This window comes from Carcharhinus amblyrhynchos, chromosome 15 (assembly GCF_965287045.1).
Source record: "Carcharhinus amblyrhynchos chromosome 15, sCarAmb.v2.hapA, whole genome shotgun sequence".
NCBI lineage: Eukaryota > Metazoa > Chordata > Chondrichthyes > Carcharhiniformes > Carcharhinidae > Carcharhinus > Carcharhinus amblyrhynchos.
In genome coordinates, this window is record NC_137338.1 from 74461234 (window position 1) to 74687016 (window position 225783).

The 225783-nt window shown below is 43.2% G+C and overlaps 2 protein-coding genes and 1 pseudogene across 5 annotated transcripts; all 3 read left to right on the forward strand.

Moving 5' to 3' along the window:
* Positions 1–804: 804 nt before the first annotated feature.
* Positions 805–177773, forward strand: LOC145353447 (cysteinyl leukotriene receptor 1-like). 2 transcript variants are annotated; one of them, XM_080204228.1, is made up of 3 exons: positions 805–955; positions 160255–160445; positions 173375–177773. In XM_080204228.1, the coding sequence occupies exon 3, from the start codon at positions 173411–173413 to the stop codon at positions 174374–174376; it is 966 nt and encodes a 321-aa protein (XP_080060354.1). In that variant the 5' UTR covers positions 805–955; positions 160255–160445; positions 173375–173410; the 3' UTR covers positions 174377–177773. The 2 variants fall into 2 exon arrangements, with proteins under 2 accessions (XP_080060354.1, XP_080060355.1); XM_080204229.1 differs by lacking the exon at positions 805–955 and adding an exon at positions 138085–138117.
* On the forward strand, positions 20089–21115 carry LOC145353018 (cysteinyl leukotriene receptor 2-like; annotated as a pseudogene).
* LOC145353448 (cysteinyl leukotriene receptor 2-like) lies at positions 23099–111372 on the forward strand. 3 transcript variants are annotated; one of them, XM_080204230.1, is made up of 4 exons: positions 23099–23176; positions 92517–92667; positions 101122–101287; positions 102504–111372. In XM_080204230.1, the coding sequence occupies exon 4, from the start codon at positions 102540–102542 to the stop codon at positions 103467–103469; it is 930 nt and encodes a 309-aa protein (XP_080060356.1). In that variant the 5' UTR covers positions 23099–23176; positions 92517–92667; positions 101122–101287; positions 102504–102539; the 3' UTR covers positions 103470–111372. The 3 variants fall into 3 exon arrangements, with proteins under 3 accessions (XP_080060356.1, XP_080060357.1, XP_080060358.1); XM_080204231.1 differs by lacking the exons at positions 23099–23176; positions 92517–92667 and adding an exon at positions 76627–76676; XM_080204232.1 differs by lacking the exons at positions 23099–23176; positions 92517–92667 and adding an exon at positions 88591–88637.
* Positions 177774–225783: the final 48010 nt, after the last annotated feature.

Genomic DNA, 225783 nt, shown 5'->3' on the forward strand with positions numbered 1-225783 from the left:
CAAGAATTAGAGGAGTATACCTCAGAAGGTCTTGGGGTTAGCAGAGATGACAGAGGGTGAAATGAAACCATGGAGGGATTTGAAAGCAAGGATCATAATTTTAATATCAAGACATAGTTTGACCAGGATCCAGTATAGGTCAGTGAGCACACTACTGACAGGCAGACTTGCTATGAATTAAGAAACAGGCAGCAGAGATTTGATGACCTCAAGTTTATGGAGAGTAGAAGGTGGGAGATGAAGCAAGATTAACTAATTCTAAATTTAAAATATTTGGACACCTTATCCACTTTTAATCTTAACAGTCCCCACCTAACCTACAACATACTTGAACGTAATTCTTTACCTATCATAGTATAAGCCAAAATACAATTCCTCATGATTGGGGTGAGACAGAGAAAATAAATTCAGTGTTTATGAAATGTGTAAAAACCATTCCAATACCCATATTATACAAGACCTTGTTGCAATTTAAGCACCAAAAGGTAGCTTCTAAGTTGCGATAGTGTTCATATACGAAATGACATCATTGTTTGTAAATCTTCATAATCGTTCCATATAATTTGCCAATGTATGTTTTATCCATCTCATCATTTTGTCAACTATTACTAAATGCAAATCAGTCTGCATGTTCAGATCAATAAGTGTTTGAGCCTTTGATTAATTTGGTAGTATTATCAATGTTTGACAAATTTGACTATTGTCAACCCCGCTGTCCATATAATCTGTAAATTAACTTTACCATGCCCCCTAGAGTTAGAGCTAAATCATTACATCTTCAGCAAAGAATTCCTAGATCAAAACGAACGCTGGGTTATTTAAGACGAAGTCTGCTGTGGTAATTCAGTCTCCAGCTCTTGAATGAGTTGGAAGTCATTTCTAGTGGGAATTTTAAGTGAACTGGCCTCGTCAGAGTGGTTCCACTTTACCGGCAGTTGTCCAGTTTTTCGGGCAGGTAAGATAGTAACTCCTTCCCTGTTCGTCAAAATTTGTCAAGAATCAAAGTTTGGCTCTTGTTTCTATTTAAAGACCCAGGGCGATCGAATACGAGGCTAATTTGTTTTTAAAAGTTGTTCGTACGAATCACATTTGCTGAAAGGTCTTAATATTTACGCGAATATGTTAATCTTTTGGTGAGATTTGAGTTCGTGTTGAGGGAACGCGAGGTGATTGATCATTGAGACTGAAACTGAAGGTTTGTAACATTTTTGTTTTTTGTTAACTCCAGCAACAGAGATGAGTGTTAGTGCAAGGACATTGTTGCGTTGTTCATTCATAATAGCGACACATTATCTGTTCATTTATTTCCTCGTGTTACTAAAATTCCACGAATTTCCACTAGATCGTCTAAGAATTTGGGATAAGTCTGGAGTTAGGCTGCGCGATACCGCATGAAGTCGCCGTGAGCCATGTTCTTCCCACCCTATTCAACCTCGTAAACTTGCGAGTCTGAACAAGAACTGTCCACGTACATTTTTTCTCTAAACCCTTCTGAAGCAGTCTATTGCAATGTTCCCATATATGGTGTCAATGTCGGATCGGCGTTGTTAGAGGGGATTAGGTTTGTTTTATGCTAACAAAATTGTGTATATATATCATACAAAATGTTGTGATCTTTGAGGTGCCAGTTTTGTTTTTTACCGGTTAATATGATTTAAATTCATATTGTTTCTGTTTAAAATACACGACTTTAATTCCTTATGCTGATAAGCACACCACTGATTTTAGAACTTCATTAATTTCTACATCCGGAAATTCCAGAAAACTTGTGGATTTGAAACTCATGCGTGTAAGTTCATGGAACATGAATAGGTACCCAGAAGAAGTTAGAAAAATTATAAAGACGCAGACTGAATGTGGTTGGGCTGCAGAGCTAGGAACTGATTTAAACATAATGGCAGTATTTGCATGTATGATGATGACCTCCTGCTTAACCTCACAACCAATTGTCTTGACCTCTGCCCTGTGCTTAAATTGTCATACCACTTCTCAGACATCCAGTACTGAATAAGCAAAATTTCTTCTAATTAAATCTTAGGAAAACCAAAGCCACTGTCCGTGATCTTACCACCTTGCTGTGCCTGTTGATCCAATTCGCACCCAACACCAAACTGTTTGATACCATCCCAGCCTCTTTTTCATGATGTGAACACAAAAAGGCTGCAAAGCTTATTAGCATGGATTTTACTGGACTTCAATATCTTTGGTACACATTCTTTCTTCCTCCCTCCTGGATGCTTCCCACCTCTCTGGCGTGACATCATGCTGGTGCAAACACTGCTGCTCTATGAAAGTGTGGTTCAGATGCAGCAGTAGTGAAGGAGAGGGAGGAGGTGAGTACCACTACATCTAGGTGATCCCCCCCGCCCCCAAAAATGCACATTAGAGATGGAGGTGGTCAACTGCGTTCCATACCCCATGATCTAATTTGCCCTTGGTGAGTGTCACCCGAAGGGCCCCAGCCAAATGTTGGGTGTCACAGATGTAGCCATGCCAGCCTGTTTTGCAGGTGCATTAGTGTCAGGAAGGGGGGGATTTGGAATGGCTAACAATGGTCGAGATCTGCTGCGTGGAAGGCCCTGGCATGGATTCCAACCCTCCCCCTCCCTCTAGGTGACCACGGGCCCTGGTACATGGGATGGTGGGGGAGCTGGAGTGAGCTCCAGAAGACTCTGTGTCCCCCCGGTTATGCAAGTCCCAGAGGCTCAACTACGTCTGCTCCATGGTGTATGAGCCCTCAGCAATGGTTCTCTGTGACTGGGCCAAGCTCTGGAACCTTTCAGTAATGACTCACTGTGACTGGGTCTTGCTCTCAAAACCCACAACAATGTCTCTGTGTTTTGAGTATGCTCCTGAGGCCCTCAGCCATAGTGCTCAGCAACTCCGCCATGCTTGGACCATGGCGACCATTTCCTGCCCCATGCTTTCCACTGTGAACACCACCATTGCAGTGTTGGCCTGAGTGCCATGCAATACCAGCACTACCTCCTGCATCTGAAGGCTGTGGGACTCCTTCAGACAGACCTGAAGTTGCTAACAGCCCCTCCTGCAATCCCCAGTTCTGCTTCTCTGATCATCACTCACCTGATGAAGGAGCAGCAGTCTGAAAGCTTATGGTACCAAATAAACCTGCTGGACTTTATCCTGGAGTTGTGAGACTCCTCACTGTGCCCACCCCAGGCCAATGCTGGCATCTCCACATCATCTGCTTCTCTAGCAGCTTCAGGAAAACTGATCCCAGTTGCCCGGCCCTGGCTGGCTGCCAGCTGTTTCCTTGGCTCCGGGAGACCTCCGTTTGCCTGAGTCCTCAGGCATTCCCGACTCCACCTGATGTAACACATTAGGGAGCAGAAAGTTACCTGAACCCTTTGTATCAGGAAGCAGTCACATCTATTAGGGTATAGTAAGAAGTCTCACAACACCTAGGTTAAAGTCAAATGGGTTTATTTGGTTGGAGTGCTGCTCCTTCACCATGTCAGTCTTGATATGCACGATCATCTTGGAGATCTTCTCCACTTTGAGCCAGCGATTTGCAGTGCTGGTGGTAGCCATGACGTGGAGATGCCAGCATTGGACTGGGGTGGCACAGTAAGAAGTCTCAGAACACCAGGTTAAAGTCCAACAGATTTATTTGGTATCACAAGCAGTGCTCCAAAAGCTTGTGTTACCAAATAAACCTGTTGGACTTCAACTTGGTGTTGTGAGACTTCTTACTGTGCCCACCCTAGTCCAATGCCAGCATCTCTACATCATGGCTATTAGGATATAGCTGATTTGATCTGGGTCAGGAGAGTGTGACTGCAGCTGAGGTGGGTAAGGGGGTCCAGATGGCAGGAGTGTCAGCCCCTGCAATTATTTTATTTATTTGAGGTTCTCAGATTGTTTAGATGCGAGTGGGGCTGCAGTGTGGATGAGATGACTGACCATGACACTGTGGTATAGGAAGATCTGGATAGGCTGAGCAAGTGGGCGAGGACCTGGCAGATGGAGTACAATGTTAGCAAGTGTGAGGTTGTCCACTTTGGCAGAAATAATAGTAGGAGGGATTACTATTTAGTGAAAAGCTGCAGCGTGCTACGGTGCAGAGGGACCTGGGTGTCCTTGTGCATGAGTCGCAAAAACCCAGTCTGCAGATGCAGCAGGTGAACATAAGAACATAAGAAATAGGAGCAGGAGTAGGCCAACTAGCCCTTCGAGCCTGCCCCGCCATTCAATAAGATCATGGCTGATTTGTCTTGGCTCAGTTCCACGTTCCCGCCCTCTCCCCATAACCCTTAATCCCCTCGCTTATCAAAAACCCATCAACCCGCGTCTTAAAAATATTTAGCGAGGTAGCCTCCACCACTTCAACGGGCAGAGAATTCCAGAGATTCACCACCCTTTGAGTGAAGAAGTTCCTCCTCAACTCCGTTCTAAACCGCCCCCCCTTTATCTTGAGGTTGTGCCCCCTAGTCCTACTATCCTTTCTGAGCGGGACGAGTCTCTCCACCTCTATCCTATCCATCCCATTCATCATCTTATACATCTCAATGAGATCTCCCCTCATTCTTCTAAACTAACGAGTACAAGCCTAATTTATTCAGCCTCTCCTCATAGATCAACCCCCTCAACTCCGGCATCAGCCTAGTAAACCTCCTGTTCACTCCCTCCAAGGCCAAAATATCCTTGCGTAAGTACGGCGCCCAAAACTGCACACAGTACTCCAGCTGCGGCCTCACCAATGCCCTATATAGCCGCAGCAAGACCTCCCTACTTTTATATTCAATCCCCCTCGCTATGAAGGCCAGCATCCCATTTGCCTTCCTGACCACCTGCTGCACCTGCAAGCTGGGTTTTTGCAACTCATGCACAAGGACCCCGAGGTCCCTCTGCACCGTCGCCTGCTGCAGTTTTTCTCCATGTAAGTAATAATCCTTCCTACCATTATTCCTACCAAAGTGAACCACCTCGCACTTGCGATCACTTCTTGTGATCAAGAAGGCGAATGGAATGCTGGCCTTTATAGCGAGGGGGATAGAATATAAAAGCAGGGAGGTCTTGCTGCAACTGTACAGGGCACTGGTGACGCTGCAGCTGGAGTACTGTGTGCAGCTTTGGTCGCTGCACTTGCGCAAGGATATTTTGGCCTTGGAGGGAGTGCAGAGGAGGTTCACTAGGCTGATACTGGAGATGAGGGGTTGGACTATGAAGAGAGACTAAATAGACTGGGTCTGTACTCTTTGGAGTGTAGAAGGATGAGGGGGGATCTTATAGAGACGTATAAGAGAATGAAGGGGATGGATAGGGTAGAGGTAGAGAGATTCTTCCCGCTCAGAAAGGATAGCAGGACTAGAGGGCACAGCCTCAAGATTGGGGGGGGGGTCAGTTTAGAACGGAGTTGAGGAGGAACTTCTTCACTCAAAGGGTGGTGAATCTCTGGAATTCTCTGCCCGTTGAAGTGGTGGAAGCTACTTCGCTGAATATATTTAAGTCACGGGTAGATAGGTTTTTGACAGACAAGGGAATTAAGGGTTATGGGGAGAAAGCGGGAAAGTGGAACTGATCCACTTCAGATCAGCCATGATCTTATTGAATGGTGGGGCAGGCTCGAAGGGCTAGATGGCCTACTCCTGCTCCTATTTCTTATGTTCTTAAGCCATTCAAATGGGAGGAATTCAGAAGGGAATGTAGTTGTAGTAAGGGACAGCATAGTGAGAAGTATAACAACTCCAGGAGTCCATACTTCATTGCACAAAAATGAAACTAAACAAGTTTGTGATGAACACAACAGGTCCCAACTTGAACTAAAAGGTGCTTTATGCATGGCTTGGGTTCAGTACATGAGCCCCATCTGGTGAGCTAATTACCAATCCCGAGGGAGCTCGTATTCATTGACTTCCCAGCTGGGCTCAGATTACCTGAAGGTGCTGGGGATATGGTTTGGAGCGGCAGGAGCATGCCCCAAAAACTGGGACAAGTGCATTGCCAAAGCCAGACAGAAACTGGGCTTGTGGGAGCAACGCTCCCTCTCCATGACAGGAAAAAGTCCTGATGATCTGGAGCGAGGTGCTGTCTGTGTTGTTGTACATGGCGCAGGTGTGGCCTATCCCCAAATCCTGCGCTGCAGCAGTGACGCAGGCCATCTTGAAGTTTATCTGGAGATCAAAGATGGATCGTGTCCGGAGGGAGGCGATGCACAAATCTCCAGAGAATGGAGGAAAAAACGTTCCCAACGCCACCCTCATCCTGATGGCCACCTTTGTGTGTGGCTGCATCAAGCTGTGCGTAGATCCTTGGTACACTAACAGCAAGTGCCATTACTTTTTGAGGTTCTACCTGTCCCGAGTGTTGCGAAGGATGGGTCTGGACACACTGCTGCAGAACGCTCCGAGTAGTTGGACCATACTGCAGCGCGTGTCCTTCGTGGAGGAATTCTTCCGCAAACACACCTTTGACCACTTGGCGATTTAAGCAGTGGTCAGCGTGTAACGTCCTTGGGGCCCTGAGAGAAAAGGGGATGGCGGATCCTGTCGGATGGTTCCCTGAGCAGACTGTCAGTGTCATCTGGCAGAACGCCTCATCACCAGAACTGACAAACAAGCACCAAGACCTGGCTTGGCTGGTGGTGAGAAGGGCACTCCCCGTCAGATTCTTTATGCTCACTCGAGGTCTCAACAGCACCGCACGCTGCCCTCAAAGCGGCTGCGGGGCTGATGAGACGGTCGCACACCTCCTTGTGGAATGTGCCTTTGCAAAGAAGGTTTGGAGTGAGATGCAGTGGTATTTGTCGAGGTTCGTCCCGAACAGCTCAGTGACGCAGGACTCTTGTGCTCTACGGGCTGTTTCTGGGGACGCAGACCGAGACAAATACCAACAGCTGCTGGAAGGTCATCAACTCGGTGAAGGACGCACTTTGGTCCACCCGAAAGTTGCTGATCTTCCAGCTGAAAGAACTGTCCTTGACTGAGTGTTGCAGACTGGCACACTCCAAGGTCCAGGACTACGTGCTGAGGGATGCGCTGAAGCTTGGGGCAGCTGCCGCAAAAGCACAATGGGGAAAGGCCACACTATAAGGTCTTTTAACGGAGGCAGACCGAGGGCCCGGGAACTGCAGAATACCCTCGGCCTGCGTAACTGTGTGCCAATCTGTGCAATAATAGCACACAGTAATTTATTGAGGCGTGTATATAGTTTTAAGTATTGAAACGTAATGATTGTAATTTGTACAAATCTGTAAAAATGTTTTGATTCTGCATTGTTTGCAATTCAAAGCCATGTAGATTTGCAATAGTTTATTTGAGATTTTTATGAATAAAGTATATTTTTGGAATAAAAAAAAGTGACTTCACAGCTGGGCTCAATTAGTGATTTCCCCTTGCAGATCCTGGGTGTTATCACATTCCTCCTCCTCTGTGTCTGAGGTTCTCCATCGCTACTTGGGCACCAGGGCCATCTTCCTCTTTTGGCCCTTCGCTGTTTTCCTATTTCGTACTCCACCTGGCCAGGTGGTGTATAGCATATTAGCTAGTACTTCTTGATGATTGACAGATTATTATTGGAGTTGGTTCTTTCTCTCTGATTTCTGTTGTTTCAGTCTCCATTTCAGAGTTGGAGATCTCATATGGCATTTCAGGGCTTCCCATCGGTAGAGGTGTTATGTCCTTCCTCCCTGTACTGGGGTCTCCAATAGCATGCTTGCCGAGTTGACCTCTTCTGTTTACAGCTCCCGAAGTTTTAGGTGGTCCACATGCTTTCTTTGCACTGTGTCTCTAACTTTTACCATGTAGGACACTGGTCCTGTTTCAAAGAGAATTGTTCCTGGTGTCCATTGGGTGCTGACTCCAAAATTTCGCACTGAAACCATATCTCCCTCCAACATTGTTGTTTCTTTAATCACGGCCCCTTTCTTGAGCTTCTTGCTTCTCTCCCACTCCATATTGATTCCGGAATATAAGGCTTAGCTTAGTCTGTAGGCACCTGCCCATTAGTGACTTGGCTGGGGCTACATCTGTCATTACATGTGGCATCATTCTTTAACTGAAGAGAAAAAACTTGCCAGTTTGGTGTCTACAGGCACCCTGGTCTGTTTTTCATTCCTTTTTAAAAATTTGGGCAGATCATTCCGCTAGTCTGTTCAATGATGGGTGGCTAGTGGCTGTGCGGACATGTCATATTCCATTTGTTTCCAAAAATATCTTAAATTCTCTATCAGTAAATGGGGTTCCATTATCTGTCACTAAAACTTCTGGGATTTCACGGACACTAAAAGATTATCATAGTTTCTCTATCGTGTTTTGTGACATGTGGATGTCATCCTGTGCACTTCCATCCATTTAGAATGGGCATCAATTAACAACAAAAACATGGAGCCCGTAAATGGTTCTGCAAAGTATCCTAATTTGTAGCTTTCCTGGCCATTCCCAGGGACGTAGGGAAGCTTCCAGTGTAGCCTGATACGTTCTGCAGGTTTTTACCATTTTCTATGTCTCCGTTTATTCCAGGCGACCAGATGTAGCTTCTCTCTAGCATCTTTATTTTTGATACACCTGGGTGGCCATTATGACGTTCTTGAAGGATAGGCCTTTGAGCAATTGTGGGATAACTACCAGGCTCCCCAAGGATAATGCTCTCTTCTATACTTAATTCTGGGTATTTTGTTGCATATGGCTGCAAGTCTTGTGTTGGACATTTCTGCATTTCTCCATTTAATATCATGCGGCTCAGGTTTGCCAATGTGGGATCGTTTTGAGTTCAAGCCTTTATCTGTTTTGCCAAAATTGGCAATGTATCCATAACATCACTGCTCCATCCACTTTCAATGGTGATGGAAAACTTCTGGGCAAAGGTAAGTGACTCGAGTATTGGCGACTTGTGTCCCAGGTTTATGTTCCAGGGTATACTCATAAGTACCAAATAATAGTGCCTATCGCTGTATTTGGGCTGACGCTATAGAAGGGATTGTTTTGTGCTTGGGGGAAAAAGGTCCAACAGAGGTTTGTGGTCTGTTAGGATTGTAAAGTGTCGACCGTGGAATTTCTTCACTGCGAGACCATTGCCAAACCCTCTTTAATTATTTGTGTATTCCTTCTTTCCACATCAGCTAATGTCCTTGAGGCATATGTAATCAGGAGCTCCATCCTCTTGTTCCATCAGTGCGACAGTACTGCAAATATTCTATAAAGAGAAGTGACACATGTTATGACCAATGATCTTTCCTGATTGAAATGGATCAACACATTGATCGACTGCAGTTAGTGATTTACTCTCTCAAAAGGGTCCTCCTGTGTTTCTTTCCATGCCACTTCTGATGCTTTTTCAATAAGGTATGTAGGGGGTGCCAGTAACGTTACCAAGTTTGGAATTAACTTCCCATAATAATTTACAAGGCCAAGGAATGATTTTGGTTCTGTCATGTTCCTTAGTGTTGGAGCCTCTTATGTCTTTTACCTTTTTCTTGACCGGATATAGACCATCTTTGTTGACCCTGTATCTGAGATATATTACCTCTGCTGCTTGGAAAACATATTTTTCCCTTTTTAGTCTGACGCGGGCTACCAAAAACCATTGTAACATTTCTGCAAAATTTTCATGGTGTTCATTGACAATGGATCCTGTGATCATCTAGGTAAACTGTCACTCTGGGCATTTCCGGCAACATGCTTTCCATTGCTCTTCAGAATATGGCACACACTGATACCCTGAATTGTCAGTGAGTGTATCCATATAAACCCTTGTGCATGTTTACCATCATGTACTTCCTTGATGACGCTTCTAGTTCTAACTGGAGGTTCACATCATTCATATCCAGCTTTGTGAATATCTGGCCTGTAAATAGTTTTGCATAGAGGTCGTCAATTGGTAGTATTGGATATTTGTCTAAGCAAGATGTTTTATTCACCATCATCTTATTATTACCACAAAGGTGGATTGTGTTGTCCAGCTTTAACACCAGGACTACTGGTGCAGCCCACTCAGAAAATTGTACAAGTCGAATTTTCCTCAGTTCTTCTATCAGTTCCGTTCCTTCTCCAGTTTCACATATGGAGCGCATATGGAACTGGTCTTGCCTTTAAAAAAAATCTTGTTTGAGCGTCTGGGTCCACGTAAGTGTTTGCCTTGAACCCCTTTTATTTTTCCAAAGTCTGTCTTCAAAACCTCTGGGTACTTTCCTAGTCCCTTCATAAAAGTTTCCAGTGTCCATTTTGAAAATTTTCCTCCAATCCAACTGGAGTTTTTGTAACCAGTCCCTTTCCAAAAGGCTGGGACCTGGCCCTTGTATCACTATCAGAGTCGAACTGTTTGTATATATGTGACTGGGGTTATGATGGTCACTACTACTCATAATGGCTCTCCTGTATAAGTTGCTAATCTTGCCTTCGTGTCCTTCAGCTTGAGTGCAGAGATACCCATTGTAACCTTCTAAGTTCACGTGCCCGTACAATAGATACTGCTGCCTGCCCACCCCCTCTCCACACACCGCCCCCCCCCCCCCCCCCCCCCCCGCTGTGTCCACCTCCATGTCCAGTGGGCATCCTTTCATCTGGAGCTGTATCTCTATTGGGCCACCTTTGGTGTAGTGATGCAATTTAGTAATGCTAGTTCCTACTCTTTAGCCTGACGTATCTGGTATCCTCTGTTCTGGGGTGGCTTCGCCCTTCGATATGGGTGTTGCATGCTTTGTTTGTTTTGGCAACCTTGCTTGGGCTGGCCTCCTTGGCTGCATGCACAGCACTGTTGTGCTGGCTGCTCCCTAAACTGTGGAACTCTCTCTCGGTTAGTGTCGGAATTTCCTGCTTTCTTTGCTTGCTTGTTTTCCCTTGCGCTCAAGGCCGTGGTTCACAAGTATGTTCAACTGGGGACCTTGGTTCATGATAGGGGACTCGCCCAAGCGTATGGACGTTATTATCTAAAGATCCTTTCAGCCCCTTTCTCCACATTCTCCTGAGATAAGGCCAGCTTTATGGCTTTTTAAAATCTAGGTTTGGCTCCGTCAAAAGCCTTTTGGGTTGCTAGATCATTTATACCGCACACTAAATGGTGTCGCAACATTCCTGGTATTGTTGTGCCATATTCGCAGTGCTCTACCAATTTTCTTAGTTGCATCAGGAATTCTATCACTGATTCCCTTGCACATCTAGTACTTGTATTAAACCAGTATCATTGTAAGATCATGGAAGGTTTAGGATCATAATGATTTGCCATCATTTCTACTAACTCATCAAAGGTCTTAGACTCCGGAGTTTCTGGATACGACTTTTTATAATACTTAATGTTACACCCCCACATACAATCAACAGAATGATCTTTTGCCAAGTAGCTTCTTCTATTTTGTTTGCCCAAAAGAAGTACCTCTTTCTCTCAGCATATTGTGGCTAGTCCGCAACACTCACGTTGTATGCCTCCAGCTTCCCAAAAAAGGCATTGCAAAACTGAATGATACAGACTTAACAGGAGCTGATGAGCAGAGTTACCAAAACATTCCTTTTACTTCATTGCCAATATAATAACTCCAGGAGTCAGTTGTAAAGGGACCATGCTTTATTGCATAAAATGAAAACAAACAATTACCATAATCCTGTGAACACAATAGGGTCCTAAATGGGACTAAAAGGTAATGGACCCTTTCAGGCTCTTGCTTTATACAGGACGCAGTACGAGGCCCATCTGGTTGGCTAATTAGCAATCCCCAGGGAGCTCGTATTCAATGAGCCAACTGGGAAGTCAATGAGTGATTTTCCCCTTGCAGATCATTGGAGTTATTCCAAGGGGAATTAACACTCTTCTCTGCAGCAAAGAGTGAGAATCCAGAAGGCTGTGTTGCCTGCCTGGTGCCAGATTTCTGGACATTTGTTCAGGGCTGGAGTAAAATTTAGTGGGAGATGTGAATCTAATTGTCATGGTCCATATAAGTACTAACGACATAGGCAGGATGAGGAAGGAGGTTCTGTTTAGTCACTATGAGGATCTAGGATCCAAATTAAGAAGTGGAACCTTAAAGATAATAATTACCTGAGCCATGTGCAAATTGACATAGGGAAAACAAAATGAAAGAAATGAATGCTGGACTCAAAGTCAGGGGTGTGAGAGAAGTGGGTTCTGGTTCATGGGGCACTGGTGCCAGTACTGGGGAAATTGGGAGGCTATACTTCTGGGATGATCTACACCTGAACCCTGCTGGGGATGGTGTTCTAGTGCATAACTAGGGAAATAGAGAAGGTTTTAAATAATAGGGGGCGAGGGGTCAAATTTGAAAAAATGTGGTAAAGGGACAAAGAGTATAAATCTAAGAGTAAATCAACAGATAAGGCTTGACATCACAATAATAATAAAAGGACAAAACTAAAAGCTTGGTATCTGAATGCACATAGCATTTGAAATAAAACAGATGAAATGATTCAGTGCAATTAGAAATAAATTTGACAACCAGGGCAACAGAATGACATTGATAGGGACCTGAATTTTGAAGGATAAGAACATAAGAACATAAGAAATAGGAGCAGGAGTAGGCCATCTGGCCCTTCGAGCCTGCCCCGCCATTCAATAAGATCATGGCTGATCTGTCGTGGCTGATCTGTCGTGGCTCAGTTCCACTTTCCCGCCCTCTCCCCATAACCCTTAATCCCCTCTCTTATCAAAAACCCATCAACCCGCTTCTTAAAAATATTTAGCGAGGCAGCCTCCACCACTTCAACGGGCAGAGAATTCCAGAGATTCACCACCCTTTGAGTGAAGAAGTTCCTCCTCAACTCCGTTCTGAACCGCCCCCCCTTTATCTTGAGGCTGTGCCCCCTAGTCCTACTGTCTTTTTTGAGCGGGAAGAGTCTTTCCACCTCTATCCTATCCATCCCATTCATCATCTTATACGTCTCAATGAGATCTCCCCTCATTCTTCTAAACTCTAACGAGTACAAGCCTAGTTTATTCAGCCTCTCCTCATAGCTCAACCCCCTCAACTCCGGTATCAGCCTAGTAAACCTCCTCTGCACTCCCTCCAAGGCCAAAATATCCTTGCGCAGGTGCGGCGCCCAAAACTGCACACAGTACTCCAGCTGCGGCCTCACCAATGCCCTATACAGCTGCAGCAAGACCTCCCTACTTTTATATTCAATCCCCCTCGCTATGAAGGCCAGCATCCCATTCGCCTTCCTGACCACCTGCTGCACCTGCAGGCTGGGTTTTTGCGACTCATGCACAAGGACCCCGAGGTCCCTCTGCACCGTCGCCTGCTGCAGTTTTTCGCCACGTAAGTAATAGTCCTTCCTACCATTCTTCCTACCAAAGTGGACCACCTCACACTTGCCAACATTAAATTCCATTTGCCATTTCCTGGCCCATTCGCCCAGCCTATCTAGATCCTTCTGCAGACTCTCCACACCCTCCGCACAATTTGCCTTTCCCCCAATCTTGGTGTCATCAGCAAATTTCGACACCCTACACTCGGTTCCCTCCTCCAGATCATCTATATAAATGGTAAATAGCTGAGGCCCCAGCACCGACCCCTGGGGCACCCCACTAGTCACCAACCGCCAATCCGAATAGCACCCATTGACCCCCACTCTCTGCCTCCTATTTGACAACCAATCCTCTATCCACGCTAACACCCTACCCCCAACTCCATGTCCTCTGACCTTCTGCAGTAACCTCTTGTGAGGTACCTTATCAAACGCCTTCTGAAAATCCAGAAAGACCACATCCACCGGCTCTCCTCTATCCACCGCCCTAGACACATCCTCATAGAACTCCAGTAAATTTGTCAGACACGACTTCCCTTTAATGAAACCGTGTTGCGTCTGCCCTATCAAGCAATTCCCTTCAAGATGCCTCGCAATTTCCTCCTTAATGACGGATTCTAACATTTTACCTACCACAGACGTTAAACTAACCGGCCTGTAATTCCCCGCCTTTTGCCTGGCACCCTTCTTAAACAACGGCGTAACATTAGCCGTTTTCCAATCCTCCGGCACTTCCCCGGAATCCAGCGACGTCTGGAAAATAACCACCAAGGCATCCACTATCACCTCCGCCATTTCTTTCAGAACCCTCGGATGCATTCCATCCGGTCCTGGGGACTTGTCCACAATCAGCCCCTCCAGTCTGTCGCGCACCACCTCTCTAGTAACAGTAATGTCATTAAGACCCTCCAGTCCTACCACCTTTCCATCGCTAACACCCGGCAAATTATTCACGTCCTCCTCCGTGAAGACAGAAACAAAAAAGTTATTCAAGACCTTAGCCATATCCCCATCCCCTACCACTAGGTCCCCTTTCTCATCCGCTAAGGGACCAACGTTCACCCTAGCCAGCCTCTTCCTTTTTATATATTTATAAAAACTCTTGCTATCCTTTTTTATATTAAGCGCTAGCCCAGCTTCATAGCTTCTTCTACCCTCCTTTATCAACTTTTTTGTCAATCTTTGTTGACATTTAAACCTTTCCCAATCCTCTTCTCGCCCACTGCTCTTAGCTACTCTAAATTCCTCCGCTTTTAATTTAACACTTTCCTTCACCTCCTTCGTTATCCACGGCTTATTACCTCTCTTCCTACTGTCCTTTTTAACCATCGGAATAAATTTCTGCTGAGCACCAAGAAAGATCTCCTTAAAGATCCTCCACTGCTCCTCAGCAGACCTACCTTCCAACGCGCTCCCCCAGTCCACATTCGCCAATTCTTCTCTCATCCTACCATACTCCCCTCTATTCAAACAAAGGACACGTGTCCGGGAACCCACTTTCTCCTCCTCCATCTGCAACAGAAACTCCACCATACAATGATCACTCTCTCCAAGAGGATCCTTCACCTCAAGGTCCCTAATTCTACCATGACACTTAGAAAGGGCAGGAATCTAGGAAAAGGCAGAGAGGTGGCTCTGATAATTAATGATGATATTAGCACATTAGAGAGGGATTACTTAAATTCAGAGAACTAGGCCACAGAAGCAGTTTGGCTTGAGATGAGAAATGAAAGAGACAACAAGTTAATTGTGGGAATGGTCTACTTGCCTCCTGATTGTAACTACATGGTAGAATAGAGTATAAAGAAAGAGATAATGGGACCTTTTCAGAAAGATGCGTCAATAATTATGTTTCTCAAAGTGGGGATCAGCAGGATTTGAATCCAGGGTTTTTCAACCCGTGTGTGGGTTGCAGAGATGTTGAAAATGGGTCACTGGGTATCCTTTTTGGGGATGTTCTGTGATCTTGCTCAAAACATCATGAAATGTTCTGTGACTCTGTTCTAAAGAAAATGTTTATCGCACGCATTTTGTAGAAGGCGGTATGACCATGAGGATCTCTCTCTGAGATAATGACATAACCAGCATGAGAAAGGAAAGCTTAGTATTGATTGATACAATGTGCACTTTATGAAAGGAAAAGGTAAAAAGATGTATTTTTAAATGTAGAGATTGTGAGATGTTTAGATTGTGAGTGTAGCAGCTTGGCTGGTTGGTGGGTCATGAGGGGTGGCCACTTTGTAAAAGTGTGTCGCCGGAAAAAGTTTGAAAACTATTCTTTTAATCTATATATAGACTAGAATAATCAGAAGGGCAAAGGTAGCCTAGATGTTTTTAAGACAATATGTTCTGGAACCAACTGGCAGTAGGCCGAGACCTGATAATGTGCATGAGATAATAAACTCATTATGAAGGCACACCAAGGTAACAGCAAGCATAATGTGACTGAATTTTACATTTAGTTTGAGGGAGCAGAGAGTGGATCCAAGAACAGCATTTTAAACTTACGTAATGGCAATTATGGGGGCATGAAAGCAAAGATAGCTAAAGGGAACTGACAAATGAGGGTAAGGGACAGGTCATTAGACATGCAGTGGCAGACATTTAAGGGCATATTTTAGAAACATAGAATAGATACATTCCAATGCAAAAGAAAAATTTCATGGGGAGGTCTTACCATCCATGGTTAATTAAACAACTTGAAGACAGTATTAAACTTTAAAAAAAGGTGCAAAGATGGTAAGTTAGAAGATTGGAAAAATTTAAAAAAGCAAAGAGATGACAGGGTTAAGGGGGGGAAAATTAAAGTGCAAGAGAAGCTGGCTAGAAATATAAAGACCACAAGAATTTCTATAGATATTTAAATAAGAAAATAGTAACAAAATTCTTTGGCCCCTTTGGGGAATTAATGGGAAATGAAGAGATAGCAGATTAATTTAACAGGTATTTTAATTCAGCTATCACAATAGAGGACATAAGTAACATCGAGTAATTGCTGTAAATCAGAAATTGATAGGTAGGAACTCTGGGAAAATTACAATCACCAGGGAAGTGGTATTGAACAAATTATTGAAGCTGCAAGCTGACAAGTCCTGGATGGACTTCAGCCTAGGCTCTTAAAAGAAGTGGCTAGTGAGACAGTGTTGCGTTGGTTTTAGCTTTCAAAATTCCCTCGATTTGGGACAAGTTCCATAAGACTGGAAAATAGCAAATGTAATTCCTTTGTTCCAAGGGGAGACAAAGCAAGAATGATTAGCCAGTTAGCTTTTCATATCTATCAAAGGGAAAATGTCAGAAGCTATTATTAAATCTATTATGGGAGGAGAGTTAGAAAAATTCAAAGCAATCTTGCACATTCAATATGGTTTGTGAAAAGGAAATCGACTAATTTATTTGAGGAGACACTTGCTGTAGATAATAGGGAACCAGTGGATGTACTGCACTTTGATTTTCAGAAAGCATTTGATGAGATGCCATATCAAAAGTTATTGTGAAAAGTAAAAGTTCATGGTGTGTGGGTAACATATTGGCATGTATAGAAGATTGGCTAGCTAACAGGAAACAGAGTAAGCATAAATAAGTCTTTTTCTGTTTGGCAGGATATAGCAAGTGATGTGCCATAGGGATCAGTGCTAGGGTTTCAACGTTTTATAATTTACATGAATGACTTGGATGAAGGGACTGAAGGTTTGTTTACTACGTTTGCTGCTGACACAAAGATAGGAAAGTAAGTTGTGAAGAGGATGCTACAAAGTTACAGAACAAAGAGATCTACGAGTTCATAGCTCCTTGAAAGTGGAGTCACAGGTAGACAAGGTGGTGAAGAAGGCATTCAGTATGCTTGGTTCCATTGGTCAGAACACTGAATATATGTCTTGTTGAAGTTGTACAAAACATTAGTAAGGCCACACTTGGAATAATGTGCACAGTTCTGGTCACCCTATCATAGATAAGATATTATTAAACTAAAAAGAGTGCAGAAAACATTTATTTGGATGCTACTGGGACTTGATGGTTTGAGTTATAAGGAGAAGCTGGATTTTCCCTAGACCGTTGGAGACTTAGGGTTGATCTTATAGAGGCTTATAGAGGACATAGATAAGGTAGATGGGTAGGGGAGTCTAAAACTAGAGGGCATAGATTCAAGGTGAGAGGGGAGAGGCAGCCAATTTTTTCACTCAAAGGATGGTGAGTGTCTGGAACGAGCTGACAGAGGTAGTAGTAGTAGAGGCAGGTACCATTTTGTCTTTTAAAAAGCTTTTAGATGGTTACATGGGTAAAATGGACATAGAGGGATAATGAGCCAAATGTGGGCAATTGGGACAAGCTTGGTGGTAAAAACTGAGCTGCGTGGACAGGTTGGACCGAAGGGCCTGTTTCCATGCTGTAAACCTCTAAGTGAGTGGGAAAATATCTGGCAAATGGAGTATAATGTGGACATGTGTGAAATTGTCCATTTTGATAGGAAGAATAGAAGAGGCATATTAACTAAATGGTGGGATATTGCATAGTTCTGAGATGCGGAGGGATGTAAAGGTCCTAATACATAACTCTGTTATCTCCCAATAGTATTAGGATTAAGATCCATAAATTGGTTTTGAATTTCTCATTTTGTTTAATCTCACAATTAGTTACATAATTTAATAACTAATAACTATATTATTGTTTTCCACTTATGCCACCAAAGTAAGTATTTGTCATGATTTATGGGAGAGGGAACACTGGGGGGAAATTTGGCTTGGTGAGCAAGGGGAAAGGAGGGATGTGGCAGAGGCAGCTAAATGCTTGGTCTCAATTCTACAAACAAAGAATTCTATCAACTCCTTGCATTTGTTGAAGCTGAAGCTGAATAGGAATAGGGCAGTGGATAGTGGAGAGGCTGGCAGTTAAATTTACATTCCAGGAAGACAGCAGCAGAGAGCAAGACCTGATGGTGTTTTATGCAGACCAGGTAGATTTAATGGTGACGAATTAAACCAACTGTCCACCATAGACATTCAAATCTGCATTCCTTGAATCTAATCAAGTTCAGAGAGATGCCATAACATGTGAATGACTCAGTGAGGGTATAAGGGTTTTACTGGGGAGAGGATAGCAAACCTCAGAGGTTGTGATTTCACAGGTTGGTAACTGCATGGGTTTTCTGTGAGTGAAGTATTAAAAGTTAGACAGCTGAAAATTTAAAAGTACTCTTCTAAGTGACTTGGAAAGCTTTTTTTCCCAGGGCTGGACATAGTAAAAAAAGTGGAGAAGCATGATGCTACTGCAGAAGAATGCAATAAATTATGTCCTTATTTGTAATTGAGACATTGGGTGTAGAGAGGCCAAATGATGCAGTCAAAGTGGTGGAGCTGAATATAAGTAGGAGAGTTTACATGAAGGGAGAGATTCAAGCAGGATTGGAGTCCAGTAAACTCAGAGGAGAGAAGTCAGGTTGATTTTAAATCATTGAGGATGAAGAAGAGAACAGTGAAGCAATCTTGGTCAGAAACTCGATGTGGTTCTTCCTGGGTGGTAGGGAACAAGCATTTTAAAGGATAACCAAGAAATATTGAAAAATGGAATAAATGTACACCAAGGAGGAGAAACCAAAGTGCGATATGGTATAAGGGTTGCACCAGCACCTAAGCTGGACAGGTGGCTGAAGATTTGGCAAATGGAAAGCTTAATAAGGGAAAAGTTGTCATTACTCTTGAGCTAATATTCTGCTTGAAGCTATGAGATTGAGAGAGACAATAGAATTGCACGATGTCTCCAGACAGGATACACCAAAAGCATGTGAACCATTCAGAAACTAGCTGTCATCTCCAGTGTGAATAATGGGAGCTGATTCTCATCTCAGCAGGAATGATATCCTGTGAACAATTTTCCAGATCGTGTGGATTTTCACCTTTCAGAAATATATCAAGGCCCACTGAAAAACTTGGTCAGTGTCAATTAGTGCTGGGTGTATCAGCATATAGCACAGGAGGAAAGACAGCAAACGCCTGAAAATTTTGCAGAGCATTCTCCCTCTGATTGCTGAACAAGCCAAGTCAGCAAAGGCACAGCTGAAAAAGAAACTGGGCAGCCTCTCGGCAAACTGCAAACACTGGAATGTCAAAACTGACTCTGCACTTACTGAAGTCAGCGCTACTGGAACTTCAAATCATAATGGCCGCATCTTTCCACCATCCACTCCTAACTGATAAATGAAAGACTAACTAGCATTTACTTTTAAAAATTATTTTTGAACTCAATTCTCATTTCCAACCTGTGCAATGTATATGCATATGCTTTGTCATTTTCCTCACATTTAATTGATATCACTCTTTCCTTAACTCGGGAAAGTGAGATTAAATTGGCTCCTTTTAATACCTAGATTGGCTGGGAAAAGATATCCACAAGGGATCCTTTTTAAATTAATCTTGTTGTGACCAACTGACGGGGTTGAATAAAGAAAAGAATCCAGTTCATCCACTCACATCCAGGATAACAAATTTGAAGGAGCAGTTGTAACAGTTTTTCATTTTGTATTTTTTATTTTGCATGAAACATTAAAGTAATGTAAACATCGACTTTCAGATTTTGTCAAAGACAGCATCGAAAAGAAAAAGTTGGAAAAACCCATTTATTTCACTAACGTCCTTTAGGGAAGGAAATCTGCCGTCCTTGCGTGCTTTGGCTTCCAGAGCCACAGCAATGTGGTTGACTCTCAACTGCCCTCTGAAATTGCCTAGCAAGCACTGAATTCAAGGGACAACTAGGGATGGGCCAGCCAGCAATGCCCTTGTCCCACGAATGAATTTTAAAAAAACTATGTTCTAGTGACTGTGAATGTACTCAAAGCAAATTGCCTTGATTTAATGCTGTGAATGCAATGTATTTTTAACTTCTCATCCGTTCACTGTCATTAAAATTAGTGGTTTGCTTCTACAAAAACGGCTGATCGTGTGGATTTTCTGAAAGCAGAGAATGAATAACACAAGTATCCTGGGGAATGACTCTTGTGAGAACATCGATGACTTCAAAACTGATATCTGTGTACCAACGTATATCATTGTATTTATTTTTGGATTCATTGAAAATGTCTTCTGTTACATATGTACTCCTGAGGTTATACAAGAAGAAGACTGAAATCAGCATTGTCGTGGTGAACCTGGCAATATCGGATCTACTCTTTGTGTGCACTTTGCCCTGGTGGGTTCATTATTATTTGAGATACAGCATTTGGGACCTTTCAGATTCCTTGTGTAGATTCCTGACTTATGCCCTGTACCTCAACATGTACTGCAGCATCTACTTTCTGACTCTGATGAGCCTATTGCGCTACTTTGCTATAGTGCATCCAGTGAAAGTTTTGAAGTATAGAAGTGTCAAATCTGTACAAATCCTATGTGTTGTAATATAGGTATTTGTTGGAGTAGCAGCCAGTCCTTTTCTGAAAGGTGAAAATAATGAAACAAAATGCTTTGATCTCAAAAATGTTAACAGTAAAATATATACCATGAATTTAATTTCTCTGGTCATAGGTTGCATTATTCCCTTCTTTATTATCACATTCTGTTACACAATTGTTGTTAAGACCTTGCTAATCTTAAAGACAAAACATCACAAGAAAAGGGTCTCCCTCAAGAAAGGCAATTGCTATGGCTATTGTTGTAATGGTTCTATTTCTAACCAGTTTTCTACCCTATCATATTCTACGAACTGTCTACCTTGCCATAACAAATGACACCAGAAATATTTCCCAAGCCAGCTGCTTTGTTCAGAAAGCTGTAGTGGTTACCCTGTGTGGTGCAGCAATCAATTCCTGTTTGGATCCCCTTTTATATTACTTTGTAGCAGAGAGTTTCGGGGACAAGCTGAGAACCACAGTCAAGAGCACATTCAGAGGCTGTCCTGCACTGATGCATCAAACTTGAGCCCATACTACAATTCATTTACACATCTAATTTTAGGACTGATGGGAGTGCAGGATTTCTCCTGTTCAGAATACGAAAGGTCAGAATCAAGTGAGACATACCGACATTAAAGAATTTGATTGTTAGATATGGCCGCTTTTATCTCAAAGAAAATAGTAACTTCTCATACATTGAATGTTGAGATTGAATGTCACTCCAAACTGAAGGATTGATCAAGTCATTTTTGTCTTTTGAAAGATCGGGTGGTTCCACTCTTACATTTTCTTGTTCTAACATGGTATGAGTTTTCTTGAAAGCCCTTACAGAATGGGCTGCTTTGTATGTTTTCCTTCAAACCAGCTGTTTGAATCTTCAGGCTGCACATCTCTGCAAAATATCTGGCCTCTTGTGCATCCCCAGCTTTAGTCACTCCATTGTTGCCAGCTGTACATCCAGTTGGTTAGGTCCTAAACTCTCAAATTGCCTCCCTAACTTTGTTGCATTGCTTAACTCTCTTTCCTGCTTTAAGATGATATGGAGATGTTGGCGTTGGACTGGGGTGAGCACAGTAAAAAGCCTCACAACACCAGGTTAAAGTCCAACAGTTTATTTGGAATCACGAGCTTTTAGAGTGCTGCTCCTTCTAATTCCTCCTACCTCCACTTATCCGATGAAGGAGCAGCACTCATGATTCCAAATAAACCTGTAGGGCTTTAAACTGGCATTGTGAAATTTCTTATTCTGCTTTAAGATGCTCCTTAAAACTCTTTGAACAAGTCTTTGATCACCTGGCTTTATATTGCCTTATGTGGCTTGGTGTCAAGTTTCATTTGATATAGCCTCTGAGAGGCACCTTGGAATGATTTTCTATGTTAAACATCAGTTGTTGTTGACCATAACATATGACCATATTTGAGTTATTTTCAGTTCTAACACTAAAATAATTTCAGTTCTTCATACCTTTTATTGTTATTTATTCCTGCAAAATTGAACATTGTTTCTTATCAGTTCCTAAGGTCTTATGGGTTACCAAAGGCCCATCTGCTGACAATTTATCTTCTGTCTGAGCAAGATAATATCCTGTCAGTAATAAACAAGATCCATGATCTTTTTTAAATATATCTATGGCCTAATTTTCTAGAATTCTGAGTTTGCTCAAGTTGGTCATTCAAAGGCAGTTCACCACAACCTTCTCAAGGGCCATTAGGGATGGGCAATAAATGCTGGTGACGCCCATATCTTAAAAATATCTTCTACCAATTGTTTCACTTTCTTTTTAGCCTCCTTTAAGATGGGTATTAAAGTCCATATTGGAAGGTCCAAAATCTTTCAGCATGAATATTATGATACACGAGAATCAGATTTGAACATCTGTGCTGCATTACTGGGCTGTAAATATCAGGGAAATCCCAATTCATAGAATCCCTACTGTGCAGAAGGAGGTTATTGATTTTCTGCCCTGAGTCAATTTCAGTCAGCACATTGGTGATATTAAATATTCTCCATGTAGTCGAGGGAGAAAATTTGGAAAGGTCCCCCTAGAGTCATGAAGTTAATATGGCAGAGGCATTTCAGCACACTTGATTTCATGCTGACATTCTGTGAAGCAGGCAAGTCAGTCCTATTCCACCGTTGTTTCAGTCAGTGGTCATGCCACGTAGCTTTGTGGTCAGTCACTTGGCCAATCATTGCCAGGTAATGTGTGCATAGGAATTGCATTAAATTCAAGCTAGGTGAACTTGAAGAGGTGTTTCAAATGTTTTATCATGGGAACATAGGAGTAAATTACGATAGGACATTATCTATGGCAATGTCTCAATGTTTTGAGAAAGTTCAATTAGCGAGTTACGACTTGTATGGAATTTTGTATCTGTACCTTGAATGCTACAATATTTTGCTACAATTATAAATTTACTTCTATATTAGATGTGTAATGTTATGAATGCATGAAAAACTTAAAGAACTATAATCAACAGCTTTGTCTCTACAAACTTGCGTTATTGAATCTTGGCCAAGCAACTGGGAAGAGATTTACCAAAGTGTTTCCTGAATTTAATCGCTTCAAGTGTAATTCTGATACAGGTATGATATTCACACTCACTTCAGCAATCTACGTTTTCCAGCACTGGATGTACAATGATTATTTGCCAACCCTAAAGCCTTTTTCACATGATCACCTATGATGGCAGACTTCAGCTAAATGGAAAGACGAGAGAAGCTGGCATTGTTCTTGGAAGAGAGAAAGTTAAGAAGACATTTAATGGTGGTTGTGAAAATCATGAGGGTTTTAATAGATTGAAGCGAGAAGAAACTGGCAGAAGAGAACATGACCAGAAAACCTCAATTTAACATAATTGACCAGAGAACCAATTTGATCATCTGCAATGCACTGACTGACAGGGTAGAAGAAATGGAAAAAATAGGAATGAGACCAATTAGATAACATTTTCAAAGAGCAGGCATGGGCATGATTGGTCAAGTGGCTGTCTTCTGTGTTGTAACATTCTATGAATCACAAGCAACCTATATTCATCCATGATATGTCTTCCAATTTCCACTGCTCTAATGATGTGGCTCACTTATAATGAAACATAGGACCAAGAATGTTCTCATTAGCAAACACTCAAATGCTGTATGCCCACTGACACAAACCTTGTTCTACTCCATTAAGCATCCATTAACTAGTTGAGGGTAGTCAAATGGCAGGGACCATGGGGAGATCTTGTTTTGTTGACATTGAGGGGGAGATTATCATCACATTAGTTTACCAGATTTTCTATCTCATTCCTGTACTCTGTCTTGTCATTGTTTGAAATCCAACCCCCTATATTCATGTCATCAGCAAACTTGAAAGTCAAGTTGGAGGGGAATTTGGCCACACTGTCATAGCGTATAAGAAGTGTAGTAGGGGGCTGAGGATATGTCCTTGTGGGACATCGATGTTGAGGATGATCATGGAGGAGGTGTTGTTGCCTATCCTGACTGATTATGGTTTTTGGGTTAGGAAGTTCAGGATCCAGTCGCACAGGGAGTAGCCGAGGTCCAGGCCACAGAGTTTGGAGATGAGATTCATAGGAATAATGGTGTTGAAGGCTGAGCTATAGTCAATAAGTAGGAGTTTGACATAGGTGGACTTGTTATCTGGGGGTTCCAGGGTTGAGTGCAGGGCCAGGGAGATGGAGTCTGCTGTGTTATGGTGGTAGGCAAATTGCGGGCAACCTGGGAAGCTGGAATTGAACTATGCTATGACTAACTTTTTTGAAGCACTTCATAATGATGGATGTCAGAGCCATCAGATGATAGTCATTAAGGCATGCTGCTTGGCTTTTCTTTGGTGCTGGGATGATGGTTATCTCCTTGAAGCAGATAGGGACCTCAGATTATTGTAAAGAGAAGTTGAAGATTCTGTGAATACTCATGCCAGCTGATCTGCACAGGATCTGAGTGCTCATCTGGATACCCCATCGAGGCCAGTTGCTTTCCATGGGTTGACATTCAAAGAAGAACAAAGAACAAAATCAGCCTGGGAAACAGGTCCTTCGGCGCAACGAGCCCATGCTGCCATCTCAACACCACCTCTCTACCCATGACCCCTATCTAATGTTTTATGGCCATCCAGATTGAGGGAAAACTGATTTAGGGACAATTTATTCCTGCCAATCAGCCTAACAGCACATCTTTGGGGCGTGGGAGGAAACCGGAGCACCCGGAGAAAACCCACGCAAGCACGGGGAGAATGCGCAAACTCCCACAGACTGGCCCAAATCCACGTGTCTGCACAGCAATCAGCAATAGTCACTGAGCTGTCGTCTTGCCCAGTATCTTGTCCAGTTTAGGCACACACTAACGACATGAAGCACAAGGCCTATCCAGAACAACCAAGAGCAGCCCCAGTACGACCCATCACGTGTATGCCCCTCGTTGGACACAAGGTGGACCGACTTAAAACCTGTGAATGAAAAGAGAAAAACATTATTATCATACTATACCCATTTACATTTCTAGAGACACCCCAATGCTAATGACCCTTATTTAAAGGTTCTCCTATATCCACCCATCTCCAACTCAGTCATGTGCCTGTCTAAGTTACTCTTAAAGGACTTGTGTGTTTGCCTCCACCATCTTACTTGGCAGAGCATTCCATACCCCCACTACCCTCTGTGTGAAAAACCTCCCTCTAATATCTGTGTTGTACCACTCCCCCCTCACCTTAAGTCCATGGCCCCTTGTCCTACGTGACTATTATAGGAAATAGCTTACCTTGGTTTACTCTATCTATACCCTTCATAATCTTACATACCTCTATTAGATCCCCCCTCAGTCGGCATCTTTCAAGGGAAAAGAGCCCCAATTTCTTCAATCTTTCCTCATACCCCAGTCCTTCCATACCAGGCAACATCCTGGTAAACCTCCTCTGCACTCTCTCCAGAGTCTCCACGTCCTTCTGGTAGTAAGGCGACCAGAACTGTACGCAGTACTCCAAATGCGGCCTAACCAACATTCTGTACAACTGCAACATTAGACTCCAGCTCTTATATTCTATACCCCTTCCTATAAAGGCTAACATACCATAGGCTTTCTTCACCATACTCTCCACTTGCACTGCCACTTTCAAAGACTTGTGCACTTGCACCCCCAGGTCTCGCTGCGACTCTATACTCCTTACAGGCTTACCCTTTATCATATAACTTCCCCCTACATTATTCCGGCCAAAATGCATCACCTCACATTTATCCAGATTAAACTCCATTTGCCACCTATCTGCCCAATCAACCAGCCTATCAATATCCTGCTGTATTGCCAGACACTGCTCCTCACTGCCCGCCAATCCAGCCGTCTTGGTGTCATCAGCAAATTTGCTGATCACACCACCTACTCCCTCTTCCAAATCATTTATATACACTACAAAGAGAAGAGGTCCCGGTACTGAGCCCTGCGGCACACCACTAGTGACAGACCTCCAGCTAGAAAAAGACCCCTCCACAACTACTCTGACTCCTCTTTGCAAGCCAGTTCTCTACCCATCTAGATACCTGACCACATATCCCATGAGCTTTAATCTTCTGTACCAACCTACCATGAGGGACTTTGTCAAACGCTTTACTGAAATCCCTATAGACGACATCAACGGCTCGTCCTTCATCAACCATTTTTGTCACCTCCTCAAAGAATTCTACCAGATTCGTAAGGCAAGACTTCCCCTTGACAAAGCTATGCTGCGCATCCTTAATCAGATCGCAATGCTCCAAGTGCGCATACATCCTATCCCTAAGAATCCTCTCCATCAACTTACCTACCACTGACGTTAAGCTCACCGGCCTATAGTTACCCGGGCTATCCCTCCTACCCTTTTTAAACAATGGTACCACATTAGCTATCCTCCAGTCCTCTGGGACCTCACCTGTGTCCAAAGAAGAGACAAAGATTTGCATCAGAGGCCCAGCAATCTCATCCCTTGCCTCTCTAAGCAGCCTAGGATAAATGCAATCAGGCCCTGGAGATTTATTGGTCTTAATGCCCTCTAAAAGCCCTAACACTTCTTCCCTCGTAATCAATAGATCTTTTAATCGGTCTACCGCTCCCTCAATGACCGTACTAGACATCAAGCCCCTCTCCTTCGTGAATACCGACACAAAGTATTCATTCAGGATCTCCCCCATTCCCTCTGCCTCTAAGCACAATTCCCCACGTCTGTCCCTGAGAGGACCGATCTTACCCCTAACCACCCTTTTGTTCTTTAGGAGTAAAACGCCTTTGGATTCTCCTTAACCCTACCTGCCAAAGCCATCTCATGCCCCCTCTTTGCTCTCCTAACTCCCCGTTTGAGATCCCTCCTACTCTGTATTCGTCCAACACTCTCTCTGTTCCCAGCTGCTTAGACCTGACATACGCCTCTTGTTTCTTCCTGACCAGGTCTTCTATATCTCTAGTAATCTCTATTTATTAATGATCTGGATGAGGGTATAGTTGGGTGGATTAGTAAATTTGCTGATGACACCAAAGTCGGAGGTGTGGTAGATTGTGAGGAAGGGTGTCATAGTTTGCAGGAAGACTTGGACAGGTTGCAGAGCTGGGCCGAGAGGTGGCAGATGGAGTTTAATGCGGAGAAGTGTGAGGTAATTCACTTTGGTAGGAATAACAGATGTGTTGAGTATAGGGCTAACGGGAGGACTTTGAATAGTGTGGATGAACAGAGGGATCTAGCTGTATGTGTACATAGATCCCTGAAAGTTGGGAATCAAGTAGATAGGGTTGTTAAGAAGGCATACGGTGTCTTGGCGTTTATTGGTAGGGGGATTGAATTTAGGAGTCGCAGCGTCATGTTGCAACTGTACACAACTCTGGTGCGGCCGCACTTGGAGTACTGTGTGCAGTTCTGGTCCCCACATTACAGGAAGGATGTGGAGGCTTTGGAGAGGGTGCAGAGGAGGTTTACCAGGATGTTGCCTGGTATGGAGGGGAGGTCCTATGAGGAGAGACTGAGGGATTTGGGGTTGTTTTCGCTGGAAAGAAGGCGGCTAAGACGGGATCTTATTGAAACATATAAGATGATTAGAGGTTTAGATAGGGTGGACAGTGATAGCCTTTTTCCTCGGATGGAGAAAGCTAGCACGAGGGGGCATGGCTTTAAATTAAGGGGGGGTAGTTATAGGACGGATGTCAGGGGTAGGTTCTTTACCCAGAGGGTGGTGAGAGATTGGAATGCCCTGCCTGCTGCGGTTGTAAATGCACCTAGTTTGGGGGCGTTTAAGAGATCCGTGGATAGGTTTATGGACGAAAAGGGATTGGTTTAGGTTAGTGGGTCATTGTTTTTTAACTGGTCGGCGCAACATCGTGGGCCGAAGGGCCTGTTCTGCGCTGTAATGTTCTATGTTCTAATCCACGGTTCCCTAATCCTACCTTTCCCATCCTTTCTCCTAACCGGCACATGCCTTTCCTGCACCTTTGCAGTTTTCCCTTGAAAGACTCCCACAAGCCTAACGTGGTCTTGCCTTCCAACAGCCTGCCCCAGTCTGTATCCCTAAGCTCCTGCCTAATCTGGCTGTATCTAGCCTTCCCCCAATTTAGCACCCTCCCCTTAGGACAGCTCTCATCTTTTTCCATTTGTATTCTAAAGTAGACGGAGTTGTGGTCACTATTAGCCACATGTTCGCCTACCGCAACCTCAACCACCTGACCTGGCTCATTTCCCAGAACTAAATCAAGTATCGCCCCCTCTCTAGTCAGGCTATCTACATACTGTTGCAAGGATTCTTCCAATACACATCTTACGAATTCCTCCCCATCAGACCCCCCAGCTCTAGGCACCTTCCAATCCACCCCAGGGAGATTAAAATCTCCCACTACAACAACCCTATTCTTCCTACACTTATCCAAAATGTCCCTACATATACCCTCTTCCACTGCCCGTGGGCTATCAGGTGGCTATAGTACACTCCTAGCATAGTAATGGCCCCCTTCCTATTCCTCAACTCCATCCACAAAGACTCAATGTCCATCCCCTCCATGTTATCCTCCCTCTGCACCACTGTGCTCTGCTCCCTAACTAAGAGTGCCACTCCCCCTCCTCTTTTCAACCCACCTCTATCACACCTAAAACACTTATACCCCAGAACATTTAGCTGCCAGTCCTGCCCCTCTCTGTCACTGCCACCACATCTAAATTCCTTGCGAACATCAAGGCCCTAAGTTCATCCGACTTTCCTGTCACACTCCTCGCATTAAAACAGATGCACTTAAGACCCTCAGGCCTTCTCGGATCCTCCTTCTCCTGGGGGATTTCCCTATCAACTAGACTTCCAACTCACTCCCAGTGAGTGAGCTGTCTCTCTCCTCCCCACCCCGCCCCGCCCCTCCCCTCCATACTAGTTTAAACCCTGCCTAAACACTCCAGCCAACCTCCCAGCTAAAATGTGTCCCCTTCCCATTTAAGTGTTCCCTATCCCTCTTATACAAGTGCCCTTCCTTTGCAAAGACTTCCCAATGGTCAACAAAACTAAAACACTCTGTCCTGCACCAATCCCTCAGCCACGCATTCAGCTGCAGGATCTCATTATTCTTATTCCTGCTATTGCTGGGCACTGGCAGCAGACCAGAGATCGCCACCCTGGAGGTCCTACACTTCAACCTGGCTCCCAACTCCCTGAACTGTGTACGTATTTCCCCCCTACTCTTTCTTCCTGTGTCCCTCTCTCCTACATGTATAATTACATCCATCTGGGTCCCTTGGCCCTTCAAGATTCCCTCTACCCTCTCTGACACATCCTGTACACCAGCTCCAGGGAGGCAGACCACCATCCTGGAGTCCTACTTTTGCCCACAGAACCACCTATCAATTCCTCTAACCCTCCCATCCTCCACCACTATCTCACATCCAGCCCCCTTCCTTCCCTCTGAGGCATTTTCCTCTTCCCCTCGTGCCCTTTCCACCTCAGTTGGTGCCTTACCCCTGCTGTCTTGAGAGACTATCCCTGGGGTAGCCTTTGGAACATTACTCCTCTTCTTTTTCCCCTTCCTAACTGTAATCCACCCATCCCCCCTCCTCAACTCTGAGGTCCCCTCTTGAATCTGGTTCCTATTCATTAATGCCTCATTTTCCCTCACTAAAAATAAATCCTCCAGCCTCAGCTCCAGTTGCCTAACCCAGGCCCTCAAACGCTGCAACTCCAGACATTTGGTGCAGACTCTCCAGAGATGCTGTGTCTCTAAGAACTCCCACATATTGTACCTTACACAGCTGACACATCTCCCCATGGTCCCTGCCATTTGACTACCCTCAGACTTATGGACACACTTTGAAAAACTTGACCAATAACTCACCCTGCCTAAGCCCTGTGAGCCAAAGCCCTTGCAGTACTCACTCAGCACCTGCCTCATTCTACTGCCCACTATCTACTGTGGCCTTGTTTTTATACTCCCTCACTCCCTTCCCAACAGCCCTTGTACCTAGGACCCTCTATGGAAAGCACAAAGGGAAAAAAACCCACAACCCAACAATGCAACTTTAAAAAAAAAACACAGTACACTCACAGTTTACACTCACCAGCCACCAGTACACTGCTCCAGAGAACAATTCGAGAGGGCTGTTCTAACATCTGCAATGGTGACTTTGATACAGTTTCAACTGAGGGTTCTGGGGTTGAGGGCATTGGAGCTGGTGATTTTACATGCCCTTATCTTGTAGCCTGTTATGTCTAGTAGACCTTGCCATAGTTGGCAAGGGTTTGTGTGGCTAGCCTGGGACTCTAGCTTGGTTCAGTACTGTCTTTTAGCATCTTTGATGAATCTCCTTAGATCGTATCTGGATTTTTTGTATAGGTCAGGATCTCCTGACTTGAATGTCTTAGTCCTAGACTTCAGCAAGCAGTGGATATTCCTGTTCATCCGTGGGTGGGAAACACGTAGATTTGTTTCTTTGGCACACAGTCTTTTACAGACTTATTAATGAATTTAGTTACTGTAGTGGCATACTCGTTCAGGCTGGTCGCAGAATTTTTAACTACTGTCCACTTACTCTAGGCAGTCCCATGGGGAATCATATGATTCCTCAGACCAATGTTGCATGACTTTCTTTGACGGATTTTCCCGCTTCAGTTTTTGCTTGTAAGCTGGGAGCAGGAGCACAGCCTTGTGGTCTGATTTGCCAAAGTGTGGGCAGGCAATAGAGCAGTAGGCATGTTTGATATTTGTGTAGCAGTGGCCTAGGATGTCTCAGCCTCTGGTGGAACAGGAGATGTGTTGATAGTAACTTGGTAACATGCTCTTGAGCTTGGCCTGATTCAAGATTGAAGTCCCTGGCCATGATGAACAAGGAATAGGGAGGTGTCATCTCAAGGCCATTTGTGGTGGTATATATTTTGTCTAGCGTGATCTTCATATCCACATGGGATGGGATGTAAACTGCAATCAGGATAACAGAAGTGAACTTTCATGGAAGATAGAAGGGGGGGCATTTTAGCATCAAGAATTCAATGTCTGGGGAGCAGAAACTACGTCTAGGCACCATGAGGTGTTGATTAGGAAACAGACCCTACCTCCCTTAGCCTTGCCTGAGGCTGCTGTACGATCCATTTGGTGAATTGAAAATCCCTCTGGTTGTAGAGCACAGTCTGGTGATGGAGGAGTAAGCCATGTCTCCGTGAAAGAGTACACAGCAGTCCCTCAGTTCTCTTTGAAAAGTGAGTCCGGCTTGTTTTCCAGAGATTGGACATTTTTTGATTACTTTACCCAAGTGACTATTAATTTTGTCCTGAATTATTGTTTCCAGAAGTTTCCCCACCACTGTAGTTAAACTGAGTTATCTATGGCTTTTCTTTACACCCTTTTTTGAACAAAGGTGCAGGCCAGGACTCTCCCAAAAGGTTCTAAGTCCCCAATTTGCAGGAAAATGGGAATAATTTCTATGTTTTTTTTCAGTGTGATTTCAAGGGCGAATCTTCAACATTCTTCACATCACAGAGTGCCCTAGTGAGATTCACTCTGAAAATCAGTGGGTGGGGACTAATCCCACCCCAGAGGCCAGCAGCATGGTGCTGAGCGGGCCACTGCACACATGCCGATCTGTCAGCGCAGTGATAGGTACATGTGCAGTGGCCCCGCGTGGCCAGCCCAATCACTGGCAGCCCTGCAACCTTGCATTGCTGGCCTTGTGAATCCCCCATCTCCTTGATCACAGGTCTCCCAGATCTCTCCGGGTAAGCCCCAATGTCCCCCAACCCCACTCTCTTCCCATCAGTCCCGATCTCCCAGACCCCTGACCCAGATCTCCGTCTTTCTTCCCTCCCTCTTTCTCTCTGCCTGCAATCCCAGTGCAGGGAGGCAGCGGGACCCCCCGATCGCCTCAATAGGCCCTGCCCCCTTGGCACTGCCCAGTGCCCAGTGCAGCGAGCTGAGAAAATTGCCCCCGTAATATTTGTAATTCTCAGTCCCCTGGCACCACTCCTCAGTCTTGAGGAAGATTAAAAAGTTATATTCAGTGAGTCCACAATTTTCACTCACTTCCCTTCCTTTGATGCATCAAATCTGGTCTTGGTTCCTTAGCAACTTTTAAGTAATTAAGTCATTTTATTTAATCCAATACATCACCTTTTATGGCCTAAAACTGCTGACACTTCATCAAGGCCTTAAGGACCATGTAGCTTTGCTCAGATGCCATTTAAGGGCTCCACATTTCCATTCCAACAGTCTTAGGGCTCTACATTTCCATTCCGACAGTCTTACATATGCACACCATGGTCAGGCATATGAATGCCATTCTAAGTAGCACATTGCCATATTTATTAACCAGGTGAGGGATGGCAGAAAGTTAATGTCATGAGACAGTAGGTAGACCCTCTAACCATGTGTTACATCCTTCATGTCTAGGTGAGCCTTCTGGCGCCTCTCCACCCACATCCCAGACTGCACACTTGTAACATTTGGCTGGAATTACGTGGCTCAGCATGTTTTTACAAGGTCCTAGCTCTGCACCATGGAGGTGGGGGCCAATAATGGGATGATTATCAAATGTACATGCGGGCCTGAAATGACACCACAGACAGCCAGATGCACGTAAGAGCTGTGTATCTTCATTCCAAAGTCAAGCACGCTCAAACCTGTTAGGTACACGGCCACTGAGAGAAGCACCAACTCCATGCATGCCACCGTTAAATCCTCCAGGATCCACAGTGATCACTCTACAATGCAGAAACATAGAGAAAATAAAGCACCCTGCAGAATCTAAGCTGCAAGGTGCCATGGCATGAGTTTCTGAGGCAGGATTCTTTAATACTCTGGCCAATTACAAAGTTCTTAGAGGGTCATGCTTCACTCAAGTCATTGCCAAGCAGAGAACAGATAGACACTATAATGCGATGTTGCAGAGACCATGGAGCTGAGGCAGATAGTGGAATATCTGAGGGCAGTAGGGGTAGGGGGGTTGGGCATCGGGCATCAGTGACACAACCTGAGTGACCACGGAACACACAATTAACGTGAGAAGTGGAATGAGTGGAAATACATTTACACATGTGCAAGTATACTAATAATGGGCACCCGTTCTACCTTTGTGCTCCGTGTATTTCTTAACATTTCTAGCTTGACCAACATCCACAGCAGAGATGCAGGCCGCCTGCTGACTAGCCCTGTTGTCTAGGATGACATTGGCTTGTGTTCTCTGAAGGGCCAAAGCCTGAAGGTCTCCTGATGTGGGGTAGGAGCATCCTTCTCAGCCTCTTCAGCTAGAGCTGATGGGGTCATAGACAGAGGGAATTGGGATTGGCTGAATACTCTGAGGAACCTGGGGTATCCAGCTCCTGGTCTTCATCCCTACAGGTGGCTAATGGTTTCTGCCTGACTCCTTATTGTGGGCAATCTTGTCCTGCATAAAGACAGATGAACAGATGGTGAGCAGGATGGATGCCAAGACAGATGATGAGGATGTCTGTTTTGCATGGACACTGAGTGGACCTGTATAAGGGTTGAGGATGCAAACTGCATAGAATGTGAGAAGAATTGAAGATGCCAAATGTGTGAGAGAGTTAGTGGTGATGTCCCTTGTGTTGGTAGTGTCTGGACTGTGAAGTATAACCCTTTAATCGTCTGATGAGCTTTTCAGAGTGAGAGTTGAAAATGGGGAGAAGGTGGACTTGCCCTGGTTGGGTGAATGAGATCATTAATCCTTTTCCTGCACTGGAAAAGTGTTCATGTGGTTGCGTTGGCATGGAGCACACTGGTGGCCTTCTCCCATAATACAATGGTGAGATCGATGACCCTCCATCTCCCAGCATGGGTGTGCCTCCACCGCATCCAGAAGTAACCCCAGCATTTTGTCACTAAATTTGAGGGCAGTTGGCTGCTTTCTTTGACAGCCAGCACAGCCAAAACCAGCTCTAGGCTGCAGAGATGAATAATGTGCGTTGGTGCAGTTTAAATGCGGTGCCCAGAAAGATGGTCTTATGATGGCATGGCAGGGCAGCCCACCCATCACAGGTCTAAGGTGGATCACGTTCATGCAAACATAATCAGGGAGGCGATGACCTAGTGATATTATTAATCCAGAAGCCCACATAATGCGTGGGGACCCGGGTTTGAGTCCCACCATGGCAGATAGTGGAATTTGAATTTGATAAAAACTATCTGGAATTATGATTCTACTGATGACCATGAAACCATTGTCAATTGTCAGAAAAATCCACCTAGTTTACTGATGTATTTTATGAAGGAAATCTGCCATCTTTACCTGGCCTACATGTGACTCCAGAGCCACAGCAATGTGGTTGACTCTCAACAGTCCTCTGAAATGGCCTAACAAGGCACTCAGTTGTATCAATCGCTACAAAGTCTCAACAAAAACATGAAAACAGACGGACCACCTGGCATAAACCTAGGCATTGGAAAAGACAGCAAAACAAACAGCCCTGTCTTCCTCACTGACACCTGCAAAGTCCCTCTTACTAACATCTAGGGGCTAGTCCCAAAATTGGGAGAGCTGTCTCACAGACTAGTCAAGCAACAGCCTGACATAGTCATTCTCAAGGAATCATACCTTACAGGTGACACCCCAGACATGACCATTACCATCCCTGGATATGTCCTGTCCCACCAGCAGGACAGACCTAGCAAAAGTGACGGCACAGTGGTATACTGTCAGGAGGGATGCAGGAGCCCTGGGAGTCATTAACATCAATTCTGGACCCCATGAACTCCCATGGCCTCAGGTTAAACATGGGCAAGGAAGCCTCTTAGTGGTTATCATGTACTGTCCTCCTTCGGCTGATGAATCAGTACTCCTCCATATTGAACAACACTTGGAGAAAGCACTGAGGGTGGCAAGGGTGTAAAATGTCCACCACCCAGAGTTGCTCGGCAACAATACTGCTGATCGAACTGGTCAAGTCCTAAAGGATGTAAATACTAGACTGGGTCTGCAGCAGCTGGTGAAGGAACCAACAAGTCGAAAAAACATGCTTGACCATATCCTTACCAATTTGCTGGCTGCAGATGCATCTGTTCGTGACAGTATCGGTAAGAGTGACCACCGCACAGTCTTTGTGGAGATGAAGTCCCACCTTCACATTGAGAATAACCTCCATCCTGTTGTGTGGCACTATTACCATGCTAAATAAGACAGACTTCGAACTGCTGGAGCAAGTCAAGACTGGGAATCCATGAGGTGCTGTGGGGCAACAGGAGCAGAACTGTACTCCAGCACAATCTGCAACCGCATGGCACGGCATATCCTCCACTCAATCATTACCGTGAGGCCGGGGAACCCTGGTTCAATGGAGAATGCGGAGAGTTTGCCCTCTGATATCTATTGATTCCAGAATGCATGCCAGGAGCAGCACTAGGCATACCTAAAAATGAGGTGTCAACGTGATGAAGCTACTAAACTTGCATGCCAAACAGCAAGTGATAGACAGAGCTAAGCGATCCCACAACCAAGCTCTGCAATCCTCTGACATCCAGTCACGAATGGTGGTGGACAATTAAACTACTCACTGGAAGAGGAGGCTCCACTAATGTCCCCATCCTCAACAATGATGGAGCCCTGCACATCAGTGCAAAAAATAAAGCTGAAATATTTGCAGCAATCTTCAGCCAGAAGTGCCGAGTGGATGATCCATCTCGGCCTCCTCCAGTGGTCCCCAACATCTGAGATGCCAGTCTCCAGTCAATTCAATTCACTCCCCACGATACCAAGAAATGGTAGGAGGTGCTGGATATTGCAAAGGCAATAGGTTCTGATAACATTCTGGCAATAGTACTGAAGACTTGCTGCTGTCCTACCTAAGCTCTTCCAGTACATCAACCCTAAATTGTGAAAAATTGCCCAGGCATGTGCTGTACACAAAAAGCAAGACAAATTCAACCCAGCCAAATACCGCCCAATCAGTCTACTCTCGATTATCAGTAAAGTGATGGAAGGGGTCATCGACAGTGCTATCAAGCAGCACTTGCTCAACAATAACCTGCTCAGTGACGCCAGTTTGGGTTTCAACAGCGCACTCAGCACATGACCTTATTACAGTCTTGGGTCAAACATGGACGAAAGCTAAATTCCAGAGGTGAGGTGAGAGTGACAGTCATTGATATTCTACTGAGTGTGACATCAAGGAGCCTCGCAAAACTGGAATCAATAGATATCAGAGGGCAAACTCTCTGCTGGTTAGAGTCATACATAGGAAGATGGTTGTGGTTGTGGAGGGTCAATCATCCCAGCTGCAGGACATCTCTGCAAGAATTCCTCAGGGTAATGTCCTAGGCCCAACAATCTTCAGCTGCTTCATCAATGACTTTTCCTCCTTCATAAGGTCAGAAGTGGAGATGTTTGCTGATGATTGCCCAATGCTCAGTCCACGCAGCACGCTTGAATGGCACCAAATCTACAAACATTCAACCTCTCCACCACCGACACTCAGTAGTAGCATTGTGTGCTATCTACAAAATGCACTACAGTAATTCACCAAAGATCCTTAGATAGTACCTTCCAAATCCACGACCACTTCCAACTAGAAGGACAAGGGGAGCAGATACATGGGAACGCCACCACTGTCTTGGAAATACATCCCCATTCCTTCGTATGGGTCAAAATCCTGGAATTCCCTCCCTAATGGCATTGTGGGTCAACCCACAGCACATGGACTACAGCAATTCAAGAAGGCCATCTTCACCACCGCCTTCTCAAGGGCAACTAGGGATGGGCAATAAATGCTGGTCAACCAGTGAGGCCCATGTCCCAGAAATGAATTAAAAACAAAATGAGCTGAAAAGTGGATGATCTTGTTAGGGCACCTGATTAGAAACTCTAAATTATGTTAAACCCAAGTTTTTTTTTTCATTTTGGCATTAGTGAGACCATAAGGTGTTTCACTTCAGGTGTGATTCTGTTGACACGCTAGGAAGCTTTTATCAAAACAAACTTTATTTAGCAAAACAGGTTAATTATAACAAATGAATTAGCTTAACTTTTATCAAGTGAAGTACTTAAACATAGAAACTAGAAGCCGGAGTAGGCCATTTAGCCCTTTGGGCCTGCTCCACCATTCATTTTGAACATGGCTTGTCATCGAATTCAATATCCTGATCTACCCTTCTCCCCATATCCCTTGACTTCTTTAGCTCCAAGAGCTATATCTAATTTCTTTTTGAAATCAGACAGTGTTTTGGCCTCAACTATTTTCCTTGGTAGTGAATTCCACACATTTACCACACCCTGGGTGAAGAAATTTCTCCTCGCTTCAGTTCTAAACATTTACCCCTTATCCACAAATTATGACCCCTAGTTCTGCATTCCCCTACCATTGGAGACATCCTTTCTGAATGTACCCTGTAATTATGCTAGAATTTTAGAAATGTCTATGAGATCCCCTCTCTTCTAAACTCCAGTGAATATAATCCTAACTGACTTATTCTCTCCTCATATAACAAACCTGTCATCTCAGGAAGCAGCCTGGTAAATCTTTGTTGTACTCCCTCTATAGCAAGGGCATCCTTTTCAGATAGGGACACCAAAACTGCACATAATACTCCAAGTGTGGCACCAACACTCTGTACAATTTCAGCGAAACATCCCTGTCCCTATACTCAAGTCATCTTGCTGTGAAGGCCAGTATACTATTTGCTTTCTTTACTGCCTACTGTACCTGTGCGTTTACTTTCAGCAACTGATGCATGAGGACACCCAAGGTCTGGCTGAGTATCCATCTCTCTCAATTCACACCCATTCAAGTAATAATCTGTCTTCCTATTATTGCTACTAAAATGGATGAGCTCACATTTATCCACATTATACTGCATCTGCCATGCACATGTCCACACACTCAGCGTATCCAAATCACGCTGAAGTAGTTCTATATCCTTCTCACAGCACATCCTCTCACCCAACTTTGTATCATCTGCAAATTTGGAGATAATACATTTAGTCCCCTCTTCCAACTCATTAATGTACAATGTGAACAGTCAGGATCCTAGCACAGATCCCTGTGGAACCCCATTGGTCACGGACTGCCAGTCAGAAAAAGACCCATTTATGCCACGAGAAAGTACAATTTTTAACTGTTAGCCTATCTCTATTTGTTCTAATTTAAGCAAGATTCCTCATAGACTTAAACACCTTTTCAAATTCAGTTAGTAAACAACACAGGCTTATGTATTTTACTTGTTAACAGTCCTAGAGCCTTTGAACATCTCTAGAGGGGAAGAGAAAGACAGAGAGACACCTCTCTTCTGACAGCTCCAAAATAGCAGCCTCCATAGAGAGAGAGATTCCTCTTGCTTCTGTCAAAACCAAACAGTAACTAAATTGTTTTTCCCTATAAGCTTAGTGCCTTTCATTATCACATGACTCTCTCTGTCAATCAAACTAATCAAAACCCTATTCTGAAATTCCAGGGGAAAGACCAAAAAATAAACAAAAATGCATTTACTTAGATTAAAACAAGAACCCCATTAGCTAAGATCAATTAGTAGTCTGCATTCTCAGCATGTGAGCTGCCTGTTACAGATAAATCGGTATAGTGTAAAGAGCTAAATTTTAAACATACCCCTCACAAAAAACATGATATAAATTTTTTAAAAGCACAGTATCATCACAATCCACAAATCCACTATTCTAGCTGGCTTTTTCTGTTCTGCCCAATGTTCTTATTCTCAGAGTGGAAAATTTCACCTCTCCTTTTACTATTTATATGCTTATAGACTTTGGGATTCCCTTTTATGTTAGCTGCCAGTTCCTTTTCATATTCTCTCTTAGCTTTTCTTATTTGCTTTCTCATTTCCCTTTGAACCTTCTATATTCAGCCTGATTTGTGTTGTATTATCTATCTGATAGCTGTTTTTGGGAGACTGGCAAGTCAGGGATGGTTTGGAGGTCAGGAGATGTGACGGGGTGAGAGATTGGAATATGGGGGGATTGGATGTTGGGGAGCTGGGTATGGTTGGAGGTCTGGGGTAGGGTTTTACAGGTCAGAGGATGGGAATGGAGGGTCAGAGGTGGAGGGTATGGGAGGTGGGGTTCAGGTCTGGACAATTTCTGTGCAAATGTTTACCTGAGAAGAGCTGAGATGGATTTCCCCAGCGCATCTTTGGGTTACCTCTCTAACCTAATCTGGGAAGCCAGGAAGTTACAGACCCTCAACTTTGCCTGAACAATCCTTTCCTTAAAGGTAGACCATCTTTCAGTTATTGTTTTTCCTGCTACCTTTGATTCCAATTTATCCCAGATCGATTCTTACCACATTGAAGTTGGCTTTCCCCAGTGAATTATTCTTACCCCGGATTATTCTTTGTCCTTTTCCATAATCATCTAAACATTATGATACAAATATCACTGTCCCTAAATGTTCTCATACTTACAATTAAAATACTTGGCCCACCTTATTCCAAGAACAAAATTTGACAATGCCTCCTTTCTCGTTGGACTGGAAACGTACTGCTACAAAAGATTCTCCTGGACACATTCTAGCAACTCTTGCCACTCAATGCCCTATACACTACCAATATTACAGCCTATATTTGGTTACATAAAGTCATCCACCACTTCATAATTCTTGAACCTTTCTCTGATTTCCTTGCAAATTTGTTCCTATACACCTTTCCACCAATCAGTGGCCTATAGACTGCTAGAGTAACATAATTGCATCGTCTTTGTTCCATTGCTCTAGACAAAGAAGCTCTGTCTTTACCTCTCTGCTTCATCGTCCTTCTCTAGCACTGCAATGTTCTCCTTAATGAAAACCACCCCCATTTCTTCCTTCATTTCCTATTTTTTCCTGAACATCTTGTATCCAGGAATATTTAATGCCCAGCCCTGCCCTTCTTTATGCTAGGTATCTGATATAGCCATACTATCATATTCCTACATGGCAACCTGTGCCTGTAAATCACCAATTTTATTTATCACACTCCATGCATCTGCACACTTGGTCAGTAACCTTGATTCATACTTAATTACTTCCACCCAGTCTCTAAACCCATCTAATATCTTACTATTTCCTACTCTAGTGCTTTCTATCTCTCCCAATATTTTGTGCATCTTGGTATTCCTCCCTGATACTAATTCCAGGTTCCACATCATTGCAAAGTTAATTTAAACCATCCCTAACAGCACTAGCAAATTGCCCTGTAAGAAATTCTGTCTCAGCTCTTTTTAGGCGCAACATTTCAGGCTGTACAGGTGCCTTTCCCCCCAGACTCAGTTCCAATGTCTCAGAAATCAAAAGACCTCCTTCCTGCACCATCTTTCCAGCCACACACTCATCTGCTTTATTCTCTTATTTTTATATTCACATGCATGTAGTACTGGAAGTAACATGGAAATGACTACTTTTGAGGTTCTCCTTGCTAATTACCTGCCTAGCTCCTTAAATTCTGGCCATAGGACCACATCCCTTGTTCTATGTCAGTCATACTAATGTGTATCATAGCTGTTAGTCATTTATCCTCCCCTGTTAGGGTGCTCTGAGCCTGGCACCATGGAGACAACACACCTACCTAGATTCATGTCTGCAGCCACCAAAACGCCTATCTATAATCCTAACTATGGAATCTCCTATGACGATTACGTCCAGCCTACTTTGTGGCCCCCTATACAGCTGAGCTACCCTTGGTACCTGGACCTGGCTCTAGTTCACTCTTCAGATGAACCATCACTCTTATCCATATTCAGAACTGAATACTAGTTATACAATGAGAGGCACTCATGGGACTCCTGCACCAGTTGTGTGTTGTTTCTTGGTTGGTGGTCACACATACCTTTTCTCCCTGCATACTCCTAAACTGCCAGCTGCAAACATCTATAAATGTGCTATCCACTAATATCTCCACTTCACAGAGGCACCGCACTGATGTCAGCAGTTGTTCAAGCCCAAAGCCCAGAGCGGAAGCTGCTGAAACTGATGGCAGTTAGTACAAATGATTATTCAGGACTTGGGACGCATTCTGGAGTTACCACTTAACACAGGATATGCACCATTGAGGTCAGAGCAGCCTGGTCATTATTAATAATAAATCTTGTTGTGGAACTGGGTGTAATCCTGAGATTATTATCCTTGAGATCCTGCTTTTCAATTTCCACTATAATCACAAACCTTACTACTGCTAATAATCCTTACTATTAATAAAAGCACAAAATCACTTACAATTATAATAATCCAATTTAAAATAATTTCCCAGCTCCTAACTTGAAACAAATATCTGCATTTTAATAGAAGAGAAAAATACTCACCAGCCATTTATCTGGTTTCCTATGACATTGCACTTTGATTTTCCTGGGACGCCCCCTGTTGGTCTTTCTATGTCACTCTTGCTCTCTTCAACGCTCCTTTTATCCCCATGCTATTCAGACCGTTTCTGCTGGCCTCACGGTGACTCTCGCTTTTTACCCCGCTCCTTTTGTCTCAACTGTGCTCTAGCCTCCTCTGTTGGTCTCACAGTGACTCTCTTGCTCTTATACTGCTCCTTTTTTTCCTGTTGTGCTCTCGCCTCTCACACTGGTGTCACAATGAGTTACACGTCGTGTAATGATCCCTGTGTTAGACCATCAGACCAAAATAACTGAATTTACTGAACAGCCCTAATGAAAAAATCAATGGACAAAGTTTCACTTTATAACTATTACTTTAACAATCAAACCTAAATTAACATCAATTAAACATGCAATAACGGGTAAATTGTCGTCAGTATAAACTATTAAATAGCAGATACAAAGATGTATATCACAGAGTTACTGGGCAGTCCACTTAGCATATATGGCACCAGCTTTAGCCAGAAAATCCTTCAAACTTTTGAACTTCTTCAAGTAGGATCCTAGCTCCTTTTAGCCACCAATTTTCTTACAACAGCAGCTCCCAACCAAGCTGAGTTCCGTGGGCACAGTCTTCATAACAATGCACTTTACCTTAAAACCACCTTAGATCTGCTCATGACAGTCTTGATGCCATGTGTGATAAACCCCATGAGCTGCATGGGGAATCACTTATTGACCTCCTAGTTGGGCTTGTTGAATATGAGCTCCCCGAGGACTGGTAATTAGTCTACGAGATGGAGCTCTATATAAAGCAAGACCCGGAGAAGGTCCAGTAACCTTTTAGTCCTGGTTGGGACCTGCTGTGTTCAGTGCAGACTTGTGGTTATTGTTTATTTTCATTTGTGCAATAAAAGCAGAGTTCTTTCACAGCTGACCTGGAGTTATTATAGCATAGATCCACCCTCTGAGTGAAAAACTTACCCCTGACATCTCCTCTGTACCTACCCCCCAGCACCCTAAACCTGTGTCCTCTTGTGGCAGCCATTTCAGTCCTGGGAAAAAGCCTCTGAGAATCCACCTGATCAATACCTCTCAACATCTTATACATCTCTATCAGGTCACCTCTCATCCTTCATCTCTCCAAGGAGAAAAGACTGAGCTCTCTCAACCTATCCACATAAGGCATGCCACCCAATCCAGGCAACATCTTTGTAAATCTCCTCTGCACCCTTTCAATGGCTTCCACTTACTTCCTGTAATGAGGCAGCCAGAACTGAGCACTGAGAATGGAGGGTTTAGCCAGAACTCTCCATTCACCTGATGAAGAGGGAGTCCCCTCGAAAGCTTGTGAGTTTACTATCAAATAAATCGGTTGGACTAAAACCTGGTGTTGTCAGACTTTATTCTGTGGCAAGCCAGTTTTGGATCCACAAAGCAACGTCCCCTTGGATCCCATGCCCCCTCACTTTCTCAATAAGTCTTGCATGGGGGACCTTACCGAATGCCTTGCTGAAGCCCATATAGACCACATCTACCGGTCTTCCTTCGTCAATGCGTTTAGTCACATTTTCAAAAAACTCAATCAGGCTCATAAGGCACAATCTGCCTTTGACAAAGCTGTGCTGACTACTTTTGATCATACTATACTTCTCCAAATGTTCATAAGTCCTGTCTCTCAGGATCTTCTCCATCAACTTACCAACCACTGATGTTAGACTCACTGGTCGATAATTTCCTGGGCTATCTCTATTCCCTTTCTTGAATATAGGAACCACATTCGCAATCCTCCAATCCTCCGGAACCTTTCCCATCTCCATTGATGATGCAAAGATCATCACCAGAGGCTCTGCAATCTCTTCCCTCGCCTCCCACAGTAACCTGGGGTACATCCCATCCGGTCCTGGTGACTTATCTATCTTGATGCTATTCAAAAGCTCCAACACATCCTCTTTCTATGTGTCCACCTACTCAAGCTTTTCAGTCCACCGCAAGCCTGCACTACAACCACCAAGATTCTTTTCCACCATGAATATCGAAGTAAGGTATTCATTGAGCACCTCTGCTATTTCTACCGGTTCTATACAAACTTTCCCACTGTCACATTTTATAGGTCCTTTTCCTTCACATCTCATCCTTTTATTCTTCACATATTTGTAGAATGTCTTAGGGTTTTCCTTAATCTTATCTGCCAAGGCCTCCTCATGACTCCTTCTGGCTCTCCGAATTTCCTTCTTCAGTTCCTTCCTACAAGCTGTATACTCCTCTAGATCCCTAACATTACCTAGCTCCCTAAACCTTTTGTACGCTTTTCTTTTCTTTTTGACTAGATCCGTTACAACTTTCGTGCACCATGGTTCCTGTAACCTACCAAAACTTCCCTGTCTCAACGGAGCGTTGTCGTGTAGAACTCCAGACAAACATTCTTTGAAAATCTGCCACCTTACTTTGGTACATTTCACCGAGAATACCAATTTACGCCTCTAATTTCCTGCCTGATGGCTTCATATTTCCCCTTACTCCAGACAAACACTTTCCTAGCTTGCCTGATCCTATCTCTCTCCAATGCTAGTGTAAAGGAGTTATGATCACTATCCCCAAAATGCTCTCCCACTGAGAGATCTGACACCTGTCCAGGTTCATTACCCAATACCAGATCGAGTACAGCCTCTCCTCTTGCAGGCTTATCCACATACTGTGTCAGGAAACCCTCCTGAACACACCTAACAAACTCCTCCCCATTCAAACCCCTTACTCTAGGGATATTCCAATCGATATTTGGGAAATTAAAGTCTCCCATCGCGACAACTCTGTTATTACTACATCTCTCCAGGATCTGTTTCCCTATCTGCTCCTCAACATCCCTGTTCCTATTGGGCGGCCTATAGAAAACACCCAGTAAAGTTATTGACCCCTTCCTGTTCTGAACTTCCACACACAGAGACTCCGAAGACAATCCCTCCCTGGTGTCCACCTTCTCTTCAGCAGTGATACTATCCCTGATCAACAGTGCCACTCCCCCACCTCTTTTGCCTCCCTCCCTGTCCTTCCTGAAACATCTGTTATTTTCCTGTTATTGAGCATCCCTTTGCTTTGTTTGCCCTCCCCAAATACGTTATCTTATACTTTTCCAGATTGAATTCCATTTGCCACTTTTCTGCCAACTCAACCAAATCATTGATTATAATTCTGGAGTCAATAGCTATCCTCTTCACTATCAACTACTCAGCCAAGTTTTGTGTCTTCTGCAAATTTTTTAATTGTGCCACTCAGATTTAAGTCTAAATCATCAATCTATACAACAAATAGCAAGGACCCCAACACTGCGCCTGTGGAAGCCACTGAAAACTGTTTTCTCATTTGCAAAAACATTCATCAACATCCCTTTGTTTCCTGTAACTGAGTCAACTTTGGATCCAATCTGCCACCGTCCATTGGATCCCATGATATCTCACTTTTCTGACCAGTCTCCCGCATGGGGCCTTGTAAAATGGCACTATTCTCATCAATCTTCCTTGTTACCACCTCGCAAAGTTCTATTAAGTTTGTAAGATCTTCCTCTAACAAAACCATGCTGACTTCCCTGATCAATTCATACTTCTCTATGTGTCTCAGAATTTTTCCAATAATTTGCCCACCACTGAAGTCAAACTGACCAGCCCATAGTTTCCTGGTCTATCCCTTGCACCCTTTTTAAATAATGGTACAACTCTGATACCTCACTTGTATTTAGTGAGGATTGGAAAATGACCCTCAGAGCATCTGCTGCTTCCTCCCTGGCTTTCTTCAACAGCTGAGGATACAATTCATCTATCTACCCTGGCTGATTTATCCACCTTCAAGGATGCCAGTCTCTCCAGTACTTCATTTCTCACTATGCTTATTGTATCGAATATTTCACACTGCTCTTTAACCAGAATGCCTGAGTCATTCCTCTGCTTAGTAAAGACACAGACAAAGTGCTCATTGAGAACTCTGCCCACACCTTCTGCATCAACATTTATATCTCTAATAGGTTCTACTTTTTCTTTAGTTACTCTCTTGCTCTTAATGCATTGTTAAAAAATTAGGATTTTATTTGATTTTACCTGCCAATATTTTTTCTTCCCTCTCCTTGCTTTCTCAATTTCCATTTTATGTCAGGGTGTTGGGGAGAGTTATGGAACAAAGAGATCTAGGGGTACAGATTCATAAGTCCTTGAAAGTGAAGTCACAAGTGGACAAAGTGGTGAAGAAAGCATTTGGCATGCTTGGTTTCATTGGTCAGAACACTGAATACTGGAGTTGGGATGTCTTGTTGAAGTTGTACTAGGCATTGGTAAAGCCACATGTGGAATACTGTGTGCAGTTCTGGTTGCCCTATTATAGAAAGTATGTTATTAAACAAAAAAGAGTGCAGAAAAGATTTACTAGGATGCTAGTATGGTACCAGGACTTGATGGTTTGAGTTATAAAGAGAGGCTGGATAGACTGGGACATTTTCCCCTGGAGCATAAGAGGCTTAGGATTGATCTTACAGAGATCTATAAAATAATGAGGGACATAGATCAGCTAGTCAACACCTTTTCCCAAAGATAGGGGAGTCTAAAACTAGAGGGCATAGGTTTAAGGTGAGAGGGGAGAGATACAAAAGGGTCCGAGGGGAGAGATACAAAAGGGTCCAAGGGGTATTTTTTTCATACCAAGGTTGGTGAGTGTCTGGAACAAGCTGCCAGAGGTAGTAGTAGAAGCAGGTACAATTTTGTCTTTTAAAAAAGCATTTAGACAGTTACGTGGGTAAGATGGGTATAGAGGGAAGTGGGCCAAACGCAGGCAATTGAGACTAGTGTTGAAAAAAAAGGGCAGCATGGACAAGTTGGACTGACGATCCTGTTTCCATGCTGTAAACCTCTATGACCCTGCACTTTCTATACTCCTCTAGGCTTTCTACAGTATTAAGTCTTTAGTGACTGTCATAAGCTTTCTTTTTCTATTTTCTCTTGGCCTGCATACTTCTGGATAACCAGGGGGCTGTAGGTTTGAAAGTACTACCCTTTTTCTTCATGGGAACATGTCTACATTGCACCTGTAGAATTTTGTCTTTGAATGCTTCCCACTCTTAACACAGTTTTTCCTTCTAATAATTATATCCAGCCCACTCTTGCTAGTTCATATCTCAACTTTGTAAAATTAGTCATCCCCCAACTTAGAACTTTTACTCCTTTTCTATCTTTCTTCTTTTCCATTTGATGCTAGATCTAATTATGTTATGGTCACTATCTCCAAAATGGTCCCCCACTGCTACTTCATCCACTTGCTCAGCTTCATTTCCTAAGACGAAATATAGAACTGCACCCTCTTGTGCTTGTTATGTGGCTAGAAAAGTTGTTTTGAATGCAGTTCAAGAATTTTGTACCCTTTGTACCTTTCACACTGTTTGAACCCTATTGCTATTAGGATAGTTGAAGTTCCCAACGATTACTGCTCTATTGTTCTTGCATTCATAAATCTATCTACATAGATAGAATCTTAGAATCCTACAGAGCACAAGGAGGCCATTCGGCCCATCAAATCTGCACTGGCCACAATCCCACCCAGGCCTTATCCCCATAACCCCATACATTTACCCTAGCTAGTTCCCCTGACACTAAGGGTCAATTTAGCATGGCCAATCCACCTAACCCATACATCTTTGGACTGTGGGAGGAAACCGGAACACCCTGAGGAAATCCACACAGACACAGGGAGAATGTGCAAACTCCACACAATGACCCAAGCCAAGAATTGAATCCGGGTCCCTGGTGCTGTGAGGCAGCAGTGCTAACAACTGAGCACCCTATTGCCACCATGCCACCCTATATTTGCTCTTTTAACTCCTTTCCCCTATTCAGGAGTCTATAGCAGAGTTCTAGCACTGTAGTCACTCCTTTATTTCTGAGCTCAACCCACATAACATCATTTGATGATTCATTTAGTGTATCAGCCCTCCTCACAGCTGTAATTGACTCTTTAACCAATAACGTTATTTTAATCCCCTACCCTATTCTGCCTAAAAACTTTGTAATCAGGGATCTTGAGCTGCCATTTTTGCCCCTTAGGGTGGGGGGTGGGGTACTTACCAGATGCCAACAAGGAGGAGCTGCACATTTCTTTTGATGTGGAGGACATCAGGAGGACTGAGGTTGATGATGCTAAGGAAACTGAAGAACCGGGGAAGAGGCTGGTATGCACATAATATGCTAATAGCCACCAGATTCCAGGGGGATGATGGTGACTAGCTAGTTTAATCCTCTCTGACTAGTGCCTCCTATGCTGGGCCAACCTTGCTACCTGTTTTGCTATGCTTCTCATTTCAACCATCCAAATCGGTGAATGAGTAGTTTCACTGCAGTGGCACTATGTCCTTATCCTATGAAGGGCAGGCAGTCAGCTTGGGGATTACGTGACCTTTTGAAAAAGTGCTCACAACTGCATAACAATCTTTCATCAGTGCACCTCAGATGGTACGATCCTCTTCAAGCATTTCCCAAACATCCCACTCATTACAGCAGCCCATAAGAGGCAGCGGCGTCACAGCAAACCTCAGAGCACTTTAGCACTATGCCTACATTCAGACAAGGCCCCTCAACGGAAGCACAATAGCACAGTGGTTAGCATTGCTGTTTCACAGTGCCAGGGACCCAGGTTCAATTCCTAGCTTGGGTTGCTGTCTGTGTGGAGTTTAGACGTTCTCCCTGTGTCTGTGTGGCTTTCCTCTGGGTACTCCGGTTTCCTCCCACACTCTGAAAGACATGCTGGTTAGGTGCATTGACCCAAATAGGCGCTGGACTGTGGCAACTAGGGGAATTTCACAGTAACTTCATTGCAGTGTTAATGTAAGCCTTACTAATAAATAAACTAAAGAAGGTCAATAGCCACTAGGGGGAACATTGCCTTTTGTGTGAGTTTGATAGTGCAAGTGGTATTTAGGGTAAGTCACTGGATCAAACAATAGAAGTGGTGATACCTCTTCATTAGAGGCAATCCTCAGCATCAAAAAAAATCTTCAGGACACAATCATCTTAAGTTCTCAAGAAAGGATGCAGGGTTGCAGTTTTCTGAACTTTTACTGGACATTGAACATAAGCATAGTATAGTGTCGGGTGCCTGCCAGTCTCATTCTCCCCGAGGCCAGCAGATTGCACAATGGTTACCACTGCTGCTTCACAGCGCCAGGCATCCGGGTTCAATTCCAGCCTCAGTGCCTATGTGGAGTTTGTACTTTCTCCCCATGTCTGCGTGTATTTCTGCCGGGTGCTCTGGTTTCCTCCCACAGTCCAAAGATGTGCAGAATAGGTTGATTGGCCGTTCTAAATTGCCCCTTCGTGTCAGGGAGATAGTAGGATAAACAAATGGGGTTATGGGAATGGGGCCTGGCTGGGATTGTTGTCAATGCAGACTTGATGCGCCGAGTGGCCTCTTTTTGCACTGTAGGGACTCTATAAATCCTTAATGCCTAGCAATGGCCTTTCCGATACCAAAAATGAAGACACACCATGAAGCCCTCAAGGTTACTAATTGTTAATAATAAAGTTCACATATCAGCTGCGCTGCACCCTCACTCTCAGCCCATTTCAGATTTAGGCTTTTTGTCCCCTCCACCTGACATAGGAACACGGAAACCAGGCACAAATAGGCCAATGTCTGTTCCATATACTCGTTTGGAATTAGCATCTCAAACCTTGCAGAGGTTTTAGGTCAGGGGATGTTAGTCAGAATTTATGGCCCTGTATTGCATCTTTCCACAATCACAATGGTCTTGAAGGCAGAATGCAAAAAATTCCAAATTTGCTAACTTTCCAACCTCGAGCAGGAAACAGCAGGCCGAACATGTGTTAATGAGATTCAGAGTGCAAACACATGGAGATGGGATGGTGAGCACTATTACTGGAGCGCTCTACAGATTTCCACTCAAAGATTAGAGAATGCTCAAGCCAGACAGGCAAAAATGAGCTCTGAGTTTGGGCTTGTGGCCAAATGGGCCACCTAAGATGGCGATTTGCAAGAGCACACTAGGATAATTGGACAAATTCTGAAACAGACAGGCTGCAGCCTCGAAAGAAATTGCACAGAGATAAACAGGTTGCAGCTGCAGACATTGGAATACACAGGATATAGGCCATCTCAAGACAAAGGACACTTTCTGGTCAAACTGGACTGTTTACCAGACACCAGGGAGCCTTAACTCTTTTTTTGGGAGGGAGGTATGTGACCTACATGCCTTCAGCACTTACAGACATGGGCGTTGAGTACACACCCAGAGATCATAGAATCATAGAACCCTACAGTGCAGGGAGAGGCCCTTCGGCCCATTGAGTCTGCACCGAACACAATCCCACACAGGCCCTACCCCCATATCCCAACATATTTTACCCATTAATCCCTCTGACCTACACATCTCTGGACAATAAGGGACAATTTTATGGCATGGCCAATCAACCTAACCCGCACATCTTCGGACTGTGGGAGGAAACCCACGCAGACATGAGGAGAATGTGCAAACTCCACATAGACAGTGACCCGAGCCAGGAATCGAACCCAGATTCCTGGAGCTGTGAAGCAGCAGTGCTAACCAGTGTGCCACCGTGCCACCCTTAGATCAGTGTGGCAGCACATCCATCAGGGTGATCAAGCCCTGATCAGTTGATTGGCAGTAATTAAAAAGGGTGCAAAACCAACGAGATATAAAAGGTACTGCACAACAGAAGAATCTCTCTCTCAGGTCCCCAACGAATGAATGACAACAACGGCGACCGTTGCCAGCAATGATCAACACAAGGAGAGCCACCACAGCAAAGAAAGAAAGAAGACCAGAACCAGAGTATCAGACCAGACCAAAGGACCAGACTATGGAGACCAACTTGCAGATAAATGCCAATATCTACCTGGTTACTTGCCAGTCACGCAATATTCCAGTGAACCCCAACGCAAACTGGAGGAACAACATCTCATCTTCCGATCAGCCTTCCAGACTGAACTTTGAGTTCAACCATTTCAGAGCATGAACTCTCCCCTCCATCCCATTTCCATTTATTTTATTTCATTTAATCTCACTCTCCATTTTACCGCTCTCCTTCTTTCCACCCATCACACCCCACCCCAACCCACTCCCTCCCCACCCCATTAGGCCAACTGCCACATTCCTCAGGCAGTCCTTTACCAAGCTGTACCTTTGTTTTACCATTCATGCATTCTGATCACTTCTCAGCTTTCTGCATGCTCATTTACATTCCTTTCATCCAATTCTACACCGCTCCCTACCCTCATAGTATAAATCTCTGCTGACTCTCTTTCCTCTCAGCTCTGACAAAGGGTCATCTAGACTCAAAACATTAGCCCTATTTTCCCTCCACAGATGCTATCAGATCTGCTGAGATTTTCCAGCATTTTTCTGTTTTTCTTTCAGATACCAGCATCTGCAGTATTTTGCATTTATCCCGATATTTTCTTGTCTCTACATGGTCCACATTCCTCTATTCCCTGCCTATTCATGTATCTATCCAGATGCCTCTTGAACATTGTTAAATTCTACCACCTCCTCTGGCAGCATGTTCCAGACACTCACTACCCTCTATGAAAAACTTGCTCCTTACATCTTTTTAAACTTTCCCCCTCTTACTTTCAACCCATGCCCCTGAGTAATTTATCCTTCAACTCTGAGAAAAAGACTGACTATCCACGCTTGTCATAATCTTGTAAATCTCTATCTGGTCCCCCCCGTCATCCTCTGGTGCTCCAATGAAAAAAATCCAAATTTGTTCAACTTTCTTCTTGGTCCATATTCTCTAAACCAAGCAACATCCTGGTAAATTTCTTCTGCACCCTTTCCAATACATCAACATACTTCTGGTAGTGTGTTGACCAGAATTGTACACAACATTCCAAATGCGGCCTAACCAAAGTCTTATACAGCTGCAACACAATTTTCCAATTCCTATACTCAACACCCCAACCAATGAAGGCCAGCATTCCATATGCCTTCTTGACCACCTTGTCCACCTGAGTTGCCACCTTCAGAGAACTGTGGGTCTGCATGCCCAGATCATTCTGTAAGCTAATATTTCTAAGGAATCTACCATTTATTGTATATTTGCCTCCTGCAGTAGGTCTTCTAAATCGCCATTTGTCCAGATTAAATTCCATCTGCCATCTTTTGGTCTAGGTCTCCTGTTGTATTCTCTGACAATTCTCCTCACTATCTGCTACTTCCCCAATTTTTGTATCATCTGCAAATTTACTAATCAGACCATCTACATTTTTCTCTAAATCATTTATAAATATTACAAACAACAGAGGCCCCAGCACTGATCCTTGTGGAACACTGCTTGTCACAGACCTCCAATTAGAAAAGTACCCTTCCACTGCTACTCTGTGCTTTCTACGCCCAAGCCAGTTTTGTATCCATTTTATCAGCTCACCTCAGATTCCAAATGACTTCATGATTTGGATTGGTTGAATACTCACAGAGTCACTTGACTGGATAACCTTGGGATGTCTTGCTGCTCATCTTCATCCCAATGGGTGCCCAAATGCCTTGTCGGCTCTTTGAGGAGAAGAGGCACTGCAGCAAGACTGAAGTGCCTTGTTGCCATTTCACTTAGCTACTGATGGAATGCAACTCCTGCAGCACAGTAGCTCTATGTCATGGACCAAAATCTCCAAGGTGGCCACCACCTTACTAGTGTTGAGCTCAGTGTACTGGTGATACAACGACATCAGACTGAACACAGACAGACTCCTCCATTGTTTACTGCATCTGACAATCTTGTCTGACATTCCATGTCTGTCATTGCAGCTTCAACATCTATGTTTGGGCAATTCCAGAGGCTCAGAATCTGAGTGCTACTCAGCAAAATCCTGGCCACCAGCAGTCCTTCACGTGTTGGTGACCTTGGATTTCCATGTCTCAGCCTGCTGTGGGCCAGGATCTGTGCTGTACTCTGTGACCCTGAGCTAGGTTCTAACAGGTATATGTCTGCGCTGGTGGAAGGTGCAGGTGAATGCTATGACGAGTCTTCAGTTGATATGTCCTCAGGATCCTCATCCAAGGTCATCATGGTGGCTGCAGCAGAATGCTGACTCCATTACTCTTTCCACATTTTGTGCTGATGCCTGTCAAAGAGATAATAGATAATTAATGATTGGCTACGTGGTTAACAATGTAACAATGCACTCACAATATTGTTGGCTAAATGATGAGTTTGTGCAGGGTCCTCATTAGGTTGAGAGATGCCAGCCCTACTGTTGGAGCAGGCATGGTCTCAGTCCTCTCCAGGCAGCTCAACAGTATGCTTTTTATACAAAGTAAGGGCCCTGAGCTCCAGCATTCTCCCCGCAAGTCTGAGCGAGCTTGCCCTAGATAAAATCAGAGGGAAAGGCTGTGAGCAAGAAACATGCCAAGGTAGATGGAATACCTGCCTTGTGTGGACCTGGGCAAGGGCTGAGGACGCGAGCTACATATGATGTGAGACCAGATGGAAATGTCAGTGAGATGTCAATCAGTGATAATTTCTTTTCACTGAAAAGTGAAGAGTGTGTGGGTATAGTTTTAATATGGCACCTGGGAAGGTAATCCAATTAGGTCCCAGCAGAGAGGATGGATCACAGCCCACCTACATTTCTTTCCCACTGGACCATTTATAATTGGATGAAATGTGGATGACCTGGCATGGAAACCCATCATTACAGCTGCTGAGAAAAGTGTTGCTTTTACTACCACCCACAGAGGAGGAACTTCTAATCCAGTCTGCTTGACAAAAATTTGTGTAAACTTGTGAACTTGACAGTAAAGACCAGGCACACTGAGTTGTCAATCAAACAATATTTTCTCTGGAGAGCAGGTGTTCTCGTATTGTAATAGTGGTCTGAGAGAGAATTTTAAACAACCTGCCTCTGCATCCAGCAGTCTCTATGGTTGCCCCTTCGCACTTGGATCAGCTGGCCTGACCCAAGCTCGCAACTTACTCCCATTTTTTCTACACAATTTCTTTCAAGGCAGAGTCAGGAATTTCCCCATTTCACTCTACTTGCCTAAGCCAGTGTCTTAGCAATCTGATTTTTAACTGTCTGACGTAAACTCTGCAACATAATAAAGTCAAACCTGTGTACCATAAGGGCAAATCAGAGTTGCAGCCAGAACTGTAGCTGAATTCTTCATTTATGAACCCAATCAATGAATAGCAGCAGCCAAGACCAACTATTCTCTCTGGATGTCCTTACAGGTAAATATTGCTGGAGGGAAGATTAAAAAGTGTTCAAAATAAGGAACTGTTTTGGGTAATATGGTGAAGCTGCTTCCACTAACAGGAGGATGATGACAAGAGGATCCAGATTTAAGTTAATTGGCTCAGAAATAACACAAGGAAAACAGTTTATCAGACCATATGCACTGCCTGAAAGGGTGGTGGAAGAAAACTCAATAATGACTTTCAAAAGAGAATAGGGTATAAAGTTGAAGTGAGAAAGTTGTAGGATGTGGAAACAGCAGGGAGTTGGACAAAATGAGCAGCTCTTTTGAAGAGTTAGCATTGGCATGGATTCTCTGTGTTGTAAGGACTAGAATTTTCTGGCCATTCCTGCCAGTTGGATCTGCCAATGGTGAACCCCCTATGGGTTTCCTGGTGACAGTGGGTGCATAAAACGGGAAACCCTGTTGACAACAGCGGGACTAGCATATCTTGCTGCTGGCCAATAGCAGCCATCTCTACTGCTGCGAAACATGCAGCAAGATGTGCAGAAAACCCTGCCCAAGGGTCCTGAGATTATTAGATCAGTCAGACTAAGTTTGATTAATTGGCTAATTACTACATTTTATTGTGCCAGTCATTTTATTGTGTAGTCATTCAACATATCTACTGTGGTTCATTCAAGGTCAGCTTCTTTGGCCTTCACTGAGAGCTGGATTGCGTAAGTAATATTCTCTTTCACTGGTGAATTGTTTGAAATCTAGAAACAATAGAACCCGCATGTTTTCTGAGAAGGATAACTGTGGACCAACATGTTTACAAGAAATAGGAATACTTCCTGTAGAAATGTCTATGCAGCATTTCCATGAAGAATTAATACACTAAAGTAACTTCCAGTGCAGGAAGCAGTCCTGCCCAAACTCTGCTTAGCTGAATGCAGATGGAGACACCATCTACGTAGCACTCTGTAAATATCCTAATGCACTGTAGCTCTTCAAGAAAGTGTTTCACCACTTTCTTCTCAGGGACAATTAAGGATGAACAACAAATAGTGGCCTTGCCAGCAATGCCCACTTCCCAATAAAAATAAAATATAAAGGAAAATCATTGAGCAGCGACTGATAATGTGTATTACAGTGACCGTATTTCGAAGTAGACTCACTATGATTGCTGAATGGAGCAGTCCACCTCAAGCCTGAATGGTTGATGTCACAAGACAATGAGATGGTGAGATTTCCCATAGTCAGATTGTTCTCCTCTGTAGAACATCAAATACTCATATCAAATGAAGCTATAAAAGTTTAAGTAACATGATGCACAAGCTGGATGCCAACAATCTTTGTGATAGCCTTACTTGTGTGATGATGCTGTGTAGCATCAGAAAGGGCCCCGATCTCAAAGTTAAGTTTAAACCACCTCACCCACCCCCGCCTCCGCCCTGTAACTTCACAGTCTCTGGCCTAACCCCACTTCACAGGCACCGAGTCACCCATCACTCCAATGCAGGCACAGCTCTTCCCCAAAAAGTATCAGCATCTCCCCCTTCACCTCCTCTCCCTAGTGGCAGGGACAGTATTGGGGCACGGCCTAGCCACGCTCCACACCACTCTTGGACTATATCTCACTGTGTACCCCTGGTGTGTTCATCATGACTGGTTTTAGTTTTTGAAAACCAGTAGCCATTTGGGTCACTCTGACATCATGCCGCTGGGGCTGGAAGGATAAATTGTGGGAAGGTGACTGAAACCACAGGTGGGAGAAGAACACAGATTGTGTGAATGAATTACCACCCACACTGTATTTGGACAGTGACTTGACATTTGATGCAAGGTCGACACATGGTGCCCACCTCTGCTTCATGCTAACAGATATTGGCAGAAATTCAAACTGGCTTTAGAAAGAGAAATACCTCCAGAGACTTCAAGACTGACTTCGCCCAAAGAGTTTTGCAAATCTGCCACTGCAGTTAGCTAAGCATCCTAAGTGTATACCTGCAGTACCTTGCAAGAGAGACAAGGGTTCTCTCCTCTAACCTGTTGTAGCTCCAAGCCTACCTGTGAAAGCAAATTTTGGCAAATATACAGAGAAATCCCTGCTTTTCAAAAGGTTCACTTCCAACCAAAACATCAAACAAGAAACCTCGGCTCCACAGCAAAATAATGACAGGGTTAAATTCCAATTTTATAACTACTGTGATTAGTACTGCTGCCTTACAATGTCAGGGACCTGGGTTCGATTCCCAGCTTGGGTTACTGTCTATGTGGAGTTTGCACGTTCTCCCCGTTTCTGCATGGGGTTCCTCCAGGTGCTCCGGTTTCCTCCCACAGTCTAAAAGACACGCTGGTTTGGTGCATTGACCTGACCAGGCGCCAGGGTGTGGAGACTAAAGGAATTTCACAGTAACTTCATTGCAGTGTTAATGTAAGCCTTACTTGTGACTAATATATAAAAAGGAAGAGGCTGGCTAGGGTGAACGTTGGACCCTTAGAGGATGAGAGGGGGGACTTAGTGGTGGGGGATGGGGAAATGGCTGAGGCCTTGAATAACTTTTTTGCTTCAGTCTTCATGGAGGAGGACGTGAATAGTTTGCCAGGTGTTAGCGATGGAAAGATGGTAGGAGTGGAGGGCCTGAATGACATTATTGTTACTAGAGAGGCAGTGCTCGACAGACTGGAGGGACTGATTGTGGACAAGTCCCCAGGACTGGATGGAATGCATCCAAGGGTTCTGAAAGAAATGGCGGAGGTGATAGTGGATGCCTTGATGATTATTTTCCAAACCTCGCTGTATTCCGGGGAAGTGCCAGAAGATTGGAAAACGGCTAATGTTACGCCATTGTTTAAGAAGGGTAGCAGGCAAAAGGCAGGGAATTATAGGCCGGTTAGTTTAACGTCCGTTGTAGGTAAAATGCTTGAATCCGTAATCAAGGAGAAAGTAGCGAGGCATCTTAAGGAGAATTGTTTGATAGAGCAGACGCAGCACGGTTTCGTTGAGGGGAAGTCGTGTCTGACGAATTTATTGGAATTCTATGAGGATGTGTCTAGTGTGGTGGATAGAGGAGAACCGGTAGATGTGGTGTTTCTTGATTTTCAGAAGGCGTTTGATAAGGTGCCGCACAAGAGGTTGTTACAGAAGGTTAGGGGGCATGGAGTTGGGGGTAGGGTGTTAGCGTGGATAGGGGATTGGCTGTCAAATAGGAGGCAGAGAGTGGGGGTCAATGGGTGCTATTCGGATTGGTGGTTGGTGACTAGTGGAGTGCCCCAGGGATCGGTGCTGGGGCCTCAGCTATTTACCATTTATATAGATGATCTGGAGGAGGGAACCGAGTGTATGGTGTCAAAATTTGCTGATGACACCAAGATTGGTGGAACGGCAAATTGTGTGGAGGGTGTGGAAAGTCTGCAGAGGGATCTAGATAGGCTGGGCAAATGGGCCAGGAACTGGCAAATGGAATTTAATGTTGGCAAGTGTGAAGTTGTCCACTTTGGTAGGAATAATGGTAGGAAGGACTACTACCTACATGGCGAAAAACTGCAGCATGCTACAGTGCAGAGGGACCTCAGGGTCCTTGTGCATGAGTCGCAAAAACCCAGCCTGCAGGTGCAGCAGGTGGTCAGGAAGGCGAATGGGATGCTGGCCTTCATAGCGAGGGGGATTGAATATAAAAGTAGGGAGGTCTTGCTGCAACTGTACAGGGCACTGGTGAGGCCGCAGCTGGAGTACTGTGTGCAGTTTTGGTCGCCGCACTTACTGAAGGATATTTTGGCCTTGGAGGGAGTGCAGAGGAGGTTTACTAGGCTGATACCATAGTTGAGGGGGTTGAGCTATGAGGAGAGGCTGAATAAACTAGGCTTGTATTCGTTAGAGTTTAGAAGAATGAGAGGAGATCTCATTGAGACGTATAAGATGATGAATGGGATGGATAGGATAGAGGTGGAGAGGCTCTTTCCGCTCAGAAAGGACAGTAGGACTAGAGGGCACAGCCCCAAGATAAGGGGGGGGGGGGTGCAGTTTAGAACAGAGTTGAGGAGGAACTTCTTCACTCAAAGGGTGGTGAATCTCTGGGACTCTCTGCCTGTTGAAGTGGTGGAGGCTGCCTCGCTAAATATATTTAAGACGCGGGTAGATAGGTTTTTGATAGGCAAGGGGATTAAGGGTTATGGGGAGAAGGCGGGAAAGTGGAACTGAGCCACGACAGATCAGCCATTGATCTTATTGAATGGTGGGGCAGGCTCGAAGGGCTAGATGGCCTACTCCTGCTCCTATTTCTTATGTTCTTATGTTCTTTGCTTTACTTTCAACTATATCTAGTTATTGTGTATGTAAGGTAGTGTGGTAAGTCATGTGAGTGAGACATCAAACCCTTGTTTAAACTTCAGGGTAAGCATGAGAAAGAAACAAAATAACTATCTTCAGTTTTAATACAGAAACTTGCTGTTGGGCTATTATTATCCAAAGGTAAAACAATGCATACATCCACATTCAAATATATTTGATCATGGACAGTAAAAGGTAATACCTTAAAATTGTCTACGACATCTTAAATCCGATGAGAAATACCTTACTATTGTCCTTACAGTACTCCACTGATCTGTTTCATAGAACTGTTTCTTAAAAGTGTAGAAGTGAAATGGAGCTGGGCCAGAAAAGAGATAGCGAAGAGGACATGAAAATGTTTACCTACAAAATGCTTCCGCTTTTCAACCACAAAATAACTCTCGATTTGCAGCTCACATGCTGCCTCCTGTCCAAGTAGCTGAATATGCCTCTGCAAAGCTATAAGTCAGACAGCTGTGATTGGGGTCCTCACTGATCCCGAAATCCAGAGGACATCAGCCAAGTGTATCTGAACTATCAGTGCAGGGATGTGAGCAACCTACCTCTACTGAAGTCATAGGGTTTGCAATACGCAGGAGTAGGAGAAAGGACAGCAAGGCCTTTTAGTTGTACAAGAGGATGCTGTATATCTGGGAAAATGTCATGGTGCTAAGTTTTTGTTGTTTATTTAGCTCACATAAATATCATCTTATCACCACTTTTCCATCTTGTCCATCCTTGGTGGCTGAATTCCACGTTGCCATTTAGTTGGTTTCATGGTAAATGTGAAAACATGAATGGATGGGGATCTGTGAAACTGTTTTGTGTCAGTAATACTGTCTGGGGGAGGAGGTTGCACAAGGCTTTGGTGGGAAAAGCATCTGTTGCATTTTCTGCTGAAATGGGTGAAGTGAACCTAAGTGAACCATGCATTAATAGGCATACCTGGCAACAATGTGAGCAGCTGGTTGTCCAAAGGTTACACCACCATCCTTATACTTCTTCGTTCTCTGAGCAGGATCTAAGGTCTGTGCGCTTTTCCTCTTGCTGATCCAAGCTCTGCTATTTTGCAATGTTGTATAAAGAATACCAAAACACAACGATTCTGGAGACCCTAGCTAGTAGGTACTGAATGGCACCTCTGAATGTGTCCTGACACTTGAAGCACATTTTCAGCATGATGGGCTCTTCCATGCATCTGGTGTTGTAATAGCATTCATTGTAGTACAGTTGGACTTCTTACAGTTGTAATGAGCAAAGTTGGAAGCGAGAATATCTTGTCACTTGGCATCATTGTCTGTACATTAAAATCATCACTGCACCATTACTGTAAAATTTCAACTTTTTTTACAGACTATTTCTGCATTGATTTAGCATTTCCTTTACAAGGACAAAGACATTAAGGAATGTGAATTGCTGCAAGATGAAAACATCATAGGATCAACCTGGGAATCTTGCACATGTCAAAAACAGATTCTTTTGTGGTTGCACATTGATAGAATGGAAGCCCTTGAGGTTAATACATATTCCTATGATACATGGGAGGTGTGCTTGGATTTAAGTGTGTTTGCAATTAATGGCATCTGTACCTGGGGTCACAAACTCCTTTTGCACTACTCATGTGTTCACCTCCCTTTCACACAGGAAACTGATGCTCGATTCCTTGGTCTTGGCCTTGCTATCATAAGTTCAAGGCAGAAAATAATAGCTGTCATTTATGCCAGTCAGAGCTTCAAAGCAAATCAGGGATATATGCTGAATTTTCAGTTTGAAGCTCAAAATAAAGACATTTTGATCAGTGCAGAGTTTGAAGGGTTTATGTACAACAGCCTATTTAGCTACTTTCAAATGTCTTTCAAGTTTGGAGTAACAGAAACCTGATGGGCCACTGAACTCAGCTCTGATTCCTGATCAGATATAGATCAGACAAAAGTAACGAACTGCTGATGCCCTTAGTTGGAAACTGACTATGGGAGTGACCCACCACTGCCCGGAAGAGTGGAAGTGGGGTGGCTATGGCTGATATTATGCAGTGCCTCAAGCCAAAGGTTGCATTCAAACCCAGATTCTTTATGACATCCTGGCTAGGACTCAACTAAGTACTACCAATGTTCTTGTGAGTGAGATCCAAACTAAGTCCAGAGAGGTGCAGCCACATGCAGTTTCATCTTTGCCATCCATCTCAAAAGAAGATCTCAGGAACTTTAGCTAGTTGATGATGAATTTGCCAGTACTGGAAAGCCCAATGTCCATCAACCCAACTCCATCCGATTAGGGAACCAAATAGACGAGGAATCTGTTGAGGTGCTGCAAGAGGATCCAGCAGAAGAATGGAATTCTCTATCGGGTGGTTCACCCGATAGGAGAGAGATGAAACAACGCATCCTTCCCTGCAGTCTCGAGCATTAGGTGTCAATGGCGGTTCATGATCAGGCGGAGCACCAAACATTAGAAAAGGCCACGATGCTGACCAGGGAATGGTGTTACTAGTCCAAGATGACTGTTGATATTGTCAGAACTGCCAAAGCTGGGAACCAACTTCATTCTAGCATCGCCCCTAGTTGTCATAGGTCTCTGGTGGTCTTTGCAAAGGATCTTATGGTTCTTGACCCCAGTAGGAACGGGACCAACTTATGGGTACTTATGCATTCTTATGGGTGTCTTCACCAAATTTGCACAGGTTATTTTCACCCATAGCCAAAAGTCCTCACTACAGCCAGAGTGTTATTTACACAATTGATTTATCCATTTCAGTGTCCCTTACCCCGATCCACCGTGAGCAAGGGCACAATTTTAAGAATAAGGTTCTACGGGAACTGTGCAAGGTGTATGGCATTGTCAAGAGCTGCACTACTCTCTACCAACTGGAGGGTAATGCATAATGCAAATGATTCAACTGTACTCTGCATAACCAATTGTGCACCTTGCTTCTTGAGAGCAAATATTAATGCCCTGGAACAGTTGTATGCTGACAATAGTACTCCATTTTCCCTTGCAGGTTACACTCCATGCTATCTCTTCTTGTCTTTCCCATGGATCATCTCCTTAGGCTCACCACATATTCAGACATAGATGATCGAGTTGATTAATAGATTTCTCGGCATCATGCAAGGCTAAACCAAGTGTTTGATATGGCATATGAGAGAACTGAGAAAGAAGTGATATGAAGAAATATGCTGCACCATTCCAAGGCTGACAAGGTGGAACCTCTGAATTGTATAAAAGTATTTCTCAGGAACAGGAATATCAGGCGTCAGAATAAGATATGTGATGTCTCCAATCCTGAATCCAAAAATTCATCAAGCAGCTTGATACAAGAGGCCACATCAATGTTGTAGTACTTGTAGCCGGAAGGCAGCCTCAAAAAATGGTTCACAAAGGAGAATTGCTCAAGGCCAGGAGTCTGATAGATGAATTGGGGTCAAAAGATCATGCAACAGCATTGCTGAACCTGAAATGGTTGCAAGCAGTGGCCTGAATGAAGGGAATTTGGATAGCATTGAGGAATCCTGGAGTGGCCTGTGTTGCAAATCCCTAGGGTGTATCCAGTGTAAGGAGATTTACTCAGGTACTGGAACAGGTTACAGAGATGACTGGCAGTGAGGCTGCAGCTAAAGTGACAAGTGGTGTGGTCATACGAATCTGGGTGACAGGACTGACCTGGACCTCCATGTGGTTGATCCATTCCAAAGCTTGAATTCCATTGAAAGTGCCAGTATGGATGAGGGGCTGAGAAGGTCATCTTGATTAGATGCTGGATACCATTCTAATCTTTAATATCTTCCCCAATCAATGCTGTACAAAAACATTTCTGTCACCAATGGGGGGTTTGAATGTGCTAGCTGTCATAGTTCAATCAAAACTACTGATCACGTGGTTGTTTAGCAAAAAGTCAACATGTGATGTGAATAGTTGTACAGATGGCAACTCTCAAGCAGGGAAGTGTTTAGTGGGACTATGGGCAGAAGATGGTAATGATGGGGGAGAGCATCAAGCATCTTGCACTTGGAAAACAGTGGCAGGATTGGGCAGGGTCAGCATGGATTTACGAAAGGGAAATCATGCTTGACAAATCTGCTGGAATCCCTCATGGATGTACCTAGTAGAGTTGATGAGGCTTATGAATATGGCTTATTTAGACTTCCAGAAGGCTTTTGACAAAGTGCCACATAAGAGATTAGCATTTAAAATTAAAGTGCATGGAATTGGGCTAGTGTTTTGAGATGGCTAGAAAACTGTTTGGCAAGGCGTTCCAAAGACTCTCATCCCTTTGAAGAAATTCGTCCTCATCTCAGTCTTAAATTTGCACTCCTTTATTCTGAGACTATGTCCTCTGACTCTCCCATAAAGGGAAACATCCTCAGCATTTTCCCTGTCAAGCCTCTTAAGAATCCTATAGGTTTCAGTGAGACCACCTCTCATTCTTTCAAATTCCAATGATTAGAGTCCCAACCTGTTTAACCTGTCCTCACAAGATCTTGCATACTGGGGATCAGCTGAGTGAAGCTCCTCTGAACTGTGACCAATGAAAGTAAGCCTGCAGGTACAGCAGGCTGTGAAGAAGGCAAATGCTATGTTGACCTTCATAGCGAGAGGATTCAAGTACAGCATCAGGGATGTCTTGCTGCAGTTATACAGGGCCTTGGTGAGATTACACCTGGAATTTTGTATGTAGTTTTGGTCTCCTTATTTGAGGAAGGATGTTCTTCCCAAGGAGGGAGTGCAGCAAAGGTTCATCAGACTGATTCCTGGGATGGCGAGACTAATGTATGAGGAGAGATAGAGTCAGTTAAGGCTATGGTCACTGGAGTTTAAAAGAATGGGGGTGGGGGATTCCGAATCTTATAGAAAGATATAAAGTTCTAACAGGATGACACAGCGTAGATGCAGGAAGTATATTTCTGATGGGGTAGAGAGAAAGAGACCAGAACCAATGGTCACAATCCAAAGGTATGGGGTATTAGGACTAAGAGGAGGAGAAATTTCTTCATCCAAATAGTGGTGAGCCTTTGGAATTCTCAACCAAATAAAGCAGTTGAGGCCAAATCATTGTACGTTTTCAAGAAGGAGTTAGATATGGCTCTTGGGGCTAAAGTGATCAAAGCATCTTGAGGGGCGGGGGGGAGAAAGGCAGAAACATGTTACTGAGTTGGATGATTCATCATGATCATAATGAATGGTAGAGCAGGCTGAAAGGACCAAATGGTCAACTCCTGCTCCTATTTTCTATGTTTCTGGTTGGATCCTGTGTAATGGATATTGAGTAGTGTCTTTAATAAGCTATGAGGCAGAACCAGATGTGGTGAGGTGTGCAGAAATCAACCAAGGTAAAGCGAGGCTATGTGATTGGCACATGGTAGGAGTTTAGGGCAGCTTAAAGCTCCTGAGAATGGCTGAAGAGCCAGGGAAGATGATCGGGATCCAGTCAGATTGACTGGCAGCATCCCTAAGAAACCTCAGAGAATGAGAGGAGCAGGTCTGCAGCCTGGAGCTGGACAGCAGGACAACCCTGAACATATTGGTGAGTGCAACACTGAGAAGCCAAAGCCCTAAATAACACAGAGATCTGAAGCTTTGATGGTGAATATTCTCAGAGCTACACTTTCCCATGACAGTTATGCAGTTTTGATGTCAGGGGGATAAATTAAGCTTTTTTTAAAAACCTTTGTGCAGATGATGTGCTTAACCTGCATGTTACACCTGCATTTATTTATTGAACATCCTTAGTAATGCCAGCAACCCTCCAATCTTAGGTATGACTACTATATCCAATGTGGACTGAAAGATTGTGATTAATGCCACTGCTATGTCTACCTTTGCTTCCATCAGCAAAACATTTTAGAATGTCTTCTCAATCAATTACTAGCCTATCAAGAATTTCCCTTTCCTCCTCATCATCCATTTCCTTTCTGAAGATAAATAAGCACTAGTTTCATACTTTAGCTATGTCCTCAAATTCTGACAAAATGATTTCTTTTGGTCCACATTTGCCTTTGTAACTGTATCAAAAGAATAAATGCTAAATAAAAACTTAAGTTAGGCAAATCACTGATTCCTGCTGAGTTGAACCCAAGTCATTGAAAGGTGTCAGCAAGGAGAAAACACCAAATCTAGCCACATTTTTCCAACCAAACTTGAATGTTCAATTTGTACCATTGAAGTAGAGAGTAGCAAATGTAGCCCCTTTCTTCAAAAGTGAATAAGCAGGACAAAATTTAAATAAAATGTAAATGTAAATCATGGTCTAACAATTATATGGAACTAATATTTTGATATTAAATTAGTAAAGGTTAGAGATGCACAAATTAATGAAGGGCAGGCAGTTTGGATTTATGAAAAGTGCACCATCAGTGACAAATTTCATAAGAATTGTTTTGAAGAGTGGTCATTTGGATAAGTAAAGCAAATGTAGTCTGCATAATGCTCCAGAAGACATATATCAAAGCTTATGGTATAAGGAAATGTAATAGCGTGAACAGAAAGTTGATTGATGGCAGAAAGCCAAATGCTAGCATAAATAGATGATGCATGGCCTAAAGAAAGAGCAAAAGTCATTTACCCATACACCTGATGTTGGGCCTATTTTTGTTTGTGTTACTTATAAATGATTTAACTAGAAGGAAAAGATACAGGAAACATAATGTTGAATTTTTTTAATGGCATTAGGATTTAGCAAATATTGTGGAGGCTCATTTAAAACTTCAGTAAGTCAGAAAGAACTGCAAGTTAACCAGTATATTTTAATATGGATACATGTGAGGTGAGCCATTATGGAATAAAAAAAAACAAGGAATGGAAATGTACACTCAATGGGAAGAGGAGGAAAAATATGGATAAACTGAAAGATCTAGGGGTTCAAACATGTAATTTAGTTACCCAAGCTGGTAGGACAGGGAGCCAACAATGAGAAATTTCAAATGAATGAGCACCTAACTGCCCCAAGTACACTGTTATCCTCTGTTAGCTATTATCCAGCATGCATATGATTCAATTTTGAGATTATGTACAGTAATGCATTGCCTAGTCATGCACATTTTCTCAAGTGCTGGGGTCAGCTGATTAATGGTACATGGCATTTTCTGGGGTGCTGTCTCCTGCTATTCTTCAACTGGAACATAAAATGACCTACTGTTTCTGATACTGGATGGGATGTTACAACCTTGCTCACCTGGAAACTGTAAAACCCTGCTTGAGGTCAACGGAGCTTCCCATTCTCCGCCCATCACCCGCTCCGATTCACGTGGCAGCGGGGCAGTAAAATTCTGGCCACTACCTTTGAATTAAGGTGGCTGGCTGGGCCTACTCTACTCTGGTTCACCATTAAACTACTTTATTGCATAGCAAAGTGGTGTCAATTTCAGTCAAACCTCGAAGAAATCTTCCTCATCTGCTAGTGGTGGTAACATTGTTGCACCAAAGCTTTGTGATAAGTGAGCCATGATATTGGATAGTTGGAAATTGAGAGATATAACATTAATGAATATAGATTGTTTGCAATACAGTAGAGAACAGAACTATTCCATTGATCATCCCCCTGCCTATTGTCCAATTAGTGCCACACTGCTGTTCTTTTCTCATAGCTCTGCAATTTTTCTCCATTTGTATACATCAGCTTCCCTTTTGAAGTTTATTATTTAACTTGGCTTCACTACCCATTCATTCATTGTATTGCAGATCATTATGACACAGTGTGTTATAAAATTCTAATTAGTTTCATTTCCCAATTATATTAACGTCAACGTTGTTATTTACATAGTACTTTTAATTTATTGAAACCATTACATGGCACTTCACAAGAACATTAAAAGCAAAAATTTGATACCAAGCCACAGATGGCGATATTAGGTCAGATGACCAAAAGCTCTGTCAAAGAGCTACGTCTCAGCAGTGCCACCGCTGGCAGTGGCCATTGTTGAGCCTGCAAAACCAGCGAGAAAGTTCTTCAATTACCTACCCTTGAGGGAAGTAGAATGATGGGGGCCAGTTGATTGGAGATGGTAGGGCAAGGCTAGCAGACTCTGACGATTAGGATGGAGGCATGGTCTGAGGGGGTTGCTGGATCCAATAGCTCATCGCCATGAGTGTGGTCATTGCTACCGGGAAAGGCTTCAGTCTGTCATGGAGTGCCCATACTTGAGAGTCTCCTGCTTTGACAGGTCCTCACAAAGTGGACAAAATTTCCAAGGAGCCAGAAAGTGGTCCTGAATTGGCCACTTAAATGGCTCAAAAAGCCTCTGGTGAGAATTGAGTTCCCAACCTTTTTGCCATTGGTTAAAACAATAAATAAATGGCCCATCTGTGTGCTTGGATGGATATAGAAGATCTTATGGCACTATTTCAAAGAAGATCTGGTAAATCAGCCTGATGCCTTGGCCAATATTTATCATCATTTGTATTAAACACAAAAATAAATTAACAGTCGCGATGGCGTTGCTGTTTGTGGGAATTTACTGTGTGCACATTGGCTGTCACTTTACAACAGTGACCACATTCAGAAAGTACTTCACTGTGCTGTGAAGGGTTTTCAGACATGTGGTGGTCATGAAAAATGCTATATAAATCTTCCTTTCTTATCTCCAAAATGGAATGGTGGCAAAAAGAGCGGCACCCATATACCTTGCCATTTTTGCCAGCTTCCTGCCATCTAGCCTGTGAAACCATAGAATCCCTACAGTACAAAGGAGGCCATTCGGCCCATCAGGTCTGCACCATCTCTCACAAAGAACATCTTATCCAAGCCCACCACCCCCTGCTCTATCCCTGTAACCACAAGCATTGATCATAGCTAATCCAATTAATCTACACATCTTTAGACTGTGAGAGGAAACCAGAGCACCTGTTGGAAATCTGCATAAACACAGGGAGAACATGCAACCTCCATACAGTCAGCTAAGGCTGGAACTGAACCTGGGTCCCTGGTACTATGAGGCAGCAGTTCTAACTACTTGTCACCCTAAGGGTCTGAAAAAATCTGACTCTTGTGTGAATATATTATCTGATTGTTGGCAGGTTATTTAACCATATTGGAAGAACTTATCACCCCACTAAGGAACATTTTACAACTGAAATCTGATTTGGCTCTAACTAGAGTATTTCACCCAGTACAGGTCACCATACTTTAGCTGCAAGGTTAGGCTGGAGAAGCTGGGATTCTCATTGGAGCAAAGAAAGTTGCAGGATAATCTGGTGGACATGTAGAAAACTATGACAGATTTAGATAAGGTAGACAAAAAAAGATTTGATAGATTTATTATTGTCATGTATTAGTATACAGTGAAAAGTATTGTTCTTTTGGGGGAATGAAGTAGAAATGGTCGAGACCTTCATGCTTTTAGGTGTCCAGATCACCAACAACGCAAAGGGGGGTGCCGAGTCCCAGGAGTTTGGAGATACATTTCGTAGGAATAACGATGTTGAAGGCTGAGCTGTAGTCAATAAATAGAAGTCTGACATGGGTGTCTTTGTTATCTAGGTGTTCCAGGGTTGAGTGCAGGGCCAGGGAGATGGCATCCGCTGTGGACTTGTTGCAATGGATCCAAGCAATCTGGGAGGCACAGAATGGGGAAGGACATTAAAATTCTGAGATAAGTGGGGCAAATCAATCCCTAATGTTGTGGGATGAGGATATTTCTTGCCCTGAAAGGATGCTAGAAGAAGTAGTTCTGATCACAAGCATTCATGGGGAAAACAGGAAATTTCCTCTCATGAAGATCAAATTAATTTTAAGACAGGTGAAGTAACTGCAGGATTGGCAGAGAAATTACCTATTGTGGGGGTTCTGGTTATTTTGGGAAATGATTTGGCAGGATCACAGATAGTGGGGATTCCCACTGTAGTTGAACAGCCAATCTAGTTAAAGTCCTTACAAAAAGAATTTCCTGAAATGTTCCCAGATTGTGAAGCAATGAGAGCACAAGCACACAAACTTAAAGAACAATCAGAATTGAAAGAGGATGAAGCAAATGAAATTAGTTTATCGGATAGTTTTTCATAAATTGACTGCAGAGAGAACAAGTCAAGATAGAGATACAGATGTGTTTACTTCAAACATTGCAAAAATATTCCAAATTACACCAAATTTATCTAACAGCCTATTCAACACTGAACGCTATTATGTCGACGATAAGGTCCTGATGAGAAAGAGACTACCGCAAATGAGCGCAAATGACACATGAGCAGAAGAAAATCAGATTTTCCAACTCCTGAATAGAAAAGGGATTCTAAGAATAATTCATGAGATACCACATGGATAAGGAAAACAGTAGCCAATAGAAAAGCACAGGTTAAAAGTTTTGCAGGAGGAGAGAAAGTACTTGTTATATTACCAATACCTGGAAAGCCAAAGCCAAATTTAGTGGGCTTTATCGAATTGAAAAGAAGCTGAGTGATGTGAATTATTTGATTTACACACCAGACAGATGTAAATTGCAAAGAGTATGTCACATCAACATGATTAAAAAATATTGGCAGAGAGATGATGAGGACAAAAGTGAGGACTTAGTAATCATGAAACAGGAAGATGATGAGGAGGAGTTAAATTCAGAGTGGAATTCTGATAGTCAAATTCAATTGGCTAATAAGGAAATCCTGGACAATGTAGACAACTGGTTAATTTATCTCCGGCCTACTGCCTGAACCGAGTGCAGATGGGCGTAGGGTTGATAAGATTAAGGAAGTGAATGGGTGGCTCAGGGATTGGTGTGGGAGGAATGGGTTTGAATTTATGGGGCATTGGCATCAGTATTGGGGTAGGTGGGACCTGTTCAGGTGGGATGGGGTTGGTCTGAACCGTGCTGGGACCAGAGTCCTGGCTAATCGTGTAAATAGGACTGTAGTTAGGGCTTTAAACTAACTGGGGGGGGGGGGGGAGGGTGTGAGGGTAGGTGACATTACGAGGTCGAAAGTAAAGGAGAGGGTGCAGGTAAGGGGGGAGGCCAAGGATGTACCAATAATAAAAGGAGTAGGAGGCGTGAGTATGGTTGGTGGCATTCTGGCAAATAGGGTACAGGTGAAGGCTGGGATGAAGGCACTTTATCTGAATGCACGAAGCATTCGGAATAAAGTGGATGAGCTGGTGGCGCAGATCAGCACAAATGGATATGATCTGGTGGCCATTACAGAGACGTGGCTGCAAGGTGACAGGGACTGGGAGCTGAATGTTCAAGGGTATCAAGTGTTTAGGAAGGATAGGAAGGAGGAAAAAGGGGGGGGGGGTGCGTAGCTCTGCTGATTAAGGATAGCATCAGGGTGGTAGTAAGGGATGATATAGGAACCAAAGAGCAGAACGTGGAATCGTTGTGGGTGGAGATTAGGAACAGCAAAGGGAGGAAGATGCTGGTGGGTGTCGTTTATAGGCCCCCGAATAATGATCTGGAGGTAGGGCGGGCTGTTAACGCACAAATAAATGTGGTGTGCAGGAATGGAACGGCGGTAAATATGGGGGATTTCAATCTACATATTGATTGGTCGACCCATGTTGGACGCGGTGGGCTTGAGGAGTTGTTCTTGGAATGCTGCCGGGATAGTTTCCTCGAACAGTGTGTGTTGGAGCCGACGAGGGAGCGAGCTATCTTGGATCTGGTGTTATGTAATGAGGCGGGTAGAATTAGGGACCTTGTGGTGAAGGATCCTCTTGGGAAGAGTGATCATTGTATGGTGGAGTTTTTGATGCAGATGGAGGAGGAGAAAGTGGGCTCCCGGACATGTGTCCTTTGTTTGAACAGAGGGGAGTAAGGTAGGATGGGAGAGGAATTGGCGAATGTTGGTTGGGGGAGTATGTTGGAAGGTAGGTCTGCTGAGGAACAGTGGAGGATCTTTAAGGAGATCTTTCTTGGTGCTCAGCAGAAATTTATTCTGATGGTTAAAAAGGATCAGAGGAGGAGAGGTAAGAACATAAGAACATAAGAACATAAGAAATAGGAGCAGGAGTAGGCCATCTAGCCCTTCGAGCCTGCCCCGCCATTCAATAAGATCATGGCTGATCTGTCGTGGCTCAGTTCCACTTTCCCGCCCTCTCCCCATAACCCTTAATCCCCTCTCTTATCAAGAACCCATCAACCCGCTTTTTAAAAATATTTAGCGAGGCAGCCTCCACCACTTCAACGGGCAGAGAATTCCAGAGATTCACCATCCTTTGAGTGAAGAAGTTCCTCCTCAACTCCGTTCTAAACCGCCTCCCCTTTATCTTGAGGCTGTGCCCCCTAGTCCTACTGTCTTTTTTGAGCGGGAAGAGTCTCTCCACCTCTATCCTATCCATCCCATTCATCATCTTATACGTCTCAATGAGATCTCCCCTCATTCTTCTAAACTCTAACGAGTACAAGCCTAGTTTATTCAGCCTCTCCTCATAGCTCAACCCCCTCAACTCCGGTATCAGCCTAGTAAACCTCCTCTGCACTCCCTCCAGGGCCAAAATATCCTTGCGCAGGTGCGGCGCCCAAAACTGCACACAGTACTCCAGCTGCGGCCTCACCAATGCCCTATACAGCTGCAGCAAGACCTCCCTACTTTTATATTCAATCCCCGTGGATAACGAAGGAGGTGAAGGAAAGTGTTAAATTAAAAGCGGATGCGTTTAGAGTAGCTAAGAGTAGTGGGCGAGAAAAGGATTGGGAGAGGTTTAAATGTCAACAAAGAATGACAAAGAAATTGATAAAGAAGGGTAGGATAAACTATGAAGCTGGGCTAGCACTTAATATAAAAAAGGATAGCAAGAATTTTTATAAATGCATAAAAAGGAAGAGGCTGGCTAGGGTGAACGTTGGACCCTTAGAGGATGAGAGGGGGGACTTAGTGGTAGGGGATGGGGAAATGGCTGAGGCCCTGAATAATTTTTTTGTTTCGGTCTTCACGGAGGAGGACGTGAGTAATTTGCCGGGTGTTAGCGATGGAAAGATGGTAGGAGTGGAGGGCCTGAATGACATTATTGTTACTAGAGAGGCGGTGCTCGACAGACTGGAGGGACTGATTGTGGACAAGTCCCCAGGACCGGATGGAATGCATCCAAGGGTTCTGAAGGAAATGGCGGAGGTGATAGTGGATGCCTTGGTGATTATTTTCCAAACGTCACTGGATTCCGGGGAAGTGCTGGAAGATTGGAAAACGGCTAATGTTACGCCGTTGTTTAAGAAGGGTGGCAGGCAAAAGGCAGGGAATTATAGGCCGGTTAGTTTAACGTCTGTTGTAGGTAAAATGTTAGAATCCGTGATCAAGGAGAAAATAACGAGGCATCTTGAGGAGAATTGTTTGGTAGACGACGCAGCACGGTTTCGTTAAGGGGAAGTCATGTCTGACAACTTATTGGAGTTCTATGAGGATGTGTCTAGTGCGGTGGATAGAGGAGAGCCGGTGGATGTGGTCTTTCTTGATTTTCAGAAGGCGTTTGACAAGGAGCCTCACAAGAGGTTATTGCAGAAGGTCAGGGGGCATGGAGTTGGGGGTAGGGTGTTAGCGTGGATAGAGGATTGGCTGTCAAATAGGAGGCAGAGAGTGGGGGTCAATGGGTGCTATTCGGATTGGCGGTTGGTGACTAGTGGAGTGCCCCAGGGGTCGGTGCTGGGGCCTCAGCTATTCACCATTTATATAGATGATCTGGAGGAGGGAACCGAGTGTATGGTGTCGAAATTTGCTGATGACACCAAGATTGGTGGAACGGCAAGTTGTGTGGAGGGTGTGGAGAGTCTGCAGAAGGATCTAGATAGGCTGGGCGAATGGGCCAGGAACTGGCAAATGGAATTTAATGTTGGCAAATGTGAGGTTGTCCACTTTGGTAGGAATAATGGTAGGAAGGACTATTATTTACGTGGTGAAAAACTGCAGCATGCGACGGTGCAGAGGGACCTCGGGGTCCTTGTGCATAAGTCGCAAAAACCCAGCCTGCAGGTGCAGCAGGTGGTCAGGAGGGCAAGTGGGATGCTGGCCTTCATAGCGAGGGGGATTGAATATAAAAGTAGGGAGGTCTTGCTGCGGCTGTATGGGGCACTGGTGAGGCTGCAGCTGGAGTACCGTGTGCAGTTTTGGTCGCCGCACTTACGCAAAGATATTTTGGCCTTGGAGGGAGTGCAGAGGAGGTTTACTAGGCTGATTCCGGAGTTGAGGGGATTGAGCTGTGAGGAGAGGCTGAATAAACTAGGCTTGTACTCGTTAGAGTTTAGAAGAATGAGGGGAGATCTCATTGAGACGTATAAGATGTTGAATGGGATGGATAGGATAGAGGTGGAGAGGCTCTTCCCGCTCAGAAAGGACAGTAGGACTAGAGGGCACAGCCTCAGGTTAAAGGGGGGGGCGGTTTAGAACGGAGTTGAGGAGGAACTTCTTCACTCAAAGGGTGGTGAATCTCTGGAATTCTCTGCCCGTTGAAGTGGTGGAGGCTCCCTCGCTCAATATTTTTAAGACGTGGGTTGATAGGTTTTTGATAGGCAAGGGGATTAAGGGTTATGGGGAGAGGGCGGGAATGTGGAACTGAGCCACGACAGATCAGCCATGATCTTATTGAATGGCGGGGCAGGCTCGAGGGGCTAGATGGCCTACTCCTGCTCCTATTTCTTATGTTCTTATTATGTTCTTATCAGTCAGACCAGAATGAGATGAAGCTGAAAGAGCCACTGTAGTCACATAAGGCTATTGGTGAAAACAAACTGGGTAGAACAAGGATAACCTAGAGGACAATGGAGATTTCTACATTTTTAATACCTAATGGATTCTCTCTGTTCAAGGTGGTGCCTTTTAGCATGAAAAATGTATCTGGACATTTCAAAGATTTACAAATGAGATGGTTCAACATTGAATCACTGTGCAATGTATATTGACGATTGTGTAGTGTTCAACCAGAATTGGGAGAATCATCTAACACACCTGAAGGAACTTTTTAAGTGTTTGAAAATGGCTAGACTTGAGATTGGCAAAGAACAACTTCGCCAAGGCTCAAATTACATATTTGGGACATATTGTGAGACATGGGCAAACGGTACCACAGGATGCGAAGGTGTAGGCCATTTGGAATTTCCCCATCATGGAAGGAGATTCTGAGGTTCTTAGTAATCAGTCAATTTCATTGCAGATTTGTGCCAAAGTTCAGCAGTGTTGCATATTCACTCACCGAGCTACTGAAAAATGAACAAACTGTTTAAATGGATAGAGAACTGTAAAGTAGCATTTAGTCATTTACAAACTGTCTTAATCACTACCCCGGTGCTAGCTTCGCTAAACTATAAGGAACAGCTAAAATTGGGTATTGATGCCAGCATCATTGGTATGGGGAACCATTTTGTTGCAAGAGGATGACTAGGGAATAAAAAAAACTATGGGATATTTTTCCAAAACACTAAACAGTCATCAGAAAAAATGCACCATTGAAAAAGTATTGGCATTACAACACTTTGAAATTTACATTGTCTCAGTAGGAAAGACAGTTATGTATATAGGTCATAATCCATTAAGGTTCCTAGAAAGATTTCAAGACCACAACACTAGACTACTTCATTAGAGTCAATTATTGAAACTACTTAATTTTTTTAAAATTTCATGTTGCTGGATGAGAAAATGTGAAAGCAGATGGCCAACAAGAGGATAAGAGACTGTTGAGTATGCATGTAAGTTTACTGGAGTTTATTGTTCTGTTAAAGCATGCTAAATATTTTACTAATAGCATTAAGTTAAACAGAGTCCTATGCAAAATGAAAACATCTTTTAAAATGTAGACACTTCATTATCTTTGGGGGGGGGGGGTGATATGTCACAAAATGGTAGGATGTTATTAAAATGAATGTGACGGTTGGGGTTTGTTTTGACAGTTGATGGCTTGCTGCAAGGGTGCATGCATGGAAGGTCATGACACACTTACACTCTTCTCAGACCAGTTTGGAACCGCTGGTCTGGATTACGGATGATCAGGCTATTCCCATGGATATACAAAGGCTCCACACTCCCCTCATTCACGTTAAACATATTGTAAGATTGCTGCTCTACCTGCTGAGCTTTCCAGGTGATGCTTAGCTGACTGAGGCTTTTTCTAATTTGAATTTCCCTGCTCAGCCTTCGACATGCTTTTAGCGCCCCTGGTCTTCTTAGCTAAATGACCCTTTTTGGTGCAATAGTGACAAACAACGTCCATAAATTTGCAATGATTCACACAGTGTCCCTCCATATCTGAAACATTCCACTGCTTTCACCATTTTGTTTGCAGCCTCTTTCTTTAATTGATGAACTGCACCCACTTTGTATTGTCATTGGCTTTTTAAGTATGTTTTGCATTGCTGGAAGTCATTTCTAGAGAAATTTCTAGAGCTTTCTTGAAAATCAGTGTGGCTTCTCCCAATAAGCGCCGCTGAATACTGTCCTCAGTAGTGCCAGAGATTAATCTATCCAGAGCATGTCCTCCACTACTGCTCCAAACTCAATGTTCAGAAAGCTTCCGTAATTCAGCAACAAAGTTAGCTACAGACTGTCATGCCTTACGAAAATAACAATGGAACTTGAACTGCTGGACCATTACTGAGGGTTTAGGATTGTGGTGATTCTGAATGTGTGCAACTCAATCCGCAAATGGGATGTCCCTGAATTTCCGTGGTGTTACTAAATTCCTCACCGGTTTGTAAGTCTTTAGGTCTTTGCCCTACACGCACTCAGGAGAATTTAGCACTTTTTAGCTTCATCTCCAATTCCATTTGACAAGAAGCATTCCCATCTTTCCACATATTCAATCCAATCCCTGTTCTCTTCCACAAAGTAAAAAGTCTGACAATGCCAGGTTTAAGTCCAACCGATTTATTTGATAGTAAACTCACAAGCTTTCGAGTTTTCCCTCTTCTTCAGGTGAATGGAGAGTTCTGGCCTCCGACAGATCATATAAAGCACAGACAGTTTACAGACTGCTCCCTAGACTGGGTACAAATACGAGAGGTCATGATTTAAGGGTGAGGGGGGAGAGGTATAATTTGGATGTGAGAAGAAGGTTCTTTACGCAGAGAGTTGTGGGGGTATGGAACGCGCTACCGAGTAGGGTGGTGGAGGCAGAAACGTTGGACTCGTTTAAGGTTCAGTTAGACAGACACATGAGTGAAACGAGGATGGAGGGTTATAGTAGGGGCTATTAAATAAGGTCAGAACCTCGGGAGACACCGGAAATGCAGACTTGTAAGTTAACGTTTTTGTCTTTTTATTCCGCAGGTGGAGGTCCACCTCGTTGTCAAACGAGGGGCATGCACACGGTGGGTCGTGCGTGGGCTGCTCTTGGAGGTTCCGGGAGTGGCCTAGTACTTCGTGTCGGTGCGTGTGCTTGATCCTGGACCGGTAGACGGGCGCCGCAACAGCTCGGTGACTAGCACTGCTGGCTGTGCAGATACATGGATTTGGGCCTGTGTCTGTGGGAGTTTGTGCATTCTCCCTGTGGTTGCGTGGGTTTCCTCCGGGCGCTCTGGTTTCCTCCCACACCCCAAAGATGTGCTCTTAGGCTGATTGGTTTACCAAATTGACACTATTCTCCCCTGAATCTGGCTAAGTTAGGGGTTCCATTCGTAGACACGCAGAGTAGAATAGGTGTAGGGTGATGCGGCGGCGCGGGCTCGTTGGGCCGAAGGGCCTGTTTCCCGTGCTGGGTTGTTCTTTGTTCTTGTTCTTTGTATCACTGATTAGAATGCGAATCTTTACACCTAACCTGCTGTTCAAGTCCTAAAGTGGCCGACAATGTGAGTGGAAGGACCACTGACCACAGGTTAAAGAGATGTGTATTGTCTCCAGACAGTACAGTAAGTGAGGTTTTGCAAACCCAGGCAAGTCACGGGGGTTACAGATAGTGTGACATGTACCCAAGATCCCTGTTGAGACCGTCCTCATGTGTGCGGAACTTGGCTATCAGTCTCTGCTCAGCGACTCTGCGCTGTCGTGTGTCGTGAAGGCCACCTTGGAGAACGCTTACCCGAAGGTCAGAGGCTGAATGCCCGTGACCACTGAAGTGTTTGCCAACAGGAAGGGAACAGTCTTGCCTGGTGATTGTCGACCGATGTTCATGCATCAACAACGCTACGACAACGGATGAATGAACATCGCTCGACAATCACCAGGCAAGACTGTTCCCTGCCTGTTGGCGAACACTTCAGTGGTCACGGGCATTCAGCCTCTGACCTTCGGGTACGCGTTCTCCAAGGCGGCCTTCACGACACATGTCAGCGCAGAGTCGCTGAGCAGAGTCTGATAGCCAAGTTCCGCACACATGAGGACGGTCTCAACAGGGATCTTGGGTTCATGTCGCACTATCTGTAACCCCTGTGACTTGCCTGGGTTTGCAAAACCTCACTTACTGTACTGTCTGGAGACAATACACATCTCTTTAACCTGTGATCAGTGCTCCTTCCACTCACATTGTTGGCCACTTTAGGACGTGAACAGCAGGTTAGGTGTAAAGATTCACATTCTAATCAGTAATCTGTAAACTGTCTGTGCTTTATATGCTCTGTCTGAGGCCAGAACTCTCCATTCACCTGAAGAAGAGGGAAACCTCGAAAGCTTGTGAGTTTACTATCAAATAAATCGGTTGGACTTAAACCTGGTGTTGTCAGACTTTTTACTGTGTTTACCCCAGTCCAACGCTGGCATATCCACATCATGACTACTCTTCCACAAACTCACTAATAGTCCCAAACATGGGTGCTGCTAACTTGTTTTTCATCAATAAACTCACAAACCTACTGGTCAGAGTGTTTGACCACTACACATGTTGCAAACTAGCTACTCACTGTGCAAATCTTCATGTCTACATTCTGAACCTTGAATTTTCTTTTTCCTCTTATTTTGCTGTTTTCTCTGAATCGCCAAAAAGATGTGGTAACTTGGCCATGGAAAGGTAGACAAACACATTATGGTTAAATCTTCTGATAAAAGTACTGAAGTATAGTAAAGCATGGACTCAACTGGAGGCAACTAGTTACCCAGGTCCCTCGTGGTAAATGCACAAAGTAGACATGTCCCCTCCAAAAATAGTACTGTTAAATCTAGACCTTAGTTGTCCAGAGAACTATTAAACAGAAAAAAAAAGTGCACAATAGGCACAAAGAGCTAAGCACTGTAGATGGCCTAGATAAGAACATAAGAACATAAGAAATAGGAGCAGGAGTAGGCCATCTAGCCCTTCAAGCCTGCCCTGCCATTCAATAAGATCATGGCTGATCTGAAGTGGCTCAGTTCCACTTTCCCGCTTTCTCCCCATAACCCTGAATCCCCTTGCCTACCAAAAACCTATCTACCCGCATCTTAAATATATTTAGCGAAGTAGCCTCCACCACTTCAACGCGCAGAGAATTCCAGAGATTCACCACCCTTTGAGTGAAGAAGTTCCTCCTCAACTCAGTTCTAAACTGCACCCCCCTTTTTCGCAAATAAGGGGACCAAAACTGTACACAGTACTCTAGTTGCGGTCTCAGCAGTGCCTTGTACTGTTGCAGCAAGACCTCCCTGCTTTTATATTCTATCCGCCTCGTGATAAAGGCCAGCATTCCATTTGCCTTCTTGATCACCTGCTGCACTTGCAGACTGAGCTTTTGCGATTCGTGCACAAAGACCCCCAGGTCCTTCTGCACAGTAGCATGCTGCAACTTTTCACCATTTAAATAATATTCCATCCTACTATTATTTCTTCCAAAGTGGATAACCTCACATTTGCTAACATTATACTCCATCTGCCAGGTCCTCGCCCATTCACTCAGCCTATCCAAATCTCTCTGTATACTTTCCGTGTCCTCGACGCAATTCGATTTTCCACTTATCTTCGTGTCATCAGCAAATTTTGTTACCCTACACTCAGCCCCCTCCTCACGATTGTCTATGTATGTGGTAAACAGTTGAGGCCCCAGCACCGATCCCTGCAGCACACCACTAGTCACCAACTGCCAACCAGAAAAGCACCCATTTATTCCAACTCTCTGCTTCCTGTTAGAAAGCCAATCCTCAATCCACGCTAACACTTCACCCCCAACTCCGTGTACCGTAACCTTCTGCAGCAACCTTTTGTGAGGCACCTTATCGAACGCCTTCTGGAAATCTAAAAACACCACATCCACCGGTTCCCCTCTGTTTGCCGCACTAGTCACATCTTCATAAAAATCCAGTAAATTCGTTAAACACAACATCCCCTTCTTGAATCCATGCTGCATCTGCTTGATCGAACCGTTCTTTTCTAGGTGTCCTGCTATTTCTTTTTTAATGATGGATTCTAGCATTTTCCCAACTATGGACGTTAAGCTAACCGGCCTGTAGATACCCGCCTTTTGTCTGCTACCTTTTTTAAACAGCAGCGTAACAGTAGCTGTTTTCCAATCCACCAGCACTTCCCCAGAGTCCAGTGAATTTTGATAAATAACTACTAATGCATCGGCTATTACATCTGCCATTTCTTTCAGAACCCTGGGATGCATTCCATCCGGTCCTGGGAACTTGTCTACCTTCAGTCCCATTAGTCTAACAAGCACTACCTCTCCAGTAACAGTAATTGTATTAAGGACCTCATCTCCTACCTACCCTCTACCTTCAATATTCGGTAAGTTATTTATGTCCTCCACCATGAAGACAGACACAAAAAACTTATTTAAAGTCTCAGCCATTTCCTCGTTTCCCACCATTAAATCCCCCCTCTCGTCCTCCAAGGGTCCAACATTCACTCTAGCCACTCTCTTTATATATTTGTAAAAATTTTTACTATCATTTTTTAAATTTAGAGCTAGTTTAGTTTCATACTCTATCTTTCCTTTCTTTATCACTTTCTTAGTCATTCTTTGTTGTTTTTTAAATCTTTCCCAATCTTCTAATTCCCCATTATTTTTAGCCGCTCTGTATGCATCGGTTTCTAATTTAATACTCTCCTTTACTTCCTTCAATATCCACTGCTGGTTATCTCTTTTCTTACAGTCCTTCTTTATCACTGGAATCTATTTTTGCTGAGTACCGACAAAGATCTCCTTAAAAATCCTCCACTATTCCTCAGCTGTCCTACCAACCAGTCTGCGCCCCCAGTCTACATTAGCCAATTCCGCCCTCATTTAATCATACTTCCCTCTGTTCAAGCAGAGGACACTGGTTTGGGACCTTTCTCACCCTCCATCTGTATCAGAAATTTAACCATATTGTGGTCATTCATCCCAAGAGGATCCCTCACAAGAAGATCCCTAATTCTACCTGCCTCATTACACAGTACCAGACCTAAGATAACTCGCTCCCTTGTAGGTTCTGTAACATACTGTTCAAGGAAACTATCCTGACAGCATTCTAAGAACTCTTCTTCAAGTCCACCGCATCTGACTTGAGTCAACCAATCAATATGTCGAGACATGGTGCCTACATACGCCACCTAATTAACCCCATCTCCAACATCCCGTGGCCTTCCAGCCATCAGGCTTTCAATCTCCCCCATTGTCCCTGTAGGAGAAGATGTCCCATAATAAGAGGAAGCGGGAGAAGATGGGAGGTGGGGACCCTGAGCTCATCTCCTCACTCAGTTTCAGAAGCATGCCAGGGAAGCCAAGGACTGCACCACAGTAGTAAGGAGAACTGCTTAAATACTTGTCCCTCCTTGCACCGAACCAGGTGTTTTGTTTTGTAGGAAACAACCCCGATGAGGCATGGCCACCAGGAGTCAGCATTCCCCACTGTCCCTGCAGCGACCCAGTCAATAGGAGGGAAGGTCTGAGGAACCCTCAAAGGAATGCCCCAAAGAAACCTCCAAAGAAAGCACCTGCCAGTTGACACATACATCACATGCACGATCCACAGCTTGGATACGGTCACCTTGACCGGACATGTAAGAGATGAGGCTTTTGGGGCACTTTCAAGAGAGCACCACACAGCCACAGTTGTAAATCAGGTGAAGGCAGGAAGGTCCAAGGGCTTGAGTAGACAGAGGTCTTCTGGAGACAGCTGACCCCCAGCCAGATGCAGGCTGCTAGGATCAGTTCTCCTGAAGCTGCTTTAGATACAGAAGCAAAACCAAGGATTGCAGGAGGGACTATCAGCAATGCTCCACCAATTGCAAAGCTGTTTGGAGAAGGCCCACAACCTTCAGTCGCAGGAGGTCTGCTGGCATTGCATAACATTCAGGCCAACACTGCAAGGCTGGCAATCGCAGTGGGGAGCATGGAGGAGGAAATGGTAACCATGGGGAGCAGGAAGTGGTAGCAATGGGTGGCAGAGTTCAAGGCAAGGCCAAGTCTCAAAGCACCATGACTGAGGGCCTCAGGAGCATGCTGAAGGCACAGCTGTGGGCTTTGAGAGCTTAGCCCAGTCCCAGAAGGCACTATGAAAGGCTCCAGAGCTTGCCCCAATCTCACAGGGCTACTGCTGAGGAGCTTCAGAGCATGGCCCAGACTCAGAGGTATATCCATGAGGGGATCCAGAGCATAGCACAGCCTCAGAGGGCTATTGCTGAGGAAATCCAGAACTGGGTCCAGACTCAAAAGCCATCGCTGAGGCCTCACAAACCGTGGTGCAGATGCAGTTGAACCTCCAGGATTGGCAGAGTCAGGTGATGCCTGGACCTCACTCTAGCTTCCCCACCATCTCACAGAGTGTCCCAGCGGCCCATGGACACCTCAGGGGAGGAGAAAGTGCCCTGCTGGGGCCTTCCACCCAGGAGACCCCAGCTGTCCTAGTCCTTCTGAATTCCCCTTCTTCCTGACTGTGGTGCAACTCCCAAGCAGCAGGTTAATCAGGATGGCATGGCTACACCCATGACAACTGAAAGTTGGCCAGGGACCTGCAGGTCCTGGACGCCCAGGGGATGCCCAAGGGCATCACAGGCCATGGGGCGCAGAACACAACTGACCAACTCCAATGTGCATTCTGGGGAAGCACCTAGATGTAGCAGTAAGCAGAAGATTAAAAAGTTGTAGGATACCAAGAGGATATAGATAAATGCATACACTAGTTAGGAATTTGGCAATTGTCAATCTAAAAATTCACTAATAAATGTTATTGCACCCTATAGCTATGACTAATTGTGACCTGTCTCCCACAGGGAAGGCCGCACCCCAACCTTATGCATTGACTCAGATTGTCGTTCTGCACCTGGAGGCCCTTGCCCACCTTGTCTGCCATCTCCAGCTCGCAGCACCTGCGCCAGATCCCTGAATGCTGTGGTACTCAGTGCTCATCCAAAAACACCTTTAGGGTCATGAGGTCACTGGCCCCCACCACTGACGAGGTCTCAGCAGTCTGAGTTCGTCTGCTCCAGCCCCTACCAGGCTTCCAAACAGTCCAAGCATGGGGGCTGTGCAGGCCCACAGTGACATTCCCAGTACCCACTGGACTCTAGGACCTGCCATCCCCATCATCACTCCCACCATCCACGGGGCATTTGACTGCATGGTGGTGCTCCCGACCCTCACTTAGACTGGACCGGGCACCAGTTAGAGTCAGACAACAAGTTGGAATCAGACGTGTTGCACAAGGGCAACATTCCAGTTTGTAGCATAGCAAGTCGTTATCACTCTCCTGCCTGGACCAGTAACTCACTAACATGGCCAACCCGGGCCCATCACCCTGGTGTAATGTCAATGGGACCCATGGAAAAATCGTGGTACACCACACCTGCTAGTCAGAGAACATTGCATTAATGAGGGCCTCCCTCACTGTCCTGCCCTGCCTGACCCTTGCAGCCGCCTCTCTTCCATCCTCCATCTCCTCATCATCCTCCATTTCCTGCTCCTCAACAGCATCGGCCCAGTCCTTCTCCTCCAGGATATCTTCCCGCTGCTCCATTAAGTTGTGGAATGCACAGCAGATCACCATGATGTGGGAGATCCTCGGGGCAGGTCACAATTAGTTACAGCCAGCACTATTGGCTCAAATGCAACATTTGTTACAGCTCCATATTCTGGAGCAATAAAGTGCACATACTTCTGTTCCTCTCCACATATTTTCACATGGTTGTTAATGTATCAGGTGCGACAGACCTAATATTTATCACACCATTATGCTAGATTCATATTTGTCCTGTTTGGGGAAGGTGGGGCAGAGAAGAAAGGAGGGAAAGGGACAGAGACAGTCCATAATGTGATTCAACCCATACCTCTCACTATTGCCCAGTAACCTGTGTCCCCATGAGCCTGAACACTGGCAATGCAACACCATCCCATGCCATGAGCCTGATTAATGGGCTGTCAACCTTGCCATGGTGGGCATGTAGAGCCTAAGGATGGCTGTGAGGAGATCTCCATTGAAAACCCTTGAAGCATTGACCTGCATGCATCCACCTTGAAAGTCTGGTGCAGTGACTTCCTGGAATGACTTCCAGGCCAAGCCAACAATGGAGAAGCACTCATGGCTTTCGTATGACTGGTTGCCATTTTAGGAAGTGCTGCTGAATCTATGCAGTATGAAGAGCTGGACAGCTGCCAGGCCTGTTAGTGGGGCCTGCAATGGAATGTCTGCAATAAACCACTGAGCATGTCCAGCAGACAGCTGGCCGGGCAACCAGAGCATTATTAGTGGAGTTGGGACTTGATTTCATATGTAACCCCTTGGCAGTCATTCAATGGGCAGGGGGAATGTACAGAACTTGAGTCTCAAGACAGCAGTGACCTCTGACCCCAGACCGCAACGAGCTCCCCCCAACTCCTGCGCCTTTGCAAGCCCTCCATCCCATCCTGCACTATGGCAGCAGCTGAGGCCCCTGCCAGGGACTGATGCTCAGTGGTACCCCCTACTCGCTCCCATTCACTGCTACTGTGCTTGAGCCACACTCTTAAAGAGCAGTAGTGATTCACGCCAGCATGAGGAGGAGGGGGGAAGCAGCTGTGATAATGATAATGATAGTGAAAATCCAGTCAAATTCACGCAGATGGCACTAGTCAAAAGGCTCCAGGAAGAAAGCAAACTTACGCACTGGGCACAAATTGGATTTTTTCCTTGCATGATACCTTTCCAGATCGCTACATTCGATGATCGATGACCACAGTGAGGTAGTAAAATTGTGCACTGTATTTCCCAACGGTGTTTCTCATAACTAAGATAAAAGCAAACAAATGTTCAATTTGTAAGAAATGTGAACACGATTCCAATATTCAGATCCCATACCAGACCTTATTACTTTTGACTTAACATAGTGCCACATTGGTCCCATAGCCCATTTTATTTTGTGAACTATTATTATATTACTATTGTTATATTACCAATTTCCATGATTGTACTTATACAAGTTTGATCTGGGATTAAGTTAGGTGTATTTACCATTATTGTTTCGTGAATTATAAGAGCCACAAACTGAAGCTTCACACAGGATCCTTCAAAATAATTTGCCAATCATTAATTTCCAGTACTAAACATGGCCGTTCTGAATAGGAATTTCATTGTTGGCAATTGTTCAAAACAAACAGAGGATTCTACAGCACATCTGCAGCAAATAAATCCTGCAGAGTCAAAAGAGGAAGGGTGGGTGATGTTGGACAAAGTCTGTCTCCAGTTACTGAACAAGTCAGAAGTAGCTGGTGAGGTCATTTCCACAAGAAATTTGTCTCATTTGAGCGGTGCCACTTCTCTGAGATTCACCGCTGTCTTGGGCAGTACGGTTTGACATTTGTTTTTGGAGAGGTGAGATTGTAGTTCCTTGACTTCACTTACTGGAAGAAAATTTGTCAAATATCAAAGTTTGGTCTTGTTTATTTTTAAAGACTCAAACCCATTAAATAAAAGGCTAGTTTGTTTTAAAGTTATTTGTACAAACTATACTGAAAGGTCTGGAGAGACTCCAAAGTAGTCATGATGTGGGTGTGCCGGCGTTGGACTGGCGTAAACACAGTAAAAAGTCTGACAACACCAGGTTTTAGTCCAAACGATTTATTTGATAATAGACTCACAAGCTTTCGAGGTTTCCCTCTTCGTCAGGTGAATGGAGAGTTCTGGCCTCAGACAGAGCATATAAAGCACAGACAGTTTAGAGATTACTGATTAGAATGCAAATCCTTACACTTAACCTGCTGTTCAAGACCTGAAGTGGCTGACAATGTGAGTGGAAGGAGCACTGATCACAGGTTACAGAGATGTGTATTGTCTCTAGACAGTACAGTAAGTGAGGTTTTGCAAACCCAGTGACCACAATTCCACACAACCCTGCCACAGCAACCTCTGCAAGACATGCCGGATCATCGACATGGATACCATCATCACACGTGAGAATACCATCCACCAGGTACATGGTAAATACTCTTGCAACTCGGCCAACATTGTCTACCTGAACGTTGCAAGAAAGGATGTCCCGAAGCATGGTACATTGGGGAGACCATGCAGATGCTACGACAACGGATGAATGAACATCGCTCGACAATCACCAGGCAAGACTGTTCCCTGCCTGTTGGTGAACGCTTCAGTGGTCACGGGCATTCAGCCTCTGACCTTCGGGTAAGCATTCTCCAAGGTGGCCTTCACGACACACGACAGCGCAGTGTCGCTGAACAGAGACTGATAGCCAAGTTCCGCACACGGGGACGGTCTCAACAGGGATCTTGGGTTCATGTCGCACTATCTGTAACCCCCATGACTTGCCTGGGTTTGCAAAATCTCACTTACTGTACTGTCTGGAGACAATATACATCTCTGTAACCTGTGATCAGTGCTCCTTCCACTCACATTGTCAGCCACTTCAGGTCTTGAACAGCAGGTTAGGTGTAAGGATTCGCATTCTAATCAGTAATCTCTAAACTGTCTGTGCTTTATATGCTCTGTCTGAGGCCAGAACTCTGCATTCACCTGACGAAGAGGGAAACCTCGAAAGCTTGTGAGTCTATTATCAAATAAATCAGTTGGACTAAAACCTGGTGTTGTCAGACTTTTTACTGAGACTCCAAAGTGCAGTGAGATGACATTCTCAAAGTTCTTCTTGCACTATTCAGTCTAGTAAACTTCAGTGCCTGATCATGAGTTTTTCCTCTTGGCTGTTAAGAAAAAAAGAAAATCTTGCTTAATTTTACTGACCTTCTTGCAGAACACACAGTAGACCAGTGGTTCCCTACCTTTCATATGTTACAGTAGAGGTGTGCCATGACAAAATATTAATGCAGACCTATCTTCTCTGTCTTCTTCCCTTAATGGAAATTTCGTTTTTAACTTCTCTCTGCACTTTTGCCTGATTTTTAAAATCCCTCCCTCTCTCTCTCATCTCTCAGAATTTTTGCATCCTTTTTGAGTTTTTGTTTTTTGTGTAGGCCTTTGTTTTCAGCTCCAATCCCACTGGTCATGCACATGGGCCTGACCAACATAAAACAATCTAAATCACGCAATTGTGGCTCTTTCCCAGCCGGTGCATGCACAGGAAGCCCAACATTCATCGGGTCATGGAAATGCTAACCACATAGCTGAAGGTTAGTTTTAGCTTAATTACATAAATTTAAAATTATTTTGTATCTTTTATCATGGTAAACTTGGGTGGTTTCGTGGCACACTCGTTGGGAACCACTGCAATAGACAATAGTGATGTAATTTATCTGAATTTTCAAAAAGCCATTGGTAACGTGTCTCATAATAGATTAATGAATAAGGTGAGAGAATGTGGAGCCAGGAAATAAGTGGCAGAGTAGATTGCCTTCATGACAAAAGCAGAAAGTGGGTGTAAAAGATAGGGATATTGAGAGTGACACATGGTGGGAAGGATCAGTGTTGGGGCCTCTGCAGTTCATAATTTACATTTAGTGATTTGGAATTAAAAAAAACACAATGGCTGATAACTTGTGATCTGTGGAATGATGTATCCAGCAGGTACCTGAGAATGCACTGAGGTATCCCTTGGAAGTCCCCAGGAAAGAATTGCATGGGAATTGCCTAGAAGTTCAAACTTCCAATTGGCAATTACCCTGTACTGGGAGCCATCTGATATTCCATTTAAAACAGAGCCTTTGATGGTTCCAAATGTCTTACTAGAATGGTTTCCCTGGAAAAGTTGGAATTTTAAAACCATTAAGGCCTGGGCATCTAAAATATACACTTCCCTGTCCTGTTGATCACCTGTGCCATCCTATCCACTTACCTTACACTCAACTTCTCCCTAGCTTCTCAAAATGGCTGGGTTGCTTTAAATTTACCTGCTTTAAGGCAGTTACTGCTGTGAAAGGGGATTATACTGTTACCCTACAAGACTCAACTGAAGCCTTGGGAACCCGCTGCATGGCATATTTCTCACAGCCTGATTGGGAAGGTCTGGTGAGAAAGACGTAAGTGCATTTCAGTGGAAGTAAAAAAGGAGCAGATGATAATCCAATGGGATAGGGATAAAACTTCTGAGGAGTGGCAATTTTAAATTTGCAGATGGGTCCAAATTTGGAGGTGGGGTGAGGGGGGGACATTGGGGATTGTCAATATTCAGGAGGACTGTACAAATAAAAGGAGGACATTAATAAGAATGCACAAATGAAGTTAAACATAGATAAAAATGAGATAGTATACTTTTGTCAGAAGAATCTGGAGTTCGTTTATTACTTGGAAGATGCACGTCCAGGTAGAAGGAAGAAATATCATTCATAAAATGCTGTGCTACATTACCAGACCATAGAAAAAGCAAAACATGAATTTATCTTCAGAGGGATAGAGTTGAAAAGGAAGGAAGGTAAACTAAACTTGTCTCAAACCTTGTTTAGACTACACTTTGAGTATTATATGCAGTTTATATATTTAAAAACCATATTTTAAAGAAGTAGATCAAGGCATTGGAGTGGCTGCAAAGAAGATGTACAAACAAAAATGCTTGGAGAGACATTTCAGGAAAGGGTTGCCAAGCTGTGTCTCTTTTCTCTTGAATCTTCATTTCCAGTTTCAAGAGTCATCCAGACAGGAGAGCAATGTTAAGTTGTCTTGGGGGATTGAAATCCATTCATGGATATGACAAAAAAGATGGTGAGCTATAAGCACAAGTTGCCACAGAGGATTATGCTATAATGGCAATAACAAGAATCTGGCTCAAACAAGAACAGGAATGGTAACTGAACATTCCTGGTTACGTTGTATTCAAGACAAATTAAGGAAAATTAGAGTAGGGTTGATAGGCATTTCCACCATACCACACTATGAACCCATATCTAACCCACCAAGAGTGAGATGAAGGAGTGGGTGGCATGGTGGCACAGTGGTTAGCACTGCTGCCTCACAGCTCCAAGGACCTGGGTTTGATTCCAGCTAGGGCCACTGTCTGTGTGGAGTTTGCACGTTCTCCCCACTGTCTGCATGGATGCTCTGGTTTCTTCACACAGTCCAAAAATCTGCGGGTTAGGTGCATTGGTCATGCTAAATTACCCTTTAGTGTTCCAGGATGTGTAGGTTAGGGGATTAGTGGGATAAATAGGTGGGGTTACTGGCACAGAGGCTGGGTGGGATAGCTGTCAGTTCAAACTTGATGGGCTGAATGACTTCCTTCTGCACCATAGGGTTTCTATGGTTTTCTATGATTCCAGCCATCAGTGCAGCTTGAGCAGTCGTGGTGACAACTGGAAGAATGAGAAAAATAAGATGGAGTCAGAGCAAGATAAGCAAACGCAAATAAGCATGTAGAAATATGATATTGCGGCAATAAGAGAACTGGCTCAAAAAAAGGACAAGATTGGGTACAGTCTAGGGTGCAAAGTGTGCAGGAAAGTTAAGCAAGGAATTAAAGATGAGGGATGGCAGCATTTACAAAGATAATGACTGGGATTTTCCGCCCCTATTTTTGGCTGGCAAGAATATCGAAAGGACGAGTCCCAAAACAACTTTCTTGCCAGTGCTGTGCCCATGCTCCCGCTAATGACATAACTTGGTTCCCGCCATGCAAAGACAGAAACTTCATTTAAAGACATTAACATTTACTTAGCAGGTCTCCTCATTGCATCCCTCCACATACGGATTTTCTTTTCCTCCTCCCCGACACCTCCAACCATCCTACCTCATCGGTGTGACATCGTGTCGTCAGAGTTTACAAAAGTTTTCGTAAAACATGAACCTGATGAACAGTTCCCACCAGGGATGCACAGCTAAGTACAGCCCTCAGGGATGGAGTGGGAATGAGGGTCAGGGTCATGCCGCTGTGGCAACTTGTGCCACAACTCACCATCTTATTTGTCATTTCCATGAATGCATTTCAATCCCCCAAATCTACTTAGCATGCACACCTGTCTGGATAACTTTTGAAACTGGAGAGAAGGGTTCAAGAGAAGAGAAAACCAGCCTGTCAACTCTTTCCTGAAATATGTACCTATGCATTTCTGGTATCATGCTTGTAAATGATATGTGCTGATGAGGGGGTTGGGGGGAAGCTGCTATTGAGGAGGCCTGGAGTGAGGGGGCAGAAAAAGGTTCCCCATGTCCATGGAATGTCCCCCATGACTGTGAGGAGGCGGGGCAAGCTTGTTTTTATACTTATTTCTGTGAGATAAGGGTGCCCTTTCAAAAAGAATGTCTCTAGCATTCTTTTCAACTAGATTTTGAAAAATATGGCAGTCAGTGAAGTTGTTAAGCTACTCACTGCTTTTTCCACCAAAGACATCACTTAGTTAAAAAACAGAAAATTAGAGGGGTCAAGTACAGAATATAAAACAAAAAACAGAAAAATGTTGGAAAAACTCAGCAGATCTGAGGAGAGAGAAAAGAGAGTTAATATTCTGAGTCTGTATGACTCTTCTTCAGAGTTAAACAGTGGGTGAAGTGTGATGAATTATATGCTATATATGAGGAGGTGTGGCAGTCAGAGCAGAATAGAAGGTCAGTGATTGGTGGGAACTAGGAGAGATTGCAACTAAGAGGTGTAAGTCATGAGACTGAGGAAGTGTTAATGGCTGGATAAGGTGCTAGGATTTGCACAAAGGTAAGATAAGAATGTATTAATGGGAGGATAAAGGTCAGTGCTTAATGAAAACAAAACTTATTTACCTTGTCAAAGATATAATTTTGCCCTTTATTACATAATCTATTTCTTAGTTTGTACATAAAGGTGTTTCCAAATAAACTTGTTGGACTTTAACCTGGTGTTGTGAGACTTCTCAGTGTACATAAAGTTTGTAAGGGCTCACTAAAACTGGAAATTCTGGTTTGGTAAAATTACATTCTGAAGGACCTGCACTTCCTTTATGGAGATTTCCACATAATAAATGATTTCTTATCACCTCCAAATGATAAATTCTGTATTTGCTTAGATTAAAAGTTTCTCATTTTAAGTAGCTAATTAGTTTCAAAGTTGTAACTTTTTAAAATATTTGGTTACAGCTAAGAAGCAATATTGAATGTAATCTACAGGCCAGCAACTAATGGTAAGCTGTAGAGAAACAAATTTGATAGGAAATTATATAGTAATGCAAAACTGCAAAGCAGTTATAACAGAAGACTTTAAGTATCCTAATTTTTACCAGGAAGTAATAGTGTAAATGGCATAGAGAGGGAAGAATTCCTGAAGTGTGTTTGAGGTAATTTTCTACATTAGTATGTTTCCAGTCCAGTGAGGAAAGGGGCATTGTTAATCCAGTGAGAAAAGCAGCATTGCTGTATCTGGTAATCCAGTGATGAAAGCTGTATTGCTGGATCTGATAATCCGTTGAGGAAGGCAGCATTGCTGGATCTGGTAATCCATTGAGGAAGGCAGCATTGCTTATCTCATTGTAGGGAATGAGTGGATCATGTGTCAGTAACAGAATATTTGGTAGGAAATGATCTTAGCATCATAAGGTTCAAGTAAGTAATGAAAAGGACAGGCTACAGATAGAAATTTCAGAGGCGAAGTGATAAAAAAGTCTCTTTCTTGGAGATTCAGCTGCATGAGTCGATCTTTCTCTGAGAGTTGCTGTTTTAGAAACAACAGCGAGAGGTATTATTTTCTGTCTCAAATCTGGAGACTGGGAGCTGCTAGAGACTAGGTTTACTTTTGAGATTTTGCTGTTAGAGGATATATCCTTCTTTGGAAACTGCTGTCTGGATCTCTGTCCAGAAGTGTTAAAAGGCTGAAAATCCAATACCACACGATCATACTTGCCTCTGTGCTACTTCTGAAGAAGGGTGTATGTCTATGGGGTATTGTTTTAAACTGGAACAATATAGATAACTAGCTATCTTTTAATTGATAAAAGTTACGCTAATTCTTTTTCTAATATTCTAACTGTGTTCTTAAATAAATTTTGTTTTGATAAAAGCTTCCTGGTGGGTCACTTGAATCATACCTGGAGTTAAACACGTTATGCTCAGAATATGCTTAGAATATAAAAGTAGGGAGGTCTTGCTGCAACTGTACAAGGTACTGGTGAGGCCGCAGCTAGAGTACTGTATGCAGTTTTGGTCGCCGCACTTGCGGAAGGATATATTGGCCTTGGAGGGAGTGCAGAGGAGGTTTGCTAGGCTGATACCGGAGATGAGGGGGTTGGCCTATGAAGAGAAACTAAATAGACTGGGTCTGTACTCGTTGGAGTTTAGAAGGATGAGGGGGGATCTTATAGAGACGTATAAGATAATGAAGGGGATGGATAGGGTAAAGGTAGAGAGATTCTTCCCACTTAGAAAGGATAGCAGGACTAGAGGACACAGCCTCAAGATAATGGGGGGGCAGTTTAGATCAGAGTTGAGGAGGAACTTCTTCATTCAAAGGGTGGTGAATCTCTGGAATTCTCTGCCCATTGAAGTGGTGGAGGCTACCTCGCTAAATATATTTAAGTCACGGGCAGATAGGTTTCTGACAGACAGGGGAATTAAGGATTATGGGGAAAATGCGGGAAAGTAGAACTGATCCACTTCAGATCAGCCATGATCTTATTGAATGGCGGGGCAGGCTCGAAGGGCTAGATGGCCTACTCCTGCTCCTATTTCTTATGTTCTTATGTTCATCCTAATGCCAAAATCAAATGTAAAATTTAGGGTATAGGCTAATTTCATAAAATACCTTGGAGTTTCTGATCTGGTCCTTAACACTGTCTAGACTAAGAAAGATTAACTGGGCAAAAACCAATTGGGACTGGGCTGAATAAATTGGAGTCAAATGTTGGCAGGAGAAACAATTGCTGGTCAATGAACTACTGTCAAATGAGAAATGATTTGGGTACAGTCAAGGTATATTCCTTCAAAAGTGAAAAACAAATCCAGAGCTCTCTGGATGACAAATGAGACAGAAATTAAGATAAAGAAGAAAAAGTGTGCTTATTATGACAGCTGACAGGTAGAAAATACAGTTAAAAATAAAGCTGAATACAGAGACTCAAAAGAAGTGAAAAAACAGAAGGAGTATGAAAAGAGACTGGCAGCTAGCACAAGATAATCCAAAATTCTTAGTAAATGGAAAAAGGAATATTGGGACTAAAAGGAGTTTTTGCAAATGGAGGCAGAGGCACTGCTGAGGTACTAAAATTAATATTTTCCAAGGAAGAAGATGCTCCCAGGCCAGTGTAAAATATGAGGCAATTCAGACTCCAGAAGGGTTTTAAATTGAAAAGGATCAGGTAGATTGTCTTTATTTAAAAGTTGATAAGACAGTGGGACAGGATGAGATGCATCCAAGGACACTGAACAAAGTGAGAGTGGAAATTGCGGAAGTACTGGTCATAATTTTTTAGACTCCTTAGACTCGGGTGGTTCCAGAGGACTGGAGAATTGCAAAGGTTACAGCTTTTTCAAAAAAAGCTGTGATGATAAACTCAGCAACTACAGGTCATTAACTGCAGTGGTGGAGAAAGAGAAAAAAATAGTCCAGAACAAAATTAATAATTTCATGGGCAAATATGGATTAATTAAGGAAAGCCAGCAAGGGAATCATGTTTGACTAATATGCTGGAGTTTTTGTGGGGAGATAAAGAAAGGTGATGAGGGAAATACGTTGATGTAGTGTACACAGACACCAGGAGGGTAAGGCAGGGGAAAGGAAGGGGCTTTTGACATAGTGCCACAGAATTGAGCAAAGTTATAGTTCATGGAATAAAAGGGACAGTGGCATAACTGCAGAACTTTGCTGAGTGTCAGGAAATGGAGGGTAGAAGTGGAAAGTATATAGTGGGATTCCCCAGAGATAGGTATTAGAACCTGTATGTTTCTTCATATGTATTAATGAACAAGATGTGGGTGTGCAGCGCATAATTTCAAAACTTGCAGATGACAGAAAACTTGGAAGTACTGTAAATTATGAGGAAGACAATGATAGGCTTCAAGAAAGCCTAGACTGCTGAAATAAGGAAAGGCAATATATTGTGGCCAAACGGGCCATCTAAAGTGGCAATTTGTAAAGCACTCTGGGACAATTGGGCAAAACTAAAACGACAGGCAGCAACCTAAAAGACAGAGACAAACAGGCTGCAACCCTGACGAGTGAATAAACAGGATATGGGTCATCTCCAGGATGAAACAGACTTTCTACTCACACTGGGTTGCCTACCAGACATGAGGGCACCGTGACCCCTCGTTTGGGAGGAAGATGTGAACTCTATGTGCCTCCAGCACCTACAGGCATGGCCGTTGGGTATACACAGTAAGAAGCCTCACAACACCAGGTTAAAATCCAACAGGTTTATTTGGTAGCAAACGTCACTAGCTTTCGGGGCTCTGCGCACAACCAGTGATCAAGCCCTGATCGATTGATTGACAGGGATCAGGAGACAGCCCAAGAAGGACATGAAACCAAGGAGGGATAAAAAGCTGCCGCACAACAGAGATTCTTCTCTCTCTCACTCTCTCTCTCTCTCTCTCTCTCTCTGACCCCACAAACGGGCTACAACAACAGTGACCATCGCCAGCGACAACCAACACGAGGAGGGCCACCATACCCAAGAAGGAAGGAAGACCAGAGGCAGAGTGCCAGGCCAGACCAAAGGACCAGACTATGCAGAAGACGACCGAGACCAATGCAAAGATAAAGGCCAATATCAGTGTGGGTACTTGCCAGTCATGCAAAGTTAAATTAAGGTCTTATATTGGACTTGAACTCTAGTATTCTTTGTAGGATAACTTTTTGTTGGTTGGGTGGGTGATTATCGATTGTTTGTCTTAAGTAAATATTGATTGTACTAACAAGACATCTACTCGCAGTTATTTGTCCACCGTATAATGATTAAAACAGACTGCGGCAGGCACAACAATATAACAAAGGATGTAATTCTAACGAGTACGCAGAGCAGGGGGACCTGGGGTACATGTGCACGATTTTTTGAAGACAGCAAGCGAGTTGAGTGAGCAGTTAATAATGCAGATGTGATGCTAGACTTTGCAAAGGCATAAAATACAAAAGCAAGGAAGTTATGTATAAAACATTGGTTCAGCTGGATTATTGCATCAGTTCTAGGTACCACACTTTAGGAAGAATTGTTGAGGGTGCAGTAAAGATGCACAAGAACAGATCAAAGGATGTGACATTTGAGTTTTGTAGGTAGATTGACAAAGCTGGGGCTGTTACCCTTTGAAAAAAGAAGCTCAAGAGGAGATTTAATAGAGGTGTTCAAAATCATTAGGGGTCTGAAAAACATAGCTACTAAGAAACTGTTCCTATAGATGGAAAGGTCAAAAATGAGAAAGGAGCAATTTAAGATGAGTGGCAAATGAAACAGAGGTGACATGAGGAAATATGTTGTTATGCAATGATTATTTAGGATCTGGAGTCCATTCCTCAAGTGAGGATGATGTGGTAGATTCAGTTTTGCTTCCAAAACTTAATTGGATATGGCTACTCTCTGTGAAACAATCCTGTCAGTCCTAGTACCCCTGGATTTCTGTAGGGATGAAATACAGAAATAAACTTGAGTTTATTTCAAGTGCCCACCCAATTTCATTTTGAAATCATTGATTATTTCCACTTCCACCACCCTCATGGACAGGGAGTTCCAGTTCATTCCCAAGTCATACTCTTTTGGTAATTTAAAGAAAAGTTCTTCCTCACATTACCCCAGCATTTCTTACCCAAAACCTTACATTTGTGTAACTTAGTCCACATAATATGAGCTAAAGGGAACAGTTTTCCTTGTCTACCTTATCCAAATCTGTTGTAATCTTGTACACCTCTATCAAGTCTCCCTTAAATCTCCCTTGCTCCAATGAAGACAACCCCAGTTTTTCCAACCTAACCTTGTAACTAATACTCCCATCTCTGGAACCATTTTGATGAATGTCTTCTACACACTCTCAATTGCCCTCACATGCTTCCTAAAACTGATGACCAGACTGGATGCAATACTGAAGCTGGGGCCTAACCAGAGCTTTTTATTGCGCTGATGTTAAGTACATTGTACATGCTTTGATACTCAATGTCTCTATTTATGAATCCTAAAATCAGATACGTTTTGTCAACCACCATCTCTTCTTAACCAACTTCCTGCAAAGATCAGTGCACATGCACTCTTAGGTACCTCTGTTCCTGCACACTGTTTAAAAAGTATGCTATTAAATCTATGTTGCCTCTCCCAATCCCTTCTACCTAAATGCATCACCTCACATTTCTCTGTATTAAACTTCATCTGTCATTTGCCTGACCATTCTGCTGGCCTATCTATCTCACGCTAAAGTCAATCTGTCTCATCCTAATTATTTGCCACTCCCCAAGTTTCAAATCATCAGCACATTTTGTAATCCTACGCTGGACTGAAAGGTTTTGCAGGGCTATAGGAAAGGGCAGCGGAGAAGTGGGGCTAGCTGAGTTGCTGCTATAGAGAGCTAGCACAAACATGGATGGAATGCGGCTTCTGTATTGTAACCATTCTATAGTTCTAGAAAGGACATGTAAAGCCTGGCACTTAGTGTGGCAATTACCACCATTCCCTCAATGCTTCCCTGCACTTACGTTTCAAAATTGACTTAGTTTTTTTTAACCAATCATTTCTGGTTTCATGTTGCATTTGAAAATACAAGCTTAGAATAAATATAAAAAATCATAAAGCAACTAACTGTATTTAAGCTCAACTTTACATACTATTCAATTTTATGACCTCTTTCAGTTTGTTTCACTGCCAGCTGCCAAACAAGTGATTTTCTATTGTCACAATTGAAACGATTAAGTTAACATAGCTTGATTTTCTTACAAATACTCCTTTCACTTACTTATGTCTGACTGCCTGCACAAAAATGGTAACCTATGCAATTTAGAAATGCAGTTGTTTGAGGAAGTAGTATCATACTTAGGTAGTGGTGGATTTTGAAGAAATCCTTACCTAGATTTTTGAACTGCAAAACCAAACTGATAGGAAAATCACAAAGATGTCATATCAGAAAAGCGTAAGGGGAGAAAAACAGGATGTTTTGCACAAGATGTGTCAGAGAGATATGCAAATATGAAGAGTGTATTTGCACAGCTGAGTAAAAGACTGATTGATTCATTGAGATCCATAGAATCATACAGTGTAGAAGGAGGCCATACAGCCCTTGGAGTCTGCACTGACCACATTCCCACCCAGGCCCCATCCCCATGCATTTATCCTGGCTAGACCCCCGACACTAAGAGGCAATTTAGCATGGCCAGTCCACATAACACACATGTCTTTGGACCGTGGGAGGAAACCGGAGCAGACACAGGGAGAATGTGCAAACTCCACACAGACAGTGATCCAAGCCAGGAAGCAAACCCAGGTCCCCGGCGCAGTGAGGCAACAGTGCTAACCACTGTGCCAATCATTGTGCTCAAATTGATTGAATCTTTCAGGTCAGATGGCCAAAATACAGGATATAAAGATGAACAGATGTCTATCAAATGGTGCAGAGATTTAAAAAAAAATAAAAGAATGTGTTCCATAGCCTGAGCAGGTAATGCAAAGGCTGGCAGACGTCTATTAAGAAACAGGAGCAGGAGTAGGCCATCTAGCCCTTCGAGCCTGCCTTGCCATTCAATAAGATCATGGCTGATCTGAAGTGGCTCAGTTCCACTTTCCCGCTTTCTCCCCATAACCCTTAATCCCCTTGACTACCAAAAACCTATCTACCCGTGTCTTAAATATATTTAGCGAGGTAGCCTCCACCACTTCAACGGGCAGAGAATTCCAGAGATTCACCACCCTTTGAGTGAAGAAGTTCCTCCTCAACTCTGATCTAAACTGCACCCCCCCCCCCTTATCTTGAGGCTGTGCCCTCTAGTCCTGCTGTCCTTTCTGAGCGGGAAGAATCTCTCTACCTCTACCCTATCCATCCCCTTCATCATCTTATACGTCTCTATAAGATCCCCCTTCATCCTTCTAAACTCCAACGAGTACAAGCCCAGTCTATTCAGCCTCTCTTCATAGTTCAACCCCCTCAACTCCTCTGTTGAACCTCCTCTGCACTCCCTCCAAGGCCAAAATATCCTTGCGCAAGTGCAGCGACCAAAACTGCACACAGTACTCCAGCTGCGGCCACACCAGTGCCCTGTACAGTTGCAGCAAGACCTCCCTACTTTTATATTCTATCCCCCTCGCAATGAAGGCCAGCGTCCCATTTGCCTTCCTGATCACCTGCTGCTCCTGTAGGCTGGGTTTTTGCGACTCATGCACAATGACCCCCAGGTCCCTCTGCACCATAGCATGCTGCAGCTTTTCGCCCTTTAAATAGTAATCCCTCCTACTATTATTCCTGCCAAAGTGGATAACCTCACACTTGCTAACATTGTATTCCATCTGCCAGGTCCTCGCCCACTCGCTTAGCCTATCTAGATCCCTCTGCAGACTTTCTACACCCTCCGCACAATTTGCTTTTCCACTTATCTTTGTGTCATCAGCAAATTTCGACACCCTACACTCAGCTCCCTCCTCCAGATCATCTATATAAATGGTAAATAGCTGAGGCCCCAGCACCGATCCCTGGGGCACTCCACTAGTCACCAACCGCCAATCCGAATAGCACCCATTGATACCTACTCTCTGCCTCCTATTAGACAGCCAATCCTCTATCCACGCTAACACCTTACCCCCAACTTCATGCCCCCTAACCTTCTGTAACAACCTTTTGTGCGGCACATTATCAAACGCCTTTTGAAAATCGAGAAACACCACATCCACTGGTTCCCCTCCGTCCACCGCACTAGTCACATCCTCATAGAATTCCAATAAATTTGTCAGACACGACTTCCCCTTAACAAATCCGTGCTGCGTCTGCTCTATCAAACAATTCTTCTCAAGGTGCCTCGCTATTTCTTCTTTGATGACGGATTCAAGCATTTTTCCTACAACAGATGTTAAACTAACCGGCCTATAATTCCCTGCCTTTTGCCTGCTACCCTTTTTAAACAGCGGCATAACATTAGCCGTTTTCCAATCTTTTGGCACTTCCCCGGAATCCAGTGAGGTTTGGAAAATAATCACTAAGGCATCCACTATCACCTCTGCCATTTCCTTCAGAACCCTGGGATGCATTCCATCCGGTCCTGGGGACTTGTCCACCATCAGTCCCGCTAGTCTATCGAGCACTACCTCTCTAGTGACAGTGATCGCATTCAGGCCCTCAACTCCTACCATCCTTCTATCTTTAATACCCGGCAAACTATTCACGTCCTCCTCCGTGAAGACCGAGGCAAAAAACTTATTTAAGGCCTCAGCCATTTCCTCATCCCCCACCACTAAATCCCCCCTCTCATCCTCTAAGGGTCCAACATTCACCCTAGCCAGCCTCCTCCTCTTTATATATTTATAAAAACTCTTACTATCCTTTTTCATATTTAGTGCTAGTTTAGCTTCATAGTCTATCTTTCCTTTCTTTATCAACTTCTTCGTCACTCTTTGTTGATTTTTAAACCTCTCCCAATCTTCTATTCGCCCACTACTTTTAGCCACTCTACAGACATCAGCTTTTAATTTAATACTCTCCTTTATCTCCTTCGTTAACCACAGCTGATTATCCCTTCTCCTACGATCCTTCTTTACCATCGGAATAAATTTCTGCTGAGCACCAAAAAAGATCTCCTTAAAGATCCTCCACTGTTCCTCAGCAGTCCTACCGACCAATCTGTGCCCCCAATCTACATTTGCCAATTCCTCTCTCATCCTATCGTACTCCCCTCTGTTCAAACAGAGGACACAGGTCCAGGACCCTACTTTCTCATCCTCCATCTGCATCAAAAACTCAACCATACAATGATCGCTCTTCCCAAGAGGATCCCTCACAACAAGGTCCCTAATTCTACCTGCCTCATTACATAACACCAGATCTAAGATAGCTTGCTCCCTCTTCGGCTCCAGCACACACTGTTTGTAATGCTTACATTGCTCTTGAAACAAGAACACAGAGTAGAAAAGACGTGAATGAGAGGGAACAAATATGGGCTATTCCACTTAGTACATTTATAGTTAATGATCTGTTTGGAACTGTAGATTGCTCTGGCCAAATATTGTAATGTGTTGTTTGCTGCTGTCTGACGAAAGATTTGCTGCAACTTATTGTTGTCAGGTTCCATTACCTTGCATAAAAAAGCTGACAAAACAAACAAACACAAACTGTTCAAGAAATAAACACTGTGTGTTATGGGAACAGGATAACTCAAGAGTCCCTCAAGCCGTTTCCACCATTTAATTGGATCGATACTGATCTGTACCATAACTCCACTTACTAGCCTTTGATCCATATCCCCTGAAAACCTAATAAAAATCTATCAATTTTAATGTTGAAAATTATAAAATAGGAAGTTAATTTGCTGATATCAAACAAAACAAAACTCAGTTGGATACTTTTGATCCAATGATTGAGGCTGGAAACATCCTGAAGAAGTCCCTGTATAATGAGTCAAAATCCTGGAACTCCCTTTTCAACAACACTGTGTGAGTATCTCACAGACATAAATTGCAGCAGTTCAGAAAGAAGGCCCAGCACCACCTTAAGGGTAACTAGTGTTATGAACTCAGTCAAAACCAGTATTTTGTTCTAAAAAAAGTAATCCAAAATCCTAGCTATTTATTGAAAGAATGAAGCTATAAAATTCCAGAGCCTAATTTTTTTTTCACTATTCAACAGCCAAACAAGGCCAACACTAAATACTATCTTGGGTCACCCATCTATACTTAACCCTGAATCAACATAAATTACACATGAATTAACAGGAAACTTGTGGTCGAGATACGTTGTGTATACTAAATGCAAATTGGCTCTGCATACCATTCAGCATACACCATCTCTTTTAGTCCTTCTACACTCTGTCTTCCTCAAGGATACAAAGAACAACAAAGAACAACCCAGCACGGGAAACAGGCCCTTCGGCCCAACAAGCCCGCACCGCCGCATCCCCTACACCTATTCTACCCTGCGTATCTACAATTAGAACCCCTGACTTAGCCAGATTCAGGGGAGAATAGTGTCAATTTGGTAAAACCAATCAGCCTAAGAGCACATCTTTGGGGTGTGGGAGGAAACCGGAGCGCCCGGAGGAAACCCACGCAACCACAGGGAGAATGCACAAACTCCCACAGACACAGGCCCAAATCCATGTATCTGCACAGCTAGCAGTGCTAGTCACCGAGCTGTTGCGGCGCCCGTCTACCGGTCCAGGATCAAGCACACACACCGACACGAAGTACTAGGCCACTCCCGGAACCTCCAGGAGCAGCCCATGCACGACCCACCGTGTGCATGCCCCTCGTTTGACAACGAGGTGGACCTTCACCTGCGGAGTGAAAAGACAAAAACGTTAATCACAAGCCTGCCTTTCCGATGTCTCCCGAGGTTCTAACCCTTATTCAATAACCCCTACCATAACCCTCCATCCTCGTTTCACTCATGTGCCTATCTAACTGAACCTTAAACGAGTTCAACGTTCCCGCCTCCACCACCCCACTCGGTAGCGCGTTCCATACCCCCACTACTCTCTGCGTAAAGAACCTTCCTCTCATATCCAAATTATACCTCTCCCCCCTCACCCTTAAATCATGTCCTCTTGTATTCGTAACCAAGGATGTAGTCTGACCACCAACTGACATCAGTGCACATCCAGAATTGTACAGGCAAGCTCTTCACCAAAAATGGTATGTTTGTAGAACCTCTTCAACTCTGTCTACCCTGTTCTGAATGGTGTAGATCCACCAATGTTATCTTCAAGAAACAAATCACCACAGAAACTTCATATTTACCCATTTTCAACTTTTGGATCTAGCCCTCATCTTCTTCAACCTGCCTGTACTACATCACTGGTCTCATCACCTGAACTCCAGTAGCTCTGGGTCCTTTTATATAGTTTCAACCAGCTTCCTTCACCCCAGAAGTTTTGGTTTCAGTTATGCCAGTCTCAAAAAAATCAGCTTCAGAACCATGTAATCCATCACACTAGGGATGGGCAATAAATTCTTATCTTACTAGTGGCACGTATGTTCAAGACTGATTTTTTAAAAAATCCTCATGTCTTAAATACCTGTTGTTTCCTAATTAAAACTGATTACTCTTTGAATAATAAGGCAAATTCAGAAAATCTGATTGCTTTGAGATTAGCAACTGTTCTATGAAACAGGTAGAAATCTTAGAGAATTATTCTTAAAACACAAAGAGAAATGCTGAGGTTTGAGACTAAGGAGAACAACCCTATGGTATTTTTTGAATGCTTCGACTGTCACATTGACAGTTCACTAACAGCCATCACAGATCAACATACTGTAGCTGATTGCTTTTCTGAGGCAGCAGGAAGTGTAGACAGTCAATGGATGAGAGGCTGGTTTGCGTGATGGATTGGTCTACGACCTTTTGTCATTTCTTGTGGTCTTAGGCAGCACAGGAGCCATACCAAGCTGTGATACAACCAGAAAGAATACTTTCAATAGCGCACCTGTAAAGATTGGTGACATGCCAAATTTCCTTAGTCTTCTGAGAATATAGAGGAGTTAGTGGGATTTCTTAACTATAATGTCGGCATGAGGGGACAAGGACAGGTTGTTGGTGATCTGGACACCTAAAAACTTGAAGCTCTTGACCATTTCTACTTCATCCCTATTGATGTAGACAGGGGCATGTTCTCTTCTATGCTTCCTGAAGCCAATGATAATCTGTTTTGTTGACATTGAAGGAGAAATTATTGTTGCCACACCAATTCACCAGATTCAATATCTCATTCTTGTATTCTATCTTGTCATGTTTGAGATCCAATCACTATGGTGGTGTCATCAGCAAACTTGAAAATCAAGTTTGGAAGGGAATTTGGCCACAGTCATGGGTGTACAAGGAGTAACGTAGGGGGCTGAGAACACAGCCTTGTTGGGCACCAGTGTTGAGGGTGATCGCAGAGGAGGTGTTGTCGCCTATCCTTACTGATGGTGGTCTGTGAGTTGGAAGTTCAAGATCCAGGCACAGAGGGAGGAGCCAAGGCCCAGGACACAGAGTTTTGAGATGAGTTTTGTAGAAATAATGGTGTTGAAGGCTGAGCTGTAGTCAATATATAGGAGTCTGACATAAGTTTCTTTGTTATCTAGGTGTTCCAGGATTGACTGCAGGGAGATGCTGAGGACCTGTTGTGGCAGTAGGCGAACTATAGGGATCCAGGCAGTCCAGCAGACTGGAAATGATTCGTGCCATGACTAGCCTTTCGAAGCACTTCATATTGATGGATGTCAGAGCCACCAGTCGATAGTCATTCAGGTAGGCTGCTTGGCTTTCCTTTGGTACTGAGGTAACAGTCATCTTCTTGAAGCAAATAGGAATGTCAGATTGATATAAAGAGAGGTTAAAGATGTCTGCGAATATCCCCACCAACTTATCCATGCAGGATCTAAGCGCTCGTCCGGGAACCCAATAGGGGCCAGTCGCTTTCCTTCGGTTGGCCTTTGAGAAAGCTGCTCTGACATCTGCAATGGTGATCTCAGATATAGGTTCATCCAAGGCTTCCAGGGTGGCAGGCATGCTGTCACTGACCTCTTGCTCAAAACAGACATAGAATGCATTGAACTCATCAGGGAGGAGTGCATTGGAGCCAGCGATTTTACATGCCTTTATCTTGTAGCCTGTTAAGTCTTGCAGACCTTGTCATAGTTAGTGGAGGTCTGTGTGGCTAGCCAGGACTCTAGCTTGGTCCAGTACTGCCTTTTGGCATCTTTGATGGATCTCCTTAGATTGTATCTGGCTTTCTTGTACAGATCAGGGTCGCCTGACTTGAACGCCTCAGACCTAGACTTCAGCCTGTTCATCCATTGGTTCTCGTTGGGAAACACTCAGATTTGCTTCTTGCCTAGTCTGGCCTACAGGTGACTTCAGATCCACAGCAACATGGTTGACTTTTAACTACCCACTGAAATCATTAAGCAAACCATTTGTTTCAAGATCAACAAAAACCGGTCTTGCCAGCAAAGTCCACATCCCTAATAACGAATGAAAATAAAATAAAATGCTGTTTAGATGCGGTAGTTGAAAAAGCATCCTTAGAAATACTATTGAGAAGTTGTGGAGGGAAAAATCCCTCCCTCAAGGCTATGATGGTGATGCAATCATCCACAACAAGATTATAGATGACAAGTTTTCATATGACCAAATATTCTGGATGGACAAATGTGAGCTGCTGACTCTCAGACATTATAGCTGTCACTCTTGCCATGGAGTGGAAAAAGGCTGAGGTGACAAAACCAAGAAGCTATCAATAGGACTATATACTTCTTATTTTGTAAAAATATCAAAATATCAACACTGACTTTAAAACTATGTCAGAGACATTGAGAGGAAGAATGATGCCACTAGCTATGCTGAAGTGACTGTATAAGTACTCAAAGCATGTTACATTCATAGCATTAAATCAAAGCAATAGTAAATCTCTTTATCCTTTTGTTCATTTGTCATCACTAAAATTAGTGGCTTTCTTCTACAGAAACGTCCAAGTGCACAAATTTCCTCAAAACAGAGAATGAATGATAACAGCATCCTGGAGAACCGTTCATGTGGGGACATTGACAACTTTAAAACTAACATCTATGTACCAACGTATATCATTGTATTTATTTTTGGATTCATTGAAAATGTCTTCTGTATATATGTATTCCTGAGGTTATACAAGAAGAAGACTGCAATGAGCATTGTCATGGTGAATCTGGCAATATCGGATCTGCTCTTTGTGTGCACTTTGCCCTGGCGGGTTCATTATTATTTAAAACACTTTTGGACATTTCCAAATTCCTTTTGTGACTTCTTGACTTATGCTCTGTACCTCAACATGTACTGCAGCATTTACTTTCTGACTCTGATGAGCATATTGCGCTACTTCGCTATAGTGCATCCAATTAAAGGTTTGAAGTATAGAAGTGTCAAATACGTGCAAATCATGTGCATCGCAATATGGGTATTTGTTGCAGCAGCAAGCTCTCCTATCCTGAGAGTTAGCAATGAAACAAATAAGACACGATGCTTTGAGCTCAACAATAAAACAAATATATCTACCATGAATTTAATTTCGCTGCCTGTGAGTTGCATTATTCCCTTCTTTATTATCACTATTTCTTATGTATTTATTGTCAAGACCTTGCTAACCACAAAGGCAAAGCATCAAAAGCAAAAGAGCTCCCGGAGAAAAGCTATTGCCATGATTATTATTGTGATGACTATATTTTTAACCAGTTTTTTGCCCTATCACATTCTAAGAACTGTCTACCTTGTTGTAACATCACAAGCCAGCTGCTTTGTTCAGAAAAGTGCGGTGGTTACTCTGTGTTCTGCAGCAATCAATTCCTGTTTGAACCCACTTTTACATTACTTTGCAGCAGAGGACTTCAGGGACAAGTTGAGAAGCATTGTCAAGAACACATTTGGAGGTTGTCCTACCCTGATGCATGAAACCTGACATCCTGCTACAAGTTATTATAATTATCATCAGGGCTGATGCAGAGTGCGGTATTTCACCCCTTGTTCAGATTACAGAAAGGTCAACATTATAAAGTTATCTTCTAACATTAAATAATGTAATTTGACTTAGTCATATCAGTTATCACATGTAAAAGTAGTAGCTCCTTATAAAACCTTTTTCTATTGAATACAATCCCAGAATGAAGGATTGATTAAATCCTGTGTTTTTGTAGAATAAGAAGGTTCCTTTCTTATACTGTCTTGTTCCTTAGAATCCCTACAGTCCTGAAGGAGGTCATTCTGCCCATGAAATCTGCACCAACTCTCCGAAAGAGCATATTTGGCAACAAACGACACCCCCCCACATCTTTGGACTGTGGAAGGAAACCTGAGCACCACACACAAGGAGAATGTGCAAACGCCATTTAGCATTTCCACATTTGTTGTGGTTTGCCTTCAGACCCTTGCAGAATGGGTTGCTTTGCATGTTTTCCTTCAAATTTGGGTCTGAATCCTCCATCCCCCACAGTCTTATGAGATTTCTGCATACTTCTAATTCTGGTCACTTTTGCATGCAAATGTAATTGCTCCAATATTGCTCGCTGTGCCTTCAGCTGCTTGGATAACAAGCTCTTCAATTTTTCTACCTAAACCTCCCTGCCTCACTCTTCTTTTTCCTCCTTGAAGACACTTCCTAAAACCTACCTCCTTGACCAAGCTTTTGATCATCTGCCCTAATATTTCTTTATCTGACTTGGTGTCAAATTTCATTTGATAATGCATCTGAACATATTAGGAGGTTGCATTATGTTAAAGGCTGATACAAATGCACATTTTTGTTGTTGATGGTAATACCATACGAGTGTTTTCAATTCAACGTATAAGAATCTATCAGTTCCTCAGATCTCCTTATCTATTTCTACAACTGTGAATCTTGCTTCATAAAGATTCCATGGGTCTTATGGCTTGTCTCGCTGACATACTTCATCTAACGTTTCAGCAAAACTATCTTGCCAGTAAAGTCAACAAGATTAATAGTCCTTTTTAAGGAAAGTGGAGGTAGTGGTGTAGTGGTATTGTCACTGGACTAGTAATCCAGAGACCCAGCTAATGCTCTAGGGACCAGGTTTGAATCCTGCCATAACAGATAGTGAAATTTGAATTCAATAAAAGCAAATCTGGAATTAAAAGTCTAAAAGATGGCCATGATACCCTTGTCTATTATTGTAAAAACTCATCTGGTTCACTAATACCCTTTCAGAACTCATATGGTCCATTCTTACCTGGTCTGGCCTATATGTGACTCCAGATCCACAGCAATGTAGCTGACTCCTTAGTGCCCTCAGCAATGGGCAATCAATGCTAACCCAGCCAGTGACACCCACATCCCAAGAAATAATAAATAAAAGATGGAATGTAGGGCTTTCGGTTAAAATTGAGACCTGGAAGTCCAAAGTTATCTGTTCCTCTCAATCATAACCAAATTTGATTGAGTTTTTTGAAGGGGTAACCAAGAAGGTAGATGAGGGCAGTGCAGTTGGTGCTGTCTACATGGACTTTGACAAGGTACCACATGGTAAGTTGTTGCATAAGGTTAAATCTCACAGGATCCAGGGTGAGGTATCTAAATGGATACAAAATTGGCTTCTTGACAGAAGCCAGAGGGTGGTTGTAGAAGATTGTTTTTCAAACTGGAGGCCTGTGACCAGTGGTGTGCCTCAGGGATCAGTGCTGGATCCACTCTTATTTGTCATTTACATTAATGATTTGGATGAGAATATAGAAGGCATGGTTAGTAAGTTTGCAGATGACACCAAGATCGGTGGCATAGTGAACAGTGAAGAAAGTTATCTCCAATTGCAACAGATCAATTGGCTAGTGGGCTGACGAATGGCAGATGGAATTTAATTTAGATAAATGTGAGGTGATACACAGGGCAGGACTTACTCAGTTAATGGTAGGGCGATGGGGAAAGTTACAGAACAAATATCTAGGGGTACATGTTCATAGCTCCTTGAAAGTGGAGTCACAGATGGACAGAGCGTGAAGACATTCCAGCATGCTTGGTTTCATCAGTCTGAACATTGAATACAGGAGTTGGGACGTCTTGTTGAAATTGTACAAGACATTGGTAAGGTCACACTTGGAATACTGTGTACAGTTCAGGTCACCCTATTATAGAAAAGATATTGTTAAACTAGAAAGAGTGCAGAAAAGATTTACTAGAATGCTACCCAGACTTGATGGTTTGAGTTATAAAGACAGGCTGGATAGACTGGGACTTTTTTCTCTGGAGCATAGAAGACAGAGGGGTGATCTTATAGAGGTCGATAAAATAATGAGGGGCACAGATCAGCTAATTAATCAATAACTTTTTCCAAAAGTAGAGGAGTCTAAAACTAGAGGGCATAGGTTTAAGGTGGCAAGGGAGGTACAAAAATGTCCAGAGGGGTAATTTTTTCACACAAAGGGTGGTGAATGTCTGGAACAAGCTGCCAGAGGTAGTAGTAAAGGCGGGTACAATTTTGTCTTTTAAAAAGCATTTGGACAGTTACATGGGTAAGATGGGTATAGAGGGATATGGGCCAAATGCGGGCAATCGGGATTAGTTTAGGGGGTTAAAAAAAAGGCGACATGAACAAGTTGGACCGAAGGGCCTGTTTCCATGCTGTAAACCTCTATGACTCTGACTATGCAACACTGACAACATGTCAGACTCAAATCACTGATTTACTGTATCACATAAAGCTATGGGCAGCACGGTGGCACAATGGTTAGCACTGCTGCTTCACAGTGCCAGGGACCAGGTTCAATTCTGACCTTGGGTGACTTTGAGTGGAGTTTGCACATTCTCCCCTTGTCCGCATGGGTCTCCTCCGGGTGATCTGGTTTCCTCCCGCAGTCCAAAGATACACAGGTTAGATGGATTGGCCATGCTATATTGCCCCTTCGTGTCAGAGGGTTTAGTGGGGTAAATATGTGGGGTTATGGGGATAAGGCCTGAGTAGGATTGTTGTCAGTGCAGGCTCGTTGGGCCAAATGGGCTCCTTCTGCACTGTAGGGATTCTATGATGATTCTTTTAAAACATATTAATGTCTAATTTCCCAGAATTCTGATCTCAATCAAGTTGATCATTCAATATTTCTTTTATCACGGGTACAAATTTTTTCTTTAGCCTTCCTTAAAGACGGCATTAAAGTCCATATTGGAGGTCCAAATCCTTCAGTGTTAATAGTATGATGCAGAAGAATCAGATTTGAGTGTTTGAATTGTGCTGCACTGTTGGGCTGTAAATATCAGGGAAATCCCAACTGGTTTTCTGCTCTTTGTGTTAGCCAATCTTAGTCAGCATGTTGGTGGTTGTATTAAATTTTCCCCATGCAGTTGAGGGAGAAAATTTGGAAAAGTATCTGTAACATCATGAAGTCATTATAACAAGGCCATTCAACCCACTGAATTCATGCTGACATTCTGTGGAACAATCCAGTCAGTCCCAATCTCCCACAATTTCTCTGTAGCTCTTAAAGCTTATTTCCCTTGAGTGTCTATCCAATTTCTTTTTGAAATGATTGATCATCTCCGCTTCCAGCACTCATAACCAGCAAGTCTTAGGTAATTTCAATTCTTCCTCCCATTCTACCTGCCATTCCTTATTTAAAACCTTTAATCCATGTCCTCTAATCCTTGCACCATTAGCTAATGAGAACTTTTTTTTTATCTACCTTACATAAACTTGTCATAACCCTCCATGAGACCTTTGCTCAACTTCCATTGTTCCAGGGAGAACAAGCCCTGCTTCTACATTCTAACTTAGTAGCTGAGTTCTCACATTCTTGGAGCCAAATCTCCTCTGAACCCTCTCAAGGACCTTAACATCTTTCTAAAATTGTAATGACCAGAGCTGGGTCCAATACTCTAGTTGTGCCCTAACCAGAGTTTTACAAACCCAGTGACATCCATTGTAAAATATGTGTTTGTAAATATATGGGATGATATGGTTAAATAACTGCCAAAAATCAGGCCACGTATTCACCAGCCTTTTCTGAGCTTTTTGGAATGGACTAGGAGACGGGATGGCTAAGAAGGAGCCTGACCACAGAAAGAGGCCATTCAGCTATTGAATTCAAGCTGGCTTTCTGATTAGCTCTATTGCCTCACAGCACGAAGAATCCAGGTTTGAGTCACTATCTGTGAAGTCTACATGCTTTCCCCATGTCTGTGTGGGTTTCCTCCAGGTGCTCCAGTTTCCTCCCTATCTGAAAGATATGCTGGTTAGGTGGATTGGCCATGCTAGATTCTCCCTCAGCATACCTGAGTGTGGCGTTTAGGGGATTTTCAAGTAACTTCATTGTTATGCTAATGTAAGCTTACTTGTAACACTAATAAAAAATAATCTAAACTTCTATAGAGCAATCCAGTCAATTCTATTTTCCTGCTTTGCCCCATAGTCCTGTGAGTTTATTTCTCTCAAGTACCCATCCAAGTTTTCTTTGATATCACCAATCATCTCCTCGTAGGCAGAGAATTCTAGGTCATTATCATTTGCTGCATCAAAACGTTCTCCCTCAAATTTCCCACTATATCTCATTCAATACCTTAAATCTATATCATCTTGTCCTTGTACCATTACAGAATGCTTTTCTTTATTTATTCTTTCTAAATATTTATTCTTTCTAAACCTTTTATAATATCATACACCTATTTCAGATCTTCCCTCAACCTCTCTTGCTCTGCAAAGAACAAGCTCAGCTCCTCCAATCTAATCTTGTAGCAAAATACTCTCATTCCTGGAATCATTCTGGCAAATCACCTTTGCACTGTCTCAAGGAAATTCATTTACTTACTAAAGTGTGGTGATCAGAACTGGATGAAATATTTCAGCTGTGATTTAACCAGAGCTTTATAAACCCAGTGATATCCATTGCAAAATATGGATTTGTAGATATATGAGGTGATAAGTGCTACCCATGTGGTTAAATAACCCACCAATAATCAGGCTGTATATTCACACATAAGAAATAAGCACTTTGGCAGACTATATGAAGGCTGCCAATGCTATTTAAATTGCACACCAATGCAAGTCACTTCTTTGTGGAAGAATTAAGAGAGTATTCTATAAAGGAAAAAGAACTTTAAGTTAATTTATGTATGTACATTCTTTGTTTGGGTTCAAACATGTGTGCACAATTGAAGTGCATGTAAATGGAATCTCTTATCAGTGCAGGAAGACATTAAGCACTTCACAGCTAACTGAATACATTTTAAGTGTGATGTAGGAACTGTAACAGCCAATTTCTGCATTGCAAGATTCTCCAGCCAGAGGATCAGTGACCTCACTAAATAATCTGAGTGCTTTTTGTGTTAAAGTAGAAACATTGATCAAGTCAACTCCTCTGCTCTCCTTTAAGTAGTGGCCTCAGTTTTAACAACTCATCCAAAACATGGCACCAGGATGTCACTCTAAATCATATGTTCATTTCTAGAGTGGATCACGTGACTCTGATACAAAAGTGCTACCATTGAGTGAAGTCCAATAGCTTAGGTCTATGTATGCACACAACTATTCAATTAAGTCATGGTCAATCTGTACCTCCACTCCATTTACTCACCTTTGTTATCATATTTTGATTTTATCCCACAAAAGTTGTTTAGAAACAGGTAACTGCAATTAAACTAGCTCCACGCATCATTCATTTGCAGTGGCCTGTAATTTGAATTTGGCTTTTATTCCCATTAATGAAATGCTTCAAATCTCAAAATTGGATTGAGATAGATTAAAATGGTTCAATGTTTTGACGTCAGTAAGATGCAATCAAATCAATCTTGAGAAATGATATTATGCAACAAGGTCAGAGAGGGCTGTGTTGGTTTCAGGGTAATTGTGTGAAGGTTGAATTCAGTCAGTGGTCACTCTTCATAGCCTTGTGATCAATCAGCCAATTACAGCCAGGCTTTTGTGTGCAAAAGAAGTGCGCTAAATTCAAATTAGATGACTGAGGTGTTTCAATTGTTTTATTATGGGATCACTTCTTCGAAACATAGCAAATTACAATAGGATGGTATCTATAAAAATGCCTGGAAAATGGCACGAAATTTTGAATCTGTGCAGGAAGCAAATTGCAATTTGCATTGGTCAAAGCATCAGTTCAGGTGATTCCTTAAGAGTACTCTCGTTGATATTTGAGCTGACATTAGCCACACATTTAATGGGGTTTTACCCCATTCATAAAAGGTGTCCATGGGGACAGCTTATAGGAATGCTTCAGCTTGAAGGTGATATTGGAAATGTGGACACACAATTAAATCTGCCAGCTGGAGTCCAAGCAAATGAAGAATGTTAAAACATTTGATAAATTGATTGAATCTGCCATTTTACACATCACACAACAAAACCATTAGCTCCAGAATTGTAACAAAATGGAGGTGACGTTTTACTTAGGCAATGTGCTTTTGGCATGCCTTCAGAAAGGTAAGGGTTGGTGGACAATCATAGTACTGGTAATGATTATAATTAGCAGTTTTTCATTAGACCACTGAAGTTGTTTTGCATTTATTAAGTGTCTTTCCTACTCTTAGAATTTTGCCCATCTGATATCAACTTCCTTTTGTTGCATTGGTATCAGATTTTGCACGGCATTAAACAGATACTTCCCAATACCTTCCAAATGCACATAATTGTCCATTTTTGTATCATCACAGCCCAAGTGACAACTTTGCCTCAGTATCTGAGTGAGATGTTGGGTTCATGATTTTCTCTCAAGGTTTAAGCGCAACCTACCAATGCAGCCATGAGGAGGGCTGCACAGTTAGAGGTGCTGGATTTCAAACTAGATATTAAACCAAGGCACTGCCTTCCCTCTCAGTTGAATGTAAACATTCATTTGACGCTGTTTTGAGGATGAGCAGGAGAGCTCTTCCAGAATCCTGGCCAGAGGGTCCTGAGAGGTAGGGGAATTTTGCATTGGAAATTTAAACTTTCCAGGCAATTCCCATATCAGTCATTGCATCAGGAATTCCAAAGATTCTTATGTGCATTTCCATTTTGTCTCTGATGATTCAGAGACTGGAAGATTTGGGCCATTTAATATCATTCATCCCATTGCTATTATGGGACCTTGGTCTGTGCAACTGGCAACTACATTTCTTATATTACAACAAAGTACATTTCAAAAGTACTTCACTGGATGTGAAACAGCAATCTAAGGCTCCTAAAAGAAGTTCTTCCTTAACCCTGTTTGCCTGTAAAATGTGCCTTCAGTTAATTCTCCCTTAATAATCCATTGTTTGGTCTGCCTGCCTCCTGCATGTAGGATGTGGAATTTTTTTTGTTAGTAGTGCTTTATTTATTCAAATTGCTGATGTTACTGAAGTACTGATTGGTATAATTAAATCACTTATTCATTCATAATCTTGACTGTATTTTTCTCTCCTCAAATACAATACCAAGTCAGGCAAGAAATCTGGTTCTGGGTATCTCCCAATGCCACTCTATAGTTACATGCTTGAATTTTATTCATCTCATTAGGTAAAAATGTTACCCACCGCTTTTTGTTTCTCTGTTAGTTTTACTAAGACAGAAAACACCAGAAGAACACAAATCTAAATCTCATAACTTTCTGGCATTCAACCCTGATCCACCTCACATTATAAATTGGTGGTCTGCTGATGCCTGATTCAGTTCAGTGTGCTATGCTCTAACACTGCAATCCATTGGGGTTCTATACTAGATTTATTTTGTTCCAATTACTGCTGATGCTACTCAAATGTATCATATGTGGAGTGATATATTTCACCTTGCAGAAGTTTTCCAATAACTAAAACCTTTAGCAATATAAAATTATGTAAAATATATATGAAATAAATATATTTATATTTTGTATTTGTACCTTGAACGCTACAACATTTTCATGCATTGCAAATTTGTTTTTTTACTTTTATTTCAAGTGTGCAATGTAATTAATTCATTTTAAAAAAATGTGAAAATAAAAAAAGTTAAAGAAAATAAAAAAAGACTCCATAAACTTGGGTCTTACTTGAGGAATCACATGAAGCTGTTCATTCTCTTCTTATAATTTATGCTTTTTATTGAATCTTCGCCATGTGATGAAGGACTTCAGTTATGTGGAGAGACAAGATTGTTCTCCTTGCAGCAGAGAAAGCTAAGAGGAGATTTAATGGAGACTTTGAAAATCATGAAGGTTTTAATTGACTAAGTGAGAAGCAACTTTCAAGAGAGTTAATAACCAGAGAACAGATTTGGCAAATGAACCAAATCAGAATTTTTTTATTTTGCGAGTTCAGGGACGAAACTTTAAAGCTAGGTGTTTAAGAATGGCATGGATTGAGAAAAGATAAAATGTGCTGATTAAATCAGTTACTTCATCAAAGTAGCACAGTAGTTGATGTACATGGACTTTTCAGACTTTCAATGAAATTCTATTTAGGAGGTTTATTAAGATGAAAGCCGATGGGATAAAGGGACCATTAGGATATAAAATTGGTTCAGTGACAGAAACAAAGACTGACAGTGGAAAAAATTTTTTTTTCAGGATGGGTGGTATCCCAAAGGTTCAGTTTCGATCTATTACTCTTTAATTTTGATGAACATCTGTTCTTGGGTGTCAGGAGCAGCATTATAAAGTTTATGGATGAAACGAAATGTGGTGAAGTAGAAGATAGCGGTGAGGATAACTATGCTTCAGGATGAGATAGTTACGAGGGTGAAATGGGCAGAGGCATGGCAGATGCAATTCCATGCAGAAAAGTGAAGTAATGCAGTTTGGGAGGATTAATATGAAATGACAGTATATGTTATATGGCATGCTTTCAAAAAATACTGATGAAGAGAAAGACCTCTCATACACAAATCCTTAAAAGGTGGCAAGGCAAGTTGATGAGTTGGTTAAAAATGCACAAAGATTATTTTGGACTGTCGAGTGAGAAACAGAATATAAAGGCAGAGACATTATGCCAGAATCACAAGTTAGGCTTCAGCTCATGTACTGTGGAGTATTTTGGGTACTGTATTTCAGGAAAATTGGACAGACCTTAGAGTATGTGAAATGGAGTTTATCAGACATGAGGAACTTCAGTCAACAGAAGGGTAAGATAAGCTACAGAGAGGTGACTTTAAAGAGATTTACGAGAGATTTTGATAAAATTGTTCCCACTGATCTTTCTCTACAACCTAGCTGTGATTATAACACTATATTCTGCACCCTCTTCTTTCTTTCTCCCCTGTGTACTCTATGAAAAGTATGTTTTGGCCGTATTGTTGTTCGTCCATCGTCATCATGAGGATCTCGACACCATTAGTCATTTTGAGACTGGTTGAGGTGTGTCCGAAGATGACTGATCAGGCCAATTCGGGCACGGAATGTCCTGGCATATATCGGACAGACTTGTGTTGCACTGGTGGCTCTGGACTTGTGTAGCTCATGCTTAAGTTGTGCCTCAGCAATACACCTTACTTTGTGAGCTTGACAGCCTTTGTGGATGAGGCAGTGCCAGGTAGGGCGGTTTTGTGTCAGTGTTTCCCAGGTGGTCGTGTCAATGTCACGCGACTTCAGGAAGGCTTTGAGTGTGTCTTTGAAACATTTCTTCTTCTCTCCATGCAAGCGTTTTCCAGCAGAGAGTTCCCCAAAAAGGAGCTGCTTGGGTATGCGCTCGTCTGACATACGGATGACATGACCTGCCCACTGGATCTGCACTCTCATCAGCAGTGTGTGGACTGATGGCAGACTTGCTCTAGAGAGAACTTCAGCACCTGGTCCCTTGTCTTGCCATCGGATGCGTAATATTCTGCGAAGACAAGTCATGAGGAAATGATTGAGCTGTCTTGCATGCCTTCGATACACAGTCCACGTTTCACTGGTATACAGGAGGGTACCACGGCGCTGTAGACCTTCAGTTTTGTTGCTGGGCTGATTCCTCAATGTTCCCATATAATGGAGTGCAGTCTACCAAAAGCAGAACTTGCCTTTGCTATTCTGCAGTTAACTTCTGCATCAATAGTCACTGCTTGGGAGAGGGTGCTGCCAAGATAAGTGAACTGTAGTTTTGGCCCTTTGATTGTGATTATGGGTTCTATGTACGGTGCATGAGGAGCAGGCTGGTGCATGACTTCGGTCTTTTTAATGTTGATGGTGAGTCCAAAGTTGTCACAAGCCATGGAAAATTTGTCCATACTAACTTGCATCTCTGGCTCTGAGCCAGCATACAGGGCGCAGTCATCGGCAAAGAGGAAACCTCTCAGAACAGTCTCCTTCACTTTGGTAATAGCTTAAAGTCTCCTCAGGTTGAAAAGCTTCCCATCCACTCTGTACTTGAGGCTGATTCCAGCAACACTGTCCTGGAAGGCATCATTCTGCATGGCAGTAGACATTATGCTGAACAGTGTGGGTGTGAGCACACAGCTCTGTTTGACGCCATTGGTGACTGGGAGTGCACCAGAGGATTCTCCGCCATCCAGTATTCTGGCCATCATGGAACTGGTGTACCATCTGAATGAATTTGTGTGTGTGTGTGTGTGTGTGTGGGTGTGGGTGTGTGGGTGTGTGGTGCGGGGGGGGGGGGGGGGGGCAGTGGCAGCCGAACTTTGACATGATCCTCCACAGGCCTTGTTGGCTTACAGTATCAAAGGCTTTCGCGAGGTCAACAAAGGTTGTGTAGAGCTCGCGACTGTACTCCTGACACTTCTGAAGTTGGCGCGCAGCAAAAATCATGTCAGTAGTCCCACGACCTTTGCAAAAGCCACACTGTGACTCTGGAAGCAAGCCCAGCTCCAGATGAGTGACCAGATGATTTAGCAGGACTCTTGCGAGGGTTTTTCTTGTGATGGAGTGCAGTGAGATTCCTCGGTGGTTGTCGCATACTTGCTGATTGCCCTTTCTCTTGGAGAGGTGTACGATGGAGGCAGCTTTAAGTTCCTGAGGAATGCTTCCAAAAGGACTGGGACAACTTGGTGAGCTTTTCGATAAGTACAGGACCAACAGCTTTATAGATCTCTGTGGGTATGGCATCTGCCCCTGGGGCTTTGCCACTGGATAGCTGGCTGACAGTTTTCGTGACTTCGGCTACTACCAGTGGGTCATCCATGGCAGTGTTGATATCACCCTGGGGAATCCTGTTTATTGCCTCATCGTTAATAGATGACGGTCGGTTGAGGACAGCTTCAAAGTGTTCAGCCCATCTCTGCAGGATCAGAGCCTTCTCTGTAATGAGAGTTGTACCATCTGTACTCAGGAGGGGGGAACTCGCGTGAGATTGAGGTCCATAGAGAGCATCGAGGGCTTCATAGAACCGTTTCAAGTCGTTTCTGTGAGCATATCCCTGTATTTCATCTGCCTTGGCACTCAGCCAGGCATCCTGCATTTTACGCAGTTTATTCTGGACTGTCCTGCGAATACTGGTAAAAGCATTTTTTTTGGCAGCTGAAGATGGGTCGTTCTGACAGGCCCGATGAAGACAGTGCTTTTCAACAAGTAGAGCCTGTATCTCCTCATCATTCTCATCAAACCAATCATGCTGCTTGAGGGTGGAGGGCCCGAGTGTCGTCAGCGCAGATGTATGGATAGCATCCCTGAAGCGTTCCCAGTCGTCCTCAGCGCTACCTGCAAGGTGTGGGTCAGCAAGCTTCATTTCTAAGTCTTCAGCCAGTGCTGAAGCTATGCTGCGGTTCTTTAGCTTGGCCGCATTGATTCTTTTCGTAACCTTGCTTCCTTGTGGTCGCCTCTTGGGTCTGAAGCGGAGCCTCATTTTGGAGACAATAAGCCTGTGATCTGTCCAGCAGTCAGCACCACACATGGCCTTGGTTACTCCCTGCCTATCTCTTCTCCTGACAATGACATAGTCGATAAGATGCCAATGCTTAGAGCAGGGGTGCATCCAGGAGGTCTTGTTACGGTAGGCAGATGAAAGGTTGCAAGAAACAATACTTTTCACTGTATCTCGATACATTTGACAATAGCAAAGCAAATCCTCCAACTGGCTGAACTTGTTCTCACATTGAACAATTTCTTGTTCAACTTGTGTTACTGCAAATAAAAATTGTTGCTTGGCATACTTGGATAGTCCCTAGCTATGTCTAGCTTTTTGTGGGGTATGTAGAACATTCCTTGTTCCAGACCTATTCAGATCCCCTCCCCAACTCTTTTTCCAATACATTGATGACTATCGGTGCCACATCCCGCTCTTGCCCAGAACTGGAAAAATTAATCAATTTTGCTTCCACTTTCCATTCTTCTCTCATTTTCAGTCCATCTACGTTCCTCCAACTTCTCTGACTCCATTTCCGGGTAAAGGCTGTCCACTAATATGTACCATAAGTCCATTGACTCCCAAAGCTATCTAGACAACAATTCCTGACCCACTGCTTCCCATCCCCCATTATCCCAGTTCCTCTGTCTCCGTCATATCTGTTCTGATGATTCAAACTTACACAATGGTGTTTCCGACATATTTTCTCTTTCTCCTCAACTGAGGATTCCACCCCAAACCTGACAGGGGCTCACCAGTCCTCAATCATGTCCAACATATTTCCTGCATTTCTGCTCACATTCTTTCCCCTCCCACCCAGAACCATGATAGGGTTATGCTTTATCCTCTTTCCACTCCATTTGCCTTCACATTCAAGGGATCATCCTCTGCCATTCCCACCACCTACAGCATGATGCTACCATCAAACACATTATTGCCTCCCTCCCTCATCAGCGTTCAGAAGAGACCATTTCCTCTGCGACATCATGCCCACTCCTGTATCACCCCAACACCTTGTCTCCTTCCTATTGCACTTTCCCATTCTACCACAGGAAGTGCAACACCTGCCCTCTTACCACCTTGCTCCTCACTCTCCAAGACTCCAAACATTCATTCCTAGTGAAGCAGCATTTGCACATCTTTCAACTTAGTACATTATATTCACTGAGCATGTGATCTTCACAACATTGGAGAGATCAAACGCAGACTGTCCTCAGCCTGTTGCATTGTTCCAGCAAAGCTCACTTGAGGAGTTGCATCTTCTGAGCGCAGTAAGTTCAACAATGTCAGACCAGGAACTCTGTTCTTCATTTTGATTATTTTTGCCAATTGTCAGTCTGCATCTTGTTTTCATGTTTTTTTGCTTTCCATTACTCTATCATAAACACTTATTCTGGGCCAATACCATTGTCATTGCTTTGCCTTTTGTTCCATAACATCTTTGTTATAAATCTTTGTTGGAGAGTTCCACTCTCCGACCTATTCAACGTTCCCTTTTGTTGTACCAACACTCGCTTTTATTTCACAGCATAAAACACACCATATTTATACCTCTCTTCAGTTTCAAACAGTCATAGTGGACTCACAACAGTTATTCCTTTCCTCTCTCATAGATGCTGCCAGACCTTCGGAGTTTTTTCAGAGCTTTGTTTTTATTTCAGATTTCCATCATCAGGAGTCATTTTTTTCCTTAGTATTTTGTTTATACCTATTGAAAAGGTATGTTTACAATGTTTCCTTTGATATAGCAGGTTAATGCGCAATCTACAAGGTATTTAAATAAAGGATTTGACTGTGCGGACAGAAAGAAACTAATATCTTTGCTGGACTATTCATACATGGTGTTAGGAAATATTCTTCACTCAAAGAACACTGAAATTTGAAAATTACACCTGCAGAAGGAAAGCGCGGTGAATTGAAAACTTAAAGACTGAGATTGCAAGATTTCTATTCGCCAAGGATATTAAAAGTCACATAACTAAATAAAGTTTATTTATTAAACTTGAATTCCAGCGGTGCAATATCTGAACTAAAGCTCCATCAAATCAGAGATTCCACAATTCTTTGGATCAACTCCACACACACTACCTGCAATTATGGCTTAAATAAAATACCTATTGCGCGAAAATTGCAAATTTCTAGCGTCTTGTCGTTGTAACTTCCCCTCAGAGATCCGAGGGGTAACACAAATGCCAGCTGGTCAACAGATTACTTACCAAAGCAATGGCTCTCCAGTTAGCATGAAAGCGCAGACCAGCTAAACAATCGGGCTTGTCAATTGGGAGCCATATGAAAGAAAAATCCCCATTTAAGCACCACGATGACATAAGTTCATTACCAACCAAAACCACCGATTGTCCAAAGAAATTTTGCAGGGCTTGAGGGAAATTTATTTTGTAAGCGGGAGAGGTTCTCTCATGAAGCAGGTGCCGAGTGACCCGATTGCAGCGGGGCTGCCTAGACCAATCAGCGTCTAACAGGCGGCCCCCGCGCGCCAGATTTGGAATCCGGGCTCCAACGGCCGCTCGCTCGAGCCCAGACAAAGTCGGCCATTTACGCCGGCTGTTGGTGGGATGAGCAGCAGCAGATTCAGGGGACACTGTACTCGACACCTACCACCCCCACTGGCACCTTTGTGGCAATCAGCAGCTGCAGGGCACCTGAGTTTTCGCACAGGTACCATATTACCATATTATAAAGAGCTCAGAGAGTGGGTGCCATGTCCCACAGAGTTGGAAAGAGGGTACAAAAGAAGCCATTTCGTTGCCATCCATGATTGTTCTGGTTATGCAGAGAACAAATATAAACTCACCGGCTGCAATATTGCAAATCCAATTTGCATTTACTTTGAGCAAAGACTATGCACATTATGGCCTGCAAAACTCTACGGTTAAACACAGTAAGAAGTCTCACAACACCAGGTTAAAGTCCAACAGGTTTATTTGGTAGTAAACGCCACTAGCTTTCCAAGTGCTACTCCTTCTTCAGGTGAGTGGGAAGTTCTGATCACAAACAGAACATACAAAGGCACACAGAATTTACAGAATACTGATTAGAATGTGAGTCTTTACAGCTAATCAACTAATCAAGTCTTAAAAGTGCAGACAATGTGAGTGGAGATAGCATTAAGCATAGGTTAAAGAGATGTGTATTGTCTCCAGACAGGACAGTAAGTGAGGTGTTGCAAGCCCAGGCAACAAGTTCTGTACACATGAGGATGGCCTCAACCAGGATCTTGGGTTCATGTCACACTATCTGTAGCCCCCATGACTTGCTTGGGCTTGCAACATCTCACTTACTGTCCTGCTTGAAGACAATACACATTTCTTTAACCTATGCTTAGTGCTATCTCCACTCACATTGTCTACACCTTTAAGACTTGATTAGCTGTAAAGACTCGCATTCTAATCAGTGTCCTGTAAATTCTGTGTGCCTTCATATGCTCTGTTTGTGATCAGAACTCACCTGACGAAGGAGCAGCATTCCGAAGGGTAGTGGTGTTTACTATCAGATAAACCTGTTGGACTTTAATCTGGTGTTGTGAGACTTCTTACTGTGTTTACCCCAGTCCAATGCCAGTGTCTCCACATCAAACTCTAGGGGGCCAGTTATACCAGATTACAGCCAAAGAGCCAAGATTTCTAACCATTGATGTTCTTAGTTTGTACACTGCCAAAATTGGCAGCTCATTTAAGGGCGTAGTGGTGGCACAGTCAAGTGCAGGTCTTAAAATCTAAGATTGCAGTAAAGTGACAAAGGATTTGAATCATTTCTCTATTGTTGATTGTATTGGATGCCTTATCTGTGATTTTGAAGTCCCTTAGAAGGACTTAAGGGAGGCAGCTGAAGAAAACAAAATTGTGATATCACAGAGACAGGAAAGCACACCATTTCTGTTAAGACAGGCATCCAAAACAAAATTCAGCAAAAGAGACCAAGACGATGTTGGATCTCCAAAGAATCTCATACCACTTGGAGAAAGGTGCCTGCAGCTGACTGAATGCCAATTCTCCTCCCAAAGAATGCTCAAAAATGAGGTTCTCTCCAGCAAGGAAAACACCTGCCTCCCCCCATGAACGGGGAACAGTCATGTTTGCCTCATCGGTGGAACTGGAGGTCATTGAAGTCCTCCCCCCCCCCCAGGAAGCCGAGTGCAAGATGGCGGGGGGGGTGTGCCACTGCCAAAATGGCAGTGCCACCCAGGCACATTGGTACTGCTAGCCTGGCACATGGGCAATGCCCATTGGGCATCTTAGCACCATCCTCCAGGCAGTGCCGGGTGAGGCATGTGGAGGCAGTGCCAGGGGGTGGGGCCAATGAGGGTGCTAGGATGCAGGGTCAATGAGAGGCTTGGGGACTGTGGGGGTGGGAAGGCCCACTGCCACTCTCCCTACAATTGGTGGATGGGAGGCCTGCTGGCCCTCTGCCTGTGATTGGAGGGAGAGGAAACAGAGGTTGTAATCAGTCTGGGTGGTGGCGGCTGCATCTCGGGCCGTGGGCCCCTACAATTGTGGTGGGGGAGCTAGTTGAGGATACCTGCAATAGCAAGTGCTTGCCAGTTCTGTCTCTGTCTGTCAGACCCCTGCTACTGCATCAGAAGTCTGCACATGCACAATATCTCCCTCAACAGGTTGTCTGGCAAGTTAAGCAGCACCCATAGCCTCTCTGGCTAGAAACCCACTAGCCCATCTTTTCAACGACAGAGTGTATAGGATCGGATGTGAGAACTTGCCCAAAAAACAGATCAGCAACTCTCCCATTTTCATGCTAGCTGGACATTTAAAAAAATGCTGTAAAATTCCACCAGTGATTTCCAAAAACACCTGACCTCAACCCTTTTCAACCCATAATGGCTGAGACATTATCAATACTGAATACAAAGCCAAATTATCAACATTGGATAAACACCCTTTCTTGAAATCATAGTGGAAAAGTAAGACCACATGGCCTAAGACTGACTAGCTGAGCTCTCCAAGCTGCATATCCCAGTCTGCTGTTTAACATCCAAATGGCATGCCACATAGAAACTAGCTCTGGCCAGATTGGACAACAGGCCCCAATCCAACCTGATTCGGCTGGGAAAAAATTGTACTATTGCCTGCAGAACTGATTTAATCTTTATGTGCCTATTTCATCTTGTGATTTCAATACCATGAAAAAGCATCTTTTATACCACAAATCTTCAGCCAGACAATCTCTACAAAATAATCTTAAATTGGATTTTATTTTGGAGTCTGTAACTCAGGTCAACCAAGACTTATCTCTTCATGGTCTTTCTCCCCATATAACTTCATTTTCTCTATCCCTCTTTTATTGTATGAATGCAGAGTGGGAAGTTTACTTCCTTTTTACATTTTTTTTGTGTGCAATAATTCAAGTTTGCTGAGGGATTAGTAAAAATCAGATCACAAAAATCAAAGGGATCAGAAATACGCTACTAGATATTCTGAAAAAAATCCACAAGTTTTACAGACAGGTAGTAAGAGGAAGCATCCCCCCCCCCCCCCCGCCCTGGTTGTAACAGTATGTGTTCACTGATCTCGGTCTCCTAACTACTAACCCAGTTTACCAGCTGACTCTCTTTATACTCTTCTTGAGTATAATGATAAAACAAATGAATTAATAATCAAATTAATTAATTAATGGTTACTCAAGTAGATACCCTATCAAAAAAATCATAAACTTATTGTAAAAAAAATGTTCCCATGACTGATGATGCACTCCACCCTTGTGGTGTCCACGAGTCATGGAAGGCCTGAAGCATACTTGATGACACTACATGCTTCCTCTTGAGGGACACCCAGGTCAAAATGTACCTGCGGAATGGGGGCACATAGTCACTGAACAACACCTTTTCCTCAACTGCCTGCTGCCTGGACAATTATTAGTCACTTTGGCCAGGCCCAGATTCGTAAGAAAGTCCTCTGATCTGCCTGCCACCACCCTCCCTTATCCCTCCCTTCCAAGCCCCTGCCCCCCACCCCCAAAACCCCCAGCACTGGGTGGCAAACGATCAGGAGGGCAGGGCTGAAGTGCAAACAAACACTTCTATGGTAAAATAGAGGTCTCCAACATGGAGGACATTACAAAGGGGGACCTGACTATCTTAGACAGCAGAATAGAATGCTACAGTGTATCTGGATGGTTGTTGAGGGTAAGAAAGTGGAGGGTGCGCAGTAGAAGTCTGAACAAGAAATGACTCTATGCAAACAAGATTGACACCAATGGGATTTCCATGAGACAGCTCAAATTGTGGGGCTGAGGTTCCTAAGGGAGAGACCCAGGGCCAGTATGGAATTCTGTCTGAACAGCGGTTGGTTCAGACAGTTGTTCACCACAAGCTTGAGCTGACCAAGTATAATTGGGGCTGAATGTCATGTTTTAAAGGTTTTGGATGGCTTTGGCCATGTGTGAGATATCAAAAGATGCATAACACACAAGTTCTTGTTACGCCATCCAGCCTGCCCACTAATCCCCCTTTCCACCCCTGCACAACACACAAGTTGTTGTCACACCATCCAGCCTGCCCACCAATACCCCTCCCCCCCATCCACCTAATAGAAGAGATACATAACCAGCACACACCATCAGAGCGGGGGCTCAGCATAAAAATATCTACTTGCAGGGTCTGAAGGTGTAAGATTGCTACCAGTGTGCAAAGGCACACTACGCCTGACTGCCTTCAGTGGAAGACATAATATCACAGCAGCAACCTAGCACATCCTTTTGTCCCAAAAGAAGTCAATGAACTTCTGCTGTTCATCTTAGTGATAAATTCTGGGGAAGGATAAAAGTACCAAAACATTGCAGCCATCAGTTGGTTTATGAGTAGCATTCAGCTTTAGTAGCATGCGGAACAGTCCTGTCTAGTGTTCTAGGCAAATGGTGACTTGGCCTCCAACTCCTGTCAGGCGGTCGATTTCAATTTCTTAGTAGGGCTAAGATAGACTCCCACATAAAAGAGATATATGGTCCTCCAGGTGAAAAGGCTGAGCTCCCTCAACAGGAATTCCATCTGCCATTGACCAACCAGGATATTGGAACTCTTTTCCAAGTTGATCCTGTTATAGCATACGGTGGTTACATAGGACATAGAACAATACAGGCCCTTTGGTTCTCGATGTTGCGCCGAGCTGTGAAACCTATCTAAAGCCTATCTAACCTACACTTTCCAATATCATCAATATATTTATCCAATGACCATTTAAATGCCCTTAATGTTGGCGAGTCCACTACTGTTGCAGGCTGGGTATTTCATGACCTTACTACTCTCTGAGTAAAGAACCTCCCTCTGACATCTGTGCTATATCTATCACCCCTCAATTTAAAGCTATGTCCCCTCATGCTAGCCATCTCCCTCCAAGGAAAAAGGCTCTTACTGTCCACCTTACCTAATCCTCTGATAATCTTATGTGCCTCTATTAAGTCTTAACCTTCTTCTGTCTAACAAAAACAGCCTCAAGTCCCTCAGCCTTTCCTCATAAGACCTCCCCACCATATCAGGCAACATCCTGGTAAATCTCCTCTGCACCCTTTCAGTTACAGTTTGGTAGGGCTTAATGAAGTTTACGTGGTCATAAATAAGTTAATTGTTGGTATTTATTAACTGCAAGAACTATAAACATAAGTACATAGATACGTTAGATACAATAAAGAGTACAAGCTAGGCAGTGTCTCCATGCTTGCTAGTACACATAGTTCTGTCCAACACCAGATTGGAATCTAAGTGCAGATCATGTGTTCTCTTATATCATTGTGTGCATAGTACTGTACTCAGTCCCACATTAACCCTATATGTGCCTGACCCTTTACTATACCACCCCTCACAAGTCTTATCCAGTTATTCTAGTTTATCCTATATATTTACTTTGTTATTGCTACCCTATTTCCTTCAAATCCTTTCAGTTCAAAGGTTCAGTGGCCTGGAGGCCTTATAAGTGATATTTTATTTACACTACAGTCAGAAGAATGGTAGACTCTTGCAGTTAACACGCTGTTGATTTGGAGGCTTTTCTGGCATCTGGAAATCTTTTCATCCCTTTTCCCAATGTTTCTTATTGAACTGCTCTTTGTTGATTTAACAGTTGTGATGATAAGTGGTTGTTACACCGTATCATTTCTTGTGGGATGTATGGACATTGTGTTCATCTCCATATAATTTTTTCCATCTTCTTCCTTCATTTAATGGGTCATGTCCTATGTGATGGAAATCGGTCAGTCATGATACAAAAATATGGCTTCTTCACCAGCTCACCTCTGCATTTTTTTGTCAGCAATGAACTGCTGCTACTTTGTTGTAGCATCCCCTGTGGTGTTATGCTGGCTGGGAGTTGCAGTGTTGGCTCAATGGTCGCAGTGTTGACCTCATCAACAGTCGTCAGAGCTGGTGGTTGAGGCTGTTCTGATTGTTGGTTACTCATCCTCCACTGGATGTTTTGTGGTAACCATCTAAGTGGTTGGCTGGCCTGACCAGTGTGGAGGGCTTCTGTAACAAAACCAAACAATCCTGCTCCACAAAGGGAGAAGACAGTTCAAAGCTGATTCATAGATTCCTTGTCTAGCAATAAAGTCGTCCACAATAAGGTCTATCAAATTAAGCAATGTGTTAACCAATTCAACTTTTATCTTTTTATCCAGACCCGAAGCAATGATGTCTAAGGAATCTTTTTCTCTGAAGTCCCCAATTATGTGATTGATTTGGGCCTACCCAAGGCCCAGATCAATCTGTATATGTGGATTTGTGATCTACGGTTACAAATATAAAAACATAGGTTCAGTTTTAAGAAGTTACTGAAATTAAAGATAACACCTCTGTCTATTGAAGACAAACTTGCTGGTTGTGGCAGGCTCCTGCTACAGTGACAATCACACTCAAAAAAATGTGAAAAAAATGTAAGCAATGGTTGCTTGACTTGGCTGCCTACAAACTTCTCCATTTCAATGTTTAGCTTTGAATCCTTGCCTTTGCAGGCCTTTATTCACAATTCTTCCAATTTCTTTTCTTTTCGGAGTGAGCTCAGTTGCTGCATATTCAGACCTAACATACTCAGATTTTACAAATGGCGTTTTGGATCTGCAATTTCTGACTCTTAAATGATTTAATGGCTTGCCCAGGACATGCTGTATCCTGAAATGTAAAAGTTTCAACTTACCCTTCCTTGATCTGTTGACTCTGCATTTTTGAATTGTAGCTGGACTTCCAAGAGAGCCCATGGAGTCATTTGCTGCAGTAAGAAATTTAAAATTGCTGCTTTCAGCTTCCTAGCCTTTCTTCGGCACTTTTCCCTCACAATTTTTCCTCTGTGTATTTGTTTCTAAAACTTTCCTTAACATCAGAATGCTTTTTTGACTTTTTCTTCAGTCTTCCAGCATTTGTTTTTCCCTCTCTGCACCTTTTACGAGGTGCGGTAGACAGAGGGGAACTGGTGGATGTGGTGTTTCTCGATTTTCAGAAGGTGTTTGATAAGATGCCGCAAAAAAGGTTGCTTCAGAAGGTTAGGGGGCATGGAGTTAGGGGTAAGGTGTTACCGTGGATAGAGGATTGGCTGTCTAATAGGAGGCAGAGAGTTGATATCAATGGGTGCCATTCTGATTGGCGGTTGGTAACTAGTGGAGTGCCGCAGGGATCGGTGCTGGGGCCTCAGCTATTTACCATTTATATAGATGATCTGGAGGAGGGGGCTGAGTGTAGGGTGTCGAAATTTGCTGATGACACAAAGATGAGTGGAAAAGCAAATTGTGCGGAGGGTGTGGATAGTCTGCAGAGGGATCTAGATAGGCTGAGCAAGTGGGCGAGGACCTGGCAGATGGAGTACAATGTTAGCAAGTGTGAGGTTATCCACTTTGGCAGGAATAATAGTAGGAGGGATTACTATTTAAAGGGCGAAAAGCTGCAGCATGCTACGGTGCAGAGGGACCTGGGGGTCCTTGTGCATGAGTCGCAAAAACCCAGTCTGCAGGTGCAGCAGGTGATCGAGAAGGCGAATGGGATGCTGGCCTTTATAGCGAGGGGGATAGAATATAAAAGCAGGGAGGTCTTGCTGCAGCTGTACAGGGCACTGGTGAGGCCGCAGCTGGAGTACTGTGTGCAGTTTTGGTCACTGCACTTGCGCAAGGACATTTTGGTCTTGGAGGGAGTGCAGAGGAGGTTCACTAGGCTGATACCAGAGATGAGGGGGTTGGACTATGAAGAGAGACTAAATAGACTGGGTCTGTACTCGTTGGAGTTTAGAAGGATGAGGGGAGGTCTTATAGAGACGTATAAGATAATGAAGGGGATGGATAGGGTAGAGGTAGAGAGATTCTTCCCGCTCAGGAATGACAGCAGGACTAGAGGGCACAGCCTCAAGATAAGGGGGGAGCAGTTTAGAAGGGAGTTGAGGAAGAACTTCTTCACTCAAAGGATGGTGAATCTCTGGAATTCTCTGCCCGTTGAAGTGGTGGAGGCTGCCTCGCTAAATATATTTAAGTCACGGGTAGATAGGTTTTTCGTAGGCAAGGGAATTAAGGGTTATGGGGAGAAAGCGGGAAAATGGAACTGAGCCACTTCAGATCAGCCATGATCTTATTGAATGGCAGGGCAGGCTCGAAGGGCTAGATGGCCTACTCCTGCTCCTACTTCTTATGTTCTTATGTTCTTTTGGTTTTTCCATTCATTGACACCATGTTGTAGAGTGTTAGTTACAGTTCAGTAACAGGTTTTAATGAAATTTTCTGGCCATAAAGTGGGTTAACTGAATGCATTTATTAACTACAAGAATATTGACATATATACGGTAAACGGGTACAAGTTTGGGGCTATCTCTATGCTTGTTAGTACACATGACTCTGTCCAACACCAGACTGACATCTAGGTGCAGGCCATATATTCTCTTGCATTATTGTGTGGGTGGTATTTTACTCAGTCTCGCATTAACCCTTTATCTGCTAGACCCTTATACCATAATCCCTAACAGAGGATGCCACTGTAAATTTGTTGGCATTCATGCATTCTCCAGAGGTCAGTTAGGCCCATGAACATGAGGATCATGGTATTAATGTAAGCCATACCCGGATTGTGCAAGACCAATCTGGATCAGAGGCATAGAATAGATGCCATGCAAACAGCGTACAACTAGCCAGACATAGGGTAGCATTTCTCATCCAAAGCAAAGGATCCATTATCCCCAATTAGACATGCTTTGGCAATGTACATAAGTCAGAGGATCCATTACCCTCAATTAGACATGCTTTGGCAATGTACAGAAGTCAGAGTATGCCTAAAAATGTGTCCTGAACCCAAATGCTTGCAAAGTCCCAAATAAATATTCATGATCTATCCTGTCAATCACCTTCTCCTGATCAAGAGAGAGGAACACAGTAAGAAGTCTCACAAAACCAGGTTAGAGTCCAACCAGTTTATTTGATAGTAACCCCACAAGCTTTTGGTAATGGTGTCTCTTCGTCAGGTGTGTGACGAAAGGACACTGTTTCTGAAAGCTTGTGGGATTACTATCAAAATAAACTGGTTGGACTCTAACTTGGTGTTGTGAGACTTCTTACTGTGTTTACCCCAGTCCAACACCGGCATCGCTACATCAAGAGAGAGGAAGACAGTGAACAGATCAGCCCTCAGAATAGTGGATCAGTTCTAGCCCTCTGGGAATAAAGAAAAAAGTCTCAGACATCATAGATGGTATGGCCCTGGACCACGTGGTCCGGTGAGGTGCCAACTAAGTTGGATTGTTCTTGCCTAATTGAGCTATTGTCAATGAGCTGCTAATTCAACTCTTAAGATAAAACTGGTGCTCAGAAGCAATATCCTAGAGGTCTTTTGAGACAACCAAAGAGATGCTGATATCACCAGATATTTTTAGCTTACTGTGACTCAGAACTACTTACTATCGTTGCTGCAGATGTATCTTCTACAGAATTGGGAGATGTGCTGTTTCAGATACAGATATGAAACATGGGCCAGTTTAATATGCATCCTGTTCACTTACAGAGACTGAATAGCAAAAGAAGTATTTCTGCCAAATGGGCTCATGAAACATTTGCAGATATGATCTCGGTTTCCACTTCAAGTTAGAGACAGACCACAAACTTTTAGTGACGTTCTTAAATTCTAAAGAGTTAGCAAAGATGCCTCCATGATACAGCGATACACACTGAGGATGAGGATGAGGTTTATTGTATGGACATCTGCTCCAGGAAAGCAGCTGAACACAGCAAATGCTTTCTCCCATGTTCCAGTGGCAAGGTCTAAACAAGGTGCTAGAGCTCTTGTCAAAGAGGTAGAAACAGTTTGCATTGACAACAATTACAGCTCTACTGGCAACCACTCAACAACTGAACAAAATTAAAGACTCACAGAAATTAAATGTGCTCAGGTAGAAGAGTACTGAATCAAAGGATAACCAGCATATATGCCACACGATCCCAGTCTCAGAGAGTACTCTGATCAGTGAGGACAGAGTTTATGTTTTACTCTATGACAGAGAGGGTTATATTGGAAGTTCTAAGACTCAATCTCCTGCAACAGTTGCAGCAAGAGCAATCTGGCATCACAAAATGTTGAATTGGAGCAAGACATTCTATTTGATGGCCAGATTTCTCAAAGTCATTGGGCAAGATAATATCAAAATACATTACTTGTGCTAGTCATCATAAGGAGACAAGATGAGTACTTTTCCATGTGGAACTATGACAAATGTCATAAAACATGCAACTTTAAAGACGTTCAACCAGGAGAACCCATTTGGATCCTAGAGGAAGATCACTATGTACAAGTGGTTGAACATACACCCGTTCCACAGTCCTACCTCCTTCAAACTAAAAATGGTACAGTGAGATGGAACAAACGCACACTACTTGCCGCCCAAAAATAACCTCATATACATTTGAAGCAGTCACCTACTCAATCAAACAAATTCACAATCACTTCCAGAGAAACAGAGGATCAGTCAAGTAGACAAGAGAAACCGCTGCAGCAATTGTCCCTATAAAAAGGAATGGAAGTCAGAAACTTGGGGAGGAGATATAGCACAATGGGTAGAATCAGAGACTTGGGGGAGATGCAGGAGAAGGGTTTAAGTGTATAAATGCTAATGAGACAAAGTGTACATCAACAGAGGAACTGATGCAATATTTCATGACTTTGCTCACATCTGCAGACTCTTGTGGTAAGATGTAGACACAGTAAGAGATATTCCAATAAAGTTAGCCTTTCCCTTACCTCAGCAGACTCTAAATATTCTGAAACAGTATGAATTTGATCACTGAGCCAGAAAAAAACGTAAAAACTGAATTACACCTACATATTTAATTTTAAATGTGAGTGTTGCCTTTTAAGAAGTTATTTTTGCAGAAGTACAGGTCTTGTGAGAGATAAGCCTCAGCCTTGAAAAAGTCTGGCAGAAATCCAATTTGACAATTTCAAAACACTTGTACCAGAGTTTAAGAAAGCTACTACGAAAATCAAATTAAAGACACATTTTACTGACCTTTTTCAAATATCAAACACCAGAAACTGAAAATTAGTTAAAGAAAATGAAAAGGATAAATAGGAGAGATATGCTGTCTCCTTTTCTGCTGTATAATGTTGAAGTTTTAATTGTGCAAACTATTGTTTTCTTTACTTTTGTTTCTTGTCTATAGTTCTCTAACTGTTGCTTGTAAAGACACCTGAAGAACAATGGAAGATGATGTAATTTATCTTTGTTTCGTGTAATGGGCCATGTGAGAATCCCACTGAATCTCACTTAGGTTTGGAGCTGTAACTGACAGAAATGAGTGACTATGACAAGTAATGTGTTAAAGCACATTTTTTTGAATATTGAATAATGATTATAATAATGACATGACAATCATAATTGTTAACATAAAAGGAAAATAAATAAAAAGAAATATAACTTTATTGAAAGGAGAAGGCACTTTATAGGAAAAATCAAAAATGACAGATATTTCTGAAGCACAAACAATAACCCAATAACCCCAAATTGGTCTGTTGCACGACAGCTCCCCAAATTGATACATATGTTACCATCCCCTTGGCACTATGATCAGACACTCCATTCCTGACCCTTCCTCCCATCTTCAGTGATGACTATTCTGTTATGGCTGCAGCATCGAGTCCTCGAAACACATTTAAGCCAAATTCCTGGTTCTGTTCCAGTCTTCTGTACATATTTTGAATACTAACGATGCAAGTTGACCATGAAGCTATCACTGATTGTCATAAAAACCCATCTGGTTCACTAATGACCTTTAGGGAGGAAATCTGCCATCCTCATCTGCCTTCCTTATCTAATCTGACCTACACGTGACTCCAGATCTACAACAATGTGATTGACTTTTAATTGGCTTCTTAAATGACCTATCAAGCCACTCAATTCAAGAATAATTAGGGATATGCAGCAAATGTTGGTCTTGCCAGCGATGCCCACATTCCATGAAATAATTTTTAAAAATCAGAAAATGCCACAAGTCGCAATAAGAAAGGATTACACATATTTGTAATAGGCGATGAAGAATGGGAAATCCTTACATTAGTGGAGATCTACAATCAATTAATAGGCCCAAATTAAGCCAGAGCCACTAGGGGAATAGTGTTTCTGTGTAATTTATCTGGATCATAGTTTGAAAAGGTTATATTCGGTAGTAACAAGGAGCAGGAAAGAAGGGTTCTGGAAAATTGGATATAATCTGAAATAAAACATCTTTCAAAAGTTTAATTTAAAGGGGTAAGACATGACTGGAGTGCTCCAAGCCGTAGTTTGCTCCTCTTGCTCCGTGGCAGGCTGGAGACAGTTCCAGTCCCCTTGCTCAGCATGTGTGTAGGAAGTGTCTCCAGCTACAGCTCCTGGAAGGTCAAGTTTCAGAGCGGGAGCGATGGTTGGAGACAGTGTGGAGCATCCACGAGTCAAAGAATATCGTGGATAGCACGTGTGGAGAGGTGGTCACACTGCAGGCTCAGACTCCGCAGGCAGGAAGGGATATATGTCTTTGGATACTGTTGAGGGGAATGACCTCTCTAGGGAAAGCAGCAGCAGCCAAACTCATTGTTCCATGGTTGGTTCTACTGCAAAGGGGACGGTAGAAAGTATAACAGTGCAATAGTTTTGGGAATTCAACTGTAAGGGGAATAGATATGCATTTCAGTAGCCACAATGAGACTCCAGGATGATATTTTGTTTCCCTGGTGCTAGGGTCAAGGATGTCTCAGAGCGGCTGCAGGTCACTCTGAAGGGGAGGGCTAACAACCAGTGGTCATAATGCACATTGGTATAAATAACATAGGTAAAAAAGGGATGAGGTCCTGAAAGCAGAATACAGGGGGCTAGGAAGAAAGTTAAGAAATTGGGTCTCAAAAGTAGTGATCTCAGGATTACTAAGCGTGCCACATGCTAGTCAGAGTAGAAATGACAGGATATATCAGATAAATATGTGACTGAGGAGATGGTGACGGGGGAAGATTTCAGATTCCTGGGGCATTGGGACCGGTTCTGGGGGAGGGGGGACCTGTAAAAATTGGATGGGTTACACTTGGGCAGGACTGGGACTGATATCTTAGGGGGAGTGTTAGCTAGAGCGGGTGGGGAGAGTTTAAACTAATTTGCAAGGAGGATGGGAACCTATGTAAGGAGTCCGAGAAGGAGAGAGCAAAGACAAAATTGGGGAGAAGGTTCCAACGACATCAAAAATCAGGAAAAAAGTTAAAAGAAGGGAGAACTTGGGAGATGTTATTAATGAAAATGTTAGAATTCAAAAAAAGGTACAAAAACTAGCATAAGGGCACTTTATTTGAATGCTCACAGCATTCGAAACAAGGTAAATGAGTTGATGGCACAAATCATTGCAAACGAGTATGATTTGGTGGACATTACAAAGACATAGTTGCAGGATGGTTATGACTGGGAGTTAAATATCCAGGGGTATCAGACTGTTTGGAGGGACCAACAGGAAGGTAAGGGTGGTGGTGTAGCTCTGATGTTTAAGGATGACACAGTACGAAGTCTCACAACATCAGATTAAAGTCCAACAGGTTTATTTGGTAGTTCTGACCACTAGCTTTCAGAGCGCTGCGCAGGTAAGTGGGAGTTCTGTTCACAAACAGTACATATAAAGACACAAACTCAATTTACAAAATGATGGTTGGAATTTAAGGATGACATCAGGGTGGTAGTGAAAGATGATATAGGTTCTATGGATAAAAAGGTTGAATCCATTTGGATGGAACTTAGAAATAGTAAGAAGAAAAAGTCACTGATAAGTGTAGTCTATAGGCCACCAAATAATAACATCACGGTGGGGCAAGAAATAAACAAAGAAATAACTGATGCATGTAAAAATGGTACAGCAATTATCATGGGGGATTTTAATCTACATATCAATTGGTCAAAACAGGTCAGTCAAGGCAGCCTTGAGGACAAAGACACAGAATGTATCTGCGATAGCTTCCTTGAACAGTATGTAATGGAAACTACAAGGGAACAAGTTATCCTAGATGTAGTCCTGTTTAATGAGACAGGAATAATCAGTGACCTTACAGTTAGGGATCCTCTCAAAAGAAGTGATCACAGTATGGTTGAATTTAAAATACAAATGTAGTGTGAGAAGGTAAAATCCAACACCAGTGTCTTGTGCTTAAACGAAGGAGACTACAAAGGAATGAGGGCGGCATTGGCTAAGGTAGACTGGGAGCAAAAACTTTATGGTGGGACAATTGAGGAACAGTGGAGGATTTTCAAAGCAATCTTTCACAGTGCTCAGCAAAAGTATATACCAATGATAAGGAAGGACTGTAGAAAAAGAGATAATCAGCCATGGATATTTAAGGAAATAAAGGAGGTTATCAAATTTAAAGAAAAAGCAGATATAAAGTGGCAAAGATTAGTGGGAAACTAGAAGATTGAGAAATCTTTAAAGGTCAACAGAAAACCACGAGAAAAGCTATAAAGTAAAGTAAGATGAATTATGAGAGTAAACTAGCTCAGAATATAAAAAGATAGCAAAAGTTTCTACAAATATATAAAATGAAAAAGAGTGGCTAAAGTAAACATTGATCCTTTAGAGGATGAAAAGGGGGATGTAATAACTGAAAATAAGAAAATGGCTGAGGCATTGAACAGGTATTTTGTGTCAGTCTTCACAGTGGAAGACACAAATAACATGCCAAAAATTGATGACAGGAAGGTTATGGCAGGAAACTGTCATTATCACAAAAGAGGTAATGTTGGGCAAGCTAATAGGGCTAAAGGTAGACAAGTCTCCTGGCCCTGATGGAATGCATCCCAGGGTACTAAAAGAGATGGCGGGGGAAATAGTAAATATACTAGTGGTAATTTACCAAAATTCGCTGGACTCTGGAGTGGTTCCGCAGATCGGAAAACAGCAAATGTAACACCACCATTTAAAAAAGGAGGTAGACAAAAAGCAGGTAACTATAGGCCAGTTAGCTTAACTTCTGTAGTAGGGAAAATGATTCCTTGAATCTATCACCAAGGGAGAAATAGTGAGACATCTGGATATAAATTGTCCCATTGGTAAGATGCAGCATGGGTTCTTGAAGGGCAGGTCATGTTTGACTAATATGGTGGAATTCTTTGAGAACATTACATGCGCAGTGGACAATGGGGAACCTGTGGATGAGCTGTCTCTGGATTTCCAGAAAGCATTTGACCAAAGGCTGCTGCATAAGATAAAGGTGCACTGTGTTACAGGTAATGTATTAGCATGGATAGAAGATTGGTTAACCAACAGAAATCAAAGAGTCGGGGTAAATGGGTGTTTTTCTGGTTGGTGATCAGTGACTAGTGGTGTGCCTCAGGGATCAGTGTTGGGATCACAATTGTTTACGATTTATATAGATGATTTGGAGTTGGGAACCAAGTGTAGTGTGTCAAAATTTGCAGATGACACTAAGATGAGTGGCAGAGCAAAGTGTGCAGAGGACACTGAAAGTCTGCAAAGGGATGTAGATAGTCTAAATGAGTGTGCGAGGGTCTGGCAGATGAAGTACAATTTTGGTAAATGTGAGGTCATCCATTTTGGTAGGAGTAACAGCAAAATGGACTATTATTTAAGTGGTAAAAAAATTTCAGCATGCTGCTGTGTAGAGGGATCTGGGTGTCCTTGTGCCAGAATCACAAGGAGCTGGTTTGCAGATGCAGCAGGTAATTAAGCTGCTGGTGAAGCCACACCTGGGGTACTGTGTACAGTTTTGGTCTCCTTACTTGAGAAAGAATATACTGGCACTGGAGTGATGCAGAGGAGATTCACTAGGTTGATTCCGGAATTGGGAGGGTTGGCTAATGAAGACAGACTGAGTAGACTGGGGCTATACTCATTGGAATTCAGAAGAATGGGGGGAGATCTAATAGAAACATGTAAGATTAAGAAGGGAATAGATAAGCTAGAAGCAGGGAAGTTGTTTCCACTGGCGGGTGAAACTAGAACTAGGGGGCATGTTCCCAGGACATTGCTGAGCTCATAGTTAACTTTGGGATGCAAGAGCATTAATTTAGGATGCAAGATGCACAAATAGCAATAATCCAACTGAGAGACTGTGACCCCCCTCTGTCCTTAGATCTAAAATCCATAAAAACAGGACATCTCAGAAATACCTAGTTAAGATGCAAAAAGATTTTCTCCGCTCACTGTGCTACTCCAGTTGTGCAATAGGCCAGGAAATACTGGCCGGAGGGCTATTTTCTCAGGCCGTCTTTTATGGTGTAATCAGCCTCACGCCAGAAAACAGTGTAAGGCTGATTATCATATTGAAATTGACATTTAAATCTCATTAGCAAGCCCAGAACAGTATCGTTGGCCAGTGATCGGAACCAGCGATTGGTGAAGGGGATTGGGTAAGCCATCAGGAGGCTGACAACGGGGAGGTCAGTTCACGTGCGCTGATCTTCCTCCTGGAAGATTGGCCCATGTGCAGTGGCCCACCCAGAATGCTACTGACGGCCTCTCGGCTGGAATTTGACTGAATCCCTCAGCGGACTCTATGAAGCACAGTGTGCTGGAAACTCAACCAACTAAGTTTGCCCAAAAAATTGGGCACTTAGGTTTTTTTTGGGAAATTCGCCCCCATAATGTTTAAATTGTTCAAAAGGCCAGAGACTTGGGTCTTGTGAGGCTATAAATGGTAAATTGCAGCTTAACAATCAATTTCTGTGCTTCTGGCCAGAATTCTATTGTTTGCTCCTATTTGAAATGGACCCAGACAATCCCAATTGTGAGGTGAGTCTGTTAACAGCTCTGCAAGCAGTATGAGTTTTGATCTCTCTCTTTTGTCATCGTTCAGGTTGGGGAGCCAGTTTGTCTTCATGTGTGTTCATTGGTTACAAAGGGTCTTTACAATGCGGTGTGAGATTCCATAGGCTGAAAGAGGAATTATTTTGTTCTTTTAACTTCTGGCAGTGGCTCCCAGAAAATGGGCCAGTTCTGTCACCAGTGATTGGTAACAGCTTTTTTTTTGCTTCAATGGAAAGTCTATTTTTAAACATGGCAAAAGAACAAAGTTTTAGATTTCTCTTCATGTCATATGGATCTAACACAAGTCTGGAGTCTCAGTACTTCAGATTTTAATTTTTACTGAAAATATAGAAAGTACTTCTTAAAATTTCAGTCTCTTATTACTATCTCTTAATCCAATATTTTGTCTCCTCTCTTTATTTTGTTTTCAGTACCTGACATTGAATATAATGTTCCATATGATACTTTGCACATGTTAACACTTTTTCAGTTTGATTTATTAGGCCTAGTTTGGAGAAATCCCAGGGCACATTGTTGGCTGATAAGATCTTGCCATGAAAAAGCCCATAGCATGTATTATGGGTGAGTGCAATTTTAATAAATTATTTTGCAAAATGTTATGACCTATGAGGCATCTGTCACTTTGTTTCTTTATTGTGTGTTATATAAGCATTTACCTGTCTTTAATATTATGGAATAGATCTCCATTAGAATTTCCAGAAATTGGAATTGCATGCACTAATTTCATATAAAGAAAGACTTGCATTTATATCAGTGCTTTCAAAACTTTTTCCTGATGTTATCTCGTTTTAATGTCTCAGACTTCATGTGACTCTAGATTGAAAACGGGGTAGGTGAGGAGGGTTTGAGTTGTTCAGTGATCAGGGGGAGAGCAGGGGAAGAGAGAATTGTTAAGCGATGGAGTTGGATGTTGGAGAATTGTTGAGCAGGTGGGTGAGAGGGCTGATTTGCTCTGATAAAAGTAAAGACCCGCTTTGTTTTTGCAGGCTGTGAGTATCATAGTAATCAGGCCACAGAGAAATGATTGATTAAGACTCGCCCTCCAATAAAAAAAACATTTAAAGGGGTCTCACAGCTGTTAAAACTCAGCGTGAGCTTCATGGAACTTTGGAGCTTGGAACCCTAAAGTCTCGGCCCTCAACCCCACTAGGGTCATGACCCATAGTTTGGAAACCTCTGATTTATATAGTGCCTTTCATGATCACTGGATATCTCAAAATACATCTAATGGAGTACTTTTCAAGTGCAGCCACTATTCCATGTAGGAAACACATTTAATTTGCGCTGAACAAACTTGACAAACAGCAATGTCATAATGATCCAATCTACTTTTATGTTTATTGAGGGATAAAGATTGGCCAGGGAAAGGTAAAGTTGCCATGGTCCCAAATGACCTTGGGCTGCTCTCCCCTTTGAGGGGGAGTGCTAACTGGTGGTGATTTAATCTGAGGGTCACCTCACCTAAGGCAAGGAACAAGGCTGAGATGAGGTCTTCATGAATAACCGGAATACCAGGGAGAACTTCCCTGCTCATCTTCAAAGTAGTGCCATAGGATCTTTTATATCAACCAAACAGGCAGATGGGGACTTAGTTTAACCTCTTATCCCAAAGGTGACAACTCCAATAGTGCAATTCACAATCAGCATTGTGCTGAACTGTCAGGCTTAATTTTTGTACTCATGCCCTTGGTATTTGAGTGATGATACTCCCAAATTTCACTTTTCTCCTCAATCACACTCCAGCTAAAAAATCTGAGATGTAGCCATTAAGACAGTTTTTCATATAACCCATTGTAAATTTAAATATTATTCCTTAGCTACCTGACTATAAATTGAAATGTAATTCCCCAACGTACTTCATCACATGACCCACTATTAATCTCAACATAGTTTGTTATGGACTCTACTGTAAATCTGAATGGATTTCTTCACCTAGACCACTATAAATATGAATATGGCTCCTTACCTTTTCAATTACACATTCTAACTGAAGCGATACAGAAAAACAACACAATTCAGTTTTTACAAACTGTGAATGCAATTTCAGTACTCATATTAAATGAGATCTTGTCGCAGTTTAAGTATCAAAAGTTAATTTCTGATTTGTCACACCACTTGTATATTGGTTTCACACTTCATATCATTTTGTGAACAATTTTATATATTGCTAATTGCAATTACATTTCCTTATGATCATACCTGTACAAGTTTGACTCTAAATTAAATTAGATGTATTTAGTATCTTTTAATTCTAAAATGGATCTGGGTATTCTGGTTTATGAATCACAAAACATTAGCATGCAGGTACAGTAAGCAATTAGCAAAGCTAATAGAGTATCATTGTTTATTACAAGTGGAATTAAATACAAGAGTAGAGAGGTTATGCTTCAGTTATACATGACATTGATGAGACCACATCTGGAATATTGTGTACAATATTGGTCTTATTTAAGGAAATATGTAAATGTATTGGAAGCTGTTCAGAGAAGGTTTATTATAGAACCATAGAATCCTTACAGTGCAGAAGGAGACTAATCAGCCTATTGTCTGCATCAACTCTCTGAAAGAGCATCTTACCCAGACCCAACCCCAGCCCTATCCCCATAACCCCGTGTAATTCCCATGGCTAATCCACCTAACTTGCACACCTTAGGACTGTGGGAGGAAACCGCAGTACTTGGAGGAAACCCATGCAGACATGAGGAGAACATATAAACTCGACACAATCACCCAAGTGTGGAATCGAATGCAGGTCCCTGGCACTATGAGGCAATAGTGCTAACCATTATGTCATCGTGACGCCCAGTTTAAGACTAATACCTGGAATTGACAGGTTGTCTTATGAAGAAAAGCTCAACAGGCTAGGCTTGTATCTGTTGGGAGTTTAGAAGAGTAAGAGGTGACTTGACATATATATATAAGATCCTGAGGGGACTTGACAAGTGGATGTGGAGAGGGTCCATAAGTTTCCTATTGTGGAAGAATCAAGAACTGAAGGTCACTGTTTAAAAACAAGAGTCGCCCATTTAAGACCGAGATGACATTTTTTTTCTCTCAAAACTTTTTGAGAGTTTGGTATTTTCTTCCACAAATAGTGATTGAGGTAAGAGTATTTGAATATGTTTATGGCAGCAATAGATAGATTCTTGATGAACAAAGAGGAGAAAGGTTATTTGGGGTCGATAGGAATGTGAAGCTGAAGTTAAAGTTATATTAGCCACAATCTTATTGAATGGCAGAGTAGGCTCAACAGGCCAAATAGTCTACTGACTTGAATATTCGTATGTTCATATCATTGTCTCATGGAATGTAAGAACAGGAAACTAAACACATGCACAGGATACCCCCGCAAAGGCAATAATTCCCCAATCATTCATCAAGTAGTTGTTTTGACTGTTGAATTTCATTTTTGACAATTCTGCAAAACAAATAAAAGATTTCTATCGTACAGCTGCTGCAAATTAGATCTAAAGGAATGATATAAGAAACCGTCTGTTGTGATCATTGGTGACAATTACTCAGAAGCAATTGAGTCATTTCCTCAGCAGATTTTAAATGTTCGAGACTTATCTGAGCAAACTGCTCTACACTCAGAGGACAGTGCAGTTTGCAGGTATTTTTTGAACAGGTAAGATTGAAGCTACTTTCCTTTGCATAGTGGAAGAAAATTTGTTGGATATCAAAGTTTAGCCTTATTTATTTTTAAAGACTTAGCTCAAGGTTAATTTGTTTTAAAGTTATTTGTAAAATCATGCTTGCTGAAAGGACTTGTACTTTATGTGTAGTTCACAGACAAGAATAGATTGTAGTTTATTTAACTCGTTCAGAGAAGGGAGTTGGAAAATCTTTTTCTAGTCCTCCTTAGATATGGGTGTGGTGACAAAGGACTAGAAAATTGCAAATATTATACCTTTATTCAAAAAAATGTCTGGATTAACCCAGCAACCCCAGATCAGTCCTTTGAATGGTTAATAAAACAAATGGCATCTTGGTCTCACTATATTGAGTACAAGAGCATGGAAGTTATACTGAACCTTTATAAAACTTTGCTTAAGCCCTAACTAGAGTGTTACATTTAATTCTGGTCTTCATACTTTTTGAATGATCTGAGGGTCCTTGAAATGGTATAGAGAAGACTTACCTGAATATTTCCAGGGATTGGAATTTCAAGTTACAAAGTTAGATTGGAAAAATTGAGTCTTGATGCAAAAGAGATGAGGGGAGATTTGATGGAGTATATAAGATTGTGATGGGCTTAGATAAAACTCTGCCAATTAATTGATGGCACAAGGACTTGGAGACCCAAATTTAGTCTTGGGCAAGAAATTCAGGGGGACTATGAGGAGGAACTTTTTTTTATTTAGCAAGTGGTAATGACCTGGAACTTGCTGTCCAGTAGGGTGGTGGAAGCTGAATGAATCAATGATTTCAAAGAGAAATTGGATGAGCACTTGAAGGAAATAAAATTGCAGGACTATGATCCAGTGCAGGAGGGAGATTGACTGGATTCCATGGTGAGGGTTGGCATTGGGTTAAATGGTCTCCTCCGAGATGCAAATTACTCTGTGACCTGCCACTTCTTTATTCTTTGATGTAATGTGGGCATTGCTGGTAATGCTGACAATTGTTGCTATTGCTAATTGCCCTGGAGAGAGGGTGGTGGTGAACTCTCTTCTCAAAAAACTGCAGTCCACCTAATGCTGGCATATTCACAAGTCTTGTAAGGAAGGAAGTTTTAGAATTTTGATCCAATGTCAGTGAATTAACAGCAATATAGCTTGAAGTTTAGATTAGTGGAGAACTTGCATATGCTGTTCCCATATGTCCACTGCCCTTGCCCTTTATGGTGGCGTAGTTGCAAATTTGGAAGATCTTGTTGAAGGAGGATTGAGTTGTTGCGGTGCATCTTGTCTCTAGTAGACCAAATCTAGTACTCACCAGATCTGTAAAATTGATTTAAGAACATAAGAAATAGGAGCAGGAGTAGGCCATCTAGCCCTTCGAGCCTGCCCCGCCATTCAATAAGATCATGGCTGATCTGTCGTGGCTCAGTTCCACATTCCCGCCCTCTCCCCATAACCCTTAATCCCCTCTCTTATCAAAAACCCATCAACCCGCGTCTTAAAAATATTTAGCGAGGTAGCCTCCACCACTTCAACGGGCAGAGAATTCCAGAGATTCACCACCCTTTGAGTGAAGAAGTTCCTCCTCAACTCCATTCTAAACTGCCGCCCCTTTATCTTGAGGCTGTGCCCCCTAGTCCTACTATCCTTTCTGAGCGGGAAGAGTCTCTCCACCTCTATCCTATCCATCCCATTCATCATCTTATACGTCTCAATGAGATCTCCCCTCATTCTTCTAAACTCTAACGAGTACAAGCCTAATTTATTCAGCGTCTCCTCATAGCTCAACCCCCTCAACTCCGGCATCAGCCTAGTAAACCTCCTCTGCACTCCCTCCAAGGCCAAAATATCCTTGCATAAGTACAGCGCCCAAAACTGCACACAGTACTCCAGCTGCGGCCTCACCAATGCCCTATACAGCCGCAGCAAGACCTCCCTACTTTTATATTCAATCCCCCTCGCTATGAAGGCCAGCATCCCATTTGCCTTCCTGACCACCTGCTGCACCTGCAAGCTGGGTTTTTGCGACTCATGCACAAGGACCCCGAGGTCCCTCTGCACCGTCGCCTGCTGCAGTTTTTCGCCACGTAAGTAATAATCCTTCCTACCATTATTCGTACCAAAGTGGACCACCTCGCACTTGCCAACATTAAATTCCATTTGCCATTTCCTGGCCCATTTGCCCAGCCTATCTAGATCCTTCTGTAGACTCTCCACACCCTCCGCACAATTTGCCGTTCCACCAATCTTGGTGTCATCAGCAAATTTCGACACCCTACACTCGGTTCCCTCCTCCAGATCATCTATATAAATGGTAAATAGCTGAGGCCCCAGCACCGACCCCTGGGGCACTCCACTAGTCACCATCTGCCAATCCAAATAGCACCCATTGACCCCCACTCTCTGCCTCCTATTTGACAACGAATCCTCTATCCACGCTAACACCCTACCCCCAACTCCATGTCCCCTGACCTTCTGCAATAACCTCTTGTGAGGTACCTTGTCAAACGCCTTCTGAAAATCAAGAAAGACCACATCCACCGGCTCTCCTCTATCCACTGCCCTAGACACATCCTCATAGAACTCCAGTAAATTTGTCAGACACGACTTCCCTTTAACGAAACCGTGCTGTGTCTGCTCTATCAAGCAATTCCTCTCAAGATGCCTCGCTATTTCCTCCTTGATGACGGATTCTAACATTTTACCTACAACAGACGTTAAACTAACCGGCCTATAATTCCCTGCCTTTTGCCTGGCACCCTTCTTAAACAATGGCATAACATTAGCCGTTTTCCAATCTTCCGGCACTTCCCCGGAATCCAGCGACGTCTGGAAAATAACCACCAAGGCATCCACTATCACCTCCGCCATTTCTTTCAGAACCCTCGGATGCATTCCATCCGGTCCTGGGGACTTGTCCACAATCAGCCCCTCCAGTCTGTCGAGCACCGCCTCTCTAGTAACAGTAATGTCATTAAGACTCTCCAGTCCTACCACCTTTCCATCTCTAACACCCGGCAAATTATTCACATCCTCCTCTGTGAAGACAGAAACAAAAAAGTTATTCAAGACCTCAGCCATATCCTCATCCCCTACCACTAAGTCCCCCTTCTCATCCTCTAAGGGACCAACGTTCACCCTAGCCAGCCTCTTCCTTTTTATATATTTATAAAAACTCTTGCTATCCTTTTTTATATTAAGCGCTAGCCCAGCTTCATAGTTTCTCCTACTACCTTCTTTATCAACTTCTTTGTCAATCTTTGTTGACATTTAAACCTCTCCCAATCCTCTTCTCGCCCACTACTCTTAGCTACTCTAAATGCCTCCGCTTTTAATTTAACAGTTTCCTTCACCTCCTTCGTTATCCACGGCTTATTACCTCTTCTCCTACGGTCCAAGAAAGATCTCCTTAAAGATCCTCCACTGCTCCTCAGCAGACCTACCTTCCAACGCGCTCCCCCAGTCCACATTCGCCAATTCTTCTCTCATCCTACCGTACTCCCCTCTGTTCAAACAAAGGACACACGTCCGGGAACCCACTTTTTCCTCCTCCATCTGCACCAGAAACTCCACCATACAATGATCACTCTCCCCAAGAGGATCCTTCACCGCAAGGTCCCTAATTCTACCCGCCTCATTACATAACACCAGATCCAAGATAGCTCGCTCCCTCGTCAGCTCCAACGCACACTGTTCCAGGAAACTATCCCGGCTTTGATCAACCCCATGGCAGGATTCTGAATTGTTTGATTTAATACCAATTGGTCGCAGAAACAATTTATTGACAGTTGACAGTGATCAGTATAATTTAGTGCTTAAGCAATTATTTACAGCATTAATCAGGAATCACAGTACTCTTTAAACATTGGATAACAAAACATGTATCAGTGGCTAAGTGATGGAAATACTTAGCAAGCTTGGCAGTACTTGTGGAGAGAGAAAGGTTTGAGTTACATATGACTTCTCTTCAGAACCCTTAAGATGTATTCAACTCACATTAAATTTGTTTCCTTCTCCACAGATGTTGCTAAGCCTGCTGAGTATCTTCAGCACTTTTTGTTTTGATTTCAGATGTCCAATATCTGCAGTGCTTTTGTTTTATTTTAATCAGTAGTTGAGTTCCCTTTGTCTCTCCTCCTGAATCTCCTATCTGTCTTTCCCTTGCTTATACAGCCCACTTTTCATCTTGGTGTTTGGGGGCTTGTGCCCTGTCAGATAGTCTGGTCCCATTTCCCCACACTTTGGGCTCTCTCCCACTTCTTTCTTACGCACTTATTTAACTTAATATCACTTGCTCATTGCCAAATCATCCTAATGGTCTCACAATCACAAAACGTTCAGTTCTAATCTCTTCAGTTTAATTCAGTTAATGAGTTAGTCTGGTGTTGTTTGGTGCATTAGGATTTTTTTTTGGTTCATTGATATATGGTAATGAGGTTTAATGTTATCTGATGCATTTAGGTAGTCAGCCAGTAATGGAGTTTAATATCAGCTGGTGCAAGGATACAAAGCAGTTGCACAGCCTTTTGCAATGCTAACTTCTGCAAAGTAAACTTTTGCAAAACCAAGTATGCTATGCCAAGAATCAGCTTTGTCTTCCTTCAGCAGGCCCAGGAAGGGTTTATTATCTGTTACAATTGTAAATTTTCATCCCTATAAAGACTAGTGAAATTTTTTAACTGCAAAGATTACCGCCAGTCCTTCCTTTTCAACCTAGGCATATCTTTGCTCTGCCATGTCAGGGTCCTGGAGGCATACACTATTGACTGCTCTTGTCCGTTCTGCCACTTTGTGCCAGGATTACGCTAACTCCATGTGAGTGGTACTGACAGGCAAATACAAATTCCTTCTTGGTGTCATAATGTACCAGTACATTTTCGGATGAGAATTGCTGTTTAATTTTCTTGAAGGCCCCGTCCCAAGTTTGTCCCTTTTTTAGCAACTGGTGGAGGGAATGCAGAATGGAGGCCCTATTCTGCATCAATTTCCCATAGTATGTTATCAGTCCTAAAAACAACTGTAGCTCCTGGATGGTTGTGGGGGCTGAGACATCTTTTATTGCTCGCACCTGATCCTCCAGAGGATTTGGCCCAACTTATACACTTTGTACCTGAGATAGTTTACTTGTGGTGCGAAAAAGACACATTTTTCCCTTTTCAAAGGCACTCCCACTACTGCAAATCTCCTGAGAACCTTCTCCAGGTTCTGCAGATGTTCTGCCCTTGTTTTACCTGTAATGGGGACATCGTCTAGGTAGATGGCAACCTGTGGTAACCCCTGTAGGATGCTCTCCCTGGTCCTTTGGAATATGGCACAAGCTGACAAAACCCTGAAAGGCAATCTTTTATAATGGAAAAGGCCTTACAGAGTAATTATTGTGGTGAATCTTTGCAAATTCATGTCCAGCTATAGTTGCAGGAATATGTGGCTCATGTCCAGTTTTGTAACTAGAAGTCCTCCTGCCAACTTTGTGTACAAGTCCTCAATTCTGAAAATTGGGTATTTGTCTAGCTGAGTATAACAATTTATTGTCTGTTTGAAATTGCTGCAAAGGCTCGCCAAGTCATCTGGCTTTAAGATAGGAATGACGGGTACTGCCCATTCCGTGAACTGGACCAGCTTTATTATTCCTTCATGCTGTTACCTTTTGATTTCCGCATTGACCTTTTCCCTTAACGGAAAAGGTACCAGTCAGATTTTGTAGAACTTTTGGACAGCCTCCAGGTCGACGTACAATTTTGTCTTGACTCCTTTGATTGTCCCTAGGCCTTCCAAAAAACCTCTGGATATTTGCTCAGGGCCTCAATCAGGCGACCATTTTCCAGCTGGAAGATATTTGTCCACTCTAACTGGATCTCTTTTAGCCAATTTCACCCCAATAGGCTTGGTCCTGAACTTTCCACTACCATTAATGGAGCCTAATTAATTGTTTCCCATAGGCAACTGACACATAGATTGTACCCATCACTTTCAGTAGTTTCCCTGTATAGGTCCTCAGCCTTGCTGAAGTTTTGGTCAGGGCTAAGGGTTGGCGTCCTTGTTAAACACTGTCTCCCCTATGACCAATATGGCTGCACCTGTGTCAACCTCCATTAAAATTGGACGTCCATTAAGTCTCACTGACAATTTGGTGGGTTCTGATTTTATCATCACTACGCACAGTAGCTGTTCCTCAGAGGTAGGGGGAGCTTCCAGGTTGTGTATTCTCCTATCCCTCGGTCAATATGTTCTTTTCTGCTTTTCCTCTATGCATCCTGACACTGGCAACCATCGCAATGTTGTGTCGGGCAGGGCTCTACAGGAACTGCTGTCACTCTGGGCTTAACCTGACTTTGTCTAGGTGCGGTTCTATAAGCGAACTTGGGCTCCCTTGTATCTGAATCCTTTCAGAGGGCTGCTATGTGGTTGCCTGCCCTATAGTGGTAGTTCCCTAACCCAGTCCCCCTGATGTTGGCCTCTATCTCCATCAGGATACCTTGGAGCTCATGCGCTCCGCTTGCCGCTTTTTCTACCGACAAGGCCAGCTGTAATGCCAATTTACAGTTCAGCTGGACCTCTGCCAACAGGTGTTTCTGTATAGTCATATTGTTAATTCTGCACACCAATCGGTCTCAGAGCATCTCCGAATTCGGAGTCCCCCCAAATTCACAAGCCTCCGCCAGATGTCTTAGCCTTGTTAGGAATCTGGTGATTGACTCCCCTGCTTCTCTAAATGTGAAGTAAAAACAGTATCTCTGCAGAATCGGGGGTGGCTTAGGGTCATAATATTCTTGAACTAAGTTTGACAACTCTTAGAAAACTTTGTGTCTGGTGCCTCAAGGAAAGTTGAACTGTGCATAATCAAAAAAGCTGCTGGTCCATCGTCAAAAGATAACCCTTTGCTTTTCATCTGAGGTTATGCCATTTGCCCTGAAGAAATACTTCATCCTTTCCACATATTGGGCCCAATCCTCCACTGCGGGCTCAAGAGTCCAGCTTCCCAAACAGTGGCATGGTGATTCAGCAAGTTCCTTTAGGTCACTCCTTTTTCCCCGTTGTCACTGTAATAACTCCATGGAGGCAAAAGTCCCATCACCAAATTACTTTACATCTGTACCATACATCACCTTACAACTGTATACAGCCAACTCTCCAGTTGCTCCCTGCCAAACGCAGGCTAAGAGACTGACATACCCACTTTAAATAGAGAGCATGAGACTCCCTGATTTAACCATCAGGTAGTTCTTTTGACGACCCAACAAGTAAACAAACTCAAATTAACTTAGGGACAAATTAAGAGGGGCAGCGTCCCAGAAAGGAAAGGGGGGACGGCCCGAACAGAAACCAAAGTCCAAAGGAAACTTAAAACATTAAATCAAAGTGTGATTATCAGGGTCAATAACGCACCCCAGCCCCCGCGGCGCCTGTGGACACCGCATGCTCCCTCTCCAGGGACACCTGGCCACGAATGTAGCCGTGATAGAGGGGCAGACAGTCTGGATGGACGACTCCGTCGATCACCCGCTGCCTGGACCTATTAATGGCACGTCTCACCAGGTCCAAGAGCAGGTTAGGACTCATCAGGTAGTTCATACTCCAGCAGCCAACCTCATTAACCTGGCTGAAGTCATCTCATCATCTTTCTTCATCCAATAATGTCTCATTTCATCTGAGGTTTGTCCTCTGAATCTCCCTATGTAATACTATGCTTTTCAATTTACGTAAGATTTGGTCCTTTTGCTCCAGGCCTTGACTTGCCTTGCAGACACTGGCAAGGTGTCCAAAAAATTGAGGGTCATCACAACCTCTTCCACAGGTGGTGGTGAAGCTGGGGGTTATGAGCAGCGGCAGATGACTCGGTGTTAGATATCCAGGTCCTGGAGTGGTGGTGCTCAAGGAGGCATTCAGAAGCTAACAAGACCCAGTGCTGCATACAGGCAGAGGCAATGGGGTGGTTTGCCTTGTCTTCTTTAAAAAGTCCCAACAATGGTTTATGATCAGTTACCATGATGAAGCATCTACTGTAGACGTATTGATGGGAATTTTTAACACCAAAGACAACTGCCAACCCTACTTTCACGATCTGGGAATATTTCTGCTTGGCATCAGAGAGGATCCTAGATGCACGGACAGTAGGTTTCTCTGTTCCATCTCTCCAGCAATGTGCCACCCCAACCCCATATGGGGAGGGATCGCATGTCAAGATAAGGGAAGGTGTTTTTCAGGGTCAAAATGAGCAATACATTAAGGACAAAAGCCGTTGTTTAACACTGTTGAAAGCTTCCAGCTGTGGCACTGCTCACCCCCCGGCTCCCAAAACAACGACTAAAGTTCCATGGTGGGGTTTGCAAGGAGGCTAACAAGGGAGCTAAATTTGGAAGAAACTTCCTGTAATAATTCACTAACCCCAGGAAGGATTTCAATTCTGTTGGTTCCTTGGAGTTAGCGCCTCCTTAATGGCCCTCATCTTATCTTCCACTGGATGAAGATCCTTGCCATTTACCCAAATAGGTCACAGCCTTTAACCAGGTCCACCAATTTGTTAAAGGTTTTGGAGTCAGGGATATTCGGGTAGGTCAGGCTTTTTATTATACTGAAGGTCAGGACTCGCACGCCGTCAATAGGATCACTTTGTGCTTTGCTGTCCAAAAACAATAATATGTGTGCTCTGATATTGGGCCCGGTCTTCTATGCTTGCATCATAGGCTTAAAGTTTACCAGAAAGAAACAATTTCTTACTGGAGGATTTCTTGTCTCGGCAGTAAAGATGATCCAGAGGGAAGAAAATAATTTATTTTACTCCTCATCACCAATGTAACAATCTCACTAAGGCCAGTTTTTCCATCACCTATCACCCTTTATTTACAATGTGTTTGAAATGCCGTTCATCAGCTATAGAGTGCAGGACAGGCCTGAGTCTTTTGACTGCCAGCCTGAGGGGAGCCAGCTGATTTTAAAGCTCCCCACTGCTCCTTCCCTACTGGGCGAGCCTACACTTGCCTAATATGGGAACTCGTATTCTACAAGGTCCACAGGGAGATTTATTGTTGATCCTCCATGCCCATCATAACACATGTCATGGTTATTAACTCACAGTATAATTCTAGTCACATTCATCACAATACATTGTTATATTGGATTGCCTCAGGTTTCCATTTTATTTCAATGTCACATCACATAGATCGATGATAGCCCTTTTTGTAAGTTGTTTGCAGTTCCATAAATCCAGTGTGCAAAACACATTGTATCATTGAATGGATTGAATCAATTTGATTGGTCACAATAGTATTACACCCAGTAAAAGCATCTCATATTCATAACTTTAAATACTAGGGGGGATTTTACAGCCCCACTTGTCCTGAAACAATAAAATCCTGCCTGACATCAGTGGACCATCCCCTGGTCTGTCCCTTGCCCTCTCCAATTCCCATGGTGGGAGGTACAGTAAAATTGCAGCCATTGATTCTGTTTGCATAGAAGTTTCTGAAACTCTCTTTTATTTAAAATGGATACTGGTGAAATGATAAGATGATAAGGATGATAAGGATCTTTGCAATTTCATAGACTATCTTAAGCTTCCAGAGTTTCTAACTAAATCCTCCCTTTACTAACATGCCCAGACAGCACATTTTTGGGGAAATCACACTGTCACAGAAAGACAATGTCAACAGCCATGTCCTGAAACTATTTAGAACTGCAGCCCTGGCTTTAAGGTATCTATTCCAAAACAAAGACAAGGAAGATCTCAGGGGAGGAGGGGGAGGCAGTGTTTCTGCAGTCGGCAGAAAAAAATTGAAAGAGGCAGCAGCTGCAACAAAGGGCTGTCATTGTTGCCTTTATGAACCTAGAGGCTATATACCTCAAAGGTCCTTCCAGCCAGATTCCAAACTGCATTCCCAAGTCCATCCTGATATGAAAACCACAACTAACCTGCTGATCATTCATCTCTTCAATGGCCTCTTTAAGGCCATTACAGAAACGTGGTTGCAGGGTGACCGTGACTGGGAACTGAATATCCAGGGGTATCAGGTGTTTAGGAAGGATAGACAGGAGGAAAAAGGAGGTGGGGTAGCTCTGTTAATAAAGGAAAATATCAGGGCGGTAGTAAGAGAAGATATAGGCTCCAAAGAGCAAAACGTGGAATCATTGTGGGTGGAGATAAGGAATAGTAAGGGGAGAAAGACACTGGTGGGTGTGGTCTATAGGCCCCAAATAATAACTTTGAGGTGGGGCGGGCTATAAACAAACAAATAATTGATGCATGCAGAAACAGAATGGCTATAATTGTGGGGGATTTTAATCTGCATATTGATTGGATGACCCAAGTCGGACACAGTGGGCTTGAGGAAGAGTTCTGGAGTGCTGTCAGGATAGTTTCCTTTAACAGTATGTAACGGAACCTACGAGGGAGCAAGCTATCTTAGATCTAGTACTGTGTAATGAGGCAGGTAGAATTAGGGATCTTCTTGTGAGGGATCCTCTTGGGACGAGTGATCATAGTATGGTTGAATTTCTGATGCAGATGGAGGATGAGAAAGTAGGGTCCTGAACCTGTGTCCTCTGTTTGAACAAAGGGGAGTATGATAAGATGAGGGCGGAATTGACGAATGTAGGTTGGAGGCGCAGATTGGTTGGTAGGACGGCTGAGGAACAGTGGAGGATTTTTAAGGAGATCTTCGGTACTCAGCAGAAATATATTCCGATGGTAAAGAAGGACTGTAAGAGAAGAGATAACCAGCTGTGGTTATCAAAGGAAATAAAGGAGAGTATTAAATTAAAAGCTGATGTGTTCAGAGCGGCTAAAAATAGTGGATGATTAGAAGACTGGGAAAGATTTAAAAAACAACAAAGAATGACTAAGAAAGCGATAAAGAAAGGATAGATAGACTATGAAGCTAAACTAGCTCTCAACATAAAAAATGATAGTAAAAGTTTTTGCAAATATATAATGAAGAAGAGACGGACTAGAGTGAATGTTGGACCCTTGGAGGACGAGAGGGGGGATTTAGCCGTGGGTAACGAGGAAATGGCTGAGGCTTTAAATAGGTTTTTTGTGTCGGTCTTCACATAACTTGCCGAATATTAAAGATAGAAGGATGGTAGGAGATGAGGTCATTAATGCAGTTAATGCCACTAGAGAGGTAGTGCCTGTTAGACTGACACTACCTAACAGTGTCAGTCTAACACTGACTGTAGACAAGTCCCTGGGACCGGATGGAATGCATCCCAGGGTTCTGAAAGAAATGGCAGAGGTGATAGCGGATGCCTTAGTAATTATTTATCAAAATTCACTGGACTCTGGGGAAGTGCCAGAAGATTGGAAAACGGCTAATGTTACGCCACTGTTTAAAAAAGGTAGCAGACAAAAGGCAGGGAATTAAGGCTGGTTAGTTTAACGTCCGTAGTTGGAAAAATGCTTGAATCCATCATCAAAGGAGAAATAGCGAGGCACCTAAAAAAGAACGGTTTGATCAAGCAGACACAGCACGGATTCGTGAAGGGGAAGTCGTGTTTATCGAATTTATTGGATTTCTATGAGGATGTGACTAGTGCGGTAGACAGAGGGGAACCGGTGGATGTGGTGTTTTTAGATTTCCAGAAGGTGTTTGATAAGGTGCCTCACAAAAGGTTGCTGCAGAAGGTTAGGGTGCACGGAGTTGGGGTAAGGTGTTCACATAGATAGAGGATTGGCTGTCTAATAGAAAGCAGAGAGTTGGAATCAATGGGTGCTATTCTGGTTGGCAGTTGGTGACTAGTGGAGTGCTGCAGGGATCGGTGCTGGGGCCTCAACTGTTTACCATTTACATAGACGATCTGGAGGAGGGGGCTGAGTGTAGGGTGACGAAATTTACTGATGACACGAAGATGAGTGGAAAAGCAAATCACGTGGAAGGCGCAGAAAGTCTGCAGAGAGATCTGGATAGGCTGAGTAAGTGGGCAAGGACCTAGCAGATGGAGTATAATGTTAGCAAATGTGAGGTTATCCACTTTGGTAGAAATAATAGTAGGAGGGATTATTATTCAAAGGGTGAAAAACTGCAGCATGCTACGGTGCAGAGGGACCTGGGGGTCCTTGTGCACGAATCGCAAAAACCCAGTCTGCAGGTGCAGCAAGTGATCAAGAAGGCGAATGGAATGTTGGCCTTCCTAGTGAGGGGGATAGAATATAAAAGTGAGGAGATCTTGCTGCAACTGTACAGGGCACTGGTGAGGCCGCAGCTGGAATACTGTGTGCAGTTTTGGTTGCCGCATTTGTGAAAGGATATATTGGCCTTGGAGGGAGTGCAGAGAAGGTTCACTAGGCTGATACCGGAGATGAGGGGGTTAGCCTATGAAGAGAGATTGAATAGACTGGGTCTGTACTCGTGGAGTTCAGAAGGCTGAGGGGGGATTTTATAGAGACATATAAGATAATGAAGGGGATAGATAGGGTAGAGGTAGAGAGATTCTTCCCGCTTAGAAAGGATAGCAGAACTAGAGGGCACAGCCTCAAAATAAGGGGGGGGTGGTGCGCAGTTTAGATCAGAGTTGAGGAGGAACTTCTTCACTCAAAGGATGGTGAGTCTCTGGAATTCTCTGCTCATTGAAGTGGTGGAGGTGACCTCGCTAAATATATTTAAGTCACGGATAGATAGGTTTCTGATAGACAAGGGAATTAAGGGTTATGGGGAGAAAGCGGGAAAGTGGAACTGATCCACTTCAGATCAGCCATGATCTTGTTGAATGGCGGGGCAGGCTCGAAGGGCTAAATGGCCTATTCCTGTTCCTATTTCTTATGTTCTCATGTTCTTATCTTGCAATAATCCTGAAACTTAAACTATCTGAATCATAATTCAAGAGTGGACAAAGGCTTCTCTCAAGCCCAAAGCGGCAGTTCTTCCACAAGAATCCAACACTTGAACTATTTACAACTTGTAAAAGTATACTATTTTCTCTATCTGTGCCTTTATGGCATGTGTGGGAATGATGATATAGCTTTTAAACATTTGGGTTGAATGAGTAAATAAAAAGCTCTTTATTTAAACCCACAAAAGCTAGCTACCTTTTGTTTCTAAATTGATCACACAATCCAGGGAATTATGAACCCTGATAGCTGCCTCTCCAAAACCACACTGATTACGGACAGTTAAGGAAGAGAATTTCAGTTTTGCTCTGCTAGCCTGTCTGTAAGAATGACTGAAATTAAAATATTAATGTGTTTAAGGAACAGTTTACAACACCTAACAGAACTGATATTATCCGTTGAACGCTGAACTCCGAAGTTTGTCAGTGGTTCCATTTTCTTTGTCTCTTACTCTGGGTCTTCTATCTCTGCATCTTTCCCTTGCACGTACAGTCCCCTTTGATTCTCATGGACTTGTACTCCTGCCTATTTCCTTTCGCTATTTTGGGGCCCTTCCCAGCACATTCTTTTTGCCCTTTTTAATTTAACATCACATGATCAAACAGTCTAATGGCCTTGAGAACATAATGTTTTGTTCTAATCTTTATAGCTAGGATGTAGTTAACAAGTAACAAAGTCCAGTGTTGTTTAGTGCATTGAGTTAGTTAACAGTCAATAATTATTATCTGGTGTATTCAGATACAATTAAAGGAAAGGAATTTATTGCTGTCTGGTGAAAACAATTCCAGGTAACGATGCACTAGCTTCTGCTGACCAAATTTCTGCAAAAACAAGCCTTTGCAAAAAAATTAGGCCATGACAGGAAGCATCTGTGGTGGGAGGTAACAGTGTGAAATTTAACTCTTTACATCCTCCCACCAAAACAAGCTTTTACTGCCCTTTGAAATGGCCTGGCAAGTCATTCAGTTGTCAGGGAGGCAGCTGACCACAACCTTCTCAATTGCAATTAGGGATAAGTAATAATGCTGCCCTTATCAGCATTGCCCACCTCCCATGAATAATTAAAAATATCAATAATCTCATACTGTGGAAATCAGGCAACTTTATAATCAGATTTGCACAAAAAAGATCATTCAAATAATCTCAATCTGGACCCTGTTGGAAACCATCATAAATCATAATTTACCTTCCTCTTGACCTTAAATAGAAGGTCAAATATTTAGGCTGGGATTCTCCCCAAAAAAACTAAGTGCCCAACAGGCAGGAAAACCACCAATTTATTTTGGGTGTACATAGTTTCACAAGTCTCCGGCACTCTGCTAGTGCCTCAGGGGGATTTGCACCAGTAAGTGCATTGTGGGACTTAACCTGCTAGAGAGACCAGCTGAGAGGGTCACTGTGCCTGCGCCAATCTGTCAGTGGGGAGATTGCACACTATACCCCACCCCCATGTCATTTATTTGATTTTATTGTTACATGCATTAGTATATAGTGAAAAATATTGTTTCCTGTCCACTATGCAGACAAAGCACATTGTACACAGAGAAGGAAATGAGAGGTTGCAGAATGTAGTGTTACAGTCATAGTTAGGGTGGAGAGAAAGATCAACTTAGTATAAGTTAGGTCCATTCAAAAGTCTGATGGCAACAGGGAAGAAGCTGTTCTTGAGTTGGTTGTTACTTGACCTCAGACTTCTGTATCTTTTTCCTGATGGAAGAAACTGGAAAAGAATATGCCTGGGGTGCGGGGAATTCTTATCATGCTGGCTTAAAGACCTCACAGACTTGGTTGCACTAAATACAACTAGCTGACTTTTCCCTGCATGTAGTTGCTTTCTTTGCCCATCGTTTAGTGAAGCCAATCAATATAAAATAAATAATCTTCAAGTTAATCTACTTCATAAACATTTCTGAATTATTTCAAACTGTTAGGAAGGGAATACTGCTCACATTTTCAATTGTTGACATTCCCCTGGGGATCTATTAATTAAAATTTGAACCAAATTTAATCTAAGTGAACAAGATTTCACTTGCTGTAAACTTTCACTTTAACATCACGACCATGGATGATTCATCTCAGCCCTCTCCTGAAGTCCCTAGCCAATTTGATTCAGAAGACGTGATGTCAAGTAATGTCTGAAGGCACTGGATACTGGAAAGGCCTTGGACCCTGAGAACATTCAGGCTAGAGTACTGAAGACTTGTGTTTCACAATTAGCTGTGCCCCATTCAAGCTGTTTCAGTATAGCTACAACATTGGCATCTACCTAGCAATGTGGAAAATTCCCCAGGAACGTGCTGTCCACAAAAAGCAGGACAATGCAACCTGATGAGCTATCACCCTTTCAGTCTACTTTCAATCATCAGTAAACTGATGGAAGGTGCTGTCAACAGTGCCATCAAGTGGCACTTACTCAGGAATAACCTGCTCACTGATGTTCAGTTTGGCTTCCTCCAGGGCCACTCAGTTACTGAATTGATTACAGTCTTGGTCCAAACATAGATAAAAGAGCTTAACTGCGAGAGTGACAGTTTCTGATAGCCAAGTTCCGCACACATGAGGATGGCCTCAATCGGGATCTTGAGTTCATGTCATGCTACTTGTAATCCCAATGACTTGCCTGGGCTTGCAACATCTCACTTACTGTCCTGTCTGGAGACAGTACACATCTCTTTAACCTATGGTTAATGCTATCTCCACTCACATTGTCTGCACCTTTAAGACTTGATTAGCTGTAAAGACTTGCATTCTAATCAGTATTCTGTAAACTGAGTGTGTGCCTTTATATCCCCTGTTTGTGATCAGAATTCTCCACTCACCTGACGAAGGGGCAAAGCCCTGAAAGCTAGTGGCATTTGCTACCAAATAAACCTATTGGACTTTAACCTGGTGCTATGAGATTTCTTATTGTGCCTACACACAGCCAGACCTGGACAAAAGTACCAGGTAACGACTGTCTCCAACTAGAGAGAACCTGACCACCTTCCCTTGACATTCAATGGCATTATCATCACTGAATCCCCACTGTCAACATCCTAGGGGTTATCATTGACCAGAAACTGAACTGGACAAGCCATATAAGTATATATTGTGACTAAAAGAGCAGGTTAGAGATGGGGAATTCTATAGCGAGTAACTTAATTCTTGGTTCACCAAAGCTGTCCAACATCTACAAGGTGCAAGTCAGGAGAGTGATGTAACATCTTCACTTGCCTGTATGAATACAGCTCCGACAGCACACAAGAAGCGGAACACCAACCAGGAAAAAGCAGTTCAAGAAATTGGCACCCCATCCACCGTCTTCAACATTCATTCCCTCCACCACCAGAGTGGCAGCTTTGCATCAAAGGTTTTTTCAACAACAAATTGTGACTCCTACCACCTAGAAGAACAAGGACAGCAGACACATGGAAATACCGACCTGCAAGTTCATCTCTAAGCCACACACCATCCTGACTTAGAACTATATTGCCATTCCTTCACTGTCGCTGGGTCAAGATCCTGGAATCGCCTTTTTAACAGCACTGTGCATGTACCTACAGCAGATGGACTGCAGCAGTTCAAGAAAGCAACTCACCAACAACTTTTCAATGGCAATTAGGGATGGGCAAAAAATACTGGCTTTGCCAGCAATGTTCATATCTACAGAATTTTTAAAAAATTACCCTAGTTGTAGACATTTTTTAGACATGGAGCTGAATATTAGGTGCTGGAATTGGGATTGAAGGAGTCTTGTATATGCATCAAATACATTATGATGACATTAGGTCAAGAACCCGATATCATCATGCCAATCTGACATAGTATGAAAGTTGGGTGGGCATTTAAATCATTAGCTCACCCACCATTTTTAATTAGCTAATTAACAAGCATTTAAGGTCGTTAACAAGTTAATTGACCCAGTAACATATTGCCCACATTCTGTTGTTGTGAATGCACAGGAAATATGTCAGTAGGATTTACATTTTTTATCAGAGAGTGTTGCTAAAGTAGGTATTAAGGCTGCAAATCACCACCTGACGAAGGAACAGCCAGTTCCGAAAGCTAGTGGCATTTGCTACAAATAAACCTGTTGGACTTTAACATGGTGTTGTGAGACTTCTTACTGTGTTTACGCCAGTCCAATGCCGGCATCTCCACATTATACTTACCAATGACGGAGGGACAGTGTCTGCGAAGGCTGCAGCTGGCCAGTGACACAGTCACAGGAATCTGTGATGTGCTAGCTGGGGGGGGGGTTGCATCCAATTAGGTAGGTGGACATTCCATGCTAGTGAAAGTCACAATGGCCCTTTAAGTTTTCATCTTGAGGTCCTCCCAAACATCATCTGAAGATCAGTATGGGATAACTCAGCCAGCTGTGCATCACTGCATCAAGTTGATCACGATACCATGTTCAAGTGGATGCATGAGTTATTTCATTTAGTGTGAAAGAGCCAGCGTGTTCAAGCATTGCCAGAATTCCAAAGGTGTAAGAAATAATAGTTGAAGCAACTTCTAGACAGGAACATTCATCAACAGAAAAAGATCTCATTCAATTAATGTCCAGCTAGTATATGACTATAAGCAATGGATAGTGCAGATATGTATATGCTATCACAATTGCAATGATGATGCCTCTATCCTTAGACACTTCCAGGTACCAGGGATGTTCACAGGGCCAGTACCTTTGAATGGCTAGTATGATGAAAGAGGATACAACCTAAGAAGATGGTGTGAAATCCATGGACTGAATCTGAGAGGAGGTACAATAAGCCATTCATCCACGTGACAGTCATGGAACAGATCACTGCTATACAATATGCAACTGCATGAAGTGTTAGATAAAATTGTCATATTCTGTGCATTACACAAACTGGCCCTCCAGAAAGGGGACACTCAGGCAGATAAGAATCTGATGGAGACAGTTCTGTCATCTGATGAAGAATCTGATCATGAAGAGGATGAGTCTTGCCAGCCAGTTGTGCATGTTCGTGGTTGATTAATTATGCTATTAAAGATGTGCAGGTGATGTAACGGCTTAAAGCATATATAAATAATCAGACTCACCAACAAAGTCATCCAAAGCTTTTAAACTGTGGTGCTTGAGGTGTCAAGATGGCTTAAGCATGCGGTGGACTCCCATCTAAATTGACTCCTAATTGGACGGAATTTCACATGAGAGCTGTGTCTCGAAACCTTCCTTGGGAACCTCAACCCCACAATTTGACCTGTCACATGGAAATTTCCTCTGTGGAGTTGCTTGCGAAATATTCTACACAGACAGTTCCACCAGCTTATTACTCAAAAATACATTTACCCAGGTGCTCTTACTTTATGAGACAAAGGACTGTGGTTCAAACTTAGTTTTATTAAAATACTTGCAAGTTAAAGAAATAACTCTTACAGAATAAATTACATTGACTTTTCCCCAAACTACACTGACTGTCTGCAAAACACACATTCTACCCGTTCTGGTAAACCTGACCAGGCTGTTGTATTCAATTCACTGAGTTTAGATTGACAGATGAACTTGATCTTCTTGGTACAAATGTGGATCTTGAATGTCCTCTTCTGTCATCATGGGTCACAGATTGTAGCAGACTGGTCAAGTCTTCACTGGGGGGGGTCATCTCCAGATGTCCATTTTTACCCCTCCCTCTGAGCTGTTCTGGAATGTTCTCTGGTTTTCAGCCAATAGTGTCACAGGGTGGAGATCATAGTACCCAATAAGGTTAGGTGTCCATTTCTTAGGTGTCCTGGGTGCACATACCCCTTTTCAAAATTTGTTAATCTGAGGCACCAGTGAGTACATAAATACATAGACATAGTACTTTTTCCGTTGTCTGTCTGAGTATCTCTTGATGGGTTTTGGGTCAGAACCATTCTTCCATGTTAAGGTCAAGCACTTCGGTTCAATATGCAAGGCAGGTCTGGGCTGGACCCTGTTGGTTTTTGATCTGTGGTAACCTTGGCCTGTTTGCATCCCATAAAGTTAAAGTTTAATTATTTGTCACAAGAAAAGCTTACATTAACATTGTAATAAAGATACTATGAAATTCTCCTGCATTCCATCAAGCCTTGATTACAGAAGCTGTTTAGCTGTGTTAAATTTAGAGCATCCAATTTTATGTTGGGTCTAGTTGCTTAGGCCATTGGCCACTTGGCCAGAGTGCCTTTCCACTTTGCACAGTGGTTTCCTGTACGGGCTGCTGCTGCGCTCCCTTCACTCCCTCACCCTCGTCAACAATCTGGACATGCTTTGGACAGGCTTCCATCCTGCCATCTGGAAGAGATGGGACTCGCAGCGGAAGTCATCACACTTGGGAGTCCTCCGCTTTACCATCTGGCACCTTACAGCAGTCCAGTGCAACAGAAGGTTAAGCTGGTTCATGAATTCCCCAGCCGCCTGTATTTTCTGTAGCTTTGAAGAGTCAGTGTTGCATGTATATATAAGTTGCCTGAGGTTGCAGCTCCCATTCCACTTTTTGAGGGGGCTGAGGTTTTGGTTGCACTTTAGTCCCACTTTTCTGATCTTTGGCCATTCAATGCCGAGGGTAGGTGGGCCTGTGGCCTGGCCAAAGTGACCATTACAGGGTCAGGCAGTGGGACATAGAGCAATCATCAAATTCGATTGTCTGTCCCATTCCACAGCTACATTTGCACCTGGGTATGTCAGAGAGGATACATGCAGTGTTTGCCAGTACGATTGAGGCCTTCCATGGTTGGTGGGCATTCCTGGGGCTAGAGTGCATTATCAACTATGGGAACATTAACTTAATTTGATAAGTTTCCTTTAGAGTTTTGTCTTTTTGTTACAGAGCCCCTTCAGGTGCTGCTAACTTATCCATTAGTTTATTTGTTATATAGTTTATTTTATTGGCAGTCAAAGCAACACATAAAAAGAGTTAGGTTCACCATCAAATCCATCCAGAACCTTCAAACATAGTGCACATGTGACTTTGAGGCAGCTCAAGCATGTGGTGGAGTCCTGTAGGAACTGACCAATGATTGGAGGAATTTCACATTGGCGATGGATCCTGAAACCTCCCTTGAGAATTCCAACCCTACAATTTGAGCCGTATCATGGAAATTTTCTCTGTGCCATTCTACTCTGTGTGGAAAGCTTTCCTATATATGCTGCTGCTGCACATTCTTCATTTCCTCGCCCTCATCAGTAGTCCGATTATGTTATGGTGATTACATCCATGCCCACGTCTCTTTGCAGAGGGAGGGGTGGGCACAGTGGTTAGCACTGCTGCCTCATAGCACCAAGAATCCAGGTTCAATTCCTGGCTTGAGTCAGTGTCTGTGTGGAGTTTGCATATTCTCCCTGTGTCTGTGTGGGTTTCCTCCAGGTGCTCTGGTTTTGTCCCACAGTCTGAAAGATGTGCTGGTTAGGTACATTAACCCAAACAGGTGCCGGAGTATGGAGACTAGGGGAATTTCAGAGTAATTTCATTGCAGTGTTAATGTAAACCTTACTTGTGACTAATAAACTTTACTTTAAAAGAATGCAATGTCCTTTGGTACAAGTGAAACATCCTGCAACAGTGGGTATGGTAGGAGCTAGAGTACATCATCTGACTTAATTTAAATATATTTCCTTGAAAAGTTTTTTGTTAGTGTCCCTGTAAGAGGTGTTAATGAGTTTATTTGATTTACTCAGGAGTATAAAGAGAATTAGCTGGGACATTGGGTTAATAGAATGCAGAGCTTTGTGATGCTATGTCCTCTGAATAAATTTAATATCAAGGAAAAAGATTGATGGCCAAAATTTTAAGTTGTTCAGGTTGGTGCATGCCTGACCTGGAAGCATGTGAAATTACATGAGAAGATGTCAGGTGTTTGTCCCGATATCAGTGTGTACTTGTGTGATTTTTCAGATGGCAGGTGCATGCAGAAGTCGAAAATGTGCCTACTGACAATTAAGCAGGGAATTTCCATTAAGGAGTCAATTATCAGCAATTTCACATGGCCTGTCTATTTCTATGGTGGGTGGGTGGGCCAATTGGCCAGATGGCCTTCGCATTTTAATTACCTGTCCAGGGCAAGATGAACGTCAGGGCTGAAATGAAGTTAACAAAACCGTCTGGGGACTAAAGTTTTCTGAGTTCTGCTGTTGGGTGCTTGAAAGTGCTACCTCATCACAATTAATGAGTTTCTTCATCACTTTTAATTTGTAGAGATCTGCAGTTCCGTGGCAGTTGCCTGCCTTGAGGGAGTCTACTAGAAGCGCCAGCCTGCACAGTCCCTTGGCACCCGCTTTCCTCAATGGTGTTGAGCATTCTCAATACACGTTTCATGCTGGCTGTCCATTAATTGCGTGAAATCGGGTTCTGTGGCCAATCATGGCCAGAAGTGCATTTTGTGCCACTTTCAGGTCCCCAAGTACGCATACCCAATGGTGCAAATTAAGGCCAGAGGCCTGGTCCACCTCAGTCTTGAGTAGTAGTCTTGACTGATAATGTTCTCACCAGTGTGTTGAACCCTTACAACTGAGTTGCACATTGTGCATACCCACTAAGGTATCTGCCCCACCCCGTCCACATGGTCCCATTACCTTGGGTGGTGGCCAGGCTACCAAATTCAGTTATCTTAAGTTCGTAGGCAAGGGCACAAACACCTCCAAGAGAATTCTATTAGTTTACTAGTTTGAACTACACTTTTCTTTCACTAGAATTCACATCCATACCAGATTGATGTAGTCTATTGAACTAATAGACCAAGGTAAGTTATTCAATTCCCCATCTGGTGGTGTGATTTTCATGTTGCTATCTTTTATTCCAAGTGGGTGTCCTATTATTTACTATTGTATTTTATTAAGGAGTCCTGGAGAGATTTTGCAATCTAATAATAACTTCTCATAATATTTTTGAAAAAAAATTAAATATTCCCATATTGATCTCAGCTATTAACAATATTTTTGCTATTGTTCTTTATTTAGATAACATTATTTTCCCAAATGTAACCCTACTAAATTGCATCTGACATTTTTTTGCCTTTCAAAATTATTCCATATTCAAGTAAGTGTTGTTGGATTGACAGGTTTTCTTAATGTTCAACTTATTTCTTCCCAACAAACTTTCTTTTGTTTTGATACCCAGAAATCACCTGGATTGTTTTTCTATTTACTTTTATGTAAAATAAAACATCTGATTATCCCTTTTAAACTTCTGGTAAATTTCTCTTTGAGTACTTGAAATAACAAATTTTATGAATTCCAATTTCAAAATCAATTATGTTCAGACTTGGTGCTTTTACACCAGAGACAGAAGTGATTGCAATGTTTAGAGGTAACTTTCACATCTCCTATTCTCAAACACTTTTGTCTTGCAAGATAAGCACTTCTCTTCAGGAGAGAGGCAGAGGGAGGTGGTTTTGCAAGACATACAGAACTGGGGAGCAAATAAATATAGCCTGAGGAGAAAGACCTACGGCACTTACCTTCAGGAGAGACTCAAAGTCCAAGGGTACCCTATGTTGAAAAAACTGAAAAATGACCTAATGGAAAAGTAAGATCTTTAGCTGGTGAGTATAACTGCTTAGAGATTGAATTTACACAACTGAGTTTAAAAATTTGAAAAATGTTAACCATTAATAATTAACAAATGAGTAGCTGGTAAATCATAACTTTTATTCTTAAGATTTAACATTATTAAGGGTTAATCAATATTAGTAAGGTATATTAATAGTAGTAAGTCAAATTAATATTGGTAAATATTTCTTAAGTTTTATTATCAGTACTAAAGTTTAGTAACAAGGTTATCAATTAATGAATAGAGAAATGGCAGGGCTGTTCCAACATCAAGAGTGCACTTCCTGTGCTATGACCATTACAGGATGATCTCCTAATGGATCTGGACCAAATAAACTCACTACAGGTGGGATGTGGAAGCTATTGAAACGGTGCAGAGGAGAGTTACAAGAATGTTGCCTGGATTGGGTGGCATGCCTTATGAGGATAGGTTGAGGAAGCTCGGTCTTTTCTCCTTGGAGAAATGAAGGATGAGAGGTGACTTGATAGAAGTGTATAAGATGTTGAGAGGTATAGATCGGGTGGATTCTCAAAGGCTTTTTCCCAGGGCTGAAATGGTTGCTACGAGAGGACACAGGTTTAAGGTGCTGGGGAGTAGGTACAGAGGAGATATTAGGGATAAGTTTTTCACTCAGAGGGTGGTGGGTGAGTGGAATCGACTGCCGTCGGTGGTGGTGGAGGCAAATTCAATAGGGTCTTTTAAGAGACTTCTGGATGAGTACATGGGACTTAATAGATTGAGGTTATAGGTAAGCCTAGTAGGTAGGATATCATCAGTGCAACTTGTGGGCCGAAGGGCCTGTATGTGCTGTAGTTTTTCTATGTTCTAAACAAACTGGAATCAAAGGTTTGCAGGAAAAATGGCAGCTAGGCCACCAATGGGCTACCTTCAAATCAGACATAACTTGGGCCCAGTCAAGGTGCTCTCCCTTAACTTGAAAGGTAGGGTGATTAAAAAAAAGAATTAAGATAATGAAGAACAGGTGTGCTTCTGATAGATGTCTGATCGAAAATTAAAATTGAAAACAAAGCAGAATCTAGAGGGTTCAGAAGAAAGATGAAGAAGTAAATAAGAGAAGCAAAGAGGGAGAATGAAAATACATTGTCAGCCAACAAGAAGGGGATTTGCAAAGTCTTCCGTAGACATATAAATAGTAAAAGGTGTTAAATTAGGAGCAAGGCCAACTCACATCCAAAAGGGGAAATTACATGTGGCAAAGAAGGCATATTTGAGGTGCAAAATGAATGCTTTGCACATGTCTTAACCAAGGAAGAAGGTGCTACCCAGACCATGGTAAAAGAGGAAGTAATTCAGAGACTAACTGGTTTTACAGTTAAAAAGGAGAAAGTATTGAATAGAACATGTCCTTCATGTTGCTAGGCATGGGAACCAGATGAGATGCACCTAATGATACTGAGGAAGTTGAGGTTGGAAATTGCAGAGGCACAGGCCATAATTTTTCGGTCTTTCTTCAGCAGTGATCTCAGAGCACTGGAGAATCACAAACACTGGACTTCCAAAATATGTTTCATACAATCCCATACAATAGACTTGAGTAAAACTAAGGCTCATGAATAAAAGGGACAGTAGCAACATGGATATGGAATTGATTAACAGGAAACGAGTGTAATGGTTATTGAATGTTTTTCATGCTGGAGGGAGGCTTGAATTTCCAGAGGTCAGTGTTGGGCCCCTTGATTTTTCTGAGACTTGGTAGATGGGGACACAATTTCAAAACTTGTGAATTGTGAGAAGGATAGTGTAAAACTTCAAAAGGATGTAGAAAAGTTACAGGATTTGATTTGATTTATTATTGTCACATGTATTAGCAAACAGTGAAAAATATTGTTTCTTGCGCGCTATGCTGACAAAACATACCATTCATAAGGAGGGAAATCAGAGTGCAGAATGTAGTGTTACAGTCATAGCTAGGGTGTAGCGAAAGATCAACTTAATGTAAGGTAGGTCCATTCAAAAGTCTGACAGCAGCAGGGAAGAAGCTGTTCGGTTTGTACGTGACCTCAGACTTTTGTATCTTTCCTGACAGAAGAAAGTGGAAAAGAGAATGTCCGGGGTGAATGGGGTCCTTAATTATGCTGGCTGCTTTGCTGAGGCAGTGGGAGGTGTAGACAGAGTCAATGGATGAGAGGCTAGTTTGCATGATAGATTGGGCTATCTTCACGATCTTTTGAATGTTTTTCATGCTTGGAGGTCTTGTGGTCTGGGGCAGAGCAGGAGCCATACCAAACTGTGATACTGCCAGAAAGAATGTTTTCTCTGTGTCTGTAAAAGTTGGTGAGAGTAATAGCTGACATGGCAAATGTCCTTAGTCTTCTGGGAAAATAGAGGCATGGACAGGTAGGAAATGAAGTTCAATATAGAGAACCGTGAAGTGATTCATTTTAGTAGGAAGAAGTGACAACGTAAAATTAAGGGACTAACTCTAAAGGGGTTCAGGAGCAGAGAGACCTGGGTGTATTGGTGCATAAAATGGCAGATTTATAGTTGATGGGACCCTGTAGTCATCTGCATTTTTGACCCCTCAAGGGACAAACCAAGAGAATACACAAATTGGTCAGTACTTCCTCACTTGTTAAAACATGCCTGTTTGAATAATTGCCTTGTTGAAGTCTAAGCATAACTCTTGTCTGAATGTAAGATTGTAAACATCGTAACATGAAGCAAGCAAACATAGACCCCATGCCTTTCTAAAAGAGGCAACACTGGGCAGTAACAAGAATTTAACAAGGTATGATAGAATGCAATCTGCCCAGCAACTGGCAGAAATCCCCCTAGCAGTAGCCAACGTTCAAAGGATGTGATTTTTCCAGTAACGAGATTAGCAGACAGCGAAACAGAGCCAGGTATAAGACATTCTATTAGTAGGAAACAGCTTAAACCAAAAGAGAAAATGCTGGAAAATCTCAGCAGGTCTGGCAGCATTTGTAAGAAGAGAAAGGAACTGACGTTTCAAGTCCAGATGACCCTTTGTCAAAGCTAAAAGCATAGAAAGTGAGAGATATTTATGCAGCATGGTGAGGGAATGGTGAGTCATAGCCACAGAAACCCAGGGGAAAGACTGCTAATGGGCAGTCCGTAGAGAAAATAAAGGGTGTGAATGGCCAAACAGCAGAGAAGCTGAAATCACGGGGCAAAGATTTTGGGGGGGGGTGGGGGGCGGTGGAATGGATGGGGCAGAGGTAAAATTTAGCAAAGGGGGAGAAAAGATAAGGGAAGCGGGATAAAGGAGAGGGAAGAAAACTGAAGAAAGACAATAAAGAAATAAGAGAGAAAACAATAAAAAATTAAACAAAATAGAATGAAAACAAAGGGATTGAGGTGGGATAGAGATAATAATCCAAAATTATTGAATTTGATGTTGAGACTGGAAAGTTGTAATGTACCTAACTAGAAGATGAGATGCTGTTCCTCCCGTTTGCATTTATTTAGTAGGAAACAGCTTACCTAGGCAACTGAGAGATCAGTGGAGGTATACACTTGCTAATTTCTAGAGTCAAGGAATTTGAGAGATTCAGACAGCCTAGTACACAGAATGAAGAATCAAAAAGGAAGAATCATATAATTACCAGCACCCTCAGAAGCAGGCAGATCAATGTATATCTAGCAGCTAGGAGGCAAATTTACAATTAAAGTCCAAGAGGCCAGTCCACAACTCAGCCAGAAGACTTAGAGTCAAGGTATTGTAGACATTTTCGCAAAGATGGCTAAGTATCTTTGCTGTACCAGGAAAAGACATATCCCAGGTTTGATTTGTGTATTGTGTGGTAACTATTAGCTGGATTTGACTTGTAGATTTAATTAATTTGGATGTTGTTTGGGAAAAGGACAGTCTTAAGGAATTCAGCGATCATAAAAATATTCTGGAACAAGGGGGGATTTCTACATAAACTGTGTGTTCAGTGATTCATATACTTAATTATCTCAGAGTATTGTAGTCCTGTTCGTGTATATTAATTGTTTCTTTAATGTAATAAATAGTCTTTAATAATTGTTATACAACAAATGGCTGGTTATTCTCATTGGGGTTTCATGTGACTCTTCATACCGTTCCAAAAACAAAACTATATACCATCATGACCAACCAGGAATAGTTATCTTACCTCGGGGACAAACCAATTAAACAATAATAAAGTAAGACACCAAACAAAAAGGCAGCTTCCTAAAAGGATACTACATCAAACAAAAACAAATCTCAAAGGAAACTTAAAGCATCAAATCAAAATGTGATTAAAGATGTCAATAAAGCACCCCGATCCCTGTGGTGCCCACTAGGTTTGGAAGACCTCAATAGAACAGACATGGAGTGCTCCCTCCCAAAGGACACCCTGTCTTTAATGTAGCCACAAAGGAGGGGTAGGCAGTTGGCTTGGAGGACCTCTTTGCCTATTGCTTGGTCCTAATGGTGGCAAGTTTGGTCAGACCTAGGAGTTGGTTCACAAGCTGGTCCTTCTCCCTCCTGTTCTTCTCTGTACTTGGTGCAAACAAAACTCAAGCAAAAGATTCTTCAAATAACTAAAACAGGTACAATCTATGATTAACATATGTGTGGTCCATGGACCCCACAAGGCAGCAAAACACAACATCTTGGAAGTCCATGAACCAACACATCCTACAGTTGTATGGGACTGCTGCATGTAGCATCCTCCACCCCAGGTGAAAGAGAGGGCTCTCTCAAAGAGCCCTCCATTGGGGACCTCTGCCAGCAGATGGCAAAAAAGCATGCTAGATCATGTTTGGGCTCATGGACAAGGAAGTGAAGATAATGTAGCAGCAGCTCATACAGGAAACCCTTCCATGCTGAGTGAAAAGGTGTGGAGGTCATTTCCATGAGGCAACTCAGGTTCAGCTCCCAAGTGAGGGTTCAGGATTGGGACTGATGTGAAATTATGTCCAAGCAGGGGTACATTTAGACAGTAGGGTTTTGTTCTTTTTGCTCCAATAGGTTCTTTATAACTTGACAAACTGACAGAATCCTTGGCATCTTTTCTGTATTGTGACTTCTTACTAATTTTTCCCACTTGTCATGATTGTGTCTAGTAACTAGCAATACCTAGAATGTCACAAAACTAGCAGATTAAAAGCCACCACAATTTCAAAAGGCATTTCACAAAAAGAGAGTGTCCCAGTAATGAGATTAGCAGTTTTAGACAGACCAAAAAAAATTGTCCTGCTTTTAGAAACACCTTAGTTAGATAATTGAACATCAAGGGGAGGCATACACATCTTTATCTTTTAGAATCACAAAAACTGAGGGGACAGATAACAAATACAGAGAGAACAATCAAAGAGAAACATGGTATAATTGCCAATCTTTCGTGGAAGCACTAAGACAGTTTCCATCTAGGAATCTGTAAGCTGGTTCTAGCTAGCAGACCAGAAGCAAAACTTTCATGGAGGCAGTTCTTCAAAGTATAAAGAACAACACAGGACAGGAAACAGGCCCTTCAGCCCAACGAGCCCGTGCTGCCATTTTAACATTATGAGTCCCCTCTCCACCCATGACCCTTGTCTATGCTTACGGCATTCCACATTGAGGGAAGACTAATTTAGGGACAATTTGTTACACCAATCAGCCTAACAGCACATCTTTGGGGTGTGGGAGGAAACCGGAGCACCCGGAGAAAACCCACGCAAGCACGGGGAGAATGCACAAACTCCTGCAGACACTGGCCCAAATCCATGTATCTGTACAGCAAACAGTGATAGTCACTGAGCTGTCGTGTTGCCCAGCATCCGGTCCAGTTTAAGCGTACACTAACGACGTGAAGTACTAGGCTACTCTCAAAACATCCAAGAGCAGCCCTTGTACGACCCATCGCGTGTATGCCCTTTGTTGGACAACAAGGCGGACCAAAGCACTTCACTGAACCAAGAATATTTCCATGAGACAGCTCAGGTGTGGCCAACAAGGAAGAGTTCAGGGCTTGGGGCTGACATAAAATTGTGTCTGAGCTGGGGTACATTTAGACAGTAGAGCATCACACATCTTCACTTCATTTAGACCACGTATCTTTGAGGCCAAGAACAATTGTGAAGAAGAGACATTCCCCAGAATAACTCCTGAACTATATAGAGTGATAACTATATACTGGCCTTTTGCTTATAGACCTATTGAATTGGGTGTTTGGGAAGAGGGAAGTTCAGGGAGAGTGAAGTTCTGAAAGAGTTCAGATCTTTGAAATATATTTTGGATCAAAAGGAATAATTTTACATAAATTGTGTGGGTGTTCAGTAGTTCCTATATACAACTGTCTTAGATTGTTTAAGTCCTGTTTGTATATGTGTCTTTATTGCAATAAATAATCTTTAAGTGTTATACTATGACTGAGTTGGTAACTTTCTCATTGGGTCTTGCACATGTTGTAATTCTTCACAATATCCCTATAAACAAAATTATACACTCCCTTGAACCAATGTTCCAGGTTGGGATACACTTGCAAGTAACATTAGCCAGGTTTGGGACACACTTCGATGTGCAATTTACAAAGAAGGGTGGCTAATAAAATCATGCATTAGTAACTTACAAAGTTAGATGTTAGTTTCGAATAAAGTTAGATCTTAACAATTAGTATTCTTGTTAGTAACCTAATAATTTTACAGCCAGCTTTTAACACTTTCTATGAAACGTTCCTTTATTTTGCTGATGATTAAGGAAGACTGATGAGGTGATAGTTGGCCAGATTGGACTTCCATTAGGTCGAAGTTCTACATTATAATGTAGATGTCTACCTTGTATCTATGCTGGAACAATTTAGCTAGAAGAATGGCATCTGTTGGACTTTGGCCATTTAATGGGTTGTCTGCCACGTGGATGATTCCACAGGTATCCCTCATCTACCACAAATGGATACTTAGTTATTTAAAACTGTCTACCTACCCATGCCAGGTTGATAGTTTTTGCCACTTGCAGTGCGTCTCTGACCGAGCAGATAGCCAGACAGCCCACTAATCCAATGTCCTTCTATTCTAATGCCCCCTTGGACCTACTGTCAAGAATGCCTCAGGGGCTGTTAAAATTCCATTTATAAGTTTTTCTGCATGTTGGACAGGATTTTTTTTGAATTCTGGGGTTTCCTGTCCTGCCACAATTAGCAGCTGCCTGCAGCCATTTAACAGTCTATGGAGCATGAATGACATCAACCTCATCAACTCCTTTTTCTCTCACCCCCAAACATTGTTTAATATTTGATCTTCCAGTTAAATTTCAACCAGAAACAGAGGCCCAGATTTTCACTCCTGGGTCAGGCACACGGAGACCATAGAGGTTGTTTGGGAAAGTGTATTTTAGCATGGGAAGGGGAGGGGGATTTACATGAGAGGTCATAGGGATTATAAGAACATAAGAAATAGGAGCAGGAGTAGGCCATCTAGCCCTTCGAGCCTGCCCCGCCATTCAATAAGATCATGGCTGATCTGTCGTGGCTCAGTTCCACTTTCCCGCCCTCTCCCCATAACCCTTAATCCCCTCTCTTATCAAGAACCCATCAACCCGCTTCTTAAAAATATTTAGCGAGGCAGCCTCCACCACTTCAACGGGCAGAGAATTCCAGAGATTCACCACCCTTTGAGTGAAAAAGTTCCTCCTCAACTCCGTTCTAAACCGCCTCCCCCTTATCTTGAGGCTGTGCCCCCTAGTCCTACTGTCTTTTTTGAGCGGGAAGAGTCTCTCCACCTCTATCCTATCCATCCCATTCATCATCTTATACGTCTCAATGAGATCTCCCCTCATTCTTCTAAACTCTAACGAGTACAAGCCTAGTTTATTCAGCCTCTCCTCATAGCTCAATCCCCTCAACTCCGGTATCAGCCTAGTAAACCTCCTCTGCACTCCCTCCAGGGCCAAAATATCCTTGCGCAGGTGCGGCGCCCAAAACTGCACACAGTACTCCAGCCGCGGCCTCACCAATGCCCTATACAGCTGCAGCAAGACCTCCCTACTTTTATATTCAATCCCCCTCGCTATGAAGGGGGGTGTATTATTTGGGGGGGTGTACCCTGGTATGGAGGCATAAAGGGCCATGGGGATGGGTTTGGGTCAGAGGCAGTATTGATTGGCATTGATGGACATGGGGGAGTGAAAGGCTTGAGGGATGCTTCATTATATATTTTTTCCTCAGTTTTTTGGCACAATGCCAGAGCCCCAAGGCAGGCCTTCCATCCAGCTCCTCACTTCTTCCCAAATTGCTTGAACAGAGAGAACAGAGAACAACCCAGCACGGGAAACAGGCCCTTCGGCCCAACAAGCCCGCGCCACCATCTTAACAAAGTATTTTCCTACACCTACCTTGACCCATGTGTGCCCCACCTTCTAAACCAACACCCCAGACTGGAAATCAGAAATTTCGGCAGATATTTTAAAAGGTCAGTTTCGCAGAGCCAGGAATTGTCCCATCTCTGCTTAACTGACCCAAGAGCAAATGCCTGGGCTTCAGGCTTACTCTTGCCAGGTTGAATCTACACATGTCAGGTTTCACACTGCTGGCCTACCATCATCTCACTTTTGTGGAGGCAGTTGATATACATAGCCAGATGCCTTTGTAAACCGCTGTTCAGTGAAACATACCCCGACCCCCCCAGTCCCATTCTATGAAAGTGTGAAGTACCGTATTCAGGGATGAGACTTCTTTGATTTGTGCTATTTTCCCATGAAGGAGAGCCTCTCTGTCATAGCAAAAATCTCACCCAGTTTTTAAATTCCTGTAAAAAGAAATTAAATGTTTCTTTGAAGAAACAGGAATATTAATGCGTAGGAGAAGTGAGGTTGGGGAAAAAGCACATTGATAGATATGCAAAGTGAACAGGAATATTTAATTGGGGAATTATGTAGATAAAGGGTGCAATCTATCCGGCCCGCTGCGCTGGTCGATTAGCAAAGCAGAGTGGGAAAATAGAGCGGGAGCTGGAAAATCCAATTTGTGCCTGGCGTCAGGCTTTTCAGGATCCTTCCAGGCCTTTTTTTTCTGGCATGAACATCATTGTACACAATTTCCATGCAATTGAATAGGTTTGCATCTAATTAGCGAGTTTGGCACAGCTCATTCCTGCCTCTGGTATCTTTCTCACCTCGCCGATGTCACACTAGTGTGAAACACAAATGGACTATAAAAGTATATGCAGACTCAGCAGTAGTGAAGGGGAACAAGGGGGTAAGACCCAATCAGCAGAAACCCCCAAAATGCAGGGGGCTTCTCAGGCACCGCAAAGTTGCTGGGTGGGGTGGGGAGTCTTGCATGGATGCTGGGATTTGGGGGGGCCTGTGCTAGTCTAGGGGTCCACAGGACAGAAGTTGCTGCTGCTCCAGGTGCATGCACCACACTTCGGGAGCTGGCAACCCCATCACCTAATCCACATCACCTCCCCATGGGTTCGATTGACATCGCACCAGGGTGATGGGCCTGGGTTGGCTGTGCTAATGATTTCTTTTTCCAGGCAGGAGGGTGATGATGACTTGTGATGTGGCACACTGTATCATGTGATGCTGTTCTGGTGCCACTCAAGTCCGATTTCTACCTGCTGCCTGACTGCACACTGGGGCCATGGCCCAAATAAAGTGAGGGTTAGGGGCACAAGTGTGTGGAGCAATGGCCCAGGGATTGGTGAGCAAAGGCAATGGAGGGGTAGGGGGTGCTTGACACAGAGTCTGGTGGTTGCTGGGGAGCTGGACATACTGAGGCAGACAGGCTGTCATTGTTGGTGGAAAGGCCTCTTTTGCCCAGCACAATGCTCTGTGCCTCTATGCATGCGATTGGGTATGGTTTCCTGGGGAGGTGAGAATCATAGACAGATTAGACACAGCTGTGGGGTGCAATAACATTTATTGGTGAAACTAAGTGCAATAACATGGAAGCATGATATTTAACTGTGCAATATAGCAGGTGTATATGATTCTAAACAATGCCTATTTTCCTAAACCTAACTAGTATAGCCCTTCACTCATGCCCTCTAGGGCATGCTAGAACCTCTTAATCTTATGATGTCTATTGCTTCATCTAGGTGTCCCCCCCCCCCACCCCTGCCACTCCAGGATGGAGGTGGAGGTGCTCAGCTGTGTTCTGTGCCCCATGTTACCCTTGACAGGCATTCCCAGAGGGCTTCGGCCAACTTTCAGATGATACATGTTGCTGTGCCATCCTGTTCATTCCGCTGCCCATGAAATGCTCCTGTGTCAGGAAGGGGGAATTTGAAAACTCTGGGGACATCTGGTGTCTCCTGGCTGGAAGGCTCTGGCATGGGCTGCAGCCCTTCCTCCTCCCTTGGTGTGCCCATTGGCCTTGGGGAAACTCCATGGGATGGAGGGGCAGCTGGACTGATCTCCAGAAGTTTCGGCATCACCTGGCTCTGCCAGTCTTGGAAACCCAACTGGGTCTATCCCATGATGTGCGAGTCCCTAGCAATGGCACCTTTGAAACTGGGCCTCAACATTGCCCTGTGAGACTGGGATAAGCTCTTGAGGCCTGTAGTCATGGCCTGCTGTATCTCCAGAATGCCAGCAAGAGTCCCAGCCTTGGAAAGTCCACAGAATGCCTCCCACACCTGTTGCCAGGGCCCACTGTGTCCCAGAATGCCAGCAACACTGTTGGCCATGGCCCACTTTGTCTCAGCCATGGTCCACTGTGTCTCTAGGATGTCCTACACCCTGTTACCCATGGTGACCATTTCCTGCCCCAGGCTTTCCATTGTGGAAGACTTGCAGTTGCTGCGCTCTTGCTGACAGCCCCTCCAGCATTCCCTGGCTCTGCTGATGCATTTCTAGCAACTTCAGGATGACCAATCCCAGAGGCCTGGTACCTGGCTTGGGGCAGTTGAATCCTTGCCTTCGGCACACCTCTGTATGCCTGAGGCCTTGGATGTTCCTGCCTTTATGGCTGTGTTGTGCACATCAGTAAGTGACCCAGAGGCCTCACTGCTAGCCTGTCCCGCTGTGGTGATCATAGCTGCATAGGTACATTGTGTGATGGAAGCCTGTGATGAATGGAATGTGCCGGCCTCTGTGGATTCCTCGGGGTTTCCATGCAAGGTGTCATCTGAGCTGTTGTGGGGTGTCTCAGAGGGAACAACTGGGGGTGGGGAGTGGACATCAAAGGCCAGGTGTATCAGGGTCATTCCCTGCAATAAATAACATAAGGTTCAGTGCAAGGGAGGGAAACATATGCCACTTACTTGGAATAAGTCATAACAAAGTTTTTGTAGATGTTCACTTCCATCACATACACTAACCTGGCTGTAATTGACATTTCTTACCGTGCATTCCTCTGTCAATTCCCATGCATGGTCCTTAAAGGCAGCTTGAGGACCCCACCTCCAGTTTTCACATGCTTCCAGTGGTTATGGGTCCTCTTATCCTGCAAGGACATAAGGAGGGCTGGAAGACCAAGCAGTGTAAAGGGTTTCAAGGTGGGATGATTGGTGGGGTTTATTGGGGCTGTGCCTCAGCAGTTTGGGTTATCATATGGGTTGCCAGAGGGGATGGAGAAATGTGCTGCGGGGTTGGGTGCAAGAAGGCCACGAGTTGTTAGCAGGTGGTTCGCCATTGGTCCTGTCTGCTGCACCTGCAATGTCAGGATGGGATGCAGCCTTCCTGCCCAAAGGAAGTGGTCATCATCTTCCATCACTGGTCGCCAGTCCTCTGCATCAGTGCACTGGCACTGAAAGCCATTGCCACAGCCTCCCAGGCCACATTGCTGGCCCAATCCCTGGTAGATTATTGTCTCTCCTGCAGTGTGTCCAGCAGACAGCCCAGCTCTGTGTCACTGAATCATCGGATGCTTCTTTTTGGTGCCATCTTCCTGGTGTTATTGCCTGTGTGTCCATCCTTTAGTGCTTATATGGAGCTCTCCCTTGTTAAGGGAGTTCAGTTGTAGGCAGTTTGGGAAAGTCATGTAAGCATTGGTTCCATTCTGACAAGAATAACCTAGAGACCTTTTTGGTTTTAATAAAGGAGGAGGCAAGAGCAACTCTGCAGGGGTGAAGATGTGGAGAACTCTGCAGGGGTGATGATGTGGAGAACTCTGCAGGGGTGCTGATTAGGAGGGTGTAGTGATCGGGAGGAACTTTGCAGGGTGCTTAATGGGGAGAAGGTGGTGATCATCTTATTCTGCTAAGTTTTAATGTCCCAAAGTCAGTACAAGGAACTAGAGAAAGAAGGTAAATGTGGAAGATAAGTGGGTGAGAGGGTAGGCTGGCAGGTGGATAAGTACAGGTTAAGGGTGGACCGGGGCAGATGCAGGGATAATTGGGGATCAGGAAGGTAATTGGCTGGGGGTGTAATCATGTGGGGGTACTCAGGGTGTAGTCAGATGGTCAGGGGAGAAGTCAGGGGGTTGTAGGGATAGTCAGGGTTCAACAGGCAATCGGGTGGGGAGTAGTTAGGTCTGGAGTCATCAGGGGTTCAGTTGAGTTGTCAGGGCATAGTTTAGGAGTTGATCAAGGGAGGGGATCATGATGTAGCTGAGAAGGAAGCACGTTGGGGGGGGTGGGTCAGAAGTGAGGAGCTCAGGAGAAGTCAGGTGTGAGTGTTAGAATTGTTTTTAATCCTTCTAACTTCCTCTGAGCAATTATTTTAAGAACATAAATCAGAACTATCTGACCTCTGGGATGCCAACTCAGTTTCAGAGGGTTCAAACTTGCCAGGCAATTCCCGTGTTGTCAGTGCGTGGGAACTTCTGAGAGATCCCTTAGCACATCTTAAGGGTTAGCTCCAGACACGAACTTCCAGAGATTGGAAGTCCTGTTAAAACTTTTTCAGAGACTGCATTGAGAGGAAGAATGATGCCATTAGCTATGCTGGTGACTAAGTAATCAAAGCATGTTACATTCACAGCATTAAATCAAAAAAGCACGTAAATCTATTTAATCTTTTGTTCATTTGCCATCACCAAAATTATTGCCTTCCTCTTACAGAAACGTCCAAGTGCACAAATTTCCTCAAAGCAGAAAATGAATGACAATAGCATCCTGGAGAATCGCTCATGTGGGGACATTGACAACTTTAAAACTAATGTCTATGTACCAACATATATCACTGTATTTATTTTTGGATTCATTGAAAATGTCTTCTGTATATATGTATTCCTGAGGTTATACAAGAAGAAGACTGCATTCAGCGTTGTCATGGTGAACCTGGCGATATCGGATCTGCTCTTTGTGTGCACTTTGCCCTGGCGGGTTCATTATTATTATTATGCGACACGTTATTGGCATCTTCCACATTATTTTTGTAAATTCCTGACGTATGCTCTGTACCTCAACATGTACTGCGGCATCTACTTTCTGACTCTGATGAGCATATTGCGCTACTTCGCTGTAGTGCATCCAATTAAAGGTTTGAAGTATAGACGTGTCAAAAACGTGCAAATCATATGCATCGCAATATGGATATTTGTTGGATTAACAGCCATTCCTTTTCTGGCAATTGGAAATAACAAAAGTCAATGCTTTGAAGTCAGAGACCGGATTGTTAATATGGATATAAAAATAATATTTACCATGAATTTAATTTCCCTGGTCTTGGGTTTCATTATTCCCTTCTTTATTTTCATGGTTTGTTACATACTTGTTATTAGGACCTTGCTAACTTCTAAGGCAAATCATCTCAAACAAACTACATCCCGGAGGAAAGCTAGTGCCAGGATTATTGGTGTAATGGTTATATTTATAACTGGGTTTCCGATTTATCATATTGTACGAACTATCTACATTGCCGAGCTCTTCCCCGCGGGGAATACATTCAACGTCAGCTGTTTGGTTTGGAAAACTGCAGTGGCTGCCTCTTGCCGGGCAATAATGAATCCCTGTTTGGACCCAATTTTATATTACTTTGCAGCAGAGACCTTCAGGGACAAGGTGAGAAGCACAATCAAAAATGCATTCAAAGGCATTCCAACCCCGATACAGCAAACCTGATCCCTCCAGCAGTTATTTTGCATTTCTAATTATTATTTAAGACTGAAGGGAATGCAAGATTTCTCCTCTTGTTCAGAATACAAATGGTCAAAAAATCAAATGCGACACTGTCCTTATCTTATATTAAATCATTTAACTTGACAAACAGATACAAGTTATCACCCGAAAAGAGCAGCAGCTCCTTATACTGCCCTTTTTTTATTGAGTACAAATCCAGTCTGAAGGGTTCATCAAGTCCTTCATGTTTTTGCAGAATAATAAAGTTCTTTTCTTACACTGTCTTGTAACAACATTAGTTGTGGTTTTTCTTCAAATCCTTGCACATTTGGGCTGCTCTGGACGTTTGCTTTCAAATTTGCTGTTTGAATCCTCCAGCCCCACATCTCTGTGAGATATCTGCATTCCTGTAATTCTGGCCTCTTCTGCATGCAGTTGTAATCACTCCTTCATTGCTGTCTGTGCCTCCAGCTGCTTGGGCATAAGGTTTGCAGTTTAATCTTTCTGCCTCACTGCCTCTTTTTCCTCCTTTAAGATCCTCCTTAAAACCTATCTCTTTGACAAAGCTTATGTTCGTCTATCCTAATATCACCTTATTTAACTCAGTGTCAAATTTCATTTGATAATGCTTCTGTAAAACACATTGTATTCATTTGTTGGTGGAAGAATTAAGAGAATAATGGAAACAGAAAAACTTCAAATTTATTCACATATATACACACCTTATTTGGATTCAGCTGTGGATACAGTTAAAGTGGCTGTAGATAGAATATTTTATGAGTGCAGAAAGACTTTAAGCAGTTCTCAACCAATGGAATACCTTTTGAATATAGGGAAATATTGCAATCAATTTCTGCACAAAAATATCCCTCAATCAGTTAGGAGGTCAAGGCTTCTATGTATGATCTATTTTTCATGATTTTACATGAGGGAAAAATATTGGCAAAGTCAACTCCTCTGATCTTCTTTAAATTGTGCCACAGGATCTTTAATATTTATTTGAGGGGCAGATATGACCTTAATATAACATCTGATCTAAAAAACTGAGGTATTACCATAAATTATATGTTTCTGGAGTGGACCCTGCGCCTCTGATGCAGAAGTGCTAATATTAGAGTGAAGTCTGACACCTCAGCAAATCCACCTCAAATCCATTTTACCACCTTTGTTCCAACAAGTCCCTCACAGATTGATTTTGTCCTATAAATTTATTTGCAGATGTTGCTTACAAACAGGTAACTACAATTCAAGTTGTTCAAAACACCACTGTTTTCCCTATGAATGTAATGTTGACAAATCTCAAAATAGCATTGAGTCAAAATGATTTAACATTTTGACAATCAGTGAAAGGTGTAATTGAATCAAACCTGAGGATGATGTGTTGTGACAAAGTCAGTGAAGATTGTGGAATGGTTTCAGAGCAAGTAGGTGAAGGATGAATTCAGTCAATGGCCTGGCTACATAACATTGTGATCAGTACACAGCCTATCACAGCTAGGTGATGTTTGCAAAGGAAGTGCATTAAATTCAGATGAAATGGAGCTGACTCGGATGTTTCAAATATTTTATTGTGGGGTGGTTTCTTTGAACATACTAAATTACAGTGGAATGATGTAATAACTCAGGAAGCCCAACTGGAAAGGAACAGTCTTTATTGATAAACACAAAATTAAGCCACTGCTCACTGGCTTACGTACACAAGTCCCTACCTGGATCAGTCCCTTCCCACTGTTTGCCTTATAAAGGGCTGGGGTGATGAATTTCACCCAGGCAGGCCATTGCCTGTTACCAAGAGAACCTGTATTCAACGAACCCAACAGGGAGATCAATAAATGATTCCTCATGGAACTTATGGGGGCTATCACAGATGGTATCTATAAACTCTTAGGAAATTACTTGATGTTTTTGAGATATGAAGGAAATAAATTACAATTTATATTGGTTCAAGTATCTTTATTATGTACCTGTTCAGATGATTTCTTCAGAGCAGAGTTGTCAAAGTTTGAATTCCACACTAGTCATTTTTGAAGGTTCTGTCAGTTCAATTTAGGCTTTCAAGTGGGAAAGTAATTGAATATAGTCCCCACAGCTCTTTCTTCAGCTTGAAGATAATATTGGAAATGGGGGCACAAATAGATGGTTTAGAGGCGAAGGTCACAGTGGGGGGAAAAGAGGAAGTATAAACAAATGTCAAATTTTAAAACATTTGATGAATAAATTAATCAGCCAGTATAGATATCACACAACAAAATCATTAGATCCAGATCGATTCCAATTCACAAACAGATTTGAAACTGAAAGTGGAACTAACGTTTTATTTGAGCATCATGCTTAGACAGGCCTTCAAATGAGATGAGGGGTAGTGGAAAATTGTTGTGATGGTAATGATTAGAATTAGTTTTCCATTAGACTACTGAATTTGTTTTGTATTTTGTATGTGCCTTTCCTACTGCTATGGTTTTATTTAACTGATTGGAACTTCCTGTTGGGTTTTCACATTAAACAAAGACTTCCCAATAAATCACAAATGATTTTCATTGTTTTTGCCATCACAGCCCATGTGTATACACCGATTCAGTCTCTGAGTGAGAGAGTTTTGGGTTCAAGACTTATGCTAGAGGTTTAAGCATGTAATCTAGGCTGACACTTCGATGCAATCATGAGGGAGTGCTACACTGTGCAGATGGGACATTAAACCAAGACACTGCCTATCCTCTCAGCTAAATGAAAATATTCACCTGGCACTATTTCGAAGACAAGCAGGACAGTTCTCCCAGTATCCTGGCTGACATTTAACCTTCAACTGACATCACTAAACCAGAACAGTTGATCATTTATCCTATTGCTGTGTGTGGAACGTGCTTTGTTGCAATTTGCCAACTGCATTTTTTGCATTAAAACTGTAAGGATACTTCAAAGGTATTGTCAAACAGTGTAAAGCAGCAATCTGTGAATCCTGAGTAGACCTTCCTTAATCTGCCTGTAGCTCTTACGTCTTCAGCTAATTCTCCTAAATCTTTCATTGTTTGATCTGTCTCTCTCCTACATGGAGCACGTTCCATCACCTTTTTGTTACTAATGTTGTCTTTATACACACTGGTGTTGTAACGCAGCATTTGGCCCAGATCCACCTTATATCATGAATTGATGCTTTGCTGATGCCTGATTCACATAAATGTGCCATCCAGTAACCAATTGGTTCTATACTAGATTATTTATCTTGTTCCAATTACTACTGTTGATCAAGTATATCAATATACTAAATGATATATTTTATCTTACAAAATTGACTTCTGTATATATGAAGTAAAACTCTTTTAAGGGTTGAACTTTTGGTAAATGGAATTATGCAAAATACAAAAATATTTGTTTCATAAATAAGCACTTTTGTATATGTACCTTAAATGCTATAATATTTTGCTGCAATTAGAAATTTGTTGTATTACTTTTACATTAAGTGTGTAATGTCATCAATTCATAAAAAAAATGTGCAAATAAAAAATATAGTCAACAGTTTTGTCTGCACAAATTCGAGTTTCATTGGAGAAACTAGATGAAGCTATTCACTCTCTTATAAGAATATTTAAAAATTGATTCTTGGCAAAGTGATTGAGGGCTTTAGTTATGTGAAAAGATGAGAGAAATGGGGATAGTTGCGGCAGTTAGGAAAGAACAAATGGTCACCTTCTGTGTGTATCATCTGTGAATCACAGCAACCTATATTCATCCATGGCATGCTTTCTGATTTCCAACCATCAAATGATGTCGCTTACTTATCACAAAATATTGGCCTACCAATGTTGTCATCAGCAGCCACTGGTGATTTGACCTGTGATTTGCAATGCAGAGTGGCACTCTGCATGTCAAGAATCTTCAAATGTAGCTCACCACAGTGGCACAGTGGTTAGCACAGCTGCCCACAGCATCATCTCCTACATGCAGCATGTTTCATCACCTTTTTGGATTCAATTCCTGGCTTGGGTCACTGTTTGTGTGGAGTCTGCACGTTCTCCCCATGCCCCTGTGTGGGTTTTCTCAGGGTGGCAGCAGGGGTGGGGGGGCGTTGGTGCTGGCGGCGGCTGGGGGCGGGGGGGGGGTCCGGTTTCCTCCCACAATCCAAAAGACGTGCTGATTAGGTGTATTGGCTATGCTAAATTCTCCCTCAGTGTATCCAAACGGGCTGGAGTGTGGCAACTGGGGAATTTTCATAGTAACTTCATTGCAGTGTTAATGTAAACCTACTGAGACAAATAAATAAACTTTAAACCTCACCAATATATTTACAACAGACAGATAAGGAAGTCTTTGGGATTTGACTGAAATTAATGACAGTATGATCACTGTAGTTTAAAGTTGGGCCAGAATAGTATCAGAGGTGGCATCAGAAACAATATGGTCATTTTAAATACCAGCAGAAGGATAGCAGGAGCTGCATCCCCGCTTCCAGGCAATGCTCTGTGTCATCAGCTGACCACAGCACTTCTTCATCCCATTTAGAAGAGGTGCATTACTAGGCATGACTGCTGTATATAATCTCAAAGTTGGATAATAGCAAACAGAGGATAACTGTGGTCTTTTTGGGCCAGTTTGGTGAAAATGTGTAGTCAAAACTGTTTGCTCCTGGAACATTATATAGTGGAACATAACTGCTTTCCGTAGATGTAACTAAAGAATTCCTGCACCAGCAGATAGCGGCTCAACCACCTGAAAATTCTCATTGTTGATGCCATTGTTGGTGGCAAAGGTAACTCATTTCCTATCTGCTTGGGCAGCTATAATTATGTGTCTGAACCCTTAAGTGGGTGATTTTAACAAAGAAATCTGAAGTGCTAAACGAGCATGAAAATAAGAGAGAATCGCATCCATTTTTTGGATGAACTCCCAGATCGTACAGCATGTAGAAAAAAATGAAGCAAAGTAGGGGGATGGGGAACGCCTATACACACTGGAAAGCCAGCTGCAGAGTGCTAGGGGCATCAACGCGCAGTCGCCCTGTGTACTGTGTACAATGTGTACTTGGAGAGCTATCACTCCCCCACCATCTCCAGATAATGTTCCTCCAACACACATGATTGCACCTCCCGCCACCCCTGATCACCGCCCTGACCTATCCTCAATGCAAAGTAAATCCCCTTCTTTCAACCAATCACCGATGCAGAGTACGTCCACCCCTCTGCTGAATTTGCCCCAATGCAGAGTACACCCCCCACCTCCGACCCCATCATGGGCCTGCCCCCTTCAACCCCAACCTTCGGCAAAGGCCGTGATCTTACTGGCTCACTGCGTCAGTCAACCAAATATCTGGTTCACATCCTGCATGCAATCGTAGTGACCTGTTTTGCCAGTGTGATCGGTTTTGTGCCCTTCCTGGAGAGCTCAGCACAGGGAACAATTGGCAAGTGTGTGGAAGAGATTGGCACAAGGAAGTGATCAGCAAGGGGTGGGGGGAGACAAGCACAGGGGAGGGTGCATAGGGTGGGCCACTGAAGAATTCGTGAAGCGGGGTCCATCGGGAGGTCCTGATGCCATGATGCCGGCACCCTTGCCATGGGGGAGGGGAGGGGGGATTACCCTGCCACTGATGATGGCCGAGGTGTGGGAGGGGAGAGGGGAGGGATGGAAATACTGTGAGGGGTCATGGAAATAACTCCTCAGAGGTCAGTGTCCCTTCACCAGATTCCTTTTATTTACAACTCTACTTCACTCCAAAAGTGCCCTTGGTACATAGTCAGAAGACCTGACTCTCCCCAGGCAATTATGACCTCAATCATAGAACATACTCCAAAAGGCCAATCTGTGTGCCTCGTTGAAGTCATTAACCCCATCCCACCTAAGTCTGAGGAACCTTGGCAGTTCATGTGCAACGTTGGTCTCTTGCGATGTTTCAGCGCTGGGTCTGGATCCTTCAACTCGTCATCCGAAGTGGAAGGAGTGTATCTATCAGGTGCCCATCTCTTACGATGCAAGAGTTCTGATTTACTCCCTTTCTCGGGTGGCAGAGGAGTAGCCATGGCTTCATCTGCAGTGTCCATTTCACACGCCAAGATCCTAAATACAGCCAATGAGAGACAGGCTGGTTGGTTTGGGAGGATTCTCCTTGTTTCTTAGCCTGCTGGGCACAGTTGGCTTTGGGACGAGCTGTGATTTCCAGGCCCGCACCCAATTCAGATGTTTTTTCAGGGTGGCCTCACTCACATGTATTCTGTAGGATACAGGCTCCATCCTAGAGTCCTCTATTCCAGGTAACCATGTGGGACCATTTGTTACCCAAATTTCTTCACTGGCCTCCAATTGTCTCTCCCAGCTGCTATTGTTGTGGCCTTTGTTTTTGGCTTCTTGTTGCTTTTAGAGCTCCCCCTAGCCCCATTTCACGTTTGGGAATAGCAAATTTAATGTGGTGCTGAGTCATTTGCCCATGAACAATTTGGAGGCAGCATGGGTTGAGGGAGCTCAGTCTTTTCTCCCTGGAGAGAAGAAGGATGAGAGGTGACCTGATAGAGGTTCATAAGATGTTGAGAGGTATAGATCGGGTGGATTCTCAGAGGCTATTTCCCAGAGCTGAAATGGTCGCTACGAGAGGACACAGGTTTAAGGTGCTGGGGAGTAGGTACAGAGGAGATGTCAGGGGTAAGTTTTTCACTCAGAGGGTGGTGGGTGAGTAGAATCGGCTGCCATCGGTGGTGGTGGAGGTGAACTCGTTGGGGTCTTTTAAGAGACTTCTGGATGAGTACATGGGATTTAATGGGATTGAGGGTTATAGGTAGACCTAGTAGGTAGGGATATGATCAGCGCAACTTGTAGGCTGAAGGGCCTGTTTGTGCTGTAGTTTTTCTATGTTCTTTGTTCTATGGGGGGGAGGTTTGTCCTAAAATCAAATAATCAAGGTGCAAAGTTTCACCACAAGTGTTGTGATCACTGAATGCACCCTTTGGACATCCATCTACTTGGAGTAGGCATCCACTATGACCAAGAACATCGAGGCTATGAATGGACCTGTATAATCCATGTGCAGCTGAGTCCATGGTCTATCTGCCATTCCCATAGGTGTAGGCAAACTGCTGGTGACAACTTTTGTCCTTGCTGGCATTCCTGGCACTGACCTATGTGAGCTGCTACGTCTACGTCTATTCCGGGTCATCATAAGAACATAAGAAATAGGAGCAGGAGTAGGCCATCTAACCCTTCGAGCCTGCCCCGCCATTCAATAAAATCATGGCTGATCTGAAGTGGATCAGTTCCACTTTCCTGCTTTCTCCCCATAATTTTGTTCATCTCACTATCTCTGCCAGTGAGAATGGAGAATTTGACAATCAGCCAAGATTCCGTCCTCTGCAGTGGGACCAGTAAATCCCAGCTGCAGGTGAGGTTAGAGAATTCCAGCCAGTGTTTTTTGTCAAATATGAATCTTCCGAACAAGTTTCTGCATCAGTCTCATAACTTGTTGTTTGGAATGTCTACTCCCAACATTCTGTTGATTTTGTGCAATATTGCTCTGCATCAGTTGGATATGTTTACATAAGAACATAAGAAATAGGAGCAGGAGTAGACCATCTAGGCCTTCGAGCCTGCCCCGCCATTCAATAAGATCATGGCTGATCTGAAGTGGATCAGTTCCACTTTCCCACTTTCTCCCCATAACCCTTAATTCCCCTGTCTATCAGAAACCTATCTACCCGTGACTTAAATATATTCAGTGAGGTAGCCTCCACCACTTCAACGGGCAGAGAATTCCAGAGATTCACCACCCTTTGAGTGAAGATGTTCCTCCTCAACTCTGATCTAAACTGCCCGCCCGATCGCCCCCCCCCATCTTGAGGCTGTGCCTTCTAGTCCTGCAGTCCTTTCTAAGCGGGAAGAATCTCTCTACCTGTACCCTATCCATCCCCTTCATTATCTTATACGTCTCTATAAGATCGCCCCTCAGCCTTCTAAACTCCAACGAGTACAGACCCAGTCTATTTAGTCTCTCTTTATAGGCTAACCCCCTCATCTCTGGTATCAGCCTAGTGAACCTTCTCTGCACTCCCTCCAAGGCCAATATATCCTTCCGCAAGTGCGGCGATCAAAGCTGCACACAGTACTCCAGCTGCGGCCTCACCAGTGCCCTGTACAGCTGCAGCAAGACCTCAAAGCAGGGAGGGATATATTCTATCCCCCTCGCTATAAAGGCCAACATTCCATTCGCCTTCTTGATCACCTGCTGCACCTGCAGACTGGGTTTTTGCGACTCATGCACAAGGACCCCCAGGTCCCTCTGCACCGTAGCATGCTGCAGCTTTTCGCCTTTTAAATAATAATCCCTCCTACTATTATTTCTGCCAAAGTGGATAAGCTCACATTTGCTAACATTATACTCCATCTGCCAGGTCCTCGCCCACTCGCTCAGCCTATCCAAATCTCTGCAGACTTTCCGCGCCTTCCACGCAATTTGCTTTTCCACTCATCTTCGTGTCATCAGCAAATTTCGTCACCCTACACTCAGCCCCCTCCTCCAGATCATCTATATAAATGGTAAATAGCTGAGGCCCCAGCACCGATCCCTGCGGCACTCCACTAATCACCAACCGCCAATCAGAATAGCACCCATTGATACCAACTCTCTGCTTCCTATTAGACAGCCAATCCTCTATCCACGCGAACACCTTACCCCCAATTCCGTGCACCCTAACCTTCTGTAGCAACCTTTTGTGAGGCACCTTATCAAAAGCCTTTTGGAAATCTAAAAACACCACATCCACCGGTTCCCCTCTGTCTACCGCACTAGTCACATCCTCATAGAAATCCAATAAATTTGTCAAACATGACTTCCCCTTAACAAATCCGTGCTGCGTCTGCTCGATCAAACCATTCTTTTCTCGGTGCCTTGCTATTTCTTCTTTGATGACGGATTCTAGCATTTTTCCAACTACAGATGTTAAACTAACCGGCCTATAATTCCCTGCCTTTTGTCTGCTACCTTTTTTAAACAGCGGCGTAACATTAGCCGTTTTCCAATCTTCCGGCACTTCCTCGGAAGTCCAGCGAATTTTGATAAATAATTACTAAGGCATCCGCTATCACCTCTGCCATTTCTTTCAGAACCCTGGGATGCATTCCATCCGGTCCTGGGGACTTGTCTACCTTCAGTCCCATTGGTCTATCAAGCACTACCTCTGTAGTGATAGTAATCGCATTCAGGCCCTCATCTCCTCCCATCCTTTTATCTTTAATATCGTTCTATCTTTAATATCATACATAGCTCCTGGCCAACATCTTCATTTAGGACACTCCTGGGTGGCTGTGATGTAGTTCAGCCAGTTTTGGAATGACAGCCCTGACTCTGGAAAACCACTTGTGCCCCCCCATAGCAGTATTTTCTCTTCTTCTGTGTGCTGCTCTCTTCTGCTCCAAAAATGGTGAATTAGGATCATACTGGTCTTTCCGTTTCCTCATCAATATTAAGTGTTGAGAGGACAGGGTTCTTTTGCATCCAAAGACACATATTATGTGCAGCCACTGGGAGGTATTCAGATAATTCATGGTCATTACCATCTCTTCTGGTTGGGGTACTATTGTTTACAGTTTATTCACTGCTGTCACAAGTAGTCTTAAATTAACAACAAAGTTACTTTGAAAATCCCCTAGCTTCCACACCCCGGGAGAAGCTAAAGGTAGCTACGTATTTGCATTTGCCACCTGGCTTCCCAGCCGGTGCTCCAACTTATAGTTATAAGTCGCCAATAATAATGCCAACTGCTGGAGATGAGTCGATGCTATCAGTGGCATCACTTTGTCCTCTCTTAGTAGCCCCATTAATGGCTTGTGATTGGTGGCAATCACAAACTTTTGTTCATAAAGGTATTGATGAAATGTCTTGACTTCAAATATTACTGTCAATCCTTCTTTTTCGATGTGGGGGTCCTTTCTTTCTGCTATAACCAAGGTCCTGGAGGCACAAGCTATTAGGCATTCCTCTCCACTTGGCTATCTACGTGCTAATACTGCCCTGCTGCTATATGGAGATGCAGCACAGGTAAGCACTAACTCATTTCTCGGATCATAATTCCACGTATTTGATCATAACATTCGACGATGACAGCTGTTGCTTTATTTTCTTAGAAATCAGGTCTTGACAGGTGGACCATTCCCAAGCTTGACCCTTTATTAGCAGCTGGTGTAGCAGAGCCAAAATGGAAGCCTGGTTTGGTATAAATTTTTCATAGTACGTTACTAGCCCTATAAAGGACCGTAACTTCTAGATGGAAGTGGGAGCCATGACATATTTAATTACCCATGCCCAATCTTTCAAAGAATATAGACCTGATTCGTCTACTTTGTAATCCAGATAGGTCACTTGAGGTAACAGGAAGATACATTTCTCCCTCCTTCAGCGCATGCTGGCTTTTGAAAAATAACTGAGTACTTCCTCCATGCTAAGTGTTCCACCTTTGTTTTACCTGTAAGGAGGACGTCATCCAGGTAAATGGCCTGAGGTAAACCTTGTAATATATTCCCTATTGTTCTTTGGAAGATTAAACAAGCTGATCATACCCTGAAAGATAACCTTGTGTATTGATAAAGGTCTTTAGAGTATTGCTCATGGAATATTTCTGAGAATCCTCATCTAGCTGCAACTGCAAATAAGCATGACTCGTAAATAATTTTGAGAATAAGAAACTCCCTGCCAACTCTGCATATAAATCCTCGAGGTGGGGAATCATGTATTTGTCCAGCTGTGAATAGCAGTTTATTGTTTGTTTAAAGTTCCCGCAAAGGTGGACTGAACTATCCGTTTTCAAAATAGGCGCATTCCACAAACTGACAGGTTTCATGATACCTTCTCATTCCAGACTTCTAAGCTCTGTTTGCATTTTTCTCTGAAAGCAAATGGTACTGGGCAGGCCTTCCAAAATTGTGGAACTGCTTCCTGATCGACATGTAAGGTCGCTTTGGCTCTTTCTATGGTTCCTAGCCCTTCCCAGAAAAATTCCATGTATTTGATCAGGACTTCACTCAAGCAACTATTTTCTAACTGGAAAGTAGTTATCCAATCTAGGTGGATTTCCCTCAACCAGTTTTGCCCCATTAGGCTCGGGCCTGAACTTCCATTACCATTAATAGTAACTGAACCAGTTGCTTTTCACAAGAACCAAGAACAAAGGTTGTACCCACAACTCTCAGAGGTTCCTGTATGAGTTCTCAATCTTTCCAAAGTTTTGATTAAAGTTAAGGGTTGGAATCCAGTGCGAATTTTACTGAACATTAATTCTCTGATATGGCCACGCCTATATCAACCTCCACTAATACTGGATGTCAATTTAATCTGGTTATCTTAACTTGGTCTGATTTGAACATTACTATGCATTGTTCTACATTGGATATAGGTGGACTCTCCTGGACATCTTGCTAGGTTTCATTTTCCTAAATCTAGGCCTGAAAACTTTGCTATGGCCTTTCTGGCCATTCCATGGTTGTAATGGCATTAGTGGTGGCAGCTTTTGAACTTTTGTACAAGCTGAATGTATACCTGCCTTCTCCTTGATTTTGCTATCAAGCCCTAGCCTCAAAAAATAGCTTCTGGCTATCTCCTTCTTCCTAACTATCCCACAATGACTTTCATGAAGTTGGTTTAGAACATGTTTCCTTAACAATGGTCCAATAATGATCCTAATTTCCCAGAGGAGTTAACCAGCCTGTAGGGATTGTTCAAATCTACTGGTAACATATGGCTTCAACTCGGGATTTATTCCTGCGGCCTTGTCACGAATTATCATGTCCATAACTTCTGACAGTATTGAATTAGTTTTGGTACACTTCTTAACTTGTCTTTCAGTTACAGGAGTGTTACTGACTTCTTCAAAATAGAAAATATTACTACACAAACTATTTATTGATGATTCATGAGAGTCCATTGCAGTTCCCATGGAGATTTAATTGATGATATTTTATCATGTATGTACATGCTGAGAACTACAGCACCCATCTCTGCATTCAGCTTGCTGCTGGAGATGGAATACTGGTGTGCAGCCGGAATATTGCTGTCAGTGGTCAATGATCTATTAGTAACGTAAATTGCCTTCCATATAGGTATTGGTAAAAACATAGATCCTGATCTTCCTTCCCTATCTGTGCATAGTTCATTTCTGTTTTGTTCAAGGATCTTAATGCAAACGCTACTGGCTTCTCTTCACTGTTGGGCATTATGTGAGAAACCATTGCTCCCACGCTTAAGGTGATGCATCGCAGCCTAGTTACAAGCATAACTTTGGATCAAAAAGTACTTTTGACTTTAATAATGCCTCCTTTGCCTGTATGAAGGCTTTCTTACACTGATCCAGCCATTTCCATTTCCTGTTTTGATACAAATAAGTTGTGTAAAGGCTTGACAATATTTGGTGGATTAGGAACAAAACTTCCATAATAGTTTAATAAGCCCAGAAATGAGGTGCTGTTGCCTCAGTTAAGGCTTATATTCTTGAAGATGATTTGTGCAGTCCTTTTGCATCTATAACATGCTCCCATTTCTCAATAGAAGATTTGAAGAATTCACATTTAAACTTCTGTACTCATAGTCTGTAATCTTCTAGTCTCTAGAATGCAGCATCTAAAATTTTGAAGATGCTTTTCTTCATTCTTTCCAGTAAATAAGATATCACCTAAGTAGCACTGGACTCCTGCTAGGTTGCTTAGAATTTGATCCATGGCACATTGGAACAATGCAGATAGAAACTAGAAGCAGGAGTAGGCCATTCGGCCCTTCAAGCTTGCTCCACCATTCATTTTGATCATGACTGATCATTGAATTCAATATCTTGATCCCTCTTCCCCCCATAACCCTTGATCCCTTTTGCCCCAAAAGCTATATCTAATTTCTTCTTGAAATCAGACAACATTTTGGCCTCAATTAAATTCTGTGGTAGTGAATTCCACATATTCACCACCTTCTGGATGAAGAAATTTTTTCTCACCTCAGTTCTAAAAGGTTTACCCCTTATCCTTAAACTATGATCCCTAGTTCTTGACTCTCCCATCGTTGGAAACATTTATTCTGAATCTATTCTGTCTAACTCCTGTTAGAATTTTATAAGTTTCTAACAGACCCTCTCTCACTCTTCTAACCTCCAGTGAATATAATCCTAACCGATTTAGTCTCTCCTCATATGACAGAGTTACCATCCCGGGAATCAGTCTGGTAAACCTTTGCTGTACTCCCAGAACATCCTTCCTCAGATAAGGACACCAAAACTGCACATAATAGTCCAGATTTGGTCTCATCAAGGTCCTAATCAATTCCAGCAAAATATCCCTATTCCTAACTCAAATCCTCTCACTATGGCCAAAATGCCATTTGCCTTCCTTACTGCCTGCTGCACCTACGACTGATGCACGAGGATACCAAAATCTCACTGAGTATCCACCTCCCTCAATTTACACCCTTCAAGTAATAATCTGTCTTCCCATTATTGCTACCAAAGTGGATAACCTCACATGTATCAACATTATACTGCATCTGCTATGCATATGCCAGTCACTCAGCCTGTCTAAATCATACTGAAACATCTCTGCATCCTCCTCACAGCTCACCCTCCCACCCAATTTTGTATCATCTGCAAATCGGAGATAATACATTTAGTTTCCGCTTCCAAATCATTAATACATAACACGAACAGTTGGGGTCCTAGCACAGGTCCCTGCAGAACCCCGCCAGTCACTGACTGTCAATCAGAAAGAGACTCATTTATGCCAACTCTTTGCTTCCTATCTGCTAATCAGCTTTCTGGCAGACGTAATGCCAAATGGAAGCCTTTTATATATGAATAGCCCCTTACGTGTCATGATTGTCATGTTGCAAATCTGGTTCCACATTTATCTGGAGATATGCTTGACTAAGGTCAACTTTATTGAAATCCTGGCCTCCACCCAACCAATCAATCATCAATTAAAGGCAGAGGGTACTGCTCTTCACACAGTACTGGACTGATGGTAACTTTAAGATCACCACATATGTGCACCGAAGCATCTTTCTTCATCCAGGGTACAATCGGGGGGTGACCAAACACTTACATTAACAGGTTAGAGGACCCCCATCTTGCCAGCCTCTCCAATTCTGCCTCAACCTTAAGCTTGATGGTGTACATCACTGAGCTGGCCTTTAAGCATCATGCTTAGCTTTCATCCTTAATCTTTATTTGACTGAACTCTGTTTCATGCTTCCCAGCTCTCCATTAAAGACAATGAATGGCATGTTTCTTTAAAATCTTCAGTAAACCTGCTTTGGACTCCACATACAGTCACCTCAGCCCAGTTTAATTTGATTCTCTCCAGCCAGGTTCTTCCCATTAGGGCTTGATAGCTACCTTTAATGATATGCAGAGTCAAGTCTGCAGTCTGTCCATTTAGCTGCATATTTACATCGAAATGGCCTCTCAACTGAACCACTTCCCCAGTATAGGTTTTCAGTATAATCTTTGGGGATATTAAGAAGATATGTCACAGTTTCGCTTGATAAACAGTTTCTGGTACCAGCAAAACTGCTGCTCAGGTGTCCATCTGCTAATTCACTTGTTGCCCATCCAGTAACAGAGTGACCCAGTAACAGTTTGTTGCATCCACAACGCCAATACGGTTCATCATCTGACTGTGATTCTGGTCCTTTTACACACCCTTTTTATTTCATGTAGATACTTCTTTTGCACCCTTTTTATTTCATGTAGATACATTTACAGATGCATCAAAGAAAGCATTCTTTTTGGTTGTATCACAGCTTGGAATGGCTCCGGCTCTGCCCAAGACCGCAAGAAATAGAAAAGGTTGTGAATGTAGCCCAATCCATCATGCAAACCATCCATTGACTCTGTCTACACTTCCTGCTGCCTCAGCAAAGCAGCCAGAATAATTAAGGACCCCATGCACCCCTGACATTCTCTCTTCCACCTTCTTTCTTCAGGAAAAAGATACAAAAGTCTGAGGTCACGTACCAACCGACTCAAGAGCAGCTTCTTCCCTGCTGCTGTCAGACTTTTGAATGGACTTACCTTGCATAAAGTTGATCTTTCTCTACACCCTAGTTATGACTGTAACACTACATTCTACACTGTCTCATTTCCTTCTCTCTGAATGGTATGTTTTGCCTGTATAGCATGCAATAAACAATACTTTTCACTTTATGTTAATACATGTGACAATAATAAATCAAATCAAATCAAAATCTCCCTCTATTCAGTTTTCCAAATGACACATTTAGTTCTTGCTTTTTATAGTTCTTGTTTGGAACTTGTGGTTTCTAGCTCCAATACACACATTCGATGTGCCCCCTTTAATCACAGTTCCTGCATTTTGGAACTTTGCACCAGCAATTGCTGTGTGCTCAGTTTGTGCACATCAGTGGCAATTTTGTACCTATGTCTGTGTTCAGTTTCAGCCGATACCTTATGGACTTTAGAGAAATTTCCCTATGTGCTTCTGAGAAAGAAGCCTTCACAATCTAAGACAAGCAGATGGCAGAGACATGTTAGTGTCTAATAGGTTCTGTTTGATGAATGTTTATACCCAGTAGTTTAAAGTAATGATGTGAGGTATTGATTAGTTAATTACACTCAAATGTGCATATAAGCAAGAGTCAGCCAGCACTGGGTGTCTGATGTTACAGTGGAATAGTTGGGCACCAGACTGGATAATGAAGAGTGTTTGGACATTTTCTTGAAATACATGGATAAAATTTATACATGAGGTGACCTACTGAACACCTATGACAGTTGGTCAAATTTGATCAATTTTGAAAAAAAATGGATGATTCTTCCATAGAAGAATACATCATGGAGTTAACTGAATATATATAAGATAGCAGCAATTCCACTTGGAACTTCTTTATTCAGTGCTTAGCTTTAAATTATTCAGCTGTGTATCAAACATGGATGTGCTCTTAGTTTTAGCCAGAGTTAGATTCAAAAGGAGAGAAACTCTTGGATCAAATGTCTACAACCTTAAAAAATGTTCTGGGAAAGCATTAATTTCCAGCTGTTTTAATTGACTCACTGGCAGGAACACCACAAATAAAGGATGCAATGGCAGCAGCATTTTGGGAATATTGGGCCCAAACATCTGTGCCAAAGTAAAGTTACAAACAGAAAGTACGAGGACAGAGATGTTTTTGAGAACTCTAATAGGTAACGGTATTGAGCAGTTACAGGAGGGTGAACCTCAGAAATAGCTAAGGGGTAATCAACAAATGTTTGTGACTCCAAGTGTCAACATGTGTTGAATTGTTTGAAAATGAAAAACAGGATTTTTGAGACAACACGGAATCACAGAATTGTTACAGTGATGAAGGAGATCATTTGGCCCATCATAACAAAGAACAAAGAACAAAGAACAACCCAGCACAGGAAACAGGCCCTTCGGCCCAACAAGCCCGCGCCGCCGCATCACCCTACACCTATTCTACCCTGCGTATCTACAAATAGAACCCCTGACTTAGCCAGATTCAGGGGAGAATAGTGTCAATTTGGTAAAACCAATCAGCCTAAGAGCACATCTTTGGGGTGTGGGAGGAAACCGGAGCGCCCGGAGGAAACCCACGCAACCACAGGGAGAATGCACAAACTCCCACAGACACAGGCCCAAATCCATGTATCTGCACAGCTAGTAGTGCTAGTCACCGAGCTGTTGCGGCGCCCGTCTACTGGTCCAGGATCAAGCACACACACCGACACGAAGTACTAGGCCACTCCCGGAACCTCCAAGAGCAGCCCACGCACGAACCACCGTGTGCACGCCCCTCGTTTGACAACGAGGTGGACCTTCACCTGCGGAATAAAAGACAAAAACGTTAATCACAAGCCTGCCTTTCCGGTCTCTCCCAAGGTTCTAACCCTTATTTAATAACCCCTACCATAACCCTCCATCCTCGTTTCACTCATGTGCCTATCTAACTGAACCTTAAACGAGTCCAACGTTCCCGCCTCCACCACCCTACTCGGTAGCGCGTTCCATACCCCCACAACTCTCTGCGTAAAGAACCTTCCTCTCACATCCAAATTATACCTCTCCCCCCTCACCCTTAAATCATGTCCTCTTGTATTTGTAACCAATCTAGGGAGCAGTCTCTCACTATTGACTCTGTCTATTTCCTTCAGTATCTTATATACCTCTATCATGTCCCCCCTCAATCTCCGCCTTTCCAAGGAGAACAGTCCCAGTTTCTCCAACCTTTCCTCGTAACCCAGCCCCTCCATGCCAGGCAACATCCTGGTAAACCTCCTCTGCACCCTTTCCAGAGCCTCCACGTCCTTCCGGTAGTAAGGTGACCAGAACTGGACGCAGTACTCCAAATGCGGTCTAACCAACGTTCTATACAACTGAAGCATTAGACGGCAGCTTTTAAACTCTATACCCCTTCCTATAAAGGCTAGCATTCCATAAGCCTTCCTGACAACATTCCCCACTTGTGTCGCAACCTTCATGGATTTGTGAACCTGCACTCCCAGGTCCCTCTGTGTTTCTACACTCCTAATTTGTCTACTTTTAATCACATAACTCCTCTCTACATTATTCCTTCCAAAATGCATCACCTCGCATTTGTCAGGATTAAATTCCATCTGCCACCTATCTGCCCAATGCACCAACCTATCTATATCCTGTTGTATCACCTCACAATCCACTTCGGTACCCGCCAACCCTGCCATCTTGGTGTCATCAGCAAACTTGCTGATCACACCACCTACGCTCTCTTCCAAGTCATTTATGTAGACTACAAAGAGGAGAGGTCCCAGTACTGAGCCCTGCGGCACACCACTGGTCACTGGCCTCCAGCCGGACAAAGTCCCCTCCACAACTACCCTCTGTCTCCTATTACCCAGCCAGTTCTCAATCCACTTAGCTACCTGACCTCGTATCCCATGCGCCTTAACCTTTTCTACCAGCCTACCGTGAGGGACTTTGTCAAACGCCTTACTGAAATCCATATAGATGACATCAACGGCTCTCCCATCGTCAACCGTTTTTGTCACCTCCTCAAAGAATTCCACCAGATTCGTAAGGCAAGACCTCCCTCTAACAAAGCCATGTTGCGTATCCCCAATCAGACCGCAATGCTCCAAATGCTCATACATCCTACCCCTAAGTACTTTTTCCATTAATTTCCCTACCACCGATGTCAAACTCACCGGCCTATAATTTCCAGGGTTATCCCTGCTACCTTTTTTGAACAGCGGTACCACATTTGCTACCCTCCAGTCTTCTGGGACCTCACCTGTGTCCAAAGAAGAGACAAAGATTTGCGCCAGAGGCCCAGCAATTTCATCTTTCACCTCCCTAAGCAGCCTGGGATAAATACCATCAGGCCCCGGAGCTTTATCCGTCCTTACGCTACCTAAAAGCCCTAGCACTTCCTCCCTCGTAATAGATATTTCCTGCAGCTGATCCTCAGCTCCCTCTAACAGACCGCACGATTCCGAACCCCTCTCCTTCGTGAATACCGACGCAAAGTATTCATTCAGGAGCTCCCCCATTCCCTCCGACTCAATACATATCTCTCCACTTTTGTCCCTAAGAGGACCAATTTTCCCTCTAACTACTCTCTTGCTCCTAATATAGGAATAAAATGCCTTTGGATTTTCCTTAATCCTACCAGCCAAAGCCATTTCATGCCCTCTCTTCGCCCTTCTAATTCCCCTTTTTAGCTCCCTCCTACTCTCTCTATATTCCTCCAGCGCACTCTCCGTACCCAGTCGTTTCGACCTAACATACGCCTCCCTCTTCTTCCTGACCAAGTCTTCAATACCCCCTGTAATCCACGGCTCTCTAATCCTACCTTTCCCATCCTTCCGCTTAGCCGGAACATACCTCCCCTGCAACATTTTCATTTTGCCCTTAAAAGCCTCCCACTTGCCAACCGTGGACTTGCCAGCTAACAGTCCCTCCCAATCAGTGTCCTGCAGCTCCCTCCTAATCCTGCCATTGTTCGCCTTTCCCCAGTTCAGCACACTCCCGTTCGGCCAGCACTCGTCCCTTTCCATTTTTATCCTAAAGTAGACGGACTTGTGGTCACTATTAGCCACATGTTCGCCTACCTCTACCTCTCCCACCTGCCCCGGCTCATTACCCAACACTAAATCCAGTATAGCCCCTCCCCTAGTCGGACTAGTTACATACTGCTCTAGAGACCCTTCCAAAACACATTTCACAAACTCCTCTCCCTCCGTATCCCCAGCTCTAGGCCCCCTCCAATTCACTCCAGGAAGATTAAAGTCACCCACTACAACCACCCTATTCTTCCTGCACCTATCCAAAATGCCCCTGCAAGTGCCTTCCTCCACTGACCTCGGGCTGTTGGGTGGCCTATAATACACCCCTAGCAACGTAATCTCTCCCTTTTTATTCCTCAACTCCACCCACAGTGACTCAATCCCTATCTCCTCTATATTGTCCTCCCTCTGCACTACTGTGAAGCTTTCCTTGACTAACAGTGCCACCCCTCCACCTCTCTTCAACCCTCCTCTGTCACACCTAAAACACTTGTACCCAGGAACATTCAGCTGCCAGTCCTGCCCTTCCCTTAACCATGTCTCTGTTACAGCCACCACATCTAACTGCCTCACAAACATCAAGGCCCTAAGCTCATCCGTTTTCCCTGCCACACTCCTAGCATTGAAACAGACACAGTTCAATCCACGAGTGTCCCTCGGAACCTCCTTCTCCCTGATACTTTTCCTTTCACCCGACTCTCCCAGCCACCTCCCCACCCCCCCTCCATATTAGTTTAAACCCTTCATAAACACCCCAGCTAACCTCCCCGCTAAGACATTAGTTCCCCTCCCGTTCAAATTCTCCCCACCCCCCCTGTACAATTGCCCTTCTCTCCTAAACACCTCCCAGTGATTCACAAAAGCAAAGCCCTCCACCCTACACCAATCCCTCAACCATGCATTCAGCTGCATGATCTCGTCATTCTTTGCCCTGCTGGTACTGGGCAACAACCCAGAGAGTGCCACCCTGGAGGTCCTACTCTTTAGTTTGGCCCCCAACTCCCTAAATTGCCTACAGACCTCTACCCTACTCCTCCTTCCTATGTCCCCCTCCCCTACATGTACTACATGGCTGGAGGCCAGTGACCAGTGGTGTGCCGCAGGGCTCAGTACTGGGACCTCTCCTCTTTGTAGTCTACATAAATGACTTGGAAGAGAGCGTAGGTGGTGTGATCAGCAAGTTTGCTGATGACACCAAGATGGCAGGGTTGGCGGGTACCGAAGTGGATTGTGAGGTGATACAACAGGATATAGATAGGTTGGTGCATTGGGCAGATAGGTGGCAGATGAAATTTAATCCTGACAAATGCGAGGTGATGCATTTTGGAAGGAATAATGTAGAGAGGAGCTATGTGATAAAAGGTAGACAAATTAGGAGTGTAGAAACACAGAGGGACCTGGGAGTGCAGGTTCACAGATCCATGAAGGTTGCGACACAAGTGGAGAATGTTGTCAGGAAGGCTTATGGAATGCTAGCCTTTATAGGAAGGGGTATAGAGTTTAAAAGCTGCCGTCTAATGCTTCAGTTGTATAGAACGTTGGTTAGACCGCATTTGGAGTACTGCGTCCAGTTCTGGTCACCTTACTACCGGAAGGACGTGGAGGCTCTGGAAAGGGTGCAGAGGAGGTTTACCAGGATGTTGCCTGGCATGGAGGGGCTGGGTTACGAGGAAAGGTTGGAGAAACTGGGACTGTTCTCCTTGGAAAGACGGAGATTGAGGGGGGACATGATAGAAGTATATAAGATACTGAAGGGAATAGACAGAGTCAATAGTGAGAGACTGCCCCCTAGATTGGTTACAAATACAAGAGGACATGATTTAAGGGTGAGGGGGGAGAGGTATAATTTGGATGTGAGAGGAAGGTTCTTTACGCAGAGAGTTGTGGGGGTATGGAACGCGCTACCGAGTAGGGTGGTGGAGGCAGGAACGTTGGACTCGTTTAAGGTTCAGTTAGATAGGCACATGAGTGAAACGAGGATGGAGGGTTATGGTAGGGGTTATTAAATATGGTAGGGAGACACCGGAAAGGCAGGCTTGTGATTAACGTTTTTGTCTTTTATTCCGCAGGTGGAGGTCCACCTCGTTGTCAAACGAGGGGCGTGCACACGGTGGGTCGTGCGTGGGCTACTCTTGGAGGTTCCGGGAGTGGCCTAGTACTTCGTGTCGGTGTGTGTGCTTGATCCTGGACCGGTAGACGGGCGCCGCAACAGCTCGGTGACTAGCACTGCTAGCTGTGCAGATACATGGATTTGGGCCTGTGTCTGTGGGAGTTTGTGCATTCTCCCTGTGGATGCGTAGGTTTCCTCTGGGCGCTCCGGTTTCCTCCCACACCCCAAAGATGTGCTCTTAGGCTGATTGGTTTTACCAAATTGACACTATTCTCCCCTGAATCTGGCTAAGTCAGGGGTTCTATTCGTAGACACGCAGGGTAGAATAGGTGTAGGGTGATGCGGCGGCGCGGGCTTGTTGGGCCGAAGGGCCTGTTTCCCATGCTGGGTTTTTCTTTGTTCTTTGTTCTTTGTACTATGACTTCAGCCTGTGCCCCCTCCCCTTTCAAAATTCCCTCTACCCTGTCCGTTACATCCTTGACCCCTGCTCCAGGAAGGCAGACCACCATCCTGGAGTCACGTCTCTGTCCACAGAACCTCCTGTCACGTCATGTCAATAGTGGCTCTCCAAATGAGCATTGTGATCTAGTGCCATTCCCCAATGTTTTCCCTATACCCCTGCATAGCGTTTTTATTCAAATAATCATCTAATGGACTCTTGAATGTCTTGATTGTACCTACTTCTTCCACTTTATCAGTACTAATGTATCAAGTGAAATATCTTTACAGTTAGATAAGCCTTCAAAGAAAAAGGTTCAAATCAAGTTGAACATGGAGCATGATGATGTGATTGTCTGTGGGAGATCTCTGGATTTGCAATTAATATAGTTGGGCATTATTGTATTTCCTTAAGGTCTATTATCTCTAGACAAAATGTTAAAGAATTATTCATGGCAGCTAGGGATAGGGATTTAAAGGAGAAGAAGCAAATCTTTGTAAAACTATATCGAAAATTTGCACATCCCTCTGACTATAGGTTGAAGATCCTATTAAAGGACGCAGGGTACTTAATGGGTACACTAGACTTTGTTGAGGATATTGGTGAGAAGTGTGATATTTGTAAAAAGAATAGGAGAATACCTTTGTGACCAGTAGTAAGTCTTCAATTGGCAAAAAACTTTAATTAAACCACAGCAATGGACCTCAAAGTAAGAGGTAAAGAAAAAAAAATTTCCTTCCATGTTTTGTAGAAGTAGTGACTAGATTTATTTAGGCATTGATAATTTATAGTAAAAGCAAAAAAGGTAATAATCAGTAAGATAATGGAAAGATGGACATGATGGGGCTGAAAGCACCAGCTAAATTTATAATGGATAATGGTGGAAAATTTGCCAGTAATCAATTCAGGAATATGTGTGAAAACTTGAATATTGTGGCAATACATACAAGAGCAGAAAATCATTTTAACAATGAGGTATAAGACAGAATCACCCCCCCCCCACCCCATTCCCTAGGCAATGCCTGGGCAGTGCCAGACCACAACTCTCTTTCCCCTGAGCTAGGCACTCACCTGAGTTTGTCTAGGAGGTCTGCTCGCGAGATGCACACCTTGGGAGACTAGTCAGGTTTCACATGTCTGCCCTCATGCCGATGTGAATGGAATAATGGAATTTCTAATGGGTGTGTTTCAGGCATAGGAGCCTGATGATTATATGCAAATATACTGAAATAATGTTCCTGATATTGAACATTGGGAAATGCACTACATCATTGGCGGAGGGCAGGAATAATTGTGTTATGCATTTACATCGACAGGAAACGTTATTTGGATATCTTGTGAGAGTTTCCACTCCAGTGGCTGAATCTACCAAATGAAAATGGAAATGGAAAATCTCAACCCGTGATAGGACCAGATCAACTACCAAAAGCTGGAACTGGGGTGGCATCTATGTAGAAGGGGCTAGTTTGTGAAGAGAAGCCACTACAGTAGGAAGGGCAGGAAAGGCCACAGGGAATTACAAAAACTGGTGGAATGTACAAGACATGGGGCAGAATATCAGGGGTGTGATTCTCTCAGCCCAATGCAATGCTTTTTCTGCAATGCAGCAGGCCAGGAGACTCAAGTGGAGGCCATTTAGTGGGAGATCCGGACTGCTGGGGTGGGAGGGAGCTATGGGGGTCGGTGGCAGGTGGTGTCGAGGCTGGCCCGGACATGGCCATGGGGCCAGTGATTGGGCCATTGGGGAAGTGGGGTATCGGGTGCTTGGTTGGGTGGGGGGGTGTGTGGGAGTGCTGCATGTTTTATTAGAACTATGAAGGAAAACTAGCAGGCTGTTTCTTAATGCTCATAGGTGATTTCCTTTGGGGGTAATCTGTGACATTTGAGTAATTTGTGATAGATGAAATTATTCAAAATAATTGAAATTTAAAATTGGAAGTCAGGTTTCTGGAGCTTTTAAATATGTAGGGTTGATTTTGGGATCAGAGAGAGAGGACATGTCTCCTTTCCTTCTTGCTCTGCCACTTTTCATTTGGCTCACATCCAACACTTGTTGCACCTTGTGATGCCTTGCCTTTATATTGTGGCTTGTTGTCTTCTTGTCCCCTGGAGCTTTTCCATTTTTATTCATGTTAATTTTTTTTGTGCAGAATGATGAACGAGGGTGCATTTGTGGGGTGGGGGATGAAAGGAAAGGGGGGGTTCTTTTGTTCATGGGGTACATGGGAGGAGGTAAAGAGGGGGCCTGAGGGAGGGGAGCTTGTGGACTGTTTTGGGTAGAATCCCGCAATATTCTGTAAATGCCTAGAGCAAAAGTGGTTAACAAGGAAGACATTCAGACCCTTTTGGGGATGAAGGAGTTATCCGTGTGTGAGCAAGTGCCGGGTGATGAGTATTTCTCTTTTGGGTTTCCCTCAGGGATATGACTAAGGTGTATAAGACTGTGGGATTCCCTTCACTGGGGGTCCGTCCCTAGAGGGCAGAGTTGTGTGGTATTGTGGTCACTGTTCTTCTGAAGGCTGGATAGTTTGCTGCGAACAATGGTCTGTTTGAGGTTGCGTGGTTGTCTGAAAGCAAGAAGTGGCGGTGTGGGGATGGCTCTGGTGAGATGTTCGTCTTCATATACCACATAACCCTGCCACAGCAACCTCTGCAAGACATGCTGGATCATCGACATGGATGACATCATCACACATGAGAATACCATCCACCAGGTACACGGTAAATACTCTTGCAACTCGGCCAACGTTGTCTACCTGATACGTTGCAAGAAAGGATGTCCCGAAGCATGGTACATTGGGGAGACCATGCAGACGCTACGACGACGGATGAATGAACATCGCTCGACAATCACCAGGCTAGACTGTTCCCTTCCTGTTGGTGAACACTTCAGTGGTCACGGGCATTCAGCCTCTGACCTTCGGGTAAGCATTCTCCAAGGCGGCCTTCACGAAACACGACAGCGCAGAGTCGCTCAGCAGAGACTGATAGCCAAGTTCCACACACCTAAGGACAGTCTCAACAGGGATCTTGGGTTCATGTTGCACTATCTGTGACCCCTGTGACTTGCCTGGGTTTGCAAAACCTCACTTACCATACTGTCCGAAGACAATACACATCTCTTTAACCTGTGATCAGTGCTCCTTCCACTCACATTGTCGGCCACTTTAAGACTTGAACAGCAGGTTAGGTGTAAAGATTCGCATTCTAATCAGTAATCTCTAAACTGTCTGTGCTTTATATGCTCTGTCTGAGGCCAGAACTCTCCATTCACCTGACGAAGGGACTAACCCCGAAAGTTAGTGAGTGTACTATCAAATAAATCAGTTGGACTTAAACCTGGTGTTGTCAGACTTTTTACTGTGTTTACCCCAGTCCAACGCCGGCATTACCGCATCACGGGGATTGTGCCAGAGGACTGAAGAGTGGCGAATGATGTTCCTCTCTTCAAGAAAGGAAATAGGAATGACCCTGGTAATTATAGGCCAATTAGTCTTACTTTGGTGATCGGTAAGTTAATGGAAAGGGTCCTGAGAGATAGGATTTATGACCATTTAGAAAGATGCAGCTTAATCCGGGATGGTCAGCACGGTTTCATGAGGGATAAGTCCTGCTTCACAAATTTGATTGAATTCTTTGAGGAGGTAACTAAGTGTGTAGATGAAGGTAGAGCAGTTGATGTCGTATACATGGATTTTAGTAAGGCGTTTGACAAGGTTCCCCATGGTAGGCTCATGAAGAAAGTAAGGAGGTGTGGGATAGAAGGAAATTTGGTTGATTGGATAAGTAACTGGCTGTCTCCACCTGGTGGTGGAGGGAAAATTTTCAGACTGGAGGCCAGTTACCAGCAGTGTATCACAGTGATCAGTATTGGGTCCTCTGCTATATGTGATTTTTATCAATGACTTGGAAGAGGGAACTGAAGGATGGGTTAGCAAATTTGCTGATGACACCAAGATTGGTGCAGTAGTGGATGAGATGGAGAGCTCTTGTAGGCTGCAAAGAGACATTAATAGGGCAGAAAAGTGGCAAATGGAGTTTAACCTGATAAGTGCGAGATGATTCATTTTGGTAGGACAAACTTGAATGTGGATTATAGGGTCAACGGCAGGGTTCTGAAGAAGGTGGGGGATCAGAGAGATCTTGGGATTCATATCCACAGATCTCTGAAGATTGCCGCTCAAGTGGATAGAGCTGTGAAGAGAGCTTATAGTGTGTTAGAATTTTTTTAATAGGGGGTTTGAGTTTAAAAGCTGCAACTATATAGGACTTTGGTGAGACCACATTTGGAATATTGTGTGCAGTTCACTATAAGAAGGATGTGGAAGCACTGGGGAGAGTGCAGAGGAGATTTACCAAGATGCTGCCTGGTTTGGACGGTGGTCTTATGAGGAAAGGTTGAGGGAGCTGGGGCTTTTCTCTTTAGAGCGGAGGAGGATGAGAGGTGACTGAATAGAGGTTTATAAGATGATGAGGGGGATAGATAGAGTGGGCATGCAGAGACTATTTTCTCGAGTGATTGTAGCTGTTACTAGGGGGCATAACTTTAAAGTTCATGGTGGGAGAGATAGGAGGAATGTCCAAGATAGATTCTTTACTCAGAGAGTGGTTGAGATGTGGAATGCACTGCTGTGCTGTGATAGTAGAGTCAGACACTTTAGGAACTTTCAAGCCGTTATTGGATAAGCACATGGAGCACACCGGAATGATAGGGAGAGGGATAGCTTGATCTTGGGTTTGGATATAGCTCGGCACAACATCGAGGGCCAAAGGGCCTGTACTGTGCTGTACTGTTCTAAGGGTTCGAAGATCACTAGCATGAGATTGACTGGATTTCAATATCATTAGCGAGCTCAGCACACAATCGTCCCCCCTCCTGGAGGCTTTCCGCCTCTCTGGCTTGACCTCATGTGGGCGCCAATTAGCAGGAATATGGTGGTGGTGGAGAGGTCAGTCTCTGCCATGCTGCAGGATGGGGTAGGGGGTTTGCATGGATGTGGGGGATTGGGGGTTGTTTGAGCTTGTCCAGAGGACCACAGGTTGGGTCGCTGCTGACTTGGGGCTCATGTTGCATGCATTCCCCTTGGCGGTTGAACGACCCATGAAGAATTGCATTTGTGGTTGAGTTCCAACCTCACTAATGTCACACTGGTTACCCTGCCATCTGTTTGCTGGACAGGCTCTGTGGTTTATTGCAGACATTTCATCTCAGGCTCAATAACATTAACAAGCACCAGGTCTGGCAGCTGTCGCACCAATCAAGGGAGTTCCTTTAGTGTTAACATGGCTCCTCATGGTGCATGAGCTCTGCAGCGCTCCCTACAAAAGCCACCTATGGCATGAAAGTCATGAGGGTGCTTCTCCACCATCTGTCTGAACCGTACACCATTCCTGGAAGTGTTTAAATGGAGCTCCCCTTGCTTAATGGTGCGCAGTTGTGTCCACATGGGGTGAGTCACATGCCCGGAGCCCCCATAACGGCAAGTTCCAGGTGATGACTCTTTTAGCGCATTAAGTGTCAAAATCGTGATGTCGCGTGAGCTTGAGAGACTGGCGTGGATGACTCTTGGCACTTAGAAACATTTTGGGTAAATTCTGTCCACTGCTTCAGAGTGATCATAAAGGAGCTGTAGAGAGAGTGTGATATTTAAAGAAGGAATTTAAGATCTTAGGTCCTAAGCAGTTGAAGACTCAGTCATCAGTAGTTGGGGACAAGATAGCAGAGATACAAGAGGTTCAACAATAAATATTTGTGATTTAGAGACAGAAAAACGAAAACACCTTTTTAAAATGGATGCCTTGGTGGTTATTTTCCAAACGTCGCTGGATTCTGGGGAAGTGCCGGAAGATTGGAAAACGGCTAATGTTACGCCGTTGTTTAAGAAGGGTGGCAGGCAAAAGGCAGGGAATTATAGGCCGGTTAGTTTAACGTCTGTTGTAGGTAAAATGTTAGAATCCGTCATCAAGGAGGAAATAGCGAGGCATCTTGAGGGGAATTGCTTGATAGAGCAGACGCAGTACGGTTTCGTTAAGGGGAAGTCGTGTCTGACAAATTTATTGGAGTTCTATGAGGATGTGTCTAGGGCGGTGGATAGAGGAGAGCCAGTGGATGTGGTCTTTCTTGATTTTCAGAAGGCGTTTGACAAGGTACCTCACAAGAGGTTATTGCAAAAGGTAAGGGGGCATGGAGTTGGGGGTAGGGTGTTAGCGTGGATAGAGGATTGGTTGTCAAATAGGAGGCAGAGAGTGGGGGTCAATGGGTGCTATTCGGATTGGCGGTTGGTGACTAGTGGAGTGCCCCAGGGGTCGGTGCTGGGGCTTCAGCTATTTAGCATTTATATAGATGATCTGGAGCAGGGAACCGAGTGTATGGTGTCGAAATTTGCTGATGACACCAAGATTGGTGGAATGGCAAATTGCGCGGAGGGTGTGGAGAGTCTGCAGAAGGATCTAGATAGGCTGGGCGAATGCGCCAGGAACTGGCAAATGGAATTTAATGTTGGCAAGTGCGAGGTGGTCCACTTTGGTAGGAATAATGGTAGGAAGGACTATTACTTACGTGGCGAAAAACTGCAGCTGGCGACAGTGCAGAGGGACCTCAGGGTCCTTGTGCATGAGTCGCAAAAACCCAGCCTGCAGGTGCAGCAGGTGGTCAGGAAGGCGAATGGGATGCTGGCCTTCATAGCGAGGGGGATTGAATATAAAAGTAGGGAGGTCTTGCTGCAGCTGTATAGGGCATTGGTGAGGCTGCAGCCGGAGTACTGTGTGCAGTTTTGGTCGCCGCACTTACGCAAGGATATTTTGGCCTTGGAGGGAGTGCAGAGGAGGTTTACTAGGCTGATACCGGAGTTGAAGGGGTTGAGCTATGAGGAGAGGCTGAATAAACTAGGCTTGTACTCGTTAGAGTTTAGAAGAATGAGGGGAGATCTCATTGAGACGTATAAGATGATGAATGGGATGGATAGGATAGAGGTGGAGAGACTCTTCCCGCTCAGAAAGGATAGTAGGACTAGGGGGCACAGCCTCAAGATAAAGGGGGGGCGGTTTAGAACGGAGTTGAGGAGGAACTTCTTCACTCAAAGGGTGGTGAATCTCTGGAATTCTCTGCCCGTTGAAGTGGTGGAGGCTGCCTCGCTAAATATTTTTAAGACGCGGGTTGATGGGTTTTTGACAAGAGAGGGGATTAAGGGTTATGGGGAGAGGGCGGGAATGTGGAACTGAGACACGACAGATCAGCCATGATCTTATTGAATGGCGGGGCAGGGTCAAAGGACTAGATGGCCTACTCCTGCTTCTATTTCTTATGTTCTTATGTAAATAAAAGGCATTAAATAAACTGAGTAAAAGAACTGTACAGAAGATTCTAAACAATAGGGGGCGACAAATAGCTTCAAATTGAGTCTCAGCATTTCCTCCTTTCTTGACAGACATTCCCCACCAGATTTCTGCAAGCCCTGAGATCCAGGCTATCACATGAATAAAGGTGGCAAGAAAAGGACACAATCTCAAGAAAGGATATACAAATCCAGGATGATTTAGTTTTAAAAAAAGAATGATTTCATAAAGAAAATTAAGGGAAATTAATATTTTTAAAATGACAATTAACAAATAAGAAAGTCTGCAAAAAATTGGAAGAAAGGTCTTTGAAGGGGAATTAAAATCCTGGGCACTGAAGTTGAGGGTTTCAAGGTTAATACAGGCTTAATGGGCCTACAGTCTGCAACAGAACACTAGCAGTGAACTCACACTCTAGCTCCAATTTTATTGGGGGCTCTGAGGGCAAGGAGATGGATTGAGTGGCTGAAGCTGGAAATGAGGTGAACGGACTAAAGAGTTGTATTCTCCAATTTCTGAGTTTTCCTGTTACCAAGCTGCTTCGTGACTGAGATTGTCACCTATATGGCACAATCGCACCTCTATTTATAAAACAGTGCACAATTGGTCATTTGAGAATGAAGCTAAGGCAGCATCCAGATCCAATAAAGCATCGCTGGGGATTATGGCTGAGTGAAGTCAGGAGTGTAATGACTTTAGTAAGGCCCACAGTGTGGACCTCTTAGAATATGAGCTCCCTAATTAAGGCAGTAATGGGTTGGCCAATCTGCCTGTGTATAAAGTGTGGAGTGTCAGGATTACAGGCACTTTGAGTTTATACTCTGTGTGAGGAGCTACCTGGTAGATGGTGGCTGACTATGTAAATAAATCTACGTTTGGTGAAGGGACACTGGCCTCTGAGGAGTTATTTCAGTGGCAATGAGATAAAGCACGACCAGAAGGAACTTGTTCGCAACACTGGCCTAAGTTGAGGTAAGCCATTCTTATGCATCGTGCCTTTGTTTGAAAAACTAGACTTGTTTGATCCTGCTGTTGAAAACTGAGCCCAATATGTGGAATGCATGTACTACTTTTTTCGGGCAAATGACATTAGGGCAGATGAGAAACAGAGTAATTCTTCTGACTGCCTGTGATGCTTCAACATTTGATGCATTTGAAGTTCAACTTTTCCTGAGGTACTGAAATAGTTAGAGAATACAATTTCGACACTAATAAATAAACTTTAAAAAAACTAAACCTCTAATCCATGACAATATTGTTTTTACCTTACAATCTGAGAGCCAGAGGAATCTGTTACCAGTTTCCTAACTAGTTAAGATGATTGGCGGAAGCATATGAATTTGGTTTAACGCTTAAGGAAATGCTTAAAAACTGTCTGAAATAAGGGACTAATAACGTAACTATTAAAAAACACTCATTAGTTGAAGCTCAACTGGACTTCAAACAAGCGCTACAGCTGGCCTTATCATTGAAAAAATGCTGCAGCAAAGCATATGAGTTGCAAGGTATCCCAATGGAACTAGACACCTGTGCCAGTTCGACAAAGTGTGAGGACCATCATTTGGAGTGCAAGTGATTACTTGGCCTCAGTCAAGAAGGATTCAGATACACGTAAGTCTAGGTCTGCTCACAGCACAGCCTCAAAGCAAAGCCAAACTTTGACCAAACAGTTCCAAGTCCCAGTAGTGCACTGTAATTGCTGCTGGTATGCGGAGTCAAAACCTACAAGACCTAGAGGTAGGCCAGAACCCAGGAGAGTTCACAGCCTGAAAGGTCCACCTACATTTGATTCAGAACAATTAACTTGCACAATGATGTCCAAATTGGACCAAATCAACATAAACATATAGTTAAATAGGCATCCGGTTCTAATGGAGGTCAATACCTGTGCGGCCGTATTGGTAGTTGGAGAGTCAGTGTTCCATAGAATTCGCTCTGGACTCCAGCCCTTAACTTCAAGACCTCAGCAAAACTGAGAACCTATACAGGGGAACCTTTGTGGATTGCGAGTACAACCTCTATCCCTGTCTCCCACAAAAGGCAGCTGGTTCGGTTACCAATGATTGTAGTGGAAGGCTTGGGGCCAAGCCTAATAGGGTAAAATTGGTTGTGAGAGATCCACCTAGATTGGCTCAACATCTTTCAGCTAGAGAATGGCTGCCTCAGTGAAATCCTGCTTAAAAACCCTGAAGATTTCCAGGAAGGGCTAGGGACCATCAAAGGAGCCAAGGTGATCTTGCATGTTGACCAGGAAGTGATTCTGTGATTTTGTAAGTCCCGCCCAGTACCATTTGCCTTGTGGGAAAAAGTTGAAGCAGGAATGAGAAGAGGTTATCAAACCAGTCCAATTTGCAGTGTGGACGGCACTAGTCATACCACTTTTGAAGCCAGATGGATCAGTCCGCCTTTGTGGGGATTTTAAAGAAATGATAAACCATTTCTTTTTTTTTGTTTTTATTCCAATTCAATCAAATCAAGTCCAATTCAGAGTGTCAACAAGTTGAGACATTCCCGATTCAAGCTGACAAGACAGGGCTCTCACCTCCTGTCTTGGGTTTGATCTACATGATCCAAGCTGATTGCAGTAGGCATAGCTGCTCCTCCAAGACTTGATCTCATTTGCACGTTGGCCAAAAGGTCGAGATGCCACTTTTAAAAATGGCTTCAAATAAAGCTAAAATGTAACCAAACGACTTCAAACAAGCACAGAATGTCAATACTACACTTGATCTTAGCCAAAGGCAAGGGTAAGCCAAAGAAGGGAAAATCATGTATTGTAGGCCTCCCAAGTGACAAATCCAGGGTACAGAATAGACAAATCTAATCTACACCCCTTCAAGAACAAGGTGGACAATCAAAGGTGCCCCACTCTCTTGTCCATCCAGGAGATAAAAGCATTTCTGGGGTTGGTAACCTACTACAGTAAATTTATACCCAAACTTGCCTCCATCCTGACTAAGTTACACAAAATTACTAAAATGGAGTCACCCTTGGGAGTGGTCTTCCCGTCAATCCTTGGCTTTCAATAAAGTAAAGCAACATCTTTCCTCGTCAAACGTTCTGGCACATTATGATCTCGGGAAAGAAGTATTGCTGACCTGCAACACATCTCCCACACATGGCATCAGGGCAATATTGGCACATAAGTGGCTAAATGGAAAGGAACACCCAACTCCGTATACTCCCAGGACGTTGGCTATCACAGTTTGGCAGTGATCTATGTGCAGACGTTCATCATAATCATACACCACAAGCCAGTACTGAGACCGCTAAGGGAGAACAAGGTGGCGGCACACATAGCATGAGCTCAAATCCAAAAGTGGGCTTTATTACTGGCCGCCTACGATTACCAATTGGAACACCATCCAGGAGGCAAAGTCGCTAATGCAGATCCCTTGAGTTGGCCACCATTAGCAGACAACCCACCAATGGTACCCCTAATGGAAGAGACTGTAATGACAATGAATTTTTTTGCAGACCCTCCCAGTGGCAGCAAATAATATTTGACTGTGGACTCAAAAAGATCCAGTCCTCACTAAATTCAAACAGCTAGGCCATTTACAGCCTGATTTCCACCCATATTAGAATCAGGGGGTGTAGCTAACCATAGAAGATGAATGCTCTTACAGGGATCAACAGTTGTTGTCCTGAGCTAGGGCTGCCAGCCCATCCTGGCTGAACTTCACCATTGCCAACCAGGAAGATGCTCACAAAGAGCTATGTTTGGTGGCCAGGCATGGAAATGGACACAGCCACACATGGGTCAATGTCTGCAATGCCAACAAGGGCAGAAGTTATCACTTTCCCCCATTGGGAATGACTGGGTAGGCCGTGGATTCAGCTGCACATTGATTATGCCGGTCTGTTCATGGGCTTGATGTTCCTTGAAATTGCAGATGCCCACTCAAAATGGATGAACATACACAGGGTGCACTAGTCAAATACAAAAACAACAGTAGAAAAACTTTGTGCCTGCTTTGTGACATATGGGATCCTGAAGATGCTTGTTTCCAATAATGGAGCGTCCTTTACCAGCCAGGAATTCACCTATTTCATGAAGTTGAATGGAATTCCAACACATTAGGACAAAATAATATCATCCATCATCTAACGGACTGGCGGAAAGAGTGGTCCAGACCTTGAAAGCAGGCTTGAAGAAACAGCCAAACTTTCCAGATTTCTGTTTGATTATATAGCAACCCCCATGTGACTACTAGAATAGTCCCCACAGATTTGCTCATGGGCAGACGAGGGGGTGGAAAAGCACCATGAAGCCCAGTGCCGATCTCACAACACCAGCCATGAGAGTCACTTTAAGGTGTGAACAAAGTATTATTTAAGAAACCATGGGAATGGCATTGTGTGGTTACAAGACACAGTTGACTCGAAGACATGACCAGTATCATATGGTGGGGGATGCCATCCCAACAATGCCCAGCACGCCAGGAACCTCGGAAAAACTTCCCAGACCCACCAGCTCCTCTCATCATCGCTAATCACAGAAACCTTTGAATCCGAAGTAGGCGTGGCAGACTTAGCTGCATTTACTTCTGTGCCGCCCAACGAAGGGGGTGAACCTGAGCTTCAGCACTCTAAGCAAAAGAGACAAGCACTGGTTCGCTGCATCCTGCTTACTTCTGACACCGAGCTTGAGAAACCAGACCCAGCACTTAAACGCCTCAAACTGCTCAAGGCTAACGAACTGTTGAAGTTCCTTGGACTGAAAAGTAGACAGTTGTAATGACTTTAACAATGCTCTCTATGTGAACCTCTTAGAATATGAGTTTCCTGATTAAGATAGTAATGGATTGGCCATTCAGGGAGCCCCGCCTGTGTATGTAATGTGGAGTGTCACGGTTACAGCACTTCAGGTTTAGACTCTGTATGAGGAAGTATCTGTCAGAGTGTGGCTGACAATGTAAATAATTCTAAATTTGAAGATGAGACACAGGCCTCTGAGAAGTTATTTCAAAGAGAAATAGGGACAGACTTTTACCAACAATGGGAGAGAGGAAAAAAAAATGCAGCTCTCACCAAGAATACTTGGTTAGATAGCTAAGGAGGTGAGTAGCAACAACATTGTGCAGCTAAGCTTAATGACATAATCAGGTCAGGAAAAATCAGTACTTGGCTTGCTAAGCACCTTTTCCATATTACTCCTTTTCACATACTCAACTTGCAGTACTTCACTTGCTGCGCATGTCCTATCCACCTGTTGTTGCCACTCACCCCGAGTCATTTTGCAAAGTGATGCATCTATCTCATAGTTATGGAATGCATTGCATTCAAAAGATGAATACCTGACCTTCATTCTCTCAAAGGTCTGTTTATTTATCCCTTGTAGGAGATGGTACAAAATGCAAATGAGAGGGATGAGACTGGAGATATTTCAACAGAAATAATCCAGCTCATTTGTGCAAAGGAAGTGTCCCTGGAGATAAGTAGCAATCTGCAATGGAGAGAATAGGAAACTCAAAGATTTGTTAGAATTACAAATATCGCTGACATATGTCTGCTCACTTTACATTGGCAATAACTGAACAATGAGAAGACTGAGTATAGAGCATCACTGTCTTATTAATTACATTGGTACAGTTTAATGACAATTACATTCTTAAACAGGTGATGGGTATTTGTAAGGCTATATATGGGGATACCCTGACAGAGGGTGGGAGTAGTGACTAATGTAGTAATGCCCTCCAGCAAAGAAAGCAGCCGTGTCCTAGTTTTAACTTCACCAACTGGCGTAGATCCGATTAACATTGGTAGCAAAGGATGGTTAGTCTAAAAATGAAGATTGGAAACCAGTATGCCTTTTCAGACACACAATTGTTATCAGAGTCAAATGAATGGCTGAAATTAAGTGTGAAGTATTAGGCAATGATTTTCCACCATTGTTCTGTGAAGCTGAGTCTTATGACCAATGGAAGAATAAAGTGGATGTATGGACATGGATTACATCCTTACCAAAAGAAAGCAAGGTATGGCTTTGACACTTTCACTTCCATCAGAAGCACGATCAGGCACAAAGTATTTTCAGAGCTAAAGGCTCATCATTTCGACACTTGGAATAAAGTTTGGATAATCTCTTAATTTATGGAAAAAAAAAGACCTTTTAAATGCATATGAGACATGGTCAAATGTCGATAAATTTAGAAGGATGGTTGGTTATTTCATAGAAGAATATATCCTGGAATTAACAGGTTACATAACAGATTATAGAAATTCTATTGTGAGATCCCTAATTCAGTGCTTGCCTTCAAATTGTGTTAAAAGTATCAAACATCGATGGGCTCCTTCTCTTGAATGGAGCTAGATTCTCAGAAAGAGATACACTTTTGGATAAGCGTATGAAGCTTCAAAACCTCTTGCTTTACCTCCCCCTGCCCACACATATTCACTTCTAGTCACTTTCATGGTACCTATGAGAGCTTCAGTGCTAACACAAGGTGGCAGTGTTTCAACACCATTTAGGTGTGGTGTGCTGTAGCCTGATTTGTGCATTCATAATGACACCAACAAAAGTGAAACACCAGCAAAACTTGATTGTTAAAAGGGCTACCTCTGTATCAGGCCAAGGATTGTGGGGGCAGCAAGGCTGCGCAGAGGATGTGCAGTGAAGAGCAGGCACAGGAGCAGATTGGACCATCTTGAACAGATGCCTTGAACAGACAGTGATTGAACATAAATCTCTGTATTATGCGCTTGACAGAGGCAAGATCTCTGAGCATTTGTGACCAAATAGCCAGTTATTGATATTATGTGAATATGTGACTGGAAGCATGATTGGTGTCAGTTGATCTGAGTTTGAGAGCAGACGCAGCACGGTTTCGTTAAAGGGAAGTCGTGTCTGACAAATTTACTGGAGTTCTATGAGGATGTGTCTAGGGCAGTGGATAGAGGAGAGCCGGTGGATGTGGTCTTTCTTGATTTTCAGAAGGCGTTTGACAAGGTACCTCACAAGAGGTTATTGCAGAAGGTCAGGGGACATGGAGTTGGGGGTAGGGTGTTAGCGTGGATAGAGGATTGGTTGTCAAATAGGAGGCAGAGAGTGGGGGTCAACGGGTGCTATTCGGATTGGCGGATGGTGACTAGTGGAGTGCCCCAGGGGTTGGTGCTGGGGCCTCAGCTATTTACCATTTATATAGATGATCTGGAGGAGGGAACTGAGTGTATGGTGTCGAAATTTGCTGATGACACCAAGATTGGTGGAACGGCAAATTGTGCGGAGGGTGTGGAGAGTCTACAGAAGGATCTGGATAGGCTGGGCGAATGGGCCAGGAAATGGCAAATGGAATTTAATGTTGGCAAGTGTGAGGTGGTCCACTTTGGTAGGAATAATGGTGGGAAGGATTATTACTTACGTGGCGAAAAACTGCAGCAGGCGACAGTGCAGAGGGACCTTGGGGTCCTTGTGCATGAGTCGCAAAAACCCAGCTTGCAGGTGGTCAGGAAGGCGAATGGGATGCTGGCCTTCATAGCGAGGGGGATTGAATATAAAAGTAGGGAGGTCTTGCTGCGGCTGTATAGGGCATTGGTGAGGCCGCAGCTGGAGTACTGTGTGCAGTTTTGGGCGCTGTACTTACGCAAGGATATTTTGGCCTTGGAGGGAGTGCAGAGGAGGTTTACTAGGCTGATGCCGGAGTTGAGGGGGTTGAGCTATGAGGAGAGCTGAATAAACTAGGCTTGTACTCGTTAGAGTTTAGAAGAATGAGGGGAGATCTCATTGAGACGTATAAGATGATGAATGGGATGGATAAGATAGAGGTGGAGAGACTCTTCCCGTTCAGAAAGGACAGTAGGACTAGGGGGCACAGCCTCAAGATAAAGGGGGGGCGGTTTAGAACAGAGTTGAGGAGGAACTTCTTCACTCAAAGGGTGGTGAATCTCTGGAATTCTCTGCCCGTTGAAGTGGTGGAGGCTACCTCGCTAAATATTTTTAAGACGCGGGGTTGATGGGTTTTTGATAAGAGGGGATTAAGGGTTATGGGGAGAGGGCAGGAATGTGGAACTGAGACACGACAGATCAGCCATGATCTTATTGAATGGCGGGGCAGGCTCGAAGGGCTAGATGGCCTAGTCCTGCTCCTATTTCTTACGTTCTTATTTGGCGTCCCTGGGTGGACCACAGTCAACTGATTATCAGTCACATTATATCGAACCAAATTATGTGGGTGGATAAAGGAAGTGAGAACAAGACTGGCAGAAGGTATTCCATGAGTATCTGAATGGCTAGTGGTCAAAATAGGCAAAGATGTTGATAAGGTTTTTAAGGGTCACAGCAATAGCCATAGAAGTATTAGATTGATAGAATTACATGAGAAGGAGGAAGTATAAGGTTAAAGCAGCAATTAAGTGCTACAAAACAGGAAACTGACAAGTGGTGTGTTGGAGCCTTAAAGGTTGAACAAAGGCATGAAATACAAGTGTTACATATGAGTCAATTGCAGCAGTATGAGAAAACAGTGAGTGCTATGTGAGAAAGGGGCACAGCTAATAGGAAGATTGTGGAGATAGAGCAGTCACATCATGGCTTACAGGTTGCTGTGAACGTTTTACATAAGCATAAAACAGAGATAGAAATCAATGACCATACAATGTGTCAGAAGGAGACAGACAAATGCAGTTGCATTTTGAATTAGATCAAATGAGGAAAAGGATAAGTTGTGATAGGAGGAGTTCTGGCGGGAGAATGGTGATTCTGGGACAATAAAATGGGATGCTTTACACTTTGACTTAGCTTCAAAGGCTATCTGTGACTGTGAAGAGCTATATATATATTTTATTCAGAATTAACGTTTTCCTTTGAGTTTTAATTACACTTTGAAGAATATTGAAGACATCTGTTTAACCTATTTCCTTCATTTTTGTTGAATATTTTATGTTTCTTTCAGTTTTAAATTAAGACTGAATGAAAGCAAGATTAAATGCTGTGGAGATAGGGGGCAGGATTTTACAACTCCTCAGCCAGAGACCAGAAAATCCCGCCAATCCACCCTTTGCCTGCTACGAATTCATGGCAGGTGGAGTGACAGAGTTCCAGCTGATGTGTTGGGAAGCTTGTGTATGTGTGTGTGTTTAATAAAGAATTTGTGTTGATTTTTCTTTGTTGTATTGCTAGCTTTAATGTTTTTGATGTTTCCCCTAAGTTGTGATTTTGCAATAGTAGTTTTGATACTGAGTTTAAAACAAAATCAAAAGTGTAATTTGAAACCAGGCAAATGACTGCATCCTCAATCTTTGGTATGACTGCTGGCCACAACCACTGCTCAAAAATATAAGGTGGGCACATGTACACAATATGCATGAGAGAGAGAATAATAATGATCAACATTTTGGAAGTTATTTTGAACACAATTCTCAAAGTAAATGGAAAATTTAAAAATTTTGGGGGGGGGGGGGGGGGGGGCAGTAGGATTTAAAGCTTGGCAGGAGACCATGTGCCCCCTCCTTTGTTCTTAGATTATTAAGGGGCAGTGATGTCATTACATTTGAAAACTTTTGTTCTGTTTTTGATTTCACTATTTTCTGTTTAATTCATTTTATTTTTGTGTATTTATAGATTATAAATTTTAGGCTAAGATATATTTGAACCAAATTAACTCATTTGGCTCCAAACCAAATGTAACTTTTGCGCTTTCAGATAACAAACACTTCTAGCAGCTTCAAAATTGTTATCATAACATAGTGATAATCAGAACCTAAGTGTTGCCTTTTGTAGAAAAGGTTGACTCATTCAAACTTTATGTCATCTTCTGAATTAAAGTGTTTGTAATTTGTTACACTTAATTTTCATACCAATTGTAGGCACTATTGTTTGTGACAATTTGACCTTTCTTTTAAAACCATCATAGCTGAATATAATTATTATTGATATTTAATTGATTGAATAAATTGAGTGCATAGAAAAGCAATTCATATAAATGAGGAGGTTTACTAAATTTTAAGGGGATTGATAAATTGTAACTTGATGACTGAAGGGTAATGGACAGATAATCTGTATAGATTTTTAAGTATATAAAAATAAACCTTTTTGTTGATTAAAGAGATAAATTAAATATATTCTCAACGTATGAAGTCAATTTGGGTAATTTACAGAAAAGCAATATTTTGGTTCTGTTTTTGTGATATCTATACTGAGTAAATATTAACTCATGCATATGTGAACACGTAAAATCTGTTATTTTAATCTATGTACTTAAATGCTAATAAATTGGGAATTAATTACTTTCTATAAAAGGATAAGATTGTTGTGTTCATGAGGTGAGGTGATATGAAATTGCCACAGATGAAAGGATTTTCAATTGTTTAGTTATCTGGGGTTACAGAATGGAAGTCAAACTATAGAAGAAGAATAAAGTACAGAATTTGAGCAGATCAGTCTACTCATGAACTGGGAAAGAATGATAAATAACAACAATGAGATAATGGAGACATTGCTTCGACAATTTGTTAAACTAGCACATAAAAAATTATTTGAACTATTATTTATAAACACGGAGTTAATTGTAGCTTAAAGAAACATAGCATGCACATGCTAATAAGAGACAAAAGATTTGAGCTATGACTATTGGAAATTTAGATATGCAATGATAGCTGTGACAACGGGATTAAGTTAACAAACAAAGCATGTTAAACATGAGGGTCAAATGGTATGTTTGATTTCAGAAAGAAAATAATAAATATTGTTGGATTAAGATTTGGAAACAGGTAAGGTAAGCTATGCGAGGGCTCTGATTTCGGATGAGGGTGAGAAGCCCTATTAATATAACCTTCTGCTTGAAGCCCCAAATTCAGGCCAGCTGAGCTAAGATGGAAGGAGAATTGGCAGGGGGAGATTATGACACTGATCAGTCAGAAAGAATTGTATTGGACACAAGAAGCTTTAGCTTGCTAATAGATATTCTAATGGTAGACTCATTCAATTGTGCTGTATATGACAGTGGATGTACGCCCAGGGTATATGCAGTGGATTTTCTAAATAGTAAAGAGCGAAGTAAGGTTAAGGAATATGAAAGGTTTACTTCAGGTTTGGGGACAGTAACATGTTAAAATTACATGTAACATTGCTAGAGTAAACTATTATCAGCACAAATGTAATATCCAGTAAAATGCTCTAACTAATGAATAAGCCATCTGTGAAAGGTTCAAATTAAATTAGTTAAGGAATATGATAAGGCTACTGTTTTGGGAGGGGGAAAATCTGTAGATTTGGGTGCGGGTTGATCTTAACAAAACAATTCTAAATGTTAAACAAGCATAAAAACAGGACAGACTTGCACCCATTTTTTGGGCAAGCTCCTATATGCAATCGTACGGCACTTATAGAAAAAGATTAGGCAAAGTGTGATTCACGATAGCAGAGTGAATGGGTGGAGCCTATTCACGCCTAGAAGCTGACCTCTGAGCTATAGAGGTGCCATTGCACAGGCCCCACATTCTCTCAGTGCATTGGGTACAAGTGTACACAGTTCATTGGGAGATTTGTCATCCCCCACCACCCCAAACATTGTCAACCACCCCCGCTGATCACCACTATGGCTGATTTTATCCCAACTCGTCCCCTCAGGCTGCTGCCCCTTGGCACTGCCAGGGTGCCTGCTGAACAGTGCCAGGCTGGCACTGTCTAAGGGGCACTATCCTCCCCTGCTCCCAACCACCTGGGGGCCTCGATGGCCTCCAGTCTCACTGGTGAGGCCATCACGTCAGGTCCCTGTTGGACCATATGTGATCCTTGCCAGTGAGGACCTCCACCAATCGACCTTGTGATGAGCTGATAAGATTGCCCCTTAAGTGTTTACACAAGCGTTTACCCCTGCTCCCCCAAATATTGCTCATGGCTAATCCATCTAACCTACATATCTTTGGATTGTGGGGGGAAAGTGGAGAACCTGGAGGAAATCCACACAGACACGGGGAGAATGTACAAACTCTACACAGACCTGACAGTCACCCAAGGTCAGAACTGAGCTCTGATCCTTAGGGTTATGAAGTAGCAGTGCTAACTGTGCCACCTCAAGTTTAAAGGAAAAAAGGCAAATTATTTGTAAATGACATTGGCAGTTTGCCCAACCGTCTTGTCATAAGTTAAAAATTCCATGAAAGGATGCTGGGGTAATGGATGATGAATATTCTAAACTTGTAGAGACCAGTGAGAAACATGACATAGGTAGGAAATATAGGACACAATCAGATACTGTAGTGAGTCAATGAGGTTGTAGCAATGGATTTGAAGCTTTGAGACATGGACAAAAATGTTGTTCTTTTTTGTGCACATGGCAACTAAATTCATTCTGTTAACAGTAACATATAGCAGAGAAAAAAGATAATTGTGGACATGATGATGGAAAAAAGAATAGGAACTGTAATGGAAGTACTAGCTAAATTCCTAACTAATGATGGGGAGTGCCAACAATTAATGTATAAGTATGTGAAAATATGAAGTTTGTAGTCATGAACAGTGGGGAGTCCCTTTAGTAATTGTGGATTTGTGCAAGAGATTACGCAGTAATGGATGAGATGCTTTACAAAATCTTAGCTGACCCACCAAGCTGTAATTTGACATCTGCCTTGACCTTGGCAGTCCATGCAAAGAATTCACTTCAAATGATTGGGGAACTTGAGTCTCTATCAATTAGTTTATGGCAGCAATGCAAAAATATCTTTGATGTGGGATCATCCCCCAACCTTGAAAGGCACTATGATTAGTTCTATCTTTTCTGAGTATTTGAATACTCCGCCTGCAGGGAGAGAAACGTTTATCAAGGCTTAAGTATCAGAGAACATTAGGCAAGCCTTAAGGCACCACACATGGTGTATTTTCAAAACGAAAGGATAGAAAAGACCTGGTAAGGTGATAGGCAGTGATGAAAAAAGAGTAATTTTACAATATGGGAATCCAGTTGTTAGGATATATTCCTCAAGGCTAATTGGCACTGATTGTACATTTACAGAATCTGAACAGGCAGATTCTGGGAAAGTGAAGAAGCACCACGAACTTCACATACCCATGTGTTGGATAATTACAAGGAGAAGATTACAGCAGGTGAAAGGATGATTAAGTACAAACAAAATTACATCAAAGCACAGGATAAGATCCCAAAGTGCAACTATTCAAAGTCGGCACTTTGAGTAACAGTAGGGGCCATTGTGTGGAGGGATGCCACCATTATATACCATGCTCTTGATCTATCATTCAAATCATAAACACACTTCAATTTCCAGTTTCCCTTCTATATTGCTAGCTTCTTTAGTTTCAAAAACATTTCCCTTTGAAATTTCTCAACCTGCAAAAATGTAGCTTTTATATCAACTAATTTACATTCCCAAGAATTAGTTGCTAAAAGAGCTAAGAAAATCTTCAAGCTCACTTTTACTGAAGTAGGGGAGTCCACCCTGCACCTTTATCAAAAAGTCTCTCTTTGAACCCCCTAACTACTTACCTACCTTTAGTCTTATACATGCCATCTGAAATTAACTTTTCTGTGCATATCCACCTGTGTGATAAGGCTGGCTGTCTCCTATCTGATATTTTAATGTACATATCAAATTACTTCCAATCCTTATTGTTTGGCACTTTTTATCAACTTATCTTCTAATTTGTTGGTGGCCACAAAACTTCTCGATCATCAGGGCTTCTACTGAAGCCCACGGAATGTGGATAATTTTTCTCTTTGGGACACTGGTCATTCGACAAAGAGTGTCACTGAAAAAGAGTTTGAGCTTGCTAGAATATTGGAAATAAAGGAAGGATGATTTCCAAAGTAAAGTAGGTGATTACAAGTCATCAATTGTCAGACTGTTTTACAAAGAGAATTTATTAGAGCAAGAATTTATCAGATGTACAGGAAGGGAATGCCTTATGTTATGATCAGAATGTAGAAAACCAATATTTTCTTTGAATGCTTTGTAATTATACATGGTTATGAAAACAAAAATCATTTAAGGAAAGGTAATGTGGGATCTATTAATGAGGCATAAAAGATAGAAAAATGCATTTTTTATTTCTTCATGACTAGTTTGAAAGATTCTTCCTGAGTTTTCAACAATTTTTAATTAAAATTAAATGTCAATGTCTTATTAATTATAATATTATGATATTGCATTATTAAGGTTTAATGGCAATTACATTGATAAACAGGTGATAGATATTTGTATGCCTATAGGTGGGAATAACTGGACTCCTGGGGGATGGAAGTTGTGTTTGTTAACTAAGTCAATAAACCCTCTCCAGCAAAGAAAGCAGCAGTGTCTTAGTTTTAAATTCAATAATACACGTAGATCTGATTAGCGTGGTTATTGTCAAGATTGGGACTTTGCCATAGAAACATACACTGGAATTATACTGCTCCACCTACTACAGAGTCAGAGTGGAGTGGAACAGAAATATCTACGGACCTCGGGTGTGAATTTCCGGTCTCACTCGAGAAAGGCTGTAAAATCCCACCCACAGAAACTAGAAGCAGGAGTAAGCCATTTGGCCCTTCAAGCCTGCTCCACCATTCATTTTTGATCATTAAATTCAATATCCTCCTGAACTGCCCCCCCTCCTTTCCCTCATATCCCTTGATCTCTTTGGTCGTGAGAGCTATATCTAAATTATTCTTGAAATCAGCCAATGTTTTGGCCTCAACTACACTCTGTGGTAGTCAATTCTACACACTCACCACCCTCTGGGTGAAGAAATTCCTCCTCACCTCAGTTCTAGAAGGTATATTCCTTATCCTCAAATTATGACTCCTAATTCTGGACTCCCCCACCAATGGGAGCATTCTTTCTGAATCTATCCTGTCTAACCTTGTTAGAATTTTACAAGTTTCGATGAGATCCCCTCTCACATTTCTAACTTCCAGAGAATATAACCCTACCGACTTAGTCTCTCCTTTATATGACAGACTTCCCATCCCAAGAATCAGGGGTAAACCTTTGCTGACCTCCCTCTATAACAAGAGCATCCTTCCTCAGATAAGGACTGCACACAATACTCCAGGTGTGGCCCCACCAATGCCCTATACAATTGCAGCAAAACATGCCTGTTCCTAGACTCAAATCCTCTTGCTATGAAGGCCAACATACCATAGAAACATAGAAGATAGGAGCAGCAGGAGGCCATTCGACCATTAGAGCCTGCTCTGCCATTCATTACGATCATGGCTGATCATCTAACTCAATAGCCTAATCCTGTTTTCGCCCCATAACTTTTGAACTCATTTGACCTAAGTGCTATATCCAGCCGGCTCTTGAATACATTCAGTGTTTTAGCATCAAATGCTTCCTGTGGTGATGAATTTCACAGGCTCACTACTCTTTGGGTGAAGAAACCTCTCCTTATCTCCAACCTAAATGGTCTACCCTGTACCCTCAGACTGTGACCCCTGATTCTGGATACCCCTACCATCAGGAACATCCTTCCTGCATCTACCCTGTCTAGTCCTATTAGAGTTTTATAAGTCTCTATGCAATCCCCTCTCATTCATCTGAACTCCAGCGAAAACAATCCTAACTTAGTTCTTAGTTAATCTCTCCTCATACATCAGTCTCCCCATCCCCGGAATCAGTCTGGTAAACCTTTGCTGCAGTCGAGAGCAAGAATTCAGAAAAGGAGCCCAAAACTGCACACGCTATTCCAGGTGTGACCTCACCAAGGCCCTGTATTATTGTAACAACACATCCCTGCTCCTATACTTGAATCCTCTCGCAATGAAGGCCAACATACCATTTTTCTACTTTACCACCTGTTGCACCTGCATGCTTACCTTCAACGACTGGTGCACAAGGACACCCAAATCCTGCTGCACACTCCCCTTTCCCAATTTACAGCCATTCAGGTAGTAATCCGCCTTCTTGTTTTTGCTTCCAAAGTGAATAATCTCACATTTATCCAAATTATACTGCATCTGCCATTGATTTGCCCACTTACCCAAACTGTCCAAATCATGCTGAAGGATCTCTACATCTTCATCACAGTTCACTTTCCCACCCAACTTGGTATCATCTGCAAACTTTGAGATATTACATTTTGTTCCCTTATCCAAATCATTACTATGACCATTTGCCTTCTTTACGCCCGCTGTACCTGCGTGTTTACTTTCAGTAACTGATGAACAAGGACACCAAGGTCTCGCTGAGTATACATTTCTCTCAATTTACACACATTCAAGTAATAATCTGTCTTTCTATTATTGCTACCAAAGTGGATAACCTCACATTTTATCCACATTATACTGCACGTACTATGCATAAGCCCACACACTCAGCCTGTCGAAATCATGCTGAAGCATCTCTGCATCGTCTTCACAGCTCACCCTCCCCCCAGCTTTGTATCATCTGCAAATCTGGAGATAATACATTCAGTTCCCTCTTCCAAATCATTAATATATAATATGAACAGGTGACATCCTAGCACAGATCTCTGCGGAACACCACTAGTCACTGACTACCAATCAGAAAGAGACCCATTTATGCCAACTCTTTGTTTCCTATCTGCTAACTAGCTTTCTATCCATCTCAAGACATCACCTGCAATCCCATGTGCTGTAACTTGACACAGTAGTCTGTTATGTGGGACCTTGTCAAAAGCCTTCTGAAAGTCTAAATAAACCATATCCACTGGTTCTCCTCAGTCAACTCTACTAGTTACATCATCAAACAATTCCAATTGTCAAGCATGATTTCCTTTGGTAAATGCATGCTGACTTTGTCTGATTTATACAACTGCCTTCCAAATGCTGTGTTATGAATCCCTTGATAATAGATTCTAGCAATTCCCCCACTACCGATGTTAGGCTTACTGGTCTATAGTTCCCTGTTTTCTCTTTACTGCCTGTTTTCAATAGCAGGCTTACATTAACTATCCTCCAATCTGTAGGAACCAGTCCAGAGTCCAAAAAAGTTTGGAAAATAACCACCAACAGACCTACTATTTCCAGGCCACTTCCTTAAATACTCTGGGATGAAGATTATCAGGACCTGGAGATTTTTTCCACCTTTAATCCCATCAATTTCCCCAAAACCATTTCTCTACTAATGCTGATTTCATCCAGTTCCACACTAAAACTTGTTTCTCTCAGAACTTCAGATACATTATTCATGTCTTCCTTTGTGAAGACTGAAGCAAAATACGAATTTAATTCCTTGGCCATTTCTTTATTTCCCATTTATGAATTCTCCTGTTTTTGACTGTTTTTGTCTATCTTTTTCACTTTACATACTTAAACTGACTAAAAGTTTCTATATGTCCCCCACAAGCTTACCTTCATACTCTATTCTTCCCTTCTTAACCAATCCCTTGGTCTTCCTTTGCTCCTAATCCTCAGGCCTATTGCTTTTCCTTGCCAATTAGTATGCAGCTTCCTGGAATCCTCTAATTTCTCTTTATAAGTCATGGTTTGGTCACAATTCCCTGACCACTCTTGCGCCAAACAGGAATAAACAACTCCTGGAGTTCACTTATTCGTTCTTTAAATGCCTGCTATTGCCTGTCCATTGTCTTTCCTTTCAGTAATGTTTTCCAGTCCATCATGGCCAATTCATGCCTCATCCATCATAGTTACCTTTACTGAGATTCAGGATCCAGGTCTCAGAATCAACTACATTACTATCCACCTTGACAAAGAATTTTACCATATTATGATCACTCGTTTCCAAGGGTTCTCACAACTAGACTGCCAACATTGCACAACATCCAGTCCAAGATGGCCCGTTTCTTTGGTTCTCCAACGTGTTGCCTCAGAAAACCATTCCATACGCACTCCAGAAATTCCTCCTCTATTGTACTGTGGCTAATTTGACTCTCCCAATCTATATGCAGATTAAAGTCACCCATAATCACAGATGTTCCCTTAGTATGTGCATGTCTGATTCCCTGTCTGATGCTTTTTCCAACATTACCACTACAGTTTGGTGGTCTGTATACTACACCCACCAATGTTTTCTGTCCCAGTTGTTTCTTAAGTCAACCCATACAGATTCCACATCATCTATGCTAATATCTTTCCTCAATACCGTATCAATATCATCTTTAATCAACAACGTAACTGCACCACCTTTTCCTTTCTGTCTGTCCTTCCTAAACACTAAATAGCCCTCAATGTTTAGTTCCCATCATTGCTCACCTTGGTGTCGTGTCTCCATAATGCCAACTATATCATACCATTTTACATCTATCTGTGCAACTAATTCATCCATTTTGTTTCGAATGCTCTGAATATTCAGTATACAACCTTAAGGTGAGAACTTCTAACATTTTCTTTTCCCTTTCTTTATTATTTTTTACTCGGTCCCTATCTGATTCTGGCCCTCGATTTTCTCTGCCTATCAGTTTCCTTATTCTCCTTACTGTCTTTTCCTCTTGTTCTTAATTCACTCCCCACCACCACCACCACCCTTCCCCTCCGTGCCACCACTCTGAATCCTTGCAAAGGTTCCCATCCTCTTGCCATATTAGTTTAAACCCTTTCAACCACACTAACAAGTACCACCCCCACCCCCCACTCCACCACAACCTGGACATCAGTCCCGATCCTGCCCAGGTGTAATCTGTCCAGTTTGTACAGGTCCTACCTCCCCCCAGAACTGGTCCCAATGCCCTAGGAATCTGAAACCCTCCCCTCACACCACCTTTTCAGCCACATATTCATCCTATGTATCCTGCTATTTCTACTCTGACTAGCATGTAGCACATGAAGCAATCCTGAGATCACTACCTTTTGAGACCATATTTTTCAGTTTGCTTCCTAGCTCCCTGCTTTTAGGACCTCATTTTTTTTTACTTATGTAACTTGACCAATTCATACCTGTAGGTATTGTCTTCCGGAAGTTTCACTTGTAAAGCATATATCAAAGGATATAAATGATGACAACACCTCAGAGAACCTCATTCCTTCACTTTCCTCCCAAATCCAGACAGCAATAAGCAAAAGCATCTCACGGTCAGGGCAGGAATGCAAACTGCTGTCGTTACCTCTGCTGAAGGTTCTCAGTATGTACCACATAGGATTGATAGGAAATGCAATTTAAAGCAATTATAATTCAGCAACAGTAGGCATTGAGGAGTTTGACAACTTTTTATATGGTTAAGTTTGTTTTTTTTACAACACCACGTACAATATATTAATTAGTACCATTTTCAACTCTTGTCCATTATTGTTCCACATGGATCAACTTGCTATTTCATTTGTTTCATTAAGAATGCCAGTATGGGATGTGGTCCATTGGACAGATTTGCACTATGTGGCTGATTAAATTGTTTAGTGCAAAAACAGCCAAGGGTGCAGTGATGGCCTGAATGTATCATTTGCGACAGTCGAAAAAATTAACTTGGTCTTTGTGCCATTTAATGCACTTATGGAATCCTGGGTGGGAAAGTACACGGATGCCAAGAGTCCAGTAATTTTGGTCATTGTCATCTCTCCTCAGCACTGCTGCACCACACTCCTGATCTCAACTGTGGATAGTGATGGCCTTCCTCTTTTAATATGCTGTCAAACATATCCAAGGCACCTCCCACCCTGATGATATTAGTTTGAAATCCTCTAATCTTGAAAAAGCTTTTGCTGTAAAATCACTCTAAGACAAACATTTGCCATAGGGATCTGAAACAGCAACTGCAATAAGTGAGCTTCAATTCACATGGAATTTTGAACACCCACTGAATTACTGCTTAAACTTATCTCCATTTTCTTGGCCTATTTCCTGAGCCCCAGGAAACCTGTGTTATTTAAATTAAAATTGAAACTAAAACTATTTGAAAAGATCATTAACTTCTCCTCATTTTGAATGGTTACAACAGACAACTGGTTTAGCAATTCATCACCAGGTTTGGTTCAACTTCATATAGCACTACCAGCTCCTGCTACCCTTTGCTAGAATTGATCGCCATTGTAGCATCATATTAGAATACAAAGGTAATTTTTCAGCTTCCTTTCTCCACTAAAAACTGTCTTCTTAAACCCTTTGCCCATGGCACTCAGCTCCCAAGAGTGAAGACCAAGCACAGTGGCATAGTGTTTAGCACTGCTGCCTCATAGTACCAGGAACTTGGGTTCAATTGGCCTCAAGTGACTGTCTGTGTGGCCGCTGCATGTTCTCCCTGTGTCTGTCATGTTGGGTTTCCTCTGGGTGCTCTGGTTCCCTCCCAAAGATGTGTGGGTTAGGTTGATTGGCCATGCTAAACTACCCCTTAGTGTCAGAGAGATTAGCAGTGTAAATGTGTGGGGTTACGGGGATAGGACCTGGGTAGGATTGTTGCTGGTGGTCTATCAGCCCAATGGCCTCTTTCTGCAATGTGGGAATTCTATGGTTCTAAGAGTTCACGGACTACTTTGTTATTAAAACTGAAACCATCTCTTCAGCTGTCTCTGCTGCTTCCCATCCTTCTCCATGCCTGCTGGAACAGACTTCCTCTAGTTCCCCCTGTTCTGGTTTATGTACAAGAAAGCTAGATACCCTCTAAAGAGATCCATTAAGGATGCCAACAGACAGTGCCGGACCAAACTAGAATCTCAGACTAAGCACACAGACCCCCACCAACCATGGCAAGATCTGCAAGACATAACAAGCTATGAGACGAAGGCATGTAAAATCGCCAGCTCCAACGCACCCTTTCCTGATGAGTTCAATGCATTCTACACCCGTTTTGAGCAAGAGGTCAGCTAGAAACCTTGGATGAGCCTGTATCTGAAGTCACCATTGCAGATGTCAGAGCAGCTTTCTCAAAAGTCAATGAACAGAAAGCAACTCACCCCAGGTCCTGTGAGGATCAGCTAGCGGGGATATTTGCAGACATCTTCACAACAATCTGAGGCTTCAAGAAGATGACCATCATCCCAGTACCAAAGAAAAGCCAAGCAGCATGCCTTAATGACTACTGTCCAGTGGCTTTGACATCCATCATTATGAACTGCTTTGAAAGGCTAGTCATGGCATGAATTAATTCCAGCCTCCCGGACTGCCTGGGTCTACTACAGTTCACCTACTGTAGCAACAGGTCTGCGGCATGTGCCATCGCCCTGGTCCTGCACTCAACCCTGGAATATCTAGATATCTAGACTCTCATTTATTGACTACAGCTCAGCCTCCAGCACCATTATTCCGATGAAACTCAACTCCAAATTCTGTAGCCTGGGGTTTGGCTCCTTGCTCCCTCTGGTATGGTAGCACAACGGTTAGCACTACTGTTTCACAGCGTCTGGGACCTGGGTTCAATTCCTGGCTTGGATCACTATCTGTGTGGAGTTTGTACATTCTCCCTGTGTCTGTGTGGGTTTCCTTGGGGTGCTCTGCTTTCTTCCCACATTCTGAAAGACGTGCTGGTTATGTGCATTGAACCAAACAAGCTGAGACTGTGCTGACTACAGGAATTTCACTAACTACATTGCAGTGTAAGCCTTACTTGTGACTAATAAATTAACTTTAACTTTTACTGGATCCTGAACTTCCTAATCCACAATCAGTAGAGACAGGCAACATTACCTCCTCCACGAACATCTTCTACACCAGTGCTCCACAAGGCTGTGTTCTCAGCCTCCTACTATACTCCTTATACACCCATGACTATGTGGCTAAATTCCAACTCAATTTTCAAGTTTGCTGAGGACACCACGTAGTGCGTCGGGTCTCAAACAGAGTGCAGGAATGAGATAGAGAATCTGGTGAACTGATGTGGCAACAATAATCTCTCCTTCAATGTCAACAAAATGAAGGAGATTGTCATCGACTTCAGGAAGCATAGAGGAGAACATGTCCTTGTCTACATCGTAAAAAGTCTGACAACACCAGGTTTTAGTCCAAACGATTTATTCGATAATAGACTCACAAGCTTTCGAGGTTTCCCTCTTCATCAGGTGAATGGAGAGTTCTGGCCTCAGACAGAGCATATAAAGCACAGACGGTTTAGAGATTACTGATTAGAATGCGAATCCTTACACCTAACCTGCTGTTCAAGACCTGAAGTGGCTGACAATGTGAGTGGAAGGAGCACTGATCACAGGTTACAGAGATGTGTATTGTCTCCAGACAGTACAGTAAGTGAGGTTTTGCAAACCCAGGCAAGTCACGGGGGTTACAGATAGTGCGACATGAACCCAAGATCCCTGTTGAGACCATCCTCATGTGTGCGGAACTCTGTTCAGCGACTCTGCGCTGTCGTGTGTCGTGAAGGCCGCCTTGGAGAATGCTTACCCGAAGGTCAGAGGCTGAATGCCCGCGACCACTGAAGTGTTCGCCAACGGGAAGGGAACAGTCTTGCCTGGTGATTGTCGAGCGATGTTCATTCATCCGTTGTCGTAGCGTCTGCATGGTCTCTAAACTGTCTGTGCTTTATATGCTCTGTCTGAGGCCAGAACTCTCCATTCACCTGACGAAGAGGGAAACCTCGAAAGCTTGTGAGTCTATTATCAAATAAATCGTTTGGACTAAAACCTGGTGTTGTCAGACTTTTTACTGTGTTTAAGCCAGTCCAACGCCGGCATACCCACATCTTGTCTACGTCAACAGGGACAAAGTAGAATGGGTCAAGAGCTTC

What these genes read in the sequence shown, in the direction of transcription:
- LOC145353447 (XM_080204228.1), top strand. Translation starts at nt 173,411, where the DNA reads ATGAATGACAATAGCATCCTGGAGAATCGCTCATGTGGGGACATTGAC.
- LOC145353448 (XM_080204230.1), top strand. Translation starts at nt 102,540, where the DNA reads ATGAATGATAACAGCATCCTGGAGAACCGTTCATGTGGGGACATTGAC.